Source organism: Amblyomma americanum, chromosome 1 (genome assembly GCF_052857255.1).
Source record: "Amblyomma americanum isolate KBUSLIRL-KWMA chromosome 1, ASM5285725v1, whole genome shotgun sequence".
NCBI classification, from domain to species: domain Eukaryota; kingdom Metazoa; phylum Arthropoda; class Arachnida; order Ixodida; family Ixodidae; genus Amblyomma; species Amblyomma americanum.
Window position 1 is genome coordinate 478402311 of NC_135497.1, and position 288358 is coordinate 478690668.

Here is a 288358-nt window from a genome sequence, read left to right on the forward strand (position 1 = left end):
AGCACTCTACTTCATTCTTAGTAACGCGTCCGCCTTCGTGAGAGGCTCATTCATGAAGTGAAACAAAGCAAACTATAGTAGGGTGTGCGGGCTTTAACCTGCATGTGCTTTATGAGGCTTCTTCAGATTGATTTCGATCATCTCGAGTTCTCTTATACGCGCTGACATAGAAAAGCACGCTGCTGATTTTGTTTGTTTTTTGCAATTGGCACCCGTGGAAATCTGGCCCCCGCGTATACAATTTGATCCAATAAACTCGGCTTCAGTAAAGAAAAGGAACAAAACTCGGGAGGGATAAATCAAATGACGAAGCATAGTCATATAAATAAAATGCAAAGCTATAGAGCGGTAACGTCTAGCCGGGTATGGGTTTCGCTAGGTGCGCTGTGCACGCTGCGCTCGTATTTTGAGACTTGCCCCCCGTGGCAAAAACCGCCATGGTCGTTCAGTTATTCCTCTTCGCTACTGATTCAGAGTACCCGGGATCGAACCCGACCGCGGCGGCCGCGTTTCGATGGAGGCAAAACGCAACGGTGCCCGTGTTCTATGCGATGTCAGTGTATGTTAAGCATTCTCGGGTGGTCGAAATTATTCGGGAGCCCTTCACTAAGGCACCTATTTCTTCCTTTCTACTCTCAGTCTCTCCTTTATTTCTTCCCTAACAGCGCGGTTGGGCAACGGCCGAGATGTGAGATACTGCGCCATTTCCTTTCCCCAAAATCCAATTTTCAATTTTTCCGTCGCACCTGAGGATGTACCAGTACAGCCGAGAATTGTGGTTGATTCACCTTGGCAACACCATAAACGCTACGTGCCAGGGTGCAAGGACCGCACGGAAGTACGCGACTTCCGTTCGCTCAATAGCATAGCTCGCGCGTACCACCTCGAAAAAGAATACACTGAGAGCGCTGAGTTTCGATGGAGGCGAAACGCTAAGGCGCCCGTGTTCTATGCGATGTCAGTGCACGTTAAACATTCCCAGATGGTCGAAATTACTCCGGAGCCCTTCACTAAGGCACCTCTTTTTCCTTTCTTCTTTCAATCCCTCCTTTGTCCCTTCCCTTACAGCGCGGTTCCAGTGTCCGCGGATATGTGAGACAGATACCGTGGCCTTTTATTTCCCTAAAATAATAAATTATAATAATAATTGTGTTTTGAGGAAGGAAATGTCACAGTATGTCTCATTTATCGGCGGACACCTGAACCGCGCCGTAAGAGAAGGGATAAAGGAGGTAGTGAAGAAGAGCTGCCGCAGTGGAGGGCTCCTTAATAATATTGACCACCTTTTCCGGGTTCGAACCCGACCGCGGCTACTGCGTTTTTATGGAGGCAAAACGCTAAGGCGCCCGTGTTCTGTGCGATGTCAGTGCACGTTAAAGATCCCTGAAAACCTATTTTCAATTTTCTGAGAACGGTGAAGAAAAATTGTTTTCTGCGGAAAAGAAATGGTGCAGTATCTGTCTAATATCTCAGCGCATACCTGAACCGCGCCGTCAGGGAAAGAATAATGGATGGAGTGAAACAAGGAAAGTAATACCCCTGTCACACGGGCACTTTCGATCCTCATTGAGTCAATGCTGATCGAACTCAATGCAGATCGACGGTTGTCACAGGGCCACTTTCAAGCGCAATCGAGCTCGATCCTGCTTGACTCGATGCCGATTCCTCAAGAGTGCTTGAGGTTTCAAGCACAATCGAGAACACTCTCGCTCTCATGAAGCTAGAAAAATAAACACAAGTTAACAAAACCAAACCACAATTGTTGTTGTTGTAATTGATTAAAATGTAATACAGAACATTTTTCAGGTACTATGCCTGCTTATATGCAAACATTTGAAAATAATCTCTACACCACGCTCCAAGCTTCGCCGTCAGTGTAAACAAAGATGGAGTCCTCCTGCTCGTCGGCGCGGAAACTGTGGAGCGAGCGCGAGACAGCCGCTCTCATCGACTGCTGGCAGGACCGCCTAAATAATTTGCGGCGCCAGAAGAGAAACGCCGCAGTCTATGCAGAAATCGCGGATGCGTTGCGGGCCCTTGGGTTGCATCGCACAGCAACAGAGGTGCGCCACAAAAACCTGGCGCACATACAATGTACCGATTTGGCTACGGATTTGGCTGCCGCTGCCCCCGACTGCACAGTGTTGCCGGACATCGCCATGTTATGGCTGTCGGCGGAATATTTAGCGCCACCTAACACACATGAGGGAAACTTCTCAATGAGCATTGAAAATGCCCGGGTAGCACCGGATGTTTCGAGCGTGCTCGAAAATCTCAATGCAGATCGAGCTCAATGAGGATCGAAAGTGCCCGTGTGACAGGGGTATAAGAAGGAGGGGCCGTAGCGGAGGGCTCCAGAATAATTTCGATCACCTGGGGATCTTTAACATACACTGATATCCCACAGCACACGGGTGCGTCTTGCATTTCGCCTCCATCGAAACGCTGCCGCCGCGGTCGGGTTCGAACCCGGGTACTCCTGATCAGTAGCCGGGCGCTTTAACCACTGAGCCACATTGGTGGGTCTGAGCCGGAGTATCAGGGTTGGAACCGTTGTTGGAATAGGTATTGCCGGTTCTGCGCAGAGTGGATGATTTGAATGACTTACACACCGAATAATCAAGAATACTTCGCCGCCAAATCAGCGTCAGTATGAATTGTTAGCCTTTCAGGGATTTACAGGAGTTCCATACCTTTGTCATAAACCTTGTATATATTCATCTTGCTGTGAATCTGATGACTAAACATGCGCTCCGAAACTGGACAAATTTATTCTTGGGAGACTATGCAGGACTGGTTTGTTAGCCGAGAGAGTCATATTGCTTACATGCGAAGAGTGATTTAATTGCAGTTCAAAGTAGACCTGTGTGGGTCGCCTTGCATTGCGAGTTTCATGTCACATGTCATCACAATTAAGTGCGGGAGATACGGAGAAGTGCCTGTCGTATGCGGCGCACTCGGAAGAAGTAATTTGCTGCAAGGATCCTTCCGCGGCCCTGGCCAGCATTGCGCGCCTATGGGCTTTCTTTGTGAGATTCACTGGGGTTGTCAGCAAATCGTGTTCATGCTCACGGAGGAAGCCTTTAACGGATGATTTGAATTTTGAAAAAAAAATCTTCGGGATTGAAAAACGGGCTGTATGAAGGAAACCGCCTCACAGAGTGGCTTTTCGCAGAGGCGCGGCTGTGCGCTGGCGCGTTGTCGAATATGAACACTGCCTGTGTATCGGGGTCCTGCTCGCGTACCTTTCGGGAAGCCTCAGCAAGGAAGTCGTTGAATGTGGCCCAGTGAACCTTGTCCGCTATGCTGTAGTGGAGCAGTCCTTCTGGAGACATGCAAACCAAGATATTCAGGTTGGCGCCTTTCATGCTTGGCACGAGTCTCGCAGCTGGCACGCCGCGCTGGGCTCTCGCGAAGCTTCGTGTACAGAAAACATTGTAATTCGTTTCATCCACATAGTAGCGGGCCAGAGCGGTTCCTTGGTTCTGCAGCCATTGCGCGTAATTTCTGCCGTCGCGCTTCACGTCAAGGCGGTTTATTTCAACTGGCCTGCGCGTTGCAAGTTTCAGTGTGCAGCCGTGTCCGTTGAGAAGGCGGTCAACAGTGAACTTGCTGATCTGAATTTCCGGGAACCTCTCAATTTGCGAGTTTCCTATCTAATTCAGTGTAGACGCAGAATTGCTGTCAACAATGTGGCACAAAGTCTTCTTCACAGTCTAGCAAAACTTTTGGGTTTAGCCTCCGCATTTCTTTGCCTCTTATCTATCAGTCGCTGGAATCGACCGGACAGTCTCTATAATTATACCAAGTGCGGCAGCGAGCAGGTTGAGGTCGCCACCGCGCCCCGACACATCGACAATCCTCGCCCGGTCTGTTGCGGACACCGGCCGGTAGTTCTTCATCTGCTCGCCAGGCAGATTTCCAGGTCGTCCTCGTTTCTTCACGCTCTCCATCTCAGTCGACTGTGGAGTGTGCTTTCTGTACCGTCGTGCGAGGAGTTGGCTTGAAGCTTCACCAGAAGTCCGCAACAACGGACCATACAAGTTGCGCTGCCAGAGACAATTCTGTAAAATCATCCACTCTGCGCCGAACCGACAATACGTATTTTGGAACAAATTTGTGTTGCCTCCACAAAAATGCTGTGGTGCAGACCTATCGACAGTTTATTTACTCTCTGAAAACAGATTGATTTCATGACAAGTATACTAGGATTGCAAAAGTGACGTGTTATGGCGCACAAGACCACATGTCACAGTGTGGCCAAAGTAGGGTTACAAAGTGACGTGTGATTCACGATACTCCAAGTTACGTGACCCCGCATGATGACTCAGTTGAAACTGTATTGTCTCCAAGACAGACTTATTCCGCACATAAAACCGATTGTTTTGACACCAAACTTCATAGGGTTGAAAAAGTGACGCGTCGTGATGCATGACACTGCAAGTCACGTGACCCCGGGTGATGACTCGGGGAAAAGGTGTCATCTTCGCTACTGGCTTATTACGCTAGAAAAACCGATTCGTTTGATACCCAACATCATAGGGTTGCCAAAGTGACGTGTGGTGATTCACGATCCTCCAAGTCACGTGACCCCGGATGACGACTCGGCGAAAATAATAACCTTCACGGCAGCTTTATTACACGAGAAAAACCGATTGTTTTGACACCCAACTTCATAGGGTTGACAAAGCGACGCGTCGTGATGCATGACACTGCAAGTCACGTGACCCCGGGTGATGACTCGGGGAAAAGGTGTCATCTTCACGACAGCCTTATTACGCTAGGAAAACCGATTCGTTTGATACCCAACATCATAAGGTTTCCAAAGTGAAGTGCCGTGATACACGATCCTCCAAGTCACGTGACCCGGGATGATGACTCGGCGAAAATGAATTACCTTCACGACAGCTTTATTACGCTAGGAAAACCTATCGTTTTGACACCCACCTTCATAGGGTTGACAAAGTGACGCGTCGTGATGCATGACCCCGGTTGATGACTCGGGGAAAAGGTGTCATCTTCACAACAGCCTTATTACGCTCGAAAAAACGATTCGTTTGATACCCAACATCATAGGGTTGCCAAAGTGACGTGTCGTGATACACGATCCTCCAAGTCACGTGACCGCGGATGATGACTCGGCGGTAATGAATTACCTTCACGACAGCTTTATTACACTAGGAAAACCGATTGTTTTGACACCCAAATTCATAGGGTTGACAAAGTGACGCGTCGTGATGCATGACACGGCAAGTCACGTGACCCCGGGTGATGACTCGGGGAAAAGGTGTCATCTTCATGACAGCCTTTTTACGCTAAGAAAAAAACAGATTCGGTTCATACCCAACTTCATAGGGTTGCCAAAGTGACGTGTCGCGATTCACGACACTCCATGTCACGTGACCCTGCACGAAGACTCGGCGAAAATGTATCGTCTTCACGACGGCCTTATTAAACTGGGAAAACCGAACCCTTTGATACTCATCACTGCAAGGTGGGAATAAAGTATCGTCATGATTAAAGTCGATCCATTGGAGGTCACAGCTCATAGTGCCGCATCAAAAGTGTTTTCGACCTAACGAAAGGCTTATTCCGCACGAAAAACCAATTCGTTTCGTACCCAACATCATAGGGTTGCGAAAGTGACGTGTCGTCATTCATGATACTGCAAGTCATATGACGCCGAGTGATGACTTGGCTAACACGCATCATCATCACGACAGCCTTATTACAGAGGGAAAACCGATTGGTTTGATACCTATCACTGCAGGGTTGCCATAACGTCCCTTCATGATAAAAATCGCTGCTTGTTGCGTCACAACTTGTACTGACGCAGCGAAAGCGCTTAGAGTTAGCAATAAGATTGCAATAGAGACTTGATGTGATGCATGATAGTGCAAGTCCCGTGAGAGGGGAGAGTGGACTCAACGAAATAGCTGTGTGCAAAGGATAGCCCTATTGTCCAGGGTAATCCGATACCAATGTTATTTGGTCGCGAAAGTGCCTCCCCTTTGCCGAAAGTCACTTTACTTTATAAGGCAGAAAGATTTTCACATCATTGGGCAGTTTATTAATGCCATGTAGGAACACACTGAATGTGCTAGCTAAAGGTGTGTCGGAGTGATAGCGTCATTACATTCGATATAACGTTTCGTTTCATACCCCTCATGACTTTGGTTGAGAATGTGGGACGTCATGTTGCAAGTGATGCGAAGTCATTCGAGTGGACTATCGGCTGATCACAGGGAGTTTATCTCAGTCTCACCTTAATGTGGGTCGCTCATCTTATCAGAATAATAAAGGTGTGACATGATGATGTGAGTTGCAGGACACCACACAAGCATATCTGCAATGTGCTTCACGCTCACCTAGTACCTAGGTTGATGTGGTGGGTGGTATAAATACCCAGCCCTTATTTGTTATGGTTAGAGAGTTATTACATGCTAATTTGGTGTCTAATGCTTCGTCAGTAACAACTCATCAATAACGCGTCTGGGATTTGCAGACGCGTTTAAAGTTTGAGGGGTCCAGTGTGAGAATGCATGAGGATTAAATTCGCTGGCGTTTGGATTAAATGCTTCGGCGCTTGGATTAATTTCTGTGGCACCTGGATTAAATTGAATGGCACCCAGATTAAATATTCTCGCGTTTGGATTAAGTTGGGCTGGAAATACTGTAGTTCGCGTAGAGCCAAGAGATGGCTTTGCGCATTTCAGATATCGTCTATTTTGCTCGGCGGCTTTGAATCTTCACTGAGCTTCACTGATAACTAGAGTTGTACGTATCAGGCTGTAGTCCTTGGGTAATGCTGCAGTTTATTGAACAACAGAACACAATGCTTCAGAAAGCAATCCACAATGAATGGACTAAGGGCATAATCCAGTGGGAATGAGACGGGAAGCTCAAAATTATGGTATCTGGTGAAGAACACAACAGCCATCGCGTCATAAAGCAAGAAACAAACAACTTTATGGATATTACCGGAAAAGCATTTTATGAGCAAATCAAAACAAAAGAAGTTCAGACGATTGGTACGCGGGCAGCGAATATGGGAGGTGGGTATTGGCAAATGTGTTCATTTATGCACAGTCACTTCGCATAAATTTCTTTCGCTGCCTCTCTGTGTAGACGGATACGCACAACAGTCTCGCTTCATTTAGTCAGGCAGGCTGTCGTAGAAACTGATCTGGCGTTTCAAGGCTTCAATGCGTATCTCAGCTTCTCTGCACATCTGATCGGCGATCGCCCACTCGCTCGAAAACATATCGCACTGGACAGCCTTGTCTGCACGACTTATCTGTGAACGGGCATCTTTACCGGCCTCTGGTCTTGCGGTCTCGGTATCGCGGTGATGTCCATCATACAGGGATGGCAGAGTCCAGCAAGGAGAGCATTTGCAGTCGTCCTCCCCAGCATTGGATCGGCCACTCTCCGGCGTGGGCCCCGAATAGCTGTTGGCGCTGCCACCAGTGTCCCTGTGACGGCCACCATGCGAGTGCTGCCCGCAGTTCACACCGGCCGACGCCGGCCAGACGTCGCCTTCACTCACGGCACACAGCCCCGTGGCGCCCTCGTTCACGACTCCGACCTCCGCGTCTTCGATGTGGAGCTCCGGGTCTTCTGCGGTGCCCGCACCTTTCTGCTTGTGAGCGGCAGCCATCGGCAAAAAACTGGCGTCACGTTATTCTTCGCTGAAAAAGCCGAACGCCGCAAGCTGAGTCGGCGCAGCGAGAGACCTCGCTTCAAAATCGCTTCTCGTACGTTTATAGTGAACTAGAATCCCTATCTAGTGGCGCGAACGGAGCGCGCGGCAGCATAGCGGCTGAGGCAAAACGCCTCTTCTCGCCGCAAGGGGCGCTACTGTGCCTTTTACTAGCCCCGTGCTGCCGCTGCCGGGCTGCTTCTCACATTCGGAACGGCTCTCCGGGCGCTTAACTGGCTGAAACGAAGTGTTTTGTCTTAGTTCTACGTTTCGGCATGGCTCCTCGAGCTGTAAACTGTGAGTGATCCGTAGAAAATCGTATTGCGTGTGTGAAGTTCGTGCTATAAAGACACTACAGAGCGGCACGATGCCGAAAAGGAAGACGGACTCCCATTGCTTTGCCCCGGGCTGTCGGAGCGGTTATCCAGGAGCTCCTTAGGCGTCTTTGTTCGTCGCTCCCACGGACGACGAACTTAGGAAGAAGTGGGAGCGCAATCTGCGGAGAGATGACAAACCTTTCACTGAGTCCTCAGCGGTCTGTGAGCGCCACTTTGAGCCCGAGTGCATATTGCGGGACTACATTCACATGATAAATGGCTCCGAAGTGCGACAACCCCGTGGGAAGCCGTCACTGGGGCATGGTGCGGTGCCTACCCTCCTGCCTGACTGTCCGTCTTACCTTTCGGTCCGAAGAGCGAAACAGAGGCCAGAAAGGCCAGCAACAGCAAGCGACAAGACGCACAGAATGAAATTGTCGGGCAGATGTCGCGCAGGAAGCGCTTCGTCAGCCTGTAACCGATGTTTCGATTTCCGAGCTGAACGCTCTAAATGAAGCTGCAGGCCCCACCGAGAGTGGGCCCTTCACAGTTAACATGCTTCGAGGAGTGATATGCTTCCCACAAAGACCTGGTGCTGGATAAATTGCGACAGTGACGCCAGCGTGCTCTTCGCAACAATTCAATACGAAGAGACACCAAACTTGAAATTCTTCACGAAAAATCCGTGCTGTTCCCTTTTGGATGCAGATGCTGGCCAGCAAAGCTCCCATAGTAGCAGGCAGGAACTTGTTGATAAACTGCTAGATGCAGGCAACATAGATGCAGCAAATGCAGTGTTCCCGAAATTACCCCCAGACCATTCCACTTGCATTGTGGCATCAAGTGCCAGCCGGCTAATATTTTATATAGCTGGTTATGTGGCCAGGAAATGTGTTCTGAAGACGGGCTGTGAAAGCTGCCTCAATTTGCTTTTGTTGACCAAAGAGCCGGCTGGGAACTTAAACCTAGCCCAGTTCACTCGCATGAAAGACAACGGTGGTCTTCTGTATCCCGCTGCCGCCCTATACGAATTTGTAACTGACCTAGAAAATGCTTTCACAACATGGTTTAGCCTCCTAGAACCACATGCAGACAGTATCATTGATATTGTAGATGTGGTTAAGGCAAAAACAGAGCTTCGACTTGGCTGTCCAGACCACTGTGAAAATGTTGCAGCCGAGCTCACTGCTTTTTACATAACAACCCGCCTTAACTTTTTTATGAAATGCATCAATAGCAGCAACAACCGGAAATTCCAAGCTTCTAAGTCCCTGAAAATGAGTCGATGCACAATTAGATGCACAAGCCCAGCCTTGTTTCCACGGATGAAATTTCTATGTAACCTAATTTAGGCTGGTTACGCCAATATTGTGCCTGCCATCAAACCAATATTTGCTTCAGTTTTTCTTTTACATATCCGCACTTGCCAATAAAAGTATAATGCTCGCCTCCGGTGTATTATCAACCTGGCTTAGGTCATTCATACACTGCAAGTAAAATTTTCCGAAAATTGGGTTGGAAATATTTTCAGCCATGGGTATAATTTTCTTTCCAAAATACGTTTCTGAGGCCGCTTAACCGTCTCAGGAAAAAACTGATTTCCGTAAGGCTAGATCACACGTAAGCGCGCGCACAGATGAATGAGGGGTGTAGTTCTCTATAATTAAGTCGCCGCGGTGGCTCAGTGGTTGTTGTGCTCGGATTCTGACTCAAAAGACACCGGTTCGATCCCGGCCACGCCGATCGCATTTTGATGGAGGCGATATGCTAGATCCCGTGTACTGTGCGATGTCAGTGCACATTAAAGAACACGAGTGGTCGAAATAACCAGAGTCCTCCACTACGGCGTCCCTAATAGCCTGTGTTGCCTTAGGACGTTAAAACCCATGGCACCAAACTATAATCGCAGGTAAACAATATCAGCCTGGCAAAAGATGCACCTAGACAACTAACATCCACAGGCAAATCCGTGAGCCTCTCTCATTGCCCGGCTCCCGTTCTCGGTAGCAGACGGCATACGACGACGCGATTTTTCATCATCGCCGTAATGCTCAAAGGGGAGAAAAAAGGTGCATATGAGGTTACGTTGAAGCTAGTTGAAGCAAATGGCATGCATGTTTATTAACTACAGGCGTATTAGTACACCACATAGGAACAACGACTCGGAAAAACACACACAAGCTCCAGCGACGACGCCGCGACGCCGCTAGAGAAAGTTGCCGTTGCACCACCTGGTGGTCTCTATGCCAAACGGCACGCCCGTGCCCTTCCGTTCGCGCCACTAGGATATTTACTAGTTCACTGTACCTACGTTACCATTAAAACGCACAATTAAACTTTGAGCTTTTGATTCTGTGCACGTATGAGCAGGACCCTATGAGAAAGCAACTCAAACACATCATACACACGACACGCGCTATATCTGCTTAAAAAAAGCGAGAAGTATGCTACCGTTTATCGAACTTCATTCTTTCGCGGAGAAATACAGCTCGCAGCTGCGCTACGGCGCACTCGGCTCGCGCGGAGTGAGCGACGCATGCGCAGCAGCGTCGTTTACGGCGCTCGTGGCGACGGGCAGCGCCTGGTACATGTCAGCGCTGTTCCAAAGACGTTTGACGTGGGCCATGCCGTGCTGGATGCACACCTTTGGGCTGCAAACATCCTCCTGTCTTCCAAGGCACGTATACATTATGAATACCATTATTAGAGACCGCCTGACTTCAATGCTCTCGTGTGTAACGCTAGCCCTTCGCCCCCACGGAAGAAGTGCGCAGCTTTTGCTAATGAGAAAGCGAAAGTTTTTTCGTCTAAATAGTGCTCGTGTTATAGAAACGCCTTGTTTCGAACGCCGGCGCACCTTGCAAGCACTGTACGAACGAAAGCAGATCTCCGCTGGTGCAGGTCGCGTGTCTCGCCTGTCGGCGCTGCGCTGCACGCTAGCGGGGACACGAAGGCGTCGAAATGCGCCGCCACCATCGGCTGCCTGAGCCGGTCGGTTTCGAAAGGAGGGGCGCAGCGAGGATGCGCCATGCGGGAAATCGGAGACAGTAAAGAGGGTCATTATTTGGGATCCATAGCACTTGGTGTATCGTGATTGGTTTGTGCTTGAGTCTCACCCAGCGCGTCTACCTACCAAGCTACAGAGCGAACTGCGGTCGTCTTTGCCGCGCCGCCTCAGCGCGTCGCTTTTTCTTTTTCACGCATATGGAGCCTTCGCTTTATTCGGCAGGTAGCCTAGCGGCAAAGAAATGCTCTTAAACAGCCAGCTGCAGATTCAATTTTGTGTTTTTTTCGCCGGGTTGACCTTATTGCTTGACCGCGCTGCGATTGTGTCGAGATTTGGTGTAACGGGTTTTGGGCTGAAATTGGAAGCTGGAAGAGTGTGGCATAAAGTGACATTTTTTTTTCAACCACGAAATACATGGAGTGCTTTGTCCTGTGCACGTGTGTTTTCTGTATCTGGGTATTTCGCGCTTCCAAGTAATATAAATGTTGTTTCGACCTAGAGCACATCTTGTAGATGCAATAGTAAATCAATGTGCAGTTCATTGTGTAATTCTCATTTTTCAATATGTCTGATACAAATAGAACAATGATGTTCTTTTTTTAATAGTGTGTCTCCTCCATACACTGTGCATTTTGATCGCTATTCCTTAATTGTTACAATGTTAACGGTTTTGAAGACCTGTTGACAGTTTCTTGTCTTTGTAGCAGCCGTTAGATTTTAATTGATGCACCACAACGTTTAGGGTGTGACCCTTTTTACTGACTTCAGCTTTAGTTTTCTTTTTTCCTAACTGCAATTTACTTTTCAGTCATGTTTCTCAGCTCTTGAGGTATTGTGATGAATGGATTTGTGCAGGTTGTATGTGGGCACTAGTGTCAAAGCCGAAGTGTAGCTTGGATCAAACGAATAATTCTTGTGATCTCTAAGGAAACGAAAGGGTCACCCAAGTGTCCACTGCCCTGCAAGTTTGCTACAATATGCTGGATCCCATTGCAATGGTATGTGTTTTGCTGCTTCATGGAGCTAGTGCTGTAAGGAAAGTGCTACCTATAGGCATCGATTCAATCGTTTACTTCCTGCATTCAACGAATGCACTAACTCATTCAGTTTTTGCAGCGCAAAGTTCGTAGGTGGGTATTGCTTGTGTACATCATTCTCGCTTTTTCAAAAAATATGGAGAAACCAGTTTCATTGCTAATGCCAGCTTTGTATGCAGATTCCTATGGAGGCAGCACTGCAGATGGGATTAAGCATTGTTACTTGGTGTAGCTGGTTCTCTTGAAGTGGTAATGTATCTCCTGAGGTATATTTTTGCAATGTTGTGGTAGCAGGAGCCTCAATTTGTTCCCTTGTTGGAGGCACTATTATAGACGGCTTCCATGTGATATCGGTGGCTCCATGCTTGGCTCCCATGAAGGTTTCAGAATGCAGTTGGGAGCAAACAGATTAGATGAAAGAACAGGCATTCGCCACTCTTTTGGCCCACCGTTATGGCAGTCAGTGTGTTGTAGGTACAAGCCATGTACTGTGAAGTAGGATGTAGTCGAGGGTTTGACGGCATACCGTCTGGTCAGGAATCATGTTGATGCAGATTGCTGGTCACTGGCCAAAGTCAAAAGATGAAAAAGACGTTTCGGGATCACTACGGCTCCCTTGTTCACTATGAAGCAATCAGCGCATGGATTCGTCCTGTTGTAGGACCCAGTAGCGTTTTTAATGATTTAGCATAGATAGGATGTAGAGTTTCGTCGTTCCTGTTTAATGTGTTAGACGATGGCTGTATGATAAGGGACTCAAGATTCTGCCGTGCTGATGTGTTCTTTTCTGTTGTCAATATCTTTACTTGATCCCAGTTAATCTCGTGGCCGAATTCTTGCACATGCTCGGCGATGGCGTTAGATGCTGCTTTCCGGTTTCGGACGTCGTTCTGGTGCTCTCTCAGGCGTCTCCTGAAGTCCTTTGTTTCACCGATATATATTGATGAGCAATCGGCGCAGTCTATCTCATATACAACACCTGGAAATCTTTCACGAGGGAGCTTGTCCTTCACATTCACCAGTTGTGTTCGCACCTTGCCAGCGGGGACGTGCGCGATGTTGACGCCATGCTTGTGGAAAAATACGTGCAAGCGCTTCGCTAATTCCCGCCACGTATGGGACAGCAGCTCGTTTTTCTTTTGTTTTTTCTGTGCTCTCGCGTTCTTCGGAGGTAGGCTGATTCGCTGTCATTCTTCTTTTGGTGTTCCTGATGAAGGAAAGAGGGTAGCCGTTTCTTCGAAGATCCGACTCTATTCTTTTCATTTCGCTCTTTAGATCGGCATCTTGACTGCAGACCTGTCTGGCACGGTTGATCAGGGAGACAACCACATACCATTTGTGAGCGACTGGGTGCACAGAACTGAAATTTAAATATGTTCCAGTGTGCGTGGGTTTGCGGTAAACATTAAATACGAGGCCAGTCGGAGTACGGGTTACCGTGGTGTCCAGGAATGGGAGGCAGCCGTCGGTTTCTTCCTCAAAAGTGAACTTGATTGAGGGTTCAATGGAGTTCAGGTGGTCTAGAAAAAGGGCCATGTGCTTGCGCTCTAGGACACAGAAACAGTCGTCCACATACCTTAGAAATATTTTTGGTCGCGGCTGGAAAGTGGTAAGGGCTTTGTTTTCGATGACTTCCATCGTGATGTTCGCCGCTGTCACCGAGATTGCTGCGCCCATTGCTGTTCCGAAGGTCTGTTGGTAAAAGGTGCCATTGTAATTGACAGCGGCGGGCATCACGATGGAAGTCATCGAAAACAAAGCCCTTACCACTTTCCAGCCGCGACCAAAAATATTTCTAAGGTATGTGGACGACTGTTTCTGTGTCCTAGAGAGCAAGCACATGGCCCTTGGTGTTTTTAATGGCAACTTCTATCATATTTGATACAGAATTCTTAGAGGGGAGAGGCATTTCTGGCTGAAATTTCCAGTCGTGTTTTCTAACTTGAATGGTAATGCCACGAAAACTAAGTAGTTCGTATTATTTTTTGTTTGACTTTTTCTTAGTTTGTTTTTTCAGTAGTGCATTGCTTTTTAGGCGGGTTTAAGTATCCGTGTGCATGTCCATCTACCTAGCTGTTTGATTTTCACATGAAGTTTCAGAGGCATATTTCTTTTTATGATTGCTTTTTTTGGGTTGTGCCTTACTATTGCTCTGTTGCTTATTGTGGTCAACAAATAAAGATGCATATGTATGGCTGTAATTACTGACATTCAGGTCTCTCACACCCTGAGTTGCTTTGGGACATTAAACCCACATAAACCAAACTTATTCATATTCACTGTTAAATGTGGTTTATCTTGATTGGAGGGGTAATTTAAGTTAGGAACTATTACCTTGAAGAAATGTCTCCCTGAGAACAGATAGAGTGGTGCACATAATATAAACAAGCATGGATGCAGAGATTCTGTTGCGTGCTTCCTTCTTTTTAATGTTGCTTAAGGCATTATTTTCCGTGTATCACCACGTGCGTTCACTTACAACTGATAACTAAAAAATAGTTGAGAGTTTTTTCTCTCTTTCGGTTTTGCTTTCAAATGACCTAACAATAGCTGTGACATCCAGGTTTAGTATAGTAAACTTGTGGCATAAAAAAAGCAGTATAATTGCTGCATCATAATTCATTGTCATTCCAGCTGTTGAGGCAGGTTGACTTTAGCATCATATTGAATGAAATGAGGCTTGGATTGTTGCTGTTTTTTATTACATCATGTGATATATTCTAAGCACCTTTTGAAACTGTAACATCATTAGCAAAAGATTTATTTAGTTATTTTTCAGCCTCAAGACAAAATGCAGTTACCCGTATGCGCTAATCTGTTACATATAATTACAAGGGAGTGAACATGTAACCGAAAGTGTGATATTAAACTCCTTGCTACTGGAAAGGATTTGCATGTTTCTGTGCAGACAAGTTTTGCTGGGGTCTGCTGTACATTAATATCTCAAACCATAGTTAATGGCTTTTTATGTTGCTTCTAATTATACATTTTGACATAGCTTTTAGGAGGAGCTTTTTCTTTTGGCGGTCGTCGTAGTTTTCAGGCTACTAGGGCAAAGCTGTTTTTATTGCAGAATGTCAACTGGTTTATCAAAATCATTGTGTTACAATGATTTGCTAGTGACCTCTCTTTCATTGATTTTGTTGCTGGAATTGGTGCAGAAACATGAAATATAAAGAATTGTTTAAGCTACCTTTAATACCAAAACATTTGGTTTGCAGTGGCAGCAACAAACATTCTTCCATAACCTAGCATCACTTTTATGAGGGCCATGTTTTTGTGCTATCATCTTGTATGCAGTCATTGTTTCAAAAGTAACATGTGCTGTTTCTATTCGTTTCATTTTATCTTTCCATATTTTTCCACACCATGTTTCGTTGGCAGATAGTGTAGCACTTCGCCATCAGTCTTCTAGTAATGCAGTAATGCAGACAGTTGCCATAGTTGATAAAACACATTTGAATAGAGTTTAGAGACACAGGCTAATGTAGAGAGCAGAAAAATTAAGTGCAGCCTTGCCAGCAACCTCTGTTGGATAGCCTTCCAACTAAACCTTCCAATCATAAACGGTATATGAACACCATCATGGCTGGCCAATAGAATTACAGGCACAAATTATACACATTTTCTGCACCCCACCTACAGTGCAGACTATGGAGGTGCAGTGTTTGTCATGACAGGCTGCTTTTTAGCTGACTGACAGCTGACAAATGCACAAAAAGCAGACAATTTACAGAGCACCATGGTAAAAACATTCACTTTACACTTCTTTGGTACCCTTTTATATTATGTGACATTGCGAACTCTCTGTGTGCATATTGCAGTGGTTAGCCAGGCAAATGGCTGTTTGATGTGCCAAAAACACTGCCCCTGACCATTCCCCACACTATGGCCAGGTGTTACAGGGAAGGCTAATTTTCAAAAATACGATTTTCAGGTAAAAATATAGCTTTTGCAGTGTGGTACTGCCAGCAATGGCACACCAGAAAACTGTTGAGTGATCTTGGGTAGTAAGCAGGGTAATTAATTTCTAATAATTAACTTTTTATATATTTGGCTGTTTTGACTACTTACGTGAACTGGAGGGGTTGCTTTGCCTGCATGCTCTTCAAATGTGCATGTATTTTGCACGATGTAGCCAAAATTTGTTGGGCCACAGCACCGAGGGGAATGATGTTTCTGAAATTCTAAAAACTGATACCACTTTAACTAACGACTGGCAACAAATCTCTAATTACAACCAGGTGCCTAACTCTAATAGTTAAAATTAATTACTGAAAGTTAGTTAACCACCTCACTAGTTAAAATGATTTACCGGTTCTCTGATGTCCACCAACAGTGGCAATACCTTGCTGCAAAAGCCATAATTTTACCTCAAAAATCCTGTTTTTGAAAATTATTCAGTTTTCCATATAACACCTGGTATAAAACACCTGTGAGTTTGTATCTAACAACCATTCCAATTGTGGACAGAGTGTGACTTTATCATAAATGACTTCTCTTGCATTCTTCCATTCGTGATGTGCTCATCCTATTTTTTTTTTCATGCAGCGTTCAGCAAGAAACATCTTGGCCTGCATTTTGCATAGCTGTGCTGTACTCTGACATCTCCATCGACCCTGCCGGACTGTTCAGGTAAGGGGTACTTGGAGCATCACCCTTCTATATTTAAACCAATAATGGTTTCTCCAAGTGACAGTGGTGTATCGACGAAACTAGTTTGTGAAATTCACATTCTGGGTGTGTTAAGACAAGGGCAGTTAGTGAAATCATCTTTTAGTTTGTGTTGACCTGATGTCCAGCTTGTTTATTCTCTTCACAGTGGTCTCTACTATGGAAATTGCACAGATGTCTTCATAAATTTATTTTCTGAGAAAGGTTCTTTGTAAAAAATCTTGCAGGTCTGATTACATAATTGATGACACATAAAAGCACAGAATTAATATTTTTATAGTGCATAACATTTCAGACAATTTCTGATTAGTTTGCTTGTTTTGTGCAATAAACATGGGACCAGAAAGATTAAGTGGGCAGTCTGTGACAACAAATATTAATTTGGAAAGTGAAATTTTTGCAAGTACTGTCAAAATATTGAATAGCAACTCAGCCCTTTATAACAACCCCAGAATGAAAGCAGTCAGCTTTCTTTACCATGCTAACTAACCACTGTTTCCACACATATGCTGACTTATTAGTTACAAAAAAGTTGGAGGGCATGCAGCTTGGGCACATTAGGCAGTATTTCGTGCAGTAATCTGCATACAGCTACTAATCGATGTAATTGGCTATCCTGTTAGCTCTGAGAATGGTCTTCACAGCTAGCGAATAGACCGAGCTGATGTATGAAAATCGTGATAAGTGGCAGGTTTTCTTCTGATTATGATCAGAGTTTTTCTTCTGGCAATTTTGCTTTGTCTGCAGCATTAGTCCAAATAGGTGCACCACATCGCGTCTGCTTCTGGGCCACGAAGAGTAGTTTCTTTTTCATCCCAGCCTTCCATATGTGTATGTGGTGGAAGAAACTTTTAACCTCACTTGTCTGAAGCTTGGGATTCCCTATGGTGATAGTGAGCTCGACTACATGGCTTAAAATTGAACTCCTTTGCCTGTATGTTTTTCATAAGGCCAGTTGCTTCATCAATGCCAGAAAGAATATTATTTACAATACAAGGGCAGATTTATGTGCAGTGGAGGGGTTGCAGAGCAGTGTGGACAACAGGGATGAAGCTAGAGTTGACACACGTGATGCTGGGAGATGTTTTCACTGTTCTTTGTGTAGCTTTATTCTTAGTGAAATTAGACTGGAGTATGATTCTTCAGTATAAGATTTCTTGCTTAGGGATATAAGGGCAACCTCCCACCTCCTTTAAATCCACATGGCACATGGCCTTCAGTGCATGCAGCAGGGAGCTCTTGGGGTTTTTATATGTGCCCATGGCCTTTTCTAATGAGCAGTAATTTTGCTAAAGACATTTTTTTCTCTTCGCAGTCTTTTTCAAGGCAACGGCAGTATTATGCTTAAATGTGACTGCTCCAGTCTTCTGTTTTGTGTGCATAAGTATGGAATGTAACAATAATTTATTTCAAGATCATTTGGAGGAGCTTTCTTCCAGCAGTGGCACACTTGGCTGGTAATAATGATGGTAACCTTAGAGAGAAGGGGATTAATTTTTACACATCACCTACTTGTTTTTTGTACTCAGCGTTGTTAAGGTTATATGCAGCAGTGTGATTATTGTCGTTGTTGTTGCTTTTTAATCTTACTGCAAAACTAAGCCCTGGGACATAGTGTTGCACTAATTCCTAAGCAGCTAACCCAAAGAAATGTGACATGTAAGCCAGCTTTCTGCTTGTGCCAATAAAACACTTCATAAATATGTCTGCAATGTACTTAGCACAGCAGCTGGTGCAGCATCATGGTCGAAATGCAAAAAGTATAGAGGATAATAAAAGGCAATTTCTAACTAAGATTTGAAATTATGTGAGCAGCCTCCCTAAAAACCCTCACCGGCAGATTTAGTAGGACAAATCAAGTGGTGCTTTTCTGAGGTAAATAAGAGCTGTGAAAATGCAGAATAATGAATGCACTCTGTATCAAGGGAAGCTAAAAAGTCGGAAACCACTTTTTGAACATCCACTGTACATCAGTAGAGTTTACTGGGTAGTGAGTAGTTTGACCTTTTTTTTTGAAGGGTGATGCCCATTTAAATTCATGGCTTCCATATTAGTGATGCCCCAAGAGTTTTGATGGTCACTATATTCTTGGTGCTTTCATTGACATCAGCATTGCTCAACTGGGACACCTGTTGTTCGTTTTGCAGTGCTGAAAGGTGTATTGCTTTTTGCGATGACTGGTTTGCCCATTGTAAAAATATCCACAACTAAGAGCACTGTTGCCAATGTGGTCACTGTGCAACCATCAAACCTTGAAACATGATTTGCACTATGGGAGCACTTTGTGACTTCATCTGGAAAGGGTACACAGGTATGTTAGTGGACGCAGCGCAACAGCGTGTTTTTTTATTGTGGTAGTTAACATCAATGGGCACACTCTTTCGTGCAAAATTTCAAGTCCTCTGCAGCGGCTGTGAGAACCAATACAAAGTGATGCTTTCTGAAGCATTGTGCTAGTGCCTATTTTTCTATATTTTCTATAGGTGCTCTGGTAGTTGCAGGTTATATAAAGGGCAAATTGCGCAGTCAAGAGGCAAAGCCCATTGCATTTCTGTGCATTATCTGCTGTACTGCAAAGTTTTCTGTTTTATATCGGTTTTCTCTTTTTTTGCACTGTTTTTCAGCCTTTGCGGAGTGTTCATAGTTTGCTTTTCCTCTGGAATCCACAAAATAGCTTGTCTCTAAAATGTTTTTATGAACATCTGTCATACCTGCCTCGGTGGCTCAATGGTTAGGGTGCTTGGCTACTGAGCCGGAGTACCCGGGTTCAAACCTGCAGCGGTGGCAGCGTCTCGATCGAGGCGAAAAGCAAAGGCACCCGTCCGATGTGAGTGCACATTAAAGATCCCCAGGTGGTCGAAATTATTCGAGAGCCCTCCACTACGGCACTTCTTTCTTCTCTCAGTCCCTCCTTTATCCTTGTCTTATGGCACTGTTCAGGTGTGCCCAGATGCGAGACAGATACTGCAAAATTTCCTTTTCCCAAAAACCGATTTTCATTTCATCTGTCATCCTGCAGCTGTGCTGATTGGATCTTGTGTTGTAAAATAAGCCCAGAGATTCTCATGTCTTGTAAAAATCGCCTAAATGCTAACTATACTGATTTACAGATTGTATTCATGTGTACACACAAATTTGTTGCGTGCTAATACAATGGAAGTAGGGGCATATATGTTGCCATTGCAATCTTTTTGCAGTGTGCTAGAAGTTTTTTGAGGCCAAACCTGTGCCGGGACCACTCCCAGAAGTACGGAGACCAGGCACCTTACTAAGCAGGTGAGGATAAGCACGGATAAGCATAGGCTGCATTACATAAATAAAGTGCAAGCTCCAACTCTCCACATTTTTTAGCTACCATCAGTGTCAGCCTTACTGTGCCGCACTGTGGGACAAAGGCGTCTCCCATATCGCTGCAGTTGTCCTGCTGTGTGCCAGCTACTACCATTTAGTTCTAGCGAACTTCCTAATCTCATCCAGCCACCTGACTGATGCCATCTGCTGCACTTTTCTTCTCTTGAAAAGGAAGCACTCAATTACCTTAAAAGGGACTTCTGTTTGTTTTTGTCATTTTCTCAGAAATGGAATTTGGGCTCTTGTCACTTTTGTGAATGTAATATCTCAACACCTTTTGAAGATAAAGCAATATTTTTCAGTGTAAAGAGAAATTCTAGAGACCACAATGTTACTAACAGTTTACTTGTTGCTTTGAACTGTTTTAGAATAGAACTTTGTAATATTACTTGTGTTGCAATGTTTTGACCTCTGAAATTCAAAGTGCATTAAAGTAAAAAAATATTCAGTCAAAAATCTGCTTGAAACATTGTGTTTCTTACCCTTTGTGCTATCTAGCAATGCGTTATTAACAGGTTTTTGTGAGTGGTTACTTTCTGTTTTCACAAATTTTAGCGTACTCTTTGTATTTATTGTAAGAACTGATGAGTTTTCACAAAAAGTAATTCCATTTTTGAAGTAAGGACGACAAACTGCATAAGCATGCAAAGTTTCATTATATTAGTTGAAAAGTAAAGAAAATGGTTAAGGCACCATGTGTCAGATGTCGAATTCCTCCACACCTCTGGCTTCATCATTAGTGTCCTAATAACTTGAGCTGATGTAGATGGTATCTGTAGAATGCTGCAGCTACATTGACTATCTTTCAATGTTCATAATGGCATTGCCCTTACCTTTTAGGGTGTACTTATAATTTTTCTTATGTCTAGAAGCATTGCGGATTGGGCTAGTTGGTGCATGTGTGTCATATTTTGAAGTGCAGGAATGACACATAGAGAAAATTTGTTGCACTGTTTGTCCAAGAAAAACAACCTCAGTTTGGATGACCTGTTTGTGGTCAAAAACTCTGAACAAGTGTTAGATTTCGTTATGTCCCATCCTGAAAAAGCCTTCAAGATTTCTCAATAGACGTCAAAGTCTTGTACTATTCACTCCCGCATGCCTCTCTACTAGGATATGTTGAGGACAGCATTGACCACTTCGGTGTCGTGGCCTTCCAAAACAGTCGGAGTTTCGTGCACCGAATTTTTAGAACTGCTATTTTATCTCAAAAACACCATTACTTGGAATATAAGTACATCCTACAAAAGGAAGGAGTGTGCATTGGCTCCTGTTTAACACCTGTCCTAAAAAAAGTGCTCGTCTGTGTAAGTCTCTTCCTGAGTCTATGCAGTTCCTCCGCTTCAGAATATGTTATTCCAAAGTCTAATATCCTCCTAACAGCCTCTAGGCTACATTCCCTCTTTAGAGCCTGCTCAGAAGCTTTTGTTGTTGATCTTGTCCTTATTTCTTATCTTCTATAGCCCTGTCAGTTTTATCTATGGAGTTAAAGGACTTCATGGCTTGTGATTCTTAATCAGCTCTTTCATCCCCTGTAAGACGTACTAAAATCATGCCTAGCTACCCTAACTCCTACTTTTACACACACCCTGTAATGATTTTGAGATATTATTCATCTTAATACAAGTTGACTGTCCTGGTTAAAGCAGAATAGCTGTTTTCAGGCAAGATTTTGAATTCATCTGTTTATTCTGCCCTAGTTTTCTCCAGTCCGTAATTCTTGTTCCAGTTTGCTTGCAGAAGATATTCAAGATTCAGACTATTCTGGGAATTCTATTGATAGCCCCCACTGCTGGTCTTGTGACCTATGCCATATTCTCTGGCGATCTAGTTTGCTGCCTTTGGCCTACCTTTCCATTCAAGTCATCCATCAGTAGAGTTGACTAGTTTTTTTTACCTTACTCCTTGCCCATTCCATGTCATCATAAATGTTTCAGTCATCTTGTCGTCCTGACTGGATGTAAGTTCATTGGCCTGTACTCCCTTCAGTCTTGCCCATTAGTAGAAGATGTGGGATTTACTATGACAAGAAAAGTTGACTGTATATTTACGCTCATGAAGCAGCTTTTGACATCATTTTCGACAGTACAATTGAGGGCCTCCATATACCTCTGCCATGTACCACCACTGTACATTGCTTCCACCACCCTTAAGCAGCTCACCTGGCCCTTCGGCAGCTGGTGGAAATGGTCTGCGGTCGCGGTACATAATAAAGCAATGCTGAAACACAAATCTGTTCTGTCAAGCTTTAACTTGGAACCTATGCAGCTCATGTTGATCCAGTTGGAAATTGAAAGGGCAGGAAAAGTACACATTATTTATGAAGCAGACTGTTGAGCCAGTTGGAAATTGACAGTGCAGGAAAACACAAGAGATCGCAGAGCCATATAGGACATTTTTTTGAGGAAAGGCTAAGACACATAGCTGTCTCACTGCTCAGTGGACACCTCAATGGCACTGTGAGGGTAGGGGCTAAAAGAAGAAGAGAAGGATGCTGTAGGGAGGGCTTGTGAATATATTTTAACTACCTGGAGATTTTTAATGTGCACTGACATAGCACAGCACACTGCATCTTTTACGTGTTAACTCCATCAAATGGCCTGGATTAACACTCTGGACACCTGGCTTAGTAGCTAAGTGCCCTAACTAAAAATGGAATGCTTACAGCTAGTTTTATTGAAAACCTCTTCAGTCAAGTGCCCACCTGCAGAGTTGCGGTCAGCATCAGCTCGGTCAGTGTGGTCACCTAATTGAGAACAAATGAAGCAAAATGAAACTTCCAGCCGAAAGGACGTCAAAAATGTTGGGTGATTTTTTGTTATGTTGCCAGGTTTTCATTCTAATAACTAAGAGGTAGGTGGCCGTGGTTTGTACAGGTGGATTCTAATAATAATAATCATAATTGGTTTTTGGGGGGAAAGCAAATGGCGCAGTATCTGTCTCATATATTGCACAGAAGGCACATATTAAGTACTTGATAGAGCTCAAGATTTATGCCCTTAACTAAATTAATTAGTCTTCTTTTTTTTTGATTGGGGCAAGATTACATTGCAGAATTAAGGGCTGCCAACATTGAAATTGAGCTCAGTTTTTAAATTTTCTTAATCTGCAGTGCAGTTTGAGATACTGAGCTTCCGAAGTGCACATTTAAAAACTCGTTAATTTTGCTTTTCTATATTGAGCATTTATAAAATGGCATTGCTTGCTTTAGTGTGCTGCAGATACATATACAGGTTGTGTATTTTGTGATGTAGAAGTAGTCAACCTGGAGCAGCACCACTCTTTAAATGTGCAACTTTAAAACGTAAACTCGGTTGTCTTTTAGGTGCTATTTTTGGCATCGCCCAATATGATGCACACAGTTTGCATCAGATTGGCTAAAAATTGGCCAAAGCGAGGCTTAGTGCAGCTTCAAGAATGACATGAGGCATTTAGTTAGCTGATACTATCACAAAGTTCTACCCACAGCGCATGTTGCAGTCTTTACTGTGAGGTGGTGCCTTGCATCACATTGCACCATTTATGCTCTTTGGTTAGGCTATAAAATTTTAATCTTTGCTCTGTAATGTTGCCTTCAGAGACTCCTTTTAAAAATAATTAATGCAATGCCATATCTGCATCTAGCAGCTTGAGCATCTACCATCAACGTGGCACATAATAGTTCTGTGATTTTGTGAGGGGTGGTGACTTGGGTGCCTATGTGAGTAGGTTTAGAATCCTTCATGCTCAAACTATTGTGTGAAAAATATTCCTCTGAGCCTCAGCTGTGAAAAAATCACTTTGTTTAGTGAGATGTAATCACAACTCATCTTTTAATTGAGCATGCTCTTGATAGTAAAGTGTTCTTCCCATTCAAGAGCATCTTTGATTGCACATGCATTGTGATATTGGGCTGAAAGCCCCAGCTTTTTAGCTACCATAGAGGTCCTGTATGCTGCGTACTTCTGTTTTAACACGAGATGCAGTTAGACAGGCAGAGCAGAATGGTGGGTCTATAAATGAACATGCAGGAAGCCAAAGTAATGCTCAATAGTCTTGCAAGGAAACAGCAGTTCACAATTAGTAGCGAGGGGTTGCAGGTGGTAAGGGAATATGTCTACTTAGGGCAGGTAGTGATTGCTGATCTGGATCATGTGAGGGAAGTAACTAGAAAAATGGAGTGGAGTGCATAGGTCAGTTCTCTCGGATTTTGAATAGCAGTTTACCAGTATCCCACAGGCGAAAACTATACAACAGCTGTATCTTAATAGCACTCACTTACGGGGCAGAAATTCGACGGCCAGTTAAGTACAGCACAGCTAGCTATGGAAAGAAAAATGATAGGTTTAACATTAAGACTGGAAGTTTGCAAAGTGGGAGAGGGAAAAAACGTGCGTTACTTGGGCAGTGCATGTATTAACTCCTGGTCCTTGAGGGTAACAGAGTGGATTCCAAGAGAGGACAAGCGTAGCAGAGGGTGGCAGTAAGTTAGGTGTGCGGATGAGATTAAGAAGTTTGCAGGCATAGGCTGGGCACAGCTGGCAAAGGACAGGGTTAGTTGGAGAGACATAGGAAAGGTCTTTGCCCTGCAGTGGGTGTAGGCAGGCTGATCGTGATGATGCTGCAATGCAAAACTTGCCGTAATGCCTTGAGCTATGTTTTGTTGCAATGTGTATTTTGAAAGGGGGTAAAGTTTTATCTCTGGTCCTAAAAAGATGTCATCAGAATTATTTCTTATGCATACCTAAGGGAAAATAGCGCAAAAGGCGGGGATTTTCCCTTAAGTATGTATCACCAACTCGCCCGTCTTGCTATCGTGTTCATATACATGCTTAGGTGGGGCTATACATTTAAGTGGTAACTAGGCATCTAGCAACAAATTAAAATTTTCATATAAGGTTCTCTCCAGCTTTAAAGTTGTTGTTTGATGCATTATAAATGTATGCTCGGTCCTGTGAGCTGGTGTTTATGTGGCTGTGGCTCAGTTTACAATATTTTGGTTAGCAATAATAGGTGATGCTGCAATAAAAAGTTGTGGGTTATGTGCGATGCAGATTTCTGGTGACAAATTGGCCATGTATAGCACTCCAACATCTTAATGCAGTGAGTAATTTATGAAGCAACTTCCTGTTGGCTGGCTATGGGGGAAGCAGTAGCTATCATACTAGCACAATGCATCTTGCTGTGCGTGCTTGTAAGGATATGAGGCACTTTGTTTTGCATGAAAATTTGGTATAACCATTATGTGAATGGTGTTATGAGCTCTTATGTCTATAGAGAATTTGGCTCCAATGATGTTCGAATGCAAGGAATTTAAGTTATTCCTATGTGGGTACTAGTAATGCAGCTAGCCCTGGAATTCTGCTTATCCATGTTGAATGGTATAGCTTCTAAATATGACTTCTTTTTCTGCAGCTCATAGGTATCAATCCAGAGGGTGCTAGCATTTGTCTCTGACCACCCTGTTGGTGGACCCGAAAGTGTGCCACGCCCTTCACCAGCTCAAGAAGTTCAAGATAAAGTGGCAAGAATGTGCAGCTGAGATTTAGTTTCATTTTACACAACTTGACAGCTAATGCAAATATGTTCATGTTTTTATATGTATAATTCCCTGTATATATTGTGTATACTACTTGTATCATTTTCATATTTCTAAGTAAATCTTGACAAGATTTCATTTCAATGCAATATTTATTAGATATCATCTAGCAAACTGCTACACATCTAAAAGCCATTAGCTTACTTTCAGAGTGCCATTTTGATGCAGTGGGCATAGTCAGGCTAATGATGATGATGATTAGAATTTTTTCTATATTTTATCAGATGTCCACATTTCTTTCTTTACCATTTTGTTTACGTACCTGAGACAACAATGTACATTGCTGAGAAAACACCACAGTTTTCCTCTAATGATCTTTGGTCTTTGTGGGCATTCTGTGCAAATCGCAGTTTTTATTCAGTCGTTGCTGAGTGTAAGAAGCTATGAGAGCTATGTGAAGTTACAATTGGATAATCTGCACCATAAGAACATCATGCTCGGGGAGACTGAAGTCTCATCCTGTAATGTGTCTTCGATTTCACTGCAATACCTCGGATGGCAACTGGTTATTAGTATTATTCCTAGCTGGGTGTGTGCTACATCTGCTGTCAGTATAATGCTAGCTAGCACTGTTGCCCAATCCTATAATTTAATGATGTTTAATTCACTTGACTTTGTGGATGCTTTATTCCTATGTATCACGTGCCTTGGAAACCTGAGCTCAAAACAGGATTCGTATGCATACAAATTTCGTGGCCAACACAACACATTTACCATTAAGAGTGTCTTGTACCTGAATGAAGAACATGGCCTGCTCCTGATTAGCAAATCTGACTGTGTAATGTGAAGCAAAACAGCGCATTTTATTCTTGGTGCCTCACTGAAATATAACCAAGGTTTTAAAAAAGACGTGTCCTAACCAAATGAAATCAGCTTAGGGCTGCTTAGAGTTCCATGGCCTAGTCTGCAATATTTGTCTTTTTCGAAAGTTAAATAATTAGTAAAGACCATTTAGCTAAATTTTTAAATATTGGATTCAAAGAAGTGTCAATTCCAAAATTGTAGATTGTCTTGAAAAACAGATTGCTGAAATGTTTACACCAAGGTACCATTTATGTAAATTATTACTTTACCAGCCTTTAAGACAGTGCCGTTTTTCATTCCAAGACATGTCTCAGAGAACAAGTTTTTCTCCAAGGCACTGTCTCCGATCAGGCTTTATGTGTGATATGGGTGAGAGATATGTGTCAGCAGCTAGTCACTAATCGTTTAAGCTCTGTAAATAATGAATGCTGTGTAAAGGAGCCTGAGGATGTCTGTACCTTCCACAGTGCTGCAGGGAACTTATGAGATGCTGTATAGTGAACATGCTAGAAACACAAAAAAAGAAATAAAGAAATGAAGCAAGAATGAAAAGGAGGAAAGAAATAAAGAGAGAAGGAATGAAAGATATGACGGAAGAAAGAAAAGAAGAAAGAAAAAAGAGAGAAAGAAGGAAATCAAGGAAGAAACAGAAAAGAAGGAAAGCAAGAAAGAAAAAGGAAGAGGATTATTTCGCGTATTTTTGTTGCCTGAACAGCTTCAACAGTGACGTGACGTGAAACCAGCTGAAAAGCAGTGCCATTTGTTTTGCCTGGCTTCAGTTGTGAATATTTTGTGTAATATCCAAGTGTCATCAAAAATATCTAGGGATTTCATGCTCTGTTTGGCTCTCACCATTGGGTTAAATCTTTTTTCTTTTTACTGGTTGCAGCTGCATAACTAGACATGGCAATAACTCTAAAAAAGCGAAAAATATGTGTTTGGAAACTTCTCCCTATTTTGTTCGTCCAAGGCTTCTTCGTTAAATTCTAACTATTGTACTCAACGCATAGCTACCATCGAGTTTCTCTTTCTTAGATACCAAGAGGGTCAAAAAGTCATTCGCTCAATTTCCAACTTTAATGAGAACAAGAAATGGTAATATCTACTTTGCAATATTTGTCCCTAATTTCAAAATTTTATTATTTAAGTTCATTCGATGTCTAGTTACTGATCCATATGAGGTACACAGTTTCCGTCTTGCTGTATGATCCAACTCAAGCAACTGCACCGACATTTCTGTTGCTGTTTTCGAAATAAAATTTTGTAAAGGTTGCGCAAGTGCTGGTTGAGTGTATATATTTGCACGTATGTGGTTTCTGCAAATTAAACCAGTTGTGAGTGGCGCTTTGTCCTGTTCTCTTCTCTCGTGCGTGTGGTTGGTTGTGGCGCCTTTAAAGTAAAATGATCAAATGCCAACTAGCCCAAGAAGAAGTTCTCTTAAGCTATATTTCTAATACAGTGGGCCCTTCTGTTTGTATGTCATCTCCAAGCTTTATTGACGAATGGGTTACACATGTGGTCGCCAACACCTATCGCGCAATACGCATCGCCTTCTGCATGAAGAATTGATTGGTTCCGGCAGAAGCGAGTGGCCTTTTTGCCCAGTGTTATCTTCATGGGGACACGTGAAACGAATAAGCAAGATTCTGAGGTCTGTGTTTTAGCGCCAAATTTGCCTGCTTAACGACCTTCTACGCACTGCCGGTCACGCAATATCCTGCCTGGCTTGCTGAAAAAAAAAATATTCGGTCTGTCATGAGGTTGGCATTCAAGATGGCAGAAGAACTCTGAATATGCATGCTCAAGTGTCTGCTGAAAGAAACAAGAAAGGACATGTAGAAAGCTGCGAGTAGTTTGGTAGTTGTGCGGGACATCTATTTGCTAGATAAGGTGACGTCCGTGTTTCAAAAACGACCTATGTGTGGAATTGAGGCAAAAGTGCCGCCGCATAAACTGGTAGCTGTAAATCGATGTATCGCAAGGAAGGCCGATCCAGAAGAGCAAGAAATGTGCCTTCTCGAGGGCGTTGACTGTCTTCTTAAATCTGGGTACCCGAGGCCTACGCGACACATAAAAATGTCAGTAGGAGCTATTGTGTCATACTTCAGCAATGCTTCATTGATGCTCCTTCAAGTAGATAAGGAGGGCTATTCTGTAGTTATGTTTGAGGATAAATTCTCGATAAGAGAAGCTCAAGTGGTTCAGAATTTTTCACTTATCCCTGTGAAGTCTACAAAAGCGAAAAGCCGCGCTGTGGCACTGTGTGAACATCTCGGTTTGGTCACCATTGCTAAAGAAATTGACAAAAGCATATATAGTGCCGAGATTGTTCTTTGCAGTAAAAATGCACAAGCAAAGCTTCCCATACAGAATGAGAGTTACGGAAAAGGGTTCACGGCAGAAGCATATTAGTCGTTTCTTGTTGAAGCATTTGAGCAAACTAGATATAGGGGATCCGTTTTTAACAAAAAAATCGGAAGTTTCTGAATTCCTGGAATCTGATTGGAGGTTGGTTGTGCCGTTTCTGTGGATGTTGTTGATTTATTTTATTCTGTACCCCACGCTGCCTTTTTACTGCAGTCAGGGAATGTATAAGGAATGATCCAGTTTCGCTCCAGAACTCTGCCGGTGTTTCTATTGATGATTTTTGATCTGTTTTTTTACTTGGAGTCCACTTTTATAACATTTTACCAGCGGTTTGTTTTCTGCAGAATGCGGGCATTTGTATTGGATGGCGTGTCGCGCCGTTTCAAATGGACCAAGTTCATCAGGTTTTAGCATCTCACAAAGTTTTAAAGTTAGCGTGGTAGAATTTTTGATTATTTTAACAAAGGACACAAGCTTGAACTTTGCTGAAGCTGCACGCAATGTTTTGTCCCTATTTATACAACATGGAAAAGGCTTGGATTTTACATGTGAACTGCCTGTGGACAATTTTTTACGTTTTAGTTCTTAAGATTGAGTTCTCTATGGACAATAAATAAAAAAGGGCTTCTGTCATTTGATTCCTTGCCTTTCAAGTTAGTGAAAAGAAGCATTGCTTCACTGTGTCTGGAGTGTGTGCTAAGGAAGTCATGCGTTCACAAGATGCGACCGAGATTTGACAACCAATGGGCCAGGTGGGTTTCAGCCAGGTTCCCTGGTTTGCTCGTGACAGGGGTTGCCGAAAGCCTCTTGCAGAAGATGGTCTAAGGCAGTGAGAGCTGAGGCGGATGTCGCTCGAGAAGCGGTCAGACCTCTGGCGGTGGCGTATGTGCACAAAAAAGGGCTTCCGTCATTTGATTCCTTGCCTTTCAAGTTAGTGAAAAGAAGCATTGCTTCACTGTGTCTGGAGTGTGTGCTAAGGAAGTCATGCGTTCACAAGATGCAACCGAGATTTGACAACCAATGGGCCAGGTGGGTTTCAGCCAGGTTCCCTGGTTTGCTCGTGACAGGGGTTGCCGAAAGCCTCTTGCAGAAGATGGTCTAAGGCAGTGAGAGCTGAGGCGGATGTCGCTCGAGAAGCGGTCAGACCTCTGGCGGTGGCGTATGTGCACAAGTTGTCCCACAACCTGAAAAAGGTTGCGAGCAGGCGTGGAGTCCCACTTGTTTTCTCAGCCCCCCTGAAGCTCGGAAGCATCTGCCCTCGAGTGGAAAAAAGAAAGCAAAAGGAAAAAGGCTGCAGAACCAAGCATGGGCGACCATTCTTGAGATGTGCCGAAGGGGTAGTTTATGACATTCCCCTCTCGTGCGGTCGTTCACATGTAAAATTCACATGTATAGGAAAAGCCGGGCGCTGTGTTAATGAGCAAATCAGGGAACACGAAAAAAACGGAACAAAACAAGGGGTCCAAATTTACCTAAGCCTATCAAATCCTGCCCTTCACGCTGTTTTGAGCCATCTTTTTCAATTGTGCATATTCTTGCCAGGAGTGGCAACCTAAAAGGTAGAGAACTGATTAAAGCATTTATATCAGCAAAAAAGGCAGTTTGTGCATCAGCGAAGCATAAATATCTTTGTGCAAGGCAGAAAACAGTTTTTTGAGCGATGCTTATTGTGTACGACTTGTTGGGCGAATATGTTCTTTGCGCAGGCGCTGGCTGACTATATATATATACATGTAGGTGGTTTCTGCAAATGAAACCAGTTGTGAGTGGTGCTCTGTCCGTTCTTTCATGTGTGTGTGTGTGTGTGTGTCCTCTTCCGAAGAGCGCGTGACTTTACGCATTTTCCGTACATTCGAGAAATGACCGCGAAGTGCACTCGCCTATATATGTGCGCTCCTCTCAACCATCTGTTGGGTGAGCGCTCTCCAGTTGGCCGACTCCTCTCCTTGAAGACTGTAACTCGAAGCTTAATGCACTTTTCATTTGCCCATTCAAACATTCCATAGTTGTTTTTTTTGTTGGTAGTTGCGGTGCCTTGAGTTTTTTCCTTAGAAACAGGGAGGTAATGCCACGGAGGCTTGGAGGTGCTCATCGCTCTCCGCTCTGGGGAGAAACGCGAGTTTTCTTTGCCAGGACTGAGTTTACAGCACCTTCGCGTTCGTTCTAACAGAGTTAAGCTGCCACGCTTGTTCGTTGTATCGCAGATGTAATGCCATTGCCATAATACATATTTTGTCGGTAGGTCCTTCTTCGATCCTAATAAGCGAGTGTTTGTTATGACTGTCCGTTTTAAATGGGCTCGACTGTACAAATTGATATCAATGTTACAAGAAGGATGCATTTAATTTTTGTACTGTCCCTCCAATCGCAATAGTTGTAAAGTTTTTAATGGGAATCTTGTGCTTATAAAGATCAATGGCTTTTGAGAAGTCAAAAAGAAGTCCAAGCACAGTGTTTTGCATTAAAAGTTCTCCATAATGAGTTTTTCAACTAAGAGCACCAGCTCTGTCGACCTGTTCTTGCAAAAGCCATGTTGGGCTCAGTATTGAGGTTATGATGGTCAGTAAATGCATAAATTTGTTAGGTTTCGGCAAACTAAAAAGAATGTAAATGACGACAGACGTTTTAGATGTAGTTTCTCCAGGCCTTTTGAAAAAACAGGTAGAACCCATATATTATTTCTGTCGCCTTTATCTAATATAACTGTCACCTTTGCTGTCTGCATACTACATGAGAAAATTTCTGTTGACAAAGCTGAAAAATATGAGTAAGGCAGGGTGCTATTACATCAATTACATATTTTACAGGCTTTATGTGAATCACTCTGGCATCAGTTGCTTTGCTGCTATTTATCGCCCGAAACGATGCAACGACTTCACTTTTTGAGACTGGCAGACTAGCAGGCTGAGTCTAAAGATATTTTCTCATTTCGGACATTCATGAAAGTTAAATCAGGAATGCTTGTAAGGTCACCAAGAGACAGAGAAATAGTGCTGAAGGCATTAGCTAGTTCAGCACCTTATAACTCTGCTTCGTCTCGCATTTTAGTTACTGTTTCACACTGAGTTCCAATTACAGTGTTGAATGTTTTACAAACATTCCCTGTTCATTCTGTTGAGTTGAATAGGTTCATATAATATTGTGTTTTTGCAGCACTAAAGTGTTTGGTGACAATATTGCTTTACATCTTGAATGTTTTGAGGGCTTCTGTAGTCTTACTGTGTATTACCGCGCGCGCATTTTTTTAGTTTGTTCGTTCACGCTGAAAGATCCTGGCAAGTGGTTTTATCGTTTTTTTGTGACCTCAGATGTGACCACACCTATCTCGATTGATCGTGGATATGAACAACTGCTTCCACATTTTCCAGTGCCGACGTTAACCATGGCTACGACACCAGCGCCCATTATTTTGCATCAGCCCCAGCTGCCGCCCACGTCAAAGGGTTCATCAGGCAAGGATCCAGAAGAATGGCTGGACCAGTTTGAGTGTCACCTTATTCAAAAAATGGGAAGACAAGACTGAAGCGAGGCAATTTGTCTTGAAAACCACGAAGGTTCTCTGGCGACGTAGGAACCATTCATGCGTGAGTTCCTTAAGGCATTCACAAGCATCATCAGGAATGAAAGAGTGCAGTTGCTTCTACAGTTACGCATCTGACACCTAAATGAGACAGTGACCGCATACGCAGAAGACATGAAGCGCCTTTTTCGATGTGCCAATCGTGACTTCATGAAAGAGAAGGTGGAGCTTTTGATGTGTCGTGCTAAGGAGGCACTTTCGGTGGTCTGACCTGCAATCCACCAAAGACCTTTGCTGAATTCACCAGTAAAGCAGCCACTATTGACAAAACCTGGGAAGCATAGGCACGCCATTTTCCTCGACAGCTCCAAGTGACCCCAACAACCCTCTAGGATGGCACAGTATTCGAAGGTAACCTGCGGGATGTCATCCATAAAATTCTACGGTAAGAGCTGCGTTGCTTGTTACCATCTTCCAATCAGCCTCAATTAGCGACTCTTGGGGATTCTTCCGCGAAGAAATGCAATATGTGCTTGGTTTCCCATCTTCGATGCCTCCAGCGAAGCTCCACCCATGCCCTATACCACCGCAGTACGGATTCCTCAACCCCAACGACACACCCGAAGTTCTCTTCGACATAAACCAGCGGTTCCTGAACGCTGCCACCCTGACCATGCCCGCCCAACCTAAAAACGACATTCAAGCCCCAGGAAATGCGATGCCTGGAGGCTTCTGACAACTGCCCGCTATGCATCCACTGTGGTGAAGCCGGCCATATCCTTCGTCACTGCCCGTAGCGACGTATCAGTCTTCGTGGTTTTGCTATTGATCAACCATGACCATGCTTCAGCCAACGCCCACAAGTCGATGACTACCAGCGTCGGGAGAAGCTTGTGTCTAACCAGCTTTCCTGCTCACCATTGCCATCAGTCTCGTGCTTAACTTCTCTATCCCACAGCTACGCAACAGATCTTCGCGGAAGGTTCCCTAGCCCCGCAGACGAAACTAAAGAAAGCAACCTGTGGAGGTGAGGCTGCTCACCAGCGAAATGACGGAGATCCTCCTTCGACTACGCCGTATAAAAACACCGCACCTGAAACGCCAATGTCGCACATAAACATGAGCTCGACCACGACGCGATCCGACTTCAGAGTGATGCTGCCACGAAGAAAGCTTCGACGACACGCCCTATCCACGATTCACATGCCCGACGAAGCAGTGACCCTGCGCCGAGGACAACATGCAATACAACAGGCAAGACATCTGACTTAGCAATGGCTGTTGGCGGCTGCAAATTTACCCCTCTAGTCGACACAGGAGCCAGTTATTCGGTGATGAACGAAACATTCACCACACAGCTGAAGAAGGCCACGACCGCTTGGAACACCCCACAAATCTGCACTGCAGGAGGCCACCTCATTACACCATCCGGATGATGCACAGCGCGAGTGATCGTCGATGGACATACCTATCTAGCGGCCTTTGTTGTGCTACAGCAATGTTCCCGCGAAGTGATCTTGGGCATGGATTTCTTTAATGAGCATCAGGCGATCATCGACCTCCGATCCAAGTTGGTCATGCTTTAGATGGAAGAGGCCATTCCTTCAATAAGAAGTCTGGAATATATGCCGTTGCTCTGAGTGTCCTGGAGGAACTTGCCTGATTGTTGATCAAAGGTCAAAAGCGCACCAACGCCCAACAGTACAACCCTCGCACAAGTCGCGGAATGCAAGTCGGGTGATCATGTATGGTTGTGAACACCAATTCGCCGCTGCGGACTTAGTGAAAACCAGCATCGCTACTTCGGCCCATAGGAGATCATTCGTAGACTTGCAAAGCTTGACTACGAAGTGTCACCCGATGGAGCGACAGCATCACAGTAGCGAAATTCATGCTCAGAAGTTGTGCATGTCATGCGCCTAAAGCCTTATTATGGACGCCAATCGGTGTTGTGTGCTTGCAGTCCTAGTATTTTTTCTGTTTCGTGTTTACTTCCTATTATTTTGCATTGTTTTCTTTTTATTGTAAAGCATCGAGCCAATGGTTATTTCAAAGGGGAGTAAAGCGGTGCATCTGTGTAGTTCGTTCGTTCGCGCTCAGCGTTCAAACGATAAAGCCACCGGTAGGTGGCTTTATCATTTTGTTTGTGATGCAAGATGCGGGCAGACTCATCTTGATTGAATATGGCCACGAACAACTGTTCACGCATTGCTGTAGTTGGTAACCTTGCAAGCTTTAAATTGAGTGCAGCCATGAACTTCACGGATTCTGTTTGACGATCGCAGAGCACACTTGTTGGTTTCACCACCGGTGAGTCATTCAGTCGATGGTGGCTGCAGGTCAGCCCTGTAAACACTTTTGTTTTAGAAGAACCTTTTGCTATCTTCCTCACTGCCTGGACTGCCATCACCACTACATGACAGTATTGTACAATTGGTTTTGTTTTTTTGAATAGCCACCTACCAGCACAGTGTCGTTTTAATCTTTTAACAATTATTTGCTTATGCTTAGTTTTGCTCTGTTCAATGTTCTAATTGTTTTGAAGAAAAAACAAATGGTACCTGCCAGAAAAACTTTCATAAAATTGTGTTTTATGCTATATCCAGACCAGTTTCTATGACAATATCGTTCAAGCAGAGTGCAGTTATGCGACCTCTAATTTGTAGAGCGTTTCAAGATTGATCACTTGAAGAAAATGTGGAATGTGTTTGTTTTACTTTGTTATCGGATGATTCATTTACGTTAGTATTGGCAAGTGGTCACTAACACTAATTTACAGCACCAACTCTGACTAAAGATGGATCAAAGTTAGCTACATACACATCTAAAAGTGTCGTAGATAGTGCAGTGATTCATGTCACTTACCTTATGATATTTTGACAGAATAACTGTTTAACAATTCTAGCTCGAACTTCGCGCTGTTGTCATCGAGAACATTTATATTCAAGGCACCGCCAAGGATTCAATTATATTTTCTTGCATTCACAAATGGAAAATAAAGAATGGAGAAAATAAAAAGACAACGGCACATTCGTTGAAGGAGGGTGGTAGCATACAAAGAATACTGTAGTACCATATATATCACAAGTGCTTCATAAGACGGAGTAATACAACAAACTCCAGACAGCAATTCAGAAATAATTGAATTTAAGACGGCCATTGCTATATCACCACCCCTTTTGTCACCACGATTCATGTAATACGATTTGTATGTCAGAAAGTGGCGCACATCCTCTTCCAATGCGAAGCAAATTTCAGAAAACATTACAGCGTCAAATCGTATTTGCGCTTCAGTAAGGAGATAATATAGTTCATTTCTCTTATGCCTTGCAGATGGAATGCTACAGCGAATACAATTAAGGCATCGCGGACCATTAGCATTAAGTAGGTCATGTTATGATTTCAAAACTCTAGTCTAGAGGTGAAAGAAATAAGAATTATGGGAAAACCCGGCAGGGAATACCAGGGCAATACGTATCGCAGCCTGTGCAGGTCTATGGCACAGCGAATGACAGGGGCCTCATAGCCTTCTTTTTTCCTTACAAGAACCTCGTCATTAGAATGCCATGAAAACATAATCATTGCCAATTGCCCAATCTCTTGTGTGGCGCAACAGTTCACTGGTCTGGTGAATCATGTTTTTGGTGATTGATGCACCCGGTGCATTACTTCTGAGTTCTTTTCGTGCTTCCAGCCACAAGTTATGGATTGGTTGCTGGGCAAATCAGATAATTTTAGGGATTTGGCTTTGCTTCAAGGAAGTCTGTAAAAGGAGCCAACATTATTCTTCGTCAAATCTGGAAGATGAACTTTCTTAGCTGCACCATTTAGTTTACACATCGGGTCCTCTTTCCGTCACTGGGATACCATGAGCTTCTAGGCGTAGTTTTCCGCTGCGCCCATCAAGGTCATTTACGGTCGATTTTAGATGTTCAATATCACCTGCTATGCAGCCAGACTCGAGCTTCCTTACACATTTGTTCAGGTTACCAATCTCCTTTTCCTGCTGAACTTGTGTAATAAAGATTTCATCATACTTTGCTGCTGCAGCTCAATTGCAGACTTAATATCATAACTTTAACAGCCAGCTCTGCAAGGGCAGCAAGCCTCTTATGTCTGCCAGACTGTACCATATCAGCATCCATGACCGCTTAGCCGTTATCTTTAGCCTTTGATGAACGACAGGCGATGCACCGCCATGCCTTGTGGCCTTTCGCTTTAAACGTTGAATCCTACCAGCTAGAACAACTGCCAACGTAGAACTCATATTTGCAACACATGAGGACGTGTCTGTCGTCTGGCAGTGGCTCACTGCAGGCTTCACATGTTGCCCTGGTCAGTGGGATACGTACAAGTACATAGCAGAAAACAGCAGACACACTCACACAAAGGCAGAGCATGCAGCGCTGCAGCAACCATTCACGGAGGCAACGGCAGTAGCAAAAGCAGCGTTAAGCAGGGAAAAACTCGAGTTCACCAACCTGGATAGTCGAGAAGAAAAAAAAAGCGAGACAAAGGGAGTGTCGTTCTGCCACCGCCGCTGCCGCCCAAACGCCAACCAAAAATGTAAAAATACAACCTCTCAGAACCTACTTGGTTCCTTCATCAGTTGCGACTGCAGGTGAGTTGAAGCTTTCCTTTTTAACCCGAAGTTTAGTCTGCTGCCATGTAACTGACCATTCCAGACAGAATTCCTTTCTCAACCAGACAGATCTGTGTCGAATGCTTTCTTTTGTGACATTTTCTACGTTATCAGCGAGAAATATTTTTGAAGTCCGCTGTCATCTAATTTAAAGCTTAAACTTTGCTCTTGTATCAATATTTTTTTAAAGAGGTATGCTTGCTTTTCGCTAGACACTAATAGGAGCAGAGTAGGGAAAACTAAAGCATGAGCTATATGATGCTTTCAGAGGTGGAAGTGTTCTGAGAAAGAGAGCATCATGAACTCAATAACCAAGAGAAAAATTACATCAAAGACGTCAAAAAAGCTTCACTTCACTTTAATACCTTAAAAACCCTCGTTAGAGGGTATTACATAAGGGGTGGGGCACACAGAAATGAAAAACAGACTAACAGATAAGTTGAAAGTTATACAAATATAAGATTATCACTAAGCAAGTACACGCGTGATTTCTTCGATGAACAATGATTGGCTTGTGATAGCAGCAAGTTCGCGGGGAAGGCCGTTCCAGTCGTTCGCGGTCCGGGGGAAGAATGATGAAGAAAATGTAGTGGTGCGGGCGCGAGGTCGTGACACTTGCTGCTGATGGCCGGTGCGGAGGGAGATGCGTGGTGGTGGTGCGCAGATGTAGGGTTCCTGTCGTAGCTCAGAGTAAAAAAACTTGTGAAACAAACATAAACTAGCAACGTAGCGGCGATGAGCAAGGGTAGGTAGGCTGGACTGTGATTTGAGGGATGATATGCTGATATCAAAAGAATACGATGAATGAATGAATCTAGTTGCTCGGTTTTGAACTGCTTCAATTGAATTAGAGATATGCTTGCTTTGGAGGCCAGATAGGAGATGCGTATTCTAATTTTGATCGGACTAATGATTTGTATGCGAGGAGCTTGACATGCTGAGGTGCAGAGCGTAGGTGACGCTTTAAGAATCCTAATGTTCTGTTGGCGGATGATATGATGTTTGAAATATGCGTATTCCATGTAAGATCATGACAAATATGAACACCAAGGTATTTGTATGATTGGACAAGATCGAGAGGAACGTTAGATATGCTGTATTGGAACAGAAGAGGGTAACGGCGACGATGGAACGACATATATTTGCATTTACTTGTGTTAAGTGTCATTAGGCATTCACTGCACCAGTCTTGTACATGAGTTAAATTATTTTGAAGGGATTGTTGGTCAAAGGTGTTAGTGACTGTTCTGTAAATAACACAATCATCAGCAAACATCCGAATATGGCAATCTAAATTCTCAGGTAGGTCGTTAATATAAATTAGAAACAAGAGTGGCCCAAGGACGGATCCTTGGGGCACGCCTGAGGAGACTGGTAGGAGGTCAGACATTTGGTTATTGACAACGACTGATTGGAAGCGGTGAGTTAAGAATTCTTTTATCCATGCTAGTATATCGGGATGCAAGTTTAGGCGAGAGAGTTTCAGAAATAAGTGGTTATGAGGTACCTTGTCAAATGCTTTAGCGAAGTCGAGAAAAATTGCGTCAGTTTGGAGGTTAGCATCAAGATTGACATGCAAGTCATGAACGTAAAGTGCTAGTTGACTTTCATATGAGTATCCTTTGCGAAATCCGTGCTGCGATGAGTGAAAAAAGTTATTTGAATCCAGAAAATGCATTGTTAAAGAATAAATGACGTGTTCCATGAGTTTACATGGTATGCTGGTGAGTGATATGGGTCGGTAATTAAGTGGTGAATCTTTGTTACCCGACTTGTGGACCGGAACGACCTTCCCCACTTTCCAGTCATGGGGTATGACACCTGTAGAAAGAGACTGAAAACAGCAGGCATAAAAATTTGGCAGATGTATGGTTAACGTTTTTTAGTACCTTGGTGTTGATTTCGTCAAAGCCGGCAGATGATGACAGTTTTAGTTTATCTATGAGACATGATATGCCGGCCTCAGAGAAAGTAACGGCTGGCATTAAACTTCTTTGGTCATTTGCTGTCATGAGGGGGGGGGCGGTTCCTGTTCATGAGTGAATACAGATGCGAAAGCAGAATTAAATATGTTAGCACACTCGACATCAGAAACAGCACGCCCGGAATCATCAGTTAAGGTAATAGTGCGTATAGATTGCGGATTTAAAAGCTGCCAGAATTTAGTCGGGTTATCTTTAAGTATGTTGGGAAGGTCAGTATGATAAAATGAGCGTTTAGCGTTTTTTACTGCGACCAGGTATGTCTTTTCGGCAGCGTAATATTTTTCCCATGCGTAGTCATTTCCAGTCTGTTTAGCACTGCGGAACAAGCGTTTCTTGTTGTTTTCTAGTCTTCCTAGAGCCTTGGTAAACCATGGTTTCTGTTTGGTTGCGCGGAAGCTGCATTTGGGAACATATTTGTTAGTAAGTTCGTTGATTTTATGAATAAACATCGACCAATTTTCGTGGATGGTTTGTTCCGGGAAAGAGTGCTGAAAAGATGGGAAATAAGCTTCCAACGCCCTGTTTATAGCCTCATAGTTACCTTTGTTATAAAGGGTGATTGTTTTTTTGGAAGTTTCTTTTATTGTTGGAGTGAAGGTAAAAGACGCATGGATGACTGTGATCACTAATTTCCCGGAGATAAGTAATGGAGTTGAGGCATTCGGGGTGGCTAGATAGTATAAGGTCAAGAATGTTAGCTGTCTCCGGCGATGCGTGTAGGCTGGGTTACTAATTGAGTAAGATTAAAATTTAAGCACACATCCACAAACTCCTGTGATTCATGCTGTCTAAAAATAGGCTGATGAGGGTTATTCCAATCTATGTCAGGATAGTTAAGATCTCCAAAAAGGAGCACGTGTGCATTAGGGTGTTTTGTTGTAAGTTGGTTCAGAATGTTGTGCAGCTTTCGAGGGAATTCGGGGTTATTGTGGGGGGGCCTATAGCAAACACCAATTAGTATAGACACTGGCGTGGCGCGACAAAGTAGCCATAATATTTCGAGGTCAGATTGGATGTTAATGTGGGAACACTGTAGTTGATTGCTGGTAGCGATAAGGACGCCTCCTCCTCGGGGGACTTTGCGATCGGCACGGAAAAGGTTAAAATTAGGTAAGTTGCACAGAACTTCAGTGTCGCCCACATTATCGGTCAGCCAAGTCTCTGTCAGCACAAGCAGGTTAGAGCCTGTTTAAGATACAAGGCTGGATACACTATCGCACTTTGAAAGCAGACTGCGTATATTAGTATAGATAACCGAAAAAGAAATATTCTGTTGAGGGGAGGTATGGCGTGGATTAGATAAGTGACGATTGTGCGGTGAGCGCTATGCTATTTCTTTCACCATTTCGGTGGCAGCATCAAAAGTGTAGCGTTTTTTGCCGAGAAATAGGGTCTTGTACCGCAAAGAAAACGGTCCGGTTTCTGCTCTTGCAAATGCGACAAGATGTTTGCGGGCTTTTTGAACAGAGCGGGTAAAATCTTCTCCAATGCTATAGTTCGTGTCCTTCAGCATAGGACCTTTGGAAAGGATAGTTTCTTTGGTTTTGAAGGAGACGAATTTTGCTATAATTGGCCGTTGGCGGTCCTCGTTATGGCGTCCCAAGCGATGGGCACGCTCTATCTGACTGGGCTCTAAGGTTAACTTTAACTTATTCTGACAGTGCTTAATTATTATTTCTTCAGATTCGATGAATGATTCGCGGGGATTGGAGTCTGGAAGGCCATAGAATATCAGGTTGTTGCGGCGTGATCTGTTTTCTGTGTCGTCTATTCGGGCCTCAAGGTTAGTAACAAGAGCTGCCGTCCCGGCGGCAATGGAATTGACGGATTCTAGATCAGATTTTAGGGTAGCAATGTCCTGAAAGAGGCTTTCCAGGTCTGCTAGGCGTTTGCTCAGGTCGGAAATGGTTTGGTCGACAGAACGCATCTGACCTTTAAGGTCCTGTACATCCGCGATTATTTGGCGTTGACCGGCTGACAACTTCTTGAGTTCAGCAAGAACACTATCAAGTTTGTCCGGACCAGGGTTCGTCTCAACATCTCCGGACAAAAGAAGAAGATATTTTACAACAAAAAAGCATTCACCAGCAATAGAAATGCAACACTGCAGGCTCGGAAGCTGTACCAGGCGACGGTCACTACATTTTTTAGAAAAGAGGCAGTATGATGGACTAACCTGCGTAGCGAAAACCAGTGGATGAGGAGGCTGCGACATGGCACAGCTACCGAGCCCACAGAGCGCGGGCGGAAGGCGGTGCTCTTTATATGTTGACAGGGTCGATGTTGTCGCTGGTGGTTGCGCTTGCCATCCGATGTCGAGGGTCCAGGAAGGGGGCGCTCTTTTCACCGATGCATCTGCGCTGCTCAAACCGAATGGTCCGTTGTACCCGACGCAGACCGGCCGCTCTGGGTCCGGCAGAACAAGCCACGAAGTGTCGAAGATGGCTGGGAAGATGTAGGCAAAGGCAGGCGCGAGCACCTGCGTAGCGAAAACCAGTGGATGAGGAGGCTGCGACATGGCACAGCTACCGAGCCCACAGAGCGCGGGCGGAAGGCGGTGCTCTTTATATGTTGACAGGGTCGATGTTGTCGCTGGCGGTTGCGCTTGCCATCCGATGTCGAGGGTCCAGGAAGGGGGCGCTCTCTTCACCGATGCATCTGCGCTGCTCAAACCGAATGGTCCGTTGTACCCGACGCAGACCGGCCGCTCTGGGTCCGGTAGAACAAGCCACGAAGTGTCGAAGATGGCTGGGAAGATGTAGGCAAAGGCAGGCGCGAGCACCTGCGTAGCGAAAACCAGTGGATGAGGAGGCTGCGACATGGCACAGCTACCGAGCCCACAGAGCGCGGGCGGAAGGCGGTGCTCTTTATATGTTGACAGGGTCGATGTTGTCGCTGGCGGTTGCGCTTGCCATCCGATGTCGAGGGTCCAGGAAGGGGGCGCTCTTTTCACCGATGCATCTGCGCTGCTCAAACCGAATGGTTCGTTGTACCCGACGCAGACCGGCCGCTCTGGGTCCGGTAGAACAAGCCACGAAGTGTCGAAGATGGCTGGGAAGATGTAGGCAAAGGCAGGCGCGAGCACCTGCGTAGCGAAAACCAGTGGATGAGGAGGCTGCGACATGGCACAGCTACCGAGCCCACAGAGCGCGGGCGGAAGGCGGTGCTCTTTATATGTTGACAGGGTCGACGTTGTCGCTGGCGGTTGCGCTTGCCATCCGATGTCGAGGGTCCAGGAAGGGGGCGCTCTTTTCACCGATGCATCTGCGCTGCTCAAACCGAATGGTTCGTTGTAGCCGACGCAGACCGGCCGCTCTGGGTCCGGTAGAACAAGCCACGAAGTGTCGAAGATGGCTGGGAAGATGTAGGCAAAGGCAGGCGCGAGCACCTGCGTAGCGAAAACCAGTGGATGAGGAGGCTGCGACATGGCACAGCTACCGAGCCCACCTTGAGCTTGAGAGTACTCGCAGTTTCTGAAGCGAAAATCACATAAAATTCTGGATAATACTGCTGTGCTGCGGGAACATGTGAGCCAAACAACCCATGCTGGCTGTGACGAACACTACAACACCACAGAAGAAAGCTAGCCGATCGTGCTTTTTGAGCCAATATTACAATCATTCAAGAAGAAGGTGCAAACTATTCGTCATATAGGACTGGGCATCAGACATAAAGAGCTCGTCTATTACAGTTTGCTTCTTGGGCACAACTAGTGGCAAGGTCCATGTACAGAAACATTTCATCCAGTTTAGAGCAATCAGCGACACCGCTGAAGTGAGCCTCACTGCGAGTGCACTATCAAGGGTTCAAGAGTCGGTATTAAAACTGTAAGACTCTTGTTGCGTTGCCTCTGAAAATGGAGCGACTTGAAGGAGAAAAGACACAAGGCGCAAGAAAACATTCTTGAGCTGAATCTTGCCATTGGGGATGCTCCAGCATCTTCAAGAGAATTTTTCGCTCTTTTCAAATAGGTTCACAGAAAATGTGGCCATTCATGATGCGCCGTGTACGTTTGTACACACTTAAATATTCCCCATCATTATATCATACTTGTTACAGTATCGTAAAATTAAATAATATCAATAAAATATATAGTATCAGAATGTTAGTATTTACCAATGTGAGGGCAGGACAACAGGAATGAGTACTCGCATGCAGACCAATAAAATATGGAGGCATCCATTTTCATTAGTTACTGGTGTTGAAGCTTCTCATTGCTATGGCGAGATTACCCTAGTGGTTCACTTTGATGCATCTGCAAATTCCCACTGGGCGCGTTAATGTACAAGAACGCAGTTTTGATACATTTAATGTTGCTAGAAGTTTGTGTGCACAATTGTGGACACCACCACTGTGAGGCGATGAATGGAAAAAAGGCGTACATTCGTGTATGGAAGGCCAAATGGAACTGCAGTTTTTACAATATGTGAGTTTAGTATAGCGGGATTCTACTGTGCAAACGAAAATGTACTTGAGAAGCCAGTCTAGTGATTTCTTGAAAAACTGCTGCTTATGATGCTAAGCAGCAGCAAACACATCATGCTGGGATTCATAGAGCAAGTTTTATACCTGTCTGCTCTGGGTCGGCTTTTTTTCCGAGTGGTTTTCCGCATGCTATCATCAATGTTGTGCTGCTGGCACTCAGCGATGCGGACAACAATTGAAAAACGTACATTTGCTGAGTTTGACACCAGTTGAACCGCATCTTTGCTTGCTGCACGAAGTCATATTGCCAATATTTAAAAAAGTCATGAGATGATGCTTCTATTTCAAAAAGCCTATATTTGTGCAAACTGCCATCAAAAACGTCGCCTTGTGCAAATCTCTCTTTTTTGTCCACCCAGAATGACGCCTTAAACTCCTAGGTTAATAGCAAATTTAGAAATTTTGGATGCGAAATATTCTTTGAAACATTTTGCGACGCATGCAAAAACAACCCGTGTATGTAATGGGGTAGCAGCATAACCTAATCTTAGTGGATAATGGTACTGATACCGCTGACGTCCACAAAGCCCCCCGTATGTTTGTGAACATGCATGGGTCCATAGTTGAAGGACCAGAAAACTGTTCATTGCGTGCATGTAGCTACTAGTGGAATTTCTCATAGCAAAACTGTTCATTGCGTGCATGTGGCTACTAGAGGAATTGCTCATAGCTTTTTTCGCCCTTGATTGATTGCTACTTTTTATGTCTTTTAGCAAGGTCCATTAAGTCATGCAGGTATCCATAATAATCAAGTTTCAAATGTGCCTTATTTTTTAGGATGTCACTTTCCCAGCTGATAGTGGGCGCTGAGAGTTATTTCGAAACGCAAGCCTTTTGATTGGTGGTCAGGTACTCAAAGTGTTGGGAATCAAGGTAATGGCATTTTATCCATGGCCGTGGTGGCTCAATGGCGCGTTCCATCCCGGCAGCGGCAAAGGCAAAACGCAAAAAATGTGTGGTGTCAGTGCAACTCCAGGTGTTCTAAATTAATCGTGTTTTCCACTAGGCATCCCGCAAAACCCCCCATGTGTCGCTTTCGGATGTCCTCTCTGTACAACCTGTAGGAAGAACCCCAAGAGCACGCTTTTGCACGAGTGGCTGAATCTTGGCACCCAGAATCCTGCCACAGGCGAGGTACCAAGCTACGTGAAGAGGTAAGGAGCTGCCTATTCTCGCTATTCATTGGCTGGTTCACAGTGGGAGAGAATGGCGCATAAGATTGCCTAGAGTTCGAGCTTTAGTGGAGTTGTCCTGACTCCGTCTTTTCTCTTGAGTCTGAACTCCTGGGAAGGGACAGGCATTTGTTTCAGATTTTGGCTCACATGCACTGAGACATCATTGTACACGTGTGTATCCCAAATATCAAACTCTAAATCCCTCATGAAAGAACGCTTTTTATTAGGGGACGCTCGTGAAACTTGTGTCGCAGTGGCTAGCGAAGCTGTTGGCTATTTCCATCCAATCGATGCTATAAACTAGTCCAAGAAGAATCAGCATGCACTGAACCACGTCGCTTGATTCGTTGCCTGAGCAGTTTGTTGGCACATTCAGGCATTGTTTCTTAGTGCTCTGCTGTAAAAATATACCTTAGAAGCACAATAAGCAAATGTTGGCGCTCCAATGAGATAACAGAGCCATGAAGTGTATTTTGTGAATGTTACAGAGAGGACATGGGAACAACAGACTTCCGCGCTCTGGTGGAGTACACGCAGGACCACGACAGTGCAGGTCTTCTCAGGCACACAGTGTGAACTAAGCACTACTTGTTAGATCAGAAAACATAACTAGCCGTGTGCGAATATTAGATAATTTCAAATATTCGCTCGAATAGAGTATTCGATTTGATCCGAATGCGTGTCTCGAAAATTCAAAAAAGCATCTCAAACGAATAACGGTTGTGGTGCGTGTGGTTTCTGCTCAGCTGCCTCCACCGGGATGGCGACACGGTGCGCGCCGCGTGCTTGCTCCTACGCGTATCCGGGAGGCGGTCTGCGCATGCTCCTGGCAACAAACGCTAGCAGGGCGGTAGCGCGGCGCCCAGATCTGTATGTTCCAGAAGTTCGCACCTGCGCTACCCGTTGTGCACACGTCGCCGTAACCGGCACAGCGGCGTGCATCAGTAGAGAGATTTAGCATAGCGCAATCTGCTTTCACGCACCTCCAATGTGCTCGGGCTGATTGGTCCCAACGGACCAGGCGTGCAAACAGCTGGGCAGCGCCTTGTGGCATTCACAGGGCGATCTGCGCCTGCGCAGTGGCTCCCTGAAGAAGCGGATCACGCTATGCCAAATCTCTCTAATCAAAGCACGCACGTCCTCCTTGACTTTCGCGGAACGAGTCTCAGCTGATTGTTGTTTCCGCAGCTGCCCTTCTGCGCGTGAAATTCGCTAAAAAACCGCGATGGCACGAGCGTGAAGGGGAGATAGCATGGGACACATGGAGATCGGAGCCCCTTTCAGACGCCTGACGAGAGGAGCCATAATACCTGCTCCTAGCAGGTGTCATGGAGTCACTGCTTAAAAGCAACAGCTACGAAACGACGCAATCGCAATTAATGAGAGCACTTGGAAGCCCCAATGTAGATCTCTCACCCCACAGATGCGTCAGCACCGCACGTATGTTGTCTGCCCCAGTCCGCCTTTTTTCATAAGATGGGCTTTCTGGGGAGTGGCGAAAATTTATCTGCTGCGGGTTGAAAACAAACGCACATCGGATGCGCAGGCGCGATTTGGCTCCACGAGAGGCAGCTGCGCCTGCGAAGTGGCGTGTGCCTGATAGCTGGCGCCGTTTATCTCATGCGTCTCGCGCTAACATCAACACCCCATGAGCAGCAGGAGCTGGCGGTATCATTTTCAAACAGTGGAGTCTGAGCACGCATGCGCAAGCCTCTTAAAAAGGTGCATTTCTGATTGCCATTTTTGTAGAAAGTCGACAAAACTTTAATGAGTGCTACACAGCTTCATTGAGCGTGGCAGAGATTCAGTGAATTTTTTTTTGCTGCAGTGGCCTTGAGTGTATGAAAAATACATGATTATGTAAAGTCCTATCCTGCCGTTCAACATTTTATGGTGTACCAATACTCGAATTAGTATTTGCTTTGAAATTATTCGAAGGAAATTGCTGTTCACTTCGAACCAAGAAACCACTATTTGCACATGCTTACAGATGACCAGTGGCACATTTCATGCACCAACTCCTTTTTGCATGACTGTTTTTGTAAATGGAGGCCTTATTACAGCATTCGTGTTCGGTGATATGGTGCTTTGTTAGCACAGAGAGCGTGGAGGGGTGGGGGAGGTGCAGGCGGATGTAATTATTTCACACAAAAGGCGGATGTAATTATTTCACACAAAGTCCTTTCCTTTCACATTCTTTTTGCACTTTGATTGCCCTGTGCCTTCACTGTCTCTGGAATCAGTCAGACAGACAACTGACTGGTAAGGATTGAATAGAATTTGCTGAAAAGAATTGTATCACAATGGTCTTGCATTCATTATAAGCCTTCCATCCAATGCTTCCAAGCAAACTAAGTGCAAGAGATGTAGGTAATACACTGGGAAGGCAGTGCACAGAAAAATAAAACACCTCATTTTCCTCACTTTCCACCAATACACGAGAGTAGAAATCCCTCTTTAAAGCAGCATGCCGTCAATGATGAAATTTATGAGTGTGAAAAAAGTGCACAGGGACACAGCTTTATCAGTTAAAATTCAAGTGGCCAGTGACTGGCAAACTTTTCTAGCTTGTTTTATTGACAGTGACAAGGTTCTGCTTACCTTCAACGTTAAATGCTGAAGATTGTGCTTCTAGATTTGCCTTCATAGTTGATGTCATAAATTTAAAATTGTCCTCAAAGCACAGGTTTGTAATTTCCTGCTCCGACCTTTCGCTGGTCATATTCAAATGACAGACAGTGATGTTCCTTCACACCCTTGAGAAGTGAGACTGCTTGTTTCACACAATGCTGACACTATCGCCAAAAAGCGGGAGTATTTCAAGAAATTTTAAAGCAAGTGCGATGCTGCCTAGGCTGACCCCAGAAGCTAGTCCTCGGTAACTCCACCATATTGGACCAATTGAGAGTGCCCCCTCTAGGTCGTCAAAAACTGCCGATAGTTTTCCTCTAAAAGAAAGCAAGGATCAAAGCCACGTACTCGGTGAGGAGTCTCATAGTAAGCTTTAAACAGCGCAAGTAAAAGCGAATTTTATGCTATAATACGTCTTGCATAAATTTTTTTTCTAGTCAGTGTCATTGTTCCAGCATGCAGTATAAGAGTGTACTTTCTGAAGTGTAGCCTTTGCTACAGGCAGGTCTCAATGTGGGATTTGGTGTTTCGGTGTTCTCTTGATGGGACGCTCCTTGCAAGGTGTTGTGGGTTAAATACTGTTGCAGTGCCTGTGTTAGAGCGGCTGTAAGGGCTGTGCATTGTTTGTAGTACACGAAGAGATGCACTAGTAGGCCCAAGGTTCGCCGTCTCGCACCACGTTGTGCTTAAATGGCATTATACCAAACCCGCATTGAGCGAGACTTAAACGGAAAGAAAACGTGGGAGTTCGTTGTTAGCTCTTGGCCACCAGTGTCTTTAATACAGAAAATTTCCAAACACTTGAAATAAATGAAGTTGTGCCAGAACCAGAGCTTACACCACTCTTCCCTTAGCTGTGTCCTTGCTTTAAGTAAATGATTTTGTTCCTCCTGATCAGCTAGTGCAGGTGTCTGTAGTTGTCCCAATTGAACAGATTGCTTGTGCTGGCTGGTTTGCTAGCACATACCTGCACTTGCATCTACTAGGCAATAAATAGAATTTTATCAAGACTAGTTATCACTGCATAGCTTTGAAACACTACTAGTAGACATATAGCTGAAGGACTTTAGTGGAGAAAATGCGTACTGCATGTCCACGAGATTACCATGTGGACATGTTGGTTGTGTTATAAATAGAAAAAGCTGGTGGTGTTATGAGTTCGAATGCAGGACAGCTTTTAGGGTTGGACACTTCATGTGTGTTGATACGTACCTACTCCAGACAGGTTTGTCTTTGAGATGATGTCTCTTGTTGCTTATAACGTGCCTAACGTATGAATTCTGCTGAAAGGTTTTTATTTTGTAATGGGTGACTGGGTGCAGTGGATATCCACGTAAAAAACCATCATTAATTATGAGTTAAGCAGGTTTTGCAGTGATTTTATTTAATTATGTGTCATCAACACGAATATTAACCTTTCAGCTATAATCTTATTTACCAGTTAACCTGTATATTCATTTCTTTACACATAATACTTTACACTCTTCAATTGTTATGGTAAAGAAGACGTCCAGTGTTCAAATTGATGTTGTGCCTTGTCCAAATACTTTTTCACGTGTACCAATATACCTCTGCCACTTCAGCCACTACAAAAAACGGTTGCTAGAAAACTTGGTGAAAGCCATTCGTTGAAGAGAGCAGAATTGCTTTAGTGTTATATAATGCTACTAAAAGAAAAAAAAATACAATAAATGCGGGTCCATGGCTCATGGTAGCCTCCGGAAAGGGGTGAAGTAGAGTCAGCCAGCACCGGGTGCTACTCCATAAATTCTACAATACGTAGGTACTGCGTATATTAACGCGTAGGTATGCATGTATGCATAGATGTCTTCGCCGACACCATTTCGAATGATAAGTGTATCATGCCAATTCGCTGAGCGATTTTTCTGGTACAGTTGAACCCATATATCGGTTACAACAATAAAAACTGCTGCACTGTACACTTTTGTATGTTTTCTATGAAAAAATAACCTGGATACTACAATGCCCCATTATCGGTTCTAACAATGAAGTCTGGCTCCTGAGTGCTCATGCTAAAAGGTAGTGAAATGCGAAATAGTTGTAAAGAAAAGAAAGAAATTCCAGTCGCTGCACCCTCCCCGCCACGCGTTCATACAGTAGAGCCTGTTTTCCGGCCTTCTCCGCATCGTAAGCCTCGCGAACCTCTCTCCCGCCGCCCTTCCACCCCTCCGAACACAAATGGGCTGCGCCCATAGCTCTACACCGCGCCACCCTTCAAAACACGAATGGACCTCGCCAATGCGCCGACAGCGCCGATCTGCTCGCTTGCCCCTCATTCTGCGCAGTTCTGCCAAAGGATTTGGTTGTTTGTGTCATTTGATTGCGTCGAAGTCGTTCCTGGGCACGTGGTTTCTTTGTCTCGTTTGGATCGCCGCCGAAACGGAATATGGCTCATCTTCCCGCTGATTATCGGACGATGTTGCCGGTGGAAAGAAAGCGCACGGCTAACGATTTGTAGGCGAAGTGCAGTATCGTTAATGACTATAAAGACAGTAAGAAAGCGTGCGACTTGGTTAATAAATTAGCACTATCGCAACCGACAACGTCGACGGTCACCGCTCCGCGGAGAACTTGGACAAAGAAAGGTTCTTGCTTGACAATGGGCGCAAACGCGTTCGACAAGGTGCCTATAAGGAGGTGGAGGAGGCCCTCTACCAGTGGTTTCTTGGTGCCCGTGCCCAGAACTTGCCTATCACCGGGCCGATTCTGGCCACAAAGGCGAGCAGTTTGCCCTGCTGACTAACAATGTGGTCTTTCAGCCAGGTGGCGACTGGATACAGCGCTTTCAAGACAGGCAAGACATTGTCTACAAAGCCATCACCGGTGAGGGAGCTTCGCTTTGACGTGGAGGCGAAGGAGAGTGGCTGCAGGAAACGCTGCCCCGCATCCTCGGCAATAAGTTGACGGCGACGTATACAGTGGCGAAGAAACGGGGCTGTTTTTCAGGATGTTGCCGTCCAAGACGCATGCACTGAAAGGAGACACGTGCAAAGGCGGCAAAAACAGCAAGCTGCGCCTCACTGTGTTTTTGTGCGCCAACATGGACGATAGCGCCAAGTGTCCCGCATTTGTCATTGGGAAGACAAAAAATCCCCGCTGATCCGCGGTGCTGCCAGGATACCAGTACGCTACCGTAACAATCGCAAGGCTTGAATGACGCGAGAACTTTTTCGAGTGGCTTTTGGAGTGGAAGAAGAAGGTGGCGCTCGTCCTGGATAATTCTAGTGCCCACCACTCCATGTCCAAGCTCTCAAACGTGGAAGTTCTTGTAGCGAGAGCTACACTGGGCTACCAGACGAGCAATTCGCGGTACATGATAGAGAATAGTTGTGCGCATGCGCCGTTAAGCCTGTTTCACATGCAAGCGAACCGCTCGCGAATCCCGCCTCCCCGGCGCATACACCCTCTCTCAAGCCGCGGAGGAAGCTACAGAGGCTTTAGTGGCGAGGATTGGGCAAGTTGGAACACCGCCTCCTTTATAGAGGAACCGCTGGTTGTAAATTTTCGCACGCGACGCGGCAGCACCGCATCTTAACCAATCACGGCCCGGCGTTGCCACGTGACCAGTAGAGGCTTTGTGCAAGAAAACATGCGCATAGACCAGTGTTTGTTTGTTTGCTTTTGTTTAAAAATAAATTATATAATGTGATGTTGCATCCTTAAAATGCAAGATTTATATTTATTTAAATAAACTATGAAAATGAATGACAAAATAATGCTTATATATTATGCTTTTTTGTGTTTGCAAGCCGCCAGAACCGTTTACAAGCGCATATCTTTTGCCAGCAACATTGGTTTTTCGCAACGAAGGGAAACGTGGAGCGGCGACGCATGTGAAACAAAAGCTTGCGAAGCGCTTCGCAGCCCTGCGCCGCTGTTCGCTCTATTCGCCGAATCGCTTGCATTTGAAACGGTCTTTACCATGGCAAGCGAAGAGGAGCAAAGTGCGGAGTGCGCTTCGGCGCGGCTGCGCGCCCGCTCCACCGTCAAAGCCAAGCGTGACGTGACGCGAATGAGCAGTTGTGCGCATACGCCGATATAATGGTAACCAGAGAAACCCCATAGCTGCGCCGCGTTCTTCGTCACTGTCTTGCTGCACGCCGCTCTATCACCCGATCTCCGCGTCACATGCGCAGGATTGCGTATAAAAGGTGAGGATGTAGCGGGCGTCTATATCACAACGTTTGACATACATGCATAGGAGGAGTGTCCAGCCGCTGCTAAACGGCGTTATAGACAAGAGATGATTAACTCTTCCGATCCTGAGGTTCTCGCCAAGCAGTTGGCTTTAACCAAACAAGAACGCTGGAGTCTGTGTGTACGTGAAACAAGGTATCACCGCTGTCCGACATCTCCCTTCGATCGCAGGGATTAGTAGTGAAGCCTGCCGTGCTCTGCTTCTGAAAAGCGGCATTATCATCCAAGGAGTCTACGTGGCACAGGGAACATCTGTCAAGCAGATGATTGATGTTGTTGCCATGTGTATACCAGCCTATGGCACGGTTTCACAGTTGTGCGTCACTCGATGATTTCAGCAGGAAGCAGGACTCTCTTAGTCAGTGTATGAAAGAAAAGTTTGACTTTGGCTTCGGACCCCCACGTCCACTTACACAATGGGGATGTACTATAGAGCCTATATGCTAAAGAGGCTCTAACAAATCGAAATACTGTATCGACAAAATTGAGACCACTGCATGCTACTTCGCAGATCTTCGGGCAGTCTTTGTCTCTGTTAAGCAAAATGAATAAAAGATGTGTAAACCCAATATCCTCATTGACACACATACAGTGACGACAACGAGCTGAGCTAGGGAAACGTACCTCTCGTTACGTACACCCTGGCATAGTCAAGCTAACCAACTGCCAATTTTGTTCTTGCCTCCGAACACGACGGCAGGCTTGCAGCCCATGGACGCCGGCGTGACCGCCAATTTTACGGTGATGTATTGTCGCCGCGTCCTGAGCATGCTAGTATTGTTGATGGACATGGCCGCGCGGACAAGAAGCAGGGGGCAACCAGACATGAAAATCAATGTGCTGATGGCCGTGCAGTTTTTATTTGGTGCGTAGTCCGAAGCTGGCGCTTCTACGGCGCGGAACTGCTTAAAGAAAGCATGATTTGTCCGAGGGAGGAGTGACTTAGACGAAGCGTGCGAAGTTTCCACCTGCGAAGTGATGCCATCACTTTAGTCCGCAGTCGATGACTATGCTTCACGACTCGAAGAGGCTCTGCATGCGGGCGAGGCATCAGTAGCACAAGAACTTCTCACCGATGACGCGATCATAGCGAACGTGCTTGAATCAGACAGTGACGACGACACTTACGGCGACGATGGCAGCGATGACGCGGTAGGGTAGACTGCCTCAGCGTTGTCCTCGCAGGAGGCCCTGCAGTTGATTCATACCCTCCCTGGCTTCGTTTTCGCGAGCGACTTTCCGCCGTACTACGTGGAGTACCTGGATGCCATGGAGAAGGATGTCGGCAAGGCTCGCGTGATGCAAGCAAGGCTGACGGACATGGGGTTTCCTCGTGGAAGCCAGTGAGAAGTACGTGGCGAGATGCTTGTGGCGATTTCACCCCAGCGTTTCTTCGGCGGGATTTCTCAAGCTGAAAGGGGGCCGCGGCAACCTCCTCGTATTTTTTACAAGTCCCCTTTTGGCACCACCAAAACGATGCCTCGGTGGAGCACGCATGTCGCCTGCTGGCCGAGACCGTTCTTTGCAGTTGTTATGCTTTTTTGTGCAACCAGTTTATAACAATTATCGGTTATAACAATAGAATTTTCGTGGCGCTAGAATATTTTTATAACTGGACACGACTGTATCGGTCAGGGAATAAAATGAGAAATAATGGGGAATCTACAACTTGGCTTCACCAGACGTGCGCTATATATAACTTGGGTTCACGCAGGGAAGCATAGATGTGCACTGGACTGCCACAACTTAAGCAAAGTTACGAAGCATCAACGATGAGCAAGACGTTTGGTAGTGTGCGCCTAATCGTTTTTCTTGTCCTTGTTCGCTCGTAAATTACGCACCAACATACAATGAAGAGGCCATACAACTTTATTTTGCTCCACGCAGTTCCCGGTCTTCTTGTATTTTCCAAACAAATAACAGAACCACACACTCCACACGTCACCAACAGTACATTGTTGCCCTTATCAAGCGGCAAATGGCGACAATTACAGACGGGCTGCTTTTTCATCCAACCTTCTCTCGTGTTTTCACTCTACCTTTCCTCCTCATTGTAACACCTGTAGCGTGCCCAGATCCGCACTTCTCCACTACCTTTGGGAAACTCCTTCCCCCAGGCAGTACCCCCATCCCCAATGCCACTCATTCTTCCTGAGAGGCTGTTTTACGGACCGCTCAGCTCGCCGGCCAGAAATGGCTGGTGGATCGGACTTTATGTGAAGCACTAGGCTGTGGACTCCTGGACCAGTAGTGGACCACTCTCGAAGATTTTTTTTCGTCTAATAAAAGTTTTCATCCAACCGAGCTTGTGGCTCGTGTTGTTCGACAGCCATGGGGAAATAGAGGTTTTGCCATTAGAAATTTATTCGTCACGTCTTCGCTGTTAGCTTTGAAAAGTATTGTGCGTATCCTGCGGGGGGACGCATATCCGGCGCGAGCCCTGACGTGGTACTTTTTGGGCCCTTCTTTCGGTGTTTTTCATCCCGCGGCCCCCGCTAATCATGCACCTCACTCATAGCAGCCTACGGCTCTCTATGCTATGTCAGTGGCCCTTTTCAGACATGTAAGAGCACTTGCACCTGATGTCAACATCGTTGCAGACCATGTGGTAGAGATTATAGGCTCGCTATTGTTGCCCGTTGTGCCGGCGGCTCGGCGGTCACCGATGCGCCGCGTTCAATGGGGGCGCTTATCGTCGACACCTCTCCCAGACCACAAATGCTACTTTGAAACTTAGTTGGGCAGCGCTGCCTACTTCTGATTGGCTAGATCGGTGGGATTTAATTCCAAAAGATTTTATTCGCCGCAAATAGCTTCATAAGAGGTTGCGTTAAGTAGTACAGAATACATAGCCCTCGACGAGTTTGTCATCTCACTCCACCGCCGGAACTTGTGTTCTGTGGTCAAACCTAGACAGCAGGGTCTCCCAACGCTCGAGACAAGGAGCGGTAACTAGATCACGCGGCGATTACTTTATTTTACAATCCCACAGGAAGTGATCGCAGTTGGCTCGATGGCCACAGAGTTTACAGTTCGGGTTGTATAGATCCGGACAAATGTGCGCGAGCAGGAGTGGTTGTGTGCGCATCGATCTTTTCTGTAGACGACGCCACGTAACCCCTTCTTCTTTTGTCCGGAGGGGGGAAGTTCTCCTCTAGTTTAAAATGATTGGTGAGATCATGATATGTGATAATGGAGTCCTTCGTGAAACTCAGGAAGCCAGACTCATCCACTGCCCGGTCGACAGAACCTCGAGCTTTATTGTGGGTTTTCTCGGTCCCCGGATTCCCCGATTTGGCTGGGACGCATATCAGTTTGGAATAATTTGGTGGCGTCAAGGATTCTAAGGGAGGTGTTTCTAATTCACGTTTTTGCGAAATACTGATAGCCATTTCGCAGTTGCTCAGAATGATCCTCCCTTGGGTATGCACAAGGACGAGGGCTATAGCCGCCTCTTTAGCCGTTTCTGAGGATTTCGTGTTGATTTTTGCCGAGACGATGTGGTCACCATTCTCATTCACAGCCACAATTGCAAAATCAATCGTACGTTTGTATTCTGCCTCCTGTACATAAACTCTTCCAGCGCATTGTCCGTATTCATCATGTAAGGCTTTGGCTCGTTCTTGTCTACTACCCTCATGGTTTATGGGGTGCATGTTTTTGGGAAGTGGTTTGATTAGTAGGGCCGGCCTATAGTCGCGGGGCAAGTCTACTTTAGCGTCTTTATTCTTATGTTGAAAGTTATTTTCAAGCCTGGTAAAAATGCTCCTGCCAGTTCTAGAATTGGCTAATCTCTCTGCGGCATTAAATGGGCTCGCTCCTTTCAGTCCATTGTAGGTGTTGTGTATGCCTAACCTCATTAGCCTATCGATTGAAGAACTTAGTGGGAGTCCTAAGGCAGCTTTGTAGGCCTGCCATACCATGCTATCCAATTTGTTCTTTTCTGCTGTTGTAAATCAGAATAAGAGGTGTCACAGAGTATCCTGCTTAAAGCAAAGGCCTGCACTAGTCGGCATAAATCTGTTTCTCTCATCCCTTGTCTTCGATTAGCGATGCGGCGGATTAATCGCGCCATCGCTCCTACCGTGCGTTTTAGCTTAGTGAGTGTCCTATTAATCTTTCCATTTGTTTGTAAATGCACATCTAGTATTCTGATTGTTTGTACCTATTTGACGGATCGTCCATTCACACAGACGTTTATTTCCGGGGGGAAAGTTGTAGTTCTCCTGCCTCTTTGTTTATGGCGCATCACAAAGTGTTCAGATTTTTCTACTGAACAAGTGAGGCCAGATTCCCATGCGCATGCTTCAATGATGTCCACTACTTCTTGGAGAGTGAGTTCTATGTAGCCTTCGCATCCTTTGGTTGCCCAAAGCGTGATGCAATCTGCAAAGAACGTGTGATGTAGGTGTGGTATTTCTGACAATTTTGGGCAAGTCTTGATGACGGAGAGGTTAAAAAGGAAAAGGGACAGGACGGAGCCCTGTGGCGTTCCTTTGGTTCCTAGTGTGATTGGGGCAGACGTCATCGTTCCGACCGTTATAAATGCTGTTCTGTTAGTGAGGAAGGACTGGATGTAGTTGTATGTTCTTTCTCCGGGGTTGATTTCTGACAAGTTTGTCAAAATTGCTTTGTGGGTCACGTTGTCGAAAGCTTTATTAAGGTCTAAACCCAACATTGCTTTCGTTCCTGTTCCCTCGTCAGCCTCAATTATGTCCTTGCTCGGCTGCAAGTGTATGTCCTGGGTAGATAGCTGGGCCCTGAATCTTAACATTGTTTCAGGTAGGAGGTTCTTGTCGTACGCATAGTGTTGGAGCCTGTTGAGGATGGCCTGCGCCATTGCTTTGCCTAGGCATGATATAATGAATTTGGGCTTAGATTATCAGTGCTGAGGTCCTTACCCGCTTTAGGAATAAAATTGATTTTCGCGTGTTTCCACTCTTGTGGTACGTTGCCTGCATGCCAATACTTGTTCATAAGGTCTGTAACTTCCGCGATCGATGTTGTGTCTAAGTTCATGAGAGTCTTATTGTTACTTTGTCTGGTCCTGCCCCAGATGTCCGCAGTTCTCCAATTGCATAGCACACATCTGCGTGCGTGATGTCTGCGTCTAAATTGGGTTAAGTGTCCCCGTTAGTCTAATTGTATGGTATCCTCATCCGTGTTTTGATAGCGTTCTGTTAGCTCTTTGATTAGGTCTTCAGTTGTACCCTCGTATGTATGTATATAGTCCGTATATTTGACTTTGCTGCACGCGAAGTGTTTGTTCTGCGTCAAGCAGGTGTCTCAAATGTCATGTCTTATTTCCGAGCTGTCCGTTGATGCTTTCAAATATTTGGTTCTATTGTTGTGTTTGGAGTGTAAGTGTATGTTCCTCGATTCGCGTCTCGATTTCAGCGATTTTTTTGCAGGGTCGCTTGATGTGATTTGCTTCTTTCAGCTTTTGTGGACGCCTTTTTGCGCCTGCCACAGGTGTAAGAGTTTCGAGTATGCAATCTGCTCCCCTTTCTCAACTTTCACCACAACGCTAGTGGAGCTGACATCCTCATTCGGGAGATAACCCAGTCGCTAGCTTTAGCTTTATTTTTGAGTTTTGTCGTAGGCGAGGTGATGCTAAAGATGAAGTGATCACTACCAAGATTTTGCCCGGTATTGACCAACTTTGCGTCCTTGACGTTGTTGAGAGTGATAAGTCTGGAGATGGGTTCACACATACTCTGTTACCCATGCAGTCGCTCGGGTTGTTTAGCGTCGTGAGTTCTAGTGATTGGATGGTTTGCCAGGTTCCCTTTCGGAGTCGCTTTGGTATATCTCCACGCTGAGTGTTGCGAGCTAAAGCCTCCCACAACAGTTGAGATTTCACAAGTAGAAAAGAAGTTGTGAGCGGGGGGGGGGGGGGGTACGCTCCAGTACCTGTCCCAATTGCCCGCTCCCGGAATCTAATCCACACGTTACAGTCATATGCTTGGTAGAGGGCGTCTTTTGGCGTGCGGTTGATGCGGGATTTCTTGGGCAGGGCTTTTCTTGCTTCCTTTCTGGCGGCTGCTTCCCCAGCAGCTGTTTTGCTCGCCTGTTATTTGTTGCGGGTCTTTTTTGTTTATCGCGCAATCTATGCGCCGTGGTCGCAGGTGGCTTTCGACAACGCGCTGTGCTGCCAATACTTGGCCGTCATCGAAGGGAGTTGATGAGTTTCTTGCCGCAGGAACTCTTTTTATCGGGAGAAAAAGAGATTCTTCGGCAGCGGTCGCGCCCGTTCATTTCTGCTTTCAACGATCGTCTTGCTCTGCAGCTTAGGGGTTTTTTTGTTTCCTGCCAGATTATTGCTATTTCACTCTTCTATTAATAGGTATGCTATATCGTTTTTCATCGCCCACGAGCAATTCCTGTTAGTCAAAGATACTCACGGTACATCTTTAATTGGCTCGGCTCACATGCTTAGCGTCCCCTCTACCTGTCAATGTCAGCGTATCCGGTAACCTTGGCAGGTGTACATATGTAAATCAATTTTTTCTAACTATTTGTGATTTCCTTCTCAGCTCCAACTCTCTGGCAGCTGCTACTATGCTCATGGATTAAGAGAAATCCAGGGGAAACCTGCACGCAATAGTTTTGAAGCTCAGTCATGTAAAATAGAGGGAGATCGTAGGCCACCTCCTGATAGCGCATGGCTCCTTTTCTTTTCCGACTTTGGCCGGTCCGGAGAGAAGAGACCAGCTTCAAGACACCTTGGCTTGCGTAGGCTGGCTACGTGAGGGATCGCTCCCCCTCCCGAGTTTTGTAGGGATAACTACATTACGGCAGAATTTCAAGCCTTCAGCATGGTGACGCCATGGCTGTGGCGGCGCCGCCACTTTCTCACGTGGTTGGTCCCGTGGTGCAGAGCAGCTGCCGGTGAAACTGAGCTGCAATAGTTGTGCGCGTGCTCCGTGTCAAGTAGGAAGAAGATGAAGAAGGAACGCCCAGAGAAACGGAGCGGCGAAAGACTGACTTTGCAATTGAAGTGAGCAAGTTCCACTCGGTCAGCTGCAGCTATCGCGTCACTCCAGGTTTAACGAGAGCTAAAACACCGGCAGTTTTTTTTTCCCATGAGGATCCTTCCCTTGTGGTCGATCAACGGCGAACGGCGGAAGCCAGTGATGCCAGCATCAACTTCCGGCCGCGCAAGGACGAGCGCGGTGGCAGCCAATCGTGGAAGCGGCTCCCGCCATGCTACGACACGCTTGATTCCGGTGTGGCGGTCATTTTGTGTCTCACCCTGGTCCTCAACCCCAACTACGTCTTATTAGTGAGGTGACTGGCATTAAGGTGCCCCCAACCCAACTTCACAATTTCTTCGCTAGCTATGTCTCTTGCCTCCGAGAGTATCCCGGACGTGATATTGAAATGATACTCCAACGTTTGGTGGCGCCTTTTTCGGGAAGCAATGGAGAAAGCAAAGACAGGACTGCCGCGGACGCGTACTACATCATGACTGACCCAACGACGGGGGTGCGTCGCACGTGGGTGCGCGCGCAGCATGGGGAGTACCCGTCATGCCCGTGCCGCTGCCAGCGCCCCCATCTAGCCAGGCTTCGGAGAAATAGAGGCTGAAAAAAGAGGATATGAGTGGCGATGCTTAATATTTGACACGCGCGTTACCGTAATTAATAAATATTTGGCCTAGCAATGTATGCGTTCGCGATCCAGGCCAGGAAGAAAAAGACTTTTTTGTTTGCTACGGTTTCCTTGCCACTTACCAAAACGATGAATAAAACCAAGAAACATGCCGAAATAAGCGTCCTTGAAGATGTTGCGTCGCTTAGCTAAACGTGTACTACACTAGCGACTAAAGCATCGCAAATACACAAAAATAAAAGCACACTCTTGGTTTCCTTTCGCTCTCGGTGCTCCCACAATAATCATACCGATGACTATAACTACCATGCAAGCGTCGCTCAGATTATAACCGATTTTTTTTTCCTTGAAATCTTTAGGCATACGCCGTGACTTCCCTTTACTAACATTATTTCACAAATGCGTTCACTCCAATAGATCATGCTCATTTCACCTAGATGTCCCATCTCGCACATCCAAAAGATTGCACAATAATCTGTTTTACACGCAGCTATGCTGACACTTTAACTTTTAATGCATCAGCACTTCCGCGAGCCATCAGATTATGTAATAATCTCGCAGACAACATCGCCTCACTTTCTAATCCTGATACCTTCCATCACCAACTCATTGCAAATTTCACTCAAGCCATCTCAACACGTTGAAGCAATCTCATTTACATTTTCTGTTACGCATTTCGTTTACTTTTTCCTTTCTTTTTGTTTGTATTTCGGTTTTATGAATTTTTTTGACACTAGTAAACGCGCCATTTGCTTTTTAATTTTATTTTTTTGTGTGATGTACCCTGTGTCTCTTTTTTAGATATATTTCGGTGTTCCTATATCAACTTTACCTTTACTTATCACGCGTCCCGAATTCTGTGTTCCTATGTCAACTCTTCTGTATTATATTGAGGTGTTTCAAATTTTTACTGGTCATGTATAGTGCCTTGTTTCCCTGTTTTTGCTTGTCCCCTTTTAAATTTGATCTTGATGTTTGGCCGCCCCCTTATACAATGCCCTACGGGTCTGTAACGTATTTCAAATAATTAAAGAAAGAAAGATTCCAATAAATGTATTTCGATAACGATCTTCGAAGCATAAGAAGGCCGCGTGCTTGCTGCTTTTCCGCTCATTCACCCATTCCCAGCAGGTAGAACACTCTTCATCATCAGCCAGTGTTGAGTTGAGGTGTTGTATGCTACAGGTGGGGTTAGCCTTGCTTTATCTGCCGGCAATTGCACAACCGTAGCGTCCCTTCTATATTAGCCATGTCCTAAAGCCTGTCGCATGTACCCCGCTATGCCCACAGTCTCTTATAATAGCACACATTCTCTCCCGCAGTCATCATCTATGCACACAATCAATCCACACAGTCTACATCCCACTTCACTCCAGAAGTCACCATCTATGCACATATTCAGTCACAAAAGAACATAGGCCACTGCAGTGCCACAATCCATACACACATTCACTCACAGTATAACGTAGTCCACACCGGAAGACACCATCTACGCACACATTCAATCACAGTAGGCTATAGTCCGTTCCTGCTGTCACCATTTAGAAACAATGCCGTCCTGCAGAAATGTTATAAGAAGGCGTGCAGCCTCCATTCTGCACGTCTGGTTTCCACTCGGATAGACAATGTCCTGAACGGTACTGTAACGGGTTCCTGTCTTCTTGATGGAAGCGAACATTACATAACTTTCCGCGTTGTACTCCGGGCAGTACATAATATAATGTTCGATATCCCCGCACACTCCACATGAAGAACAGAGCGGAGACGATGCTATGCCCGTCTTATGCATCCAGGCAGGAGTGCGAGCAGAGGCCATGCGAATTCGATGTAGTAGGGTCGCCTGAGATCTCAGTCCCTTGGTCACACATGGCTTGTGGGGCGCACTCCACAGCGTACTGAAATGATCGAGCACCGATTTCCTGTAGAGGCGTTTTCCATCTTCAGGTACTTTTTTTGATGGAATCCTTGAGGGAGGTTTATGGGCGAGATTGTCTGCCACCTCATTACCGTTGACTCCTATGTGAGAGGGAACACATTGGAAATACAGAGTAAAGTTTCTGCTGTGCAGATTCTGCACCAAGCGCAGAGCGCTTATAGACAAGACGTTAATATGGAATCCGCGTTCTAACCTCTGAAGCATAGATTTTGAATCCATTAAGATGACAACAGGTTGAGCCTGACAAGACCCTAACTTCCATAAAGCCGCCTCAATAGCAACACTTTCAGCCGTTGTGGAGGATACGACCGCAGTAAAGCGTACGGACCACTTACAGTCCAAAGAAAGAATGTAAAAAGCCGCTACGCTAGCTTGTTTGACCTTATCCACAGACCCATCCGTGAAAATTTGAAGATGGCGGGCATACTCTGTTTCCAAGTGTTCAAGTACAAGCTAACGCGTTGCTGCCAAAGGAGAGCTGCGCTTTGGGCTCACATGGGGAATTGTGACCTTACAATCGAGGGTCGGAAAAGACCAGGGGGGTTTCAACCGTTTCCTTTGCCTTCGAACATTAAGGACTAAAGAACTAAGGGTATTGAGTGCGAAGTAAGCCTTCGACTCATATCTCTTGCAGAGCCGTGGAGAAGGGATTGCCCAACTACCGTCTCCCCTAGGCGGCCAAGATGCATTAGTAGTCTCTGAGAAGCGATAAGGCTAAGAGGTTTCGATAGAGACTCATGAAGTCCTGCCTTATTCGCAGCCACCTGAAAAAACTCCAATGGCTCTTCTTAGGCCCTTTCTGTGGACAACTTCGAGATGTTCAAGTTGTGATGCCGAGGGGAAATAAAGGTGATTTATACATTATGCTACTGACCACCAGCGCTTCATGAAGCTGGACAATTGAAGAAGGATGGTTTCCCCATTGCTCACGTGCAATTCTACGGATCACATTGAGACGCGAAGATATAGATGAAACAATCGCGTCCACAGCTTTTCGCCACTGTAGACGGGAGTGAAGAATGACGCCCAGGAAACGCGAGTGATTGAATTTACGGATGCAAGAGTGACCGAGGTCTATCTTCAACCGAGCTTAACGTCTTCCTACACCTGGAAACAGAACAAAGCCGCATTTTTCTACTGACAGAGACAATCCCGCACCTTGAAGGTAAGCTTAATTGTGGCGAAAGTAGAGCCTGTCGCGCTATCAGGGCTAATCGCTTGTGTTGGTAGCCAGTAATCCAAAGAGATATGCCGTCAGCATATATTTACTGACATACGCACTTGCCTGCAACTTTTTTCATCGAATCGGGAAGGCCAGCCATTACGACGTTAGAGAGCGTGGGGAAAAGAACACTTCCTTGAGGCACACCTCTTGATAGAACCCTTTCGGTGCTTAACGTACTCCCTAACCGTACACGAACCGCGCGATCACTTATAAACTTGTAAATGAATCATAACATATGGCCCTGTATGCTCATGCCTTGCAAACTGTTTAGAATTGAGCTCTGGGGCACGTTGTGGTAAGCTTTCGCAACGTCAAGAAAAATGGCTAAGGTGGAAAGGCCGAAAGCTCCCTGGAGTTCAGTGTAACTCACCAAGTCTAAGACGCTAGCGATCTTGGGCACTAAGACCTCGGTGGAATCCTGTCATACATGTTGGCAGTGCCTTGCTGTCCTCAAGCCACCACGATAAGCGTTCATTTACCAGCTTCTCAATCAACTTAGCTACACAGGAGGTCAATGACACAGGGCGATACGAGATAAGGTCTGTCATGTCATTGCCAGGCTTCAGTACTGGAACAGCATGTGCCACCTTTCATGACGGAAGAACATCGCCTGTCTGACAAACACGATTGATGAAGTTGAGGAGCTCCTTCCTGAGTTTCAAGGGCAGATTATTCAGCATTCGATTGGCGATGCCGTCGAGACCTGGTGCACACCGGCGCCGCAGGCCGTTGAGCGCAGTCTGAAGCTCACGAATCGTGAATTGGAAGTCCATTGTATACCTGCAGGAAGCAGGTGATATATATATATATATATATATATATATATATATATATATATATATATATATATATATATATATATACATATATATATATATATATATATATATATATATATATATATATATATATATATATATATATATCATAATTAGCACGTACGAGTGCGTCTGCAAATTCCCCTGCCAAGCACACAATAGGTTTTTCTTTGCGTATTGCAAGAGCTTCAAAAGGCTTCGAAGGACGAGATTATCCAGCAAGGCTGCCAATAGCTCGCCATATTCTCGTCATCGGTGAGAACACAGTCAAACTTGCGCAGAATGAGGTCCATTGCAACCTGTACTGCTTGTTCGTGTTCTGTCTAATGGCAGAATTCAGCCTATTGAAGTTCGTCTTCTGTTGCCTGTCCTTCTTCCGCACGAGCTGGCGCTCCACCCTTCTTCTCGCTGCGCAAAGGTTCCTGAGTTTTAAAACCGGGCCCGGAAAATGATCAGGTACCTTCACCGCCGTAGTTGCTGCTAGCTTACTAGAAATCATTTTGTCAACAACATCACCAGAAACACGTTCTATGTGTTCTCTGTTCTTGTCCCAGTTGATAACATTGCTAATTTTAGGACCATGCATACGAAAGTAGGCAGCAAACACAAAAATTTGATAGTGATCACTTCCTATGTGGTCAGGCGCTGTTGACCAACCCACACGGACGTCACATGAATGCAGTGTCAGGTCTTTAGCTGTCGCTGAGGCTGGAGGCCGGAAGAAAGTGGGGCTTCCGTCATTGGCAACACACAGGTCCAAACTGTCAATAACGTCTACGAGTTTGCATCCACGGGAATCCGTGTTCCTGTCACCCGAGACGCCATGATGGACGTTGAAATCACCGCAGATGATTCGAGGAGCTGGGCAGCGGTCGCAGAGCGGTTGTATAGAAACAAATACAATGCCACCTCATTCCGCGGGGACACGTACACGGATGCAATAAAAAGGGTTCGAGAGCCGAGCTGTATTCTCAGAACCGCTACCTCAATGTCATCCGTGCAAAGACCGGTAACGCTTAGAGAAACATGTGGAATTTCCCTTGTTCTGTAAAGCGCGGCACTCACTGCAGGAAATGACTTTATGCTGCAGTTTTTATGGGTGACATATCCAGTCAAACATCTCCCGCTTGGCAGGCCAGCTTCTGACAGGGCCATTACAGGAAGACAAGTCTCTTTCAAAAATAGTTTTAGTTCAACTAACCGGCTGAAAGTCCCAGCACTGCAATATAAACGGCACTTTTTGGTGCATATGTGATCCACGAGGTTTAACCCAATCCATATTAGATCGCAAGGAAGTTCGCTGCCATTGTAATAATTAGGGACTCAAAAAAAAGCACTAGCTGTAGGAAGTTCTTCAGGTTACCAGGTGCCATCGCTAGAGTATGTGAACGCAGGGCGCCAAACAAATCATGAAGGTCAGACATACCTTGATTTTTGAGCTCCTTAATTTGTGCAACGCACTCACAACATCGACAAAATATGCCGACGGAGACACACTCTTGGCCGCAGTAGCTGTTTTTTTGTCACTTGTGCATATGAGAGTCCCCCTTGCCGTTGAGTCTGGCTGTGATCCGGCCGCTCAGGAACATGGACACATTTTGCTGGAAGTCGAACAACCGACTCGCGCGCACTACACCTTAGCGTCTTGCTGGACTCAGGTATCTTAGGAACATTGTTGGGCAACGCAACCACATCAGACTCTAACAGTGGGCACTCGTCTAATCCTGGGCAGGCGTCTCAGTCGGTTGGGTTTTGGGATCAGAAATAAAGGATATTCGATGGTGCAGAGCGCTCACACGGAAGGGGCAGCCTCCGAAACTCGCTATATGATCACCATCGCAATTGGCGCAAGCAAAATCGGCCTTGCAGGTTTTAAAGTCGTGCTCGTCTCCGCACCGCTTACAGCGTCGATCCTTTGTGCAACCTTTGGCCACGTGCCCAAACCGTTGGCATCTAAAACGCCGTGGAGGAGCTTCAGTGAAATCTGCAACTGCGTGTTTCGTGAATCCCAGATCGACTTTTTTTGGAGCGCTCTGAGTTGGGAGCGAATGTCAACACGATCGAGTTGGTAAGTTTTGCAGCCCATTCTTTTCCTGGAGACTCCACACGACGCACAAGTTGTTTCACGTGCAGTACAGCTTGTGGTTTCAGATAATCAAGTAGGTCGCGGTCTGAATACCACTTTGGTACGCCCTTAATAACACAGGTGTTCTTCATGTAGGAATGGGGTAGCCGCACGTTAACTTTGATGCCAAAAATCTGAGAGCTCTACAGGAGTTAGTCAACCTGCTCTTTCGTCGAGACGTCCAGCTGAAGAGCCCCGTGCATGGTGAACCGACTACGAATCGGAGCTGATTCCAGCAGTGATTGAATGGACGCGAAAAGTAAGATGGGATTCTTCTCTTAAATCAACCCCTTTCTCTGTGGGCTCAACCACTACCGAGATCACGACCGTTCGTTGCTTGCGATGGGTCACCAACTTAAAGCCCTCGTTGCCCATGTCAGCCATATCGGCCACTAACTCCACCGTCCACGATCGTTGACTCATCACCACAAAGCGATGAGGTCTGGCTGGACGGGTGGTCGTCTCCATGTTCTGGTCGCTCCACAGCCTGGGAAGCCACGGCCGCATCTTCCGGGTCAGCATCCTTTGATTGGCGTGGTCCCTTTAGGATTGCCGGAGCAGCCGTGGTCTTCCCATAGGGACAGTACCGCCTTGAACATGCTGTCATCCTCGAATATTCAAATGAAACTAGGTAAACTAGGCAAAATTACGTGAATAAACAGAGCTGAGGCGACAGTAGATTGAAAAACGTCTTCGCCTCATCATCAGCTAGAGTAAGGCCACTGCAGTACAAAGGCCATTCTTATATCTCTACAACTGAGCTTGTCCTGAGCCACCCGCAACCACTACTTAATCCCATCCGCCCATCTAACTTTCTGCGGCCCCTGCAACGCTTTCATCCTGTTGAAAACCGGTCGGTTACCCTTAACGACCATCGGTTATCTTATCGCTTACCCTGCCCAAGCCTATCTATTCTTTTGGCGCAGAAGCACTTCTTCACAAGCAAAGCTGCAAAACCCTATGTATCGGGGAAGCCTCAACCTTTGACCTTTGACGGAACACCACAAGCCCAGCTTTCCGGGACATGGTCGTTTAGTTCTGCAAACTGCCACCACGAGCCGCATGACCCTGAACTCCTCCTTCCTCTTTTTTCTCTTTCCTGCCTAGCATAGACCCACGCAGGCAGACGGGAGGGCACACAGCGGCTGGGTTGGGCGGTGGGGTTAACCATTGTTCGGATTAGCTTCCGCACTGTGGGAGGAGGGGGAGCCGGAAGGGCTTTTGTGGGCGAAAGAAAACTATCAATGCGGCGTGAAGCTTCTGTGCGCCTGAGGAACGCATTTTCACTAGCAAGATATTCAGAAAGGCACCCAGTGAGAAGAGAAAGAGGGGACCAAAAAGGCACGATGGTTGAAGGGCTAGTTGTGGGAGGGGCAGGTGAGGACGCTGGGTCGATTGAAAACGCTGACAAGACAGCGGCATTTGAGAAGGATGCGAGAATGGTGTCCGTTAGAGTCACTAAATAAAGACTTAGAGTACCGGCACTCTTTTCTCCTATTGTTCTGTGCCGCCGCCACGATCATTGGTCAGTTTGCATCACGTGATATTTGTTTACACTCCGACGGTTCATGGGGGCTGCCATTTTGTGGCTTATGCGTTTTCAGTCGGGCAACTGTGGTAGTCCTAGTGCTGCGACGCTGCGAGTGCTGCCGGTGACCGGCTCAGTGACCAGGAATTCCGCGCCTCGCAGCATTTCAGCTCCGCACGACGAAAGCATAAACTGAAGGCAACAGCTGTACCGTTTGCATCTGAGCGGCTCCATGCCGTACGGCTACGATCCCCGCTGCAGCGCAGGGTGGCTAACAGCGTTGTTTACAAAATGGCCGGACCAAAGTTAGCGGCGAGGTCACCGAAGCGGCAATCTGGCAACAATGATAAACAACAAAATGGCCGCCCCTGCTTACCGCCGTGCTGCAGTGACGGTACTCTAAGTATTTAGTGACTCTAGTGTCCGTATTTGTTTTTGACGAGTTATCAGGTAGAGAAGAGATACATCCCGGGAGAAACAGGATGCAGTCATACACAGTGTGCCATATCTCTCCAGCGCCGTATCTTTTCGCTGTCATACCAACTAGCCCGAAGTGCCACCTTAGTGAACTTTAGACTCGTGATTATAAGCCGAATTGAAATTTATAAAAAGAGGAATAAACAATCAAGGACGCCGAAAGCAGGGAAATGGAATGCTGAAGAATTTTTTGAGCGAACGCAATGGGAAGCGTCCAAAATTCTTATATCAACAACCTTTTGGAGAGTTGCAAGATGCCGTCTTAGTTCTGTAATTGCTGTCGCCTGTCTTTCCGGAAGATCAGTGAACCAGCTCTTTTATCGGCGTAATGCTATGTACAGTTTTCAGAAACGATTCGAAATCCTCATCACCACAATAATAGTTTAGCTCCACATTTCACAAAATTAACGCTTCTAAATTTGTTTATTTTTCTGGGGACGGTTACCGACTGGAATGCTCTCCCTGAGAGTGTGATATCCGTTGTTAACTTTCTGAAGGCCTTTCATGATGTATTTTAGATACTGCATTGCATCTTCTTCAATTTCATTGTATCGAGAGCTAGATTACGCTACCCAGTCGAGCATTTCGCCGTGAGCCTGTGAGGCCCATAGTGCCATGCGCGAAACCAGAGAGGAGCAGCACGTGCGCGGCGCATGACTTCATTTTCCTTCGCTTACGGCGTGGTTCGAGTGTCCACTGAGATATGTGAGGCAGGTGAGAGATGAGTAAGTTCCGTTCCTTAAAACCAATTTCCATTTCACTTCTCTTACGGCCGTGGTTCGGGTGCTGGTCTCCACGGCAGGTGTCGCATAGATTACACCTGCTGTTCCACCTAACGCATCAAAGTTAATCGGCGTTTTATGGAAATTTGGCTCTGGGGGAAAGGAAATATCGCCGTATCCGTCTCCCATATCGGCGGACACGTGAACCGCGCCCTAAGAGAAGGGATAAAGTAGGGAGTGAAAGAAGACAGGAAAAAAGAAGAGCCGAAGTGGAGGTCTCCGGAATAAATTCGACACCTAGGGATCTTTAACGTGCACTGATGTTGAACAGCACACGGGCGGCTTTAACGCGGCCACCGCGGTCGGGTTCGAACCCAGGAACTCCCGATCAGAAGCCGAGAGCTCTAGCCACTCAGCCACCGCGGCTGAACCCATTTTCATGAACTACGCATGGGATGCCACCGTGGCCTCTGCGAGAAATGTGTAATTTCCTTTCCTTAGAACTAATTTCCATTTCATTTTACTTGCCTTACGGCCGCGGTTCAGGTGTCGGTCTCCACGGGGTATCAATACTGTGTAGGCAGCATTGAGACAGTTGCGTGTTACTTTAGCGATCAACGGGCGCTGCTTATCTCTTTCAAAACAATTGAATAAATAAACAGTGTGTTTCACTGAATACTTCATCAATGATTAACATTTTAGTCACAACAACGAGCTCGACAGCATGCGTAACCAGGAGAGAAGTGCAGCTGTGGCTACCTATAACCTTTTATAGCTGAGCGAAGCCACTGCCAACTTTTTTTCGTGCATGCTTTTACCCTCGATGAAGACATCCTAGGCATACGGGTGAAGCGCCTACGCGCATGGGCGTAGCGCTGGAGCAACACCCCCTAGACTAGGCTGGAGCCTGCCTACGCCTGCGCTCGGCCGCTTGCGCGCGCGTCGGAAGCAGGGTCCGTTTTACAACAATGGGAGGGCCACAGAGCTCTCGGTGACTTTTTTTTCGTAGCTTGGAGGAGCTCTTCTAGGTTCCCCCCAATTGTCTTCGCGGTTGAAGCTGGCATTTCAGCGCCTCCCAAACCCCCTTTCTTCACCCCTTGAAAAATTTTTCTGTGGGCTCGAGAGGGGGAACGAACCAGCACCAGGAGCAAGGAGGTGCATGCCTCTTTTCGACGCCTGTCGCAGAGCGGCGTTGGGCGCGTAGGGGCTCCGCACATACACGAGGAAGTGTATGGTGGTAGAAACACAATGTTTAAATTAAGCGGTTCACATGAAGCAATTACCGACAGACCACAGTGAGAGTAATCACGCCGATGTATAGAAACCACCACCACTGCTCTAGCGACAAGCAGCACAGGGCACGAGTAGGATTGTTTCTTGGTTCTTTTGAGCAGGTATGATACAAATCCATGTACCGTTGTTTGCGCTTCTTTGTTCTATTATACTAGCTCTTACAAAAGAAAAAAGGCAAACCGTAAAAATAAATCTTAAGGATGTAAAGTTCATTCAATAACCGCACGACATTTTCTAATTACTGTATTGCTGAAAAAAAATGTCCTTTGTTTAAGCGCAGACTGCACTTTTCTCGACGTGAGTGGTGTTTGTTCTGAAGATTACAAAACAACGTTCCTGTGAAAATAAAACGTTCCGCAATCTTCTAGAAATGACAAAAAATAGCAAACTATTTACCACATTTACTCGCGTAATGAATCCGCTTCTTTTCTCAAGGACCAAAATTTCAGTCCCAGCTTTATATTTTTGCAATCCACTTATGAGCTTTCTCAAAACACACGCACTGAGCGAAATTCCGAGAAATACAATTGTCAAACCTGCCTCACTCGTGTTTTTATCTGCCCTGTACTTCAAGAAACGAGAAATAGATTACAATTAAATGCACTGTATGACATACAACAGCACTAGACGTCATCAGGCTCTTCCAAGAGACTCTTCCCCTCCCTCCCGCAACCGGTCGCCCCCGCACCACATAACAATTGCGGCATAGAATACCCAACACTCCTCCCATTCTTAGGTGCCTCCAGAGCCGCCTTTGTGGGCTGGGAAAACTCAACTTTCAATAGGCCTCTCCCTGCGTACGTCACCCGCGCAGGTGTGTCTGGTCTGGCTCGCAAAGCATGCCACTTGTGACCGGTATGGGCAGCAGGCGCTCGTCACGTGCAAAGCCAGTTTAGAAGAAAAAGTTGGCGACTTTGCCCATCGGGCCTTTCTCCTTGGATGTCACTCTCTTTACACCAAGGATATATCTCTCCTTACTGTAAAGAAACTGACAAAAGCTTTGGTTTACACTACAGCCTGCTTGGGCATAAGGTAAAGCACAATTCCAGAAATGCAATTCTCTCATGATGCTTAGTTTTCGACAGGCCTCTTGTGATAACAAGGGGAAAAAACGTGAGCGTTGCACGTGATCACAGATCCTTGACCCTGTCTAACCCTGGTGTAAGCAAAGTGAGGAAAGCTTTGGTTTACAGAACAACCTGTATCGTCATAAGTTAAAGCACTGTTCTAGAAATTCAATTCTGCGTTGAAGTTTAGTTTCCGGAAGGCGTCTTTTGACGAAAGGTAAAGAACGTGAGCGTGCCGCGTGGTCCCGGATCCTTGACACTGTCTTTATGCCGGCTTGTTCGCTGTGGTGCTATCTTGCTGGCATGCTATAAATACAGCACCATCGGGATGCGGAACCACATTCGTCCATACCCTGCAACTACAGCATTTCTTTTCTTTGCTTGTAGTTGCTTGATTTACCAAAGTATGCGATAGTATTGTTCAGTAAAGTGTAATAAGTTTTTCACTCTACCACAGGAATAAAAGCTGTTACAGTCAGAGTAACCTGCGAACTGGGAAAAGCTAGAATGAAATAATACAAATTCGTTCGAGTACGGGCTATGAGGGACAGCTCATTGGAGCCTCTTCGAACTAATTCGACCCCAGTGGGTAAATAGCCCGGGCGTTGTTGCATTTCGTATCCGCTGAAATGTGGGCATAGCGGCTGGGTTCTGAGCCAGAACTATATTACTCGGCGCCCTGTGCAAGACGTTGCCGCCCCTCCTCTCGCTCTCTTTCACTGTATTTGAGGAACAGTTTCTCTTTGATTTTTGTTGCCCGTCCTAACGAATGCATTGGTGGGGGCACTTCTAGTTTTCATTATTTTAACATTCTAAATGTAGTAATTGTACCGACGTTAACAGGACACCTCGTTTATCTTTATTTTACTTCGCCCTCTAACTTATGTCCCTTGACATCATCATTTGACCTTGCTTATCGTGAATAACTTTTTACGCGTTTTCATTGCGACTTGAGGATGAAGATGAATCGTAAAAGCAAGCTGCTTGAGGTAACGTAAATCATCTCTTATACTGGTAAAATAGAATAATTTATTCCTTAAATTGAATACAGCACAGATTCACCCGACATATGCAAACACTTCTCAAAGGAGGCTCTCAAGCCAGTGGCGTCAACCAATAGATATGATATCATGGTTAATCCTCTTAATCCGTGGTTAATCCTCTTGAACCTGGAAGCCCCCTGCGATGTCCCTCTGAAAGGTGCGGGCCAATTAACTGCGATATCATGAAAATCGGCCGACGCAGCAGCGTAGCGACTGGCAGCGTAGAAAAATGCTACAGCCATCATATTTGCCATTTACATCGTACATTGTGAGCTGCTTCCTTGATGAGGTCCACATAAAGGCGCTTTTTCGTCGTACAGAAGTGGACAAGATTAAAGTCAGCAATTTATTCCCAAAAAGCGAAAAGTTGGGAGCTTGCAGTTGTATCTCACAGATAAGGTCCTGGCAATACATCATACACGCATATTACAGAAGTCTGAATGGAAGAACACCGAAAAGAAGTCGCCAATAGATATTGTAATAAAAGTATGAATAGTGATATTAATGTGTGAAATTGTTAATTCATACGAATATATATTGAAGGTTTTCAAACGAGCACAAATAATAAAATCAGTACATAAAAACAAAGTGTTCTGAACCCAGGTTAGAACCCTATGTGCAAACTGCAGTCACCATAACCATTAAAAAAATAAACTCATACACTTATATCCGCGATTACTTTTTGATGCCGGCTGATTGAATGCCGATACGCTCTTTCAAAATAACCATAGCTAAAATTCAAAAGAGGTAGCTCTCAAGGCATATTATATTCGTGAGCACATGCGCAAACAAAATTTTTTAATATTAACACAGGGCTGCAAATTTGCAAAGTTGCTCCACGACAAGCATATATGAACACCCGCAAGAATTTTAGGTAGCTGCTTTAATGTTCATCGTAATAACCTTCTTTATTTAAAACTCCCATCGAGACACTGGGTTCGAGCTCTGACATGTATTCTTTTCTACAAGGCGTAAGTCACCTGATAAAAAGGTAGGCTTCAAAATGGACGCAAAATCATCTGTCGGAACCATTCCTGCAGCTTAGCTCGCTACCGGGCGCCATCTTTCATATTTTAGGCAATATCAGGTGTCGGTTTAAAGGTCTCAGGAAGCTTCTTGATCAAAGCTATGCTAGATCGTCGCACATCATTTTAAGCAGCATATGTCATTGTACATAAAACCGGGAACCATTTACGATATCTGTGCGTGTTACTGCGCTATACAGTTTCAAAGTCTAAAAACATGAGCAAACCCGTAGGCACCATCGTATAATATTCAAACGCGCTGGGAAGATCGTGTATTAACAGGCCGGAACTGAAATTTGGGCACATTTTTCAGCTAAGGATTCATTATACAAATCCCTGAAGCATTTTTTTGTAGGTGGTTTTGTTCACGTTTTACGATTTTATTGTACTCCTTCCCATTCAGTTACGCGCCCTGCCGCCACCACTGCCGGCAGATGGCACAAGTAGTAGATGTGCCGGAAAGCTGCGCATGGCGGCGGAGGCCTTGCACTGAGGCCTTACCCCCTACCCCCCTCTCCCCGCGCGCTGATTGCGCGACTGATTAGCACCATCTGGGGAACTTAAGGCAGCAGACTGTTTCTCCCCCCCCCCCCCCCCCTCGAAATACGCGACGCGAAAGTGGCCTAAAGAGAAGCTCCGTACAGCACGTCCTGAAGCTTCGAAGCGGCGCGCTTGTGTTAAAAATGACGCTAGAAAGTTATACATTAGTTAACCCCATCTATTGGACAAGTCCGAGCGTGGACGACAGCAACGGTCATGTCATCTGTTCTGGAAAAACGTGAGACTTCCTTGATAGCCTGGCTTGCCTCGACATGCATCCGAACGCACATTTTTTCTGGACCCTGACAGTGCATGTAGAGCCTACGCCTTGTGCTGTTTAGCGGTTGTGTGTCCGCGGAGTGATGTGCTAGTGTCTTCACTGGAGCGGGCTGTGGATCACACTCATGCCAGGATATGCTTAACAAGTACTGCCTGACCAATAGCCGGAGAAATTACAAATCGAGGCCCGAAAATCAGGTTTTCAAGTCTCGCCGGGATGAAGAAGCACAGAATGGCTGGATTAGGGCGCTATCACGAGCGAACGTCGCTGTATCACAGCACTCCAGCGTTAGATGTCCGAAATTTTTTCAAATACTTGCCTTTGAAAATATGATTCACTCATATTCGGGTTGTATTATAAAAAAGTTTCTTTAAACCAGGAAGCCTTTAAGAATTTTAAGCAGCGAATGCAGCCTTTCAAAATGTAATTCTCATCTTAAGTTACACCTGTTCTTTATACAAACTGTAACATCGGCCTAGGCTTTCGAACTTCACATCATTGATGCCGATAATGCGCAAAATGCCGCCAACATTAACGAGCTTACAGGCGCAATGCTATCGAAGTTTCCAGAATGCTCATGCGATCTTTCAAAGCCAAGCACCTCGAGGGATGACCCCGAGTCGAAGCGCATGCGTGTTCACCTGCTGCTTTGAAGAAAGCGCCTGAAGAGTCGACCAAAGTAGTCCGTAAAGAGCAAGAACAGTGGATGACTTTCTAAACTTTAAAGACTTGATGGAATAAGTAGCAAGCAAGAAGTTAGATTGTAGCATGCTATTCAAGCAAATGAACGTCGTATTTTACTGCACATCATTGAAGACGAGGCACCATGCTCCAAATAGACAGGTGCAATAAATGCTTGCATTTCTATGACAGTTTCCTTTGTAAAGACGTCGATAACTTAACTGGCAACCAGTTAATCCATTCCAACTGTAGCGAAACACCATGAAAACGGAGGTGGAGTTACTTGTGATGCACTGAAAACAGCAGTGTCAACCTGAGTCAAAGTTATAAATCCGCAAACGAAGAAATCTGCAAGCAAAATCTTCTTTTTGCTATGTTGTATATAAGAGGCCTGTGGAGGCCTATATATCTCTCTTGAAAGCGAAATTATTTAAAACAAAATCAAGATGATAAAAGATACACGTGTCCTCAATAAAACTACGTACGGCGCTGTGAAGGTAATGAATTGTTTTGTGGCGATATCTACATCACGGCAGCATTTCGAGCCTTCAGCGTAGCGGCGCCGTGCCGGTGGTGGCGCCGCCACGCTGTCACGTTTTTGGTCAAGTGGTTCGGAGCAGCTGTCGGAGCAGCTGCCGGCGGCGCGGCGCCGTGGCTGATCAGGTGGTTCGTCACGTGGATGGTCACGTGACCAGCCACGTGGTACGGAACAGCTGCTGCTGGCGGCGGCGCGGTGCGCCGGCGAAACCGATCTGCCACAACTGTGCGCATGCGCCGTGTCAAATAGGAAGAAGTTGAAGAAGGAACACCCAGCGAAACGGAGCAGCGAAAGACTTGCAAGAGTGGCAGATCGGGCTAGTTGGTATTTGGTGTCTAGTGGCTAGTTGGTGTCTTGTCTCGCTTCGTCCCCGTCTTTATTCGCGCTGTATCGCATTAAGCGAAAGACTGACTGCAATTCAACTTAGCAAGTTCGGGTTGGCCAGCTGTAGGCCGCCGCGGTGGCTGAGTGGTTATGGCGCTCGGCTGCTGGCCCGAAAGACGCGGGTTCGATGCCGGCCGCGGCGGTCGAATTTCGTTGGAGGCGAAATTCTAGAGGCCCGTTTACTGTGCGATGTCAGTGCACGTTAAAGAACCCCAGGTGGTCGAAATTTCCGGAGCCCTTCATTCACTACGGCGTCCCTCATAGCTTTAGTCGCTTTGGGACGTTTAACCCTCATAAACCATAACCCAAACCAAACTTGGCCTGCTGTATCTATTGCGTCACTCCAGTTTTAACCAGAGCTAAATCACCACCAATTTTTTTCCATTATTCTTAAGGGCTAAGCCCCATGAAATTTTATGCAGAAAAATAAGGAAGTAAAAGATCTAAAGCATAGGAAATTATAGGAATATAGGAATATAGGAAGTAATGCATTAAAGGAAAACTGACTAAGAAAGGCGAGAAAGCGCAATGCGATAGTGTTGCTGCAATCAGTAGCTGTACAATGTTTATAAAGCTGGTTTGCGGCCAGCACATCTAAACAAATGCCGTGCAAAGTACCTGCTCTTCAGTCTAGCGTTTTAATTGAAAAAGTAGATTTATCAACGGAAGCTTGCTGGTGTTAGGTGAATCCAGCCGCAATTCCTTCACCTCCGCTATAAGTGGCGGCTATATGCTGTGGTCCTCTGTTCGTAACGTCAAGGGAGGAGTACTCACGCCTTCTCAAATTCTCTACATGTTGGACTGAAGAGCCACTACAGAAGAAGTGGGGAGAGTGGCGGAGGCTCGCGCCTCCACCGGTAGTCCGGCCACGGAGCAGCCTCTTTCCACGTATTCCCTGTTTAGGTCTACCCACCGCTGCTTGCCACAGGAAACGGCCCAACAGACTCTTCGCCTTTCGTCGCCATAACGCTCCGCCGTCTCTGCGCGCGACGACCGAGAGCCATCGGTCGGCACCGGAATCACGCCGCGTTTTTGTGTCAAACAAACCAGCTCTTCAAGCACCGCGCACAATTGAGCCGCACATGTTGCAAGGCAAAAAACTAAAACGGAGAAGAAACGCCAGGGAGAATATTGCGCTATTGTGTTTGAGAATATGGCGGCAACGTAGTGTGAAGCCTGTTTGAAGCTTCCAGCACCTCGCTGCCAATCGTAAACGGCTGTTTGCACTGAGACAGTTGAACAATGTTTAGTTGTGTGCATGCATATTTAGTTTATTATTTTATTAACTGAATTATTTATAGAATTTTATTTTTATGCCTACACCGCACCCACAAGGATGATGCAATGTATTCTGCTAAACCTCGGTCACAAGGTTCGGATGGCAAATAAGATATACTTTCGCCAAGCAATGGAAATTGCGCGTGCCGCAGAGCGTGCCTCCAACCTCGATGTAATAAGGTCTGCTGCAGTTGTACATTCCCTTGGACGACGTGGCCAGAAGAAAATTAGCAACTCTTTTCATGAAGTATCTTTTAGATTCAATTTAAATAACGCATTCTGCGCCGAACGTGCTTAGTTTGCTCTAATAAGTGGGATACGGCGCACGACCTTAACAACGAAGTGGCCTCTACAAGGAAAGATTTTGGAAGCCCTTAGCGCTTCGTTATCAAGGCATTCAAATATACAACAAATCTTTCTGACGCAGTGTTTGTATGTGACATCCTGCAGCGCAACAAGATATAATAACTCCGTTGGCAATACGGTTCTTTCCATTCTAAAAGAATTGTAAAGCGTGCCCCAGGATAAGTTGTGTCATACATGCATAACATCTGGGAAACAAGGGTGACAGTGCGGAACGTTGAGATTGATTGATGGTCAGCCCGACAGTATTTTAAAGACGTGCGAAAATTTTGAGGATACGTCAGCTAAAATGGCGTCTCTATTTGGCACATCTTGAAGGACTGTTTTGGAGGTCGTACAAACAGCGGTAATGGGGCATCGATTTCGCCAAGTGTCGCTAGAAAGACGAATGCACAGGACGGAGCGAGCTTTGCGAGACGTGTCTGGCCAATACCTTTTTCCGGCGCAAAGGAGCTCGTCCGCTGACAGCGCTGTGAGAAAAAGGCAACCGTCTTGCCTGTGTGGAATCCCGGATGTGGTAGGCTGCGTCTTTAGAATGGTTAAAATTCTGTGGTGCAGCAACGATTACACTCTCTTTTTAGTGTGGGGACACTGGCGTGTCAACTCTTCTTCGCCTGCACAGAGTCTTTGTGCACCTTCTGCAGAATCCGTATTGCGGTTTCTGAGCTGTCAGCTCTGTTAATCCGACTGAGAGCAGGTTGACAAAACACTGTTCATTATTTCATTGCACCGGTCGACCAGTACCACGCACCTTGTAACAGCCGCGGCGACTCTGCGCACAACGTCCTTCTTCCAACGCGATGTAGTTGAGGGCTTTGGCTAACATCAAGTCAGAGGAAGTACGCTGTTCGCACAGTCGCAGCGGTTCCTTCGACGTAGTCACTGCTGCTGCCAGCATCGCTTCGACACTGTCAACTGGTCCTCGTCGTCATCATGATCCAACGAATTGGTCATGACAGCGAGTCGCTGTTTGCTGTCATTTCCAGTTTACACGCGCAATTCGCGTTGACTACAATCAAGGAACGTCCAGCACGTTCCGGACGGGAGCCTTGGAGTGCCGTGTCTTCAGGACATGCGTTCTCGTCCACTGCGTCGTGCGCTCTCTTGATCCGTCACGTGAACACGAGTGCCTGCCGGAAATACATCGCTCCACTTGCCTCGTGCTTTTTCACCCGCGGTCCCTTTCGTCGTGGTGACCGGTCTTTGGCCGGCCCACACGACGCTGCTCATCGAAATGAACGATCTATCTCATCTTCCGCCGGTTCAAAGTGCAGTACTTTATGCGGCTCAGTATTTTATCTTTGTCGTGTGACTCATGTCCTGTTGATCACTTCCGGGACGTCATTATGGCATCATGGAGTAACTAGTGCTTAATCAGCAGGCGCAGCTGGGAGGCTTCTAGTGCATCCGGCCCAGAGGAATAGGCGATGTCACAAAGCAAGGCCACGCATCCATTTCAATTGTGTTCAGGAGCCATGTTGTCGTATTTTTAGTACTACAACAACAAGGGGTCCACACACCGGTTTATACAGAGCCGACAGAACAGCTAGTGCTCATTTGTAGGCCACAACAAATGTCGCGGTGGTATACTAGAAAATACTATCTCCGCTCCCACTGGCTCAGAGCGTTGATAGCGGCAGAGGGCTTTGTTCTAGCCGTAGACGGCAAATGACACTAAAGCGGGCACACAAAGCTTTGAAAAATAACTTCATATTGTCCCGTTAAGGCATTTTCGGCTAGATGTTCCATTCTCATAGTTTTGTCTCCAGCAATTATCACCCTCCAACCGTCCATTGTTATATTATATTAGGCAATTAGGCCTAGATGAGTTTTTTTACCGTGAATACCCGAAGCAAACAGAGAACACCGCGCATACTGCCTTTCAGACAGCTGTCAAGCTGCACCGTTTTTATCAATAGGTGCGGCACAATATTTGATTTGTTGGATCTACTGTATTGCGCGCGCGCATAACATTCCACAAAAAGGAATGGCAGTCGTGAACCCAAAAACGTGGCTCACTCGGTCAGGGGACCACGTGAAACTGGACGGCTCAACATAAATATTTCAATACGAGCAAAAACCTGCAAAAGCGCATGCGTAAGGTGCTCTCACTGGCCGCCAGAGAATAACCACTAATCTTGACTGATCTTTTATAATTAACAGAGAGGTAACTTGAGTGTATCTTATTTTTCTCCAAATTTGAGTTAGCATCCTATGTCTCTGTTTTCTTTTTTCCGTTCTTGTTTTTTTTTAACATCCGGCATCCTGACCTATAAATGAAAGGCGATCGGCACAAGCATTGAGGAGCGCCGTTCATTGAGCATAGGGGAGGCAAGAGAAAACGAACCAGAAGGTATTATTCTGGCGTTCTTAAAGCCAACGACCAGAAGAAGAAGAATAAAGTTCTGGTTAAAGAGGCAAATACAACAAAATGCGTCGCTGAAAAAAAAACACCAAGAAAATTGTGGCCAACCAAACAAAAAACTGAAGCGAAGCAGTGAAGATCTTAAGCGGTTAGAGGCTGGCTTTGTTGGGTTGCGGCTAAGTACCAGAGGGTGCGGCGCTATTTCTTTAAATTTTGTTTTGTTTCCTTAGTTCTTTTCCTGTTTTCAAGGGCGACACAACGCGGAAACTTGTTCTGATGTCCACAAGCTCTTCTGACCAGGGGAGCTCGTCCTGGTCGGCCTGTCTCTCCCCTGGTGAGTTGCCACATGACTGCTTCTTCTGTGGCGGAGTATGCTGCATTCCGGATGTTTTTTCCGTGCAGATGGGGACTCCACCGTACTGAATAACCCTGAGGCTGTAGAGGCAGCTCTGAGATCCAGCAGCCCGCACTGCATGAGGATGACTGAGGCCCGGGAGTTCGGCCGCGCCGCATTTGTTTGCAGATCGCCAGACGAGGCATGTGTGGCAGATTTAATAGTGTGCACTTCCTGCGCCAGTCACCCGATGAGCGCTTTCGTACCTCCTCATCTGGCGTGTTCAAAAGGGTGAGTCCGCGGTGTACAACCCCTACTGAGCGCGCCTGAGACACCAAAGAAACTATCTCCGTCGGGTGTGATCGCCATTCACCGGTCTAGACGAAAGGGGACAGCGCGAAGATACCAAACGGGTCAGTTATAACTCGGCGATTCCACTAGAGATCATAATGTCTAAATATTTCAAAACTTAACTATTATTTTTTTATTTTTTATATATTATACACACATAACTCAATAGGGCAACAGTGAAGTTCCTGTTGTGAAAATGCTAATATTTGAGGAGAAAAAATTTATATGTGCAATAAGATGGAATCCATATAGATTTCATGAAGGGAGTCGTTTCATGTCTGAAAGGAAACTTTCAGTGGCTGAGAGGACATTATTGTTGCTTTGCCCAAGGGTAGAGGCAGCAAGAGAGAGTACAGCCCCAGTAGAGACATTGAGCTGTCGTAACGGGCGTTCTAGCAGCCGCCTCCGTAAAGGGGAGTAGCGGCGGCCGCTGTAGGCCCATGCGGCTGTAGGAGCCGAGATGGGAACTGATCAATACCAAACATAAATGGCCACATCTTGACTTCCCATGGCCAAATCAGCCTGACAAATGTAGCTGAGTGATTCCACGCGAGAATAATCTGACCCAACTTTTCCAATTTTTAATAAGCTTGATTATTTTTAACAATGTGCACAGATTATTCAGCAGACCAACAGAGAATTTTTGTTTGTGAAAATTCTAATATTTCAGGAGAAAAAATTCGAAATGATATCGTGGCAGAGCCAGTGCTTTCACGCGCAGCTCCCTTTTGCAACTTTGCAGTGACGTAAGAATAGAGATATGAAAGTCATGATGGTTGTATTTTCCATGCTAAAGGTATAGGTGAGTAGGAATAGTTCAGGCTTTTATGCGCCATTGTGAAGAAGCTGTCGCTTACTAGAAAAAATTTCGATCAGAAAACGTATCAAAATGACGCTATATTGAAGATTTTTTTATCCGCAACTATGAAGAATATCGTTTTAGAATTTCCACAATAAATATGCACCGAGGTACTGAAGGAGTGCACACATTTTTATTGCTATATAGTTTTGGGAAGTGCAAGAAGTGTTGCCCTAAATCTGCAATGTTTTAATAATGTATTTTTAAATAATCCAAAGAAAAGGAACTCAATCCTCATTTTTAACTCCTGAAACGAGTCCTTAGCAGGGGGCGAAAAAGGACACGAAAAAACACGTTGCAGCATTTTGTTTCCAGCAATGTTATACAAGCTCAAACTTGTAGCTTCCTGAGCATCGGCAGGAGCGCCTAAATGAGGAGGCGGAAGCAGCAAACATTGCCTTCCGTTTCTCTAAAGTTTCTTCAAATACCAAGGCTGAGATATTTTCCATCAAGATACAGCATACCTAATTGCATTTCGGGCACAAACACCGATCTGAGACGTAAACAGGGTTTGGTGGCGCCGCTATACCGTAGTGCGGGTAAATACTGGGAGTGTGGCCCACAGGAATGCACGTAAACAAAAGATCTCTACATAATTTTTCTGCCGCACAGTAACCTGTGTGATTGTCCTGGATTAAGAAAGGCCGACTATATAGTAGAAAGGAACGTGGAAGTCTACAACTTCAATTCAAAGCCACTGTTTTGTTTAAACATTACTCTATGGGCTTTGCAGAGCCATTTAACAAATCCACATAGTGTATTGTAGGCTCCTCTCGTCTTTTATTTATGATCCACGACCTCATTAGCACATTTTAGAGTCTGTGTAGTAGACAAAAGCTCAAAGACAATTGTACATAAGATGAGCGAATGCCTATACGCTCTTGCATACCTATAACCAATTAAGCATATATCGAGCATACGACCAGCATTACCAATAAAAATAAATGAACCGGGCTTAAAAAAGCAACAGAAAAGTATTTTTAAAACAAATGCCAATTAAGAAAGACGATTAGCCACGGTATGCCCGTAGTGGAATGACAGGGGACACGCATGTCATCCTAGATCAACTGTGCAGTAAGAAAATTACATCCAAAACTTTTCTTTGCGTGCATCTCTAAAGGCCGCACTCCCATAATTGTTAGCAGCACTCGGCAATAGCGGCGCCTCCGAATCCTGCTTACGTCTTACATAGATCCATAAAAATAATTAGCTATGGTCTTTCTTGGTGGAGGTCTCACTCTTGAGATTATCGAATAATTTCGAGCAGCGGAGGGTGTGTTTGCTGCTTGCGCCCCCTCATTTATGTGATCCTGCCGATGTTCATGAAGCTACAAGTATGAGCTTGTATAGCATTGTTGCAAGCAAAGCAATGCAGTATTTAATTTTTGAATTATTCTTCGCCTCCCTCTAGAGAGTCGTTTCAGGAGTTTTATAAAAAACTGGGATAAAGTTTTTTTCTTATTTTTGAAAAACACAACTATATTCAAAAATTCAATGTTCAGACCATTGCCTCTTGCACTTCCCTATTTTAAATAGCAATAACAATGCGTGCCCTCTTTCAGTACCTCGATGTTCATCTGTTGTGCAATTTGGAGGAGATATTCTTTATATTTGAGCTGAAATCAAATTCTTGAAATAGCCGTATTTTGAGACGTGTGCTTTTCAAAACTTTTTCAGAGTATAAGCAGCTTCTTTAAAATGGCGCATAAAAGCTTCGCATATTCTTTCTGACCAGTACCTTTAGCATACAAAATACATCCATCATGGCTTGCATGTACCAATTCTTAAGTCGCTGCAAATTTGCAAATTTGAGCTTTGTGTGAAAACTGCGTCTGCCACGATGTCGTTTAGAGCTTATTCTCCTTAAATATTAGAATTTCCAGGAACGATTATTCACTGTCGGGCTGCTGAATAATCTGTGCACAATGTATAAAATAATCAAGGATATTAAAAATTGAGATTCTTAGGGCAGTTTAATCTGCCGTGGAATCACCCACCTACGTTTGTGTAGCTGACTTGCGTGTATTGCTTGTGTACGTCATTGTCGCTTTTTCAAAAAAATATGGAGAAACAAGTTTCGTCGCTAATGCCAGCTCTGTATGCAGATTCCTATGGAGGCAGCAATGCAGATGGGATTAAGCATTGTTACTTGGTGTAGCTGGTTCTCTAGAAGTGGTAATATATCTCCTGAGGTATTTTTTGCAATGTTGTGCTAGCAGGAGCCTCAATTTATGTTCCCTTGTTGGAGGCACTATTATAGACAGCTTCAATGTGATATCGGTGGCTCCATGCTTGGCTCCCATGTAGCTTTCAGAGTGCAGTTGAGAGCAAACAGATTAGATGAAAGGACAGTCATTTGCCACTCTTTTGGCCCACCGTTATGGCAGTCAGTGTGTTGTAGGTACAAACCATGTACTGTGAAGTAGGATGCCTGCATTTTTGCTGAGGTTACTATATATGTTGAAGAACCGCACAGGATGGAATATAATGCGGAGCTCTGTACTGCAGCCTGCCTTATGGGCCAGTGTTTAGTATGAGGACGTTAACCGTTTTGGCAATAGACTGCACACTGCTTACACAATTGGCACTGTTTGGGAGCACAGCGGCACTACAGTGAAGACACTTATCCAGGAGTGGGTTGGGGAGGGAGTGCAGTGTAGATGCTTGCAGGACCACTGATAGTCATCTAAATGCCTACCTTGTACTTATTATGTTGTAGATTGTGAACCATGTGTGTGGTGCTTTTAATGGCAACTTCTATCATATTTGATACATAATCCTTAGAGGGGAGAGTCATTTCTGGCTGAAATTTCCAGTCATGACTTGTGTTTTCTAACTAGAATGGTATTGCCACGAAAACTAAGTAGTTCGAATTATTTTTTGTTTGACTTTTTCTTAGTGTGTTTGTTTTTTCAGTAGTGCATTGCTTTTTAGGTGGGTTTAAGTATCCGTGTGCATGTCCATCTACCTGGCTGTTTGATTTTCACATGAAGTTTCAGAGGCATATTTCTTTTTGATTCCTTTTTTTGGGGGGTGCCTTACTATTGCCCTGTTGCTTATTGTGGTCAACAAATAAAGATGCAGATGTATGGCTGTAATTATTGACATTCAGGTCTCTCACACCCTGAGTTGCTTTGGGACATTAAACCCACATAAATCAAACTTATTCATATTCGTGAAAACATAGCGCAAACTGGCAACACGGACAAGGAAGGGAACAGGACGAGCGCTCGTCCTGTTCCCTTCCTTGTCCGTGTTGCCAGTTTGCGCTCTTATGTCTTTCACGAATATGCACCAACAAGCCCAGTTGCAAGTACCTATTCATATTCACTATTAAAGGTTGGTTTATCTTGATGGGAGGGGTAATTTGATTTAGGAACTATTACCTTGAAGAAATGTCTCCCTGAGAACAGATAGAGTGGTGCACATAATATTAACAAGCATGGTTGCAGAGATTCTGTTGCATGCTTCCTTCTTTTTAATGTTGCTTAAGGCATTAGTGTCCGTTTATCACCACGTGTATTCACTTACAACTGATAACTAAAAAATAGTTGCGATTTTCTTCTCTCTTTCGGTTTTGCTTTCAAATGACCTAACAATAGCTGCGACATCCAGGTTTAGTATAGTGAACTTGTGGCATAAAAAAGCAGTATAATTGCTGCATCAAAATTCGTTGTCATTCCAGCTGTTGAGGCAGGTTGACTTTAGCATCATATTGAATGAAATGAGGCTTGGATTGTTGCTGTTTTTTATTACCTCATGTGATATATTCTAAGCATCTTTTGAAACCATAACATCATTAGCAAAAGATTTAATTAGTTATTTTTCAGCCTCAAGACAAAATGCAGTTACCCGTATGCACTAATCTGTTACGTATCTTTACAAGGGAATGAACATGTAATCAAATGCGTGGTATTAAACTCCTTGCTACTGGAAAGGATTTGCACGCTTCTGTGCAGACAAGTTTTGCTGGGGTCTGCTCTACATTAATATCTCAAACTATAGTTAATGACTTTTTATGTTGCTTCTAACTGTACATTTTGACATTGCTTTTATAAGGAGCTTTTTCTTTTGGCCCTCCTCGTAGTTTTGAGGCTACTAGGGCAAAGCTATTTTTATTGCACAATGTCAACTGGTTTATCAAAATCATTGTGTTACAATTATTTGCTAGTGACCTCTCTTACATTGATTTTGTTGCTGGAATTGGTGCAGGAACATGAATTAGAAATAATTATTTAAGCTACCTTTAATACCAAAACATTTGGTTTGCAGTGGCTGCAACAATCATTCTTCCATAACCTAGCATCACTTTTATGAGGGCCATGTTTTTGTGCTATCATCTTGTATGAAGTCAGTTTCAAAAGTAACATGTGCTGTTTCTATTCGTTTCATTTTATCTTCCCATATTTTTCCACACCATGTTTCATTGGCAGATAATGTAGCACTTCGCCATCAGTCTTCTAGTAATGCAGACAGTTGCCATAGTTGATAAAACACACTTGAATACTGTTTAGAGACACGGGCTAATGTAGAGAGCAGAAAAATTAAGTGCAGCCTTGCCAGCAACCTCTGTTGGAAAGCCTTCCATCTAAGCCTTCCAATCATAATCAGTATATGTACACAATCTTGACTGGCCAATCGAATTACAGGCACAAATGACACACATTTTCTGCACCCCACCTACAGTGCAGACTATGAAAGTGCAGTGTTTGCCATGACAGGCTGCTTTTTAGTTGACTGACAGCTGACAAATGCACAAAAAGCAGACAATTTGCAGAGCACCATGGTAAAAACATTCACTTTAAACTTCTTTGGTACCCTTTTACATTATGTGACATTGCGAACTCTCTCAGTGTGCATATTGCAGTGGTTAGCCAGGCAAAAGGCTGTTTGATGTGCCAAAAACACGGCCCCAGACCATTCCCCACACTATGGCCAGGTGTTACAGGGAAGACTAATTTTCAAAAATATGATTTTGAGGTAAAAATATGGTTTTTGCAGTGTGGTACTGCCAGCAATGGCACACCAGAAAACTGTTGAGTGATATTGGGTAGTAAGCAGGTTAATTAATTTTGAATAAATAACTTTTTAATTATTTGGCTGTTTTGACTACTTACGTGAACTGGAGGGGTTGCTTTGCCTGCATGCTCTTCAAATGCGCATGTATTTTGCACGATGTAGCCAAAATTTGTTGGGCCACAGCACCGAGGGTAATGATGTTTCCGAAATTCTAAAAATTGATACCGCTTTAACTAACGACTGGCAACAAATCTCTAATTACAACCAGGTGCCTAACTCTAATAGTTAAAATTAATTACTGAAAGTTAGTTAACCACCTCACTAGTTAAAATGATTCACCGGTTCTCTGATGTCCACCAACAGTGGCAATACCTTGCTTCAAAAGCCATAATTTTACCTAAAAAATCCTGTTTTTGAAAATTACTTAGTTTTCCGTATAACACCTGGTATAAAACACCTGTGAGTTTGTATCTAACAACCATTCCAATTCTGGACAGAGTGTGACTTTATCATGAATGACTCGTCTTGCATTCTTCCATTCGTGATGTGCTCATTCTATTTTTCTTTCATGCAGCATTCAGCAAGAAACATCTTGGCATGCATTTTGCACTGCTGTGCTATACTCTGACATCTCCATCGACCCTACCGGCCTGTTCAGGTAAGGGGTACTTGGAGAATCACCCTTCTATATTTAAACCAATAATGGTTTCTCCAAGTGACAGTGTTGTATCGACGAAACTAGTCTGGGAAATTCACATTCTGGGTGTGTTAAGACAAAAGCAGTGAGTGAAATCATCTTTTAGTTTGTGTTGACCTGATGTCCAGTTTTTTCTCTTCACAGTGGTCTCTACTATGGAAATTGCGCAGATGTCTTCATAAATTTATTTTCTGAGAAAGGTTCTTTGTAAAAATCTTGCAGGTCTGATTACATAACTGATGACAGTTAAAAGCACAGAATCATTATTTTTATAGTGCATAACATTTCAGACAATTTCTGATTAGTTTGCTTGTTTTGTGCAATAAACATGGGACCAGAAAGATTGAGTGGGCAGTCTGTGACAACAAATATTAATTTGGAAAGTGAAATTTTTGCAAGTACTGTCAAAATATCGAATAGCAACTCAGCCCTTTATAACAACCCCTAGAATGAAAGCAGCCAGCTTTATTTACCATGCTAACTAACCACTGTTTCCACACATATGCTGACTTATTAGTTACAAAAAAGTTGGAGGGCATGCAGCTTGGGCACATTAGGCAGTATTTCGTGCAGTAATCTGCATACAGCTACTAATCGATGTAATTGGCTATCCTGTTAGCTCTGAGAATGGTCTTCACAGCTAGCGAATAGACCGAGCTGATGTATGAAAATCGTGATAAGTGGCAGGTTTTCTTCTGATTATGATCAGTTATTTTCTTCTGGCAATTTTGCTTTGTCTGCAGCATTAGTCCAAATAGGTGCACCACATCACGTCTGCTTCTGGGCCACGAAGAATAGTTTCTTTTTCATCCCAGCCTTCCATATGTGTATGTGGTGGAAGAAACATTTAACCTCACTTGTCTGAAGCTTGGGATTGCCAATGGTGATAGCGAGCTTGACTACATGGCTTAAAATTGATCTCCTTTGCCTGTATGTTTTTCATAAAGCCAGTTGCTTCATAAGTGCCAGAAAGAAATATTATTTACAATACAAGGGCAGATTTATGCCCAGTGGAGGGGTTGCAGAACAGTGTGGACAACAGGGATGAAGCTAGAGTTGACACACGTGATGCTGGTAGATGTTTCCACTGTGATTTGTGTAGCTTTATTCTTAGTGAAATTAGAGTGGAGTATGATTCTTCAGTATAAAATTTCTTGCTTAGGGATATATGGGCAGCCTCCCACCTCCTTTAAATCCACATGGCACATTGCCTTCAGTGCATGCAGCAGGGAGCTCTTGGGGTTTTCATATGTGCCCGTGGTCTCTTCTAATGGGCAGTAATTTTGCTAAAGACATTTTTTTCTCTTGATTGGCAGTCTTTTTCTATGCAACGGCAGTATTATGCTTAAATTTGACTGCTCCAGTCTTCTGTTTTGTGTGCATGAGTATGGAATGTAACAATAATTTATTTCAAGATCATTTGGAGGAGCTTTTTTTCCAGAAGTGGCTATTTGGCTGGTAATAATGACGGTAACCTTAGAGAGAAGGGGATTATTTTTAAACATTACCTACTTGTTTTTTGTACTTAGCATTGTTAAGGTTATATGCAGCAGTGTGGTTATTGTGGTTGTTGTTGCTTTTTAATCTTACTGCAAAACTAAGCCCTGGGACATAGTTTTGCACTAGTTCCTAAGCAGCTAACTTAAAGAAATATGACATGTAAGCCAGCTTTCTGCTTGTGCCAATAAAACACTTCATAAATATGTCTGCAATGTACTTAGCACAGCAGCTGGTGCAGCATCACGGTCGAAATGCGCAAGTATAGAGGATAAAGAAAAGGCAATTTCTAACTAAGATTTGAAATTATGTGAGCAGCCTCCCTAAAAACCCTCACCGGCAGATTTGGTAGGACAATAAAGTGGCGCTTTTCTGCAGAATAATGCAGAATAATGAATGCACTTTGTATCAAGGGAAGCTAAAAAGTCGGAAACCACACTTTTGAACATCCACTGTACACCAGTGAAGTTTACTCGGTAGTGAGTATTTTGACCTTTTTTTCTGAAGAAGGGTGATGCCCATTTAAATTCATGGCTTCCATATTAGTGATGCCTCAAGAGTTTTGCTGGTCACAATATTTTTGGTGCTTTCATTCACATCAACATTGCTCAACTGGGACACCTGCTGTTCGTTTTGCAGTGTGTTGAAAGGTGTATTGCTTTTTCGAGATGACTTGTTTGCCCATTATAAAAATATCTACAACTAAGAGCACTGTTGCCAATGTGGTCACTGTGCAACCATCAAACCTTGAAACATGATTTGCACTATGGGTGCACTTTGTGACTTCATCTGGAAAGGGTACACAGGTAGGTTAGTGGACGCAGCGCAACGGCGTGTTTTTTTATTGTGATACTTAACATCAATGGGCACACTCTTTTGTGCAAAATTTCAAGTCCTCTGCAGCAGCTGTGAGAACCAATACAAAGTGATGCTTTCCAAAGCATTGTGCTAGTGCCAGTTTTTCTATATTTTCTATAGGTGCTCTGGTAGTTGCAGGTTATATAAAGGGCAAATTGCACAGTCAAGAGGTAAAGCCCATTGCATTTCTGTGCATTATCTGCTGTACTGCGAAGTTTTCTGCTTTATATCGGTTTTCTCTTTTTTTTCACTGTTTTTAAACCTTCGCAGAGTGTTCGTAGTTTGCTTTTTCTCTGGAATCCACGAAATAGCTTGTCTTTAAAAGGTTTTTATGAACATCTGTCATACCTGCCTCGGTGGCTCAGTGGTTAGGGTGCTTGGCTACTGAGCCGGAGTACCCGGGTTCGAACCTGGCAGCGGCGGCAGTGCCTCGATTGAGGCGAAAAGCAAAATCACCCGTGCGATGTGAGTGCACATTAAAGATCCCCAGGTGGTTGAAATTATTCCAGAGCCCTCCACTACGGCACCTCTTTCTTTCTTTCTTCTCTCAGTCCCTCCTTTATCTTTGTCTTAGGGCACTGTTCAGGTGTGCCCAGGTGTGAGACAGATACTGCACCATTTCGTTTTCCCAAAAACCGATTTTCATTTCATCTGTCATCCTGCAGCTGTGCTGATTGGATCTTGTGTTGTAAAAAAAGCGGAGATTCTCATGTCTTTACTTGTACAAATCGCCTAAATGCTATCTATATTGAGGTACAGATTGTATTCATGTGAACAGACAAATTTGTTGCGTGCTGATACAATGGAAGTAGGGGCATACATGTTGCCATTGCAATCTTTTTTGCAGTGTGCTAGAAGTTTCTTGAGGCCAAACCTGTGCTGGGACCACTCCTAGAAGTACGGAGACCAGGCACCTTACTAAGCAGGTGAGGATAAGCACGGGTAAGCATAGGCTGCATGTCATAAAAAAAGTGCAAGCTCCAACTCTTCACATTTTTTAGCTACCATTAGTGTCAGCCTTACTGTGCCGCACTGTGGGACAAACGCGTCTCCCATATCGCTGCAGTTGTCATGCTCTGTGCCAGCTACTGCCATTTATTTTAGCGAACTTCCTAATCTCATCCAGCCACCTGACTGATGCCCTATGCTGCACATTTCTTCTCTTGAAAAGCTCTCAATTACCTTAAAAGAGACTTCTGTTTGTTTTTGTCACTTTCTCAGAAAGTGAATTTGGGCTCTTGTAACTTTTGTGAATGTAATATCTCAACACCTTTTGAAGATAAAGCAATTATATTTTTCGGTGTAAAGAGAAATGTGTAGAGACCACAAATTTACTAACAGTTTACTTGTTGCTTTGAAATGTTTCACAATAGAACTTTGTATTATTACTTCTGTTGCCTTGTTTTGACCTCTGGAATTCAAAGTGCATTAAAGTAAAAAAAATATTCAGTCAAAAATCTGCTTGAAGCATTGTGTTTCTTATCCTTTGTGCTATCTAGCAATGCATTGTTAACAGGTTTTTGTGAGTGGTTATTTTCTGTTTTCACAAATTTTAGCGCACTCTTTGTATTTATTGTAAGAACAGCTAAGTTTTCACAAAAAGTAATTTCATTTTTGAAGTAAGCACGACAAACTGCATAAGCATGCGAAGTTTCATTATATTAGTTGAAAAGTAAACAAAATGGTTAAGGCACCATGTGTCAGATGTCGAATCCCTCCACACCTCTGGCTTCATCTTTAGTGTCCTAATAACTTGAGCTGATGTAGATTGTATCTGTAGAATGCTCCAGCTACATTGACTATCTTTCAATGTTCATTATGGCATTGCCCTTGTCTTTTAGGGTGTACTTATAATTTTTCTTATGTCTAGAAGCATCCCGGATCGGGCTAGTTGGTGCAGGTGTGTCATATTTTGAAAAGCAGGAATGACACAGATAGAGAAAATTTGTTGCAATGTTTGTCCAAGAAAAACAACCTCAGTTTGGATGACCTGTTCGTGGTCAAAAACTCTGAACAAGTGATAGATTTCGTTATGCCCTATCCTGAAAAAGCCTTCAAGATTTCTCAATAGACGTCAAAGACTTGAACTATTCACTCCCGCATTCCTCTCTACTAGCATATGTTGAGGACAGCATTGACCACTTCGGTGTCGTGTCCTTCCAAAACAGTCGGAGTTTCGTGCACCGAATTTTTAGAACTGCTATTTTATCTCAAAAACACCATTACCTGGAAATATAAGTACTTCCTGCAAAAGGAAGGAGTGCGCATTGGTTCCTGTTGAACACCTGTTCTAAAAAAAGTGCTCATCTGTGTAAGTCTTCCTGAGTCTATGCAGTTCCTACGCTTCAGAATATGTTATTCCGAAGTCTAATATCCTCTTAACAGCCTTTAGGCTACACTTCCTCTTTAGAGCCTGCTCAGAAGCTTTTTTTGTTGATCTTGTCCTTATTTATTATCTTCTATGGCCTTGTCAGTTTTATCTTTGGAGTTAAAGAACTTCATGGTTTGTGCTACTTAATCAGCTCTTTCATCCCCTGTAAGAGGTACCAAAATCATGCCTAGCTTCCCTAACTCCTACTTTTACACACACCCTCTAATGATTTTGAGATATTATTTTGAGTCCTGGTTAAAGCAGAATAGCTGTTTTCTGGCAAGATTTTGAATTCATCTGTTCTGCACTAGTATTCTCCAGTCCGTAATTCTTGTTCCAGTTTGCTGGCAGAAGGTATTCAAGATTCAGACTATTCTGTGATTTTTACTGATAGCCCCCATCTGTTGGTCTTGGGACCTATGCCATATCCTCTGGCAATCTGGTTTGCTGCCTTTGGCCTACCTTTCCATTGAAGTCATCCATCAGTAGAGTTGATTAGTTTTTTTTACCTTACTCCTTGCCCATTCCATGTCATCATAAATGTTTCAGTCATCTTGTCATCATGACTGGATGTAAGTGCATGGGCCTGTACTCCCTTCAGTCTTGCCCATTAGTAGAAAATGTGGGATTTCCTATGACAAGAAAAGTTGACTGTATATTTACGCTCATGAAGCAGCTTTTGACATCATTTTTGAGAGCACAATTGAGGGCCTCCATATACCATGTACCACCACTGTACCTCCATGTACCACCACTGTACACTGCTTCCACCACCCTTAAGCAGCTCACCTGGCCCTTTGGCAGCTGGTGTAAATGGTCTGCGGTGGCAGTACATAATAAAGCTATGCTGAAACACAAATCTGTTCTGTCAAGCTTTAACTTGGAACCTATGCTGCTCATGTTGATCCAGTTGGAAATTGAAAGGGTAGGGAAAGTGCACATCCTTTATGAAGCAGACTGTTGAGCCAGTTGGAAATTGAAATCATTAATGTGCACTGACATAGCACAGCACACTGCACCTTTTGCGTGTTCCTTCATCAAATGGCCTGGATTAACCCTCTGGTCACCTGGCTCAGTAGCTAAGTGCCCTAACTAAACATGGAATGCTTACAGCTCGGTTTATTGAAAACCTTTTCTGTCAAGTGCCCACCTGCAGAGTTGCGGTCAGCATCAGCTCGGTCAGTGTGATCACCGAAGTGAGAACAAATGAAGCAAAACAAAACTTCCAGCCGAAAGCAGGAGGTAAAAAATGTTGGTTGATTTTTTGTAATGTTGGCAGGTTTTCATTTTAATAACTAGGAAATATGTGGCCGTGGTTTGCACAGGTGGATTGCACAGAAGGTGCATATTAAGTATTTTGCCGGAGCTCAAGATTTATGCCCTTACCTAAAATTAATTAGTCAACTTCGTTTTTTTTTAATTGGGGCAAAATTACATTGCAGAATTAAGGGCTGCCAACATTGAAGGTGAGCTCAGTTTTTAAATTTTCTTAATCTGCAGTGCAGATTGAGATACTGAGCTTCCGAAGTGCACATTTAAAAACTCGTTAATTTTGCTTTTCTATATTGAGATTTATAAAATGACATTGCTTGCATTAGTGTGCCTCAAATACATATGCAGGTTGTGTATTTTGTGATGTAGAAGTAGTCAACCTAGAGCAGCACCACTCTATAATCGTGCAACATTAAAACGTAAACTCGGTTGTCTTTCATGTGCTATTTTTGACTTTGGGCTCACATATGTTGCCATCGTTCAGTTTTGCAATACAATCCTACCCTCTAATATAAAAAATAAAAAGTAACTAGACGTTTTTAATTCTGTAATTCTTGGCCTACATCAAGTACCGAATGTCGGCATGGCTCGTAGTTGTATCATAGTTCTGCAATAACAGTCTGTGGACATTAAAAAAATATCACTCGGAGTACATCGCCTAATATGATGCACACAGTATGCATCAGATGAGCTAAAAATTGGCCAAAGCGAGGCTTAGTGCAGCTTCAAGAATGACATGAGGCATCTAGTTAGCTCATACTATCACAAAGTTCTACCCACAGCGCATGTTGCAGTCTTTACTGTGAGGTGGTGCCTTGCATCACATTGCACCATTTATGCCCTTTGGTTAGGCTATAAAGTTCTAATCTTTACTCTGTAATGTTGTTTTCAGAGTCTCCTTTTCAAAATAATTCATGCAATGCCATATCTGCATCTGTAGCATCTTGAGCATCTACCATCAACGTGGCACATAATGGTTCTGTGATTTTGTGAGGGGTGGTGACTTGGCTGCCTATGTGAGTAGGTTTAGAATGCTTCATGCTCAAACTATTGTGTGAAAAATATTCCTCTGAGCACCAGCTGTGAAAAAATTACTTTGTTTAGTGAGATGTAATCACAACTCCTATTTTAATTGAGCATGCTCTTGATAGTAAAGATATCTTCCCATTCAAGAGCATCTTTGGTTGCACATGCATTGTGATATGGGGCTGAAAGCCTCAGCTTTTTAGCTACCATAGAGATCCTGTATGCTGTGTACTTCTGTTTTAATGCAAGATGCAGTTAGACGGGCAGAGCAGAATGGTGGGTGTAAAATTTAACATGCAGGAAGCAAAAGTAATGCTCAATAGTCTTGCAAGGAAACAGCAGTTCACAATTCGTAGCGAGGGGTTGCAGGTGGTAAGGGAATATGTCTACTTAGGGCAGGTAGGGATTGCTGTTCTAGATCATGTGAGGGAAGTAACTAGAAAAATGGAGTGGAGTGCATAGGTCAGTTCGCTCGGATTTTGAATAGCAGTTTACCAGCAGTTTACAGGCGAAAAGTATACAACAGCTGTATCTTAATAGCACTCACTTACAGGGCAGAAATTCGACGGCCAGTTAAGGACAGCACAGCTAGCTGTGGAAAGAAAAATGATAGGTTTAACATTAAGACTGGAAGTTGGCAAAGTGGGAGAGTGAAAAAACGTGCGTTACTTGGGCAGTGCATGTGATAACTGCTGGTCCTTGAGGGTAACAGAGTGGATTCCAAGAGAGGAAAAGCACAACAGAGGGCGGCAGTAAGTCAGGTGTGCGGATGAGATTAAGAAGTTTGCAGGCATAGGCTGGGCACAGCTGTCAAAGGACAGAGTTAGTTGGAGAGACATAGGAGAGGCCTTTGCCCTGCAGTGGGTGTAGGCATGCTGATCGTGATGATGCTGCAATGCAAAACCTGCCGTAATGCCTTGAGCTATGTTTTGTTGCAATGTGTATTTTGAAAGGGGGTAAAGTTTTATCTCTGGTCCTAAATAGATGTCATCAGAATTATTTCATATGCATACCTAACGTAAAATAGCACAAAAGATAGGGATTTTCTCTTGAGTATGTATCACCAACTCGCCCGTCTTGCTATCGTGTTCATATGCATGCTTAGGTGAGGCTACACGTGTAATTGGTAACTAGGCATCAAGCAACAAATTAAAATTTTCATATAAGGTTCTCTTCAGCCTTAAAGTTGTTGTTTGATGCATTATAAATGCATGCTGAGTCCTGTGAGCTGGTGTTTATGTGGCTGTGACTCAGTTTACAATATTTTGGTTAGCAATAATAGGTGATGCTGCAATAAAAAGTTGTGGGTTATGTGCGATGCAGATTTCTGGTGACAAATTGGCCATGTATAGCACTCCAACATCTTAATGCAGTGAGTAATTTATGAAGCAACTTCCAGTTGGCTGGCTATGGGGGAAGCAGTAGCTATCATACTAGCGCAATGCATCTTGCTGTGCGTGCTTGTAAGGGTATGAGGCACTTTGTTTTACATGAAAATTTGGTATAACCATTATGTGAATGGTGTTATGAGCTCTTATGTCTATAGAGAATTTGGCTCCGATGATGTTCGAATGCAAGGAATTTAAGTTATTCCTATGTGGATACTAGGCATGCATCTAGCCCTGGAATTCTGCTTATCCTTGTTGAATGGTATAGCTTCTAAATATGACTTCTTTTTCTGCAGCTCATAGGCATCAGCCCAGAGGGTGCTAGCATTTGTCTCTGAACACCCTGTCGGTGGACCCGAAAGTGTGCCGCACCCTTCACCAGCTCAAGAAGTTTAAGATAAAGTGGCAAGAATGTGCAGCTGAGATTTAGTTTCATTTTACACAACTTGACAGCTAATGCAAATATGTTCGTGTTTTTATATGTATAATTCCCCTGTATATATTGTGTATACTACTTGTATCATTTTTATATTTCTAAGTAAAGCTTGACAAGATTTCATTTCAATGCAATATTTATTAGATATCATCTAGCAAACTGCTACACATCTAAAAGCCATTAGCTTACGTTTAGAGTGCCATTTTGATGCAGTGGGCATAGTCAGGCTAATGATGATGATGATTAGAATTTGTTCTATATTTTTTCAGATCTCCACATTTCTTTCTTTACCCTTTTGTTTACGTACTTGAGACAACAATGTACATTGCTGAGAAAACACCCCAGTTTTCCTCTAATGATCTTTGGTCTTTGTGGGCATTCTGTACAAATGGCAGTTTTTATTCAGTCGTTGCTGAGTGTAAGAAGCTATGAGAGCTATTTGAATTTACAATTGGATAATCTGCGCCTTAAGAACATCATGCTCGGGGAGACTGAAGTCTCATCCTGTAATGTGTCTTCGATTTCACTGCAATACCTCGGATGGCAACTGGTTATTAGTATTATTCCTAGCTGGGTGTGTGCTACATCTGCTGCCAGTTTAATGCTAGCACAGTTGCCCAATCTTATAACTTTATGATGTTTAATTCACATGACATTGTGGATGCTTTATTCCTATGCAACGCGTGCCTTGGAAACCTGAGCTCCAAACAGGATTCGTATACATGCGAATTTCTTGGCCAACACAACACATTTACCATTAAGAGCGTCTTGTACCTGAATGAAGAACATGGCCTGCTCCTGATTAGCAAATCTTACTGTGTAATGTGAAAGAAAACAGCGCAATTTATTCTTGGTGCCTCACTGAACTATAGCCAAGGTTTTAAAAAAGACGTCTCCTAACCAAATAAAATCAGCTTAGGGCTGCTTAGAGTTCCATGGCCTAGTCTGCAATATTTGTCTTTCTCGAAAGTTCAATAATTAGTAAGGACCATTTAGCTAAATTTTTAAATATTGGATTCAAAGAAGTGTCAATTCCAAAATTGTAGATTGCCTTGAAAAACAGATTGCTGAAATGTTTACACCAATGTACCATTTATGTAAATTAGTACTTTACCAGCCTTACAAGCCAGTGCCCTTTTTTATTCCAAGAGATGTCTCAGAGAACAAAAGTTTTTCTCCAAGGCACTATCTCCGATCAGGCTTTATGTGTGATATGGGTGAGAGATATATGTTAGCAGCTAGTCACTAATTGTTTAAGCTCAGTAAATAAAGCTGTGTAAAGGAGGCTGAGGACGTCTGTACCTTCCACAGTGCTGCAGGGAACTTATGAGATGCTGTATAGAGTGAACATGCTAGAAACACAAAAAAAGAAATGAAGAAATGAAGCAAGAATGAAAAGGAGGAAAGAAATAAAGAAAGAGAGAGACTGAAAGAAAGATATGACGGAAGAAAGAAAGAAAAGAAGAAAAAGTAGAGAAAGAAGGAAATAAAGGAAGAAAAAGAAGAGAAGGAAAGCAAGAAAGAGAAAGGAAGAGGATTATTTCGCGTATTTTTGTTGCCTGAACAGCGGCAAAAGAGACGTGACCTGAAACCAGCTGAAAAGCAGTGCCATTTGTTTTGCCTGGCTTCAGTTGTGAATATTTTCTATGTAATATCCAAGTGTCATCAAAAATATCTAGGGATTTCATGCTCTGTTCGGCTCTCACCATCGGGTTAAATTTGTTTCTTTTCACTGGTTGCAGCTGCATAACTAGACATGGCAATAACTCTAAAAAAGCGAAAAATGTGTGTTTGGAAACTTCTCCCTATTTTGTTCATCGTCCAAGGCTTCTTCGTTAAATTCTAACTGTTGTACTCAATGCATAGCTACCATCGAGTTTCTCTTTCTTAGATACCAAGAGGGTCAAAAAGTCACTTGCTCAATATACAACTTTAATGAGAACAAAAAATGGTAATACTACTTTGCAATATTTGCCCCTAAATTCAAAATTTTATTATTTAAGTTCACTTTGTTGTCTAATTACTGATCCATAAGAGGTACACAGTTTTCGTCTTGCTGTACGATCCAACACAAGCAACTGCACCGACATATCTGTGGCTGTTTTTGAAATAAAAATCTAAAGGTTGTGCAGGTGCTGGCTGAGTGTTTATATATGCACGTATGTGGTTTCTGCAAATTAAACCAGTTGTGAGTGGCGCTTTGTCCTGTTCTCTTCTCTTGTGCGTGTGGTCGGTTCTGGCGCCTTTAAAGTACAAATGCCAACTAGCCCAAAAAGAAGTTCTCTTAAGCTATATTTTTAATACAGTGGGCCCTTCTGTTTCTATGTCATCTCCAAACTTTATTGACGAATGGATTACACGTGTGGTCGCCAACACCTATCGCGCAAGACGCATCGCCTTCTGCATGAAGAATTGATTGGTTCCGGCAGAAGTGAGTGGCCTTTTTTCCCAGTGTTACCTTCATGGGGGCACGTGAAACGAATAAGCAAGATTCTGAGGTCTGCATTTTGGCGCCAAATTCGCCTTCTTAACGACCTTCTATGCACTGCCGGTCTCACGCAATATCCTGCCTGGCTTGCTGAAACGAATATTCGGTCTGTAATGAGGTTGGCATTCAAGATCGCAGAACAACTCTGGATATGCATGCTCAAGTGTCTGCTGAAAGAAACAAGAAAGGACATGAAGAAAGCTGCGAGTATTTTGGTAGTTGTGGGGGACATCGATTTGCTAGATAAGGTGACGTCCGTGCTTCAAAAACGAACTAAGTGTGGAATTGAGGCAAAAGTGCCGCCGCATAAACTGGTAGCCATAAATCGACGTATCGCAAGGAAGGCCGATCCAGAAGAGCAAGAAATGTGCCTTTTCGAGGGCGTTGACTGTCTTCTTAAATCTGGGTATCCGAGGCCTACACGACACATAAAAATGTCAGTAGGAGCTATTGTGTCATACTTCAGCAATGCTTCATTGACGCTCCTTCAAGCAGATAAGGAGGGCTGTTCTGTCGTTATGTTTGAGGATAACTTCTCGATAAGAGAAGCTCAAGTGATTCAGAATTTTTCCCTTATGCCTGTGAAGTCTACAAAAGTGAAAAGCCGCGCTGTGGCAATGTGTGAACCTCTCGGCTTGGTCAGCATTGCTAAGGAAATTGACAAAAGCAAAAATATAGTGCTGAGAGTGTTCTTTGCAGTAAAAACGCACAAGCAAAGCTTCCCATTCAGAATGACAGATACGGAAAAGGGTTAGTGGCAGAAGCATATTAGTCGTTTCTTGTTGAAGCATTTGAGCAAACTAGATATAGGGGATCCGTTTTTAACGAAAAAATCGGAAGAAGTTTCTGAATTCCTGAAATCTGATTTGAGGTTGGTTGTGCCATTTCTGTGGATGTTGATTTATTTTATTCTGTACCCCACGCTCTCTTTTTACTGCAGTCAGGGAATGCAGTATAAGAAATGATCCAGTTTCGTTCCAGAACTCTGCCGGTGTTTCTATTGATGATTTTTGAACTGTTTTGAAGTTTTACTTGGAGTCCACTTTTATAACATTTTACCAGCGGTTTTTTTCTGCAGATTGCGGGAATTTGTATTGGATTGCGCGTCGGGCCATTATTGTGTAACATCTTTCACAAATGAACCAAGTTCTTCATCAGGTTTTAACATCTCACAAAGTTTTAACGTTAGCGTGGTAGATTTTTTTATTATTTTAACCAAGGACACAAGCTTGAACTTTGCTGAAGCCGCACGCAATGTTTTGTCTCTATTTAGACAACATGGAAAAGGCTTGGATTTTACATGTGAACTGCCTGTGGACAATTTTTTACATGTTTTAGATCTTAAGATTGAGTTCTGTATGGACAATACATAGAAAAGGGCTTCTGTCATTTGATTGCTTGCATTTCAAGTTAGTGAAAAGAAGCATTGCTGCATTGTGTCTGGAGTGTGTGCTAAGGAAGTCATGCGTTCACAAGATGCGACCGAGTTTTGACAACCAATAGGCCAGGTGGGTTTTAGCCAGGTGCCCTGGCTCGCTCGTGACAGGGGTCGCCGAAAGCCTCTTGCAGAAGATGGTCTAAGGCAGTGAGAGCTGAGGCGGATGTTGCTCGAGAAACGGTCAGACCTCTGGCGGTGGCGTATGTGCACACTGTAAGCATAGCACTGAGTGCTACCCAGTTTGGGTAACAAAGCCACCACGCAAGGGTTAACCGGCCTGTGAGCAGCGTGCCCGCTTTCTTCGGTTTTCCGCATCCTGCAGGTTGTGCGTATAGCGTAACCTACTGCACGCGCTTTGTTCCTGTTGCCAGTTACGGCCGCCGATTGCCACAGCTTGGAATCAGCAGCTCCCGTCTCGAGTGGACACTCTTTTGCTGCGTGTACATGCCACTCGAGGTGTTTTTTTGGAGGAGCCCTGAGGACCACTGCACCAAATTCCATTCTTAACATGATGCAATCATACAGCTTTCTGTGTCTCTCTTTATGCTCGTTAGGCAGCGGAAGGCGCTTTCGCCACGGAGAAACCTGGATTTCAAAATGGTGTATTTTATTGCCACTCGACTTAAAACTCGCGGCGTTCATGGTCGTGTTATCAACGGCATGGACTTCGTGATCCTTGGTTTAAGTGAATATATATCTGTGCGGTCGAGAGTCGGAGACCAGCGCTAAACATGCGTTCATTTCACTGCAGTTTGCTTGTGAAGATTGGAGCTGGTGGTGACACCTGTATTTCACTTCTGGCCATTCCCAGCTCATAAACCATTGATGTCCAGCGAGAGTACCCTATTGCATCTCAGTACGGTAACAAAGTGATGGAGGCCAACTCGAATTTGTCCTCAGTCAAACAAAAACCCGTGGTGACCTAGCTGCACTTAAGAGAAGTCACGACGCTGAACTCCAACATGACGGTGGCAAAGAGCACGCAAGAGTCGCGCGTAACATGCACGTCTCCGGCGCTCTACCAGAGGGCGCGTGTGCTGTTAGCCACCGGGCCTTATCCGCGCCCCGTTCGACTCCGGGGCATTGAATCGACCCGCGCGAGCTTCGCCAGTCGTGGGCTGAGTGTGCGCTACGTCACCAGACCACTGAGGCGAACTTACGTGATCAGACAGGCGTTTGTCTGCGCCGGGCCACACGCGTTCTGGACGCAACACGACGCATGTGGCGTCGAAGAGTTCGAGGCCGAGACCTGCACCACGTTGAGGACATGCTTCTGTATACGGTCGACCGTTCTCCTGCGCCGGCGGAACTGTTGACTCAGGTGCGGAAAAATAAGAAGGTTCTATCAATTCACAACATGTGAGAAGAAAATTGTTGTGAGCAAATTTTTGGGAATGTCAAAAGGCTTGTCTCGCTCATCATGGACTAGACAATATTAGATACGAAATGATTTTCACCTGCTTAGGTTCTTCAAAGTTCACCGAAATCTAGTCACACATCTCTTTTACAAGCTTTCTCTCACCGAAATGCGGGGACCGCAACCACTGTCGAATTAGCAAACAGTGATCGATAGCCGAAAAGTGCAGCCACCTGCGAACAATGCAACTGGTTGCAGCGGTTTGACCCACACCGCAGCTCGTATCGTGTCCTAGTTGGCATTCGTGAACGAAGAAAAAAAGACTAAATGCTGTCTTTCGCTGGTGCTGAGCTTAGGGCAAATGCTCCTTTTTTGAAACGTTGGCGTTTGGAACAAGAAAAAATTCGTTGGAGGCACTTAGATATCTCTCAACAGCAAGAATGCGAATGCCGTTTGCGACTCATTGCTCTGGTTTGAATTTGAGTGCCGACGTCACATTGCGTATGCGCAGTTGTTGCTTGGCGGCGGATCACGCCACTCGCCACAGTGGGCAGTTTGCTCACTGTCCAGCTGGCAGATTGTGATAAGCTCCTTGGTTGTAACAGACGAACAAGGTCACGTGACCTAAACATATTGGACAGACAAGGTCACGTGACCTAAAATGTAACGGACGGGCAATGCCACGTAACCTAAAATGTAACGAACAAGCAAGGTCACGTGACCTAAAACGTATCGGACGGACAAGGTCACGTGACCTAAAATGTAATGGACGGGAAAGGCTGCGTGAGCTAAAATCGGACGGACGCCAGTATGAGCCACTAAAGGCTCTCGCCTAAGAAAACAGAGTGACGGTACTGCTATCTTAGAGTCGCGCATTACGCTGGCTGGTGCAATAATTGTACGGGCGCCGATTTGGAGACATTATCGGGTAGCGCGCCCGTGGGCAGCGTCCCAAGCGCCTGCTGCGTATGCTGGACTGGCCGCATGCATTCGGGTTCTCACCTACGGGCTACGTGAGGTGTTTTATGGCTACCACGGCCTCTGCACCGCTCATTGCGATAGAGCTCGCACGGTGAAAGAAAACCTTATTCAAACATAGTGCCTTTCTCTATAATTGGCTTGATATAAATTGCGAAGACTGCAGGCAGCTCAAAGTTTGTCTTCGATAGGAAGAAAAAAATTCTGTCTCAACCGACCAGAAAAAAACATTTAAGACGACATTAGCATTCTACATAGCCGAAACGCCATTGTTAAAAAAATCTAACTTGAAAAAAAAGCATGCTTATTCAAAGCAGATGTGTCCACTTATTTTTGTTACGCTTGTAATGAAAGCATATGTGAATTGCCAATAGAAACTTTGTATTTGAAACATGGCCTCATAGTGCGGCGTAAACAGCGCTAAATACCAATCAACCCTATCGAGTCATGCCCTTCAGGAAGAGCATAAGTGTACCCTAGAATTTTTTCTCAGTGTTGCCTCGTAATACAGTGTACAGAAGCGCCGATGTAACTGCGTTCAGTATCTCACGTTCGTCCTGCAGCATGCCTCCCGGTTCGAGGTAAGATACACCTGTTTTCGAAAATGGAACCGAACCCTCGTACCTCTTCACACGTGCGTCTGGAGGCGCCAGTTCGTACGCGAGAGCGCTGGTTTTTGTTTCTGGCTTTGAAAGTGTGCAAAGCAAGAAGGAAACGCCGACGGAGACGCAAGGGCCGGCAGGACCTGGAAGTTCCCGCGTGCGACGCGGAACAAGACTGTGAAATGCGCGGAGACTCCAAGGAGCGCGGTCAGACAGATGAATAAAGGAAATCTAAGAATGCGCGAATATTCGAAAATGTTGAGAATCGAACATCACACTACTCTATTATTTGAAGGAATCTACTAGGGTATAATCATTATTATTCAAAATGAATCAAGTATGTTGTGAACGTTTCGAATACTTTCCGAACAACTGGCACGAAGTTCGAATAAGCCCTGCCCTGTTAAGTGGAAAGCCTTTAATGGCTCATGCGGTCTCCGTCCGTCCGTCGTGACACTCTTCAACTCCATAAGAAAACAAAACACCTGTGTGCACGACGAGTTCCGAACCACCGTCCTTCCGTTCCACAGCTGAGCGTGCTAACGACAACGCTACTTCCTGCCAACGCATAGGTATTTTTTGTCTAGGACGCTGGAGAGTGTTTGCAGAGAGGCGTCTAATCAGATGGATGCCTCCCAAATGCCCTCCAGTGCCTCCAGCATTTCAGATTCACAAAACATTGTGTCCCTAATTAACATATTACCCACACATCACTGACAAGCAGCAACACCGCGCTAAAGGCTTTCGCCTCACCGCACTTTAGCTCAACAAAGTGCCCCTGAATTTTTATCTTCGACGACTTTTCGAAATGCGGGGCCGACACCGACGCCGCGTACTATTCAGCCGCGATCAGTATACCGGGGATGGTACACCTCACAAAATTGTCAGTGGCTTAGCTCGGCTATGCCATGATGTACGTATCGGAAGCTAAGGCATAGGATGATTAGCCTTGGTTAATCTTGATTGCAAGTTCAGGTTTGTCTGCTTGACTAGCTATGATGTCGCATTAAAGACGACACAACTGTCGTTGCGGCGCACGCGAGCTCTCCTTTTCAATCATTGGACATGTTATCAGGCATGGGACGCAGCTGGCGAAGCCAGCGTAGGCACACGCAACGTTGAGGAACGCGGTGTGACGTCATACCAAAGGGCCGCAGCGGTAAGCCGCGCAGTGTGACATCATGCCAGATGGCGCGGCGAGCGCGCAAAGCACAGTAACCGTCTCACATATCTCGGTGGACACCCGAACAGCGCTGTAAAGGAAGGGATAAAGGAGGGAGGTAAAGAAAGAGAAAACTGAAAATTGAAAGTTGCATTTTGAGGAAAGGCGCGGCGCAGCGCAGTGGGCTGCCGGTACACCTGTGCCTTGTTGCTACTAGTGGCGCATGCGCAGTTTTGACTAGAGAGCGAGAGAGAGAAATGCGCCGTATTTCACTGCTCCTCACGCATGCGCAGCACGGCTCTCCAGGAATCACGCGAAACTGCTCGACCTGCGGCCAGTAAAGCTTTCGCTTTAAAACCCCAAATGCTCACGCATACCCTTCAACAGCGGACGACGAGGCAGGGCTGAGGCAATATCAGCAAACCCTGCTTTTCATGCCCGATCTCGGAGGCCATGGCTCCTACGTAGCTGTCGACTGGTCCAGTTTCCGTTTCGTCAGCGAGTTGAAAATGTGGTTATCTTTTGTGTATCACTTTGCCGTAATACAGTTAATATACTGGATTCGTGGTGCGATTGCTGAGTAGAAATTAGTGTTGCACCTTTTAATTATAGCACCGCACAGCAGGATCTTCTCTGGCGCTTTAGTGTTTCGCACGATTGCTCGTTTTGAAAAATGTTCGCGCAAGTGGCGAATATTAGCCCAAAACCTCCGATTCGGCTCAGTTCAATCACTAGTCGATTCGTATTGTATTCGATTTTTTAATTAAACTATTCGTATTCAATTCGCTTTAGAGAAAGCACCGTTTGCCCACCCCCAAAAAAGTCAGTTAAGAAATCATGCGACCACCTAGAGCTCAAGTTCGTCTCTTCAGGGATGAGTATGCACCTTTTAATTAAACTCCGCTTTGGAAAAAGCACTATTTGCACACCACTAACAAAGTCAGTTCAGAAATCATGCGACCACCTACGGCTGAAGTTCGACTCTTCAGGGATGAGCATCGACAGGCTTTTTTGTTTTGTAGGACTATCGAGAAATGTTCTCAAAATTAACGTGACGAAATACTTAACAAGGTTTGCTAACTTGTCCACGCACTAGTTCAGGTTTCGAGCTAGTTTTTCTCCTAGTTTAGCTTCAATACCTTCATCGACAAGAATAAAACTGCCATTGACCAAGGTTATTATGCTCGTAGTGTATTCATTGACCACACGAAAGCGTTTGACTAAACTAATTATGAATTTTTATTTGCTAGGTGTGATGCTATCCGCATTAAGATGCGCGTATCTCGGGTGAACTTTCTAACTAGAGGCGACTCGGAAAGCAGTTCCACAAAAGATCACTACTTGCCCCCTCTTAATTTCAATTGATATTAATGGCATGATTGCATTATAAAGGTCGTTTTAAGCGCCTTATGCTGGTCTAAAACTATAGTATGCTCTTTTAGAATAATTATTTATGGTAAAGTGGGGCGCTCATCTTTACTGCACCATATTCGGGGCCTCCGCTATAGCTCGCACATTAACAGAGCTAAAGCAAATGCTATGGTATTGTGTTCGTATCCTAATGATTTTTCATTTGCTCTGGTGATCACTTTTGAACAGCGTTACATTCCTGCAAACTAATAAGTGTACACTTCTTCGTGTCATTGTTCACATTATTTTAAAGTTTGCGAACATGCTCATACAACGTTTAAATGGTCGTACGGAATAAGAACACTTCTTCGGACGTGAACTTTTTGGAACAGTGTATGGCAATTTTGCCTTATGCATTCATTCACAGCAACTTATCAAACTGTATCACGTTATGGGAAAAACCTACCACACAGATTTATCACTGTTTTTAAACACATCCAAAATCAAGCCAGTCACATTACAACCATCCGCATACATCGCAGTGATGTCTCTGTGATCATTGTATTTTACCAATTATTTCTTTAGTTCGATGCCCTCACATTATGATTATTTACAAATATGGCAATATGCCAATTCCAGTGGTCTTATATAACAAGGATGGTCTGATTGATCGGAACCTGTCAAGGTTATCCAATTACATGTTTCTACTACCACCAAACCGCACAAATTAGTGCACAAATACGATTGTTTTTACGGATCTCACTCTGTGGAACAGCTCATGAGAAATTGTTAAACACTGTTCGTCGTGGCACATATTCAAGGAGAGACTAACAACTGCATACTTGAGGCGTATATGTGCCCAATGAGATTATTTACGAATAATACACCTACTGTGGTCCATTTTTTTGCCTGCAATTGTACGGACGATTCGAGTAACACTTTTTTGTGTTTCTTTAGTGGTTGCTTTATTTTTATGATTATGTGTAACAGTTTGCTTTATGTAGCTGAAATATTTAGATTTTATATTGTTTAATTCTTGTACGGCACTAATAAGTGTTTGTACTGATAGCTGCTAGTTTTCTATTAATATTATTTGCAACATTAATTAACTACTTATGCATGACAATTGATGGTGTTATTTTTATTTTACTGTTTTTACAATTTCACTAAGAGAAGGGGCCGATGGAGCCTTGAGGTATGACACCTCTCCCTGTATTTGCACTTATGCAACGTTCTGATGTAGAAATAAACTTTTTTCTTATTTTATTGTAGCCTCCGCTAAATGGGGTGAAGTGCTTGGTATTCCATGTTTTCAGAGGTTCTCAACAGATTCAGCTGCCTAGTGTTATTCAGACTGCCAAACACCGCATTGCTCTTCTGCATGCCACTTCAGCTTACTGAGAACGCTGCTTTGCGAAACATTGCCGCAGATTCGTTCGGGACGCCGACCAACAGTGACCATCCCCCTGGCTCTCCTTGAAAGGAAAAAGAAAAAGACAAGCGCTTGCTGTTACTGGCGAAGCGCTCCGATACGCAAGGCTCTGCAGATATCTCTGTTGTTTCTACATTGAAGACCTCGGGTACACAACTCTGGATGGGGCAAATGAGAGGTGCAAACCACTTTCCACCTGCTATCATTCCATGGGTTCCTGCTGCGTGAGAAGATCCATAACATTGGCTCCAACAAGAGTTTCACCAAGACCCTTTTACTCACAATTCGCGTGTTCGCAGTAATCAAGGCTCTCGTCAACATCTACTGTGTAACGCTTCGCTCGTAAAGACTCCTCGAATTCTTCCAGAAACACGACGGGTCTCTGTCATCCCAGTCGCCACATTTTCTTCAGAAGCAGTTTCTTCTTGGCATTCCTGAGAGTCGGTATATTGGGCGCGACAACGGCCAGCTTTGGATTTCTTTTGGGAGCACTGTTCGAAACACCCTTGACCCCCGTTCGAGAAGAGTGGGACGAAGCGGTTGTAATCTTGAGTCTACTGACCGATGCCGTGTTCGTCTTTTACGAGTGTTATGTAGCTCGCCCTGAGCTGCACCTCGGCAGTTCTGGCGTGGTATGTCCGATCCCAGCTTCGGGCATTGCAGGTCGGTTAGCTTCGCTAAAGACTGGCGCACTGTGGCGCTGACATAGCCCCGTCGCTCGAAGCGATACGCAGCAAGCAGGCCAAGATCACGAAAATTAAGGTATTCCTCAACGACCCCTGGAACCCAGCCCTCTTTAAGTCCTCCGCGTGCCTGTGTGGAAGCAGTGCATCAGCCTTTAGTGTCCCATCGTCGAAGCCACTGGCCGCTTGGACCCGTGGCTGGTGCTGTGCTACCGCTGTTGCTGTTTCCTCCGTTTCCTCGGGATGGCGGTGAATAGCCAGGATTTGAGCACCGAGGAGGGACGCACATTACAGAGAACTGATTTTAGGCGTGGTTACCTCGCTTGAGATGCTGAGTTTGCTACACGGCAACTGACTACATCCGATACCAGATATACCGGAACCGGATATTTCAAATTATTGACTATATCAGACACAGAGATTACCATATTGAAACTCTTGTGAAAAGTATAGGAAAGAGGCGCACTATAAGCAAACATTTTCCCCGGTCGCTCAATATATCGAAATGCACTCCGCGCCTTAGGGACGCCCTTCTATGAAGTTTCATGCACAGAGACTGGACGGCTGCGCGGTCTTAGGGCCCTGTTGGCAGCATTAGTGCTCTGAATCCGTGTGACGAGGTGAACGTGAGGTGTGCTTGAGGGTGGGTTTAGATCTCTTATACCCATTTTCCACGACATATTGCTGCCCTGATTTGAAGCCTACTTCAGTAAACCTATCGGTGGCCCTCGCCTGGAGTGCTTTGTTCGCTTCGCTGCCGAAGGCGTTGTTTAAGGTGGTGGTGATGAATCTCAACGGCGTAAGAGCAGCTTTGGCTAAAGGCCGCCATGGTATGACGTATATTTCTGTTGCACAAGCTTGGGTCTAAGAACAATTTACTAAAGCATTTCACCGGTGACAGATTGGGCGCCACGCCGGTAAAAAAAAAACTTGTACCCATTATACCACCTGTGGGTACCCGACGGCACTGGGGATCGAACCCTGCACTTCCCGCATGCAAAGCAGATGCACAAAAGCTGCAGCGTTTTGTGGTTGTTAACTGTCCCTTAATTTGACGACGGGTTATTTTATTCATATTGTACTGGTTACAGGATTAGATATCCTACGACAAACAGTGGCTAGTTCTAAGGAACCGTCAGCTGCGGCTTCCATGCTTAGCAGGTTAGACATACCAGCGCCTAGCGAGCGGTGCGATGCCAGCTCACTGGCGTCCGGCGCGTCGCTGCCAGATTCTCATCACAAGTGCTGGTGGAATGCATTCTTGCTTCTAGGTTGCAAGTTACCTTTTCGGTTGCAACTTTTATATATCGACCGATTTCCTGATATGCTTTGTGTACGAAATATCTAGTTTCGACTGTATTACATTTTTTTCCGTCTTGATCCGGCTGATGTGAATTTAGCGCACTATTTCTACCACAATGCAGTTCAGAAGGCCAAGTCATCTTAGACTTCGTTCTTAAAGTCACCACCAAGTGGACATGAACCGTCCTGACGCTGTGCACGCAGATTTGCTTCTTCTATTATTTTATTATCTGCAGCGTTATCCGCAACAGTTGTAAGATAATGTACTTAGCTCAGTTTCGCTGCTACGATGCACTACAGTGCAAACAATTTTTCGGGCCCAAAGGGTCACGCACGCTGCGAAAACTGCGAGCGTCGTTTGAGAAACGGATAGATACTTACAACATATGTCTCTCTTGGCGATAAGTTACAAATACCACCGCGAAAACACCGGTAGAACTTCACTTCAACCATTACTTCATGGAACAGAATGGTCTATAGTTGGCTCTTAAATACTGAACAGTCCTGCCATTAATGCTTGCAGGAATCAAAGCAGGAAGGAAAGAGAAAGACATGACAACGATAGAAAAAACCTGGCAAAAAGATCATTGGTGGAATACGTTGAACAGGAGACAAGAACGCACTAAACCGAAAGTGAGTACTGCAACGATTATTCCGAACTGGTAATTGGAATATTTAAGTGATCATCAGTGAAAATAGGGAGCGTTTAAATGCGTTTCTAAAATAATCCATCCAGCACCAAACTACCTTAGACAGAATGCTGCGGACGCGTACGCCTTTCGTTTGCAATCTTGAAATTTTAAGTATTATGCTAAAAATATCTAGCCTTGATGAGCCTTCTATTCCTAGATAAGCGATCCCAACGCAAACGGCCACGGCGCCGTTTATAAAATGACAGTCGCTGTGCGTAGACGTGACACGATTGCTTTAATTCGAGCTCAAGCCCACCAAGTAAATAGTAAACTGTGGGTACCAACATGTGCCCTAATATCGGCATGATATGAGTGAACAAAATTCATTTTACCGTTCTCAGCAGTAAACGACTGTTTTGCATTTGAACGGAGTGACAAAAAGACATATGGGATTTCTGAAAGAACACAAATTCGTGGGTTTTATCCGCCATATTCTTCTGGCGAGGTTGCTGCATAAGTCAGGTGAGTGGAGCTGAGCGACACAATTGCTCAGGTGCGCTGCTCTTAGATTTGAACCATGCCTCCCTTACCCATGGTTCGTCTACGTTCGGCAATGAAAACATGCGTACTGTCCGCGCAATTCAACTCATTGCCACTGGCGATGGGAAAATGCGGCTTCTATGTTGGTTTTCCATGTCTATTTTAGCCAGCCCGCACAGCGTTCGACGCTGTGATAGGCACCTGAAAAGAGCCCCTCAAAGGCTCGAGTTGAGACGCTATGACTTTCTTCCTTTCTTCTCTCAGTCTCTCCTTACCGCAGCGGTGGCCAAGTGGTTGAGCATCCGCCTCGTATGCGGGAGGTGCGGGGTTCGATCCCCAGTGCCGCCGGGTACCCACCGGTGATACAATGGGTACAAGCTTTCCCCTGGTCTGGTGCTCGGCTTATTTAGGGTGAAATTCTTGGGAAATGGGTCTCTGACCCCACCTTGAGAAAAAGAAAAAATACCTTGTGACATGGCGCTCTTTGGACATAGCTGCCCTTGCGCCATAAAAATCCATAATCATCATCATCCTTCCCTAACAGCGCAGTTGGGCATCGGCCGAGATGTGAGATACTGCGCCATTTCCTTTCCCCAAAATCCAGTTTTAAATTTTTCCGTCGCACGTTCCCACGTGAGGATGTACCAGTACAGCCGAGAATTGTGGTTGATTCACCTTGGCAACACCATAAACGCTACGTGCCAGGGTGCAAGGACCACACGGAAGTAAGCGACTTCCGTTCGCTCAATAGCTCGCGCGTACCACCTCGAAAATCAATACACTGAGAGCGCTGAGTTTCGATGGAGGCGAAACGCTAAGGCGCCCGTGTTCTATGCGATGTCATCATCATCATCATCAGCCTTACTACACCCACTGCAGGGCAAAAACCTCTCCCATGTCTCTCCAATTAACCCTATCCTTTGACAGCTGCCTCCACCCTTTGCTTGCAAACCTCTTAATCTCATCAGCCCACCTAACCTTCTGCCGCCCCCTGCTCCTCTTACTTTCTCTTGGAATCCACTCCGTTGCCCTTAAGGACCAGCGGTTCTCTTGCCTTCGCATTACATGCCCTGCCCAAGCCCATTTCTTTCTCTTGATTTCTACTAGGATGTCATTAACCCGTGTTTGTTCCCTCACCCACTATGCCCGCTTCCGATCTCTTAACGTTACACCTATCATTTTTCTTTCCATGTCACGCTGCGTTGTCCTTAACTTAAGCTGAACTCTTTTTGTTAGCCTCCACGCTTCTGCCGCGTAGGTGAGTACCGGTAAGATTATGCTGTTGTACAGTTTCCTCTTCAGGGAAGTTGGTAAACTGCCCCTCATGATCTGCGAGAGTTTGCCATATGCGCTCCACCCCATTCTTATCCTTCTAGTTATCTCCTTCTCATAATCCGGATCAGCTGTCACTACCTGCCCTAAGTAGACGTATTCCGTCACAATTTCTAGGCTCTCGGTGCCAATTGTGAACTGTTGTTCCCTTGCTAGGCTGTTGAACATTACCTTGGTTTTCTGCATGTTAATTTTTAGACCCATCGATCTGCTCTGCCTGTCTAACTCATTGATCATGATTTGCAGTTCACCTCCTGAGTGACTCAGCAAGGCAATGTCATCAGTAAATCGCAGATTATTTAGGTATTCTCCATTTATTCTTATTCCCAACTGTTCCCAATTCAGGCCTCGAAATACCTCCTGTGAACTTGCGGTGAACAGCATTGGCGAGATCGTGTCTCCTTGCCTCACGCCCTTCCTTATTAGAATTTTATTGCTGACTTTATGGAGGACTATAGTAGCTGTGCAGTTGCTGATTACGCAATGCTTGTATGACTGCTGAGGTTTCCACTGAGTCGAATGCTTTCTCGTAATCAATGAAAGCTATATATAGAGGTTTGTTATACTCTGCGCATTTCTCTATCACCTGATTGATAGTGTGAATATGATCTATTGTGGAATATCATTTACGAAAGCCTGCCTGATCATTTGGTTGATTAAAGTCTAACATTGCCCTGACTCTATTAGCGATTACGTTAGTAAATATTTTGTAGGAAACAAAAAGTAAGCTGATCGGCCTGTAATTTTTCAAGTCCTTGGCGTCTCCCTTCTTATGAATAAAGATAATGTTTGCATTCTTCCAATCTTCTGGTACAGTCGAGGTCATAAGGCATTGCGTATACAAGGTGGCTAGTTTTTCTAGCACGATGTCCCCTCCATCCTTCAACAGATCTGCTGTTACCTGATCCTCCCCAGCTGCTTTTCCCCTTTTAATTGCTTCTAAGGCTTTCTTTACTTCATCTTTCGTTACTGGCGGGAAGACGCATTGCTGTGCACTGCTGTCTTTCTCATTAACGCTCTGATTACATTGGCTACTGTACAGGTCTGTGTAGAACTCTTCGGCTACGTCAACTATCTTATCCATATTGCTAATGACATTGCCCTGCTTGTCTCTTAATGCATACATCTGGTTTTTACCTATGCCTTGTTTCCTCTTCACTGTTTTTAGGCTACCTCCATTCTTTATAGCATGCTCGATTCTCTCCATATTAGACTTCCTTATGTCGGCTACCTGGCGCTTATTTATTAACTTTGACAGCTCACATAGTTCTATTCTATCGATAGGGTTAGATGCGCTCATGTTTTGGCGCTTCTTAATCAGATCTTTCGTTACCTGAGATTGCTTCCCGGTATTCTTTCGAACTGTCCTACCGCCTACTTCTACTGCGCACTCCGTAATTATTGATGTCAGATTATCGTGCATTGAATGAACATCAAGATCATCTTCCTCAAAGCCGAATATCTGTTTTGCAGCCCTATCCTAAACTCCTGTGCTTTCCCTCTTATGGCTAACTCGTTAATGGTCTTCTTCATCACTGGCTTCTTCCGTTCCCTCTTCAAGTATAAGCTAATTCTAGGCCTTACCATTCTGTGGTCGCTACAACGCACCTTTCCGAGGACGGCCACATTCTGAATGATGCCAGGTTTAGCGCATAGTATGAAGTCGATTTCATTTTTAATCTCACCACTGGGGCTCTTCCATGTCCACTTCCTGTTTTCTCGTTTGCGGAAGAAGGTATTCATGATCCGTAAATTATTTCTATCCGCGAATTCGACTAATAGCTCTCCACTGCTATTTCTAGAGCCTTACCCATTGTCACCTACCGCGTGGTCGTCAGCCTGCTTCTTGCCCACCTTCGCATTGAAGTCGCCCATCAGTACAGTGTACTGCGATTTTACTTTATTAACTGCCGATTCTACGTCCTCATGAAACTTTCAACGGTCTGGTCAACATGGCTGGATGTGGGTGCGTAGGCCTGCACCACTTTCAGCTTGTACCTCCTATTCAGCCTAATTACTATAGCTGCTACCCTCTCGTAAATACTGTAGAGCTCCTCTACGTTGCCAGCTATATCCTTATTAATGAGGAATCCCACACCTAGTTCTCGTCTATCCTCTAACCCGCGATATATAGCACAGTATGTGTCCGTCCTTTAGTACTGTATACGCCCGCCTCACCTGTCCTCCTAACTTCGCTAAGCCCTATCACATCCCATTTAATTCCCGCTATTTCCTCAAACAGCACTGCTAGGCTAGCCTCACTAGCTAAAGTTCTAGCGTTAAGCGTTGCCAGGTTCAGATTCCAATGGCGGCCTGTCCGCAGCCAGAGATTCTTACCGCTGGGGACTGAGGGCAGCCGCTGGGGACTGAGGGCCGAGGGTTAATTGGTTTGATCATAGAAGGTTGTGGGCAAGTGCTACACCAGGGTGGCCAAATCCTGCTCTGGTGAGAGAGTACGTTGTCGGTTCTGGTTACCGAGATCAGGCCGCACTCCAGGCCTGGTCATGCAATTCCATCGACACGCGGATTTTTTTTTTTAAATTTTAAACCCGGTGGAGAATTGCGCGGCACCAGGATTTGAACCCGGTCCTCTTGCACGCGAGGCGGATGTTCTACCTCTACGCCATCGCTGCGTCAATGACTGACATTTGTGCGATGTCAGTGCACGTTAAAAATTCCCAGGTGGTCGAAATTATTCCGGAGCCCTTCACTAAGGTACCTCTTTCTTCCTTTCTTCTTTCAATCCCTCCTTTGTCTCTTCCCTTACAGCGCGGTTCAAGTGTCCGCGGATATGTGAGACAGATACCGTGGCCTTTCCTCTCCCTAAAATAATAAATTATAATAATAATTGTGTTTTAGGGAAGGAAATGTCGCAGTATCTGTCTCATTTATCGGCGGACACCTGAACCGCGCCGTAAGAGAAGGGATAAAGGAGGTAGTGAAAGAAGAAAGAAAGAGGTGCCGCAGTGGAGGGCTCCTTAATAATATTGATCACCTTTTCCGGGTTCGAACGCGACCGCGGCTGCTGCGTTTTTATGGAGGGAAAACGCTAAGGCGCCTGTGTTCTGTGCTATGTCAGTGCATGTTAAAGATCCCTGAAAACCTATTTTCAATTTTCCGAGAACGGCGAAAAAAATTGTTTTCTGCGGAAAAGAAATGGTGCAGTATCTGTCTAACATCTCAGCGCACACCTGAACCGCACCGTCAGGGAAGGAATAAAGGATGGAGTGAAACAAGGAAAGTAAGGAGGTGCCGTAGCGGAGGGCTCCGGAATAATTTCGATCACCTGGAGATCTTTAACCTACACTGATATCCCACAGCACACGGGTGCGTCTTGCATTTCGCCTCCATCGAAACGCTGCCGCCGCGGTCGGGTTAGAACCCGGGTACTCCTGATCAGTAGCCGGGCGCTTTAACCACTGAGCCACATTGGTGGGTCTGAGCCGGAGTACCCGGGTTAGAACCGCTGTTGGAATAGGTATTGCCGGTTCGGCGCAGAGTGGATGATTTGAATGACTTACACACCGAATAATCAAGAATACTTCGCCGCCAAATCAGCGTCAGTGTGAATTGTGAGCCTTTCAGGGATTTACAGGAGTTCCATACCTTTGTCATAAACCTTGTATATATTCATCTTGCTGTGAATCTGATGACTAAACATGCACTCCGAAACTGGACAAATTTATTCTTGGGAGACTATGCAGGACTGGTTTGTTAGCCGAGAGAGTCAAATTGCTTACATGCGAAGAGTAATTTAATTGCAGTTCATAGTGGACCTGTGTGGGTCGCCTTGCATTGCGAGTTTCATGTCACATGTCATCACAATTGTGTGCGTGAGATACGGAGAAGTGCCTGTCGTATGCGGCGCACTCGGAAGAAGTAATTTGCTGCAAGGATCCTTCCGCAGCCCTGGCCAGCATTGCACGCCTATGGGCTTTCTTTGTGAGATTCACTGGGGTTGTCAGCAAATCGTGTTCATGCTCACGGAGGAAGCCTTTAACGGATGTTTTGAATTTTGAAAAAAATTCTTCTGGATTGAAAAACGAACTGTATGGAGGAAGCCGCCTCACAGAGTGGCTTTTCGCAGCGAGTATTGCACTTTCGGCGCGGCTGTGCACTGTCGCGTTGTCGAATATGAACACTGCCTGTGTATCGGGGTCCTGCTCGCGTACCTTTCGGGAAGCCTCAGCAAGGAAGTCGTTGAATGGCGTGGCCCAGTGAACTTTGTCCGCTATGCTGTAGTGGAGCAGTCCTTCTGGAGACATGCAAACCAAGATATTCAGGTTGGCGCCTTTCGTGCTTGGTACGAGTCTCGCAGCTGGCACGCCGCGCTGGGCTCTCGCGAAGCTTCGTGAACATTAAACATTGTAATTCGTTTCATCCACATAGTAGCGGGCCAGAGCGGTTCCTTGGTTCTGCAGCCATTGCGCGTAATTTCTGCCGTCGCGCTTCACGTCAAGGCGGTTTATTTAAACTGGCCTGGACGTTGCAAGTTTCAGTGTGCAGCCGTGCCCGTCGAGAAGGCGGTCAACAGTGGACTTGCTGATCTGAATCTCCGAGAACCTCTCAATTAGCAAGTTTCCTATCTAATCCAGTGTAGCCGCAGAATTGCTGTCAACAATATCGCACAAAGTCTTCTTCACAGTCTAGCCGAACTTTTGGGTTTGGCCTCCGCATTTCTTTGCCTCTTATCTATCAGTCGCTGCAATCGACCGGACGGTCTTCATAATTATATCAAGTGCGGCAGCGAGCAGGTTGAGGTCGCCACCGCGCCCCGACACATCGACGATCCTCGCCCGGTCTGTTGCGGACACCGGCCGGTAGTTCTTCTTCTGCTCGCCAGGCAGATTTCTAGGTCGTCCTCGTTTCTTCACGCTCTTCATCTCAGTCGACTGTGGAGTGTGCTTTCTGTACCGTCGTGCGAGGAGTTGGCTTGAAGCTTCACCAGAAGACCGCAACAACGGAGCAGACAAGTAGAACGTTCATTTGGGCGAGTTGGTATAGATGCATCTTTAGTAAAACAGCGCGAACAACGTAGGATAAAATGAAGGAGGACACAGGACGGGCGCTGTTCTCAACTAAAGTTTATTAGGCAACACCTAGTGTTTATAAAGAAAAAATCACATAGACAAAGTACATGACATGTCACACTAAAAGCGATAAAACAAGAGGCAGAGATGCATAAGACGCTCAAATGCCACCAAGAAAGGCTATCTCTTTGTCACACAGAATGACTGACGGTTTGCTGACACAACTGGCCTCTTGACTAATATAAAAGGCTTCCATTAATTCCCGCGTGGTCTGTTCACTGTGCGTATAAAGCACCTTCGTGCTATGCCAGATGGCCGTGCACTTTTCCTTTTTCTTTACCTCACACTTTATGCAGTGGCTGACCAAGTAAGAAAGTTCCTTGTCATTTTCCAGTATATTTTTGTGCTCCTGTAACCTTTTATTTAGGCATCGTCCTGTCTGCCCAATGTACTGGGCTCCGCAGGAGAGTGGAATTTTGTACACAACTCCTTTGCGACAAGCGACAAGCTTGTTCCTGTGCTCGGTGCCACAACCTTTCCTTTTTCTCGACCGTTCCTTCTCCCTTTGGATCGCCGGACACAACTGTTTTAGTTTGTTGGGAGCTGATATTGCTACATTAACCTTATACCTTTTTGGCACATTTTTTAGCCCATGGGTGATACGATGTAGATAAGGAAGAATAGCAACTTTTTTCTTTTTTCTTGTTGGTTGTTACGTGTATGCTGAGTGTCCTGCTGTTTCACCCACTTGAGCAAACGAGAGCAGGCGTCGGTTACCGTAAAACTTGGGTACCCGGCAAGCCTAATTCTAGATAGCTGAGATTGAAAACTGTCGCTGAGAGAATGGTGACAGGATTTTGCCGAGGTAATGAAAAAGAAAAAGAGAAAGTGCGCGGCCATCTGGCGTAGCACGAAGGTGCTTTATACGCACAGTGAACAGACCACGCGGGAATTAATGGAAGCCTTTTATATCAGTCAAGAGGCCAGTTGTGTCAGCAAACCGTCAGTCATTCTATGTGAAAAAGAGATAGCCTTTCTTGGTGGCATTTGAGCGTCGTATGCATCTCTGCCTCTTGTTTTATCGCTTTTAGTGTGACATGTCATGTACTTTGTCTATGTGATTTTTTCTTTATAAACACCAGGTGTTGCCTAATAAACTTTAGTTGAGAACAGCGCCCGTCCTGTGTCCTCCTTCATCTTGTCCTACGTTGTTCGCGCTGTTTTACTAAAGGAGCATAGAAGTTGCGCTGCCAGCGGCAATTCTGTAAAATCATCCATTCTGCGCCGAACCGGCAATACCTATTGTGGAACAAATTTGTGTTGCCTCCATAAAAATGCTGTGGTGCAGACCTATCGACAGTTTATTTACTCTCTGAAAACAGATTGATTTCATGACAAGTATACTAGGATTGCAAAAGTGACATGTTAAGGCGCACAATACCACATGTCACAGTGTTGCCAAAGTAGGGTTACAAAGTGACGTGTGATTCACGATACTCCAAGTCACATGACCCCGCATGATGACTCGGTTGAAACTGTATTGCCTCCAGGACACACTTATTCCGCACGTAAAACCGATTGTTTTGGCACCCAACTTCATAGGGTTGAAAAAGTGACGCGCCGTGATGCATTACACTGCAAGTCACGTGACCCCGGGTGATGACTCGGGGAAAAGGTGTCATCTTCGCTACTGGCTTATTACGCTAGAAAAACCGATTCGTTTGATATCCAACATCATAGGGTTGCCAAAGTGACGTGTGGTGATTCACGATCCTCCAAGTCACGTGACCCCGGATGACGACTGGGCGAAAATAAATTACCTTCACGAAAGCTTTATTACACTAGGAAAACCTATCGTTTTGACACCCAACTTCATAGGGTTGACAAAGTGACGCTTCGCGATGCATGACACTTCAAGTTACGTGACCCCGGGTGATGACTCGGGGAAAAGGTGTCATCTTCACAACAGCCTTATTACGCTCGAAAAACGATTCGTTTGATACCCAACATCATAGGGTTGCGAAAATGATGTGTCGTGATACAAGATCCTCCAAGTCACGTGACCCCGGATGATGATTCGGCGGTAATGAATTACCTTCACGACAGCTTTATTACACTAGGAAAACCGATTGCTTTGACACCCAACTTCATAGGGTTGACAAAGTGACGCGTCGTGATGCAAGACACGCCAAGTCACGTGACCCCGGGTGATGACTCAGGGAAAAGGTGTCATCTTCACGACAGCCTTTTTACGCTAAGAAAAAAACAGATTCGCTTGAACACAACTTCATAGGGTTGCCAAAGTGACGTGTCGCGATTCACGACACTCCATGTCACGTGACCCCGCATGACGACTCGGCGAAAATGCATCGTCTTCACGACGGCCTTATTAAACTGGGAAAACCGAACCCTTTGATTCCCATCACTGCAAGGTGGGAATAAAGTATCGTCATGATTAAAGTCGATCCATGGGAGGTCACAGCTCATAGTGCCGCATCAAAAGTGTTTTCGACCTAACGAAAGGCTTATTCCGCACGAAAAACGAATTCGTTTCGTACCCAACATCATAGGGTTGCGAAAATGACGTGTCGTCAGTCATGATACTGCAAGTCATATGACGCCGAATGATGACTTGGCTAACACGCATCATCATCACGACAGCCTTATTACAGAGGGAAAACCGATTGGTTTGATAGCTATCACTGCAAGGTTGCCATAACGTCCCTTCATGATGAAGGTCGCTCCTTGTTGCGTCACAACTTGTAATGACGCAGCGAAAGCGTTTAGAGTTAGCGATAAGATTGCAATAGAGACTTGATGTGATGCATGATACTGCAAGTCCCGTGAGAGCGGAGAGTGGACTCAACGAAACAGCTGTGTGCAAAGGATAGCCCTGTTGTCCAGGGTAATCCGATACCAATGTTGTTGGGTGGAGAAAGAGCCTCCCCTTTGCTGAAAGTCACTTGACTTTATAAGGCAGGAAGAATTGCACGTCTTTGCACAGTTTATTAATTTCATGTAGGAACACACTGAATGTGCTAGCTGAAGGTGTGTCGAAGTGATAGCGTCATTACATTCGATATAACGTTTCGTTCCATACCTCTCATGACTTTGGTTGAGAATGTGGGACGTCATGTTGCAAGTGATGCGAAGTCATGCGAGTAGACTATCGGCTGATCACAGGGAGTTTATCTCAGTCATCACCTTAATGGAGGTCGCTCATCTTATTAGGATAATAATAGTGTGACATGATGATGCGAGTTGCAGGACACAACAGATGCATATCTGCAATGTGCTTCATGCTCACCTAGTACCTCGGTTGATGTGGTGGGTGGTATAAATACCCGGCCCTTATTTGTTATGATTAAAAAGTTATTACTTGCTCATTGGGTGTCTAATGTTTCGTCAGTAACAACTCATCAATAACGCGTCTGGGATTTGTAGACCACGTTTTAAGTTTGAGGGGTCCAGTGTGAGAATGCATGAGGAATAAATTCGCTGGCGTTTGGATTAAATGCTTCGGCGCTTGGATTAATTTCTATGGCACCTGGATCAAATTGAATGGCACCCAGATTAAATATTCTCGCGTTTGGATTAAATTGGGCGGGAAATACTGTAGTTCGCGGAGAGCCAAGAGATGGCGGTGTTTATTGAACAACAGAACACAATGCTTCAGAAAGCATCCCACGAACAATGAATAGACTAAGGGCATATTCCAGTGGGAATGAGACGGGAAGCTCAAAATTATGGTATCTGGTGAAGAACACAACAGCCATCGCGTGATAAAGCAAGAAACAAACAACTTTATGGATATTACCGAAAAAGAATTTTATGAGCCAATCAAAACAAAAGAAGTTCAGACGATTGGTACGAGGGCGGCGAATATGGGCGGCGGGTATTGGCAAATGTGCTCATTTATGCACAGTCACTTCGCATAAATTTCTTTCGCTGCCTCTCTGTGTAGACGGATACGCACAACAGCCTCGCTTCATTTAGTCAGGTTGTCGTAGAAACTGATCTGGCGTTTCAAGGCTTCAATGCGTATCTCAGCTTCTCTGCATATCTGATCGGCGATCGCCCACTCGCTCGAAAACATATCGCACTGGACAGCCTTGTCTGCCCGACTTATCTGTGAACGGGCATCTTTACCGGCCTCTGGTCTTCCGGTCTCGGTATCGCGGTGATGTCCATCATACAGGGATGGCAGAGTCGAGCAAGGAGAGCATTTGCAGTCGTCCTCCCCAGCATTGGATCGGCCACTCTCCGGCGTGGGCCCCGAATAGCTGTTGGCGCTGCCACCAGTGTCCCTGTGACGGCCACCATGCGAGTGCTGCCCGCAGTTCACACCGGCCGACGCCGGCCAGACGTCGCCTTCACTCACAGCGCACAGCCCCGCGGCGCCCTCGTTCACGACTCCGACCTCCGCGTCTTCGATGTGGAGCTCCGGTTTCACCTGAACGGGCTGCGGGTCTTCCGCGGTACCCGCACCTTTCTGCTCGTGAGCGGCAGCCATCGGCAAAAAACTGGCGTCACGTTACCCTTCACTGAAAAAGCCGAACGTGGCAAGCTGAGTCAGCGCAGCGAGAGACCTCGCTTCAAAATCGCTTCTCCTACGTTTATAGTGAACTAGAATACCATATCTAGTGGCGCGAACGGAGCGCGCGGCAGCGTAGCGGCTGAGGCAAAACGCCTCTTCTCGCCGCAAGGGGCGCTACTGTGCCTTTTACTAGCCCCGTGCTGCCGCTGCCGGGCTGCTTCTCACATTCGGAACGGCCCTCCGGGCGCTTAACTGGCTGAAACGAAGTGTTTTATCTGTGTTCTACGTTTCGGCGTGGCTCCTCGAGCTGTAAACTGTGAGTGATCCATAGAAAATCGTATTGCGTGTGTGAAGTTCGCGCTATAAAGACACTACAGAGAGGCACGATGCCGAAAGGAAGACGGACGCCCATTGCTTTGCCCCGGGCTGTCGGAGCAGTTATCCAGGAGCTCCTAAGGCGTCTTTGTTCGCCGCTCCCGCGGACGACGAACTTAGGAAGAAGTGGGAGCGCAATCTGCGGAGAGATGACAAACCTTTCACTGAGTCCTCAGCGGTCTGTGAGCGCCACTTTGAGCCCGAGTGCATATTGCGGGACTACATTCACATGATAAATGGCTCCGAAGTGCGACAACCCCGTGGGAAGCCGTCACTGGGGCATGGTGCGGTGCCTACCCTCCTGCCTGACTGTCCGTCTTACCTTTCGGTTCGAAGAGCGAAACAGAGGCCAGAAAGGCCAGCAACAGCAATCGACAAGACGCACAGAATGAAATTGTCGCGCAGATGTCGCGCAGGAAGCGCTTCGTCAGCCTGTAACCGATGCTTCGATTTCCGGGCTGAACGCTCTAAATGAAGCTGCAGGCCCCACCGAGAGTGGGCCCTTCACAGCTAACATGCATCGAGGAGTAATATGCTTCCCTAAAGACCTGGTGCTGGATAAATTGCGACAGTGACGCCAGCGTGCTCTTCGCAACAAAATCGATACGAAGAGACACCAAACTTGAAATTCTTCACGAGAAATCCGTCCTGTTCCATTTTGGATGCAGATTCTGGCCAGCAAAGCTCCCATAGTAGCAGGCAGGAACTTGTTGATAAACTGCTAGATGCAGGCAACATAGATGCAGCAACCGCAGTGTTCCAGAAATTACCCTCAGACCATTCCACTTGCACTGTGGCATCAAGTGACAGCCGGCTAATATTTTATATAGCTGGTTATGTGGCCAGAAAATGTGTTCTGAAGACGGGCTGTGAAAGCTGCCTCAATTTGCTTTTGTTTACCAAAGAGGCGGCTGGGAACATAAACCTAGCCCAGTTCACTCGCATGAAAGACAACGGTGGTCTTCTGTATCCCGCTGCCGCCCTGTACGAATTTATAGCTGACCTAGAAAATGCTTTCACAACATGGTTTAGCCTCCTAGAACTACATGCAGACAGTATCATTGATATTGTAGATGTGGTTAAGGCAAAAACAGAACTTCGACTTGGCTGTCCAGACCACTGTGAGAATGTTGCAGCCGAGCTCACTGCTTTTTACATAACAACCCGCCTTCACTTTTTTATGAAAAGCATCAATAGCAGCAACAACCGGAAATACCAAGCTTCTAAGTCCCTTAAAATGAGTCGATGCACAATTAGATTTGCGAAGCACCCTGTTAGGGTAGCTGCAAGCCCAGCCTTGTTTCCACGGATGAAATTTCTATGTAACCTAATTTAGGCTGGCTACACCAATAATGTGCCTGCCATCAATCCAATATTTGCTTCAGTTTTTCTTTTACATATCCGCACTTGCCAATAAAAGTATAATGCTCGCCTCCCGTGTATTATAAACCTGGCTTATGTCATGCATACACTGCAAGTAAAATTTTCCGAAAATTGGGTTGGAAATATTTTCAGTCATGGGTAAAATTTTCTGACCAAAATGCGTTTCTGAGGCCGCTTAACCGTCTCAGGAAAAAACTGATTTCCGTAAGACCAGATCACACGTAGGCGCGCGCACAGATGAATGAGGGGTGTAGTTTTCTATAATTAAGTGGCTCAGTGGTTATTGTTCTCGGATTCTGACTCAAAAGACACCGGTTCGATCCCGGCCACGCCGATCGCATTTCGATGGAGGCGATATGCTAGAGGCCCGTGTACTGTGCGATGTCAGTGCACGTTAAAGAGCCCGGGTGGTCGAAATAACGGGAGTCCTCCACTACAGCGTCCCTAATATCCTGAGTTGGTTTAGGACGTTAAAACCCATGCCACCAAACTATAATCGCAGGTAAACAATATCAGCCTGGCAAAAGATGCACCTAGACAACTAACATCCACCGGCTAATCCGTGAGCCTCTCTCATTGCCCGGCGCCCGTTCTCGGTAGCAGACTGCATACGACGACGCGATTTTTCATCATCGCCGAAATGCTCAAAGGGGAGAAAAATGGTGCCTATGAGGTTACGTTGAAGCTAGTTGAAGCAAATGGCATGCATGTTTATTAACTACAGGCGTATTACTACTCCACATAGGAACAACGACTCGGAGAAACACACACAAGCTCCAGCAACGACGCCGCGACGCCGCTAAAAAAAGTTGCAGTGGCGCCACCTGGGGGGTTTCTATGCCAAACGGCACGCCCGCGCCCTTCTGTTCGCGCCACTAGGATTGTTTTCTAGTTCACTGTAACTACGTTATCATTAAAACGCGCAATTAAACTTTGAGCTTTTGAATCTGTGCACGTATGAGCAGGACCCTATGAGAAAGCAACTCTAACACATCATACACACGACACGCGCTATATCTGCTTAAAAAAAGCGAGAAGTATGCTACCGTTTGTCGAACTTCATTCTTTCGCGGAGAAATACAGCTCGCAGCTGCGCTACGGCGCACTCGCGCTCGCGGGGAGTGAGCGACGCATTCGCAGCAGCGTCGTTTGCGGCGGTCGTCGCGGTGGGGAGCGCCTGGTGCATGTCAGCGCTGTTCCAAAGACGTTTGACGTGGGCCATGCCGTGCTGGATGCACACCTTTGGGCTGCAAACATCCTCCTATCTTCCAAGTCACGTATAGATTATGAATACCATTATTAGAGACCGCCTGACTTCAATGCTCTCGTGTGTAACGCTAGCCTTTCGCCCCCACGGAAGCAGTGCGCAGCGTTTGCTAATGAGAAAGCGAAAGTTTTTGCGTCTAAATAGTGCTCGTGTTATAGAAACGCCTTGCTTCGAACGCCGGCGCACCTTGCAAGCACTGTACGAACGAAAGCAGGTCTCCGCTGGTGCAGGTCGCGTGTCTCGCCTGTCGGCGCTGCGCTGCACGCTAGCGGGGACACGAAGGCGTCGAAATGCGCCGCCACCATCGGCTGCCTGAGCCGGTCGGTTTCGAAAGGAGGGGCGCAGCGAGGATGCGCCATGCGGGAAATCGGAGACAGTAAAGAGGGTCATTATTTGGGATCCATAGCACTTGGTGTATCGTGATTGGTTTGTGCTTGAGTCTCACCCAGCGCGTCTACCTACCAAGCTACAGAGCGAACGGCGTCGTCTTTGCCGCGCCGCCTCAGCGCGTCGCTCTTTCTTTTTCGCGCATATGGAGCCTTCACTTTATTCGGCAGGTAGCCTAGCGGCAAAGAAATGCTCTTAAACAGCCAGCTGCATATTCAACTTTGTGTTTTTTTCGCCGGGTTGACCTTATTGCTTGACCGCGCTGCGATTGTGTCGAGATTTGGTGTAACGGGTTTTGGGCTGAAATTGGAAGCTGGAAGGGGGTGGTATGAAGTGACATTTTTTTTCAGCCACTAAATACATGGAGTGCTTTGTCCTGTGCACGTGTGTTTTCCGTATCTGGGTATTTCGCACTTCCAAATAATATAAATGTGGTTTCGACCTAGAGCACATCTTGCAGATGCATTAGTAAATCAAAGTGCAGTTCATTGTATAATTCCCATTTTTCAATTGGTCTGATACAAATATAACTATGATGTTATTTTTTTAATAGTGTATATTCTCCATACACTGTGCATTTTGATCGCGATTCCTTAATTGTTACAATGTTAACAGTATTGAAGACCTGTTGACAGTTTCTTGTCTTTGTAGCAGCCGTTAGATTTTGATTGATGCACCACAACGTTTAGGGTGTGACCCTTTTTACTGACTTCCGCTTTAGTTTTCTTTTTTCCTAACTGAAATTTACTTTTGAGTCAAGTTTCACAACTCTTGAGGTATTGTGATGAATGGATTTGTGCAGGTTGTATGTGGGCACTAGTGTCAAAGCCAAAGTGTAGCTTGGCTCAAACGAATAATTCATATGATCTCTAAGGAAACGAAAGGATCACTCAAGTGTCCACTGCCCTGCAAGTTTGCTACAATATGCTGGATTCCATTGCAATGGTGTGTTTTGCTGCTTCATGGAGCTAGTGCTGGAAGGAAAGTGCTACCTATAGGCATCGATTAAATTGTTTACTTCCTGCATTCAACCAATGCACTAACTCATTTAGTTTTTGCAGCGCAATGTTAGTTGGTGGGTATTGCTTGTGTTCGTCATTGTCGCTTTTTCAAAAATATGCAGAAACCAGTTTCATCGCTAATACCAGCTTTTTATGCAGATTCCTATGGAGGCAGCACTCCAGATGGGATTAAGCATTGTTACTTGGTGTAGCTGGTTCTCTAGAAGTGGTAATGTATCTCCTGAGGTATTTTTTTTGCAATGTTGTGGTAGCAGGAGCCTCAATTTATGCTCCCTTGTTGGAGGCACTAATATAGACGGCTTCCATGTGATATCGGTGACTCCATGCTTGCCTCCCATGAAGCTTTCAGAGTGCAGTTGGGAGCAATCAGATTAGATAAAAGAACAGGCATTTGCCGCTCTTTTGGCCCACCGCTATGGCAGTCAGTGCGTTGTAGGTACAAGCCATGTACTGTGAAGTAGGATGCCTGCATTTTCGCTGAGGTTACTATATATGTTGAAGAACCCCACGGGATGGAAGATAATGCGGGGCTCTGTACTGCAGCCTGCCTTATGGGCCAGTGTTGATTTAGTATGAGGACATTAACCATTTTGGCAATAGACCGCACACTGCTCACACAATTGGCACTCTTTGGGAGCACAGCGGCACTACAGTGAAGACACTTATCCAGGAGTGGGTTGGGGTGTGAGTGCAGTGTAGATGCTTGCAGGATGACTGATAGTCATTGAAATGCCTACCTTGTACCTATTGTGTAGTAGATTGTGAACCATGTGTGTGGTGTTTTTAATGGCGTCTTCTATCATATTTGATTCAGAATTCTTAGAGGGGAGAGGCATTTCTGGCTGAAATTTATAGTCATGACCTGTGATGTTCTAAATTGAATGGTAATGCCACGAAAACTAAGTAGTTCAAATTATTTTTTGTTTGACTTTTTCTTAGTGTGTGTGTTTTTTCAGTAGTGCATTGGTTTTTAGGTGGGTATAAGTATATGTGTGCATGTCCGTCTACCTGACTGTTTGATTTTCACATGAAGTTTCAGAGGCATATTTCTTTTTATGATTGGTTTTTTTTTTGGGGGGGGTGCCTTACCATTGCTCTGTTGCTTATTGTGGTCAACAAATAAAGATGTATATGTATGGCTGTAATTATTGACATTCAGGTCTCTCACACCCTGAGTTGCTTTGGGACATTAAACCCACATAAACCAAACTTATTCATATTCACTGTTAAAGGTTGGTTTATCTTGATGGGAGGGGTAATTTAGGTTAGGAACTATTACCTTGAAGAAATGTCTCCCTGAGAACACATAGAGTGGTGCACATAATATAAACAAGCATGAATGCAGAGATTCTGTTGCATGCTTCCTTCTTTTTAATGTTGCTTAAGGCATTAGTGTCCGTGTATCACCACGTGTATTCACTTACAACTGATAACTAAAAAATAGTTGCGATTTTCTTCTCTCTTTCGGTTTTGCTTTCAAATGACCTAACAATAGCTGCGACATCCAGGTTAGGTATAGTGAACTTGTGGCATAAAAAAGCAGTATAATTGCTGCATCAAACTTCGTTGTCATTCCAGCTGTTGAGGCAGGTTGACTTTAGCATCATATTGAATGAAATGAGGCTTGGATTGTTGCTGTTTTTTATTACCTCATGTGATATATTCTAAGCATCTTTTGAAACCATAACATCATTAGCAAAAGATTTAATTAGTTATTTTTCAGCCTCAAGACAAAATGCAGTTACCTGTATGCACTAATCTGTTACGTATCTTTACAAGGGAATGAACATGTAATCAAATGCGTGGTATTAAACTCCTTGCTACTGGAAAGGATTTGCACGCTTCTGTGCAGACAAGTTTTGCTGGGGTCTGCTGTACATTAATATCCCAAACCATAGTTAATGGCTTTTTATGTTGCTTCTAACTGTACATTTTGACATTGCTTTTAGGGGTAGCTTTTTCTTTTGGCGCTCCTTGTAGTTTTGAGGCTACTAGGGCAAAGCTGTTTTTATTGCAGAATGTCAACTGGTTTATCAAAATGATTGTGTTACAATGATTTGCTAGTGACCTCTCTTACATTGATTTTGTTGCTGGAATTAGTGCAGAAACATGAATTAGAAAAAATTGTTTAAGCTACCTTTAACACCAAAACATTTGCATTGTAGTGGCAGCAACAATAATTCTTCCATAACCTAGCATCACTTTTATGAGGGCCATGTTTTTGTGCTATCATCTTTTATGAAGTCATTGTTTCAAAAGTAACATGTGCTGTTTCTATTCGTTTCATTCTATCTTCCCATATTTTTCCACACCATGTTTCATTTGCAGATAATGTAGCACTTCGCCATCAGTCTTCTAGTAATGCAGTAATGCAGACAGTTGCCATAGTTAATAAAACACATTTGAATAGAGTTTAGAGACACGGGCTAATGTAGAGAGCAGAAAAATTAAGTGCAGCCTTGCCAGCAACCTCTGTTGGAAAGCCTTCCAACTAAACCTTCCAATCATAAACGGTATATGAACACCATCATGGCTGGCCAATAGAATTACAGGCACAAATTATACACATTTTCTGCACCCCACCTACAGTGCAGACTATGGAGGTGCAGTGTTTGTCATGACAGGCTGCTTTTTAGCTGACTGACAGCTGACAAATGCTCAAAAAGCAGACAATTTGCAGAGCACCATGGTAAAAACATTCACTTTACACTTCTTTGGTACCCTTTTACATTATGTGACAATGCGAACTCTCTCAGTGTGCATATTGCAGTGGTTAGCCAGGCAAAAGGCTGTTTGATGTGCCAAAAAAACTGCCCCTGACCATTCCCCACACTATGGCCAGGTGTTACAGGGAAGACTAATTTTCAAAAATACGATTTTGAGGTAAAAATATGGCTTTTGCTGTGTGGTACTGCCAGCAATGGCACACCAGAAAACTGTTGAGTGATCTTGGGTAGTAAGCAGGTTAATTAATTTCCAATAATTAACTTTTAATTATTTGGCTGTTTTGACTACTTACGCGAACTGGAGGGGTTGCTTTGCCTGCATGCTCTTCAAATGCGCATGTATTTTGCACGATGTAGCCAAAATTTGTTGGGCCACAGCACGAAGGGTAATGATGTTTCCAAAATTCTAAAAACTGATACCGCTTTAACTAACGACTGGCAACACATCTCTAATTACAACCAGGTGCCTAACTCTTATAGTTAAAATTAATTACTGAAAGTTAGTTAACCACCTCACTAGTTAAAATGATTCACCGGTTCTCTGATGTCCACCAACAGTAGCAATACCTTGCTGCAAACGCCATAATTTTGCCTGAAAAATCTTGTTTTTGAAAATTACTTAGTTTTCCACATAACACCTGGTATAAAACACCTGTGAGTGTGTATCTAACAACCATTCCATTTGTGGACAGAGTGTGACTTTATCATGAATGACTCGTCTTGCATTCTTCCATTCGTGATGTGCTCATCCGATTTTTCTTTCATGCAGCATTCAGCAAGAAACATCTTGGCCTGCATTTTGCACTGCTGTGCTGTACTCTGACATCTCCATCGACCCTGCCGGCCGGTTCAGGTAAGGGGTACTTGGAGCATCACCCTTCTATATTTAAACCAATAATGGTTTCTCCAAGTGACAGTGGTGTATAGAAGAAACTAGTCTGGGAAATTCACATTCTGGCTGTGTTGGACAAAGGCAGTTAGTGAAATCATCTTTTAGTTTGTGTTGACCTGATGTCCAGCTTGTTTATTCTCTTCACAGTGGTCTCTACTAAAGAAATTGCTCAGATGTCTTCATACATTTATTTTCTGAGAAAGGTTCTTTGTAAGAAATCTTGCAGGTCTGATTACATAATTGATGACACAGTTAAAAGCGCAGAATTAATATTTTTATAGTGCATAACATTTCAGACAATTTCTGATTAGTTTGCTTGTTTTGTGCAATAAACATGGGACCAGAAAGAGTCAGTGGGCAGTCTGTGACAACAAATATTAATTTTGAAAGTGAAATTTTTGCAAGTACTGCCAAAATATTGAATTGCAACTCAGCCCTTTATAACAACCCCAGAATGAAAGCAGTCAGCTTTCTTTACCATGCTAACTAACCACTGTTTCCACACATATGCTGACTTATTAGTTACAAGAAAGTTGGAGGGCATGCAGCTTGGGCACATTAGGCAGGATTTCGTGCAGTAATCTGCATACAGCTACTAATCGATGTAATTGGCTATCCTGTTAGCTCTGAGAATGGTCTTCACAGCTAGCGAATAGACCGAGCTGATGTATGAAAATCGTGATAAGTGGCAGGTTTTCTTCTGATTATGATGAGTTATTTTCTTCTGGCAATTTTGTTTTCTCTGCAGCATTAGTACAAATAGATGCACCACATCTTGTCTGCTTCTGGGCCAGAAGAGTAGTTTCTTTTCATCCCAGCCTTCCATATGTGTATGTGGTGGAAGAAACTTTTAACCTCACTTGTCTGAAGCTTGGGATTCCCTATGGTGATAGTGAGCTCGACTACATGGCTTAAAATTGAACTCCTTTGCCTGTATGTTTTTCATAAAGCCAGTTGCTTCATCAATGCCAGAAAAGAATATTATTTACAATACAAGGGCAGATTTATGTGCAGTGGAGGGGTTGCAGAACAGTGTGGACAACAGGGATGAAGCTAGAGTTGACACACGTGATGCTGGGAGATGTTTTCACTGTGCTTTGTGTAGCTTTATTCTTAGTGAAATTAGAGTGGAGTATGATTCTTCAGTATAAAATTTCTTGCTTAGGGATATATGGGCAACCTCCAACCTCCTTTAAATCCACATGGCACATGGCCTCCAGTGCATGCAGCAGGGAGCTCTTCGGGTTTTTATATGTGCCCATGGCCTTTTCTAATGGGCATTATTTTGCTAAAGACATTTTTTTCTCTTGATTGGCAGTCTTTTTCAAGGCAACGGCAGTAATATGCTTAAATGTGACTGCTCCAGTCTTCTGTTTTGTGTGCATGGGTATGGTATGTAACAAAAGTTTATTTCAAGATCATTTTGAGGAGCTTTCTTCCAGCAGTGGCACACTTGGCTGGTAATAATGATGGTAACCTTAGAGAGAAGGGGATTAATTTTTACACATCAGCTACTTGTTTTTTTTTACTCAGCGTTTTTAAGGTTATATGCAGCAGTGTGATTATTGTGGTTGTTGCTTTTTAATCTTACTGCAAAACTAAGCTCTGGGACTTAGTTTTGCACAAATTCCTAAGCAGCTAACTTAAATAAATGTGACATGTAAGCCAGCTATCTGCTTGTGCCAATAAAACACTTCATAAATATGTCTGCAAAGTACTTAGCACAGCAGCTGGTGCAGCATCATGGTCGAAATGCGCAAGTATAAAGGATGAAGAAAAGGCAATTTCTAACTAAGATTTGAAATTATGTGAGCAGCCTCCCTAAAAACCCTCACCAGCAGATTTAGTAGGACAAATCAAGTGGTGCTTTTCAACGGTAAATAAGATCTGTGAAAATGCAGAATATTGAATGCACTCTGTGTCAAGGGAAGCTAAAAAGTCGGAAACCACACTTTTGAACATCCACTGTACACCAGTAAAGTTTACTGGGTAGTGAGTAGTTTGACCTTTTTTTCTAAAGAAGGGTGATGCCCATTTAAATTTATGGCTTCCATATTAGTGATGCCTCAAGAGTTTTGCTGGTCACAATATTTTTGGTGCTTTCATTCACATCAACATTGCTCAACTGGGACACCTGCTGTTCGTTTTGCAGTGTGTTGAAAGGTGTATTGCATTTTCGAGATGACTGGTTTGCCCATTATAAAAATATCCACAACTAAGAGCACTGTTGCCAATGTGGTCACTGTGCAACCATCAAACCTTGAAACACGATTTGCACTATGGGTGCACTTTGTGACTTCATCTGGAAGGGTACACAGGTAGGTTAGTGGACGCAGCGCAACGGCGTGTGTTTTTTTATTGTGATAGTTAACATCAATGGGCACACTCTTTCGTGCAAAATTTCAAGTCCTCTGCAGCGGCTGTGAGAACCAATACAAAGTGATGCTTTCCAAAGCATTGTGCTAGTGCCAGTTTTTCTATATTTTCTATAGGTGCTCTGGTAGTTGCAGGTTATATAAAGGGCAAATTGCACAGTCAAGAGGTAAAGCCCATTGCATTTCTGTGCATTATCTGCTGTACTGCGAAGTTTTCTGCTTTATATCGGTTTTCTCTTTTTTTGCACTGTTTTCAACCTTCGCAGAGTGTTCGTAGTTTGCTTTTGCTCTGGAATCCACGAAACAGATTGTCTTTAAAATGTTTTTATGAACATCTGTCATACCTGCCTCGGTGGCTCAGTGGTTAGGGTGCTTGCCTACTGAGCCGGAGTACCCGAGTTCGAACCTGGCAGCGGCGGCAGTGCCTCGATTGAGGCGAAAAGCAAAGGCACCCGTGCGATGTGAGTGCACATTAAAGATCCCCAGGTGGTTGAAATTATTCCAGAGCCCTCCACTACGGCACCTCTTTCTTTCTTCTCTCAGTCTCTCCTTTATCCTTGTCTTACGGCACTGTTCAGGTGTGCCCAGATGTGAGACAGATACTGCACCATTTCCTTTTCCCAAAAACCGATTTTGATTTCATCTGTTTCCTGCAGCTGTGCTGATTGGATCTTGTGTTGTAAAAAAAGCCGAGATTCTCATGTCTTTACTTGTACAAATCGCCTAAATGCTATCTATATTGAGGTACAGATTGTATTCATGTGTACAGACAAATTTGTTGCGTGGTGATACAATGGAAGTAGGGGCACACATGTTGCCATTGCAATCTTTTTTGCAGTGTGCTAGAAGTTTTTTTGAGGCCAAACCTGTGCCGGGTCCACTCCCAGAAGTGCGGAGACCAGGCACCTTACTAAGCAGGTGAGGATAAGCACGGGTAAGCATGGGCTGCATGACATAAAAAAGTGCAAGCTCCTACTCTTCACATTTTTTAGCTACCATCTGTGTCAGCGTTACTGTGCCGCACTGTGGGACAAACGCGTCTCCCATATCGCTGCAGTTGTCATGCTCTGTGCCAGCTACTACCATTTAGTTTTAGCGAACTTCCTAATCTCATCCAGCCACCTGACTGATGCCCTCTGCTGCACTTTTCGTCTCTTGAAAAGCACTCAATTACCTTAAAAGGGACTTCTGTTTGTTTTTGTCATTTTCTCAGAAAGTGAATTTGGGCTCTTGTCACTTTTGTGAATGTAATATCTCAACACCTTTTGAAGATAAAGCAATAATATTTTTCAGTGTAAAGAGAAATGTGTAGAGACCACAATGTTACTAACAGTTTACTTGTTGCTTTGAAATGTTTTAGAATAGAACTTTGTAGTATTACTTCTGTTGCCTTATTTTGACCTCTGAAATTCAATGTGCATTAAAGTAAAAAAATATTCAGTCAAAAATCTGCTTGAAACATTGTGTTTCTTACCCTTTGTGCTATCTAGCAATGCATTATTAACAGGTTTTTGTGAGTGGTTATTTTCTGTTTTCACAAATTTTAGCGCACTCTGTATTTATTGTAAGAACTGATAAGTTTTCACAAAAAGTAATTCCATTTTTGAAGTAAGGACGACAAACTGCATAAGCATGCGAAGTTTCATTATATTAGTTGAAAAGTAAAGAAAATGGTTAAGGCACCATGTGTCAGATGTCGAATCCCTCCACACCTCTGGCTTCATCATGAGTGTCCTAATAACTTGAGCTGATGTAGATGGTATCTGTAGAATGCTCCAGCTACATTGACTAGCTTTCAATGTTCATAATGATATTGCCCTAACCTTTTAGGGCGTACTTATAATTTTTCTTATGTCTAGAAGCATTGCAGATTGGGCTAGCTGGTGCAGGTGTGTCATATTTTGAAGTGCAGGAATGACACATAGAGAAAATTTGTTGCACTGTTTGTCCAAGAAAAACAACCTCAGTTTGGATGATCTGTTTGTGGTCAAAAACTCAGAACAAGTGTTAGATTTCGTTATATCCCATCCTGAAAAAGCCTTCGAGCTTTCTCAATAGATGTCAGACTTGTACTATTCACTCCCGCATGCCTCTCTACTAGCATATGTTGAGGACAGCATAGACCACTTCGGTGTCGTGGCCTTCCAAAACAGTCGGAGTTTCGTGCACCGAATTTTTAGAACTGCTATTTTATCTCAAAAACACCATTACCTGGAAATATAAGTACTTCCTGCAAAAGGAAGGAGTGTGCATTGGCTCCTGTTTAAGACCTGTTCTAAAAAAAGTGCTTGTCTGTGTAAGTCTCTTCCTGAGTCTATGCAGTTCCTACGCTTCAGAATATGTTATTCCGAAGTGTAATATCCTCTTAACAGCCTTTAGGCTACATTCCCTCTTTAGAGCCTGCTCAGAAGCTTTTTCTGTTGATCTTGTCCTTATTTGTTATCTTCTATAGCCCTGTCAGTTTTATCTATGTAGTTAAAGGACTTCATGGCTTGTGCTTCTTAATCATCTCTTTCATCCCCTGTAAGATGTACCAAAATCATGCCAACTACCCTAACTCCTACTTTTACACACACCCTGTAATGATTTTGAGATATTATTACTCTTAATACAAGTTGACTGTCCTGGTTAAAGCAGAATAGCTGTTTTCTGGCAAGATTTTGAATTCATCTGTTCTGCACTAGTATTCTCCAGTCCGTAATTCTTGTTCCAGTTTGCTTGCAGAAGGTATTCAAGATTCAGACTATTCTGTGATTTTTACTGATAGCCCCCATCTGCTGGTCTTGGGACCTATGGCATATCCTCTGGCAATCTGGTTTGCTGCCTTTGGCCTACCTTTCCATTGAAGTCATCCATCAGTAGAGTTGATTAGTTTTTTTTACTTTACTCCTTGCCCATTCCATGTCATCATAAATGTTTCAGTCATCTTGTCGTCATGACTGGATGTAAGTGCATGGGCCTGTACTCCCTTCAGTCTAGCCCATTAGTAGAAAATGTGGGATTTACTATGACAAGAAAAGTTGACTGTATATTTACGCTCATGAAGCAGCTTTTGACATAATTTTTGAGAGCACAATTGAGGGCCTCCATATACCTCTGCCGTGTACCACCACTGTACACTGCTTCCACCACCCTTAAGCAGCTCACCTGGCCCTTCGGCAGCTGGTGTAAATGGTCTGCGGTGGCAGTACATAATAAAGCTATGCTGGAACCCAAATCTGTTCTGTCAAGCTTTAACTTGGAACCTATGCTGCTCGTGTTGATCCAGTTGGAAATTGAAAGGGCAGGGAAAGTGCACATCCTTTATGAAGCAGACTGTTGAGCCAGTTGGGAATTGAAATCATTAATGTGCACTGACATAGCACAGCACACTGCACCTTTTGCGTGTTGCCTCCGTCAAATGGCCTGGATTAACCCTCTGGTCACCTGGCTCAGTAGCTAAGTGCCCTAACTAAACATGGAATGCTTACAGCTAGGTTTACTGAAAATTTTTTTAGTCAAGTGCCCACCTGCAGAGTTGCGGTCAGCATCAGCTCGGTCAGTGTGATCACCGAAGTGAGAACAAATGAAGCAAAACAAAACTTCCTGCCGAAAGGAGGACGTCACATATGTTGGGTGATTTTTGTAATGTTTGCAAGTTTTCATTTTAATAACTAAGAGATGTGTGGCCGTGGTTTGTACAGGTGGATTGCACAGAAGTCGCATATTAAGTACTTGATAGAGCTCAAGATTTATGCCCTTAACTAAATTTAATTAGTAAACTTTTTCTTTTTGATTGGGGCAAGATTACATTGCAGAATTAAGGGCTGTCAACATTGAAGGTGAGCTCAGTTTTTAAATTCTCTTAATCTTTAGTGCAGTTTGAGATACTGAGCTTCCGAAGTGCACATTTAAAAACTCGTTAATTTTGCTTTTCTATATTGAGCATTTATAAAATGGCATTGCTTGCATTAGTGTGCCGCAGATACATATGCAGGTTGTGTATCTTGTGTTGCAGAAGCAGTCAACCTGGAGCAGCACCACTCTATAAATGTGCAACATTAAAACGTAAACTCGGTTGTCTTTCAGGTGCTATTTTTGACTTTGGGATCACATATGTTGGCATCGTTCAGTTTTGCAATAGAATCCTACCCTCTAATATAATAAATGAAAAGTAACTAGGCGTTTTTAATTCTTTAATTCTTGGGCTACATCAAGTACCGAATGTCGGCATGGCTCATAGTTGTATCATAGTTCTACAATAACAGTCTGTGGATATTAAAAAAATATCAATCGGAGTACATCGCCCAATATGATGCACACAGTATGCATCAGATATTCCTCTGAGCACCAGCTGTGAAAAAATTACTTTGTTTAGTGAGATGTAATCACAACTCCTATTTTAATTGAGCATGCTCTTGATAGTAAAGATATCTTCCCATTCAAGAGCATCTTTGATTGCACATGCATTGTGATATTGGGCTGAAAGCCCCAGCTTTTTAGCTACCATAGAGGTCCTGTATGCTGCGTACTGCTGTTTTAACGCGAGATGCAGTTAGACAGGCAGAGCAGAATCGTGGGTCTAAAAACTAACATGCAGGAAGCCAAAGTAATGCTCAATAGTCTTGCAAGGAAACAGCAGTTCACAATTCGTAGCGAGGGGTTGCAGGTGGTAAGAGAATATGTCTGCTTAGGGCAGGTAGTGATTGCTGATCTGGATCATGTGAGGGAAGTAACTAGAAAAATGGAGTGGAGTGCATAGGTCAGTTCTCTCGGATTTTGAATAGCAGTTTACCAGTATCACACAGGCGAAAAGTATACAACAGCTGTATCTTAATAGCACTCACTTACGGGGCAGAAATTCGACGGCCAGTTAAGGACAGCACAGCTAGCTATAGAAAGAAAAATGATAGGTTTAACATTAAGACTGGAAGTTGGCAAAGTGGGAGAGGGAAAAAACGCGTGTTACTTGGGCAGTGCATGTAATAACTGCTGGTCCTTGAGGGTAACAGAGTGGATTCCAAGAGAGGACAAGCGAAGCAGAGGGCGGCATTAGGTTAGGTGTGCGGATGAGATTAAGAAGTTTGCAGGCATAGGCTGGGCACAGCTTGCAAAGGACAGGGCTAGTTGGAGAGACAAAGGAGAGGCCTTTGCCCTGCAGTGGGTGTAGGCAGGCTGATCGTGATGATGCTGCAATGCAAAACCTGCCGTAATGCCTTAAAATATCTTTTGTTGCAATGTGTATTTTGAAAGGGGGTAAAGTTTTATCTCTGGTCCTAAAAAGATGTCATCAGAATTATTTCATATGCATACCTAAAGGAAAATAGCACAAAGGATGGGGATTTCCCCTTAAGTATGTATCACCAACTTGCCCGTCTTGCTATCGTGTTCATATACATGCTTAGGTGGGGCTACACAATTAAGTGGTAACTAGGCATCAAGCAACAAATTAAAATTTTCAAAAAAGGTTCTCTCCAGCCTTAAAGTTGTTGTTTGATGCATTATAAATGCATGCTGAGTCCTGTGAGCTGGTGTTTATGTGGCTGTGGCTCAGTTTACAATATTTTGGTGAGCAATTATAGGTGATGCTGCAATAAAAAATTGTGAGTTATGTGCGATGCAGATTTCTGGTGACAAATTGGCCATGTATAGCATTTCAACATCTTAATGCAGTGAGTAATTCATGGAGCAACTTCCTGTTGGCTGGCTATGGGGAAGCAGTAGCTATCATACTAGCACAACGCATCTTGCTGTTCGTGCTTGTAAGGCTATGAGGCACTTTTCATACATAACCATTATGTGAATGGTGTTATGAGCTCTTATGTCTATAGAGAATTTGGCTCTGATGATGTTGGAATGCAAGGAAAATAATTTATTCCTATGTGGGTACTAGCCATGCAGCTTGCCCTGGACTTCTGCTTATCCATGTTGAATGGTATAGCTTCTAAATATGGCTCCTTTTTCTGCAGCTCATAGGCATCAGCCCGGAGGGTCTAGCATTTGTCTCTGAACACCCTGTCGGTGGACCCGAAAGTGTGCCGCGCTCTTCACCAGCTCAAGAAGTTCAAGATAAAGTGGCAAGAAGGTGCAGCTGAGATTTAGTTTCATTTTACACAACTTGACAGCTAATGAAAATATGTTCGTGTTTTTATATGTATAATTCCCTGTATATATTGTGTATGCTACTTGTATCATTTTTAAATTTCTAAGTAAAGCTTGACAAGATTTCATTTCAATGCAATATTTATTAGATATCATCTCGCAAACTGCTACACATCTAAAAGCCATTAGCTCACTTTCAGAGTGCCATTTTGATGCAGTGGGCATAGTGAGGCTAATGATGATGATGATTAGAATTTGTTCTATATTTTATCAGATCTCCACATTTCTTTCTTTACCATTTTGTTTATGTACTTGAGACAACAATGTACATTGCTGAGAAAATACCACAGTTTTCCTCTAAAGATCATTGGTCTTTGTGGGAATTCTGTGCAAACGGCAGTTTTTATTCAGTCGTTGCTGAGTGTAAGAAGCTATGAGAGCTATGTGAATTTACAATTGGATAATATGCGCCATAAGAACATCATGCTCGGGGAGACTGAAGTCTCATCCTGTAATGTGTCTTCGATTTCACTGCAATACCTTGGATGGCAACTGGTTATTAGTAGTATTCCTAGCTGGGTGTGTGCTACATCTGCTGCCAGTTTAATGCTAGCACAGTTGCACAATCTTATAATTTAATGATGTTTAATTCACGACTTTTTGGATGCTTTATTCCTATGTAACACGTGCCTTGGAAACCTGAGCTCAAAACAGGATTCGTATGCATACAAATTTCGTGGCCAACACAACACATTTACCATTAAGAGTGTCTTGTACCTGATTGAAGAACATGGCCTGCTCCTGATTAGCAAATCTGACTGTGTAATGTGAAGCAAAACAGCGCATTTTATTCTTGGTGCCTCACTGAACTATAACCAAGGTTTTAAAAAAGACGTCTCCTAACCAAATAAAATCACCTTAGGGCTGCTTAGAGTTCCATGGCCTAGTCTGCAATATTTGTCTTTCTCGAAAGTTCAATAATTAGTAAGGACCAATTAGCTAAATTTTTAAATATTGGATTCAAAGAAGTGTCAATTCCAAAATTGTAGATTGTCTTGAAAAACAGATTGCTGAAATGTTTACACCAATGTACCATTTATGTAAATTAGTACTTTACCAGCCTTACAAGACAATGCCGTTTTTTATTCCAAGACATGTCACAGAGAACAAGTTTTTCTTCAAGGCACTGTCTCCGATCAGGCTTTATGTGTGATATGGGTGAGAGATATGTGTCAGCAGCTAGTCACTAATCGTTTAAGCTCAGTAAATAAAGCTGTGTAAAGGAGCCTGAGGATGTCTGTACCTTCCACAGTGCTGCAGGGAACTTATGAGATGCTGTATAGAGTGAAGATGCTAGAAACACAAAAAAGAAATAAAGAAATGAAGCAAGAATGAAAAAGAGGAAAGAAATAAAGAAAGAGAGAGAAGGAAAGAAAGATATGATGGAAGAAAGAAAGAAAAGAAGAAAGAAAAAGGAGAGAGAGAAGGAAATCAAGGAACAAATAGAAGAGAAGAAGGAAAGCAAGAAAGAAAAAGGAAGAGGATTATTTCGCGTATTTTTGTTGCCTGAACAGCGGCAACAGAGACGTGACGGGAAACCAGCTGGAAAGCAGTTCCATTTGTTTTGCCTGGCTTCAGTCGTGAATATTTTCTATGTAATATCCAAGTGTCATCAAATATATCTAGGGATTTCATGCTCTGTTCGGCTCTCACCATCGGGGTAAATCTTTTTTCTTTTTACTGGTTGCAGCTGCATCACTAGACATTGCAATAACTCTGAAATGCGAAAATGTGTGTTTGGAAACTTCTCCCTATTTTGTTCATCGTCCAAGGCTTCTTTGTTTAATTCTAATTATTGTACTCAACGCATAGCTACCATCGAGTTTTTCTTTTTTAGATACCAAGGTGGTCAGAAAGTCACTTGCTCAATTTCCAACTTTAATAAGAACAAGAAATGGTAATATCTACTTTGCAATATTTGTCCCTTAATTCAAAATTTTATTATTTAAGTTGATTTGTTGTCTAAAACTGATACATATGAGGTACACAGTTTCCGTCTTGCTGTACGATCCAACTCAAGCAACTGCACCGACATATCTGTGGCTGTTTTTGAAATAAAAATCTGTAAAGGTTGCGCAGGCGCTAGCTGAGTGTATATGTTTGCACGTATGTGGTTTCTGCAAATTAAACCAGTTGTGAGTGGCGCTTTGTCCTGTTCTCTTCTCTCGTGCATGTGGTTGGTTGTGGCGCCTTTAAAGTAAAATGATCAAATGCCAACTAGCCCAAGAAGAAGTTCTCTTAAGCTATATTTCTAATACAGTGGGCCCTTCTGTTTCTATGTCATCTCCAAGCTTTATTGACGAATGGGTTACACGTGTGGTCGCCAACACCTATCGCGCAATACGCATCGCCTTCTGCATGAAGAATTGATTGGTTCCGGCAGAAGCGAGTGGCCTTTTTGCCCAGTGTTACCTTCATGAGGACACGTGAAACGAATAAGCAAGATTCTGAGGTCTGCGTTTTGGCGCCAAATTTGCCTGCTTAACGACCTTCTACGCACTGCCGGTCTCACGCAATATCCTGCCTGGCTTGCTGAAAAAAAAATATTCGGTCTGTCATGAGGTTGGCATTCAAGATGGCAGAAGAACTCTGAATATGCATGCTCAAGTGTCTGCTGAAACAAACAAGAAAGGACATGAAGAAAGCTGCGAGTAGTTTGGTAGTTGTGCGGGACATCTAGTTGCTAGATAAGGTGACGTCCGTGCTTCAAAAACGACCTAAGTGTGGCATTGAGGCAAAAGTGCCGCCGCAAGAACTGGTAGCCGTAAATCGACGTATCGCAAGGAAGGCATATCCAGAAGAGCTAGAAATGTGCCTTCTGGAGGGCATTTACTGTCTTATTACATCTGAGTACCCGAGGCCTACGTCTCACATGGATCCAGTAGCAGTTGTATCCATTGTGTCATACTTCAGCAATGATTCATTGACTCTCCTTCAAGCAGATAAAGAGGGCGGTTCTGTAATTATGTTTGAGGATAACTTCTCGATAAGAGCAGTTTAAGTGATTAAGAAGAATTTTTCACTTATCCCCGTGAAGTCTACAAAAGTGAAAAGCCGCCCTTTGGCAATGTGTGAACATCTCGGTTTGATCAGCATTGCTAAAGAAACTGACAAAAGCAAAAATATAGTGCCGAGATTGTTCTTTGCAGTAAAAACGCACAAGCAAAGCTTCCCGTACAGAATGACAGTTACGGAAAAGGGTTCGTGGCAGAAGCATATTAGTCGTTTCTTGTTGAAGCATTTGAGCAAACTAGATATAGGGGTTCCATTTTTAATGAAAAAATCGGAAGAAGTTTCTGAATTCCTGAAATTTGATTTGAGGTTGGGTGTGCCGTTTCTGTGGATGTTGTTGATTTATTTTATTCTGTAGAACACGCTGCCTTTTTACTGCAGTCAGAGAATGTAGTACAAGAAGTGATCCAGTTTCGTTCCAGAACTCTGCCGGTGTTTCTATTGATGATTTTTGAACTGTTTTAAAGTTTTATTTGGAGTTCACTTTTATAACATTTTACCAGCAGTTTTTTCTGCAGAATGCGGGCATTTGTATTGGATGGTAAGTCGCGCCAGTATTATGTAACATCTTTCTTTCACAAATGAACCAAGATGTTCATCAGGTTTTAACATCTCACAAAGTTTTAAAGTTAGCATGGTAGATTTTTTGAATATTTTAACCAAGGACACAAGCTTGAACTTTGCTGAAGCTGCACGCAATGTTTTGTTCCTATTTAGACAACATAGAAAAGGCTTGGATTTTACATGTGAACTGCCTGTGGACAGTTTTTTACACGTTTCAGATCTTATGATTGAGTACTGTACGAACAATAAGTAAACAAGGGCTTCTGTCATTTGATTCCTTGCATTCCAAGTTAGTGAAAAGAAGCATTGCTTCACTGTGTCTGGAGTGTGTGCTAAGGAAGTCATGCGTTCACAAGATGCGACCGAGTTTTGACAACCAATAGGCCAGGTGGGTTTTAGCCAGGTGCCCTGGCTCGCTCGTGACAGGGGTCGCCGAAAGCCTCTAGCAGAAGATGGTCTAAGGCAGTGAGAGCTGTGGCGGATGTCGCTCGAGAAGCGGTCAGACCTCTGGCGGTGGCGTATGTGCACAAGTTGTCCCACAACCTGAAAAAGTTTGCGAGCAGGCGTGGAGTCCCACTTGTCTTCTCAGCCCCCCTGAAGCTCGGAAGCATCTGCCCTCGAGTGGAAAAAAGAAAGCAAAAAGAAAAAGAAAGAGGCTGTGGAACCAAGCACGGGCGACCATTCTTGAGATGTGCCGAAGATGCAGTTTATGAAATTCCCCTCTCGTGCGGTCGTTCGCATGTAATATTCACATGTATAGGAAAAACCGGGCGCTGTGTTAATGAGCAAATCAGGGAACACGAAAAAAAACGAACAAAACAGAGGGCCAAATTTACCTAAGCCTATCAGATTCTGCCCTTCACGCTGTTTTGAGCCATCTTTTTCAATTATGCAAATTCTTGCCAGGAGTGGCAACGTAAAAGGCAGGGAACTGATTATAGCATTTATATCAGCAAGAAAGGCAGTTTGTGCATCAGCGAAGCATAAATATCTTTGTACAAGGCAGAAAAACAGTTTTTTGAGCGATGCTTATTGTGTACGACTTGTTGGGCGAATATGATCTTTGCGCAGGCGCTGGCTGACTGTATATATATACATATAGGTGGTTTCTGCAAATGATACTAGTTGTGAGTGGCGCTCTGTCCGTTGTTTCGTGTGTGTGTGTGTCCTCTTCCGAAGAGTGCGTGGCTTTACGCATTTTCTGTACATTCGAGAAATGACCGCCAAGTGCACTCGTCTATATATGTGCACTCCTCTGAACCATCTGTTGGGTGAGCGCTCTCCAGTTGGCCGACTCCTCTTCTTGAAGACTGTAACTCGAAGCTTGATGCACTTTTCATTTGCCCATTCAAACATTCCATAGTTGTTTTCTTTTTGTTGGGGGTGACGGTGCCTTGAGTGTTTTCCTAAAAACGGCGAGTTAATGCCACGGAGGCTTGGAGGTGCTCATCGCTCTCCGCTCCGGGGAGAAACGTGTTTTCTTCGCCAGGACCGAGTTTACAGCACCTTCGCGTTCGTTCTAACAGAGTTAAGCTGCCACGCTTGTTCGTTGTATCGGAGATGTAATGCCATTACCATAATACATATTTTGTCGGTAGGTCCTTCTGCGATCCTAATAAGCGAGTGTTTGTTATGACTGTCCGTTATATGTGGGCTCGACTGTACAAATTGATATCAATGTCGCTAGAAGGATGCAATTATATCCTTGTGCTGTCCCTCCAATCGCAGTAGTTGTCAAGTTTTTAAAGGGAATCTTGTGGTTATAAAGATCAATGGTTTTTGAGGAGTCGAAAAGAAGTCCAAGCACCGTGTTTATGCATTAAAAGTTCTCCATAATGAGTTTTTGAACTAAGAGCACCAGCTCTGTCGACCAGTCCTTGCAAAAGCCATGTTGGGCTCAATATTGAGGTGATGATGGTCAGTAAATGACGAAATTTGTTAGGTTTGGGCAAACTAAAAAGAATTATAATGACGACAGACGTTCTCCAGGCCTTTTGAAAAAACAGGTAGAACAGATATATTATTTCTGTCGCCTTTATCTAATATAACTGTCACCTTTGCTGTCTGCATACTACATGAGAAAATTTCTGTTGACAAAGCTAGATTGAAAATATGAGTAAGGCAGGGTGCTATTACATCAATTACATATTTTACAGGCTTTATGTGAATCACTCCGGCATCAGTTGCTTTGCTGCTATTTATCGCCCGAAACATTGCGACGACTTCACTTTTAGAGACTGGCAGCCTAGCAGGCTGTCTAAAATATTTTCAAATTTCGGACATTCATGAAAGTTAAATCAGGAATGCCTGTAAGGTCACCAAGAGACAGAGAAATAGTGCTGAAGGCATTAGCTAGTTCAGCACCTTGTAACTCTGCTTCGTCTCTCATAATTTTAGTTACTGTTTCTTACTGAGTTCCAATTACAGTGTTGAATGTTTTACAAACATTCCCTGTTCATTCTGTTGTGTTGAATAGGTTCATATAATACTGTGTTTTTGCAGCACTAAAGTGTTTCGTGACAATATTTCTTTACATCTTGAATGTTTTGAGGGCTTCTGTAGTCTTACTGTGTATTACCGCCCTCGCATGTTTTTAGTTTGTTCGTTCACGCTCAAACATCCCGGAAAGTGGTTTTATCGTTTTTTTGAGACCTCAGATGCGACCAGACGTATCTCGATTGATCGTGGATATGTACAACTGCTTCCACATTTTCCAGTGCCGACGTTAACCATGGCTACGACACCAGCCCCCGTTATTTTGCATCAGCCCCAACTGCCAACCACGTTACACGGTTCATCGGGCAAGGATCCAGAAGAATGGCTGGACCAGTTTGAGTGTGTCACCTTATTCAAAAAATGGGATGACAAGACTGAAGCGAGGCACTTTGTCTTGAAAACCACGAAGGTTCTCTGGCGACGTAGGAACCATTCATGCGTGAGTTCTTTAAGGCATTCACAAGCATCGTCAGGAACGAAAAGGTGCAGTTGCTTCTACAGTTACGTATCTGGCACCTAAATGAGACAGTGACCGCATACGCAGAAGACACGAAGCGCCTTTTTCGACGTGCCAGTCGTGACTTGATGAAAGAGAATGTGGAGCTTTTGATGCATCGTGCTAAGGAGGCACTTTTCGGTGGTCTGACCCGCAAACCACCAAAGACCTTTGCCGAATTCACCAGTAAAGCAGCCACTATTGAGAAAACCTTGGAAGCATGGGCACGCCATTTTCCTCGACAGCTCCAAGTGACCCCAACAACCCTCTAAGATGGCACCGCATTCGAAAGTAACCTGCGGGATGTCATCCATGAAATTCTACGGTAAGAGCTGAGTTGCTTGTTACCATCTTCCAATCAGCCTCAATTAGCGACCCTTGGGGGATTCGTCCACGAATAAATGCAATATGTGCTTGGCTTCCCGTCATCGATGCCTCCAGCTGAAGCTCCACCCATGCCCTACAACACCGCAGTACGGATTCCTCAACCCCAACGACACACCCGAAGTCCTATTCGATATAAACCAGCGGTTCCTGAATGCTGCCCCCTGACCATGCCCGCCCAACCTAAAAACGACATTCAAGCCCCAGGAAATGCGATGCCTGGAGGCTTCTGACAGTTCCCGCTATGCATCCACTGTGGTGAAGCCGGCCATATCCTTCGTGACTGCCCGTAGCGACGTATCAGTCTTCGTGGTTTTGCTATTGATCAACCATGGCCATGCTTCAGCCAACGCCCACAAGTCGATGACTACATGCGTCGGGAGAAGCTTGTGTCTAACCAGCTTTCCTGCTCACCATTGCCATCAGTCTCGTGCTTAACTTCTCTATCCCACAGCTACGCAACAGATCTTCGCGGAAGGTTCCCTAGCCCCGCAGACGAAACTAAAGAAAGCAACCTGTGGAGGTGAGGCTGCTCACCAGCGAAATGACGGAGATCATCCTTCAACTACGCCGTATAAAAACACCGCACCTGGAACGCCAATGTCGCACATAAACACCAGCTCGACCACGACGCGATCCGACTTCAGAATGACGCTGCCACGAAGAAAAGCTTCGACGACATGCCCTATCCACGATTCACATGCCCGACGAAGCAGTGACCCTGCGCCGAGGACGACATGCAATACAACAGGCAAGACATCTGACTTAGCAATGCCTGTCGGCGGCTGCAAATGTGCCCCTCTAGTCGACACAGGAGCCAATTATTCTGTGATGAATGAAACATTCGCCGCGCAGCTCAGGAAGGCCACGACCACTTGGAACGCCCCACAAATCTGCACTGCAGGAGTCCACCTCATTACACCATCCAGATGATGCACAGCGAGAGTGATCGTCAAAGGACATACCTATCTTGCGGCCTTTGTTGTGCTACAGCAATGTTCCCGCGAAGGGATCTTGGGCATGGATTTCTTTAATGCGCATCAGGCGATCATCGACCTCCGATCCAAGTTGGTCATGCTTTAGATGGAAGAGGCCATTCCTTCAATGAGAAGTCTGGAATATCCCGTTGCTCTCAGTGTCCTGGAGGAACTTTCCTGATTGTGGATCAAAGGTGAAAAGCGCACCAACGCCCAACAGTACAACCTACGCACAAGTCGCGGAATGCAAGTCGGGTGATCATGTATGGTTGTGAACACCAATTCGCCGCTGCGGACTTCGTGAAAACCTTCTGCTTCGCTTGTTCGGCCCATAGAAGATCAATCGTAGACTTGTAAAGCTTGACTTCGAAGTGTCACCAGATTGAGCGACAGCATCACAGTAGCGAAATTCATGCCCAGAAGTTGTGCATGTCATGCGCCTAAAGCCTTATTATGTACGCCAACGGGTCTTGTGTGCTTGCAGTCCTAGTATTTTTCTGTTTCGTGTTTACTTCCTATTATTTTGCATTATTTTCTTCTTATTGTAAAGCATCGAGCCTATGGTTATTTCAAAGGGGAGTAAAGCGGTGCATCTGTGTAGTTTGTTCGTTCGCGCTCAGCGCTCAAATGATATAGCCATCGGTAGGTGGCTTTATCATTTTTTGTGATGCAAGTTGCGAGCAGACTCATCTCGGTTGAATATGGCCACGAACAACTGCTCCCACATTGGTGTAGTTGCTAACCTTGCCAGCTTTAAATTGAGTGCAGCCATGAACTTCACGGAATCTGTTTGATGATCGCAGAGCACGCTTGTTGGTTTCACCACGGGTGAGTCATTCAGTCGATGGTGGGTGCAGGCCAGCCCTACAAACACTTTTCTTTTATAAGAACCTTTTGCTATCTTCCTCACTGCCTGGACTGCCATCACCACTACATGACAGTATTGTACAATTGGTTTTGTTTTTTTGAATAGCCACCTTCCAGCACAGTGTCGTTTTAATCTTTAACAATTATTTGCTTATGCTCAGTTTAGCTCTGTTCAATTCTGTTCAATGTTCTAATTGTTTTGAAGAAAAACACAAATGGTACCTGCCAGAAAAACTTTCATAAAATTGTGTTGTATGCTATATCTGGACCACTTTCTATGACCATATCGTTCAAGCAGAGTGCGGTTATGCGACCTCTGATTTGTAGAGCATTTCAAAATTGATCACTTGAAGAAAATGTGGAATGTGTTTGTTTTACTCTGTTATGGGCTGATTCATTTACGTTACTTTCGGCAAGTGGTCACTAACACTAAATTACAGCACCAACTCTGACTAAAGATGGATCAAAGTTAGCTACATACACATATAAAAGTGTCGTAGATATTGCAGTGATTCATGCCACTTACCTTATGATATTTTGACAGGAATAACTGTTTAACAACAATTCTAGCTCTAACTTGACACTGCTGTCATCTAGAATGTTTCTATTCAAGTCACCGCCAAGGATAACATTATATTATCTTGCATTCACAACTTAAAAAAAAGAATGGAGAAAATAAAAAGACAACTGGACATTGTCTCACCGAAAAACAGCGCGCTTAAACGGGACACGAGAAAGGTGACACGCACACACACAGGGCTGACCATTATGGTGTAGGGCTGTGAAGCTGCGCAAGACTTGCGATGCGCCGCGCGCCACTGCATCAGTTCCAAAAGGAAATTTTGTGAGCACACCTAGGTGCGCGGGAAAGCTGCCATGAACCCGTAGCTACAAAGTTCACGACAGCCCTGTGATGAGAGCAAGAGCTGCCGCGCGCTGGAGCTTGCCCGCGAGCGGCTAGGGGCTGCGCAAATACGTGTGCGCAAGATGGCTTCCGTCCAGCGAGGATGCCGGGCGAGCGCAGCGAGGAAGCCGGACGAGCGATGGGGGAAATTACTGCGCCTCTGTTAGACTGCGGCGCGACGAGGACTGCTGGTAGTTGGAGACGCCTGCAGGTACCGCCGCACCGTGCTGAAGTTGGAAACACTATAGTAGACTGGCACGTTGGTGACCGCTGCTCCCGGCGGTGCGATGAAAAGGCATACCGGCGTCGCCTACCTGCAGCATATAGCCGAGGGCTCACGAGAGAGATTCGGGGTGAAATGCGCTTCCTTCGGCTGTTCGAACAAAACTGCTTGATCTCTCAAAACGGCGAGTTCAAGAGCAAAACTTTCTCTCCCCGTAGCTTTTGGCGCGAGGGAGAGAGAAAAGGGAGCGAGGAGTCAATTTGTATTTTTGTTGAAAAGCATTGGTCCCAAAAACGTGCTCCCAGTTACCTTTCTGGGACCAAAATGCTATTTGTTTTTGTTTCTGCTTAACACCCTCGAATAATGTTTCTACGACATTAGTGGGCGCACTTCCCTTTTGCTTGTGTTTCTGTGTCCTGCCTCTACGTCCTGGAAATGTTCGATAAATGTTTTACTGGGACTGGGACATTTTATCCTTTTCGGGCGCTCCTGGCGACGTACGTTGTTTTCTGGGATATGTGTGCCCGGATGAGCTGAGCACTATTGCGGTTTACTGAGTGTCCGTGCTTGCCGGCGTATTTGTCGGTGTGCGGTCTAGCACCGGCATGGATGCGAGTGCTGTTACGTTTCGCCTACGACGCGCGGTATAGCCGGCGCGGATGCAACGGACGCCGGGGCTTCGTTCAAAGTGGCGGTCATTTTGGGCCCGTTCAGTGCTGCCGTAACGCCTCCCGCCAAGCGCGTCCAGGCAGGTTTCAATGCCACGTGTCGTGCGTGTGCGTGTGTGTGTGTGCATGTTGGTACCCACGCTTGTCAAAGCGCGGCAGCCGGGGAGAGGAGCTCCCCAACTGGGAGGCGAGGAGGTCTGACCGGCGCCGGCCCGGCGGACGCGCACGTCAAGTCTGAACATGTCGGAGCGTCGCCGTATCGGGCGCCTCATCCAGAGCCGTTCCTTCTTGCCCTCGACTCCGAGGGTATAAAAGCCGCTGCCCCGGACGCCAGAGAGAGACTTCGATTTCGTCCTTCGAGTAACGTGGTCGCCCTGACCGGCTGCTCTTTTGAGATGCCAGAATAAACAAGTTGTTCTGTTGCCAGTCGACTCATCCTTTGCCGGGACCTTCGGATGTTTCCAGCTTTGCCCCAGGCCGCCAGGCCAACGCTACCCTTGGGGCTTGCAACCCATTTGCAACAACTGGTTGCCAGCGGTGGGATCACGACAACGGAGGCCAGCAGCGAAGATATGCGGTCGACTGTATGCTGAGCAGCACAACGACCATCCGGGAGCAGTGCAATGAGCCCTGTGTGATGACTGGTTGCCTGCAGCGGAACGACTGCGCTGAATTCTTGGCTGCGAGGTTTGGTGAGTGCGGGACTTTCTTCTTCTGAGTTTTGCCAGGCTTTTGTTAGTGTCAGAAACAGAGCTGGTAATTGTGGTTGTCGTTGCTGCCGGGTTAGTTTGCGGCAAGACAATAGTAGGCAGTAGAGAAAGCAGCATTCGGAGCAGCCATGGATTTGAAGTCGTTGCGCAAACCGAAATTGCTGGAGCTTGCAAGAGAGTTGGGTCTGGATGTCTCAGACAAACTCAGAAAACCAGAACTGCTAAGGGCTATTCTTGAGTTGGAGGCTGAGGATGACGAGCTGTCGGAATGCCTTGAGACCATTGAGGAGAGGGAGCAAAAAGAGAAAGACGAGCGCGAACGTAAGGAGCAAAAAGAGGAGCGCGAACGTAAAGAGCAAAAAGAGAAAGACGAGCGCGAACGTAAAGAGCAAAAAGAAAAAGACGAGCGCGAACGTAAAGAACAAAAAGATAAAGAAGAGCGCGACCGTCAACACGCTTTGGAAATGAAGCGTCTCGAGGTAGAGATGGAACGCGCTCGTAATGGAAGTCAGGCACACGGTGCAGGAGAACGAGTATCGTTCAAAATGACTGACCTGATGCGGCCGTTTAAGCTTGGAGAGGACATTGGTTTGTTCCTGGTTAACTTTGAGCGAACGTGCGAAAACCAGGCGTTCTCTCGGGAAACGTGGCCACAGCGCTTGCTCACTTTGTTACCCGGCGAGGCGGCCGACGTAGTCGCTCGCTTGAAGAGAGAGGAGGCAGAGGATTTCGACCAAGTGAAATCGAGTCTGCTAAAAAAGTACAGGCTGTCAGCGGAGGCGTTCCGTCGGAAGTTTCGGGAAAATGAAAAAGGCAGAAGTGAGTCATATACAGAGTTTGCCTACAGGCTTATGTCAAACATGCAGGAGTGGCTCAAAGAAGAGAAAGCGTTTGGTGACCACGAGAAAATTCTGCAGTGTTTCGGGCTAGAACAGTTTTATAGTCGGTTACCTGAGAACGTGCGGTACTGGGTCTTGGATAGGCGAGACGTTAGTACAGTGGCTAAAGCCGCCGAGCTAGCCGAGGAGTTTGTGACGCGTCGGGCTCGCGGAGCTAAGGACGGTCAAAAGGGTGAATTTGGCTCCAAGTCTGAGAGGCCGAAGTTCACACCCATGAGAGCAAGGGGGGACACACGTAGTGCGGATGCGAGTGAAAGCAGTCCGACCGAACGTAAGGAGACGGCGGCAGCCGAAGCCGAACGCAGAAAGTGGTTCAAGACGAGGCAAGCGCGCGTGTGTTATACGTGCCAGAAGCCGAGTCCCTTTTCAGCGCAGTGTCCAGAAACAAAAACAAAAGTCGTGTTTTTGTCATTATGCAGCACTGACGAGAACATGAAGCTTCTCGAGCCTTACATGCGAGACTTCCTCGTGAACGGGAAAGAGTGCCGAGTGCTTCGTGATTCCGCAGCTACAATGGATGTAGTTCACCCCTCTTACGTAGAACCCGATATGTTCACGGGCGAGTGCGCATGGATCAAGCAAGCCGTGGAAGCTCACAGCGTGTGTCTGCCCGTAGCAAAAGTGCTTATTGAAGGACCTTTCGGAGCAATTGAGACGGAGGCCGCAGCGTCATCTATGCTGCCCCCCCAGTACCCGTACCTATTTTCAAACAGGTCCGATCACCTCCTGCGCGAGAAGGGGCTTTTGTTTTGTGAGGCTAGCGTTCAGGCCTTAACCAGATCGAGAGTTCGGGAGCTCGCTGCAAAGGCGGTAGTTGCGGGGCCGACGTTGTCGAACAATGAGAAAGGGTCGGAGGCGCAGCAAGCTGATACTCAGAGCACGTCCGAACTGAATAAAATTGAGCCTGTAGCGTTGAAGGCACCAGGTACTGGAGAGGAAATGCCCGACACGGGAAAGTTAGAAGAGCTATCTGCAGATTTGCTCATCGCGCCTACGTCCGATGGACTTAATAGGTTGCTAAAAGTCAGCCGGTCGGCTTTGATAGCCGAGCAAAAAAAGGATGGCAGCCTAGAAAACATGCGCTGCAATGTCAAGGAAGGTATCGCCAAGAAAAATGCTCGTTTTGTGGAAAGAGGTGGGGTCCTGTACCGGAAGTATCTAGACCGCAGAGGAGTCGAGTTCGATCAGCTGATCGTGCCTCAGTGCTACCATCAGGATCTGTTGCGCTTGTCGCATGGCGGTTCGTTGTCCGGACACCTAGGAGTTAAGAAGACTAAGGACCGTCTCTTGCAAGAGTACTATTGGCCAGGGTGTTTTCGTGACGCAGAACACTTTGTGAGGACATGTGACACCTGTCAGCGGGTTGGCAAACCAGGGGACAAATCGAGGGCGCCGTTGAAGTTGGTACCTATCATTACGAAGCCTTTTAGACGGCTCGTTATTGATACAGTGGGACCTCTGCCGGTAACAGCCACGGGGTACAGACACATTTTGACTGTGATCTGCCCAGCGACAAAGTTCCCTGAAGCAGTGCCGCTTAAAGAACTCAGCTCAGTTGAGATAGTCAATGCACTACTGTCCATATTTGCGCGAGTTGGTTTTCCTGCGGAAATCCAGTCAGATCAGGGCACAGTGTTTACTAGCGCTTTGACGACAGCCTTTCTCGAAAGGTGTGGGGTAAAGCTGTTACACAGCTCAGTGTACCACCCACAGTCGAATTCCGTTGAGAAGCTCCACTCCGTCATGAAGCGCGTGTTGAGAGCATTGTGTTTTGAGCAACAAAGTGATTGGGAGCTGTGTCTGCCTGGGGTGATGTTTGCATTAAGGACCGCGCCGCATGCGGCTACGGGGTTTTCGCCAGCTGAGCTGGTGTACGGTCGCTCGCTGCGGTCTCCGCTTCGCATGCTTCGAGACTCGTGGGAAGGCAGGGGCGATGACCCAGTCGTGGTCGAGTACGTGCTTAGTCTCCTCGAACGCTTAAGAAGGGCACAGGAGTTGTCAGGTGAAGCAATGGCAAAGGCCCAGCAGAGGGCCAAGGTTTATTATGATCGGACAGCCAGGGCCCGTCGTTTTGAGGTGGGCGATGAGGTAATGATATTGCGCACATCGCTAAAAAACAAACTCGACGTGCAGTGGGAGGGCCCAGCACGGATTGTTCAAAAACTGTCGGATGTTAACTACGTGGTGAGTCTGCCAGGAAAACGGAAAGCACAGCAAGTTTACCACTGTAATCTGCTCAAACCCTATAGACAACTGGAAGCAGTGGTGTGTATGATGGTAAACGTTCCCGAAGAGCTTCCGGTCGAGCTTCCGGGACTAGGCTCAGTGACGAACAGGGAAGACACTGATCAGGTCATTAGTGACTTAATCATTAAAGCACCGCTGTCGGCTGAGCAGAAAACCGAACTACACCAACTCTTACAAGAGTTTCAAGGTCAGTTCTCTGAGAGGCCTGGTAGGACTTCTGTCCTTACTCATGATATAGAACTTACCTCCCCAGAGCCAGTACGATCCAAGGCATACCGGGTGTCACGCCGCCAGCGCGATATTATGGAGGCTGAGGTAAAGAAAATGCTACAGCTCGGTGTTATTGAGGCGGGTGAGAGTGATTATACCTCCCCTTTGATTTTAGTTGAGGTACCGGGCAAGGAACCTCGTCCTTGCGTCGACTACCGCAGGCTTAATTCCATCACTAAGGATCAAATTTATCCGATCCCTAACATCAAGGAGCGCCTTGAGAAAGTTAGTAGCGCTCAGTTTATTTCCACCCTAGATCTTGTCAGGGGTTATTGGCAGGTTCCACTTACAGAAGAGGCTAGTAGGTTTGCGGCGTTCATTTCACCAATGGGAACATTCCGCCCTAAAGTTTTGAGTTTTGGTTTGAAGAACGCGCCATACTGCTTTTCAAGCCTCATGGACAAAGTGTTGCGGGGACAGGAAGAATTCGCTTTACCGTATTTAGACGACGTAGCGATATTCTCAGCATCCTGGTCTGAACATATGGCACACTTGCGGGCAGTGCTAACCCGCCTGCGCGAAGCGGGCTTGACAGTCAAGGCTCCCAAGTGCCAATTAGCACAGGCCGAGGTTGTCTACCTCGCTCACGTGATTGGACAGGGTCGTCGCCGCCCCTCTGAAATAAAGGTGGCCGCTGTGCGAGACTTCCCGCAACCGCGCACGAAGACCGATATTCGGTCGTTCTTAGGTGTCGCCGGCTACTATCAGAGGTACATCCCCAGGTACTCCGATATCGCGGCTCCCCTGACGGATGCTCTAAGAAAAACAGAGCCCCAAACAGTCGTCTGGGGCGAGACAAAGGAAAGAGCTTTTAGCGCCCTAAAGAGCACCCTAACAAGCCAGCTTGTGCTACGATCGCCAGACTACACAAAAGGGTTCGTTGTTCAGTGCGATGCTAGTGAGCGAGGCATGGGCGTTGTACTGTGCCAAAGGGACAATGGAGAAGTGGAACACCCCGTCCTGTATGCTAGTCGTAAGCTGACCTGTCGTGAGCAGGCGTACAGCGCCACAGAGAAAGAGTGTGCGTGTCTCGTGTGGGCCGTTCAGAAATTGTCATGCTGCCTAGCCGGCTCGAGGTTTATCATTGAGACGGATCACTGCCCTCTCCAATGGCTGCAGACCATCTGTCCCAAAAATGGCCGCCTCCTGCGCTGGAGCCTCGCTTTGCAACAATATTCCTTTGAGGTGCGTTACAAAAAGGGCAGTCTCAACGGTAACGCCGATGGCTTAAGTCGAAGCCCCTAACGTGGGAATCCGCCTCAAAGTTGTTTGTTAGTGATGTTTTCTTCCTGAGGCAGGATTTTTAACATATTGCTTTTGTTTAGTGTTTCAAAGTGATTATGTGCTTTCTAGTGCAATTTTCCAATTTGTGGACGTGTTCTGAGTGCTGCTTGACTACTGTAAGGAACTAGGCAGTAGTATAAAAGGGGAAAGAGCCTGGCAGAGCTTAGTGAGGGTTGTCTCGTGCTTGCTGACTGAGCAGTTGCGTTTCGGCGTAGTTCTAACGCTTGCTGGGAACGAGAACAAAAATGGCAACTCTCCCGAAGTCACTTTGCAGTGTCCTGTGTGAACCTGAACCTGAGAACGAGGCCTTCTCTGTGCGCTGCGCTCAAGCAGCGTCGAGGGACGACCGGTTTCGATTACGAGCATCATCGAGCGACATCCCTCCGGACAGCGGATGCAGTCCCCTGACCATCGGGATCTCCTTCTCACGGCGGGGCGGTCTGTTACGTTTCGCCTACGACGCGCGGTATAGCCGGCGCGGATGCAACGGACGCCGGGGCTTCGTTCAAAGTGGCGGTCATTTTGGGCCCGTTCAGTGCTGCCGTAACGCCTCCCGCCAAGCGCGTTCAGGCAGGTTTCAATGCCACGTGTCGTGTGTGTGTGCATGTTGGTGCCCACGCTTGTCAAAGCGTGGCAGCCGGGGAGAGGAGCTCCCCAACTGGGAGGCGAGGAGGTCTGACCGGCGCCGGCCCGGCGGACGCGCACGTCACGTCTGAACATGTCGGAGCGTCGCCGTATCGGGCGCCTCATCCAGAGCCGTTCCTTCTTGCCCTCGACTCCGAGGGTATAAAAGCCACTGCCCCGGACGCCAGAGAGAGACTTCGATTTCGTCCTTCGAGTAACGTGGTCGCCCTGACCGGCTGCTCTTTTGAGATGCCAGAATAAACAAGTTGTTCTGTTGCCAGTCGACTCATCCTTTGCCGGGACCTTCGGATGTTTCCAGCTTTGCCCCAGGCCGCCAGGCCAACGCTACCCTTGGGGCTTGCAACCCATTTGCAACAGTGCCAAGATTGCCGTACGTGACGTTAGGGCTGCCGTGTGATAACCGCGGATATGAATGCGATTTGTTTCCGTCTCTTGCAGAACGATGACATAGGGGGGATTAGGTGAGTATGCGATATATGCTGCTAGTTACGCTTGTTTCCGGCGTAGGCTGCGACAGTTCTATTGCAATATAATTGTTTATTTTGGTGTAGTGAAGTGACGTCGTCGCCGACCTTTTCGCGTGCTATTGTTCTGGGCCATGTTGCTGGTCTGGAGATACTGGATGATTACAGGCAAAGGGCTGAACTACGCGCTGCTTGCGAGGCAATTCCTCATGAGGTATAAGTTCGAAAAGCTGATTGATGCCGGCTTCATGTTTTTTCAAGCGTGTGTTGATCGTAACTTCGATCCTGTCCGTCATGGACTGTATCAGTTGTGCCTGGGCTTGTATGAGCTGTTGCTGCATCGCTCCGAGTTGTTCAGCAGATATAGTGTTGATTATACTAGTGATTTCTGAACGAAATTCAGCGGAACGTATGTATTACTTTACCGCCTCTTGAGGTGTAATAGGCGGGTCAGGGGTTGGATAAAGGGTACTAGGGGAGGCTTCTTGGACGGACCACTCACCCTTTTTAGCAGCACCGGCTCCTTTCTCAGGTGTAGCGTTCCGGAGTGACTGCGCCTCCCTATTCTCCTGGATGCGGGCTGCGGATTCACTGGCATTCGAGGTAGAGGCCCGCGGCTCGATGGCGTCCGTCTTGGTACCACGAGGCTCCAAAGCCTTACGTCCGGCGTTCACGGTGTCCACACTGTGATTTTCCGCCTGGTTTTTTATCTTGTTCGTGCGACGGTTCCGGGTTCTCGGTCTCCATGGCCTGCTCCAAAGGTGCCTGGGCGGCCGTGGTGACCACTGGGTTCTTCTTCCTCAGCGGTGGGAGGGGTGGCCATTGTTCTGTGTTTTGGCTCAAAGGTTTCTTTGGGTGGACGATGGGTGCCTTACTTGGACCGTTGATCTGATTCACTTTCATGGGGAGTGTTGTGCTGTTGCTATATCTTTGCTGTTCTCCCGGCCGGTGGACTTTGGTTTGGTTCAATTTAGGCTGATTCTCTATCCTGGGTCGATGCTCGGTCTCGTGCTCCTGCTCAGTCTTGTGCTTCAGCGCAGTCTTTTGCTTCTGCTCAATCTTTTGGTTCTTCTGCACATCTAAAAGAGAGCTCTGTGCAGCAATTTCTCCATCAGGGTGGCGTCGGATTGTGGCTTCATCAGTTTTGCCTGTCTTTTTCCCTCTTTTGCTGTAATTCTGTCTTGCCGGACAGTTTGTGTCAATGGTGGAGTGGTTGGATGTGCACAGACGATGCAGTGCTTTTTGCAATCGAGATGTCCTGCTGGAGGATTGCGTATTCCGCAATTGTAGCAACTTTTCCCCTGCGGAGTGGGGAAGTGTCAGCTCGGTGTCGTTTTTAGGCAGCCTCCGCTGACCTGCATCACTTGTCGGAATGGTTTGCACCTGTATTATATGCCACTGAGGTCGACAAACCGTGGTACTGCTTTGCCTTCAAAGGTATATAGACATGCCCCCTTTGTGCCGAAAGGCCTTGCTTGAATGATGTTTATTTGTTGGGGATATGCTTCCGTGCAGTTTAGCAATTTCTCTTCCGTTAGTATCGGTAAGGCGCCGGTAATGATGTCTTTACACGAGCTGTCTGGTGATGCTGCTTAAGCATTCCTTGAATATTCCTTTTTTCCCAGGTTGATTGCCTGGATGTTGCATATCTGTTCAGTGAGGTCCGGATCCGGGGTGCTCAGAATAGCGATATTTTGCTCCGGCTTGACTCTGACCCTGGCATCGTGTGTTAATAAGCGGCTGAATTTAAATTGCAAAGCAGCAAGTAGTGACCTACTGGAGTTATGCAGCGTCACCGCTCCGCGTAGACGTATCACGATCTTGTAATCATCATGCGGCAGCCTCGGTAATTTGAAGGGGCGAGCAGGTCGTGATTTCTCGGCAGGTTTGTGTGCTTCTGCCTCTGGTATAGGTTCGAGTCGTTTTTTTTCGTGCGTCGATCATTCTGAACCATGGCGTGGCCTTCGGGCAGGCTTCAGTCTTGTCTCGTGTCATCCAGTTGGAAAACGAGTTGGAGTACGGGTCCTCCTGCGGCGTCCCGTGCGGTAGGCCCTCCTCCGGTGCATGAGCGTTAGAAATTCCAGGTGTGGAGTCCGGAGTTTTCATGTCGGCAAGTTCGTGGACTCCCTCCAGTGCTGTCGGCAGTGAACACGACCCGCTGTGGCTGGATGGCAAGGCAGCGGCGTCGGCCGTATGATGCGTTGACGTGGAATGCTGCTCCGCCGTGCGCCGCCTAGGCGGCGTTCACGTGGAACGCCGCTCCGCTCCTCCGTGCGCCGCCAAGGGGAATTAGGCTTAGTGCGCCGACTCCACCTCGGAGGTGTTCGTAAGCTGCTTGTGCAAAATACAGCGTACTCACGGGCGAAGAAGTACTCCTAAAGGTCCCTTGGGTATTCACGAACGCCTGAGGTAGGAATTTCGGGCTATGAAGGGTAATTGGTAGAATAAAGCAGGAAATTCACAGAGCCCATGTGGAGCGCGTCCGCTCTGCTCAGCTTCCTGGCTGGACTCCATGATGCCTTTATGTTGTGCCATGTCAGCGGAAGTGAACCGTTATTCGCATGGGCCATGGATTCCCCTCCTAACGCCATCGAGAGGCTGCGCCGTGACGCAGGCGCCATGGTTTATAGACAAGCGGAGTAGACAAGCATTTTCTTCACAGGTGCAAAACGGTCCCCTGTGCTTTCAGTTTTTTTTAATGTGTTAGTGTTAGAACTTACCCCTCGGCAAAAATTGTCCGTCTGTCCGCTATTACTACGCATGAGATTTCGGTAGGAGGGAAATAATTCTGATTCTGTATCATTTGGAAGTTCCTGGAGGAGGAGTAGGATATATAGGTATGAAAATGAGAAAAGTGCAGTCAGCCTGTTGTGGGCAAGTAAGTGGATAGAGAGGTGGAGTAGTGGAGTGGATGACGGCGACAGGGCAGTTAGTAGGTGTAAAAAAACGACACCCCCACCACTTAAACTTGCGTCTCTGCCAGCAGCAGTTGCAGCGGTGAGCGGCGCCTCGCGTCATCAAACACCACCGCTTTCAAGTGTGAAGTGGAGCGCAAAGTAGCGAAATTTAGAGTATGTGCAATGACGCGGCCCGAGCAACCGTGTATACCACACGAATTGCGTTGATCGTCTGTGAATTTTCCTAGGACGTCTTTTTCGCAGCTGGCAAATTCGTTGGGCGTGTTCTGCGCTGTGCCCGCTACTTTAGACCTCCTGTTTGTTTGCACAAAAATGAGGTGGCTCCACAGTCGCTAGCTGGCTCCCTGTATGGCAAGAGTCCGGGGAGCGACGAGGCGGGGAGGTTTTGAGCGAGACTTTTGGAGGCTTGTAGGCACTGCTTAACTTTCTTCGAATCAGTAGACTGGCTGATGCTTTGAAATCCATAATTCTGCTCGACATACACTGGCTCGCGCTGACCACGTACAACGTATTCCGAGAAATACTTAGGCAAGGTACACTGTGCGCGTTGTTGGTCTCTGGAGCCACCGCTGCAGTTGTAATTTATGCAACCCAGTGAACAATACCACTAGACTGCGACACAGTACTTGTCATCCGGACCACACAGTAGTTAGAAGCAGCGCTAGCATTCTCTAGACCGAGAAGATGTGCGATCGCTCTTTCTGGACACACTACTCAATCCCCGACTCAACAACGCTTCACAACGGCCGCGTCTTTTCGCGCATTTTACAGGGTCGTCCGAAATATGTGCGAACACGGTTCAGCGTGGCCGCGCTCAGCGGAGCGTCAGCTCATTCGGCGCGGGCGCACGTCGAAACTACGCGGCGCAGGCGCACATAGGCCGGAGGCGGTGCTTCGTGTCGTCTGCTACAGTGCAGAAGCGCACTGTTCTTGCATTGGAGTGAAGCGCACCAGGCTGTTTGCTGACAGCATCCGAGCCCACCGATGCGGTTTTGCGATAAAGCGCACTTCTCTCATTGCAGCGCGTTGTCTTTGCTTCAGCTAGCAACTCATGCAGTGGCCTGTTTTCTCAGTGCCACGATGCCGGTTGAATATATGTATTGCTGGAAATTTATAAGCCCTGCTATTGTTCGGTCATGCGGATTACCAAAGCGAATCAAGCTATGTGAGACGCGGATGATAAATGTTTATAAGATCTCTGATAAAATTCGATGTAGAGCTGAGCAGTCTGCGAACACTTCCGCGCGAGACTTACTATGAGAGAACTATGGCCAAGAAGAATGACATTGATTTTATCGGTCTGCACAGAGATTAGCAGCTGCTGCAAAGTATGTCATCCGCCTCACACAGCACGCACATAAAATGAAGTTGTTCTCCGCTATCCACGCCACTTGCATTGTGCGGAAAAGCTCTGAGGAAGCCTTGCCACACTGGCTCAATGGAGACCGCCCGACTGCAGTATCGGGGCACCCGAGATCTATCTCAGCTTCGGAGACTCCGTTTGAGTGGAAGTCAAACGCAGAAAAGCGGTTTTATTCGCGATGTCAATGCAAATGACACCCCTCCCCACGGTCGTCATCGTTCGGGGCCCTATCGGCATCCCAAGAAGCCTGATTCACTTTGGTAAGCCGTATAACCGAACAATAGCAGCGCTTATAAATTTCCAGCAATAAAAATATATTCAACCGGCATCGTGGCACTGAGAAAACAGGCCACTGAGTTGCAAGCCGAAGCAAAGACAACACGCTGCAATGAGAGAAGTGCGCTTTCCCGTAACGCCATATCGGTGGGTTCGGACGCTGTCGGCGCACTGTCTGGTGCGTTTCACTTTAATGCAAGCACAGTGCTCTTCTGCATCGTAGCAGACGACACGGAGCAGCGCCTCCGGGCCCTGTGCGCCTGCGTCGTTTAGCTTCTGTGCGCGCCTGATGCGCTGACGCTGCGCAGGCCGCGGCCACGCTGAGCCGTGTTCGCACATATTTTGGACGACCCTGTGCATGGTTCCAGAGACATATACAGAAATGCTGTTCCATAGGCAAGTTGATGAATTACACCTGGTCAGAAATGGCTTATTGATAATTTTGCTTTAAATGTGGCTTCAGACAAGCGTTCCGGGAACATGGTTGATCTGCGCCGGCCACCACCACGCGAAGCAAATGTCAGTCATTTGAGAGACATTGAAACGCCTGCGCCGAACCCGCCGCTGCCGGGTAGCTGGCGGGATAGAAAACGCCAGCTGCATTCATCAGCATGCACACGCAGTCTAACACGCAGCCTTTCCAAACTGTTCGGTTTTTCTCGGTGCGATCTAATCGTATCGAGTAGCGCGAGATGACGCCGCTGTAAGCGCCGCGGATGATGCGCTGTCGGAATGGCTTTCCATGCGCAGTTGTTCTTCCGCATTCAGGTCTTGCGGCAGCTGACTGCTGCGGCGTCGGTGCCGTCGCCGGCTGCTTTCGTGTTTTCGACCGCGTGAAGGCAATCCCGCATAGACGGCGCCGAATGGTGTGTCGTGTCTTCTGCTAGGTTCGAAATTCTCGGTTAGCAACGGGTCGCGAGAGTGAAGGCGCGTGATCCATTGTTGATAGTAGCCGCATGGTGTCTTACGCTGCAATGTTTATAAGCTGTAGATGTAGTTTCTTGCGTCTGTTTTGTCTAAAAATAAATCCCACAGCCCACTCTGCGGTCTTTTTCCTGGAGCATGATGTGCTGGACGCCGTGGAATCCATACTTTCGGCTCGAGGCTCTACCGCCGACAGCTAGGAATTATCAGGCTTTCCTAAGAATAACTGCCTTGCTGTCGCCTTGAAGGTCTTTGGTGGGTCGGGAGTGCGATGTGCAAGCATAGCAGGAGCCGTTAGGACAGATCTTAAACCTTATTTCTGGGCATTTACAAGTGACTATCAAGGCTCAGATATCAGCGCACATTTTCAAAAAAGTTAAACTTGTTGATTCCTTTAGCGATGCGCTACCGAACTGCAGGATTACCCCACTACAGCACAGCATTGTATGCGTGTTTTGCTGAGTTTTACTTATATTCAAAAATGGCTACCGCTCACTCTAATCTAACCTTTATGCACTTCTTACATTGCGCTTCTGTCCTGTGTCGTCTCTTAGGAGGGCGACCAATGGGAGAGACGGAGAATGCGCGGATGTTGGTGTTTGTTTATTTCCACCTGAAGAAAATCATCTGGACACTTACTTCGCATGCTGCATATTTAGTAACTTAGGAAGTTTCCTTGATTTCAATTTCAATTTTCTGCAACCAAAACTTTTGCTCCGTAGATAATGTAAATTCATCTGTAAAGACTTGTTCAAATTTTAGATGGCCCACTCAGCCGCTCTCACTGCGCACTCCAGCTTTGTCCTTCTTTGTGATTCTATGAGTCGGGGCTTCAAAGCAGCGATGTAGTTTTACAGTGCAGCTTTTGAAGCCTCGAGGGGAAGCACCTCTCTGATGCCTGAAGGAAGCGCGGCCCAGAACGACGGTTGTTCAGACCACCGGCGACAGACAAGTGTGCGTTCTTTACCGCTGCGTTTCACTTCGACTCATTCAGTTGCATGAGCTGTAACATTTTTTATGGGTAATAGACATCTAGGGAAGCAAGACAGCTATTTCTTAATTTCCAAAAATGAGTTGATATTCTTATAGGTGTCATAGTGGAATTTTTACATTTTATTTAAATTTAAGAAAATAATTATACCGTTCAAAAATACAATATCTGAATCATATCAAAAGCCAGAATCTTTGCAAATCTTATTAACATATTTGTCGTGTTTCTTTAAAATCTGGATTTTCGGTCGATCATAGAGCGATGTTGGTTTCACACGTTTTCTTATTGTTCAAACTGCGCTCCCCTCAAGATTAAATTTTTTTCGCACCTGGCTTAGATTTCACACATTGCAAAAATTTTACATTAATTTTTTTGAACAAATCGGATATGGTTGAGATTAACTCTGGGATATTTGGCTTGGAATGACCCATCATTGACAGAGTCGAGGGATGATGTTTTGGGCGAACTGTGACTTTTTCACACTTAGCTTTCCTGATTTTGATTCTTACAGTGCTCCTATCTCTTGACGTTGTTATCTGCGTTTCAATTTTATTTCTGCTCTGTCATAATACCAGTCAATTTTTTTCCCCAAAAAACCCCGTGTTTCTGGTTAATCAAAGCTTTCGTACTGTTACTCTAAATTCATCACTGTAAGGAGACACATAGTACCTTGGTTGTGACAGTGACAAGTGCGACTGACTGCAAGTGCCAGAGAATAATAAATATTGCAGTCAAAGTCAGACCAGTAGCTTTGCATAGCCTGCTCTCATTGAGTGCACCCACCCTATCACATTTGCTAAAGCTTCCACCGGCTGCATATAGCTTAGGCCCACGTGATTTGTACTAACATTTTAGTGTAGGTCAGTGCAGGCATTATCGACTGAAGCCCTTAACCCTCGTTCAGGTGGAGTTCCAAGTGTGGGCTCACTGAGCAAGAAAGCGCACTACGAAAAATTCATAATGCTGATTTTTTGTGTGGTGTGCAAAACTGAAGTAACACAGCACTGCAACATCAAAGTAAACTAGCTACGTGGTGGCACTAAGATGGGGTAAAACCCCTTGTGCAGTCATTTCACTGCTGAATTGCGGCCCAGCCATATGCAGATGTCTTTTAGTGTGGCAAGCACACCAAAAGAACGCCGCTGATTGCCATTTGATGCTGATTTATCATGATCTGGCTCGTCACTACCTCCTTTTTTTCAGCCTGTAGTTGGATATAACCCGAGAACGAGGCGGCAAATTCCCGTTAAAGAATGCCCTCCAACCAAGGGCTTCGATCGATTGTCACAGTGTTCTGGTAAATATCCTTAGACCTGCTTGTGTGACATCGCCATGGGGCGGCAGATGAAGCGGGATAAACCAGGGCTTAAATCAGACTAACCATGACATCAGAAGAAGCGGTCAGTGCTATTGCTTGAAGGGCCTTTTTTGAGAGGCATCTGCTGATTTGTTGTTGAGTTGTTTCTGACTGTAGCATGTTCTGATGGAACTCATGTCACTTTTGTGTTTTAATGGAACACATGCTCACGCACATATTATATTTGCAATGCAGAAGGCCCCATTTAGCGGTCATCTAAAAAGATTAAATTAAATTATATGTAGCTATTGCAAGGAGGTTTTGGTATATAGAGGAATCGGAAAATGCTCTTCTCGAGGCAGTGTCATTGCTACATTATATAGCCCTAGTTAAGGTTTTGGAGCACACATCTAGTAACCTCATAGCATGAAATCGTTTTCACCAACATATAGCGGGTGATGCCATTTTGTGATGAAACCTTAATTTGACACAATGTTGCGGCACATAGACCCATCTGTCTTACTTTTTCTGGAAACAAGGAATTGCGAGAACTAATTTTTTTGCGCCGGTTTATATCTTTTTTGCTTTCATGTAAACACTTGAGCACAGATTGTTTCATGAATTTTGTAACTGAAAAACTTCAGTTCATTTAAGTTACTGTATTAATAATCTCTCGTCCTTCTATGCCTCTTTATGTGTTGTCTAAGTGTATTAAATGCGTGTGTATTTTTATCTGCTGCCCAGGTCCCTCCTGCTGTCTGGTCCTCCAGGACAAGAAATAGGTGGACTTGTGAGCTGTTTGGCTGTAACCTTATTTAAAATAAAAGCCATATGTGGTATGTTTTCTTTTCAGTTGTGAAAAATCTTGTTCTGTTATTGCACTGTGCCTAAACCAAAACACGCAACTACAACACATTATTCATGCCTGCTTCTTGTGTACACATTGCACCACTACTCTGCATGATTAGAAGGTTGAAGAAGGAAACCAGCGCAAAAGACGAAGACACAGGAACAAGGAACACAGGACACCGCTGGACTTGTTCCTGTGTCTTCGTCTTTTGCGCTGGTTTTCTTCTTCAATCATGTACCGACTCGCCCAGCTCTCCACTCTACTAAATCATGATTAGAAGGCCAGCCATTGCATTTTGGAGAGAAATATTAACCCATAGCAGCATAGCTTTATGCTGCTGTGGAAGTAAGTTATGCTGTTTGGAATAAAACATACTCGTTCTCAAAAATGTATCAATACTCCTAGACAGCCTAACGTTGCACTGGTATTGATGGCATAAATTTACGCTGCTGTGGGAGTAGGAGTTAACCCCTTTGGACTAAAATATAGTCTTCCTGAAAAGGTGTAACTATATACTTGGGCAGCAGAAACTTACACTGCCTTTCAAGATGTAACTTTACACAAGAAAGAGTAAGGTTTATACTGTTTGTCGTGGACTAAAACGTAGTCTTTCTGAAATGGTGTAGCCATAGTGTTCGGCAGCGTAAACTTGCACTGCCTTTCAAGGTGTAACTTTATGCTAGAGAGAGTGTAACGTTTATACTGTTTTTCGTGGACTAAAACTTTAGTCTGGAGGAAAAAAAGCGTAGTATTACCCTCCTAAAGGTGTTAGCTCAGCGACAAATGGTTTACCCTCCTAAAAAGACTAAAATCACACTCTTTTTTTAGTGTGCTGACGGGACACAAGCCACCCAAGAACATTTTTTGCGGGAATGCGCTAGCAAACCCCCTCCGACGCCACTCTTGTCAGCTCCCTCGGCGGCGGAATGGGACAAGCTCTTGGCCATTGCTAGAAAAACAACGCAACTGGACCTCATCACGCAAGCTCAACAGATCTCCCCCGACTGGAGGCCCCCGTGGACTTGCCCCAGCCCAGACTGATTCCTTCCATTTTGTGACAATAAAGTTGTAAACACCACCACCGGCGAACGATCGAGGCGGGAAGCCGTTCCGACCGTGCAATCAGCAGCAGAGGCTACTGCAGTGTCACCGTGCGCGAGTCGTAGCAATGAAAAACCGCACAAAGCGATATTGAACGTTTTGGATAAGCTGAGAGCTAAGATGGCGCACATTTTCACGCGGACGTCTCGGCACCCGGCAGCGTTTCCACTAGATGGCGCTGAGCCGCTTCTTTAACCGGAGCCTTGGTCCTTTTTATTCTGTCCAAGACAGTACCTCAGTAGACATGGTAGTGTAGACATAGTGTTCATAGTAGCTCAAGACAATGAAAACGACATATTAGGAGTCGGTAAGAGCGTTAGTCTGTCGTCTTTGTTGTCTTGCGCTACTATGTATATTGCTGCGAAACTTTTGTAGTATTTCGTTGTTCGCTCTTCAAAGCTGCCGGCACGCCACTTTTCGCTTTGTTTTTGATGCAAGACGCGACCAGATTTATCTCGAGTGATCGCATCCAAGCGGTGTCAATTCTATGTTGTCCCAGAACATCGCAGAAACTTTGCACACCATACCTCGAAAGTTCGCTATCAGCATTAAACTGAGCACGGCCGAGAGCGGCGGGGATTCTGGCTGACGGCCGCCGAGCGCATTTCTTTCTACGCCGGCGTCGATTGGTTCAGTCCATTTTAGGCGCAACTCATCCGAAATAAAGTTTTGTTCTGGCGCCAATTTTCACTGTCTTTCTGCTCTACGGGTTGCCGTCAACACTACGTGACAATATACAAAGCCAACAAGCTCAAATTGGTTTTTGGGGAAAGGGAATGACGCAGTATCTGTCTCATATATCGTTGGACACCTGAACCGCGCCGTAAGAGAAGAGATAAAGGAGGGAGTGAAAGAAGAAAGGAAGAAAGAAGGGCCGTAGTTGAGGGCTCCGGAACAATTTCGACCAACCGGGGATCTTTAACGTGCACTGACATCGCACAGTACACGGGCGCCTTAGCGTTTTGCGTCCATAAAATGCAGCCGCCGCGGTCGGGTTCGCACACGGGAACTCCGGATCAGTAGCCGAGCACCCTTACCACTGAGCCACCGCGGCGGGTCGTTAAAGATCCCCAGGTGGTCGAAATTATTCTGGATCCCCCCACTAAGGCACCTCTTCCTTTATTTGTCCTCTTAGTCCCTCTTTTATCCCTTCTCTTACGGCGCCGTTGAGGTGTCCGCCGATATGTGAGACAGATATTGCGCCATTTTCTTTCCCTCAAAACCAATTTTAATTTTAAATGGGGTTCGGAGCCATCCCTTTTTGCGCCAGGCGCGCACGCAACGCTTATGCCACCAAGGTTTTTTTTCTTTACAATGGTATTTATTACAGTGAAGAATGTTCTGTGCACAATTACTATCTACAAAACATGAAGGAAACAACCGCCAAAACACAATGCATAATACGGCACACGTAAACCAAAAACAAGACGGAACCCAGAGTACATCATTACAACATCATACCACACACCTAAGCAACGATGCACTAGAAAAAAAGCGAAATAAGAGCACAGCACCAGTGGTTGCCACTCCGGTTCAAACTCGGTCTCAACATACAACTTCTTTAAATGAACAATCGTTCTGCTTATGTGGAGTTTTGAGGAAAGAACAGATTCACAATGTCGGTCCATTATGCGCTTTTTCCCGTAATCTGTGCGGTCCAGTCCGAAAGAAGATAAATTAGGGTTCGTCAAGAAATCCATTCCAACAATACGGTGTCAAATGTTCGATGTCTTATTGAAAAATGAATTTATACACAATGGAGGGGCATTTTATGTACTCTTTTGAAGGGTCGAAGGGTTGTTGGCTCGAGCCTGTTACACTGGGTACGCAGTAAACGCGTTTTGGTTTGTACGACGGTAAAGTGTGTTGTGGATGTGTACTGATGTTGGGCAGTGATTGCAAAAAAAGTTGCTGACGTTATCTAAAGATCATGTGATAAGTGTCAGATGGCTTGCGCGTCGAAGAATCAACGCGGGAGCAGGTGGGGACCGCAGGAGACTGCTAGAGGTGCTGTTACAACCCTGCTTGGGCACGTTGTTTGGCCCCTCGTTAACCCCACGAAAAGAAAAAAGATCTTTCTGGGAAACTACGTGTGGAATCTCTCCCACGCACGCTAGCCTTGTGTCCGACCGCGAGACGCGACCCACGATGGACAGGACGACGAAAGGAAGCGGAAAAAAGCGCATTCCCGAAACTACCGTGACAGACTGCTTCGGACGGAGTAGCAGCGGACCCCCGTATCCTCCTCGCCCATTCCCACGGGGCTCTGCGGGCTTTGTGCGGTGACTCTTCCCATCTGTGGATCGTGTGGTGAAGGAGGCGGAGCCTCAGTCTATTTAACAAGCGTCCTGTGCACGAACGATCGCTCTGGACCCTGACGACAAGGCTCAGCCAGTCGCTCGACGCAATAAACTTTTAATTCTGGACTGTTTTCTCTTCCTGTTTCCTTCTAAAGTATGTAATCAAGTTTCTTGAAAAGTGCTAGTAAACCCATTCGTTTTTCTCGTTTTAACAAGCTTCAAGATCAAATTTTCTTCAACCCGAAGGCTCGGACACGCTACCCAATGGAGCCAGGGTTTGAGTGAGCCCTTGCGCCATGACAACTGGTGACCAGCGGTGAGGTCGGAACCTGCAAGCGACAACGGTCGTCCAGCGAGAGAGCAGCTGTCTCGGGACATGATCACGTGTGTGGGGTGGGTGAGCGCTTGGCTTTCTTCTGATGTGGACCAGATTCTAAAAAGGGTCAAAATTTAGAACTGGTAGAGACCTGTGCCTAAATCCTAGAGGTTTCTTATTTTTGCACAGTTGTTTTGGAAATAGCCTAGACTCAGAACTATCATGAACCTACAGAAAATGCACAAGCCAGACCTGTTGCTGTTGTGTGAGGAATTGGGGATCGATACAAAGGGTTTGGCACGAAAACCCGCGATTATTCAGGCAATCACTTATCTGAGGGCAGATGTTGAGGAGCTCAGTGAGGCGTGGAGCCTCATAAGACAAAAAAGGAAGAACAGATCAGACAGCCGGAAAGGCATGAGCGTGAAAGTGGGAATGAAGCAAAAAAACTGGAGCGGGAGTTAGACCTCGGTTAGTTTGAAGTAGAGTTGAGCAAGAGGTCGGGCAATTGCCCCAGAAAGTGGTCCCTCTTCTCAACAAGATGGCAGAGTTCAAGATGTCTGCGCGCATGCAGCCATATGTGGTATCAGGGGACATCGGTCTGTATCTAGCAAATTTTGAACGAACATGCGAGAAACTATCATGCAGTCGAGACACTAGGTCTGAGAGGCTACTGACGGTTCTGCCCTGCGAGGCAGCGGAGGTTGTCGCGCGGCTCAGCAAGGAGGACGCGGACAACTATTAGAACGTCAAGGCTTGCCTTCTACGAAAATATAAACTTAGAGCCGAGTCGTTTAGGCAGCGATTTCGGGGAGCTAAGTCGAGGGACGAGAGCTATCCTGATTTTTTTTGGACAAGCTGCAGAATGTTTTGAACAAAGAGCACAGTCATATAGTGACTGGGACGCTGTAGTGGAGAGGATTTTGTTGGAGCAGTTTTAGAACTGCCTCCCTGAAGAGTAAAAAAATTGGCTAAAGGACCGGGACAACGTGACATCTGCGACCAACGTGGCCGAACTCATTAAGGAGTACGCTTCGCGCCGGCAGTTTAGCAACAACACTAGAGTTGATAGGCCCGTAATTTCGGTAGAAGTGGGAATTCTCGTTACGAGAGGCATTTTGGGAGCTCTACAGTCGAGAAAGACGAAAGAAAGGTTTCATCAGATAAATCTCAAAGAAAGGAAGACAATGAGAGGGGTGCAAAAGTGGTCAAAGCGCAGAAGGAGAAAGTCGCGTTTGAGGCTAGGAGGCCGCTCACTTGCTACAGATGCGGTGAGCCGGGTTACGTAGCTGTGAACTGCAAAAAAAAGAAAAGCTTGCGTTCTCTCATGTCGGTAACAGCGATGAAAACATGAAGCTGCTGGAACCTTAAATGCATGACCTGGTAGTGAACGGGAAGCAATGCAAGGTGCTGCGCGACTCAGCCGCAACGATGGATGTTGTTCATGCGTCGTATGTGTCGCCTTCCGATTACACAGGCCAATGTGCATGGATCCGACAGGTGGTGGAGGAACAAATCGGGTGCTTGCCTATAGCGACAGGGGTAATTGAGGGCCCTTTCGGTACGCTTACATCCGAAGCCGCAGTGTCAGCAAAGCTACCTTAATGCTATTCGTATTTGTTCTTCAACAAATCGGATATGTTTTTACGAGAGAAGGGGATCGCTTTTGGAGACAGAGTTGTGCAGGCCTTGACCCGTTCGAAGGCGCGAGAACTTGCAACACAGCTTACTCCTGAGAATTCCACTGCGGAGAAAACAGCCGTTAAACTTGGGGCAGAGATGGATTAACAAAGTTCAGAAAATCGCGCTAACGAGGCACCCGAGACCGGTCAGCCTAGCAGTAAGCATGACGAACCAAGGAACAAGGAAATCCTAGAGAGTGGATTTTACCGCCAGTGTCCAGCAATTTCACGACACTGCTGAGTGCTAACCAAGAAGAGCTACGTATAGAACAAGCAAATGACCCGACGATACAGGAGATCATGAAGCTCTGCAGAAAAACTAAGGGAAAAAAAAGAATGTTGCTTTCCAGATGAGAGGCGGTGAGCTTTAGCGCTTATACAAGGATAAGCGTGGAGTGGAGCGAGACCAATTAGTCGTTCCCCAGAAGTACCAACAAGATTTACTGCGACTTTCCTATGACAATTCGTGGTCATGCCACCTGGGATCAAGAGAACAAAGCAGAGGCTTTTAGAAGAATACTATTGACCTGGATGTTTTAAGGACATGGAGCGTTTTGTAAGGTCGTGCGATACATGTCAGCGGGTCGGAAAGGCGCGAGATAAGTGGAAAGTGCCGATGGTTTTAGTACCGATCATTACTGAGCCGTTTCACCGGTTGGTGATAGATGTAGTTGGGTCACTCACCGTAACAGAGACAAGGTGTCGTTATATCCTCACAATGTTATGCCCTTCCATGAAGTTTCCAGAGGCTGTCGCGCTGCGCGATGTGACGTCAGAGAGTGTGGTGAATTTCCTGTTGTCAGCGTTGCCCGAGTTGGATTCCCTTCAGAGATCCAAAGTGATCAGGTTAGTGTATTCACGAGTGCCCTCACCACCTCATTTCTATAGCGGTGCGGCATTAAGATAGTACACAGCTCAATCCATCATCCGCAGAGCAACAGCGTAGAAAAGTGGCATTCTGTTCTAAAGCGCGTGCTTAGTGGATTGTTCTATGAAAACAAGCGCGACAGGGACGCATGCCTACCTGCAGTACTTTTCGCTTTGCGGTCCGGGCCGCATCAATCCACTGCATTTAGCCCCGCCGAGTTGGTGTACAGAAGGGCATTGCGCTCCCCTGTGCGAATGGTACGCGAAGCTTGGGAAGGGCGCGGAGAGGACCCGACAGTAGTAGAGTTAGTGTTGACTCTGCTGGATATCGTTTACATAACACTAAAGAACTCGTGGAGACGAGCATGAAGTCAGCCGAGGCTCGTTCTAAGTTCTACTGTGATCGGACAGCCCGTCAACGGACGTTTTTTATCAGTGACACGGTTATGTGGCTCAGAGCTTCAAGGCAGAATAGGCTCGAAGTACAGTGGCAAGGGCCTGCTGAAGTAACCGCCAAGCACTCTATCACCAACTACGTGGTGAAAACCCGGGAAGGTATGAAGAAGCGCCCATTTACCATTGCAACCTAATGAAGCCTTAGGTGCAGAGAGAGGCCGCGGTAAATCTAACAGTGAACCTTCCTGGGGAGATGGAAGACAAACTTATCTGTCTAAGCGGAGAGGAAAGCAGCGCGAAGGAACTTCTCACGGGGCTGAGCGGAGAAAACTAAAATAGTCACAGTTGACTGATCTCGGCGAAGTGATAGCAGATTTTGAAGACTGCTGCGTAGACAGGCCGGGCAGAACTGATTTGATCGAGCACAATATTGAGCTAACTTCCGAGGAGCCAGTGCGGTCAAGGTCCTATCGACTCTCTCCAAGGCAGAGAGATATCCTTGATAGGGAGGTAAAGAGCATGCTGGAATTAGGAGTGATCAAGCACTCCGAAAGCGGATACGCTTCGCCTATGATCTTGATGGAAGCTCCGTGTAAAGACCCAATTCCTGTAGTAGATTACAGGAAGTTAAAGGCTGTCACCAAGGATCAAGTGTACCCTATTCTCAATATCAAGGAGAGAGCAGAAGAGGTCAGCCGAGCAGCCTATGTAATTACGCTAGACCTTACTCGAGGGTACTGGTAAGTGCCACTCACTGAACGCGCCAGCAGATACGCAGCTTTCGTCACTCCAACGGGAAGCTATCAACCAACAATGATGAGCTCCGGGCTCAAAAATGCTCCGTTTTGTTTCTCTCGCCTAATGGACCGGGTTCTACAGGGCTGTGAAACATTTGCGGTGCCCAACTTGGACGACATTGCTCTGTTCTCAGATTCATGGGCGGACCAAGTATTGCATCTGAAAGCAGTTCTGAGCCGTTTGCGTCAAGCTGGGCTCAGTGTAAAGGCCGAGAAGTGTTGCCTTGCGAGGGCGCCCGTCGACTATTTGGGCCACAACGTAGTTCAAGGTTTCAGGAAACCCATTGAGGTTAAGATATCGGCGGTGGCAGGCTAACCGCGGCCAAGAAAAAAGACGGACATTAGGACATTCTTAGGGCTCGCGGGATATTACAGTCACTATATATGTGATTACTCCATTTTGGCAAGCCCCCTTACTGATGCTCTCCGCAGGACAGAGCCGAAAAATGTAGTCTGGGACGAAAAGAAGGAAGCGTCCTTCTTAAACGGGAAGGCGGTACTGGCTAACTGCCCGGTTTTACGAGCTCCGGATTACGGCCGAGAATTCACGGTCCAACGTGATGCCAGTGATCGAGCGCTAGGTGCCACTCTCTACCAGAAGGATGATGACGCCAACGAACGTCCCATTCTCTACCTGAACCAAACACTGAGCTCTCGAGAGATGGTGTACTGCTCTTCGGAAAAAGAGTGCGCTTGCATTGTTTGGGCTATCCAGAAACTACAATGCTATCTCGGAGGCGCCAAATGCATTGTAGAAACGGACCATTGTCCCCTTTTCTGGCTGCAGACCTCGACATCAAAGAACAATCGCCTTCTGAGGTGGAGCTTGATTCTGCAGCAGTATCATTTGGACATAAAGTACAAAAAGGGCAAATTGCAAAAGAAACGTGGACACGCTTAGCCGTTCTTTCTGAGTGGGTCGGGGTGCTCTTCGGCTATCCAAAATTGCTACTAAGTTTTTTTATTTCCTGCGTTATGTGTATGAATATGTGTAGTAGCATATTTGGTTTTTCAGCATACGTAGGCCCTGAGATTTTTTTAGTGTGGGCTTTTTTCCAAGCGCTATAGTAACCGTATTGTAGTAATCCCTCTTTTGAACTGGCATCCTTGGAGGGGATTTGAGTGCTTGATTGGTCATGTGGTTGAAGTTTCAGAGAGGCCTCAAAAGACTGTTCAACGTCTAAGATGACAATGGTACGAGCGACGGAGAAGCGTTGGTTCATCTGCAAGCAATGAAGTCGTCTTTTCGGGCTGCAGCAGCGACTGCCACCCGCCGAACCTCGTCTGGCGGGGGAGGAAGTTCTTACAACCCTGCTGGGGGCACGTTGTTTGACCCCTCGTTAAACCCACGAAAAGAAAAAAAAGATGTCTCGGGGAAACTACCTGTGAAATTTTTCCCACGCACGCTCCCTTGTTTCAGACCGCGAGGTGTGACCCACGATGGACAGGACGACGAAAGGAAGCGGGCAAAAGTGCATTCACTAAGCTACCGTGACTGACTGCTTCTGACGAAGTAGCAGCGGACCTCCGTATCCTCCTCGCGCATTCCCACGGGGCTCTGCGAGCTTTGTGCGGCGAGTCTTCCCATCAGTAAATCGTGTTGTTATGGTTATTGAGGTCTAGCTCAATGTATTATGGTGGTTGACGGCACTGCATTGTGCCGTCAATTCTGCACCCGACTTGTTGCGGCTGAAGCATCTGACTACAATGCAAATGTCTGGGAAAAGCAAATTTCAAGGTGCGTGGCTTCACAACGATGCTTACAAAGACTGAATTGCACCACACACTACGAGTGAGCACCGCGCAAGATGCAGGCCTTGCAGTAACACCTTCGATATCGGCACCATGGGCGAGTCAGCGTTAAAGGGATTATGCAATAAATAAAAAGTCGCTTGTAAATGTTTTCAATGCTTATAAAGGATGCTACGAAGCATTTACATCTTGTATGAGTGTTCGGAACTGAACCGGCAATTTATTATGAATTTTTAAAACCGTGTTTTTTTAATTTGCGGGCCAATTGGTGTGCTCGTAGTGACCGATTTTGAAACTAAAATCGTAAAAAGACGTCAGTATACCCATGACGTTACCAAGCCACCACACGCTGTCATTCGCTGGAGCCACGGCAGCCACGACGTCACGGGCACACTTTCGGTAGCCGTGAAAATCGTCTGCTTGTGCCGCCGCACGACCCACTTGTGCAAGCGCGAGGCAGGCCATTGCCTTTGCGCATATGGTTTCAATTTTCCTCTGCCGTCTCCTTCTGTCGGGAGTTCCGGAGCCACTCCCAGTGGCTCGCCGAGTCGTTACTGTCGTCGCTGGCGTTCAGCCGGTACGGCGTCAACGCATAGGGCTCGATGCCCATCGCGGCCGTAAGAGCTAGCAGTCGCGCGTCGAGGTCCGGGTTCATTAATGCTAACTACAACAGACAACAAGCAAAGAAACCCGACGCGCGCCGCAATCACGCCGCCGACGCTGCTGCTGGGGTGCTAGGAGCGACAACTGGACATTGCAAAAGGAGCGTGAGTGGATGACGTATTCATGCGCGGGGCACAGTACCAGAGCTGTTTTCTTTATTTTTGTCTGGTGTCCCGCGTGTATGAGTTGAGGGGGGAGAGGAGGCGCGTAATTTTTAATCGTCTATATCTTCGTTGTAAATGAAGCTAGCTCAAAGATTCTTGCACTGGGTGATGAGTGATGAAATGCTATCTCTAGTCTGCTTTACGTAATCTGAATTAATTTATTGCACAGTCCCTTTAAATATCCATATAAAGAGTGCTAAGCATGCTGGTGTCATGAAGATTGCAGCCAAGGGAGATGAACTCGCGGTTGCAGTGGAGATGAACTCACGGTTAACCACATTTTATTCTCTTGTGTGAAATTGGAAACACTAAGAAAAAGAATTTTACTCAATTTTATAATGAATGCATTCCTTTTCATCCAGAACTGCTGTTAGATGATAATGCATTGTTAACATACCTTCTATTTTTAGCTTATTAAAAGATGCAGGCGTACTTGAAAAACTGTAAATTTTGAAGCACTGCCTCGCTTTTTTGCATGATACACCTTCAGCCATTTTTTCATCCCCGAGAAGGCTGAGGTCTTTGATTCGTTGGAAGCCTCAAGATCCTTGCCCAGCCAAGGATAGCCGCTGAAGCTACCTGACCTACTTTAAAGCTTTTACAGTTAGCCTTTTCCAAATTTCTTCCCCTATGTTATACTACACAGTACAATATTTAAGGCCATCTACATCATCGATAATATTTCCCATTTGTAAAATTTCTGCACGAAAATTATTCTATACCTTGAGTCTGGAGCATGACGGCCTTAGCTGCCTATGTGCCATAAAACCCAACACAACACAACACAGTTGTGCCACAGTCCCTATTCTTGGCTCCCACTTCCATCGATATATAAAACTTCATATAAAGCTGCGCTGGGTCCCGAGTCATGTGGAAATAAAAGGCAATGAGAGAGCAGAATTGTGTGCTGCTCAAACTCACTGCAATGAAATAAAAAGAGTAAATATACTTTTTATGAACTGCATAAAGTTAGTACAACAGTACTTAAGGAAAAAATGGCAGACAGCTTGGAACAATGAAGTAAACAACAAACTGCACCTAGTGAAGCCAGCCCTATGTGAATAGAAGTCATGTTTGCACCAAGAGCGTTTCATTAAAGTTATTTTATTTCGTCTCCGTATAGGCCACGCGCACATCACGCACAATTTTATATTGACAAAAGAAAAATCGGTTTTTGAAAACTGTAGAGATGACCTAACAATTAATCACATTTTATACTCATGAACAAAACTTGATAAACTTAGGAAAAAAATTTACTTAGTTTTATAATGAACACATCCCTTTGCACCCAGTATTGCGGTTGAGTGAAGATCAATTGTTGACACAACTTGTGTTTTTAGCTTTTTAAGAGAAGCAGGTTTTTTCAGGAAACTATAAACCTTTACCCACTGATTCACTTCATTTTTGACATACCTCAGCCACATTCTCATCCCTGAGAAGAAGGCAGAGGTCTTGGCTTTATTGGTTGGGAGGCTCAACATCCTTGTCCAGCCAAGGATGCCTGGCTGAGGCTACCCGACCTTTTTTAAAGCTTTTATTATTAGCCATTCAAATTTTTTTCTTCTTTCAGCGTTAAGTAATAAAAAATAATGTTTACGCCATCTACACGACTCATGAATGTAATGTGCAAACCATTCTGCAGAGAACCATTTCAAATACCTTGAGTTTGGCACATGATGGCCTGTGTCGTCTATGGGCCATAAAACACAGCACTTCCATCGAAGAAGTCTGCTGAATATTCAATAGCCTAAAAAACGGCCATTGCCAAGACACAGATAGCACAGAAATTAGGCCAGCCAAATACGTAATCGACTTAATCGCGCCTGTTTTAATTCACGTTTTCACTGTATGCATTTCCACTGGCGTGTTTCCGGACCAAATGCAGATAGCAAAGGTTGTCGTCATACACAAAGGGAGTGACAAAATTAATCTTACAAACAATAGTCCAATATTCATATTACCCAGATTTTCGAAAAGTCTATAAAATATAGTTAACATCCGAATAGACAATATTTCACGGGCACGTAACCTTACTACAGATTGTCATTACGGGTTTAGAAAAATCGTTCAACTGAAACTGCTCTCTTGTTGCAGAAAGATAAGATCTGAGATAATTTTGAAAAAAAGGCTCCTCACACTGAAAATATTTCTAGAGTTCAGTATGGCTTTTGACTGTGTTAACCACAAACTCCTTTATGAACTAGAATTGTATGGTTTTTCGGGGAATATCGTTAGAATTAATTAGGTCCTATTTGAGCAAGCGCAGTCATATAGTGGAAATTGATGAAAACAAATCACGCATCCATCTGATAAAATGTGGTATGCTATAAGGCAGTATTCTTGGTCGAGTCCTTTTATCTTATTATATAAATAATATTTTGACTAGTAATACTTGCAAGTTCATTTTTTCTTGCAGATGCCTGCACCATATATGTGGAAAGAAAAGATCTTGAAATATTTTAAGACGGGCAAGCTCTGTTTGTTACAGCCTGCGGGATTGGTCTGCAAACAACAACCTAGTACTAATGAATCAAAAACAAACTGTTCTGTTTTACATCGCAGGTTTTTGAGCAAAATTGCTCGAAAACATTACATTAGGTCCATTCACAATCGCATTTGGAAAACATGTTGAAATGTTAGGAGTCATTTTTTCTGGTAACATGTCATGGAACGAACACACAAATTCTATGTGTGCAAAACTCAGAAAAACAGTTGGCATGCTGAACATAACACACACTTCCTGTTGCTATGAAAAAACCTGTATACACCTCTCTTTTTTATTCTCTGCTTGCTTACTGTGGGTTAGTGTGGGGAAGTAAGTCAGCAAAAAACTTAAATATATCGAGTTTTTCAAAAGAAAGCAGTGCGAGCAATACATAACCTCATCTTTCAACAACATACAGAAGAAACTTTTAGGACGCTTAAAATACTTAAAGTTGCAGTTCTGTAGAACCACAAAATTACTAAGGTGTTAAAGAAATTCCATACACAGAAAACTGAAATCTTTTTACCTATTATTAACCTTAAAAGGTAAAGCGCGTACCCATAACAACACCAACCACCCGGGCAAATGCCATTTTTATGCACAGAGTACGGTCAGCAAAGGGCAAGTTGCACCCTACCTCAGTTATCAAGTTCGATCAACAAGGTATCGATGTACTGTTTCTAACCGATCGACGCCTGAGTGAACTATTCTTTTGACCATTCTACAGCTCGTTCTACTAAGCAGAAATGTGGAAATTATTCAGTTCATCAATGTCATCTTATTTTTAGCCAGAAATTTATTTTTTACTGCATGAAGCTACCTTCTCTCATTATTTACTTGTTATTTTCCAAGACTGTTTGATATTTTACTTTATTATCTGCCTATATTTTCTGCAGTTATGAATGGTAAGTCAGAATGATATCTGCCTTTTTTCACTCCTGTGCACCGATGTCGCCTTTCTTCATTTGTTATTGCAATGTTTTCCATCTGTTTTCCAGTATGTATGAGTAAGATAGCCTGTCTCTGCGGAAGAGGTAGACGGAGCTCTTGCCAAGCTGCGAAGAAGCAGCCTTTTTTTCGGCCACCCTTTTTCACCACCTGTACTTTGTTAAATAAACATTGAATGATTGTTTGTTGACCTGGAAGGTGGTCGGTATGGCGAGAGTGTAGCGGGAAACTGGCCAGCAGTTGCCGCGGAAATTGCCCGGACTGGATGGTAGTTATTTTGGAAGGATGAGGAGAATTACCCTGGAAGCAGGCTTTATGGCGAGAGAGTAGGAAAGCGTAAATGGAGAGTGGTTACCTTGGATGAACAGACCGTGGAAAGAGAAGGGTGGAGAAAGTGTAGGAAGGTGTTACCGGAGGATGAAGGAGGAGGGTATGGCGAGAACATCAGTGCCCAATCGGTGCCTGGTTGCCATAGGAACCAACCGGTGGGTAGTTACCCTAAAAGGAGGGTATAGCAAGGGAGTAAGAAGGCATACCATGGTAGCCATCTTGAAGGAGGAGGAAGGGTGTGGTGAAAACTGAGAGCGGCCCATCTGTGATGAAACACGCCGCCTGAGGGAAGGATCGTTGGCCATGTTTCTAGCGTGGCAGACTGGAGATGGAGAGCAGACCTGGACAAAGAACTACTGCAGGAGAAAAACCAAAAAGCGCACCCTAGAACAGTACTGATGTGAGGTTGTTCTGGTATTCTCTTCCACAACTTATCACTAAGTGTAAATACCTTAACAGCTGTCGCCGAATCTGTCTAACCAGTGGTAACCGTCCTGTCAATTTTTTTACCTGAATGACCTGCTTGTAGAAAGCATAGCATGACAAAAGCTTCACAGATTTTAATGCGGTTTGTTGCACTGGGTTATAAATAACTTATTTATGCAATGACATTCCTATATTTTTGAATTACTGTTCAATTCCTGTTCCTGTATTTCTGATTATAATTATTAATTCCTCAATTTCTGAATTAGACATGAGGATAATCTGCATTATGCAAGCATGGATGTAACATTCAGTGTAGAAAATATCTGGCAAATAAAAATATTTAGAGAACGTCACTGCATCAAACATTCATTTGGGTAAAACTAACACGCTGTGGTCCCTTTCGGTAAAACTAACACGCTGTGGTCACACCAGGCTCTTTGCAAGTTTGGTATAGCTGTGAAATGTAAAAATTTATTGTGTCATACTATGCAAGGTATTTTAGTGAAATTTTGTATTTAAGCATGCAGTCAATTTCCCAGAAATGTGGACAAATTTTATTGCCCCGCACTGAAAATTAAAAAAATCTAATCTCTGATCCACCTGTACCCGATTTAGTAAATCATCAAAAAAGGGCAGGCTGCTGCTGCTGCTGATGAGCATTTGAGTTGGAATGATCACGTTGACATGGTGATGAACAAGCTGTCAAAGGTTGTCGGTATTTTGTGTCGACTGAGATATTTCATGCCGAAGAGTATCAAGAAAATGTTGTATAGTGCACTTTTTTCCTCTGTTATAAAATATTGTTTTTTGGTGTGGGGTACCACGTCTTTTACAAATATTAACCGCTTGTATCTTCTTCAAAAGAAAGCTGTTCGAAATATTATGAATGCTCCTCGACTAGAACACACCGATCCGTTTTTCAATGAACTTCGAATCATCCGTTTGCCACAGCTGTACGATGTTTTACTTCTACAACGGTATAAAACCGGTATTAATCACAATAATTGCAATATGCTAAATCTGTCAAGATTACAATGCAATGAGCCAAAGTACACTACACGTGCGACACCCAAATGGTATGTGCCTAGGATGCGAACAAATTATGGTTATCAAATGTTGAGCTACACTCTCCCACATCAACTAAATAAGGAGTCCGAATTGATGTACAGCTAATGCCAAATATGTTACTCTCGTTCATTACCTTTCTTTTTTTTTATCCCTCGAAATGCTAACATGTTGTGTACCACTGCAATGCCCTTGTGGGGTGCGTCGGCCTCGTCAAGCCTTCCCAATGGCTTTTTGTCGGCGCACCCAACATCGTCATGATGTTAAATAAAAATGATTGATTGATTGATTGATATCACCCAACAACTTGCTATGATTCTTATTTGAGCGTTGTTTAAGTTTAAATAAAGCCTTTTGAATTAATAACCAATCGCTAATAAACATCTCTAGAAGTTAAATATTTCAGCATAAAAATATAAGTTGATTTATTTACCTAGAGTGCTCTCCAAATTTAAAGCCGTAAAAATATTCAATAACAAGTTTCCTGAATAGCGGAGGGTTATGGTACGAACAATTGCGGGCTAGACCTAACCTTAAAAAATCAATTTTTATATCCATATCGTGACAGGTACTGATACTTGAGCATGCTTTGAAAAACATTTATTTTACTTTTATTTAGTTTCTGAAGTGCCTGTTCATTACAGTTTACTAACATGACATTTGAAATCTACCGCTATATGATTGCTCTCGCATTAACAGCAATAAAACATGTATAGTTAACGCCTGGAATTTTTCATACCTCCGCCATAAGATATGAATTATCTGGCTCCAGAATATTTCACATACTTTTCCTAGAGCATACCGTCTTTGTTTAGTTTACATACACTGCCCCAATTAAGTTTATGGATTGTTAAGTAAGGCGCTGAAACCAGTTTACCAGACGCCAGATAACAGATCGGCCTGTAAGATTACTGCAACACGCCAGAATTTTAACGCACGTGCCAGACCAAGCTTCTGCATCTAAAGGTTATGCATCGGACGTTGGATAACCAATTTGAAAACAATATCTGAAAATGCATGTTGAATTGTGAACAACCAAAATCCATCAAAAATTTTTTAAAACAACGATTGTAATTCCGTGCCTACATGTTAAGACTTTCATTCCTTTATCGAAGTACATGCAGAAAGAGCACACCCCTAAAGACTAAATTTCCAGCGGTTCGTACTTACATACGGCTCAATCAATCGACACGACCAGCGTGATATCGAAAGCGATTTGCGTCTGTCGTTTTGTCGCACTCACCTTTTCCTACTACATATACTGTAAGCGACAAATAATTCATGCTCAAAACTGTTCAGTAGCCAATTGTAACTGTGTGCCACATAAAACCATGACTGCAGACCTACGAACTACGTTGTTGATTTATTGTTTTTGTTGTAGACTACAACTATTTTTTTGGTTACTGACCATTTATTAACTACTTATCTATAACAACTGCATTTTGTCCTTGCACATTGATATTTCATTCCACATGACTCTACACTTCAGTGATTGTTGTTCCAAAATTTTAGGAAGGCGTGTGAACAAATATTGCACTAATACAAGCATGAACGTCGCACATACTAAATGATATGAGTTGCATCATTCTAAGAAGGGGAACGGCCGCATGCCACAGAGTGTAAATGAAAGGAAGAAGCGCAGAGAGTTTCTACAGGAAAGTGTCACACCTAGTACGGCGCAGGAACTCAGCTCCCTGCTTCAAAGAGCTGTGACGTTCCTTGTGTGTGCTACGAGGTTCCGCGTTCGACGGCGCGGCGTAGACGGAGACCCAGATGACAGCGGCATCATCAATTACCCAGCCATGCTCTTTGAGAGTGACGACCAGAACGAAGGGGTTTAAGCCCAACCGGGCCCAACCGGACCCAACCGGACCCGCCGCCGCCGCCGCGGGGAAACGGGCTTTGTTCTCCCCAATTGCCGTGGCGGTTCCTGGGGAGGCCTCCCGAGCACATCCCAGGACAAGGGACCACTTTCCCGGCCGGTGACCCGCGGGAACTGTCAGCGGGCCAGAGCGCGCCTTACCACAGCCGACGCTATGCGCTACCTCGAAGACAACCTTCTTTCCCTCGGACTCAACACGTGAGGGGGGCGAGACCATAAGTGCGGTGGTATGTTTGTGCGCCCAAGTGAAAGCCCTAGCCCCCCTCCTTCCCCTCCGGCGTGGGCGTCCTCACCCTAGGGAGTGTGGAGAAGAGGATATAAAAATGGACAAGCAGTACGGAAGAGGGACGCTCAGAACGACATCGTTCGCCAAGAGGGCCTTCAGCGCCGAAGCCCGACGGCGTGCAGCTTCTGCCAGCAACCGCTCGAGCTCAACTCCGGAGCCCCTCCATCGTCCCCATGAAATCGTCGGCACGTAAGCTCGGACGCCCCAGCCTCTGAATCTTAATCATGTATAATTATTGAATATATCTGTTTGTTTAAACTGAGCCATACGGTGTCTCTTTGCCTCTCCGTCCCGTGTGGACCTGCGCATTATGGGGGTCGTCACACTGGTGTCAGAAGTGGGGTCTCAAAAGCAAATGTCCTCTGAATGCTGCGACATTCATGACTTCAAAATTGTAATCAAAAGGGAATCACGGGACTGATTGTGGGACTTCTACCCCCATTTGAGAGGCTTGAGGCACCGGATGGCTTGAAAAAAAAATGTCTTTATCTGAGGGAGCTCCCACTCCACAGCCGTCGCTCGGAGCAAGCATGCTGGCATTAGGAAGCGTCATTCCGACATTTACGGGAGATAAGACAGGGCTTCCAATCTGCGATTCTTTTCCATGCTAGAAGAGATTGGGAAAATGGGGGGATGGTCCGATGCTCAAATGCTGGGAATGGCGAGGTGTAAGATGGCAGGAGCTGCTCATGATTTTGCATGGCGAGACGAAAAAGTAAAATCCACAAAATCATTTGCGGAATTTAAGAAGCTCGCGTTTGAGCATTTCGACACTGAACCACGTCACGTGCGGGTACAGAGGTTCCGTGACGCCGGACAGATGGTAGGGGAGGACGTGCGAACGTTTGCGTCGCGGCTTCAGCGCCTAGCATGCGATACGTTAAGCAGGGAGGAGGAAGGAGACCAGCTAAGGAAGAAATACGCGGAGGATCTTCTTAAAGAGGAAATGACCGCTTTGTTCGTGGCTGGTCTGCAAGACCCCGTGCGCCGGTTCGTACTCTCGCGCAAGCCGAGCAATTTCGACCAAGCCGTGGCGGCCGCATTGGATGAGGAACGAAATGAGGCGTTAACGACAGCCGCAGCGAGAGTACGCGTCATAGAGAGAGTGGTGCTCAACCCTGAGGTTGCTCTCTTGACAGAGCGGTTAGATCGCTTAGAACAGCTGCTATCTCAGCAGGTGGAACGCCAGGTTGAAGCGCACGCTCAACAGCGCCCATTCGCTGGAAACCGGAGACCGCCACAAAGCTACAGGCGCGTATGCGAGATTTTGAAGAAATCGTATGCTTCGCTTGCCAGGGTCGCGGACACATCGCCAGGTTCTGCCAAAACGTGCGCCGTGGGGAGCCACAAAGAGAAGCAGGCGAGACACGCCCTAAGCAAGCCTACAGCGGGGCTCCAGATACCGAGACAAAAAACTAGATAGTCCTCCCCAGCCTGAGGAGCGTGGGGAGGGAGCAGTGGATGATGAGGTGGTGGTAGTTTGTGTGGCCGACGAGGCATGCCCTGTTGTGCGTTGCAAGTTAAATGGTTGTTGCATGGAATTGTTGATAGATACGGGGTCAAAGGTGACATAGCTTAAGGAGAGCAGTTTTAACACGCTTCGAAGGAAGGGGGACCGCCGGGTGTTGGAAGCGTCTGGTGGTATGGCAACCAAATTTGTAGGCATAACGGGGGATCCTCTTGGCATAAGTGGACTCTACCGGTTACACTTCTCTCTCGGCGGAATTGCATTGGAGCACCCCTGCTACGTATGCCCGGACACGGTGTCTCTGCCAAACGGAGTGTCAGGTATATTAGGGCAGGATTTTTTGAGAAAAGGGAAGAGGTTAATGCGGGCGGCTCAAAAGTTCCGTTTTTGAACAGGAGAGGGGCTGAGATTCGCATTACCGATATTGACACCCGTCAAACAGTGGGATCATTGGAGAAGGTATATTCGCGGGTTGCCGTCAGGCTGGTCGATGAGGCGGTCGTCCTTCCTTGGTCGGAGCACATTTTGTACGCGTTTGTGCCTTCAGATGTAGAGAGCGGCGCCGTGGGAGTGCTTGAGCCGGTCGACTCTCTCAGCAATGGCCTGAAGGCAGCCGCGTGCCTCGTGACAGTTAATGACGCCCACAGAGTGCCCCTACGGGTGGTTAACTGTAGCCAGCAGCCACTGAGCCTTCCCAAGAACAAAACATTGGCTTTCTTCACCTCTGCGATAGAGAAACGTGAGCCCACCGATACGGTACTCGCAACTGTAGAGCATGCTAGTCCTTCGGCTGCTCCAAAGGTGTCGTTCGATCTTTCTCACGTAAAATCCATGGAGAGGGAGGCTCTGGCTGGTTTGCTGAACGACTACTCGGAGGTATTCGCCGCGTCCAACCTGGATTTGGGCTGCTGTGGCGTTATAAAGCACAGGATAGAAACCGGCACTTCATCGCCCGTTTACCAGCGTGTGTACAGAATTCCTTACTCCCAACGTGAGGAGATGGAGCGGCAGGTGCAGGACCTGATTGATCGCGGCATTGTCGAACACTCAAAGTCACCCTGGGGAGCACCAGCACTATTGGTGGAAACGCCAGATGGCTCGTATCGATTGGTAGTGGACTACCGCAAACTAAATGCCGTAACTCGCATCGATCGATACCCCATCCCCAATATACAGGAGACGCTTTCTCAGCTGGGCTCTGCCAGGTACTTCACGGTAGTGGACATGGCGGCGGGATTCTGGCAGATAGCAATGGATCCGGCAGATGCCGAGAAAACGGCATTCAACACGCCCTCAGGGCACTATGAATGGAAAAGAATGCCGATGGGTCTGGCCAACAGCCCTGCTGTCTGGCAGAGAACCGCTGATGTTATCCTGGCAGGTCTTCTGGGGAGGCTGTGCTTCGTGTATATGGATGACATTATCATATACAGTGACAGTTTTGAGAACCATTTGCGCGATATTGAGCAGGTTTTGGTGCGACTAAGAGGAGCGGGTCTCAAGCTGAAGCCCTCTAAGTGCCAATTCCTCAAAAACGAGGTGAAATACCTCGGGCACGTTGTTTCAGCTGACGGCGTGCGACCGGACCCTGAGAAACTAAGGTGTGTCTCGGATTTTCCATCCCCGACTAGCGTCCGCCAGGTCCGGCAGTTTCTCGGCCTGATCGGTTACTACCGAAGGCACATAGAGGAGTTCGCCAAGCTTGCTAAGCCGCTCACCGCCTTAACAGCCAAAAATGTCGCCTTTCGCTGGGACGAAAACGCGGAGGATGCTTTTGGGGCCCTGAAAAGGAAGCTAATGAGTGCACCGCTGTTGCGCTACCCGGATTTTAATTTGCCCTTCGTTATGGCCACAGATGCGTCAAAGTTCGCAGTTGGTGCCGTGCTATCTCAGGTTATCGAGGGCAAAGAACATCCCGTTGCTTTTGCTAGCCGACAGCTGAGCCCCACAGAGCAAAAGTACGGAGCTACGGAAAGGGAGTGCCTCGCCGTTGTCTGGGCAGTAAAGCACTTCAGATGCTACCTTTACGGCCGCAAATTCAAGCTAGTCACAGACTGCCATCCTCTGAAATGGGTGATGAGTGTCAGGGACCCTAGCTCGCGACTCGCTAGATGGAATCTATACCTGCAGGAATACTGCTTTGAAGTTGAGCACAAGTCAGGAAAGACACATCTGAATGCTGATGCACTCAGCCGCACAGCTGCCGTGGCAGCTATAGATGAGTTTGTCCCCGTAGTCGACCCCGCCGAATTACGCACAGAGCAGTGCAAAGATCCTGACCTGAAGCGAATAATCGAAAGCTTAGAGGGCGCACCGTCTCACCCCGAACAGCTAGGTTATTTCATTGGCAAAGACGGCACCCTGTGTCGGCGCACGATTCCAACCAGGAAAGGGAGACCAGAGAAAACCGCTTGGGAGAGAGTCGTCATACCTCGGTCGTGGACAGAAAGGGTTCTTCGCGCGTTTCACGATGCGCCATGCGCCGGTCATTTTGGCGTAGCGAAGACACGCAGGCGTGTGGAGCGTTTGTACTTTTGGAGTGGCATGCGACAGGATGTTAGAGACTACTGTGCGAAGTGTCATTCCTGTCTCGAAAGAAAAACACCCAAGGGACGAAGACCAGCTCCAATTCAGCCGTTCCCTGAGGTTTCGGCTCCCATCGAGCGGACAGGTATGGACATAATGGGCCCATTGCCCACGACCACTTCCGGAAACAAGTACATTTTAGTATTTGTCGATCACCTTTCAAAATACGCGGAAGCGGTAGCACTCCCAGATCAGAAGGCAGACACGGTTGCAAGAGCATTTGTCGAACAGATCGTGCTCCGACATGGACCCCCGAGGCAACTCTTGACAGATCGGGGAACGAACTTCGTGTCGCAGCTAATGAGGAGAGTTTGCGAGCTGCTTAAGATCGCTAAGAAGCAGACAACACCGTACCATCCGGCTTGCAACGGCGCGGTGGAGCGACTGAACCAAACCGTGGCCGGGTTCCTGTCGCATTTTGTTTCGCGCGACCAGCGGGACTGGGACTTGTGGCTCCCGTATGCAATGTTTGCCTACAATTCCGCAGCACACGAGAGCACGGGCGAATCGCCATTCTTTCTTCTCTACGGCCGAGACCCGGACCAGCCTAGTGAAGTGCCAGAGGGCCCCCGTCGTGTCCCATACGCTTCACTGGACGACTATAAGGTTGAGCTAGAATCGCGCTTGCAAGTGGCGAGGGACATCGCAAAGGAGGCCTTAAAGAAAGCGGCGAAGCGCAGGAAGGAGGTGCACGATCGCAGTGCTAGAGACGCGCCGTTTGATGTGGGGGACAGCGTGTACATTGAAAACTGCCAAAGGCAGATTGGGCTAGCTCGTAAGTTCCAGACGAAGTGGAGAGGACCGTGCGAGGTTGTCGAGAAGCTTTCTCCGGTAAACTTCAGAGTCCGAGACGTGAACCGGCGCTTGATAAGGATACACGCAAATCGCCTCAAGTCGGCACCGGTTCAGTATTCACGAAATGAGGAAAGGGAAAGCGCGGATTTTGATGGGGACAGAAGTGAAGCGGAGCGCGCAGATAGTTCGCAAGAACCTGCCCTACTTCCTTTCGTTATCTATATTTTTGTCTGTGCCGTGATCGTGCAAGAAGTGGGAGCTCCTTTGTAACTGTGGTAAATTTATTTCGTCCAGTTTGGACTAGAAAGGAGAGGCTTGGGTGCTGAGTTTCATGTTTATCTGTAAAAGAAGATCAGTGCTGCCCCTGGAGACGCCAGTTATGACAGCGGAGGCATATGGTTTTGTGCAGTGGTGTTGAGTGCAGCGAAAAGTGTTTTGTCGGACGCACTGTGCGAGGCGATTCAGAAAGACAAGGGGAGCTGCATGGACTCAAATGTTCGGAGAACATTCTTCTGGAGGGTGAGCGAGTGTGACGTTCCTTGTGTGTGCTACGAGGTTCCGCGTTCGACGGCGCGGCGTAGACGGAGACCCAGATGACAGCGGCATCATCAATTACCCAGCCATGCTCTTTGAGAGTGACGACCAGAACGAAGGGGTTTAAGCCCAACCGGGCCCAACCGGACCCAACCGGACCCGCCGCCGCCGCCGCGGGGAAACGGGCTTTATTCTCCCCAATTGCCGTGGCGGTTCGAGGGGAGGCCTCCCGAGCACATCCCAGGACAAGGGACCACTTTCCCGGCCGGTGTCCCGCGGGAACTGTCAGCGGGCCAGAGCGCGCCTTACCACAGCCGACGCTATGCGCTACCTCGAAGACAACTTTCTTTCCCTCGGACTCAACACGTGAGGGGGGCGAGACCATAAGTGCGGTGGTATGTTTGTGCGCCCAAGTGAAAGCCCTAGCCCCCCTCCTTCCCCTCCGGCGTGGGCGTCCTCACCCTAGGGAGTGTGGAGAAGAGGATATAAAAATCGACAAGCAGTACGGAAGAAGGACGCTCAGGACGACATCGTTCGCCAAGAGGGCCTTCAGCGCCGAAGCCCGACGGCGTGCAGCTTCTGCCAGCAACCGCTCGAGCTCAACTCCGGAGCCCCTCCATCGTCCCCATGAAGTCGTCGGCACGCAAGCTCGGACGCCCCAGCCTCTGAATCTTAATCATGTATAATTATTGAATATATCTGTTTGTTTAAACTGAGCCATACGGTGTCTCTTTGCCTCTCCGTCCCGTGTGGACCTGCGCATTATGGGGGTCGTCACAACGCAGATAAAATTTTGCCTTCAGAAAAATTGCCTAATCCCCGAGAACATGTACAACGGTGGAAATATTGTTTTAATGGACGAGAACAGCGCTGCAGTACACCAAGATGTCATGTTTAGTGAAAACAGGGAAGTCTCCTATTGGATGTTAAAATGAAAAATTGCTAGTCAAGGACTAGAAAAAAACGCTCTGCAAAGAGGCCTTGCCGTGCCCCATGGTAGCGATAGCATCGTATGCTGAGAACACAAAAGCAATTTTCTTTTAAGGATAACTGTCCACGTACTAGTTACAGGACTGAATGGCGAGTTCAGTGTTCTTGAAAAAACTCACTGAAATCAGAAAGGGTCTTAATCGCGGTGTTCGCTGGTTAGAACACACTGCTGAGCCCTACGAGCAAGTGAAATTAAGAGCGCAGCTCAGTGAGAGAGTAAAACATGCCGGGGAACATAAGCGACATAGAGTTCATTAAAAAAGTGCCAATGGTTTGCGTTACAAAGGTTTCCTGGAGGCAATAGAATGAGAAAGCGGAAACTTACGGAACGCAGGAGTCCTGACAACTGTCGCGGCTGGTCTGCTCCGGATGACGTCGCCGCCGCAACGGGTCGTCGCCGTCACCATAACGCAGTACGCTATGTCAGCGGTGCTGTCAAACTGCAGCTTCATGACTGCCGTCTCGTAGTTTGTGCAGTCCATGTCACCAGCCTCTGCATCGCACGCGCTGAAGGAGGTGCAGACCGTCACTGCGTAAGTACTAAGGACGCCAGACCACTCCTTAGGACCCGCCCACTTGCGCAGGCTGCGAGAGGGTGATTCACCGACTATCATGATGTCCATAGGTGAATCCGGTTCTGAAAGAAAAAAGTCCCTGTTTAAGTTACAGGCCACAAATACTATTAAGTTCGCGTTTGTCTTCATGCACAGCAGGCTCTTGCTGCCGCTTACGCCTTTAGTCCTGTTCCTGGGCAGGAAAGTTCAGTTATTTCCGGTTTTAACTCTTCCAATGTACCAGGTGACTGGAGAACGTATGTTGAAAAACGAAGAGTTCCTGGATTTCAAGCATTCGCTTCTCATACTTAGAGCGCACAGAACAATGTGTCAAAATGAGCTTCAGCATTTGCATGTAATAAGTTTCTACTACGCACCTGTGCACCACTTTACTTTTATAGAGTTAGTAACCTTCTTTTGTGCTCCCTCGAATTCCACTGCCTTTTCCAGATGTTTCTTTTTAATTCTTTTTTTTCTTTCTGCGTTGTTTTTGTATTCTTAATCCCAGTTGTTTCCATTTTTACGCTTTATATTCACGCTATAGTGTTGTTGTTATTGTTTATTACTGTACTTCAAAATGATGTCTGTATTTTTTTCTCTCTCTTTTCTGTTTCGAGCAAAGTGTTGTCAAAGTGCTTCGTGTGCCCCCTATGTAATAGCCCCTCCCCGGAGGGCGTTTAGGGTATTTGAATAAACAAACAAAGAAACAAACAAATAAATAAATAAATAAATAAGTAAATAAATAAATACTGTTTTCCTTTACTCTTATTCTGCATCAACGCACAGTTTTCTGGTATTTTGTTCAGCGAGAGCTGGCGTCCATGCACCTGCTCTGAGGCTGCGGCCATGGTCGAACTGTCTATGGAAACGGGAAACATGGCTGCCCTATTTGCGTCATCCGCAGTTCAAATTCTGCTCGAGAATGAAGTTTTTGTTGCGTTGATCCGAGGAGCAGTGTACCGCTGTTGTACGATAGACGGAACAGCTCCATAACAGCTTCTGGCTGTGAAACATGCAGCCAGTCATTATGAACTGTTGTGACCCCGCCAGACATGTGGCTCGTAGTGCGAGTGAAGTACTGGGGTTTATTATGAATGCACAGAACTCAATAACATGGATATATTGGTCGAGAGAAGTACTAACGTCTCCGTATTTCTCACCTTCCCAGAAAGAAAAACTTGCATTTACTACTAGTGACCGCTCCCAGGGGTATAGTTCTTTGGAGTGTTCCCAGTTTCAGCAGGATAAGCCAGGAAGGAAGACCATTCATGATTTTTTATGTAGCTTTAGAACTACCGGTTTTCTCGGCACCGTTTTAGCAGACCGGAATAACACATTAGATACCAAACACGTCCGCCACCATAATATAACTGACCACGAATATGCTGGAGTAGCATGCCAGGTCAACAACCAGGCAGACCTCTCCTGTTTCATTAAAATCTCTCTCCTGCGCCTCCACGAATATGCAGTTAATCACAGAAACGTCTGACCATCCGCTATATTGCTGTTACAGTCATTTTGGAACACTGAATTGTTAGGCTGCAATACACAACGTACGCGTACATGAGACGCTTATTACTGAAAATTTTGGTTTCCTTTCTTGTTATCACAAGCACAAGCTAATAAATTTTCAGTTTATCAATTAGAACGTGTGACTGTGCTGGGCCAGTAATACCAAATTATGATTTTATGATTTTATGAGTGTTTAACGTCCCAAAGCGACTCAGGCTATGAGGGACGCCGTAGTGAAGGGCTCCGGAAATTTCGACCACCTGCGGTTCTTTAACGTGCAATACCAAATTAAAATACTGCTAACTACTTCTCAATCAGGATGTCAAAGTTCGTTTTTTTTAAAGCGTATGTAAAATGTGCTCGTTTTTGGGTCTTAATGTATGCGCTATATATTTACTCGTGACACTTGCTGATTTCTTGATTTATATTTAGAATTCAAAGTATTCGCTCTTGGTTTAGTCACGTGCTACAATTAACATCGATGTGAAAGTAGCCACAATAGGAACAAAGCTTACCTTTGCCAGGGAAGAAGATGTCCCGGAGTGTGATGCCTGAAGATGTGCTTTGATGCGGTCCGTTACGGTGAGTCTTCACCGTGAAGGTCACGTTGGTGCAGGCTTGCAGATGGCCACAAGTGACGCGCGTCTGGTTTGGGTGCAGAATTCTGCCAGTTGCGCACGAACCAGCTCTATGTATTTGAGGCGTATCACTGTCACCACTGGCGGCGGCCGTCACCTCGACGCGATAGTAGTCGAAAGGACTATCTGGTTGCTCCCAGGTAACAGTGAAGGAGTCCGCACCAACGGCTGCTAGGGTGAGCTTGGACACTTCGGGAGACTGTGCAAACAGTTTTAGTCGTGCTTTAATGAAGGCGTATAATTGTAGCGACTAAAGTGCTAAGTCGAGTTTTCATGAAAAATTAAGGCCAGCTTTCGGGTGAATAAATTCGGCTTCGGGAGGGAATTTTTTAAGATCAAGATGAGCGGGGGAGACTGTGCATCTTCTAGTCGGCTACGGAAAAGATGTAGCGGACTTATCTTCCGAAGCGCACAAAGTACATTTTTTTTCTGGTTGACTTTTAGATATTTCATTTGTGCTGTTCTCGGGATGTGTATGAGTCCTTACATTCAAAATGTCTGCTCATCATGAAATTTCTGAATTCTTTTGTCAAAAGCTCCGTAAATCGCAAGACGTGTGGCGATCCGCGGGACGTCTGAAAATTGGGTTGCGCTAATATATTAAAAAAAATAATCCTAAAATCGTGTATACGTTTTGGTGGTGAGCTTTGTGACGCCAGCGTGCACGGAGTATTAAGTTCTGCATTTTGTCGGACTGTTCAACATTGAAATTTCATCGTCAATATCTAAGCACTCCGTACGAGATTGTAAGAAGATTGTACCACCACTGTCACTGTCATGATTGAACCCGGAGCAAAAAAAAAAGGAATCAACGATGACTTTTATCTTTGACTGCGATGAGCGAGAAAAAACTGTTTCTTATTGTAACATAAGAGAGAACGCATATTTGTGGCACGCAGAGTTACAAAACCCTGCGCCCTGTCTAGTCGCACTAGCCTCTTGTGCTATGACTATGATGATATGATGACGTGATGAGCACATTTTCTTTCCCGACAGCTACACCGGTGCCCTCGCCGTAGCCCTCACAGCAGCACACACCAGAGCCCCCACTGCAGCCCTCAACGCGTGCCACGCCTAGCCTTCTTGGGAAGCGACGGCGAGACGATGGGGCGAATAAGGTGCTGCGCCAGATGCTGTATGAATCGCATCGTTTGGATTCCCTTACTGACGCCCGGAACCGCCAGGACGCTGCTTTTCAGCAAAGCATGCTGGAGGTGTGTACTCGCTGCGCACACTGCACTTTGAGGAGTCGAAGCCGTCACCTGAAGCATAAATATCAGTGCTCTCTTTTGAGCACCTCTACTTCTGTTTTGACGCCTCTTGTGGGAGGTGGTTGGGACAGCTGAGTTTATGAAACTGACACGAGTCTTCTACAGCCATACTTTGTCCAAAATATCTCAGCACCTGAAATTTTACATAAAGCTTAAGCGAGATCTCAAAATTGGTTGTCAGTAATAATTTGTAATTGGAAGTATTTTTACATGCAGGCCATATGGGAGGTGACAGATGCTGTGCAGGCGTCAAATGGTCAGCAAGAGCTGCTCATCCAGAATGTGAACCTATTGACGCTAATCTTACTAAAGCAGCTTGAGCCACCTGCACCACATTGAATTGTTCATATTTATGTGCATTATTTGCTTGTTTTTATTTTTATGAAAGAACATCTTCATATGTTTGTATTTATTCAAGAACATTATTTACTTCTCTGCCAGGTGCAGACTCATTGAACTATTTTTAGTTTGCTTGTTAAAATTTCTGTTTTATGTGTTTGTTTATTTACATTGTCTGCTTCTCTGTCAGGTTTCTGTTTTTGTATTTATTCAAGATCATCTCTGCCATGTGCCTAGCATCATTTTTTATTTCTTGTAAGCTCTGCAGGCCCGGATGCTTCACACTGTTTATTTTCTTCCAGTTATGTAATTTAAGCTCTGCCAGGTGTGAAAGCCTCCTATACTCTTTTATTTTTCATTCCTTTCAAATGTTTACCTGCAGCTGTGGCAGGTGCACAAGGTGCATTTTCTAGTGCTTGTTTTCTTTCATTGCAATATGTGGGCAAGTGCAATATGTGGGGCAAAGTTGTTCTGAAGTGACTGTAGTTATGAAGGGCAACATAATATGGGAATTCTGGATAAATTTTGAACACTTCGATTTTGTGTCTGTTAAGGTTGTTTGCATGTTCCTGAGTCGTTTTTTTTTTCGCATTACTTTTCCTGCTTTTCCGTAGAGTGTCCATTGTGTGCATTGTAACATGTTGTATCCTCAGTAGACCCGAGGAAAAATGAGGCTTGCCAGCATTCGTCCAAAGTCGCTTCTGAACTAGTGTTGAATGCAGGCAAAAAAAAAATTGGCGGATGCTTGAGCTCCGCCTTTAAAGGTATGATGCAACAATGTTAATGTCTCTCGTTTGTGGGTGCCTTTACAACTTCAAACGCAGCCATGTTGGCATCATCGTCTGTGATACTCGTGTGTCTTTTACATGTAACATGATTTTTTAGTCCAGTAAAATCTACGAAGAGCAATGTCTTGTGTAGCACTTGCTGTGCATTCCACCAGTTATGTAATGTGTTTCAGCAAAGTGCAAACCAGGGCTACATCGGGCCTACAAGTCTGCACAACATGCCAAACCTGTGATTACTAGCATTCAAGCTGGCAGTCAAGATGAAGCTTTTTTTTTAAGGGGCAAACAACGTGTAAGACTTAGACGGAAACCAAAGAAAACATAGGACGAGTGCTCATCCTGTGTTTCCTGTGCTTTCCGGCTATGTCTTTTGCACTGTTCGCCTTAAAAATGTACAGCCAACTCGCCCGTTTGGCCACAGTGTAAGATACAACTGTTCTTGTGCAATCTCTGCGCAGCACTCGACATGGCATATGCAAATCACTGTTGATGCTGCATGCTTTTGTTTCCCTGCTGTGTGTTACAGTTGGGAAACTAGTATGAACAGCTGTGGCGAAACAAATTATTGTGACCAATGAATAAACGTGGTGCAAAAACAAACGCTTTACTGGTTCCTAGCAGTCTCCACACCACACTTTTCCCTCGTGCACATTCATCAAACACATAGTTACAGCAAGCAACTGTTTGCCTAAGTGGGCAGGTCGACGTAAGCAACGGCGAAAGACGGTGTACAAGGATGCATTTCACTTGTTGGACGAGCTGTTTCGGCGTGTATTTCGACTTGAGAAGGAGAAAGTGCAGTAGCTGTGCGGCAAGCTTGCTGATGCACTGAAAGGCGTACTGGTGACCACTGCCGGTGGAGCAGCAGTTGGTGTGTGCATTTCATATCTTGACACTGGAAGCTTTCAAGCACACGTAAGAAAAAGTAATTTACAAATGCTGGAATGTGGCTACCAGTGGCCAAGGGCATCATATCACACAGGGGCTCACGCACTAACAGAGGGCAATGGCACTGCCCGTAGCAAGAGTGGCACGCCAGCACGGCGAGTCATTGCAGCCACAGCTGCCAGATGGTGTAGGGCTTACTGCCGGTGGTGCTGCTGTTGCCGCTGCTGCTGCCGCTGCTGCTGTCGCCGCACCATCTGCAGGTGTGCTTGCCTCTGCGGACGGGTTGTGCCAAAGAGGCCAATTATACGGTCTCGCATGGCTCTACCACGCAGGTAGGTCATGCGGGATCCTGTCCCCGCCAAGTACCCGGCAGGCAGAGGTGGTCCATTGTTGTCAGAGCCATCAGTAGTGTCGTCTTCGTCTGCAGCCAGGGCTTCTTCAAGACAGATGTTGTGCAACGCAGCACACGCTGCAATGATGACCACCGCCCGCTCCGGCTCGTAGTGGAGTGTCCGGTACCTTTGAAGGCACCGGAAGCGGCTTTTGAGAACACCAATGCAGCGTTCCACAACACATCGCATTGAGGCGTGTGCTGCGTTGTACTGCCCTTCTGCAGTGTTTGCACCAGGATGCCCTGACACTGGTGTGAGCAGCCACGGCTCCAGTGGATATCCACTGTCTCCTGCACGACCAAAATTTGCAGTGAAGTGTGTTGTTGCCTATGTAATAAACGGTTCATATCAAGCAGCTCAAAGCCAGTATGCTGAACCAGAATTCATAGGCATGCAGAATATTCACGACTAAGGGGTACCTCTGTAAGCACAGCCTTCTAGGTTAATGATGTACTGTGATATCTTACACGACAATAACGATGTGCACACCTCTTCTGCCTTGGTGTTTTACGCTTGAAATACGATTCACTTTATAACAATGTTTCTTGTGCCTCTGCACCAGCAGTAACAGTAAACACACAAAAATAAATACGATACATCATATTGTTGCATGTCATCCATGTTATAACCCGCCTGTTTTAGGTATGAGCCACTGCTGTAGCTTAATACGTGCTGTCAAAGTGCTGCTTACCCAGAAGAAACTCTCCATCCTCCAGCAGCCCGTGCTCCACCTTCCGACGCAGCCGTGAGTAGCGCCAAGAAAAGGCATCGTGACAAGACCCCGGGCAGCGAGGGTCGACCGCAAGGATCTTCATGTCTGCGTCGCAGATCTGCGAGAAACACAGGCAGACAATCTTGGACGTGAACTTCCACTGTCGAGGTCGCGGCTTTCGAACCCATGCGGTCAGAAAGCCAGTCTACTCACGATCATGGTGTTCATCGCGTAGTATCCTTTGCGGCTCCAGAATGCTGCCCGGTTCGCTGGGTCTTCCCGCGGCGCTTTTATGGCAATCAGCGTGCCGTCGACGCAGCCGACGACTCCGGGGATGGTGCCGTGGGAAAGGAAGGTCGCCTTAGCTGCCGCTTTTTCCTCGGGGTGCGCCGGGAAACGCACCCATCCCTTCTGTGCGCCGACTTTGCAGTTGGCCTCAGCCACACGCCGCACGCACTTGCTCACCGTCGGTTGTGCGAGGCCGACGGTCTGCTCGTTGCCGACGCACACTTGAAAGCCCCCGGAGGCAAAAAAACGGAGAGCGGACAGCACCTGCCGCCGCACCGACAAAACGCTCGTCCGTACGCCTCGCAGTTCGTCTGCAAGTTCGCCGCACAACCACTCCACTTTCTCCTTATTGAGTCGAAATAACCGACGGAACAGCTCGTCCGGCAAGTCATACGCGTCCTCGTACACCGTCCTTCGTCGTTGCTGGCGCCGACGTTGCCGCCTCCGCCACCAATAAACAGCAGACGCCGCCGCCGCCATTTTCCCTCTAAAACTCTGTGAATCGACTCTTCGCGGTAGCAAAAAACAGTCTAAAACCGCGGGCATAATTAGGTGTTCAACGTCATGCGTTTTTTCTTGTCCGTGACGCCATTGCAGCTTCCCGTGACTCAACTTTTCAAAATGGCGCCGGCGACCAATAGGAGCGGGCATTTTAGAGCGCTCTCAATTGTAGAGCGGTCGGAGCGAGTTCCGTAATCCGGGCCCAGATGAAGGACTTTGATCCACTGTACATGTAAATAAAAAAAAAAGCCTTTGGACCCAGTAGACACTGCACTGCGCTCAGGTGCTTCTGAGACAAGCGGCTTCGGGGGCTTCGTAACTCAAACGAACTGTCTGCGTTGCTGCATAAATACACTACCACGAAGCTCACAAAACATCAATGAAAGCAAAGCGGAACCACCCTAAAATCAAATCCGTAAAGTAGTCAACAAACCAGCAGATGTCAATCCTAAGCCACGTTTTCCCCACACGCCTTGCGCCGCAAGCTTTCTCTCTCGTTAGTGGCCAGAAAATCTATGTTCTTCCCTAAATGTCGTGCTATCAGCAACGTCCAGTCAGTCAGAGCAATACCGAAGAGCCAAAGCCTGCTGTCAAGCACCCCCACAACCTTCTGCTGGCCACGACGTACTGTCGTCAGCAAACATAATAGGAATGCTCAAGTGCGTGCCGATGGATGGATGGATGGATGGATGGATGGATGGATGGATGGATGGATGGATGGATGGATGGATGGATGGATGGATGGATGGATGGATGGATGGATGGATGGATGGATGGATGGATGGATGGATGGATGGATGGATGGATGGATGGATGGATGGATGGATGGATGGATGGATGGATGGATGGATGGATGGATGGATGGATGGATGGATGGATGGATGGATGGATGGATGGATGGATGGATGGATGGATGGATGGATGGATGGATGGATGGATGGATGGATGGATGGATGGATGGATGGATGGATGGATGGATGGATGGATGGATGGATGGATGGATGGATGGATGGATGGATGGATGGATGGATGGATGGATGGATGGATGGGTGGGTGGGTGGGTGGGTGGGTGGGTGGATGGAGCGTCCCCTTTGAAACGGGGCAGTGGTTGTTGCCACTATGCTCAGTTTTTTCCTGGATTTTTGTTTACTCTGCTGTAAGTTGTTGATACAATTCGCCATTTCCTTTAAAAAAAACGTCTTCCTACACTTTAAAACTTATGTCGCCTCTCTGCTTTTGTACCACCAATCCTTCAATCGCTTTTTGCTAATTTCCACCGCAGATTTATTTATGACTATTGTTATCTCTAAACCCTAAGGCCTCAGAAAGAGTGACTGTGCCTGCATCGACATCGGGATGGATACCATCGCATTTTAGGATGAGGTGTTCTATTGTTTCTTCAGATTTACCACACACAGCACATGTGTCATCATCTTCGTTAAATTTTTTTTCTGTAGCTGCGCGTTCTAAGACACCCTGACCTAGCTTCAAAGAGGAGGGCACTGCCTCTTGAGTTATCATAAACGTTTCCTTCCTGATCTGCCTTTTCCAGCATCGATATAGTTCTACACTATGCTTCTTTTCCATTGAATCTATCCAATTTTTCCCTTCGACGTTTTTAACCTGTCGTTTAATGCTCTTTCGTTCTCCTTCCTCGTCTCTGGCAAACTTACTGGCCAGCTTTCTAGTTCGTTTCCGCCACTGTGCGTCAACGCTCTTTCTGTACAGGTATTTAAATACCTTGGCTGCCCACCTGTTATCATCCAATTTCCTCAGGCGTTCTTCGTATAGACTTTACTCTGAGCTTCCCGTGCTTCGAACGTTGCCAAGCCCATATCCCCCTGTACTGCCTCGTTTGTGGTTTTCCCGTGGGCACCTAGTGCTAATCTTCCGACAGTTCTCTGATTTACCTCTAATCGCGACTGAACTGCAGCCCTTTAGCATAGAACCGCATTCCCGAAAGTAAGCCCCGGCACCATTATTCCTTTCGAAATACCTCTGAGGGCTTCATAACTGTTGTACCCCCACAATGCCCTATGTTTCATTATCTCGGCATCTCTTCGCCCTTTTGCTATGAGGGACTGTTCGTGCTTTTCCGTGTGCATATGCCCTTCGTTTACCCATACCTTGAGATATTTGTATTCGGCCACTCGGGGTATTTCATGGCCTTGTATTGTAAGCTCCTGATCAGTAGTACCGTTGAAAACCATCGCACCTGACTAAGTTGCGCTAAAACTGAAACCTAGACTGTCTCCTTCGTCTCCACAGCAATTCACCAAAGTTTGCAAATCTTCCTGGCTTTCTGCTAACAGTACAATATCGTCCGCATACATTAAACCCGGTAGTCGTTGCTCAACAACATTTCCGCCTAATGTGTATGACAGATCATAACCAAGATTGCTTCCTTGTAGCGTTCTTCCCATACTTTTCGTATAAAACATGAACAGCAGCGGTGATAGAGGACAACCTTGCCTTAATCCTTTGTGTATCTGGATAGTTGTTGTACTCTTAATTGCTTCCCATGTTATTTCAACTTCATTTTCTCGATATATTTCCTGTAGAAAATTAATTACCTCATGACTGCCACCTTCACCTTTTAATATGTTCCACAGGAGTTCTCTGTACACGTTGTCGTATGCACCGCTTATGTCCAAGAAGTCTACATACAGAGGTCTGTTTTCCGCCTTAGCTATTTCTATGCACTGGGTAAGCACGAACAGGCAATCATCTAAGCGCCTACCACTTCTGAACCCGTTCTGAAGTTCTCCGAGTATTCTATTACTTTCTACCCATGACTGAATTTTTATTTTCACTGCCTGCATCGCCAGCCTGTATGTAACTGATGTTATCGTAATCGGACGGAAGGATTTTATGTTCGTTTTATTGCCTTTCCCTTTATAAATCAAATTCATTTTACTCTCTTTCCAGCTGTGCGGAATTTGCTGATTCGTTATGACTGCTTCCAATACTTTTATCAGCGTTTCCTTGCCTCCTGGGCCAAGTTCATTAATTAGCTTGATTGGAATTTCGTCGATCCCTGCTGACGTGCATCTTGGAATATTTGCTTCCCCCTTTTTTCAGTTAAGATTCGTCAGTTCCACGCTGTTTTCTATTGTGCGTTCCTGTGTTGCTCCCTCATTTGAGGTGATTACTCTATCGTCTTTCTTAAATGACTTAGCTGTAACTGATGAAATGTAATTCACAGCGTCATCTCTCTCTAAACATTTTCCTTGGGCATCGTGAATCGGTTCCTGCTTTCTGTGATTCGCTTTGCCCAGCAAGCTTATATGGTTTAAGAATTATATGGTGCCTTCGACTGATATAGCGCCAAAGAGCGCCGGTGTGGGGTGCCGAGAACATGCTGCCCGACGTGCCAGCGGCAGTTGGTGATAGGAAGTGCCCCACCGCCGTATTGCGCGATCACGGGCCCAGCACGCAACACTTGGTGGCTTTGTTGTCTGTAGAATGCACGCACTTCAGCATTTATGTGAATTTTTAGAGCGGCGGTATTCCATAACCAAGCCCTAGTGCGCAACCCCGTTGTCATAAATTTTTTGGGTGCCGACGTACACTGTGGGCACCAACCTACCTACGCAAAATTGAACTTCAGTGCACAGCAGCCTGAGCCTCTGTCCCCGCAGGAGTCTTACATAATGCCAACGTCTCCGTCGCCAGTGCATCTAATTAATTTAGTGAAGCGATCTGCCCCACGGACAAAACAACATGGTTTATCGAAAAGCAAGAAACAAAAATCATGCAGCACCTGGACACCACTAGAGACACCATTTTCGTGGAGAAATTAGGAGTCGCGTCAATCCAGTGAAGTGGATATTATCAAAAGGTAGCGGGTCAGGTTTAAGACAGCATCAAGTAGTACAACATCAGAATGACCTCAAATTTATTTGTCCTGTGGTAATACCACGGAATGAATCTTGTTAGCGGAGCAAGATCGACTTGGAGATATACCTCAGGAACAGATGAAACGTGCACTCACCGTCATATTGATTCTGCTTGTAGGGGGACGAAAAGTAGGCATTCTGAAAAGCACAAATGACATATTTCAGCTTTAGGAAAACAATATGTAATTTTCTTAATTTAGAATATTCATAATAACGCTTAGACAAATTAATGCGTTCATCACCGGTTTCAGAAAATTTGAGTGCAGACGCTTTGCACCCCAAGCCAACAAAATTTAACGAGTTATTAGCTACTTAGAGTAGGAGCCTCGGTTTCTCTCTTTGGATTTCATACAGGCTTGAAAGATTTCACTTCGGAATTTGCTGTGTTAGTACCAAGCCATCACTGCCTGAATCGCGGGGAATATTTCTTGTGAAAGGTCGCGTCAGTCTAGCGTGGTGAACATAATTTTCTATAGCAGTTACCGCAGCATGAGACATTAAGATTGAATTGGCCTCAGATACGATTAAAAAAAAAGCGGGAGAGTTGAGCTCCTTGACCTGTGTGGAGAGAAAAACCGGAAATTTTAAAGCGAGAGCCGCTAAGCATGGGCTTGATATGTACAGACTGAACAATCTTACACTCGGTGCGAAGTAGTGTGAATGAACAGGGCAGCGCGCCCCGTGCGCAAAGAGGCTCTGAAATTGAGTAGCTATTTTTGTTAGCGATGATATCAGTGGTCAAAGAACGGTTGTTCTAGAGCGCGTGTGAGGTCCATTAAGTGCGCTGCGAAGTGAATGGTGCTGAATGATGTGCAGTTAAAAATTATAGAGGGGAGATGTAAGCCGGAATATCTCTGGTACGGTTATTTTAAATCGGGCACTAAAAGCCCCATTTCATTTTATTGTGAAATGCCCAGGCCACTGATATTGAAGAATTTGGAGCATAAAGTTCTGCGTTTTTCTTCGTGAGAATTAGATTGTGCCCAAATTTAGCAAATGTCAGTTCAAAAGATGTTACAATAATATAGAAAAAGTGCCATAAGGAAGACAAACATTTGCAACTGCACTCCCAGAGATTATAAAGTAGTCACTTGGAGGACTCGCCCAGCTATTCTTTCGGTGCCCGTTTTTTCTCGATGTAAGCAACTAACGCCATCTGTTGGCCGCTAGTAGAGAAAACTGCGTAACTCAAAGGTTATGCATCAAAATTGTAATTTTGAGAAACCTTGAGTGTCCAGAGACATTCTGCACGAACATAGTGATTATCATAGACGACCCTTCCTCCCAGCCGCAAAATATTGCTTTATAATGCTTTTTGCGCTCACGCCAGCTCTTTCCTCCCCGCGGCCATACGTAATAAACTGTAATGATCATTATCATCAGCCAACTATGCCCACTGAAGGGCGAAGGCCTCTCCCATTTCTCTGCAATTAACCCTGTTTTTTTCAGCTGCGCCCACCATATGCCTGCAAACTTCTTAATCTCATCCACAAACCTAACCTTCTGCCGCCCCCTGCTAGGCAAACCTTCCCTTGGAATCCCCTCCGTTGCCCTTATAGGGAACAGCGGTTATCTTGCCTTCGCATTACATGCCCTGGTTGGCGATAAGGATGACGTGGATTAACCGAAAACTAAAGAAGATAAAGAAGCATTCAGTGAGTTGGAAAGAGATGATTGGTGGAGAGAAGAAGAAGAGGACGACAACAAAGCTTACGAGGACTAACCCTAAGGCTATAAAAGGGCGAGTGAGAGCGAGGCACTGGGGGGAACAGCAGAGAAGCGGAGGCTCCGGAGGGTCAGGGACACTTTGGCTGGAAGAGAGCGACGCCGGCTACTGCTCCTGTGAGCTCGCGTTCTGCGGCTTCGCATCATGGACTTCCTGCCGTTTCTGAGCCTGTTCCGGGTAGTGAACTGAGGACGCTACCAGCTGCTACGGCCAAGGATGTCTCCCGCGCTGTTGCCACCGATCCGCGTGGTGCCCTCGACGCCAACAACACCGGCATCGTCTCCACGGACGCTTGGACCGGGAGCTTATACGACGCAACCAGCGACGCAAGCCCAAGCACGTCGAACGCCGCATCGACGCCGGCTACTGGATCCATACAACGCCGCAGCCGCACCGAACCAACCGTGAGCACGAACGCCGATCAGTAACAGTAGTACGCTAGTAGTAGACGCTGGTAGCAGTGTTTCCGGGTCGTGTGTATTTTTATTCTTTGTGCTTTGTGTTAGTTTTGTTAGTTTTGTGTTCTAGTGTGTGTGTCATGTAGGGTGTATTAAATGTGCGTCTGTGTGGGTACACCTTTCTCCTAGCCAATTCTTTCGGTCCGAGTGTTCTCCGGGTAGATGTGTGACACAGAGATATAATATCGAATGTGTCTGTTAAAGTATGACGCTAATACGTACTTAATGCCTGAAACTTGCAATTTGTGCGCAGGCAAGGGCAATGTAACCGGCCATACAATTTACAGTTGAATGTGAGCAGCTGGGCAGTCTGCCTTTTCTCGAGGTTGTGCTCACAAGGCACGACTAGGCTTGCGGTTCTGGGTATACAGGAAGCCAGCCCGCACGGGACAGTACCTCCATTTGAAAGCGAACCACCCCGCTCCCCACAAGGCATCTGTCATTAGACCTTTATAGAAGAGAGCCGACACCGTATGCTCTCCACATGAAGGAAAATGGAACGAGAAGAAGCGAGTAGTCTCTGATCTCCAAAAAATGGCTACCCCAGTTCATTCACCCGACACATAATCAAAAAAACTAAAAAGAAAAAGAAAAACAGCTCCATTCTTTTCCCAAGCATGTGCCACAAGGGAAACGCGTTTGCATCTCATACGTGAAAGGCGTGAGCGAGACGCTGGCTCGCATTCTCTGTAAAGAAGGAGTGCTAACAACGCACAAACCGACTACCACCATAGGACGCCTTCTCTTCCGCTCGAAAGACCATCGCCTTAACGAAAGGGCCCAAGGCGTTGTATACAAAATCCCCTGCTCACTCTGCTCGGCGTCCTACGCAGAAAAAACGAAGAACTTCGCCGAAAGGATGAGGCATCACAAAGCGGACGTCAGGCAAATGCACCGTCAGCGCAGCGCTGTGGCCGAACACTGCGAGGCATGCGACCACCGAATTGACTTGGACAGCACTATTGTACTGGAAACCGAAGCTGACCCGCGCCGGAGGCTACTACTCGAATCGTGGCACATTCAACAGGCACGGAATAATGTTAATCGCTCCCGGTGGACACTTACCTCTCCTTACATCCATGGTTTGCGGCGACTGACACGGTAGTCTTCAACACGAGGGCTTAAAAAACCAAGCTGCGCCACGCCCGCAGTCACACCATGAAGAATGACCGAGCCGGTCTCGAAACGTCGCGTTAAAAAAGATATTTTGGTTGGTGTCAGTCATCTTTCTACTAAATTAATTAAATTTCCTCAGCCAGACAGGCTTCTGGCAAAAGTTTCTATTTGAATGTTCATAGTGTCTTGTATTATGGAGAATGGTATTTTCACGCAGGTTAGCAAGGCGCATTAAAAATGCTGTGCGACAGTGTAGCCAAAATTTGTATAGCTGAATCACCTAGCTGGTATTGATGAATGATCCTTACATTCATGATGCGGTATTTTGAAAAATAATGGCCTTGCATTTGCTAGATACGGAGCACCTGCTATTGTCCTCATCGCATTTTTTAGAATTAAAAGGTTCTAAATATTTGTTTGTATGGTAGGTCGGAAGTTTCGTTTTAATTGGTAACATGCGCTTGAAACTTGAGAGTGCAGCGACAGCAAGAGCCAGTTTACTCTCCATTTTCTCTATACAACTATCCCATAATAGAAATTCACTAAAGTGAAGCCTAGTGTTTTTGCAACAATATAACACCATGCAATACTAGGTCTGTATCAGCCGCGAGTTTCAGAATCTTTGCTCTGAAAAATATTGCTTTGCTTGTACATGAGTTCTTCAGTGAAGAATTTTTTGCAGACCAAGAGCGAAATTTCCTCAAAACCTAGTGTGTCCTGTCAACTATATCGTTGGCGTAGGTAACTTCAGAAAATGAATTGTTTCGTCAGCACAAAGTAAACAATACGTTTAGGAACCAATCTGCGCTAAATCATCATCATATACTTTGGACAATAGTAGACCAAGCAAATTTTCTTGCGGTGTACCATTCTTTATTTCGTAAAACATTGACCGATGATTATCTACGGAAACCTACTGATGTCTGGCAGCCATATAGCTAGTGAGCAAGGCCAGTGCTTTGTAACGAACACTGTTGAGAGGCAGTTTCAAACGGAGATTTTTGTGATTGAATGTCAAATGCTTTTGGACAAATATAGGTATATTTTTAGAGTTGTTATTTTACATTATAGGTTATTTAGAATTATTTCCTTTTGGTTGAGGAGGGCTATTTCAATAGAGGACTTGAGTCTAAATCTCAACAGTTGAGCAGCTGCTTTTGAAACAGTTGAGCAGCTGCTTTTGCATTATATTTGTCGAGGAAATTAGAACGTCGTGAAAATAATATTTTTTCTAGACTCTTGGAAAAAAAAATGACATAATTGACACCGGCCTATAGCAGCTAAGATTGGTTTTGGAACAGCCTTTATATAGGACTACTACTTTCGCTTTCTTCATATCTCAGCGGAAAACGCCGCCATTTGGAACGAAATTATAAATGTAAGTTAATACCAGAGAAATAATATCCAATACATACATAACTGGTTTCGACTTCAGTCGAAAAGCGCCTTCACTGCTTGTAATGCTCAGAGTTTTATTTATTGTAAGTGCCTCATTATCGTCACAGCTTGTGACAAAGACACAGTTACTCGTATGGTTTTTGATATAATCTAATATGGTACTGTGACATTCCGTGTGTGCTACGAGGATCCACGTTCGACGGCGCGGCGTAGACGGAGACCCGTGACAGCGGCATCATCAATTACCCAGCCATGCTCTTTGAGTGACGACCAGAAAAACCGGTCCCGCCGCCGCCCCGGGGAAACAGGCTTTATCCTCCCCAATTTCCGGTTACATTCCAGGACAAGGGAGCTGTCAGCGGGCCAGAGCGCGCAAGCCGACGCTATGCGAAACCGCGAAGACGACATTCTTTCCCTCCCCCCCCCCCTTTGTCGTGGGCTATCGCCGGGAAGGCACCCACAGCTTCCCAGAAGGGCCGCGACGGACACCTGTCATGGCGGACAGGCAGTACTCGCCAAGAATGTGGAAAGACAGGCGCTAGTGAATTAGCTCCGAAGAGAGAGCCTGTGTATACTCTCACTTGAGAGAGAGTGGTGGCGTTTTTGTTGTTTATTTAGTTTGTATTGTTAACAGACTCTGGGTTCGAGGCTAAGCCCAACCCAAAGGGGTGGTCCCCATCTCGCATGTTATTTTGGATTGGAGAATTGATGCTTTGGGCGGGCCACTGGAAATGACCGCCCTTAGTCCTTTGTTAATCAAGTGCTTAAAAGCACATGTAAACGGATGCAGTCCAGTCTGAGCTGGGGCTCCATGCTTAGCATGTAATGTGATGCTACTTAGGCACTAACCTGCCCGGTCGATGAGTAAAGTAGTGCAAAGTTTGTTCTGTTGTAAAATTATGCTCTGCTGTCATCATCTACAAGCTCGCCTCCTGTTCATCTTCCAAGCCGAACGACACTAGAGGAAGGGTTTGTGAACCATCCTCGAAGAAACGGACGACTGTTGAAATTCTACTGCATAGACGCTCAGGACGACATCGTTCGCCAAGAGGGCCTTCAGCGCCGAAGCCCGACGGCGTGCAGCTTCTGCCAGCAACCGCTCGAGCCCAACTCCGGAGCCACTCCATCGCCCCCATGAAGTCGTCGGCACGTAAGCTCGGACGCCCCAGCCTCTGATGTATAACCTTAATCATGTGTAATTATTGAATATACCTGTTTGTTTAAACTGAGCCATACGGTGTCTCTTTGCCTCTCCGTCCCGTGTGGACCTGCGCATTATGGGGGTAATCACACTGGTGTCAGAAGTGGGGTCTCAAAAGCAAATGTCCTCTGAATGCTGTGACATTCATGACTTCAAAATTGTAATCAAAAGGGAATCACGGGACTGATTGTGGGACTTTTACCCCCATTTGAGAGGCTTGAGGCACTGGAGGGCTTGAAAAAAAAAATGACTGTATCTGAGGGAGCTCCCACTCCACAGCCGTCGCTCGGAGAAAGCATGCTGGCATTAGGAAGCGTCATTCCGACGTTTACGGGAGATAAGACAGGGGTTCCAATCTGCGATTTCTTTTCCATGCTAGAAGAGATTGGGAAAATGGGGGGATGGTCCGATGCTCAAATGCTGGGAATGGCGAGGTGTAAGATGGCAGGAGCTGCTCATGATTTTGCATGGCGAGACGAAAAAGTAAAATCCACAAAATCATTTGCGGAATTTAAGAAGCTCGCGTTTGAGCATTTTGACACTGACCACGTCACGTGCGAGTACAAAGGTTCCGTGACGCCGGAGAGATGGTAGGGGAGGACGTGCGAACGTTTGCGTCGCGGCTTCAGCGATTAGCGCGCGATACGTTAAGCAGGGAGGAGGAAGGAGACCAGCTTAAGAAGAAATACGCGGAGGATATACTTAAAGAGGAAATGACCGCTTTGTTCGTGGCTGGTCTGCAAGACCCCGTGCGCCGGTTCGTGCTCTCGCGCAAGCCGAGCAATTTCGACCAATCCGTGGAGGCCGCATTGGATGAGGAACAAAATGAGGCGTTAACGACAGCCGCAGCGAGAGTACGCGTCATAGAGAGAGCGGTGCTCAACCCTGAGGTTGCTCTCTTGACAGAGCGGTTAGATCGCTTAGAACAGCTGCTATCTCAGCAGGTAGAATGCCAGGTTGAAGCGCGCGCTCAACAGCGCCCATTCGCTGGAAACCGGAGACCGCCACAAAGCTACAGGCGCGGTATGCGAGATTTTGAAGAAATCGTATGCTTCGCTTGCCAGGGTCGCGGACACATCGCCAGGTTCTGCCAAAACGTGCGCCGTGGGGAGCCACAAAGAGAAGCAGGCGAGACACGCCCTAAGCAAGCCTACAGCGGGGCTCCAGATACCGAGTCAAAAAACTAGTTAGTCCTCCCCAGCCTGAGGAGCCTGGGGAGGGAGCAGTAGATGATGAGGTGGTGGTAGTTTGTGTGGCCGACGAGGCATGCCCTGTTGTGCGTTGCAAGTTAAATGGTTGTTGTATGGAATTGTTGATAGATACGGGGTCAAAGGTGACATTGCTTAAGGAGAGCAGTTTTAACACGCTTCGAAGGAAGGGGGACCGCGAGGTGTTGGAAGCGTCTGGCGGTATGGCAACCAAATTTGTAGGCATAACGGGGGATCCTCTTGGCATAAGTGGACTCTACCGGTTACACTTCTCTCTCGGCGGAATTGCATTGGAGCACCCCTGCTACGTATGCCCGGACACGGTGTCTCTGCCAAACGGAGTGTCAGGTATATTAGGGCAGGATTTTTTGAGAAAAGGGAAGGTAGTAGTCTCATTCTCTGAGGAAGAGGTTAATGCGGGCGGCTCAAAAGTTCCGTTTTTGAACAGGAGAGGGGCTGAGATTCGCATTACCGATATTGACACCCGTCAAACAGTGGGATCATTGGAGAAGGTATATTCGCGGGTTGCCGTCCGGCTGGTCGAGGAGGCGGTCGTCCTTCCTTGGTCGGAGCACATTTTGTACGCGTTTGTGCCTTCAGATGTAGAGAGCGGCGCCGTGGGAGTGCTTGAGCCGGTCGACTCTCTCAGCAATGGCCTGAAGGCAGCCGCGTGCCTCGTGACAGTTAATGACGCCCACAGAGTGCCCCTACGGGTGGTTAACTGTAGCCAGCAGCCACTGAGCCTTCCCAAGAAAAAAACATTGGCTTTCTTCACCTCTGCGATAGAGCAACGTGAGCCCACCGATACGGTACTCGCAACTGTAGAGCATGCTAGTCCTTCGGCTGCTCCAAAGGTGTCGTTCGATCTTTCTCACGTAAAATCCAGGGAGAGGGAGGCTCTGGCTGGTTTGCTGAACGACTACTCGGAGGTATTCGCCGCGTCCAACCTGGATTTGGGCTGCTGTGGCGTTATAAAGCACAGGATTGAAACCGGCACTTCATCGCCCGTTTACCAGCGTGCGTACAGGATTCCTTACTCACAACGTGAGGAGATGGAGCGGCAGGTGCAGGACCTGATTGATCGCGGCATTGTCGAACACTCAAAGTCACCCTGGGGAGCACCAGCACTATTGGTGGAAAAGCCAGATGGCTCGTATCGATTGGTAGTGGACTACCGCAAACTAAATGCCGTAACTCGCATCGATCCATACCCCATCCCCAATATACAGGAGACGCTTTCTCAGCTGGGCTCTGCCAGGTACTTCACGGTAGTGGACATGGCGGCGGGATTCTGGCAGATAGCAATGGATCCGGCAGATGCCGAGAAAACGGCATTCAACACGCCCTCAGGGCACTATGAATGGAAAAGAATGCCGATGGGTCTGGCCAACAGCCCTGCTGTCTGGCAGAGAACCGCTGATGTTATCCTGGCAGGTCTTCTGGGGAGGCTGTGCTTCGTGTATATGGATGACGTTATCATATACAGTGGCAGTTTTGATAACCATTTGCGCGATATTGAGCAGGTTTTGGTGCGACTAAGAGCAGCGGGTCTCAAACTGAAGCCCTCTAAGTGCCAATTCCTCAAAAACGAGGTGAAATACCTCGGGCACGTTGTTTCAGCTGACGGCGTGCGACCGGACCCTGAGAAACTAAGGTGTGTCTCGGATTTTCCATCCCCGACTAGCGTCCGCCAGGTCCGGCAGTTTCTCGGCCTGATCGGTTACTACCGAAGGCACATAGAGGAGTTCACCAAGCTCGCTAAGCCGCTCACCGCCTTAACAGCCAAAAATGTCGCCTTTCGTTGGGACGAAAACGCGGAGAATGCTTTTGGGGCCCTGAAAAGGAAGCTAATGAGTGCACCGCTGTTACGCCACCCGGATTTTAGTTTGCCCTTCGTTATGGCCACAGATGCGTCAAAGTTCGCAGTTGGTGCCGTGCTATCTCAGGTTATCGAGGGCAAAGAACATCCCGTTGCTTTTGCTAGCCGACAGTTGAGCCCCACAGAGCAAAAGTACGGAGCTACGGAAAGGGAGTGCCTCGCCGTTGTCTGGGCAGTAAAGCACTTCAGATGCTACCTTTACGGCCGAAAATTCAAGCTAGTCACAGACTGCCATCCTCTGAAATGGGTGATGAGTGTCAGGGACCCTAGCTCGCGACTCGCTAGATGGAATCTACACCTGCAGGAATACTGCTTTGAAGTTGAGCACAAGTCAGGAAAGACACATCTGAATGCTGATGCACTCAGCCGCACAGCTGCCGTGGCAGCTATAGAAGAGTTTGTCCCCGTAGTCGACCCCGCCGAATTACGCACAGAGCAGTGCAAAGATCCTGACCTGAAGCGAATAATCGAAAGCTTAGAGGGCGCCCCGTCTCATCCCGAACAGCTAGGTTATTTCATTGACAAAGACGGCACCCTGTGTCGGCGCACGAGGCCAACCAGGAAAGGGAGACCAGAGAAAACCGCTTGGGAGAGAGTCGTCATACCTCGGTCGTGGACAGAAAGGGTTCTTCGCGCGTTTCACGATGCGCCATGCGCCGGTCATTTTGGCGTAGCGAAGACACGCAGGCGTGTGGAGCGTTTGTACTTTTGGAGTGTCATGCGACAGGATGTTAGAGACTACTGTGCGAAGTGTCATTCCTGTCTCGAAAGAAAAACACCCAAGGGACGAAGACCAGCTCCAATTCAGCCGTTCCCTGAGGTTTCGGCTCCCTTCGAGCGGACAGGTATGGACATAATGGGCCCATTGCCCACGACCACTTCCGGAAACAAGTACATTTTAGTATTTGTCGACCACCTTTCAAAATACGCGGAAGCGGTAGCACTCCCAGATCAGAAGGCAGACACGGTTGCAAGAGCATTTGTCGAACAGATCGTGCTCCGACATGGACCCCCGAGGCAACTCTTGACAGATCGGGGAACGAACTTCGTGTCGCAGCTAATGAGGAGAGTTTGCGAGCTGCTTAAGATCGCTAAGAAGCAGACAACACCGTACCATCCGGCTTGCAACGGCGCGGTGGAGCGACTGAACCAAACCGTGGCCGGGTTCCTGTCGCATTTTGTTTCGCGCGACCAGCGGGACTGGGACTTGTGGCTCCCGTATGCAATGTTTGCCTACAATTCCGCAGCACACGAGAGCACGGGCGAATCGCCATTCTTTCTTCTCTACGGCCGAGACCCGGACCAGCCTAGTGAAGTGCCAGAGGGCCCCCGTCGTGTCCCATACGCTTCACTGGACGACTATAAGGTTGAGCTAGAATCGCGCTTGCAAGTGGCGAGGGACATCGCAAAGGAGGCCTTAAAGAAAGCGGCGAAGCGCAGGAAGGAGGTGCACGATCGCAGTGCTAGAGACGCGCCGTTTAATGTGGGGGACAGCGTGTACATTGAAAACTGCCAAAGGCAGATTGGGCTAGCTCGTAAGTTCCAGACGAAGTGGAGAGGACCGTGCGAGGTTGTCGAGAAGCTTTCTCCGGTAAACTTCAGAGTCCGAGACGTAAACCGGCGCTTGATAAGGATACACGCAAATCGCCTCAAGTCGGCACCGGTTCAGTATTCACGAAATGAGGAAAGGGAAAGCGCGGATTTTGATGGGGACAGAAGTGAAGCGGAGCGCGCAGATAGTTCGCAAGAAACGCCCTCTCCTGCATTTGTTCGGCAGGCGCCAGAGGTGACGGCCAGAATGCCACCGGATTTACTTCATGCATTGCTAGAAGAAGAAGCGCGCGAGGTTGCCGCGCAGATAACGCCAGGAGAGGCTCCTGCCACGAGCCCTCGCGAGTCCCAAAGCAGACAAAGGGTCACAGACTTACTTAGTATGACTCATGAAGGCCGATATCCGCTGCGAAATCGGAAAGCTAAGTCGGACTAATGGTGTAAACAGAGCGGAGTTGTGAACTGGTCAGAATTGTGTAATGCCGCAGCTCATAACATTGCTATATGCGTATGTGTTAAGTTATCGGAGTTAATAGTTAAACCTTTCTGTCATTAAGTAACACCTTCACAGGAGAGCATGCGGAGCGCATGCAGAACCTGCCCTACTTCCTTTCGTTATCTATATTTTTGTCTGTGCCATGATCGTGCTAGAAGTGGGAGCTCCTTTGTAACTGTGGTAAATTTATTTCGTCCAGTTTGGACTAGAAAGGAGAGGCTTGGGTGCTGAGTTTCATGTTTATCTGTAAAAGAAGATCAGTGCTGCCCCTGGAGACGCCAGTATTGACAGCGGAGGCATATGGTGTTGTGCAGTGGTGTTGAGTGCAGCGAAAAGTGTTTTGTCGGACGCACTGTGCGAGGCGATTCAGAAAGACAAGGGGAGCTGCGTGGACTCAAATGTTCGGAGAACATTCTTCTGGAGGGTGAGCGAGTGTGACATTCCGTGTGTGCTACGAGGATCCACGTTCGACGGCGCGGCGTAGACGGAGACCCGTGACAGCGGCATCATCAATTACCCAGCCATGCTCTTTGAGTGACGACCAGAAAAACCGGTCCCGCCGCCGCCCCGGGGAAACAGGCTTTATCCTCCCCAATTTCCGGTTACATTCCAGGACAAGGGAGCTGTCAGCGGGCCAGAGCGCGCCGTACCACAGCCGACGCTATGCGAAACCGCGAAGACGACATTCTTTCCCTCCCCCCCCCCTTTGTCGTGGGCTATCGCCGGGAAGGCACCCACAGCTTCCCAGAAGGGCCGCGACGGACACCTGTCATGGCGGACAGGCAGTACTCGCCAAGAATGTGGAAAGACAGGCGCTAGTGAATTAGCTCCGAAGAGAGAGCCTGTGTATACTCTCACTTGAGAGAGAGTGGTGGCGTTTTTGTTGTTTATTTAGTTTGTATTGTTAACAGACTCTGGGTTCGAGGCTAAGCCCAACCCAAAGGGGTGGTCCCCATCTCGCATGTTATTTTGGATTGGAGAATTGATGCTTTGGGCGGGCCACTGGAAATGACCGCCCTTAGTCCTTTGTTAATCAAGTGCTTAAAAGCACATGTAAACGGATGCAGTTCAGTCTGAGCTGGGGCTCCATGCTTAGCATGTAATGTGATGCTACTTAGGCACTAACCTGCCCGGTCGATGAGTAAAGTAGTGCAAAGTTTGTTCTGTTGTAAAATTATGCTCTGCTGTCATCATCTACAAGCTCGCCTCCTGTTCATCTTCCAAGCCGAACGACACTAGAGGAAGGGTTTGTGAACCATCCTCGAAGAAACGGACGACTGTTGAAATTCTACTGCATAGACGCTCAGGACGACATCGTTCGCCAAGAGGGCCTTCAGCGCCGAAGCCCGACGGCGTGCAGCTTCTGCCAGCAACCGCTCGAGCCCAACTCCGGAGCCACTCCATCGCCCCCATGAAGTCGTCGGCACGTAAGCTCGGACGCCCCAGCCTCTGATGTATAACCTTAATCATGTGCAATTATTGAATATACCTGTTTGTTTAAACTGAGCCATACGGTGTCTCTTTGCCTCTCCGTCCCGTGTGGACCTGCGCATTATGGGGGTCATCACAGTACGGTCGAGTTCACTGAAGAAATAGCTATTAAAGTTAGTCCGAGCTATTGCAATAGAATTTACGTAGTGAATTGTATTTGTCGAATATCGGTACGAATCGATTAAGCGTATTCCAAACTTCCTTTTTCAGCGATCAGACCATCAAACATGTTAATGTGATAATTATTTCTCATTTTTCACAATGTTGCATTATACTTATTTGGGTATTTCTTAAATGTTTCCCACGCTTTGAGACTACGTGAGCTACAGCAAAATCTCTGATAGAGGGCATTTAACCTGTTTCCCATACGAAGAATACGGCAACTAATGCAGGTTTGGCGAGCTAGATTTATTTCTCTTACATCTCTGTACCAAAAACAGTTGTGATATACAGAGGAAAATATTTGCAGAAAACTATAGGCCTTGCCACCTGTCGAAGCAGCGTTAACTGGTTCCCAGCTAACGTTCAATATTTTGTGCCGGAAAGCATCTAACGTCGTTGAGTTCATAAACTTCATTTTACGTTTACAGTCTTGCTGCTTGATTTGAGGCCATGATGCACATTACAGACTATAAAAACAAGTGGTTAAAACGAGTTATGCTCATAATAACTCCAGTTGAGAGCAGATTTCTTGTTTTCTTTCTAATAAGCAGATCTAAAACTTTTTCTGTCGTCATGGGTATGCGTGTAAGCAGTGCCACAACGTTTAAAAGACAATATGATTTCATTAGGATCAAGCCGGGAGGTTCTGGTCATATTTTCACGCATGTCAATACTTAAATCACCATCCAAATAAATATAGTGCAACTAAATTCCCAGTCAAACTGAAATCCGAGCGACTTACGCAGCAAAAAGCTATCAACACAACCATCTGGGCCCCGATGCACAATATTCAGTAGGATCTTGCAGATAGCCGCTCGTAACCAGTTGTGATTGAGCTGATTTTGCCAACATTTCACACTGCACCCTATCAAGCACTAACATACACACACCTGCGCGTCCTCTGTTTGTTCTATTTAAAAACAACGATATAAATATTCGTATACAAAAGGTGAATATTCTCTTCGATGTACGTCTCAATGCGCATATCCTCAGTAAACACGAATTCTGAGATTTTGGAGAAGTACATAAAGCATTATGTTTATCTCGAACAGGTTGAGCATTAAACTCAAAGCGGAAAAATACCCAGGCAAGCTTTCAATATCATTATTTACATCAATCGGAGTGAAGTTTGTGTCATTCGTATTGAAATGTAAAATTAGGTGAACAGCAGTGGTTTACTTTCAGTGCTTCCTAAAACTTTCTTCAGCCGCTACGTTAGCTCAGTGGTAAATGCGCTCGGCTGCTGACCCGAAAGAAGCAGGTTCGATCCCGGCCGCGGTGGTCGCATTTTGATGGAGGCATAATTCTAGAGGCCCGTATACTGTGCTATGTCAGTGCACGTAAGGAACCCCAGGTAGTCGAAATTTCCGAAGCCCTTCAATATGACATCCCTCGTAGCCTGAATCGCTTTGTTGCGTTAAACCCCCGTAAGCCATAAACTGTCAAATAATCATCACATCGGATCACGTGTGCCAGTTCTCCAATCACCTTTCTTAAAGCATTTTGATAGTTCGGTGCCACGTGTATTGATAGCCATTCTAATCAGCCCGTTTCTTGGTAATATAAAGGAGTGTCCTTTTGTATTCTGTTCGATTCTCTGTGATTGATACCTCAGGTATAGACGCCCTGAGTGCTTTTTCTTCCAAAGACCATCGCGATCTGCATTGCAGCTAGTTGGACCGTACCACCAGAGCTGGAGCATTTTCTGGTTTCTCAAGAATCCTGTGGGCAGTATGCACGTCCTTTTCACGGAACTCGGGGAGCTCAGCTAAATGGAGGCCACCGTTAATTTTCAGTGGTTAGTTCTCATCATGATATTCATAGATGCCATGGAATACGACTTTTACCGTTTACTCTTCCGCTCTGAATAGTCACAGTGACCTTCAGCTGTTGCACCTCCTCTTTGGTACTGCAGCTTTCAAGGACAGCCACCCTATTCGTTGTCTCTTGATCTCTGAGTGCTGAGTAGCCATTGTTTTCTAAACCTTATGATATTTCTCTGACATCCTGGTAATCCACTGGCAAATGTAGTATTTTTGTGCAAGGTTTTCAAGCATGTCTTGTCTTGCATAGATAGCACTCATAATGACATGAATATTGATATCCTCACACTCCTGGCTGCTTCCGGCTCCTCCCAGGCGCGACGAATAGCTTGCACCAGATTTCCAACTCACGGAAAAAGTTTCACGCTTTCCGTCAGCTGCCGACTCGGTCACACCGGAACATTGTCCTATGTGATACATCTTGCCACATTAAGAGCATTACATAACACAGAATTTTACAGGAATCGGTTTAGAACATGGTAGGCATTTTTTATCGGGGCCAGTCATGCTTTATCAATAACCGGCCAATAACAATAACAAAATCGAAAAGCGCAATGCGCGACGCTTTCGGCAACGGCGGTAGCATGGTAATAACCGAAGTTAGAAAGACATATGAAAAACATTTAAGTTGCAACCGGTTGCAAGGAGCAGTTCGGATGCGAGCTACCCTCTGCTACCACCGCTGCCGAATCTATGTATGCGACCTGGGAATCGGATTTCACTAATTCTTATATCTGTTGTCTCTGGCCAAGGTTACTTTTTTCTCCACTGGTCAAGTGTTTTGATTTGTTTATTAGCTAAGATTTTGATTGCTGTTGCTGAAACGCCGCTTAATATAGGACTCATTTTCAAGGAGCGCGAAACACAGGACTTAGTAGAAGAAATAAGAGATGAATCTATTCCAACTTGCCCAGTTTTCTGTTCTCGTTAATACAGGGCTGCGGACTCGTCAAGCCGCCTACTGGCTGCCTTTTTCACTGCCCGCGATCTGTAGTGTACATGGTGGAAATAAAGGTCTGATTTGATTTTATCTGAGAGAATGTCTTCATAGGAACAGCACAGACAGATACATGAGGGTCGAAGCATATGAGTTCCTGCCTTAGATCTGTTATTCGATATCTTCCAGTGAAACATAAATTTGTTTGTGCGCAAAAACGAGAATCACACTCCACAACATTTCACCTATATTTATGAAAGGTACTGAGTAAAAACGAACTGATCGTTTATGAGCACTCGTGAATTATATGCAAGCTCTAAGGTGCTCTAAATGCATGGAATATATCATCGTTTGGTCATCCGCCTTGACTGCAGCAGGTGGCAGGTTCGAAGCTCACTGTCGGATACCTACGAGACGGGTACGGGCGCACCACGATCTGGCAACCGGTTTATTGATGGGGTGCAGTCCTGGGAGAGGCCCCGTATATCCCGCTGCGCTCACAGAGCACCCAACCTGCTTCGAACACCAGCCTGGAAAGGTTGCTCGATATATGTGATTTTGCTGCTCATTTGCTTGTCTTTGTGACATCTTAATAATCTTAAAATTCTGTGTTAACCATCTCAGTAAGGATAACCAGGCCACCGATGCCGAGCAGGCGCAGGGACTAATCCAGCGAATGAAGGTCTTGAGCTAGAGCCCTGCTCATGTCATGATGTCGCAGTGTTTACATCGGCCAGACCACCGACTACTTGATCAATGATGGGAAAGACTTCACATTCTTCAGAAAGCCCTACTGTTTCGGAGATCTAGCAACTTACGGTTGCTCTTATAACTCTGCGCCCTTATTTTAAGCCCCACAATCGTATGTCGCATAGGCATCGAGCCACAACCATGAGATTGTAGAAGGCTTTCGTGTCATCAATAGCGGGAGCTCGTGCTTTAGCTACATATATTTTGCCGCGTTTGAAAAAGACGTTCCTTCTCGGAGAGACATTTGCAAAGCTTACTTCCTTATAAGGAGTGTCTCTGTAACGTGTCATCTTGATTTTTGGTGATCTTTGCAATCACGGCCACTTACAGTGATTCAGCTGTGGTTTGACGCATTTCTTCAATTTACTTTTTTTGTTTCGCTTAGTTTTGTGTAAAGTGTACGCCTTGTAAAAATGTATCAATATCGGTTCAGCGTCTGTCCCGTCTTGTTTGTTTTTGCCCAACTGCTCCCCTTTTTTTGCTTTTGCAAACATGCACTTACATCAACTTGCCCTCAATTATGTCATAATAGTCAACGCACTAATAGTAGGCAGGGATGCAGGTACACCTTCAGGTTGAATCTGCAAGCAGGAAAACAACTCAACTCATAACCTAAAGCCGCTGAATCTTTCGTATGCGATACCGAAAACCAAAACTATAGCCAGGTAACAGTCAGTCTCTGGCGCTGCGCGGTCATCGTTTATTAGCAACTCCGCTTCCTGTGAAATTTCCGCTGGCATCACAATATGACATCCGCAACGGCTGTGATTGTGCGAAAGAGAAAGATAGGGCGCAGGAAAGAAACGAGGGGATATGTAATATTTGTGACTCACAAACCAGGAACGCGTACACGAGGAACTCAGATAAAAAAATAGCAAAGTCTGGTGCAGTTCCTTTGGCGTAACCTTTGTGTTAACCTCACATTTATAAAATATCGCTTTGTAATGTATCTCTGATATTTCAAGAAGTCTCTAGGGAAGGTTTTCCGTTTTTAATCATTGATTTCTCTCACACAATTTTGAAGATACGTTGTGCTCAGTTCAAGCGCTGTCAGTATATTTAGCAAGACTTCAATGTGAGCCATTTAGTGGCAGCAGATTAAATACAACGACGAGAAGAAAAAAGAAGACACAGGCAAATATACAAGCAAATATGTACGCCTAGGTGTCGCGTGCCGGCGGTTTTTCTTCTTGAGGAAACGTTTTGTGCCCAGTGCACACCATTTTTTGCCACTTTCTTTCGGAATAAGTTTTGCGAATTGTATCTTTGCTAGGATGTTCTCAGCTCCTCACGAAAGTGTGCCCAGTGGACTGATTCGATTCTCTCATGGCAATGTTTCTAAAACATCACAATAATTTTGTCAAGTTCTTCATTCAAGCTATAATGACTGCTTTTTCAAGATTGTAGATTCTTTCAATCCAGAAAAACACAATTCTTGTAGTAATACTGATTTAACAATGTACAACCTGTTGGATTTGCATTCAGGCGGAAATTCCACTACAGGGGAACACCCTCCTGCTACGTCACCTGCCAGACGGTGATCTGTATTTCAACGGCGCTGGAAAGTTCTAGAGGAGTGGACAGCACTTCACTTTAAATATTCTAGTATTTTCGCAACTTGTATGGTAAGGCGAGAGGACTTTTACGTCTCTAAGTGACATTGGGGAATGAGCGGCGCCCTAGTGAAGTGGTTCAGATAAATCTATGGTTCCTGGATTTCTTTATCGTAAGCTGACATTGCAGAGCACACGGGCAGTCCTGCATCTTCTTCATCGATATGCGGCCGCCTAGTGCGCATTATCATAACTTTTCGCACTAACTGGTGGCAGTGGCCTTACTGTGGATCTTGGAATGAATGAATCGTTCACGATCAGTTGTCTGTTTAATTCTTGCTTATTCAGTGTGTTATGAACGGGATCCACACCGGCGATTAAAGCGAAGTTCATCGACCGGCAGCGATTAAAGCGAAGATTCATCGACCGGCAGCGATTAAAGCGAAGATTCATCGACGGCGATGACCACGTGGAAGCGGCAATTTCGGCAGATCTTTGACCTTACATGGACCCCTGCGAAGAAAAAATGCCTCCCGGGAAAGCAGCCGCTGGAATCTTTCCCACGAATACGAAGAGGGGGAGGTGACCTTCCCTTTGACTGCAGTTCCTCGCAAGATGAGACCGACGGTGCGCAGTCGAAGGGGGAAGCGGTCAACGGCGCCTTCCCGGAATTAACCGTGACTGACAGCTTCGGACGAAGTGGCAGCGGACCTCCGTATCCTCTTCGCCCATTCCCACGGTGCTCTGCGGGATATGTGGGACGACTCTTCCGATCTGTGTCTCGTATGGTGAAAGAGGAAGAGCCTCAGTGCATTTACCGAGCGTCCAGAGTACGAACGATCGCTCTGGGCCTTGGCGACAAGACTCATCCGGTCGCTCGACGCAATGAACATTTAATTCTTGACTGTTTGCTCTTTCTGTTTCCTTCTAAATTATGTAAATATGTTTCCCTAAGTGTCAGTAAAGCTGTTTGTGTCTTAATTCCACAAATGTCAGCTTCCGTCCTTCCTCATCCGTTCGCGGGCCAAACAGCGCTACCCGGCATCGAACCAACCGGCCATGCTACCCGATTTACAACTGGTGATCAGCGGTGGGATCCGAAGCCTTGGCGCCCCAACAACTTGTGAGATCGGAACCTGCAAGCGGCAACAACGGTCGGCCAGCGAGAGAGCCTCATGACCATAGGTGTGGAAGCTGCACAAGCCGGAGCTGTTGCTGTTGTGGGAGGAATTAGGGATTCGAAATCTGGACGCCCCAACAACTGTGGTTGAGCGATGGGGATCTGAGGCTACAAGCGACAACTGAATGGAAGCTACGTAACTTGCGGTGTCAGCCATACGTCGACAGGGTGAGTGCCCGATGTTTACCACTCATTTCGCCAGACCGCACTAGCAGAGGGAGATGTCAGAAGTGGGATTTTGGTTTTCTGGGTAATGAAAATCTGGCATTTTGCTTTCATCGCTTCCAGCTAGAGCTTGTAATTTAGTGGGGATTAGCGGCACAAGATGTGATCTGCGATGGATAAGTTCAAGGTAGAGGACCTGCTTGAAATTCTGGAATATTTGGGCATTCCAGTAGGCCCCACTAAAACAAGAGAAGAAATTTTGGACATTATGCGGGCGGAAGTGGTAACAGTCGAGGAGGCAGACGAGACTTGGGAATTGATTTTGGAGCAAAGGAAAGAACCAGAAGGGCGGAAACTTTGAGAGGAATGCGAAAGAGAAAGGGAGACACTCCTTCGATGCGGCTGGAGGGCAATAGTAGCCCAGTATTGGAGACGCTTTACTCTATAAATAGTGGCCGCGAATCATCTGATTGCGCAGCTAAAACTCCAGTCCGGAACGCAATGTTAACCAAAGAGTTTGGTCCAGGTATAATTGCAGGCCAGGCATTTACGGTTGTAGGGTTGGAGAGCGGGCCTCAGGAGAGCAAGGTACTAGGCTCAGCGGAAAGTAAAGGGTAGTCGGAACAATTTGGGTCTACGAACAGCAGTAACTCATCAAAAGCACGAGCCGATAGTTTAAAATCAAGTGGAAAATGCGGCTCGGTGATAAGTAAACGAGCAGATGTTAAGGATGAGGGTACCGCGAGAAAGGGAGGATTGCAAGATCGAACCGCTAGGGCAGTTTCTGGAAAGCGGCCGCGCGCAAAGAGAGCCAAGCTAGCCAAGAAAAAAGGCGTAGTCTCCAGAGAAAAGAAGTACCTGCCAAAAACATTGCAAGGGTGAAGGCCGTTCAGCAATGTAATCGTCCGAGACTGACACCGCAGCATTCCAGATGCGATCGGCACCACACGAAGGCCAGACTGACTAGAGGGGTTCGAACAAAGCGAATGTCACCTGCCCCATTGTGGCGACATTGCGGAAGTTCTTGCACGACAAGTGAAACTAGCAGCAGGCTAAAAAGAAGCGCGCAATGCTACCACAAAAGGCAGGAAAACGTGCGCCTGGGAAAAAAAGAAGCGAAGGGTATTCGGGAACAGAAAAGGGAATGCACTCAGGCATTTTTTTTCACACCCGATCGTTTTCCCCTCGCATTCCACTTTGAAAGCGCTGCTTAGGTGATGGAGAGCCGCGGCCGAGGGCAGAACGCATCATTTTTTCATGACGTCTGGAGCTGGGAGGGGTCAGCGCGCAGTTAAGACCTTCGGTTTTTGTCCTGTCGCAGCTGTTAAAGCCAGTATTGGTCTGCGACTGCGCAGGGCGCGGCTAAAAAAAAAAACTAGTAACCTCCTTAAGTCAACACGTTTTTCAGACAGATTTCCGGAACAAATTCCTCTGGTAGTTATACTCCTGTACATGGTTAGGTTGTGGTTGATACCTGAGTGGATATAGTAGGCGTTTTGATTTTCACTCAGGGATATGAGTTTTTAATTGTTTGTGTTGTAAAATATCTAAGTGTAGCGTTTTTCTGTCTAGATGGAACGAGCCTGAAGCGACAGTGCTTTTTGAACTATATTTTTGTCAGCTTAAGTGGTTGTGCAAGTATGGTTACCTGAAGTATTAGGGTTTTGCAGTAAGTTTTAAGTTGGGTATTAAGTTTAGCTGGGCAAGTTTCAACATTTGCGGCAGGTGCCGTAACGTGAGTTTTGTACATTTACGGCAGGTGTCGTAACGTGAGTTTTGTACATTTACGGCAGCTGTCGTACCTTGAGTTTTGTGTATCTACGGCAAATGTCGTAGAATATATAGGTTTTGCGCATTTATGGCAGGTGTCGTAGCGCAGGTTTTTCACACTTGACGGCAGGTGTCGTTGTGTTTTCTGCCATGAAGTACAGAAAGCAAGACCGCCATTGTGCGGGTTATAAATAGAGAATAGGTTGTGGCAAAACTGGAAGTCTCGATCTGACCTCTCGATGGATTCCAACTTGCCTGGGTGACGTCCGAAATCGTTTCTTTGCGACCAATTCGAAACCAATTATTGATTTTCCGTTTGTGTTGAAGTGTCACGCATGATGACAACGATTTTTAGAGGTCCGAGCACCTTAACATTGCATCCTGTTCACACTTCGTGTTTGTTCGGGGAAATTTGGTTTAATTTCAGAGGGAGTTTTAGAGAAATATCTGCAGTATAATCAGTTTCGATTTTTGGAATGCTCTGGCGGGACGAGTGGGCTACAGACTGCGCTTGCTTTTGGTGTATGTGGCTTGGCATTTGTGGTTCCGTTTGCCTCGCCTCGCAGAGAAATTCCCAGAGCTGGACACCACGATGCGGACGGACTTCGGACACCAGGACGAGAAGAGGCCTGGAGGACTGCGGAAGAAGGGTTCATTCTTGCAAGTCTAGTCAGCTGAGCTGCGTAGGAGCAGCTAATCTTCCGGTCTTATTGTTTAGCGGCGGGGGTGCTGTTATGAATGAGATCCACACCAGCGAATAAAGCGAAGATTAATCGACGGCGAAGAAAAGATGCCTCCCGGGGAAGCAGCCGCTGGAATCTTTCCCACGAATACGAAGAGGGAGAGGTGACCTTCCCTTTGACTGCAGTTCCTTGCAAGACGCGACCGACGGTGTACAGTCCAAGGGGGAAGCGGTCAACGGCGCCTTCCAGGAACTAACCGTGACTAGACAGTTTTAGCTGTGCGTACGCTACGGCTTAGCGTACGCAAAAAGTTTGCGGGGACGGTAGTGCGCATGCGCAAGCGCAAGCCCTGCGTCTTGCGTGCGTGCGCTAGCCAGCGGACTTTGCGTTGCGGCGCTTGCGTGGCTTGCGTACGCTAATGTTTACAAGATGGCGGTGCCCAGCTCGCCCTCTTCGGAATAAATACATGTCGCCGCTGGATTCTCCTACGCAATAGTTCGCTCAAATGGTAGCGGTTCGCTTTTATTTCACCTACTCTTCCCGCACGTATCGGTATAAGCGATAACTAGCCCCTGTTTTTCAGATAATTTGGCGATTTTCAAGCTCCTAGGCCTAACTAAATGCAGTATGTCTTCCTCGTTGCAACGACTCCTGGAGAAGCAGTTTTCTAGATTTTATCCAGTGCTTGCATTTTCGGTTTGCATAGTTTTTCTTCTTGGAACAAAAAAAGGCTCCCAATGCACTCACACTGGTTATAAATAATTACGGCAGAAATTTTCTTCATCCGAGCGTTGATGTGCTTTGACGTCTTGTCACTTGATGGCGCTACGTGCTCCTGAGGGACGCTACGGCTCGGCCAGCTAAAACTATACTTCTGAGCGGACACCGTAACGCACGCAGCGCCGTAGCGCTTTGCGTACGCAAGCACTTGCGTACGCACAGCTAAAACTGTCTACTGACAGCTTCGGACGAAGTGGCAGCGGACCTCCGTATCCTCCTCGCCTATTCCTACGGGGCTCTGCGGGATTCGGTCGTTCCAGCGCTACGTGGCCTCTTCCTGAAGCGGCGAGCAGGTGATTGCTCTGCGCGGCGCGTGCAAACACAGTGGTATGGAGCCTCAGATACGCGTCAGAAATGAGCATGCTCTGTTATTATACAATGTGCGAAGATTCCAAATAGCTAACATGTTGTTTCTCCCAACACGTAAAGAGTTCGAAAAGCAGTGATTAAGTTCAATCCACAGGTTGGTAACGAGTTTCAGCCCAATGACCCATCTGTTAATCAGCGACGTGCTCTTTTGACGCCACAACACGGTGTCGTCAATGCATTTCTATTCGGAGTTTTGTTCATGCTACCAGCGTAGCCTATTACAGCTGCATGAAAGCAGTGCAGTGCTTAAACACTGAGCTGATATGGAGTATATTGGTTATATTTTAAGGCGGACGTTTGCAGAAAACAGATTTTTCATCACGCTTCAGTCCATTCTGGTCTAGAATAAACACGGCTTTCTGGCCACGACGTGATTGCTAAAGAGCGCCATGAATGGCAAGAACTTCATAATTGTACCTTACTTCCTCGCACATAATGCGTAAAGTGGGTGAATAATTGCAAACGCTTCTTAGCAACTGTCGTCTGCTCACACGATCACAGCGTTTTTCCCTGCTAGTCAAAAACACATTTTGAGCGTTAATTTCGACTGTATTATAAAGCTTGAATGACCCCCTGACCCCCGGAACGTACGCTGCAGACGGACTACAATCAGATACAATTACATATGCAGCAAAGCTCCGCCTACATTCAGGACCACCGAACAAAAGTTATCGCAGCTTAAAGGAAATCAGGTGGTCTAAATTAATCTGGAGGCATCCACTAAAGAGTCTCTATTTGCCAAGGAGTCGCTTCGGGACGTTAAACTCCGAACTGTGGTGTATTTATTGCGTGCATTTTTGTAACTTTCAGGCCTATTCAATTTCGTTGCCATTATAAGCTTTACATGGAGCGCCATATATGTGCTCGTCTTTAAGTCTCATTAGGAACCCAACTTGAGCAGTGTGGCGATATGAATGTTTATGTTTATGTATCGCTCATGGCGCAGTCAGCACCATTTGTACAAGCTGCTGTTGATGTTTATCTCTTGGGCGCCCATCAGTAACTTGGTGTCTGAACAGCAGTGCTTCTGAAAATCAGCGGCAAATGGGGTGTATATATAATTGCACCTCGTAAAGATTTCAGTCTGGACGTTGGTGGTGTAAGGATAAGGGTTTGTTTAGGGGCGCAAATATGTCTCAGCCATTTTTAATCTGAATCACGAACTACATGGTGACAAGGCCCCACGTGTTACGAGAGTTTCGTGAGCATGTTTCAGCACTCGGCCAACTCTTATTGCCCTTGCATAAGTGAAGAATTAGAATTTTGACCCTCGGAAGCAGAAGGTGAAAGCTCTTGAAATGTGTAGAGTGAACTGGCGTTTTCAAAACATGTCGTCTGTACGTATCAGGTTTGCCAGAAAGGTTCAGCAGAAGTACCACGGTGCCTCAACCGGGCTTCGCGTGTTCTAAATAGACAGCAGCCACATGCTGCGTGGACAGATAAAACGTAAGCGAGAACGATAACAGGAGTCACGTGCACGTTAGAACCACAGCGCAGGCTGTCGATATTAAGATTGCCCCGGGGCAATTCTTCACGGTAAATTTTGCACCTAAACATAGAGCAGGAGCACTAGATGGGTTTTTTACACACTGGCAACGCCAGAACATCGTAACAAGTGTTGCGACATACAAGATATAGCAGATTTAATAACGCAGGTGAGCGTCATTGTGGTTTAGTTTGGTTTATGGGAGAGTTTAACGTTCCAAAGCGACTCAGGCTACGAGGGACGTCGTAGTGAAGGGCTCCGGAAACTCGACCACCTGGGGTTCTTTAACGTGCACTGATATGGCACAGTACACGGGCTTCTAGAATTTCGCATCCATCGAAATGTGACCGCCGCGGCCGAGAGCAAATCAGCGTCATTCGAGTCAGCAGCCAGGTAACCTTAAACAAAATTTCTGGAATGGCGAAGCAACGCTAAGCGACTGCTTAACGTAAAATTTCCAACGAAACGTATGCCGCTGCCATCTTGAGCTTTGCTTACCGGTATAGTTTTATGTTTTTATTGATGGGTTAACTAGAAGGGTGTGTTCAATCGGGAATGGCGAGCACCGGCTCTCAGCAGCCAGTGGAAGGTGGCTAACGAATGAACTTTGTGTACTACCTGTAGCAACCTAGTATACTGCCTCGGATATAAGGAAGCTTAGTGTGCCACCTTGGATGAAACTATCTTTCGTGTGCTAACCTCGGATATAATGCACTTTCGTATGTTACCTCGGATAAGAGGAATCTAAGTATGCCACCTCGTATTTAACGGACTTTAGTTTCTGAACAATGGGTGTAAAAATATAGTGCGGATATAACTGAGCTAAGTGTACCACCTCGGACGTTAGTGTGCGAACCCCGGATATAGCGAAAGGCTTGCTGATAACGCATTCAAACGATGCACCGAGGATCGCCTAGAAGTTTTTGTTTTTTGTATCTCTTAATACTTGTTTTCATCACTTTTTCTCATTTTGTCCACATCTTATATTTTTTGAACTGGGTACTGGCACCTGCTTCTACTTGGCTCTGACAGCCGCGGTTGGCTGAGTGGGTGGCGACTGCTGACTGAGGGCCATCGCGTATGAGCTCCCAATGGCCAAAAGAGTGCATGCGCAGCATTTAGCGATGCTGTATTCAGGACATTGGTTGGTAACCGGTTTGAATTGTACAGGTTGCCTTTAAAGCGTAAGGACAAGCACTTACTGTCACCCGGGCTGTGCCTGCAACCTTGCAAGGCGTTATAGCGAGGTGCCTTCAGTAGAAGTTCCTTCATTAGAAGGCACCTCGCTATAACGTCTTTTAACTGTATAAAACAAAATCGGAGCACCAGGCGGCTCGGCCTCACCTGAAACTAGCACAGCCATCAAGAGGAACAGAAAGAGAGCCATCAGAGCTGCGCCGGCTGCTACCCACGTTTCTGCCTTGGAACGAGTGCGTGTCTTAGCGCTCGCCGAGCCGCCGCTCGTCATATACGACCAAAGAAGCACAGTGAAACAAAATACACTTGTACTCCGCAATTTGCTCTATGACGTGCCACGAGTCGCGCGTGTCGTAAAGCCCCCCCTCCCCCTTCTCTGCCGCTTTTCTCCCCATTACCCACCGCCTTCCGTTAGTTTACCCCTGGCCGCTTAGAACGCGCCAAGAGAAAGCAGATTGCTGCTGCTCGCTTTGGTGCGGACTGCTGGCACGCCGGCTCTTTACGCTATGACTTGCTTCACGTGTTTTCTACCCGTTCGTAAACATCAGATGCACGAAGCCCTAGTCAGTCGCTTTTCAAGCTGAGCTGAAGCACCTAAAAACGCTCACTCACAGTCGGAACGTTTTCTTTCACCGCAAGAAAGAAACCCCAAGCCCGACTGGATAGAGCCGGAAATCGAGCTTTCGATATCCTATGCTCGACACCCAGTAGTTCCAAGTGGCGCTTCGGGGAGCTGTTAGGAAATTCAATAAACATTTGCTGAACAAAAGAAAGAGAAGACAATCGACAGGCGGAGCCCCATCGGAGGGGGCCTCTGTACAGTACCCTAGCTGTGTTAGATAAGCAGGCGTGGCGTCTCTCAGCCATAACTCAAATGAGTTGTGTTTGGGATTTACGTGGCGGGGCTACCGCTCTACGTGTAGGAACGTGAGTTGAGCCCCACAGCGGGCGCTGTAACCGGGCATATCCAATACTGGAGAAAGGAATTTTTGAACGGGAAACAGTTTACGAGCGCATTTTTTCTTATATTGTGACATTTGACTATAACAACCAATATATTCGCAGATGTCCCGTTGGCAGGCTTGAAATTTTTTTCTTTTTCTATTAATTTTTTGTTATCGTCAAAAACGTTCCACATAGGCTTTCTATGGCGATCTTAACTGCTCGATGCGAGCGATGGAAACGCTATGAAAGAGAGATTTTGCTAAATTTCGGAAGAATGGACAATTACTTTACAATATTTCTGTACCAGTGCCTTGCAGTTTTAAAACGTAGAAAATTTTCAGTAAATAAAGTTGGACATGCGATACTCGGTAAAATATTATTAAAGCACGGCTAAAGTTGGCAATTTCTGCGAGTGAATGAGGAAGATTTGTCATATTTGTATATTTTTAAAGCTAACTGAAGTAGTAAGGCGGTTATCACAGCTGGACTTCGTCGGCGCTTCTGCTCCGGCTGCTTTAACAGCTGGATCTTGGCGGCGCCGACGGAGCACTTCTGCTGCGGGCGGCGCGTTTACGATTATAGAGTATCGTAATCATCCTTACAGGTTTTTACAGCTGGAATGTTACAACGCAACACCAGTTATTGTAATCGTGCTCCTTTTAACCCACGCTTAAGCGTTTGATTCATGGTTCCCGCTGTATGGCTGCTGCGCGCTTTTCATTAAAACTGCTTCTGACATCTACACAGTGCGTCCGAAAAGCGTTTAGAAGCGTTTGACTGTCCTTTAGGACCACGCGTACCACCGGGTGGTTGCAGGATGCGCATGACAGGCGGGGTTCTGTGATGAGAGTGGGACACGTGGGGAGAGCCACGTTGTCGGCAGCACTGTCAACGCCGCTCAGCGCTGTGCGCACGGCAGGAGCTAGTATGGAGTTCGCCTTGCGTCGAGTGAAGAAGAGTTGGAGAGGACGGGGTGGATAACGGTCTCAGATATCTCTGGTGTTGTAGAGAAAGATCTGAGTCACTGTGCTGGGAATGGGAGTGTCATCTCCGGAGGACTGGTTTGAATACTCTCGGGCCAGCAGCGCATGAGTTCGCTCAATATTTGTTTACTTATTGATACCTCAATAGGCATTTTGGGGTATTACTGGAGGGGAGGTGCTAACAGCTTGTTCTTGATTTCTTTTCGATGAATGTCTTGAAGTGGACAGCCCGACTGATATGAGCGGCTTCTGCTGAAAAGTGATGCCACCCTTTCCTGTGCGAACAGAGAAAGCGTAAAGGTGCACACAAAGGCATGCGCAGATGGGGTAGACTGCTTTGCCAGGAATTAGGAAGGAAGAAATGCGGTCATCATGTGTGATGACACAAGTTACAAGTGGTCAGTAGCACAATGTAGGAAAAAGACATAGTATGGCTAATTTACAAAGCCTTCAGAGGAGAAGATAAGATTTTTATTTAACACTGGCGACACAAGAAAGAAAGGAGTATTTAGAAGGAATGAACTCTGCTGCAAAATTTTGGATGAATTTGAGGGTGAAAGATTTGACTGATGAGTGTCCCATACTGCTCATGTGCATTCTAGTTTGGGATGAATTAGCATTAAATTGGTTACTAGTCTTAAAGGTGAAGGTACTAGACCCAGGTTACGGCGTAAAAAACGATCAAGCGACTGATGTCTTCAGTAATGTTTGAAATGTGGACAGCAATTAAGGCAATGATAGATCGTGACACCAAGGTATGTATAAGAGCCAAGATTAGAAATATCAGATTGAGCGGCCCGGTTTTAGATGCAACATATGACTGTTTATGGTTAAATGTGATTGGTGGCGTTTTAATAATTTTTATAGGCATGAGATGTATCCTGCACCAAGATAGAAAGCGGTAGCAGTAATGCTTAAAAGGTAACTGTAAGCTTTCGTTGCTTTTAGTAATAGGTCGACAGACAACGCTGTCGTAGCAAATAATCGTATATTCCAAATGAAAACTGTCGGCAGGTGAATAATTCGAATGAGAAAAAGCAAAGAGCAGAGTATGATACCTTTTGGCACAGCAGAATCAGTGTAGGTCAGAGGAAAAGAATGCCCAGTACCACATACAGTTCTGCCGATTAGTCAGGAAGCTACATTCCGAATCGAGAACTGAGGCTTATAAGCTTTTAACATAGCGGAGACAGGGCATTCGCGCTGCTAAAGTTTGGGTTGTGTGCGGCCGAGCTTTGGGCTAAAGAGAAGGAACAGACGCCGGGCGTCAATAAATAACCAGCTCTTAGCTCTGCTGCTAAATAGTCGCGGCTGGAGATCCATCGCTGTGGGTGGTTTAACGAACGCTGTCGCACGACTCCCGGGTCAACACCCTTGCTGCTCAACAGTAGCAGAACAAACGCCACGTAGCGGTGGCCCTGTTGTTTCCTTTCCTTGTTGTCCTCGTCTTTTGCGCTATTTTCCCAGATGTATGTATCACCAACTCGCCCGTCTTGCCATCGTGCTGAAGAGCCTGGGAGGCGACCATGCTCGGCTGCCACGACTTCCAGGCCCAGCAAGCCTTATGCCCCTGTCACACCGGTATTTCAAAGGCCCTCGAACCAATAGCCTATCGCCTCAAGGGCGATATTGCGCTGCTACACGTGCAGTTTCAATGTCCATCGAGTCAATAGTCTATCGAATCAAAGGAGCAGCGCGGAACTCCATCGAGATTTCGAGGGCCTTCTAGCGCTGGCCACGGTTGCTAGCGTTGCTTTGAGCGGCGCCAAGCGCAATTTCGTACACGATACTTTCAAGGCACAAAAGCATGGACAAACATTATTCGCCTAAAATTTAATGCACGGAGTCTGTACAATAATTTTAAAATTCTTTCACACTGGTTTTAAGTGCATTAAGCGCATTAATTTTGCGTTGCGGTCTTTACGTTGATTGCGTACGTAGCGTTGACAACATGGCGGCGCCCTGCCCGCCGCTTCACAGCGATAACAGCTTCGTCGCTAATCCCTCAAAGCAATATCGTGTTCTAAACTGTTGTATTCGCCTTCGATTTGCCCATTCTTACAATTGCATAAAGTTTCAAGAGACAAATAGCTCTTGTTTTTCAGATATCAAGGCGATTTCCCAGGTGTTAAGCCTGACGAAGCAGCGCTCCGACGCAGTTGGACTGGTTTGGTTTTGGCTCGTCTTGTATTATAGTAGCTACAGCAGTGTCTGCATCTGTCCGTCGTGCACGTGCAATTAAAAGGGTTTTAAACGACATGCGCGTATGCGTGAATTTTAGCATTTAGTGTATATTTATAAAATATTTTTGTTATTTTTGCGAAATTTAAAGTAGCGATTGTGGCGCCACACAAGCTTGGCGTAAGACACGAGAACCATTTCAATGTCCATTGAGCTTTTCCATGCAGCAACGCGACACAACGGCTTCGAGTTCGACGGCGATTGAAAATTTAGAGGGCCCTCGACTCGATGGCCATTGAAACAACGGTATTAGACGGGCGCGCCCGGGCGGCGGCCACCGCCACTGGGGACCAAAACTAGGGACGTGCACCTAGTACTTGTAAGAGCTGGTTCCTTACGGGCTGATCCAAGCATACCTCCTGCGGGCTGGGCATCATTATTTTTCTTTCTTTTTTCTCTGCCCACACTAATATATGTCACTTGTATAGCCAATAAATGCTTTCACCACGACCCACCTAGAATGTGCTAAGCTTTTTCTGAAGTACATTTTATACTTCGGTCTACTCTCGACCATGAGATAGGATAAAAAAATTTACACACTACCGAGATGCAAGCTGGCAGGAAAGCAGGCAGGCAAGACTACCTGCTCAAAGTATACGTATCATCTTACCATTTGCAGTACCTCGCCACCAATATCACTGTCAAAGTCAAGGCAATGTCATCAGCGAATCGCAGAAAACTAAGGCGTTCTCCGTTAACTATTATCACCAACGTTTCCCAATCTAGGCCTCAGAAAACCTTCTGCTGACAGGCAGCGAGTAACCCTTTCTGATTGGAATTTTATTGCTGACTTTATGAAGGACTACGGTAGCTGTGCGCCAGTTTTATTTATATTCCGGTATTTTCACATAAGGCTGTTCTGCGCCCTGGTTCCGCAATGTCTACGTGTCGGCGTAAGTACCGGCTCAGTCAAATGTTTTCTCATAATCTATAAAGCATTAGTATATGCTGCGAATTTATCTATCACGTTATTAAAAGTGTGAATACGATCCATTGCCGAGTATCCTTTATGAAAGCCTGCTCATCATTTGGTTGACTGAAGTCTAGACTTGTCGTTACTCTATTAGCGACTACCTTAGCATTGTTGATTATGTGCTCATATGAAGAGACCAGCTTAGGTAGCTTTTTCGAACACAATCTCTGCTCTGCTCTTAAAAAGATCTGCGGTTATCCGATCTTCACCAACTGCTTTCTCCTTTCGCATAGCTCCTAAACCTTTCTTTACTCCCACTTTGCTACTGGCGGGATGTCCCATTGCTGTGCGCCATTGGCTCTCTAATTAACGTCCTGATTACATTAGATACTGTATAGACATGTGTAAAACTCTCGGCTACTTTAGGTATATTATCCATATTGGTAATGACACTACCCTCTTTGTCGCTTAACGCATACATCTAATTTTTTCTTATGGCAAGTTTCCTCTTCATCGCTTTTAGACTGCCTGCGTTCTTTAGAACATGCTCGATTCTCTCCATTTTAAACTTTATTATGTCGGCTACCTTCCACTTATTAACTTTGATAGCTCGGGCAGTTCTCCTCTGTCTGACGGGATAGATGCTTTCATGCTTTGGCGTTTTCAATCTTTTGTCTCGTGTAAGAGCTCGACGGCATGCTGTCAAACCAGTCAACCACCTACATCTACTACGCGCTCCGTAATGATAGCCTTGAGTTTATCGCTCATTTCCTAAAAATTAAGGACGTCGGCCTCAGTTAAAGCCGAATATCTAATAACTTCGAATATCTAATAACGATGTCTTGAATTCCAGTACTTTTGCTCTCAACGTTAACTTTTTAATGGGCTTCGACATCACTAATCTTTTCCGCTACCTCTTCAAGTCTAGGCTAATTCAAGACCGACCATCCTTTGGTCAACCCACCTTTCCGATGGCCTTCGAAATGTGCACAATGCAAGGGTGAGCCCATAATATCGCATTTTTGTCTCACCAATATTTATTTATTTTATTTATTTAATACTGCGGAAGCGCTTGACTCCAAGCAGGGGTGAGCACATATTACAAGTAAAAAAATAAACAAGATATAGACAAGCTTCATGCAAAAGCAAACAGATGATGCGAAAAAAGAAGCAAAAAACAAAGGTCACATAACCATACAAGAGGCTCTAAAATTTAAAACAAACATTTCTACATTCGGGTTCTTCACTACACACTTCGGCACTTCATTGCACTCTGTAATCGATTTGACAATAAATGAGTGTTTAACTCTATTAGAATATGCACGAAATTCTTGTAGCATTTTTTCATGGTTATTACGCGTAGTTGCTCGCGAAACAGGAGCAATATAATCATGAGTGTTTATGTTAATCAGATTATTATATATTAGGTAAAAAAAAATTAAACCTGGCTTCAGTGCGCCTTGTCTGGAGAGATTCTAGGCCAATAGAATTGATTTCATGTTGGCGGTAAAATTCAGCGCGAACGGACGAAGGACACAGAAAAGGGGACAAAACAAGCGCTGTCTCGCAACTAAGATTTTTTAGGAAGGAACGCAAAGATATATACATATGCAGAAAAAAGACTTAGGTGCGATAGGTACAAAGTACACAGACAGCGACGAGGGCACTATCACCTCCAACGTTCAAAAATCCGAACTAACTGCGTCACAGATCAAACAAAAAAGGTGGTACATCAAGAGGCATCTAAACAACCTATCTCGCTATCATATAACGTGACCGAGGGAGTGCTGACACAGACATCTTTTTTCTTTTCGATGAAAAATGCCTCCATTATCTCTCTAGTGTGCTGGTAGCGATGTCGGTACAACGCGGTGTTTTTGTTTTTAAATTTGCATTGCACACCACTTTATTTTTCTTAGTGCACTCTGCACAGTGTTGAGCGATTCTTGAACGAACGGTGTCTGAAGAAAGGTTATCGTGTTCCATGAGCCGATCGTTCAAGCATCACCCTCGACGGCCTTTGACAGTTGCAACTCAATTCACAGAGTTGGAAACAAGCAACTGGTTCAGATCGACACACCAATTTGCATAACGAGAGCATGCTGTAAAATACCTGAAGATATCATAAATAATTGTGCTTTGAATTAACTGTGAGAGAATAACTCGCATAACAAAGTCAGCATTAATTCAGAAGGGGGCTCTCAACTGTGAAGCAGTTAGCACAAATTACGCATGAACTGCCACCGTAATCAATTCTCCACTTCAAGTTGATATTTTAGTTAGAGATTTCGCGAAGTCTTTTGACCGCTTATGGAATCATCTGTTAAAGATAAGCTTAAGCCATTCGGTAATATTCTAAAATTGTACCTGACTTAAAATGGCCTTTCTAATCGTAGCAAGTTTGTTAATGTATGCACTGCAGAATCGGACCATCTGGACGTCTTCTCTGTAGTACAACGGTTGGCACTCGGCGCTTCGCTGATGCATGTAAGTCGTAATTATAAGTGAGCGGAGCCAGGGAATGCAAGTACGGCTTTGTGGAGATGATTGTGAATTTTAACTCCTCTGCGAAAAACTGACGACCAGATAACGCTCGCAAGATCACTTGAGAACACTGTTACTTGGTGCAATACATGAGTATGCTAATTGTTATAAGCAAGACAAGTCACGCCTTAATAAAGGTTCGTGTTTAAATTTCATTTTCCAGCTTTGTGATTTCCTTATCGATAATAACCTTTTAAGCACCCCCTTATGATGCAATGTTTCTAAGGCGAAAAATTTTATTCACAATTAAGGTGTGCTTTCTGAAATAGCTGCAACAAAAAATTAGCCAGATTTACAATTACTAAACAGAGAAGGAAAGAGAAAACAGGGGCTCGTTACAACATACATGAGGAAGCGAACAGACACAAAGAGTATGGTGGAGCTGCCATAAAAAAAACGTAAACCAATAATCTCCTGCCTGTACCACTAAAGTATCACAGGCTTAACCCAATCGTAATATAAATGAAAAGGCCCGAAGGCAATGTTGTGCTTTTGCCACCCGTAGGTGGGAAAATAAAAAAAATGGGGTAATGCTACTAAGCGACCGACAGCCGGGGGAGCGGGCCCGGGGAGACTCCCCTGATCTCCCCTGGGACGTAGCGGAGGGGGTGGGACATAGGTTGTGGGAATGGGACTGAGGGAAGGGTTATGGGTAATGTGATGGGAATGGGGACAGCGAGATATTGACCCTCATTTTATCATCGCTCGACTCCTGTCTGGCCAGGACAGGGAGGGCGTCGATGTTGTCCAATGGTGCGGCTCCACTCACGGGATGCCCGACCACCCAACGACGCAATAGCTCCGACTGGGAGACAGGAAATCCTAACCCGGGGTAGCTGCCTCGGGCTCTTCCACGACTTTCAGGGGTCCGGTTCGGACTTGCGTAACGCTGCCCAGCTACTAACCATCAAGTGTTTTTCGCGGCTTTTCAGACTCCGGAAGTATGTGTGGTGGATCCAGCCAATGGAATTAGACTCCCAGGGACCCACCTGTGCTTCCAACCAACCAACCTTGCACTTATTTCCTCCCCTGGCTTGCTCCACACCTACTGAGGAGGGAGTGTTCAGGGCCGGGCTGACCGGGCCACAAACCAAGAACCTGGCCGAGGGTGAGATAACCCGGGCCTACTCCACCGCTACTCCACAACATCGACGGTTTTTGCATCGGTCCTACTAATGTCCCCCTTACCTCGGCGTCCCGCGCTCTAGCCTCACGGCCCCGCGGTCAGCCATCCCTGGCTGCTTCCCCGAGGACATCGCTCCCAAGGAGCCCTTCTGCTGGAAACCCCCGCGCGGACCTGGCCTGTCCGTGGCCAGAAACCGACGCGCCAGCCGGTAGCCACGCACGCCCCCGCGTGCAGAAGCCTTTTGATTTTCGAGCACTTTTTGAGCCCAATTCCGTGAGTCCAACCTGATTATGAAACCAGGCCTGCCTCCGCACAGGCATCGGACCTCACGTGCGCGACTGGCCCACTCAGTCGCTTGGGAGTCGCTGCCACTCCCATGGGGTTTTGCATCCCCAGGGAACGGGCCCCGGCCAGCCCATCCCCACCGCTGGCGTTGCACCGGAACAAAGCCTAGTAGCCGAAACTACACCGGCCCGTATCCGGTGGCAGGGGGGGCCACGGGCAGGCCGCACAGTCGGATTCCCCCCCCCCCCCCCCAGCGAACAGACACAGAAACCATGGAGCATAGGGAATGCTTTCTTGTGTTCATCAATAGGAGATTTTAAAAAGAATTAATATATAAACGACTACATGCCGCCGGTGGGTACGAACCCAGGAATTCTGCATTTCGCATCCGCTGCTCTACCAACTGAGCTACGGTTACGGCAGTCGAATCGCATGCTTTAGCGGTATTTATGCATAGTGCAACTGAACCCTGCGAGTGTTCAGCAGCGCCACTTTCGTCCATAGTGGCGGACGTAGTGCTTCCTGTATTACCGCGAGTGCCAATAGGAACGTGATCGAACGGTGAGGGCGGAAGCTGTGCGAGAACCCTCTTATGCTACCAGTGGCATCAAGACTGCCAGAATCGAGGTCCGCGTTAGCTGCTGAGCGGACAAGGGAAGGAAAAAAAGGGGCTCGTTACAGCCTAGGTGACAGAAAGCAACAGTGACCTAAACCAAGATACATAGAGGGTGTTTTTGTGGTGTTCATAAATGGGAGATAAGTGGGGTAATTATATTAAAGATACTTGATTAGGAAGCAGAAAAAAAAGCAACCACACGCCGGTGGTGGGATACGAACCAACAACTTCCACCGGCGGAGTAAGTGGTTGTTTTTGTAGCGACAGCTACATTACAGTCGCATTTCTAGCCTTTAGCGTGGCGGCGCCGCCACGCCGTGGTTGCGCCGCCACGCTGTCACGTGGTGCGGAGCAGCTGGCGGCGGCGCAGCGTCGTGGCTGATCACGTGGTTCGGCACGTGGTTGGTCACGTGACCAAGTACCACTCAGCCAGCTTTAGCTACCGCGTCACTCCAGGTTTAACAAGAGCTAAACCACTGCGATTTTTTATTTAGCTGGTTTGGTTTACGGGGGTTTAACGTCCCAAAGCGACTCAGGCTATAAGAGACGCCGTAGTGAAGGGCTCCGGAAATTTCGACCACCTGGGGTTCTTTAACGTGCACTGACATCGCACAGTACACGGGACTCTAGAATTTCGCCTCGATCGAAATTTGACCGCCGCGGCCGGGATCGAACCCGCATCTTTCGGGCCAGCAGCCGAGCGCCGTAACCACTCAGCCACCGCGGCGGCTTTTTTATTTAGCTTTCTAATCAATTATCTTTGTCATTATTAAAAAAAAGTTTAACATGCAGTCGAAGAAATGCATTAGAAAATCCGAAATAATTAGTAATCGTCTAACCACGGCGAGCGTTGATACACCCACCTATGATCTTTAGACACTTCAGTCCTTTCGCTTTGGCTGATGTACATCCTATAGGCGCTACAAATTGAGCTGTCAGCTGGAACAGGTGTTGCTGCTCGCACGCGGGGTTTTTTTCATTCCCAACATTTCTTCTCTTAAATATGAGTGCCGCTTGTCTTCTGTAAGTTTATTTTTTTTACCTCTTCAAGTTGGTACACCGCCATTCCAGGCCTCCTTTAAATCATGTTTAACTCTCCTTTCACGAAGTACACGACGACTTGGTATGTTGAACAGGTACTACGGGAGCATGAAAAACCTCATTACTCTCCGCTTTTTTTCCCCCGCTCTTGATAGCCTGTTTGAAGATTTCACAAAAAAGTGCCCCTGTTTTTTTCGTAATCACTGCAAAAACATATCGCACAAAAGAGCTCTTTAACCAGTTGCTTTATGGCACTGAAGTCGCATGCTGACAGCAAAGAAGTTACTGCGCAAGGCAAGCTATGTGCATATAGTACATGGCACCATACCTGAGTACTAGCGCTTTGAAAAAACTAAATTATTGTCGCCTTCCAGACATTCTTTCAAACGGGCGAGAACTTTTGATTTACTGCAGGTGCAGAAAGAAGGTAGACTTAGCGTTAGAAGATGATGACCCCGTTTTGGAGAATATTTGAGGTCTCCGATGTGCGCGCATGCTCCTGCCTACGGCCGCGGCTGGCACTGCTAAAAAAAGATAGGTCCTCCTCTCTTAAAACAGATTGTACTCTATACTTAAAAGCCCAGTGCACAGCCGACTGCGTATTTTTATTGACAGAAAATTCTGATGCAGCGGTGGCGACAACACGGACTGGCAGCCAGACTTTCACAGAATGCCTCCTGATTGGTCTGAGAACTAATGCACGGGTGCAATGCGCGTTTTTAGGAGCGCAGGCACTGGAGTTTTCGACGCAGAAGTGCCAGAATTTTGAGCTTTCCGGCGTATACGCGTTCTTTATTTTTCGGCCGTTTTTAAAAGCGTACTCTCGTCTTGTCACTACGAATACGCTTGCCTTCGACACGTGTGCCCGTTTTAACGCAAAAACATTAGTACCCCATGAGTGAAAAAATTGTGCGGCGTCAGCCGGAGCCCGCAAATGGAATGTGGCGCCGACCAATTAGGCCAAGTGGCCGTGTAACGTCATCGGAACCTGCCCACTTGGGCAAGTGGCGGACTGCGCGATAAATGATGACTATTGCAGGTCGCTAATAAATGAATGACTGGACGCGAGAGGTTGCTCGAGAAGAGCAACCCGGGTCTCGCAAGTGTCTCCTGTGGCTTTGCTTGAAACTATTTGCCGGGGCAGGGGTGCATCTCTTAACCGCTGCACCACTGCGCCAGGAGGGTTATGAAGACTCCCCGCGATCTATGAATATAAAGCAGAGAATTACCAATTCCGCATCATTGGCGTTAAATCATTAACGCAGTCGCGTCACACTCTTACGGTAGCGCTTCATTGTCCGCTCCAGATTTTTTTTTTTAAGTTGACCACACTTTGCCGCGCCTTCAATAAATCACTCGAAAATTAGTTGTATTGTTGGGGTCATAAAAAGAGCATGCGCCCGTAAGAGTCAGAGCAAAACTACCCTGCTCGATACAGCATGGAGGCGCGCCATGACGCGCTTTGGCTAAATGCACAGTTTGTGACGCCGCCCGGCACGTACGACATGCATTCAGGTTAAAAGGCTCGCTCTGCTTCGTACAGTTGGACAAAAACATTATTTTCATCTTGCCACTCTCGGAAACCAGAACAAAACTGACCGACGATTTGCGCATCTCGGTAATGCGATTTTTCAGCGCAGCTGCTACGGTGGAAGAACGGCAGATTGGGCGAGTTGAAAATGCTCCATAATATTAAAACAGCGCTAAGCAACAAGGACGAAGAACGAAGGGAACACACACAAAGGCGCTGATCTTACAACTAAATTTTATTTGAAGTAAGCAGGTCAATTTATACGCACACAAGAACTACGCACATGCGCATGGTCAAACACAGATGTACTCATTTAAAAATGCAAATAAAAACACATCGCATCAAAGGCTCATGCAGTTATCACCGATATGCTATCCCCTGTGCAACAGGCTCATTTCCTTGGAGGTTAGGGTTACTGAAGGTGTGCTGGCGCAACAGCTTGTCTTTCTTATGATATGGAAGGCCTCTGCTATCTCTCTTGTGCGCCGATCACTGTGCACAAACAACACTTCCGTGTCGACACAATACGGTGTGCATTTACACGTGAAGCAATGCTTGGCTAGGTTGGTCTCTTTTTTTCTCAAGTGTTTTATCCATAGGCGACAGCAGACGAAAGACGCAAGGCCGAACAGAGGTGGACATAGGATTAGGCTTCAGGAGCGCGCACACATTGATCTGCCGCCGCTGAGGTTTTAGCTGATTCTCTCCTCGAGCGAATCCGTTCTGGAACATTTGGAAATGACATTACAGCTTTACTCACGTGGCAACGACGCAAGAATGGATGTCAATTGCTGCTAATGGCATTCGTCCAAAACGGTATTTTATTCTCTATGTAAGAGGGAGCAATTGGAGTTGTTTGAGATCAATTGGGTTCTGCAGCACAATTCAGTGCCCAGTTTGCCGTCTCCCTCTTCTCCTCCAGATTCCTTAAATTGGTTACCCTTCCTTAACCTACAGACTCCTTAACCTAGTCTATGACTGCCCTAGGTTTGAGCGTGAGCATACCCTCCTAGCAGCAACGCTCCGCAGCTTGAATGCTTGTCCTCTTATAGAAGCCAAGATTATGGGTCTTTGTGCTAAGCCTTCATCTCAGAGGGTAGCTGTGAAGGTGCTTTTGAAGTTCTTAAAGGGCTCACGGTTGAGGTCAAGGTTATAAATTTTAATTGAGTGCCCTGTGTACTCTGATAGTGAAGACCTAAAGACACGTGAAAAACTGATCTTTCATTCCTGGCTCCCCATTTATTCAGTCCCTCCGTTTCCCTTCCCACATAAAGGGCAGCACACTAGTGCAAACACCGCGCTAGTGCAAACAAAGTGTAAGTTAGTGTGTACGGTAAGGCGGTAGACGGACGGCATAGACAATTTCTGTGCATTTGGGCACTAAGGAGTCGCTGCGAAGCAGTCGCTTAGTCGGGGACCACGTTTTAGTCATGTTCTCCAAGTGGATGAATGAGGCAGAAGCAATGGCGCATAAGTTTTCACTCAGTACTCCGGGGCGAGTGGGTGTCTAAGCCCAGAAGCTGCCACCGGACCTATTCTCGTTACGTGTTCGTAGTTGACGATTAGCAGCATATCATCTAGTGTGGTCTTGACCTCCCTCCCGTGGACGAGACTATAAGGCCTAACCTGGGTGATCTCTTGCACTAGTGTCTTGTAGGCGAAGAGGGCGTAGAGGAGGGATGACGCACCAAGTCTTTTTTCCCCTGTCGAGATATTTCTCAACCATGTCTGGGACTCTTTTTGTTCAATTGCTCCATAAGCCAATTATTCGGCGGGTGGTACGGAGTGGTTCTTTTGGGGATTGTGTGTTGTAGTTGAGATTAGCTAGGGTAAGCTCCGCCATAAATACTGTCCCAATATTTCTGAGAAAACATTACGAGCGTTGTGGCGCAGAAGTATCGGTTCGATGAAAAATTTGGCGATTTATATGCAGTACCGCTCGGCAGGGCTTTTGTTTCGGCGTAGCGGGACGGACAGGTAGTCGCTAGTCAAGATGACCCACTTGATGCGTGACGTTCACGTTGCTATTGTGTCACATATAATAGGAAGTTTGAAATGGAAGTATAAACTAAAGGAGTTTGGAGAAGACGAGGACGACGATAAGCATGACGTGTATTAACCCAGGAGTAAAGAAGGAGACGTATTCGGCAAAGGGGGAACAACGGAGAAGCGGAGGTTCCGGCAGTCAAGAACCCCTCGGATGGAAGAGAGCAATGCCGGCTACTGCTCCGGTGATCTCGAGTTTTACGGTGTCGAACCGTGGACTTCCTGCCGTTCTTGAGCCCGTTCCGGTGAGTCAAATGCTAACGCAACAACCTGCTACGGCCAGGAGTGCCTCCAGCGCTGTTTCCCCCCGTCCGGATGGTTCCCACAATGCCAACATCACGAGCCTCCCCTGCACGCGCACTTGGACCGGGAGCTTGTACGACGCCGCGAACGACGCCGCCAGCGACGCCAGCCTCAGCACTTCGAACACCACCTCAACGCCGGCTACTGGACCCATGCAACGCTGAATCAGCACCGAATCGTGAGCACGAACGCCAAACGCTAGTGGAGTGGGTGTTCCCGGATAGTGTGTATTGGTAGTCTTTGGGTTATGTTTGTTAGTTTTGTGTGCTAGTGTTTGTGTCATGTAAGGTGTATTAAATGAACATCCGTGTGGGTACACCTGTCACCCAGTCCATTCTCTCGACCCAAGTGTTCTCCGGGGATCCGTGACAAAGTGGCAATCCTGTGCCAGAGTTTATTTCCTTGTTTTTTGTTTTGTCTAGGATATTTCTGATCTCTGTCGGCGGCAGAAAGTATGCATTTGGCAAAAGTGCTAGAACTGGCGCTCAAGCTATGGTTAAGGAAGGAAGAGGCGGTGCGTCTCTATGACGAAGAGGCAAAGAGGCCGAGAGAGGAAAGGGCGCAAGCACGCGCAGACGCTCGCGAGGCAGAAGAGTGGGAGGATTAAAGAGCCCACGAGGCAGAAGAGCGGGAGGACAAAAGAGCTCGCGAGGACGAAGAACGGGAGATAAGAAGAATAGAACGGGAGAATGAGTTTCTTTTGTGGAAACAGGCGCATGTCGCGGGAGGATATGAGGAAATCACGGACGATGGTCAGCGTTCCTTAGCGTGTACAGAATCTCCCCGACCCGCAAGAGTTTGTCTCAGAAAGATGGTGGCTCCTTTTGATGACAAAAGAGATGATTTGTACCCATATCTGCAACAATTCGATAGGATAGTTTTGTGGTTTTGGGGCAAGACTGGGAGCGGAGTGAATGGACCACGGCACTGAGCATGTGTTTAGTCGGGCAGGCGCTGAATGTGTTTGGGAGGTTGCCTGCTGCTGATTCTATGGACTACGAGACAGTCAACAAGGCACTCCTCCGAAGATTCAATCTTACGGCAGAGGGTTTTTGTGAGAGATTTCGCACCGCGAAACCTGAGGATTCTGACACCGCTAAGCAGTTTTCCTGCAGGCTAAACAACTATTTTGACAGGTGGCTTGATATGTTGACCACAGAAAATAGTTTTCAAGGGATGCGTGACAAGCTGGTAAGAGAGCAATTTTTAGCATGTTGCAGTCCAAAGCTAGCGCTATTCCTGAAAAAAAGTTGTGTTCATCGGAAGAGTTTGCCGACACTGCAAACCAATTCCTCGAGGCTAAAGGGCTGCGAAACATGAGTAAGGCAAAGGAGGAAACTTAAGAGGGTTCTAGAAACAATTGTGACAAAACCACGAGCCTATGGCGGTGCACCTAAGGCGCCAGTAAGGTGCTTCCTCTGTGGCAAGGTGAGAAACTGTGCAGTTGACTGTTGAACTAACAGCGTTGACCAGAAAAGACAGGTTGTGTGTCAAGGGTGTAAGAGGAGGAGTCATACTCTGGATGAGTGCCGATACAGAACGCAGGACCGAGCTGCATGCGTTGTCAGCTCTAGGGTAGAACTTATCACGCCACCCGAAGTTCCACAGCTGAAAGGAGAGCAAACGCCGCTGGGAAATGAGGCGAAAATGAGCGTATTAAAAGCGAAAAGTAGCAAGAGCGCAAGTGTAGTGAATCATGCAAGAGGTACGAGGAAATTGAAAAAGGTTGGTGGCTTTTGAACAGGGTGTGTTGCTGGGCAAGTTGGTTTGACATTCTGAACATTGGAGCGCTGGCAGACGACGGACGAAGAGAGGTCGAGAGACGCAGTTGTCACAAAATTCGGCGCATATTCGAAAAAAACTGCGCTGCGCGTAAGCAGTTGCGCCCTCGCGCTGTAAAATAAAAGCCAAAACAGCGGGGAAGGAACCCCGGAGAGCGCAGAACTTTGCGTGTGCTGCTGCCCTTTCCACCCAGCTCGCCGGCGCGGCGCCAAAGGAAACATGATCATGCGCGGCGTCGATTTTTCTAGAATGTCCGAGTAGTGTCTACTCATCGTCGATGGAGAGCGTGTAACCTTGACCGCGCTAAAGTGATACCCTCTCCCCTTCGCTCTCGCGCCTGCGTCTTCGCATCTCAAGAAGGACCCAAGATCTTCAGGAAGGCGGCTTCCGTGCTCGACCAATGGGGTCGCGCGCCCGGCGCGAGAAGGAGAAGAAAATTGCGCAGTTGTTACTGGATGTATGTGCGCGCCTGCTTGGCGCGAAGAATGAACATACGCGGACCGCGTCTATAAATGAGGGGCTGCAACCGCTGTCTGTTAGCCCGAGCCGCCGTTTAAGCTTCAGAGGAGCGCACCCGCTCGACTCCCTGGAGGACACCGCTCGCGCAGCCAAGGACCAGCGAGGCAACGTGCGCCAGTCTGCGGATCGGCCCTCGTTGCTCCTCAGGTCGTCGGACTGTCGCAGTGCCCAGTGAACAAATTGTGTTTTGATTATTTGTCTTTCTCTGTGTTAGTGCACTTTAGGTGCAAAGATTCTGTTGAATTGTAATCTCTCTCGATTGTTTGTTTGCACCAGTTGCATTGTATTTGTAAATCACTCCGTATGTGCTCGTACGAACGATTGAGAAATGCTCTGTATCGTCTCTTCGCTGTATAAACTTTGCTTTGTTTTGTGAACCACTGGCTCCGACCCATTCTCTGGCTTGCGACCGGCGAGAGCTGGGCACCAAACGACCAACCCCTTGTGATTTGGTGGCTGGTCTCCAGCTGAGCTTGCCACGCTGAGTCGAGGACATCTCCTTTGTGACCGAGACCGTTACCCCCACACGCTCTAAGGGTGTCTGGGAGCGCACGCAAAAGTGCGCGACGTGGTGACAACAGTGCACTGAACTAACAACTTTAATACCTAAAGAGGGCAATCCGCACGTTTTTATACAGTTGCCCATCGCAAGATTATCCAGTTATTGCAGCGCGCACGCATAATCCAGAGGAAAAAAAATGGCCAGGCTTAGCTTGGTTAAGCCAAGAATGCGCTGCATATCTCGATGGAGTTCCGTGCTGCTCCGTTGACTCGATAGGCTATTGACTCGATCGCCATTGAAACTGCCCGTGTAGCAGCGCTCGATCGCCTTTGAGTCGATAGACTATCAGTTCGAGGGCCCTCGAAATGCCCGTGTGACAGGGTATAAGACTGTCCCGGCGAAGGAGCGCAGCTCTTTTATACATATGCCGTGACGTCAATCATAGCGCAGCGCCCCTAGCGGGAGGAGCGGGAGTTAGGAGGTGGCTGCGGCCGCTCGCGACCGCGCTAGTTGGGGCCCAGCTTTTCCTCCGGCTGTCGTGACGTCACGTCACGTGGTTTGGTGGCTGCCCGGCCGCGCCCAAGGGCTCAACTGAGTGATTGCAATATGCAACGCATAAAAATAAACAAAACAGAAAAAACGCTCAAGCGCATTTTTATAGCCTACTCTACACAGAGGCAGTTTCAAGGAATGCGAAAGCTAGCCCAGCGTCCTGTAGTTTAAAGCCGATAACGAAGGGATCGCGGTAATCGCGGCGATGTGAAATCGAGAGAGATAGCAAGTGAAGTGGCACACATTAGCAGCCTAGGACGGCATTTCGCTCAGCGTCGAGTGGCAGCGAGCGTAAGGCGTTGATCGATGGCAGCGGCTTGTACGCGTTACACACTCAACGGTTTTTCGGCGGCCCTGGACTGGAGGCCAATACGTTTCGTTTCGTTAGCTCCTCCTAGCACAATATGCGGGGCCTGCGGACTGCTACGCCCTGTGGCCGCCCGTTTTCCCTGCCAGCACGTCCTGTGCGAGTCTTGTTACGAGCTGTCCGCCCAGGGCGACCATGCACGCGTCTGTCCCCTGGACCGCCTGCAGTGTCTAGACGAGGACGTCGGCTTTCAAGAGATGGCTGCCGACGAACTGCTGAAAACTAATTTAAGCGTGGACGAACTTTTAAAAATTTATCTCAAGCGTGGCTTTGAAAGCATGGTGAAACATTGTAGGCGGGTCTCCTGGAGTTTTGTAGTGCATACTGATGATTAATGTCTCAGAAATAGCTATTTCCATTCCTACGTGTCTTGAGCAATACAGGAAGCATAAGTAGTAAGTCACCCCACATCATTCCTTAAATTCCCTAAATTCTTAAATTCGAACTGTTCGCCTGTGACATGGAAGAGCCCTTTTGTTTCGGTTTCGCTCAGAGCGTAGAGAAATAGACCGACCGCCTTTTATCAATTTTAGTTGCACGTAAGGAGAAAGCTTGCGTATACAACTACAACTGCATTGCGAGCTCGATGAACAGTGCAGCGAGGACTCATTTAATTTGGCATGAAGCAAAGTCCCTCAAGTGGAGAGCACACGATGGCGCATGTAGTCACAATATGACAAAGTAGCTTTGCTTCTAAGCTAAGTGTAACCTAGGTTTTATGAAAGTAGCTAACTAGAGGCTTGAAACGAATTGCGTGGCTTTAATAGCCCCATGGCCTAGCCAGCAGTGCTTTTCTTTTGCAGAAACGTAGTTGGGTATCCGCCGGTGATACAAACAGTACAAGCATCACCTGGTTTGGTGCTCGACTTAATCAGGGTGAAATTCTTAGGAAATGGGTCTTTGACCCCACCTTGAGCAAACAAAAAAGATACCTTGTGCCATGGCGTTCTTTGCCCGCAGATGCGTTTGCTCCGAAATAAACAAACGTATTTATTTAGAAAAGACCAGTCAGCTAACTTTAAATTTTTTTGTGTCCGGAATGCGTCAGTGCGGAATCTGTAAATCGTCCTTAAAAACTGCGGGCTGAAATGTTTTGATGACGCTACCTTTTAAAAATTGAAAATCAAAAAGCTAGAATGCTAAAGCTCAAATTTAGTCTCTTCTGGACAGTTTACTTCGCTTTCTTGGCGTTTAATTCAGCTCAATTAAGAGAACCTGCGAAATACAAAAAGCTGCCACTTGACAGCGGCGCTACATGAAGGTCCCTAAAAAATGTCAGGACACTTAGGGGTGTGACACGATAGCGTAATGGGTTAATTCCCAAATTTGCAGAACAGATCATTTTCTACTTCAGTCATATATCCCCGGCAGTTCTCACACCACTCCTGCGCAAGCTGTTAGATGACACAAATACTGCCTTAAAGGAAAGGATGCAAGTGTGCAATTCACTAAAGTCTACTAAAGACGAGGGGTAACCAAGTAGCACTGCTTGTACCGTTAGTGCACTGCACGCCAGCTAACAGGGCTGTGGAGGCATTCTAGCTGTTTCAGAAGAGTAGTGCTTCCTTTCAAATCCCTCTGACTGTGCATTGCCGATAGTTGTCCTCTCCCTTGCCCATTTATGTTCTTTTTGTCCCCCGAAAGGACAACTGAGGAGAATGTGAAGTTTGCGTGCATCGACCGACTATAGCATTTTAGCTACAAAGGCACCTTCCTTATATAACGTGCCTGTAGACTTACTATGTACTATCATGTTCAATATGACTTGCAACACACGAGCGTATGGTCGCAGCGCTTTTCAGGTGCACGGGGGTGCTAACAAGCGGTGTGCTTAAAAACAAAGTGGAAAGTATTCTATTGTTCCACCAGTCAGCTGCATCCCCCGCGCCGTCTGCTCTACACAATCTGAGATCAACTGCGACATGCGCCTTGCATTGTCACACAAATATCGCCGCGTTGACCTTGGCGATGCGATAACGCTGTGCTTCTTTAAAGACCAGAAGGCATAGGGGAGAAGGGTCACACTGGAACAGCAAAATCATTTCCTTTTCGTTTTCAAGCGCGCCGCTTGCCGGCCCCACGTATTTAAATAAAATTTTGGGCTTTGTGGTGTATTAACTAGGGCACACTATGTAGTATTTTTATCGCCTAAATTATCACCGAAAGGTGCTGATCAGCAGAATGCGACTTGAATAATACATGCTTGAAGTTCATGTCAAACGATGCAGCAGCAAAGGATTCGACTCTGCGCGAAGAAATAAGGATTTTGCTTCCTCCCGAACATCGAATGGCAAATAATGGCGTTGATGAATCTTATTATGTGTGTTATTAAAACATATATCACCGTGAACGCTTGCACATAATTCACCATGCGTCGACTGTGCACCTGGCCTTCGAGCGAAAGACAAATTTTAGTGGAAATTGAGCTTTAAAACCTATAAATTGGGGGCGGGCTATAACCCAGAAATTACTGTACGACTGTGCTGCACGCCCTCATACGTAATTCTTACAATGAAACCTGCACATTGCACCATCTGCGACAGACACTGCTGGCGCCCATGTAGTTGTAATTCGTCGTAGTGAAAAACTTCCGTGCACGGCAGCTGTGTCCTAGTTGCTTGAGCATCCGCCTCGCATGCGGGAGGTGCGGAGTACGGTTCCCAGTGCCGCCGGGTATCCAGCGGTGATAGAATCGATAGAAGCTTTCGCCTTGTCTGGTGCTCGGCATCTTTAGGGTTAAATGCTTGGGAAATGGGTCTTTGACCCTACCTTGAGTACTAGAAACAACATTGTACCATAGCTCTCTTTGGCCACAGATGCCCTTGCGAGATAAAAAAAAATTCCATGTGCGCGTGTAGCCCGGAGATAATTCAATTATACGGAAGACCTTCTCATGGCATTCTTGATAACGCAACACAAGATGAACAATGGCGAGAGGGAGAGCTTCAGTATGTAGGCTATAAGGATGAGGTCGCCCATCCACCGTTCTTCCTTTTGTTTTGTTTTAGGAACGCCATCTGACGCCATTTTCCACAAAGGCCATATCTGAGAGAACAAACTCCCCAGAGGTTGCCATTTGTGGTGACGTGTCGGACAACATTGAAAGGGGTCTCTTATCACGAAAACGATGTGACACTTAATTTTGGGAGGTGTGACTGAGTCTGGAATTTCGTTGGGAAATGTTCTATTTAGAGTAATTTCTCTGCACGAATATTTGGCATATACGTTGTGTTGTGCTCTGATTTTATGATGATTAATCGCCAATAGTAGAAAATGTGCGAATAGGTCTGTATCCCTTCAACCTGCGGGATACATTTTTAACAAGTGAAGCGTTGATTAGGTTTACGTTGTAATCGAACACATAGCCCATAAGACAACCGGTACTCACATTATATCACCTGTGCTATGCTTACATCGCTTTATGCAATGTAGTATTTTCATTACTGTGCAGGTCAGATGCTGGAACGAGCAAGCTGGCTGCGACGCCGTCATGCCTGCTTCAGAGCTGAGCGACCATTTCCACAATGAATGTGGCTATCACTCGACCTCATGTTCCAAATGCTCGGCATCTGTTCTCTGCGCCGACATCTACCCACACCTAATCAGCGATTGCAGCGGCTTAGTCCTGTCCGCATCACTTTCAAACCAACGAGGGTCGGACAACAGGGGTGAGACGGTGGGGTCAGAAGCCTTGATGAAATTGCTCGACCAACGCATGGCTGATATCAAAGCTGGACTGGAGCAAATTCTCAACGACCACGTGGTTCAGAACCAAACACTCAGTGAAGTCCAAAGCTGCGTAAAAGCACTCAATGAAGGACCCTGGACAGCGTTCGCCGAAACATCACAGAGGCGCGAAAGTTTCATAAGAAGTGTAGCGGACCCCGTCGGTACTGTTCAAATGGAGGTAGGCGAGTCCTCAAACCAACCAAGAAGAGAGCTCAAGGAAGTTTCTGGGAGGATGCACAAACTACAGCAAACATTCAGACATGAATTGCAATCAGCCATGGGCCGAATTCGTGGAGACGTAGCGCAAAACGCTGCGAAAATCATGATGACGCACTCTGAATTTATAAAAACCAGTCAGGCTGTACTGTCCTGCCTCGAGACAGTGATAGCACAAACGTCGCTTGAAAGGGCTCTTTACCGATTCCCTCTGGAAGGAATAGGGCGTCTGTTGGACATTTCTGCAAAATGCGGGTCATCCCAATTTTTCGCCAAAGGCGTTTACCTGAGAGGCTACTGTATGTCACCTGGAGTTTGCCTCCAGGGACATGGGGAAACGGTGTCGCTGCATCCTTGGATCGTTGTGCACAGGGGCGAACACGACGAATCTCTCGAATGGCCTATGCGAATGGCTGTAAAGTTCAGTGCCATACACCCTGACACGGGACTAGAGCGGACGGAAAGCTTGATACACCCTGCCAGCGAAATTGCTTCAATAGGGGAGAAAGAGCCCCAGTTACGCCGGTCACCGCAATCTTTCGTCTTCAGCGAGCTTCAGCGGGACGGGTTCGTGAAAGAAGACCGCCTTCTTCTGAAGTATGAGCTGCTTTCGCGAAGACGACCGAGCTAAACACTCCTTTCCTTTCTTGGTTATTTGGTGATGGTGAACCCTGCCGAGGCTTTGTATGAAATTCCTCTTGACATGCATGAAATATACTTTGTGCAAGAAGCACTTCAACTTTATTTGCCGGGCTGAAATTTTTATTCATGTTTTATTTCTTTATAAAGGTATTCATTGAAATATGTTTTAGTAAATAAAACAAGCGATGCTTACATAATGCTGACGCCGTTTTTCTGCGCGCGAATGATGCATTCGTGCCCTCCAATGGGATTTCATTTCAGTTCTACTTCACGTTTTATGTCATGCTGCTCAGACCTCATTGTTTAAAGAGGCTAATTCATTACACTCATTCCAGCTTAATTCAATTCAAACATTGCTGCGAGAGGTGGCTATCGATGAAACCGTTTCAAAATGGTGTGAAGCTTCTTACGAGCAAATGCAGTGACATTACAGCCAACAGCGAAACGAAGACTCAGCACTGGGCGGGGCATCACTCGACCAAAGGCTGCTTCGTTTTTTTTTTTCAATGACAGCCAGACAAGCACATCCGATCAAGGCTCTCTCCTATATTCCTTACTTTCCTTACCCCGTTGGTAGCTTTCGCGCTTGCTTCAAGGCTGTGCGGGAGAGAATGTTCTCGGTCCCGCTGCACGATGAAATGCGGCTGAAAAGAAGGTGCCTCAGATGGCGTCACGCCGCCTTGGGTTAGTTCAAGCAGCCGTTCCATAAGACGAACGCGGCGTCGCAGTCGCTAACTGAATTCTACCGTCCGAATGCTCCCACCTCTGAATCCAGCGACGCAGCGGACATTCATAAATAAAAGAGGTGCTGGGTGGGAAGCACACATTCTGTGCGAATAAAAGCAACTTCGTGTGCTTACGTGCATGCCAGTTATATTGTTGCATTCGAGAATAAGAATTGACTTGATGCAGCGCACATTCGTAGGTGATAAAGACAGCAGTTTTCGTAGCGAGAGCTATAGATTCACCGTGTATGTATATCTGCTTGTTCGTCGTGTTATCGTAGGCCTTCAACACGTGTTCATCCCTTAAACTTTTCTGGCGGATAATACTAGTCCGAGAAGTGGCGGTTATTTCTTTCGTGCTCAACCGGATTGCTGTGCGCAGCCGATTTTAGTGGTGTCCCGTTTGTTCAGCCAGTTAAATCGGATGAAAAAAAGGATGCTGCAGTTGACGTCACGGCGTCTTGGTGTAGTTCAAGCAGCCTTTCCACAAGACTGAATTCGACCGTCCAAAGGCTCCCACCGGGAAGCCAGCAATGCGGCGGGCATTCAAAAATACAGGTGCTCACGTTCTGTGCGAATAAAAATAACTTCGTGTGTACACACGCATGCCAACTATATTGTTGCGCCCGATAGCAAGAAATGAGTGGATGCATCAGTTATTCATAGGTGATAAACATAGATTTTTTAGGAGTGAGAACTAGATTCACCAGGTATGCATACCTGCTTGTTCGTCCTGTTCTCGTAGGCCTTCAACACGTGTTCATCCCTTAAACTTTTCTGGCGGATAATACAAGTGCGATGAATTGAAGGCGAGAAGTAGCGGTTATTTCTTTCGTGCACAACCGCATCGCTGTGCCCAGTCGATTTTAGGTGTCACGTTCGCAACGCCGATTAAGGCTAGTCCTTTCGTTCAATATACATCGTCCCATTGTCAAAATCACTGTTGGGGCCCGTTAAAAATACGACACGCTTTCGTAGATGAAACGACTAAGGCGCATCGTCCGACGAACGAGGAGATTCTTTTATGTACAAGTATTCACAGTTCACTACACTATGGCGCGACAGCCTTGAAGGGTCACTGCAGTCGCTTAAGTGCCGCCTGGCGCACCCTTTCGCATCCATCGACACTCTTGTTGTGGTCACATACTGGTTTATTAAGCGTATACACCTCGTTCGGTCGAAAAGTCGTCGCTGTCGTAGTAGTAGTAGTAGTAGTTGCAGGCGCCGCTCCTCGGAAATATGCTGGGGCTGCGTAAAACTCGGGGAATGTGCACTGAAATGAATAAAAAAAACCGGGGTGTACATAGGTCAGCGATAGAACCAGGGCCTTTAGCGTTCGAGACGGGGAAGCTTCCACGCCGCCACGATGGCTCGAAGTTTGAACATGAAGAAATGCGCGTCTAGTAAATGCACGGATTTCTTAGAAGTGTAGGTTCGAGATCTCTACTGAGGCGTACATGAGTAATTATGAGGATGTAACAGATGTCCAAATTAAGCGAACACCATGCGTTTACGGAAACTTTCCCCCGTGCTCGGCATGCAGTCGTAGCGCCATCATGTGGCACCCACCGAAATACCTCTTGGCCATGCACGGCGCTGGCCCGGCAGATGGCGCGTGAATATATTCTGTCTGCGCTTTCCCTGAATGGTGAGGTGCCATCTACATCAGTGGGCGGTTGACCACAAGGGCACGCTATTGCGTTTCACTCTTAAGGCGGAGCTTAAGCGTCTCCCAAGTTTTTACGCATCATAGTGCATAATATTTTGACGCTAATTATTGATCCTAATAATCAGTGTTCCTCAAACACAATTCGCCTTCTATGAGGTGTAAAATTCTCGAACAGGGCCTTCATTTATCGAAGTGAACAAACGTTCCTCAGTACTGCGTAGGTAGCGTGCCCGGCTCTTGACCCAATAGACAATGATTCAGTTGCGCCTTTCTATGCCTTCTTCTCGGCGAAACCTTTTTTATACGTCACTAAACTTTCGAGGAATTGGGATTTTTCAGCCTTGTCAACGCCGACGCGGGATTTTCCGCACATAGGGGCTGTTATTACTTCCGCATTCAAATGTGAACAGCGACTGCACACGTCTTCGATGCATCTCCAAAGGCCGCGTGTTTTTCGATAGCGCACACCATTTCACTGGTTAAAGTAGGTGCAGTGAAAGATTTTTTAACGAACCCGATGAGAGAGGATCGCCAGACTTCAAATATATCCAGGAGAAGACTTTCACGGACTTATTCCTAACCTGGCAGGGGTGCTGGTAGATTTCAAGAAGCCATTTTCCAGCCAATGCCACCGCTATGAGGATTTGTGCTTTGGTGTCCCACCCAGTCGTGTTGATATGTGAGGCAGGTGTGCCGGCGTAGCTTCCAGTGCTCCTTGAAACGAAGCAGTAGGCGTAGAGAAACGGATTGCCAAAGAGCAGAGCCTTCCGTAGGGCGCAGCGGCCCAATTGACTGTAGCGCACCAAGCGGCTAGGTGATAAAGTTCTGGTTTTAGTTTCAGGCGCGCGTAGTTTGAATGCTAGCACGCGCTGCGGCCTGCCGCCCTCTTTTTTTCGCAGATTTTTTTCTGTTTCGTATGGTCTGCTTTTATCTATAAATTTTGGTCCAGAAAAATTACATTGCAGGCGCCCTTTAACGGCCATCAACGCAGCTGCGCCACGGCCTTCGTCAGAGAGTGCCAGAAAAACATTAAGTGCTTTGTGAAGTTAACATTTATTTACAACAAAAACAATCCGATACAGTTTCTGTCGCCATTTGGCACAGGACTAAATCCGTTCCGCACTTCCCGTGCGTCCGTTGTTGCGGGAGCACGGATCTCAGCAGTGGTTGTCGCTCTCGCCAGGCACCGTCAGCTGAAAAATATCTCACAAGCAGGTGTCATTCCAATAAAGCTTACACAAATACTGAGTGAAGAGCCGAAATGCACGAAAGCGGCGAAATTACAAGGACATGAAAATTACGATAGCGTGAGTTTACGAACCTCGCATTCAAAACATTGATGGCCCGCATACAAGATGACATCTGCCAATTATTTATTAAGCTCTTCTCCCCTCCGCGACATCATTCTCTGCCCTCTCAAAGGTATAATCTCCATTCCACGGCCCAATGTGCATTTTGTTCGAGAAATGTTTGGCACCCTGACTGCTACAACAAGGGATTTCAACCACTCGTTGTGTGTTTGGAGCATTGAGAACAAATTCGGGGGTGAAATACATGTCCTCGGAAGCGTAGAATACAATTTTCGGCGGACAAGCTCCTGATTTTCAAGCTTTCAGAAAGTAGTGGGAGCTCGCTTTTTTTTTCCTGATCATTTTGAAGCGCTTTTCAAAAGTACGCGGGTGAAAGCCGCGTTTTCACTACAGAAGATGACAGCGTCTTCCATGCACAAGTTCGTAATTTTTTATCTTTTTATGCTTTATCCTTTTTTCGCGGCAATCTTGCAAATTACGCTGCCGAACTAAGTACGAGTGAACGGTTGCTTTCGACAGGTTTGCCAATTCTTTTTTCAAGCTGACCTTATTTTACCCGACCGTCCACAGATATCACTCCAATGAAGTTGTGTACTGTTGGGGGCCGTAAATATATTCGCGTCCCCGTGAAACTCAACTCGCAACCACGTGAAACGAAGCGCTAGGTAAACCGCACAAGACGTGCCCTTCACTAACTGCTCAATTCAAGGCACCGGCCAGCGTGGTCTGCCTAAAGTGCTTGAAATGAGCAGTCAGGTAAAAAAAAAGTTCTTTATTTCTCACCTTGCTGTCGTCAGAAACCGCACTGAGTTTCGTGTCGATGACCAAGAGCATGAAGCATGAAGTCTGCCCGCAAACAAAGACGCCGTGCGTTCACAGGAGCACCCTTGTGGACGACCGTCTCCTGGCTCCGTCCTGCCTTGTCTTCCCTGTCGTCGGCAGCATGCGCGCGCCAATGCTGGTCGCGTCCCTAACAGGATGGTTGGGACGCGACCTTTACGCAGTTTCTGGGGCCAGATTTCGCCCAGTGTCTGCTCTTTATCAAATTTCTTTCTATGCATTTGCTTTGAAATCTGCGTGAAGCCCATACCTCCAGCAGAACAAGCACAACAGTAACCTCAGAGAAATGCCTGGCCTTAGGACAAGGAGCACATAAGTTAGAATGCTGAAGCACAACAGATCCCTCTCTTCAAGCGCTTGTTAGTATATCCGACTTGCTGGATCGAGTTCAGCTCGTTTTTATCTTTTGTAATGGGAGCCGCTCGCTTCTGAATTTTGCCCCCCCCCCCCCCCGCCCTAACCCAAAAAAATCCCGCTAAGTTTGCAGCAAGGAGATATAAAAACGTTTATAAAGAAAATTCAAAAGTGAAAAAAAAATATCGCTTTCAGAGTGACACTCAGGTCTACGCGCCTACCCCGGTCAACAAACGTGACGTGAGTGCTACAAACGAATGACCTTCAGCCTAGACAGGGTCAAAACGGGCCTAGTAAACGGGAAAATGATGCCTGACGGTAGTGGTATGCTGGTCCGGGCTAACAAAGCGCTCAGTTAAATTCCAGAATGAGCAATACGATGGTGGTAACTAAAATTTTGCCGGGACGCCCCCAAATTTGCCCCACCCGTTTCCAGAACTCGACCATGACGTAACGGGACCAAAATTCTTATCTTAAATCGAGTACAATTGAGCTGCACTAATACGCGTCATAATTATCATTTATGACGAAATATTCAGCTTTACGATACGATCTAAATTCATATATCGTTGGATAGCTCATGTGGAGTACAATTTAATTATACAAAATTGCACGTCTTAATTACAACTAATGAGTTAATAGTGACTGAAAATTCAATTTTACGCTATGACGTCGAGTAATATATCGTTGGATAGCTTATATCAAGTATAGTTTTTATTCCCATCAATTAGTAAACTGATTAAGATTAAACTTTACGCTACAATGTCGTCGTACAAAGTTGTATATGGTTGGATAGCCTATGAAGAGTGCAATTTCACTGTGCTAATCACAAGTCGAAATAATTACCGTTAATTAGTTATTCGTGACTAGAAATTTTACCTTACGTACTAAAATTTCGACTCACGTAGCGTTCGGTAGCTGATAATGTGTACAATCAGACTGTACTACTTCTTAATTACCGTTAATTAGTTATTTGTAACGATACATTTATTTACGATACACTTTTGAGTCATATATCTTTGAAGAGGTCTTGACGAGTAAAATCTGAAGATATATTTATTTATTTTATTTGAAATACCTTACAGGCCCGTAGGGCATTGTGTACGGGGGGCGGCAAAACATCAAGAACAAATTTAAAGGTAGACAAACAAAAACAAGAAAACAAGGCACTATACATGATCTGTAAAAAATTTTATTCACTTCAATATAATACAGAGCAGTTGACATAGGAACACGGAAATAGGAACGCATGGTAAGTAAAGGTTAAGTTGACATAAGAACACCGAAATAAATCCAAAAAAGATCCCCAGGGTACATCACACAAAAAATAAAATTTAAAAGCACATAGCGCGTTTTCTAGTGTCAACAAAATTTGGAAACAGAAATACAAACAACAAGAGAGAAAATGTAAATGAAATGCGTAACAGAAAACGTAAAAGAGATTGCATCAACATTTTAAGATGGCTTCAGTGAAATGTGCAATGAGTTGGTGATGGAAGGAATCAGGATTAGACAGCGAGGCGATGTTGTCTGGGAGGTTATTCCATAGTCTGATGGCTCGCGGAAGTGCTGATGAATTGAAAGCTAATGTGTCACCATAGATGCGTGTAAAACTGAGATGATTGTGCAATCTTTTGGATGTGCGAGATGGGACATCAAGGTGAAATGAGCATGATCTATTGGAGTGCACGTACTTTTGAAATAATTTTAGCAAAGCGATGTCACGGCGTATGCCAAAATATTGCAAAGAAAGATCGGTTTTAATCTAGGTGACGCTTGAATGGTAGTTATAGTTTTTAGAGATGAATCAGGCTGCCCTTTTTTGAATGGTTTCTAATGTGGTGACCGTGTTGTTTTAATAAGAAGACCAAATAGAGGAAGCGAACTCAAGCTGTGGTCGAACAAATCTTGTGTGCTAGTTTCCGAATATTAGCAGGAGAATTTCGTAAGTTACGGCGTATGTAACCTAATGACTTTGAGGCCACAGCGCATATGGAGGTGATATGAAAAGACCATGAAAGATCGGACGAAAGGTTAACACTAAGGTATTGTAATGAGATACATGGGAGAGTAATTCATCTTGAATACGGTATGTACTGTTAGAATTGCTATGCTTTCGGCTGAATGAGATGATTTTACATTTTGATATGTTAACGGTCATTAACCATTCACCACTCATTGATAAGATATTGCACCACTCATTAATAAGAAGATCTGATTGGATTACCAGATGGTCGTTAGCAGATTTAATAGGGCGATAGATAATACAATCATCCGCGAATATTCGCATAGAGGAAGATACGTTATTAGTTAAGTCGTTTATATGTATAAGAAATAACAAGGGGCCGAGTACACTGCCCTGCGGCACACCGGAGGTAACTGGGGAAAGGTTAGAGGACAAATTATTAACAAATACGAACAATAGAATAACAATATACCATCTCACAGCTATTTCTAGATTGTTTTTTGAATACTTCGATTAATCTTTCGCCTAAAGAAAACTACTTATGAAGCAGCAGAAAAATCAACCATGCCGCTGGTGGGATTCGAACCCACGACCTCCCAATATCGCGTCCTGTGCTCTACCTGCTGAGCTACGGCGATGGCTGTCAAATCTGCTGCTCTCTTGATTATTTATGTTTTATTGCGTGTAAGCGAAACTTGAGAGTGTTCACCAGTCTCAACGACTTCAGGAAGCTGTGGACCGAGATTTTGTTGTCTTTTTGTGAAAAGTAGTTGCAAAATGAAAGTGGCATGGCACTACATGATAAAAATGTTATCAAGCTGGTCGAGCTGCAGGGTGCCAGTGCAAAAATGTTTTTTTCGTTACTTGACTGTTTATCTGCAAGCAGCATGGTAGTTATTTTCTGAAAATAATTTTTCGTAAGCACAGATTAAAATCTGCGGAGCATGAGGCCAGAACAGCTGCTTCGTTAACTCCGCCTGCTATTACATAAGAAGATCGCATCATCTCTCGCTTATTTAAGAGGCGTGAATTTTAAGGCGTGTAAGCACGAACAGTAAACAGAAAAAAGCACAGAAGCATGAAAAAAAGATTTTTTGGCATAATTGTTTATACACACAACCTCTACACAGACTACTAAAGCAGTTAGGAGCTTCACAAAGGTTAACATAATGGGCATATAAATAAAGAAACCTTATTTTACGCCGGTACTTCTTGCCGACAACAAATTGCTAAAGGTGATTTTGATGATTATTATAGATATTTATGGCGCGAGGGCATCTAAGGCTAAAGAGCGCATTGGCACAAAGTATATTGGACTTCTCAAGGTGGGGTAAAAGACCCATTTCTCAAGCATTCCACCCTAAACAAGCCGGGGACCAATGATTTTTAAAGTGATTTTAATTACGGTGCTTTAGTTTGGTTAAACATCACTCTCCCATTTCGGCGTTACGCTCTACGTATTTTCTTACTACCTTTGCAGCGGGATTGCGGATCACACCTTTGTTTAAAATAGCGTAGAACGTTTACAGCTGTATTTTTTATTTGATTACTGCGATATAAGCAGCGTAACCTTGGACAGGTGTACGTGATGAGATTGCTCATCTGCGTTTGCAATGTCAATAAAAAATATTTTTTTTTGTAATTGCCTTGCAAGTGAGTGAAGTGATGGAAGATTGAGATGAATGATTTAATTTTTCTAAACCCTTCCTCACCTATGGTTGAATATCTCGCTAGAGTATGCTGTCGTGGTGAAAAATGAATAAGGCCACGTGGATATTCCTTAGCGCCCCTGATTCTCTAAAGCTCATGAATAGTGTCCACGGTCCTTTTTAGGAGATTTGGAAGCACTGTCTTCCAGATACAAAATCCCGGCCGCGGCGGTCGAATTTCGATGGAGGCGAAATTCTAGAGGCCCGTGTGCTGTGCGATGTCAGTGCATGTAAAAGAACGCCAGGTGGTCGAAATTTCCGGAGCCCTTCACTACGGCGTCCCTCATAGCCTGAGTTGCTTTGGGACGTTAAATCCCCAATAAAGCATAAACCAGAAACTAAACTCAGTGGCACGCAAGTTTCATGTACAAGCTTATAGTTAACGAATGCTTTTTTTAATCTGAGAAATGCATCAACGTCACGAAGCGAACGACACCAGCTATGAAATGATTATCAGCATGAATCACGAAGCCACCTAAACATAATATCGCTTAATACTATCAAAGTTTGTTTCCTCAGTGAGGTAAAACATGGCTACAGAATACTTTGCAAGCACTCCTGCAGACTCTCCTGTGGGTCGCATGACGTGAAGTTGTCGCATACTTTCACTTTGCATTCTCCGATCCTGCCGGAGGTTTCTTCAGGCAGTTCCCACTGTAGGTGTGTCAGTGAAGCTGTAAAGCCCAAATAAGTGATGTTGTGCGGTGGATTTGAGGTTAGGAAAAGAGGTAATAATTTTCTGAACCGTCAGTTGTTCTCTTGTACAAAGACTATCTTCAAAGATGCCAAAATTTTAGATCACTTTTATCCTATGCGATACGTAAAATATTTACCTGGACCAGGCGTGATAATGCCGCTAAGTGAAGGTCCCCCTGACGCAATTTCTCGTGGCCCTTTGCTCAGGGTAAAACTCGCCCTTGTGCAAGCTTGTTCGTGGCTTCATGTGATGCGTGTCTGATAAGGGTAGATGATCGTTCCTTTGGCACACGAGACCGCGAGGTGCGTTAGAGTTTTACCGCCATTCTCATCGCTGCTCTCAGGCACCTCTACCAAGTAGTAGTCGAGGGGGCCCTCCACAGGCTTCCAGGTGACGATGAAAGAACTGCCATCTCTCGATTCTAAAGGTAAGGTTTTTCACATCGCCAAGGACTGCAGAAATAATAATGCGAGAAAATTACTAGTACCACAACGAAAAAAGCCATCGGCGTGTGCGCGTGTCTGTGCTCTCAGATTGTACAGAAAATCCCGGCTTTGGCAAGAAAAACAGGGTGACGTAATCAAGTGGCCGTATGGCACGTAAAGCAAGCCGAGCACCACTACTTCAGGCAAGCTTATAGATGTCTGTCTGTTGCTGCCAGGAAGAAAGAAAGGAAAGTGCACAGGCCTGCTCACTGGCTCAAGTCGGGCCACAATCGCTACCACGTGAAGATAGAAGGAGAGTTGGATGATGGGATAGAAAAACAGGATATTAAGGACGCGCTAAAGACAATGCCGATCCCGGATGTAGAGCAGTACCGGGCCAACCGGTGGCGGGAGTGAAGCATCCTTCAAACTCTCCACCACATTTCCAAAAATGAGTCCAATTGGACTCGTAACAGACATTCTACGGGGTCCGGACATTCGACTGAACTTATAGATGTCGTTTGTCTGCCTATACTCTACACTGGCCGACCTCCGTGTGGCGCTGGATTTCCCGATATTCGTACCGATATTATGACGCAACCGTTTATTGTAATGCCTTCCGTTGCTGACATATGATTTCTCCTTGTATATAGCTTACACGTTCTAGTCAAAATGGAGGCTAGCTGGAGACTGGGATTTGAATCGACGATATATGCACTTTGAATATTACGTCTTCCAAGACTTTCATATCAAATCTGTGATGCAACCGTTCGTTGTACAGCGTTCCCCGTGGTGCCATACGCACATTTGTGTGTGGGTGCGTCGTATTGCAGCAAGTGGGTCCGAACGTTAGCGGTCGGGTGCACAAGCAATGCAGTAATACATAAACTCGGAGAAAAGAACTTTAATGTTTGCACAAACTTTATGCCTAAGCAATTCAGCAAAGGGCAGTAATGCTTTCGCATTCCACAAATAAGCAGTTCTAATTATCCGTGTCAAATTTTTATGCATTTTCTTAGTAGTGAGCAACTCTAACGCGCGGCGAAGTAATATCAATATTTCTACTAAATGTTTTATTAGGCAGTGGATAGTACAGTTTTCGTATGGCGTTATTACAATATCTCCCCCTGAGTCATCTAAATGTCACATGCGAAGGCTACCTGTTAGAGGCTTCCACTGAAGAAGAGAAAAAAGGCACATGTTCAAGCTGGCACTATGGGCTGATCAAGAAGGCAAAGCCGGCCCTTCTATAACGGTGATGTCGGCGTCTAGTGAAGAGAGGGAAGTGGGACTAGACTGTTTCATTGGAATCTCAAATAAGCCTAGAAATACTGAAGAAATACCAGAAATTACGGATGAAGAAAGCGATGTGCAAAAGCGAGTGGGTGGCCGCTCAATGATGCCGAGCACCTGGGATGGTTAACGTGCATTGATATCACATGACACACAAAAAGTTTTTCTTTTTCTCCATCGCAATGAGGCAAGATTCTATGTACTACTTAGTGCTGAGCAGGTTAACACAGTGATTCGTCAGATAGACACTTACTATTTACGTTCAGTGTACGAAAATCTGCTTGTGTCCTACTCAAATTATTTTCGGCAATTCTTTTCCAAATCAAAGGAATTAATTAGAAAATGAGGTTTTGAATTTTTTCAGGCCTATATTAAACATTCTTTATCCTTAGATTTCTGCCACCTCAACTTCAGTTTGCTGGGTTACTCATCAAAGAATAATTTTCGTTATGCGCATCACATAAATAAGTGCAGTGGTTAAATAAAATACACACTCGCCAAAAATGGTTTTAAAACCACGTTTCGGGACCCCTACGGGTCTCTGGTTCAAAATGACCATGGACAGAATCCGCCGCTTCTTATGTGCGCACTTGACACCGCAGGGAGTGGGTGTAGTTATCCGGAAGATTAGCCTTCGGCCTGTTAATAACGTAATTCGTGGTCGGTATATAAAAAGATTTGAAAAGGAGCGATAACGATAAAGGTTTCATGAATAGGGTAATCGCTCAGATAACTACGTCCACTCACTGCGCTATCAAGTGCGCATATAAGAAGCGGCTCATTCAGTCCATCGTTATTGTGAACAAGGGGCCTGTGGGGGTCCCGAAACATCATGTTTTAAAATCATTTCAGGTCGAATGTATGTTAAATTCGACCACTATGCTCCCCGCTCGCCAAGAAGGATTCTGTCGAACCCTTGACTACACATAAATAACTCTCTGAGCTCAAGCAGTCTGAATTAAATGAGGTCAAAAAACTTTTCAGTCCAGAAGTTACTCCCACAGCCATCGCAAGTTTTTGCCTTGATTCTGGTTATGTGGTTTTTACATCACCGTAACTGCCGAAGCTCAAAATGTTCTATGAGGACAGAATAAACAGGCTACTCACTGAAATGCGAAGCGTGCTCACCAGGGAATGACACCTAAACCAAGTAAGAGAAATTTAGATATTAACTGGATATCAAGAAATGCATTTGAATGCTCTCTTTCAAGGGATGTTCAAGGAGGGTTTGCCAAAATCTTTGTTCTTTTAAAAGAATAAAATGTGATCGCAATAGCGAAGACGAGCAGTCTACTTGACACAGAAGCAAAAACAAGAATCCGAAGTGCCCTCACACCGCGTTATGAACACAAGCAAGAAGGTAACAAAGTACTGAGGGCGTCAATTATAGCGGATAAGTGCGTAGAAGGGGAAACGTTTACGGGAGGCGTTTTTCCGAAAATTTTTTTTCCGCGGTAAGGCAAAGCTTACAAATTAAAAACGTAGATTTTTGAAAAACTGCGTACTTGATCCGCTAAAGCAAGCAGCAACTATTCGTTAGCGAGGAAATGGAAAATAATATTCTTTTCCACGAATCCGTGTCCAGGAAAATTTTGTAAATGTCTGTACGTGTTCAGAACATTAGCATTTTCTTTCCTAGTAAAATATTAAAGTTATCAGAATATCGAATATTGATATGACTCATCGTTCGATCTTTAAGATTTAGTCAAGAAAAAGAAATTGCCGACGAGTACGTTACTTCCTAATGCCAAATTTGAGCGCAGCTCATCAGCTGTTTCAGATTTTCGATAGATTGAGGCAAAGAATTCGAGTACACCCTGAACACAGTACTACCAAACTAATTGTCTGTAAGCTGCCACCAGAAGGCCTTTGTGGCACCCTCATTCTTTTCGAGCCTTTCTTTGCATGTGGCCTCAGTGGCGCGAACGGCAGGGTCTTCTCAACTGTGGCGCGTAGCCTCTGATTTAGCGACGCGCACTCCTGGATCATCTCGACTGCGGCGACGGTAAGCTCCTGCTATGGCGGCACGCTTCTCTGGTTTCTGGCGGCGACGGCGCTGGGCCTCTGCCGGGTAGTTCGTTTAAGAGCAGCGCCAGACGAAGGACATACACCGGTTGGCTTGCTCATGGCTCAAAAAGAATTCTGAGAGAATAAACGATTTATACAGACAGGCGGTTCGCTGTGGCGAACGGCGGTGGCTAAGCGTTTCGGCTCGGGCGGTGCACATATCAAGATCCGCCGCCACTGATCCGGCCCTTTATTGCCGCCGCACAGGGGTGTCATTGCAGGAGAAGCGAAGAGAACAATTAAGTTATACAGCTAGAAGCCGTGGGAGGCAGCGCGGAAGCGCATAGAAACGTTGCGCGGCAAAGAGATAGCAGCGACTGACTGATGCCGCTGACTCCACTAGCGAGTCAAATGACCGTGGCTCTGCGCTTCGGCTTATTATGCACGCACCGTGGCACGCTGATGCCGAGTCGGCGCTTCGGCAACCGGAGAACTCCGCGGGCTATCGCGCGGTCGCCGCCACGGGGGAAAAAGGGTTGGTTTGGTTGGTTTACAAGGTGTAGCGTTCCAAAGCGACTCAGGCTATGAGGAACGTCGTAGTGAAGGGCTCCGGAAATTTCGACCACCTGGTGTTCTTTAACGTGCACTGACATCGCACAGTACACGGGTCTCTAGAATTTCGCCTCCATCGAAATTCGGCCGCCGCGGCCGGGATCGAGCCGCGTCTTTCGGGTCAGCAGCCGAGCGCCATAACCACTGAGCCACGGCGGCGGCACGGAAAATGGCGTGGTGGGGGGTACACGGTGTTGCGAGCGGCGGCGGTTATGCGTGTCGGCTTGGACGTGCGGGAGAAATGGCGCCTGGAGCGCGCGGAGCTTGAGCAGCTCGCAGCTTGAGCAGCGCGCTGCCCCGGCTGCAGACCTGGTTACGAGGGACAAAGGAGACGCCGCGAAACGCAGGAGTGGGGGCCAAAGTGCTGCGCTCTAAAAGCGGAAAAGGCAATTCAGTTTCAGATGAGACGTAAACACAGGAACCAGGAGGTTCTTGGGTTTTCCAGTGAGGCATGAGCTGCTGAATAATGCATGAAAATGAATCCATTTTAGCATACCTTCTCCACATGGCGAAGCCAGAAGACCTGCTATAATAAGGCAATTACGGACCACACAATCCTGAAGGCCATTAACGTTCTCTTTCTGCAGCTGTGCGTCTTCTGATGTTTTCGTGGCTCCGATACACTTGCTTGGCTCGTAAAGAGCTCCATTAGCTTCCCTGAATAATATTCCGGCACGTTGTGAAGACTGAGCTCCGGCCTATCTTCGCCCATTTTCACCTGTAAAGAACGCAACATCGTTATTCGCTCTAGTGTCTTCGCCATAAGGTCTCTTACTTCATTATACAACACATCCAAAGAGCTTGTCAACAAGGCTATTGATATTCACAGTTTTTTTTTGTCGAAACCTGGTCATTAACTAGCCCCCCTCCCAAAAAAAGAAAAAAAGCGTAAGACTATTTCTTTGGTATACAAAAGGCAGAATGAAGCTGTCGCGGAATAGCAAAGAGGCATGAAATTGCGCAAGAGAAGCCTTAAAAGCGAAAAACTCACCTTCAACAGTAAAAGCTTCACAGCAGTAACATATGCTTGCAGTATTTCGTTGCAGTACTACTTTCGGCAGAGAATCTTAATTAAGGAAGACTTTTCTCTTAAAAACTTGTCAACCGGAATGAATAGTTTGAGTAAAAGTACATGATGCTGGTATTATTAGATGAAACACTTTAGTTGAGATGTTTATCGGACGTAACATGAAAGGCTAAGCCTGGCTCGACACGTCTCACAGCTCTATGTCGCCTTGTTAATGAACGACCTTTTGGTCTTTAACCGAGCCGCTTTCTACAAGAACTGCCTCGTGGTGCAAAGTTGAACTGCGGCGAAAAGGGGAGCAAGGAAATTTTGTCATAAAGAATCGCAAGCTGCTGATTATATAAGGGCCTAGAAATGCAACTTTCCCTCGGAAAAGTTCGCCTGGCCTCAAAAGCGGCTGTTCCGTCTGTACATGAAATTTGGCTGCAATTAAACTCCTTTCAAGCGAACTACTTTAGTGATTCCAGAGGTGGTGGGATATGCTATTGTGCCGCCTTTAGTTACTGAGGTGCACTGTTGTAGCCAGTAGTCGCAGTAAAGCTGTAGGTACCGCTAAAGCGTGTACAAAATGTTGTAAAGAATCTAACCCTCTACAGCAGGGAGGCTATCTATTGCGCCTATCGTAGGCGCGACTATTCTAACTTTTCTATCGGAGCGGTCGTTTCTTATATTGAAGAAAAGAGTGGCGCTTCATGCGACGAAATGAGAAAGGTGTCACTGACCATAATCGAAAAAGCAAAAGTCGTTTCCAAACCTACATGCATGTCTCGCCAAAGCCCCTGTTCCGCACGTTGTGAAGAAGAAACCCGTACCTGACCAAACTAGTTTTCTTCGAAGGCTGGACAACAGTGTTGTTTTAACGGCTGTCGGTGACACATAGGTAGGCCCTGTCGTGCCGCAAAGCTCAAACGTCATTCAAGTAAGTTAGGGGAAACACTTAAGCTGCGCTGTTAAGGGCATCAGGAAATATCGCTACTGACTCCTTTCAGCGGTTTTTCTTCGCACGCAGTGCGTGTTCGTTGTTCACATTCAGGCATGTATCGCATTTGCCAGGAGTGAGTCTCCGCATTGTTGTCCTTGAACTCTTCCGCACTTAATTTTACGGGCGTAATGTACTCACCCCACTAATTAGCATATTATGAAGCCTGAAATTAGGTCAGCCCTACTCATACATCACCGCTCCTCTACCTTGCAGTTGAGGCATGTGAACGCGCCTACGTCGCTTATTAAAGCAATGAATTTTCTTTGCGCAAAATATAAATCCTAATACATTGGGTCTTTTGATGCATGCGCCGAAGTTTATTTCATATTAAAAGTCCTCTCCCCTGATATTTGAATTACAGTCATCCACTAGTGACGTTAAGGGTGTTGGGTTTCTGGACACAGCCCCGTAGACAGCGGATAACGCGGACTTTTCTGCTGAATGAGACCCTTAATGGTGTCTCGTTAGAACTGAACGCTTTTTCAAGACACACATTATCATTTTTTTCTTTCATAACGAGGTAGGTGCACAACAGAGTTTGCAAGACAACAAGGCGAGAGCTCTCCAAATCCTCTAAGCTTAATATTTGCTCTGTAGAGGGTTTCGACTGCGGTCCGTAGGCGTTCCCACAAGACGATTGGCCGCTAGGGTGTCGTGAAGTGCGGACGCGCTTCACGTTGGCTCCGTGCAAAGGCAGCGTTTTTTGCCAATCGTCTGCAGCACCAGCATTGAAACCTTCGCCAAGAGCCACGTGAAGGTGAGGGCGATATGAACGAACAGCACAAGATAAAACAGCATGCGTGAGAACACTGCTCACAAAAGAGCACAGCGACAAAACAGCACAAGGAAAAATGACATAGCGACAGAACGGCACAGGGAGAGACCAGCATGGCGACAAAACAGCACAGCGAAAAACAACACGCGTCAGAACAGCACACCAGACAAAACGGGAAAGCGACAAAACAGCACAGCAAAAAAACAGCACAACGACATAAGAGCACAGGGAAAAAAACAGTACGACGACTAAACAGCAAGTCGAAGTGCAGTGCAACGCTGCTCGGGAGGTGAACTATCATTGCCGTAACCAGAAACGGTAAATCACAACACATACGGCGTCGGCATCCGGAGTTAGCGAGTACTCGTTTCGCAGAATGGATAAGGAACACGGTAGGGTAATAATCACGATCTCAAATATTGTATTTTTTATAGCGTGTAATGGAATGAATCACGCTGAAGAACTTCTTCTGGAAGCATCGATTCTGCGGGTTGACCATCTTGGTGCTGAATTATGGCAAATACGCCCGTAGCAGGGCTCTGGGTGTACCAGATGTTCTCATTCTTCAGAACTTTCACTTTGGTCAATTGTATCTTCAGCAATATTGTTTGGAGCGAGCTACAGGGCCTTAACGCACTCAAAATATCCAGCATGCGATGCTTAGTTTTAAAGAAAGGATTGCCCGAGCTGACATTTTCAGGTTGTTTGGTGTTGAACAAGGATGCCGCCCACTAGTTGTATGAGGCTAACCGGCGGTTACTTTACTTTGCGAAATGGGCTACACTGCTGACCAGAAAACTCATGCATCAACGCGCATTGTAATTTTGTTTAATTTTATATTGAGCCCTTTTTTAACTTCGAATAGAAATATCTCGAAACATCAGTTTTCCCCACATTTGACCAAAGCTGCTTTTTTCGCTAGGAAGCCAATCTTGTTAATACAAATTTTCGCCAAATTTGACTCTTTTGCTCAGGAATCATAAGAAACACCTAAAACACACCTCACCTAACAAACACACGCTGTTCTGACGTGTGCTGTACTTTCGTGCCCCTGAAGGTGAGCGCCACCAGCAGACAAACGTTTGGACAATCGCGACCATTTTCGGGCCCTCACGGCCCCTTTTTCACCAGAGCCAGCGCGCAGCTTGAGTTAGGCTTCGCTCCACCTGGAAGTAGGTCTACTGCGTCCAGACCCCCCCTCGAATCCCCACCATGGAGGTGCATGTGCCCGGAGAGGCCCTCGTGATGGATATGTACTTTTCCAAAGATAACTAGGGCGGTTGAGGTGGAGTAAATGTAGAGCTTGTTTGAGTAAGATTGCAAAAGAACTTAAGTTTTCAGCGCACACAAGAACGTCGTTTAGATATGTAAGAATGCCATACTTGCCTGTGCGCGGCATAAGCCCTTGAGATATCATCTGTTTGCTCCTTTGGAGTCTGGATGGAGGAGAAGGAGGAAGAGGAAAGGCAGGGAGGTTTGCTACCCTGCACTAGGAGAAAGAACTGAGGGCATAACGAGATGAAGGAGAAAATAAACTACCAGAGAACTGAAGTCACTATCCAAACTCAGCAAGCGCTCAGTTAAGTGACAGCTTGTCGTGGAGGCCAGGAGTTCTCAAGAAATGAAGCTGTGCTTTGGAGGCCTTCACCGCCGAAGATCGCCACGGCCAGTAGGCGATGTGTGATAAACGTTGTCTTTTTGTAGTCTGAAGGCCTGAGGCTAAATTGCCAATAAGCACTATAAAGGTTAATTGCTGAAAACTAGGCACATCTAGTGATGTATTGTATGATGTCCACTAAGAGCAATGGATGCACTACATATTAATGCACCCTCGTATAGTGGGCTTTACTTCTTACCAGCGTTTCTTGTCTCCAAGGGATAGAACAATTGGAAAATCCCAGGAGCCAGATGCCGGAAGAATAATGCCTTGCTGCAACAGCATCTTGGTTTGAGTGTCTAGAAAACCGCGATCGTCAGGATCATATCTGTATATAGAGGTGGACTTTAGTGGACAGTATTTGGCAAGAGGGCAATGCGGATTGCATGCCTGTGTAATCACCAAGGCCGTTATTATGACGGGCAAAAGTAGCGTTCCTTCTGGCCATAACATCTCTGATGGCTCACGACTGGTCCAAAGAGAGCTGCCGTCCATGTTGAGCTGGTGGAATGTTTTGAAAGGGGCTGAGAGGTTTTGTGTTGACTGTGATGCCAGGTGGAGTGGCAGAGGGACTGCTTGCCTCTAGGGTATGAGCCAGTAATGCTGGCCCGGGGGTCTGCTCTTCTGATGGCAAAGGACCTTTCTCCAGAAAATCATTGGAAGTAGACTGTGAAGACTAAAAATCTTTAACGAGCAGCAAGAATAGCGTTCGCCACGCGCTGGCCAAGCTTTTAACTGGCAATAAATTGATATTTGTGTGTGCGTGTTGAAACTGGACTGGCCTTGATCGATTAAATAATCGAGCGAGCATGCGCTGATGAAACCCAATCTTTCCCTAATGTGAGGAGAACCACGTTGTTCTCGAGGACTTAGGCTCCCACAACTCCTGAAATCGGGCCGATGGCTAATATTTGGAAGGCTGCTCGAATAGGTAGCACAGTACTGCATGGAACAAAGAGTAGAGGAGGCTCAGTACAAAGGAACAGCATCCAAATTACAAGGGTAGCTTTGATAATTAGTGTGACTCTAAGGGTGGTGACTATCCTCACGTCACGTCAAGCAGTTGTTACGGGGAGGTCTCTACAAATGCATGAGCAGCGCTGACAGGTACTCTATGGCATGAGTGTAGAAGAAAGCTCACGCATGCTTATTCTCAGCCTTCAAGGGCACTGATAGCCACTTCACTGTCGATTTTTACATATATACAAAAATAATTGCACCCATGGGGGATGCGTATTGTTTCAACTGTTAAGGGCGACTAACGGCCGTTGAACGCACCTTATTGAAAGCGGTTACTAATAAAAGAATCACAGCAAGTTAAAACATCTCAATCCAAGTATAGCGCTGAGAGTTGCAAAAATAACGGTAGATTGTAAACCTTGTCTAATGCTGTTGAGAATTCTTGAAAAATTACATTTTAGTGACCTTTTTTACTGTAGTCCATATTGGATATTTAAAATAGAACAAGATAGAAAACGAATATTTCTTAACATAATGCACCAACTAGCCAAACAATAATTTACTTAAATTAAATAGTTGCTAGCAATGAAAATGAGCATCGAAAGCTGTGTTGGCGAGATGTATATAATTCATGAGAGGTGATAAGAAATTATATGGTGGAGAGTAGAAAATATGCTGAGTGAGTTTAGATGTAATATTGGTTCGAGGAACCGGTCAACGATGCAGAGGTAGATGTTTATTCCCTGATACATATCATAGAACCATGTTCGCACTTTTTAAAAATTCTAAATGTAGCATACCGCCACAGCCTAAAAACTTATGTTAGAAAAAAGATGTGTGCAAATAACGTTTTTACCTGGAAGTGTAAGTTGATACTTTCACTTCACAACGATAGCAGCGCCTTCAAATAGTGAGCCGGCTTCTGAGTGCTGATGGATTCAGTTCACACTAGAAGCATCGGACAAACATGGAGGTGCCGCTTGACTGCACATTACAGTTGCACAGCTTCAGCAAAAAAAAAGCTGAAAGAAATATTTTAAACGCTGAGAGAGCTGCAGCTTTCACGACCATACCATCAGCATAATTAGGAGAAAGCTCATTACCTTTATGAGCAATCAGAAAAGTTCTGAACCTGAAGGATAGGGTTAAAATATATTTTGTACGTTCTGAGAAGAAAGTGATCCTCTAAATCATAAAGTCACTGATCTTATTAAGCCTAATGATACATATCGCAGATATCACGTGTGGTAATGAATTTCGATGAGCGCAGCAGATTTTTTTTGTATGTGAAAGCCGCATGGTGGTACCGCTGTATCATGGCGCTTTGTTGTTAGAAAGCGTGCACCTGAGGAGAAAAGGGGCATGAGTCGGCTTCTTTATTTGCAAACTATAAAAATGCCACAATCTGTTACGTAGTCGGCCGTTCCAAATAGTCAAACTATGAGCCCTAAAAGGCGGTTATGTTTTCATTTATACTTTCGAAGTAACGTCTCTACATCAAGAATGTGTATTGTTCATAACATGAATCACGGTAGTCAAGTTTGAAGGTCTGAAAGCGGCACGGAGTGGATGCTAATAAAAGGAAGGTAGTTAATAGGAGATACACTTGCTGTTTCTTTTGTTCTTATGATTGCAGTGTGTTATTCGATACCGCCGTTTGCCAACATGACCCCGTTGCCAGCTGCGCCACGTTAAAACAACAGTCTAAAGCTAGACATTTTTGGCAGCCTTCACTGATGGGTTCACAATGGGGAAATGGCGCACCAGATGATATGACACAAGTGTATTCCTCCTTCCAGATTGATCAGACAAGCTATAAATGCTCAAATAATAGACAAAACAGCATCATGAAGATTACCCCCATGAGGCTACTTCAGCACTGCTCCTAACCAGAAGCGGTTGTCTTGTCACATCATCAAGGCATAGAAGAGAAAAATTGAAGCAAGCTGAAAGATCTTCCAGTACAAGTAAAGTAAAAGTAGTCGATGAAGCCTGTGTGTTAAAGCAACATAAACAACAACGCTGTTTAGCGAGAGATCTGTTTCAGTCATGTACCGTATTCAGGTTTGTTTCAGCAAACGGCCCACCAATAGATGCTTGTAAATGTCTGCTTAGACGTCTCGGCAGAGGCACACCGAACACGCAGCGGGAAGAAACATCCGATGCCAGTCGAATTGAAGGTGTCTGGGGAAGTAAGGACAATCACCTGTCCTGCTTTCTTTTCTCCCCTCTCTTTCGTCTTGAATACGTATAGCATTTTCTCCCTTTCCTGCGGCGTTTCCATGTGTGTTTTGTTAATGGGTTGTCAGCAACATCTTTTTTCTTCGCGCTTTTAACCTCTGCGTCGGTCTATCTTTGCCGTCTTATTAATTGTTCCCTTGCATCGTTTTAGTTGCCTTTAATGTTCTGCACACAAACGCTCAATACCAATATTTTTCCTACTCGTTCTGTTATCTCTTATATCCACGTTTCATGTCTTCATGATACTGCTCTCTTTTTCTTTCTTTAACGCTTTAGGCTTCTACATCCTAGATGACTTCTTTCCCGTCTTCCGCTTGTATTGAACATTGGCGCCATGGACTTCGGCTTCCTCTTCTTTCATTTATTTTTGTTTTGTTTGCTGATTTTGCCTTTAAATATTATCGTTTCGTAGTTTGAGCGGTTAGAACAACTTCATTTATCTTGAAATGGCTTTCAGCTCGGCAAAGCGCTCCTCGGCCTGATTGCCTCCCTCTTTCATTTATGTTGTTTCTTATATATTTTCCTGCAAGGATAAAAAGAAGGGTAACAAAAATAGGGGGGGGGGGTGATCAAGAGTGAACGAACTAAACCCACCATAGGACACCGGACGTGCTCTTTTCTTGAGCAGAGGGTGGTGCACCAGCCTGGCAGAGTAGTTTTGGTTCTCGGGAGTCAGGGGCTACATACAGGAAAGCCACTGAAACTTGCTGGCTTTGTGTGGCTGAGCCCTTCACGTGGACAATCCCATGCTTACGTCACAAAGACCCAGAAAACATTCTCAGTGTGAAAAACTGTCGAGACATCTCCGCAAAGCGCGGTGCAGCCACCGATGCTATAAAGTAGTCGCATTTTTCGAAGATCATTGTTGAAGGCGTTGCGGGCATTGAGAACGGGAGAAGTGAGGATGCACAAAAAAAATTTGGCCTCCTTCACGTTGCCTCTTAAATAGAGGAAAAGGAATTCGCGACTTTGAACTTAATCTATATATTAATGGTTAGGCTGACAAGGACAGTTACTTGGAGCAGTTTCTCAACTGTTCATCGTACAATATTCACCTTAAAGCTATTTCACTACATGACGTCACAGAATCTTGGCTCAATATTTATTTCCAGCATTCTTCAAATCTCCGGGAGGGTGAGAAAAAGAAAACTGCAAAACAACCGCCACCATTTTCTTCAAATTCTTGATCAGTCGATGTGGCCGGGTTCTGTTACAAAACGGCGTCCACCTTCTAACCACGGAAAATATGATGCACCAAGAGCGGACGCCTGGTGTGCATGGAGAAGCATCGTAACTGCGAGAAAGCAAGAATATAGACGCGAATACGTAAATTCTTCAATATTTTGCACTTTTTGGATAAAATAAAATATCATAGCTACTTTGAACAATAATGACGGCTTGACACTGCCATGCAAAAGTTTTTGCTTTGGAGCTTGAACGAAAATTTTGGAGCGATAATTCTTAAACCAGTAGAGACTAAGAAACTAGAGAAAGTAAGGAAATTCGACATCATTCCGTCATGCGGGCTCCACATTTCCAGAGCACATTAGACCGCAGTGTTCCGCATTAATCCGATTGTAACATCCTCATCAGTGCCTTGGAGTTAAAAACTTTTGCCGACTCCGTGGTTTTCTCTGCACAAAAAGGAGTGTTCTTATCTGGACGCGCCTGCGTGAGCAGTTATCCTGACGCGCCTGCGTGAAGCCTTTTTTTGTGGTTTTTTCTCTCTTTTTGTGTGTTTCTTGAATAAACGCCCAGTTGCTCGTAAGCGCTTCTGTTGTTTGGTTTTCCTGGTCCGATTGTCCTGAGTGCGCTTTATATATTTTTTCCAGGGTTAAAAACTATTTTCTCAATTCATTTAAAGGAATCCTCTCCATGCCAGGTGTAGCCATCGTTTTCTCAGAATCTGAATAACCTCATCAGCCTGCCTCGCTTTCTCCCGCACCCTGCTGCTCTTGGCTTCCCATGGAAGCAAGTCCGTTGCGCTCTACGACCAACGCATATCTTGCCGTAACATTATATGCCCTGCCTATTCTCATTTCTTCTGTAGTGACCGAAATTTAGAGAGCAGCTCTGAGGTGCGCGTTGTCGGGTTCAGCCGCGTAGCTGTTGAAGGCGTAACCGTGCGGTTAGCAGGGTGCGGGATAAAATTAGGTGGGCGGAAGAGATAAAGAAGATTACGGGGATACGGATGTCGCAGCTGGAACAGCACATGCTAAATGGAGAGATATCGAAGAGACCTTTATCCTGCAGTGGGCGGAGTCCGGCTGTTGATGATGACGATGAAAATAAAGCTCCTATATACTTCAACTTATAGGGGCAGTGGTAAAGCTCCTTTCATGAGTTTTGAGCAGGTGCTTAAGTAATAAAACCTGACCATATTGTCGAAGTTAATTGTACCTCGTGGTTCATATCTGCGGATACTACCAGCCCTGAGTAGCTTTATTCTGTTAGCCCTGCTAAAGCTTCCCGTTCTATTATAAAATATTCTTTCCTTCCGAGGCTATTGTACGGTACTTTCATTTTCTCGATATTACTTTTACATCCACTGTTTCCCTTTGCCTGTCTGGGTGACTATTCTTTTTTGAATTCGTCGCCTTAACTACTGAGCCAGGCTGTCATCTGCGAATCACACAATACTAACGGGCTCTATACTGACTTTTATCATCAAGTATTCTCTATCCAAATCTCTCAATGCCTCCTGTAAACACACAGCGAACTGCATTAGTATGATGGTTGCTACGTACCTGACAGCTTTCCTTATTGGCAATTTTTTACTTTCTCTATTAAGGATTGAGGCTGTGCTGCCTTAATTTACACTTGGCAATTATTTTACTTATGACTCCTATACTGCCTGTTTCGTAATTTCTGCATAGTTAGTGAAGATTTTTCTTGAATTTTTGTGAAAGGTATATAAAAGAGTTCCTTATACCCTCGCAGTTGCCTTCACCTGGATTAGTGCATGTACATTGTTTATTGTAGAGTAACCTTTAAAAATTGCAAGTTTGTATTTTGGCTGATTGAAGTCGTTGTTTTGCCGAATTCTATTAGCGTTTACTCTAGAACCACCTTGTATGCAGCGGACAGTAAGCTGTTCAGTCGCAGATTTTAAACTGAAGCCGTTCTCTTCTTTATGGATTCATATAATGTTAGCGCTATTTCAAGAATGTATTGCTCTCACAGTAATCATAACTCTGAATTGATATCTGTGTTATTATAGTTCCTACGCTAAACACTAAGGTCATCGCCCTTATAAAAGCGGTATGTCGGTTCGTTCTCACCGTTAATTTGTTGATGTGCTGCTTCCCTATTGGTTAAAACTGGTATTTTTTTCGTTATAAGCTATTTCGAGACCTTACTATCCTGCTGGCGCTACATCTCACATTGGCCAGCACTTCCGCAACTTACGCGATGAATAGATGTGCTGACAGTCAGCAGCATAATATATTATTTCAATTCGCCCATAGGGCTCTTCGAAGTCCTCTTCAGCTTTTAACGTAAGTGGTAAAACGCTATTAATGTCAGGTGAAATATTTCTTTCTTCAACCTCTCTTATGCATTTTCTTCCAGAGTTCCTGGAACCTAAGCCAATGTAACGCACTCCATCGTATCCTGTCTGTAACCCGCCTGCCTTTGCATAGAAGTCCCCCAGCAGTGCAGTCTGTAATGTATGTTTGCTGTTATGATGTTCGATTTCATGCCATCGTGGGTGAGTTTGATTATCTGGTGATTGTGACTGAATGTAGGTGCGACATCCTGTAGCAACTTCTGTTGTAACATGCTTTTCTTCGTAACCACGATAACTGCTGCCCTGTCATTAGTGCTGCTGAATTCTTCCATCATCATCATCATCATCATCATCAACCTTAATGGACCCACTGCAGGCTAAGGCCTCTCCCATTGTCTGCAATTAACGGTGTCCTTTGCCAGCTGCGCCCACTTCTCTATCTCATCCGCCCACCTAACCTTCTGCCTCCCCATGCGACGCTTGCCTTCTATTGGAATCCACTCCGTTACCCTGAATGACCGCCGGTTATCTTGTCATCACATTTCGTGCCCTGCCCAAGCCCATTTCTTCCTCTTGATTTCGCCTAGGATGGCAATAACCGGCGTTTGTTCCCTCACCCACTCTGCCAGCTACCGGTCGCTTTAAGTTGCACCTATTAATTTTCTTTCCATGGGTCGCTACCTTTTCCTTAATTTAAGCTGAACCCTTTTTGTTAGCCTCCACGTTTCTGACCCGTCGGTGATTACACGCAAAATACAGCTCCTGTACACTTTCTTCTTGAGGGATATCGATAAACTGCCATTCGTGATCTAAGAGAGCCTGACGTATGCGCTCCACAAAAATCGTATCCTCCTAGTTATTTCCCTCTCATGATCCGGATAAGCTGTCACTCCCTGCCCTTAGTAGACGTATTAATTTACAACTTCAAGCACCTCGCTGCCAGTTGTGAGCTGTTGTTGCCTAGCCAGACTCTTCGATATTTATTTGGTTTCCTGCAGATTACATTTTAGACCCACCGTTCTGCTGTGCCAGTCTAACTCATTGGCCATGATTTGCAGTTAACCTTCCGAGTGACTAAGCAAGGCAATCGCAGATTATTTAGGTATTCTTCCTTTACTCTTATCCTCAACTGTTCTCAATCCTGGTCAGAGAAAAAATCCTGTTAACAGGTTGTGAATAGCACTGGTGAGATCGTGTGTCCTTGCTTGTCGCCCTTCCTTAGTGGAATGTTATTGCTGCCGTTATGAAGGACAATGGTAGCCGTGTAGTCCAGTATTTTCACATCAGACTATTTTATACCCTGTTTCAGCAATTACTGCATGACTGCTGGGGTTTTCATTGAGTCAACTAGTTTCTCATAATCAGTACATGGTCTACATGTAGGGGTTGTTTATGTTCTGCGCGTTTCTGTGTCACCTGAATGGTGAATAGAGCCTACAGTCCAGGACCCTTTACGGGGCCCGCCTATTCATTTGGCTGACTAAAGTCAAATGTAGTCGTGATAATAATTATTAAAATTATTTATTAATTATTACCCTGCCCATCGTATCTGGTTGGTGACAAGTGTTGTACGGGCATTACTTTCTAAAGCGCTCAACATCATCCGATTAACTGCCAGTTTTCTTCCTATTTCCAAAGTACTCTTTTGACATTAACCAAGAATCTTTTAGTCAACTCCTACTTGCTTATACTTTCAAAAATTGAGCACCTCCTGGCTATTACGAAACTCTAGAGCTTCACGTGTACCGGCAGCACCATCGTGCACCACCAGCGGCAGCGCTATCTAGAAGCGGCAACTAAATGCCATTTCCACATAGCACCATTTCCATCTGAAAAGATTTTCCTATCTGCTTCCTTAATCTCTTAATTTATGAGCCCAACTGCCAAACCTGTTTGCCGTTGTTAATGAATCAGTTTAACTTACGTGGTTGTTAAGCTGGGGCATGTTTATCAACAATCTCGAAATTTATACATTAAACAGTTACGTTCTTGATTTCGTGCGCCCCCTTAATACTTAAACATTCATATTTTGGACAGCTGCTACCGCTGCTTGATACATGGATGCTTCCTCGCTATAAACGTTTATTTTCTCCTAACTTCCTTCATACATTAGTATGGGAAGTTTCGCGACTGGTAGAATGAAGTGCTCTGACAACGGTAGCGATACCAAAGTCGCCATCGCATAGACGGTAAACATGCGTACAATAGCAGTCGCTATAAAATATTTTGCTGTCTTTGGGCTCCACAATATTGTTTGACATAGTCGGAAGTCGCCTACTTCAAGCCCTACCTCTACTTCAGGCTATGTTTTATCCCATAATGTTTCTCTCCACAGGGCTCGCCCATCTCACATAAGATCTAGTTTTCGAGAAATTATAATCTACAACTTTAAAATTAGTGTTACATTTTCAAACCCTTCGGATATGAAACTTGCCTTAAATCCACTAATGAATGCTCTCGCACTATATTTATCAAAGCACTAAATTTATCAAAGCAACTTCCGCTATTCGCTACGCAAACTTCAGCTTTAATTTGGTGGATTAAGAAATTTGCAGACGCCGGAATTGTCTGAGGAGTCCAGTGTCGCACGCGAGAAAGTGGTTTAGAAAACAGATACGCACTGAACGGGCACATGTGTTCAAAATGCTACCAAAAGTTGGTCAATACACGTTTCGTAATTTTCTTGTTGTTTCGAGAAGCGCTTAATCGTATGTCGACCTCGTCATTGGGGTCTTACAGCCCAATCTCATACATACTTAGTGCACAGATCAGAAAAAAATCAGCCGACTATACATCCCGTACTTTTATGTTTAAATTACTCCACCTACCACAAACAGTAATGAGGAATCCAAAACAAAAAATGAGTTATTTAACTTGGTTGAACGTCAATGAAGTGCGCAATAGAGGCCTTTTCTAGAAGTGTAGTTACTAAATACCTCTGAACCCTTGGCAGTCATCAAATATGATTGTTACTTCTTCCTAATAGCTGCTTCTTCAGTCATTGAACATTCGATACATCCTGTGAACATACCCGTCGTGACGGCTGCCAAAGCGACGAGTCCTGATAGGCTTCCCATAATTTCACCGACCTGGAATGCAGGAAGAAAATGTTTTCTATTTCAGATATTTTTCTAAAACGCTTCACTCCCGCTTCCAACATAAAAGGCGGGGTGTCCTGCCACCCTCCTGCCCTGCTCTCATCAATTTACGCCATATCATGGCCGCTATGTGTATTTACTAGTGCGCATTTTTATACCTTCAAGGAAGGAATGGCAAACTTCCGCATTTTATTCCTTGAATATAAAATCAGTGTTTAGCTCGGGTTTAGAGTAAATTCCAGCAAGCTATCTTTATTGTGGCGAAATGCGCAAAGAGGACATGGTGAGAGGAGAGTGGCCGTAGGCTTGTGCTGCGATTCTGGATGCCTTTCATGTACTTTATGTTTGCGTACTTAATGTAAGTAGCGTGACCTACACTGGCCGAGGTTGAGCATTTTCGCGTGGCTCCTAGATAGACGTGCTGCGCATGCGCGAGGAACAGTGATGCCACACGGCGCCAGAGCCATCGCCGCCGCGCGCGTCTTGCTGTTCATAGCCGCGGCAGACGCGCTGGCGCCGGCGCGTGCCCAGCTGTGCGCCTCCGTTGCGCAGTAGCCAAATCTGACGCGGCGCCGGAGCTGCTCTATAGCGCCTCTCATTTTGTGCGCATGCGCAGAGGTATCAGTGGGGGTATACAAATAGCGGGGCGTTTGCAGGTGTGGTATAGCCATGGAGCAGAAGAGCGAAATTGGTGCTCAGCGGCTCAGCGAAGCTCACGCTACGTATACCCTGGAATAGCCGAGCTAAACCACTGCTATTAATTCTGTGGTGGCCTGCTCGTGGCACGTCATAAACATCAGTGCCGTTCCCCACTTTATCTTTGATTATCTCCTCCATTCTCCTAAGCACCCAGGTGAGCGTGAAGAGGTGGAGGGGCAGCATTCTATAATTGTATTGGGAGACCTAAAACGATCAGCTGCACACCGACGTGCAACGAAACACTGCGGCTGAAACAAAACAGCGATTTCTTCATGCCCGCAGAATACGGTACGGTCCCGAAGAAATGTTCCCACTTTTGCCTGCGTTCTGACCCCACGGTTCTTTTTCTCGAACAACGCTGGCTCTATACTGCTTCTTTGGAGGAACAATGGTCACGATGTGGATGCTAGGACTGAAAGCGGCACGTGAACTTAACGGGGTTTTCGGTAGCTCAGGGATATGTAGCACGCGAGATTGAGTAATGCTCCTGTTATGTGTTGGCTTCAGTGATGCAGCAGTCCAGACTTGTCCTCATAACACAGATAAAGCAACACGTCGAACTGGAGCCGCTACAGATAAGACGTGAGAAGCAAAACTCAAACTTCTGCAATCAATATACACCGACACGACAGGCATTGATAAAGAGAAGTAGCTGAGAGCACCCTACTATATTTCTAACATGACAGCTCACAGTTTTAAAATAGGGAAAATTACCTGCAAAAGAAGCTGCAAAAAGTATTTATTTTCTATGCGCTCCTCCTGATCGGAACAAGTTGCCGGCTGAAGTTATGAGCTGTCATCGAGATATATTTTTAAGGCTAATAAATCGTTTGTTATTTTGCTGTCGTTCCAAACTTTTACTTGTTGACCGAATGCACTGTTGCTCCTCCTCTTGCATATTTATTGATTAATTTATCTTGACACATTTCTCCTTTGTTTCCGTCCACCTTTTCTTGTTCTTTCTCGCATGTTATTTTATTTCACTGCTCCTCATTTAATCTTGTATCCACTCGACTGCTACAATGATTCAGCGCTGTAGGATTTACCGAAAATAAGTAAAACGAAATAGACAATTAGAATCATCCTAGCCCAGCGCATCACCGCAAGCGGACAATAGAGCGGAGGTCCTCTGTCTCGTTTGCATCGACGGCTGCACTCAATTCGGTTAAAACGCCACGAAATGTTGCAGAGTCGGGTGTATCTCCTGAAGTTACAAAATATTTTCTTGCTAAAAGCAAACTCTGTTTCAAATAAATTTTCTGAAGTAAATACTATTAACTTGTTCACTCTAGCGCGCTACCTTACGATATTGTATATGGACACCCCACTGCGCACATCACGCTCGAAGCGCCAGAAAAAAACAAATTCCACTGAAATTTAACTTGTTACTCAGATATCGTATAGGTTCCTTTCATTTAAAAAACTTTTATCGGCTTCTTTATTTTCTTCACGTGGGGAGAAGTAGCAGGATAAACAACTGTGATATTACGAACACCATAGAAAAACTTCAAGCTAACGTATTATTGTACGTTTACAGCTCAAGCCAGTGGAGCCCTGGAATGAGGCCCCACGCACAAGACCCAAGAAGCATCCCTTAAATTTTAATCATTGAAGATTACCTAGGTACCTAGCAATAAAAAATATAAAAAATCACTGCCTAGTATTTCTATGAAACAATTTCATGGTACATATCAAGTACGTATTTTTACAATTTTTTGTACCACTGTGTTTTACTAACATTTACGAATTTAAGATGGCGGCCATGGAACCAAGAACAGTACTTTGCCAAAAAAAACACAGGAAAATAGTTTCGCACCACAACATCATCTAACATTATTTTTTCTAAAGAAAGCCAAGATAGTCACACGCACTGTGGCTATATTTACTTGAAATGAATGTTTATTTAATTTGAGGCCACACACTTCTTTTCGGCAGCGTGCGTTGCTGTTTATCCTGAAGAAATATTTTCTAAGCCCCAAAAGAGAAGCGTCAAAGTATTGGCCTTTATATCAAGGGCTGATTCTTGAACAAATTTAACTATTCGTACTAGATAGCCAACAACGTAGTTCAAGGATTTCAACGAAACGAGATTATCTTACTTCGGGAGGCGTAGGATTCTTTCGCCGAAAATAAATACACAAATAATAATAAGTAACTTAAAAACAGGAATGGCAACCATTTCCTACCGATCAGCGTGAATGCTACTTCAAAAAAATTGCGCACTATATGGTAAGCAAACAAAGAAATTATGTGCAGCACTGCGACTCGTACCTCGTTGCAGCGCAGAGGGGACGGCGATTGAAATGCGACGAAGGGCTTGCTTCTAATCCTGCTCCATGAATCTCAGCTTTTATACACTGAAGAGATCGGCCAACAACGTCAATTAAATCACAATAGAGAGGGAATAGAAGGTAAAAACGCTTAATAGTCACTGCTTATTAGATCTGCCGTCCGAGATTTAAAATGTCATTTTTAATTGTGCAGCGAGTAGCGAAATAGGTTCGAAGTAAATTAACTTCAACTGTGAAACACTTGCTCATTTAATTAGCCCTCATAGATGGAGTAGATATGCGACGTTAAACCTCCATAAACTATAAACCACATAATTTGAATTCTTGGCGTTATAAGGGCTCAGGACAGTTATTATTGCTTATTTATATAAATGGGCTCCACGCAGCTAAACGCAGCTAATGCCTCATCTGACAACTGCTCCAACCTTCAACAGTAAGGATCAACACAAAACGTTTGTGACAAGAGTTCTATCCTATACATGTCAGTTTCATGTGATGGCGAGTTGTAATTGCGCCCCAGTAATAGTCTCATCAGACATTCGTGTCCGCTAGCAGTGACAGGTACGCAGGTTGATTAAATATACGCAGACTTTTGAAAGAATTCCAAGATGATATACGACGAGAAAAGCTAATTGGACGCGCAGCTTGTTGGAGATTTACAGCCTTATGTACGTGTTTTGAAGCTAGGGTTGCTTGCGTTTTATGTAGGGTTTCGAAAATGTCCCAAAATTTAAAATGTCAATGAAATAATATTTCCAATAACCTCTTTCGATTCATGGAATTGTTTTCCTTTGGATCTTGAATGCTGAAAAGAAAATTATTTGAGAGAATTGTGATCTTCCCATGCTAACAAAATATTATATTTTCTCCAATTTGCGGCAAAAGCTTGGCGAATTTCTTGATAGGGGGACAGCAACATTATTCTTTATTATTTACTAAAGAACTACGCCACATTGCCGAAGGTCTTATAGGGAGGGGTCATATACTGAAAAAAAAAATGCATCTGTGTTTATAGAGCCCACCTGCATTCACGAGAGCCGTTTTCGTCGTTACAGAGGTGCAACAAAAAATGAATTCGGAAACAAGTTGGTCATTGCACAGTTATCTCGAATTTTAGAAGATTGTTCATGTCATTTAGGAACGCAAAAGGGCAATTTAAGATAACTCTCATCATTGATCTCGTTTCTTGCCGTGAAATAATAAGCACAGCAACTTTAGTCTGAGCTTTCTGCTAGGTAAAGCAAGTTTTTCCTTCTGAAGATCAGCTTTCATTTCTGTACAACTATCTATTGGCCGTACTTGCCCGAGTGAAATGATGCTGCCAAGTTGTATATTTTCTCCAATTTTTGAAATCATAATTCCAAAGTAGGGTCCCATACAATACAGGCATATTCCTTGGTAGGTCGAACAGAGGACCGAAAAGCAGTTTGCAGAAACTTGCGACTGTTGGGGCTCTACTGTAGGCATGAATTTCTTGCGTGCATATATAAATCCGTAGAATATTTTTTACACGACATTATGCGATCTCCTTCGCAACGTTCGTTCAAATTTCGAGTTCTGAATGTTGCAAATGTAATCAGGTTGCCTAAACAAAAGATAAATCTGTGCACATCGTGGGTTTTATTAATTTTGAGACATAAACTTGGTCTTCTCGCAAAGATTACTATTCCGCATAATAGTAATACATATTTTTCAGCTTGCTCACTGATAGCGTCAATACTATATTTAAATCTTCGATATGGCATTTTACTTGTTCGTTGTTTGGTCCACAAAATTGGATATTTGAGCGTTTGCTAATAACCCTTATAAAAATGGTCTATAGATAGTCTATAGACTTCTTATATACTCTAATGCATTCCTAACTATATTTATTTTTCTCTATTCATAGTCTATAGTATGTCTATAGACCAAAGTCTTATAAAAGTGTATGGCCATAAATCTATGGATTATGTACTGACTATATATAGGATTTGTGTTGCCTGCAGACTGTTCTCTAGAGTTTGCCTATCGACTTTATAGACAGAATTATAGTGACAGTCTAAAGAAGTTTTGTAAGAGAAGCACCGCTTCATGTGTTCAGTCAACACGATTTTATTTCAGCACCCGATTTAATGTTGGAACCAAATTGGTAGAATTTACCATTGAGTATTCGGATAAGTTTGTTGTTGTGGAACCTATAGTTTTAAGCAAAGTCAGTCTGTTAATGATATGAATGTTCTGCTACCAATAGTACCTAGTTTCTCAGTAAATCGGGCTGTGCCCAGTAAACAAAATTCTTTGCTGTTAAAATAGATTGTGCAATTCGAAAAAGCGGCGGAGGTGCAGGCGTAAGTAAACGGAGTAGGCTATTTCTTTCTAACTGCAATCACGCCTTCTCCATTTGAACTAAAGAATCATCGTTTGTTTATGAAATGGCGCACTATCATTCACAATCATGATGTGCATGCATACTATCGCTTGCAACTTTAGTTCCAAACGTGCGAAAATCTTTAGAGGGCAGTAGCATGCCCCTTCTAAATTTGTCCGCACCGCACAGTGTGCCTCACATTTGTGTCGAGCGCTCGGGCAGTTGCACTATGAAAAAAAACAAATTGAAATCAGAAAGTAACCCATGGCTTCTCGGGCAAGGTGCTTGCATCCAGGTGCATGTCCCTCTACTTCCACTCTAGCGTGCACACTGATTACTGAATGCTGTGATGAGACGTCTGTGTCTAGGCAGAAAGCTCCGTCTCTCGAGCACTGTACACTGAATCAAACAAACGCGGAATCAAACAGACGCACGTCTCCTGGACACGGTGAGATAACCTCTGAAGCAATCAAAATGCTGCCCCACAGTCCTGTATTCGACTCCTGCAATATTAAATTTGTTCCTGGATGACTGGTCAGGTCCCCACAAAATAGAAGCTGGCGAAAATTGTGCCCGTTTTGAAACCTTGTAAGCAGCCAACAGCCATCCTTCGGATCATCGCCCTACTGAGCTGCGTGCGTAAGCTTAATAAGCGAATGATCTCCAATCGCATTACTTCCTTCTCCGAAAGCCGAAATCAGCATCTGCAAGAAATTAATGGGTGCCGTCAAAATAGGTCTGCCACTGATAATTTTATTGCCAACGTCCCATCGCTTAAGGATTCCTTCATACTGGATACATCCCAATCGGTCTTTTCCTTCCCATCAAGGCCGCTTTTCATGTGTTTTTCACCATACGATTTTCGCGGCCTTGGCGAGTCTTGGCCTGGGAAAAAAAGCTGTACATATGGATTGGACGCTATTTAAAAGAACGACAAATTTTTATGAGCACTCCAGAACCTACACCACTTCACGCAGTGCAGAGGGGCACACCTTAGGGTGCAGTGCATCGTCATCTCCGCTTCAACATTACTCTTAAACACACAACATAAAACCTTACGCGAGGAGAGCGCATAACGATTTATACTGATGACATCTACATCTGGAACACCTCACGTTCACGTCATATTATCCAGAAACGTCTTCAGTGAGTGTTACAGCACATTTCGGCGTACCTGGCCCCCCTAGTTCTTCGTTTCTCGCCAGAAAAAAAGTGTTCCCAAAGATTTAACAAGAAAAAAAAGTTGACCAGATATCCGCTCTTCCTAGGTGGACGGTCAGTACCTTGTGTACCATCACTGGGATTATTAGGTGTGGCGATAGGCAGTTATCTCTCGTGGGCACCTAAGATAAAAAAAAAACTTCGCGTGAGGATCAGTGCAGCATCGCAAGTTTTGGAGTTTATGGAGGGAACACGTTGGGGCAGCAAGTGCCGTTTCAGTAGTTCAGCTTGAAAAAGCCGACGTATAGGAATCTAGCGCTCTTGCCTACCGGTGCGTTAAAGATTATCTGCAACAAGCAAGAAGCTTCTGCAGGCCGCACGGAACTACTGCTTGCGAATATGCCTTGGCCTCCCAAAGGGCTGCTGTGTATCAGGAACCGTGGCGGAACCAGGCTGTCTCCCGATAGATGTGATTGCTGTCCAGGAAACTATGAGCACCCACCTCTGCCATGTCATCCAATAGAAGAAACATTTCCTACACAATGTCCACATACCTCACTGCGACTCTGGCTTTGGCCAAGCTATGCAGCTGCTGCCACTCCCCAATATTAATCACCGACAGAAACTACTACCTCTGCCTCCTCCCCTCTTGGACACTCTCGCCTCTGAAGGTGGAGTTTATTCTATCTGTGGATGCAAACAGCAGTATGCCACATACAGCGCTACTGCGAGCTACTCTAGCCTATTTAGCTGAGGAAAATACGCAGCACATCTACATCCTCAGCAACGCTTCAACTACTCAAGAAACGTCTAACTATGGCCTTTATGTGCCCTCAACAACCCATGTCCTTTCTTACCGGCTACAGCGGAAGACATCCTCAACGACAGCTCAGCTTCACGGCATTAAAGAAGCTGTTTCCTACAGCGTGCGCTGATCCTCCAGACGATAGGTTATCTATACCGACTAAAAAGCATCCTTACAGATCCAGTCAAACCTGCTGAAAAACACTAAATATCAGCCCATTTCTCTTGATATCGGATATGTGCATCATTACACCATTTACGCGGGCCACTGCATAATATTTCAGTGGATACAAGTGCACTGTGCATTCTAGTCAATGAAACCGCAGATGAAGCCGCCAGTAAAGGCCACGAACATCGGCGAAACATTAGAACCTTCTTCACGAAATCTGCCACATCCCATACGACTCAAATATTTGCTTCTGAAGAAAAGTATCAGCTCTAGGGCTCACATCACTACCAATTTCTGTACTCAGTCAACCCTCACCTCAGATCAACACTCCCACACAGAATTCATCGAGATCTGGAAACCCTTTATCACCGACTTGGCCTTAACGCATCACTTACAAACGGCTTCTGATATTGTTTCGGTCAAGTGAACAGTCCGCATTGGGACAACTGCGGCTCCAACGAAACTCTGAAACATATCCTGCTCGACCACCCTGCATATGCTCAGGAGCGTGCGTACTATGAACAGTGCAAGGAAAAGCTCGCCCCAGAACCTCTAGCAGTAGACAGCGCTTTAGGTTCTTCAGCCTGCCCTAGGCAACAGAGACATGCAATTAACTTTTTGTTAGCTTATTAAGAAGATATTGGACACCTTGACAAGCTGTAATTTCACCTTGCATGTAGCCCTAATGCATTCTTTTCGCAGTGAATTTTGTTAGCCCATTTATCGGATTATCCACTTCATCATTTCATATATAACGTCATTACTCAGCGAGGCACCTTGGTACGTATTTAATGGCAGCATTTTATCTTCTCACTTTTTTATTTCTTTTTTTACACTTTGTTTACTTTTTCCGCCCCGCTCTTTTCGCCTTTATCTCCCAATTCTTTCCCCGCACAGAGTAGCATGCCAATATCTAAAAGCCGGATAAATTCCCTGTTTTATTTTCAGTAAATAGCTTCTCTCTGTCTCTGCCCACAAGGGTAACGCGAGTCGTACATATATGTTGTCGCCGAAGGGTGTAAATGAATTTTTCATATGCTAAATGGAGCTCTACGTAAAGTTCTTAATCTGTCTGATTTCAAATCAGCATAGCTTCATACGGCCAATTAATTCGTCTGCCAAGATATTTCCAATGGTAGTGGAAGATGAAGGAAACAGGGAGCGCCAGCAATTCGAGTACTATGGCTTTCACATATTTCAGCAAAGTTGCGGTTTGAAGTAACTTTTTCAAAGTGGATGTATTGGGACTTATAATACGCCATTATGATTTTTCATTCATCCTTAACTACCTCGCAGATCTCTCGTTCAAAGCAACATCTGAAAAACAGACACGCAGGTAAAAATTAAGGGGTAATAGCGGCCTTTCCGGCTGTCATTCAGGACTCTGAGCATCGATGCCTAAAATCGCGATAAGATCTTTAACGTGCACTGACATCGCACAGCACACGGGCGGCTTAGCGTTTTTCCTCCATAAAAACGCAACCGCCGCGGTCGGGATCGAACCCGGGAACTCCGGATCAGTAGTCGAGCGCCCTGGCTCAGTGGTTAGGGCGCTCGACTACTGATCCGGAGTTCCCGGGTTCGATCCCGACCGCGGCGGTTGCGTTTTTATGGAGGAAAAACGCTAAGGCGCCCGTGTGCTGTGCGATGTCAGTGCACGTTAAAGATCCCCAGGTGGTCGAACTTATTCTGGAGCCCTCCACTACGGCACCTCTCTATTACTTTCTTCTTTCACTCCCTCCTTTACCCTTCCCTTACGGCGCGGTTCAGGTGTCCAACGATATATGAGACAGATACTGGCCATTTCCTTCCCCCCCAAAAACCAATTAATATTATTATTATTATTCCCGTGAAACAGGCATCCAGGTACCACTGGCATATTGTGACGAACACTGGTAAGAAAAACGTATTGTAAGGCATGCGAGGGAGTCGTCAATTTTCGCATTACCATTGGGATTGTAATTATTATATCTTATTACACAGGAGTGATTTCTGAATTCCAGAAGGAATGACAAAAGACGAGGACCTCTAACTTTCTACTGAAGTTTATTTTCACCATTCCACGTTTTAGAAGCTACTCATCTTGACACAAGATTAGAAGGCAATGAAGTAAAGCAATTGTCTGTAACAGGAGCTTGATGAGCGCTGGAAATAAAAAGAGAGATGACAAAATAACTTCTAACGTCTTTAGTTCAAACATTCAGAACAAACTACCACTACTTCTCATAAAGCAAGATTCATTTTATACTGAACATCCCCACAGACAACCGTCTCCGAGAATACGCTAATGCTGAACGGACGCCAAGTGTTACTCTTTTTAGGTCTCATGTCATTCGCTCATAATCGAACTCATTTGGACCAAAATAGCACTGCTCTTGGTACTTTGATATAAACCTGGCGGATTTGTATGGAAATCTGAACCACTGGCGATAAATCAAGGAAAAATCTTAGTCATTACCCAGAGATTCTCTCCGAAATAACAAAACAGAGATTAACAGCAGATTGCTAATGTTTCCAAAGCAAAAACTAAAAACCAGTAGCACAATTTGCTGAAAAATTAACTAAAAAAATTATCAAGCCTTTCTTCGAAGACCCGACATGAATACTTCATGGAAGAGTGCAATCAAGTAGGCAAACATCAGTCAACCACATATATTTGTTCTTTTGTTTTACACTGAGTTAAGGCGTAGTGCTAGGTGAGTTCCAAGGACTGCAGCAACGTGAAGTTTATAAGCTTTCTATATTGGAAACAACCTGATGGTGAGGATCATAATCATCATCATCATCATCAGCAATGATACACCCACTGCAGGGCAAAGGCCTTTCCCATGTCTCTCCAATTACCCCACCCTTTGCCAGCTGCATCCACCTTTTGCCTGCAAACTTCTTAATCTCATCCGCCCACCTAATCTTCTGCCGCCCCCTGCTCCGCTTACTTTCTCTTGGAATCCACTCCGTTACCCTTAAGGACCAGCGGTTATCTTGCCTTCGCATTACATGCCCTGCCCAAGCCCATTTTTTGCTCTTGATTTCGACTAGGATGTCATTAGCCCGTGTTTGTTCCCTCACCCACTCTGCCCGCTTCTAGTCTCTTAACGTTACACCTATCATTTTTCTTTCCATGGCTCGCTGCGTTGTCCTTAACTTAAGCGGAACTCTTTTCGTTAGCCTCCACGTTTCTGCCCCGTAGGTGAGTAACGGTAAGATTAAGCGGTTGTACACTTTCCTCTTGAGGGAAATTGGTAAACTGCCACTCATGATCTGCGAGAATTTGCCATATGCGCTCCACCCTATTCTTATTCTTCTAATTACCTCCCTCTCATGATCCGGATCAGCTGTCACTGCCTGCCCTAAGTAGACGTATTCCGTCACAACTTCTAGGTTCTCGCTGCCAATTGTGAACTGTTGTTCCCTTGCTAGGCTTTTGAACATTACCTTGGTTATCTGCATGTTAATTTTTAGACCCATCGATCTGCTCTGCCTGTCTAACTCATTGATCATGATTTGCATTTCACCTCCTGAGTGACTCAGCAAGGCAATGTCATCCGCAAATCGCCGATTATTTAGGTATTCTCTATTTATTCTTATTCACAACTGTTCCCAATTCAGGCCTCGAAATACCTCCTGTAAACATGCGGTGAACAGCATTGGCGAGATCGTGTCTCCTTGCCTGACGCCCTTCCTTATTGGAATTTTATTGCTGACTTTATGACGGACTATAGTAGCTGTGCAGTTGCTATATATATCTTCCAGTATTTTGACATTAGGCTCTTCTACCGCCTGATTACGCAAAGGCTGTATGACTGCTGAGGTTTCCACTGAGTCGAATGCTTTCTCGCAATCAATGAAAGCTATATATTGAGGTTGGTTATATTCTGCGCATTTCTCTATCACCTGAATTATAGTGTGAATATGATCTATTGTGGAATATTCTTTACGAAAGCCTGCCTGATCATTTGGTTGATTAAAGTCTGACGTTGCCCTGACTCTATTAGAGATTACCTTAGTAAATACTTTGTAGGCAACGAATAGTAAGCTGATCGGCCTGTAATTTTTCAAGTCCTTGGCGTCTCCCTTCTTATGAATTAAGATAACGTTTGCATTCTTCCAAGCTCCTGGTACAGTCGAGGTCAGAAAGCATTGCGTATACAGGGTGGCTAGTTTTTCTAGCACGATGTCCTCTCCATCCGTCAACAGATCGGCTGTTACCTGATCCTCCCCAGCTGCTTTTCCCCTTTTCATTGCTTCTAAGGCTTTCTTTACTTCATCTTTCGTTACTGGCGGGATGACGCATTGCTGTGCACTGCTGTCTTTCTCATTGGCGCTCTGATTACATTGGCTACTGTAAAGGTCTGTGTAGAACTCTTCGGCTGCGTTAACTATCTTATCCATATTGCTAATGACATTGCCCTGCTTGTCTCTTAGTGCGTATATCTAGATTTTACATATGCCTAGTTTCCAGTTCACTGCTTTTAGGCTACCTCCGTTCTTTAGAGCATGCTCGATTCTCTCCATATTAAACTTCCTTATGTCGGCTACCTTGCGTTTATTTATTAACTTTGATAGCTCTGTTAGTTTCATTCTATCGGTAGTGTTAGACGCCCTCATGCTTTGGCGCTTCTTAATCAGATCTTTCGTCACCTGAGATAGCTTCCCGGTATCCTTTCGAACTGTCCTACCGCCTACTTCTACTGCGCACTCCGTAATTATTGATCTCAGATTATCGTGCATTGAACGAACATCAAGATCGTCTCCCTTAGTTAAAGTCGATTATCTGTTTTGCAGCGCTATCCTAAACTCCTGTGCTTTCCCTCTTATGGCTAACTCGTTAATGGTCTTCTTCACTGGCTTCTTCCGTTCCCTCTTCAAGTCTAAACTAATTCTAGACCTTACCATTCCGTGATCGCTACAACTCACCTTTCCGAGGACGGCCACATCCTGAATGATGCCAGGTTTAGCCATAGTATGAAGTCGATTTCATTTTTAGTTTCACCATTGGGGCTCTTCCAGGTCCATTTCCTGTTTTCCGTTTGCGGAAGAAGGTATTCATGAGCCTATCCCATAGTCACCTACCGCGTGGTCGTCAGCCTGCATCTTGCCCACCTTCGCATTGAAGTCGCCCATCAGTACAGTGTACTCCGATTTTACTTTATTCGTTGCCGATTCTACGTCCTCATAGAAACTTTCAACGGTCTGGTCATCAAGGCTGGATGTGGGTGCGTAGGCCTGCACCACTTTTAGCTTGTACCTCCTATGTAGCCTAACTACTATAGCTGCTAACGTCTCGTTAATACTATAGAGATCCTCTATGTTGCCAGCTATATCTTTATTAATGAGGAATCCCACACCTAGTTCTCGTCTATCCTTTAATCCGCGATAGCACAGTATGTGTCCGTCCTTTAGTGCTGTATACGCCTCACCTGTCCTCCTAACTTCGCTAAGCCCTAGCGCATCCCATTTAATTCCCGCTAGTTCCTCGAACAGCACTGCTATGCTGGCCTCACTAGATAAAGTTCTAGCGCTAAACGTTGCCAGGTTGAGACTCCAATGGCGGCCTGTACGGAGCCAAAGATTCTTAGCACCCTCCGCTGCGTCACAGGTCTGACCGCCGTTGTGGTCAGTTGCTCCGCAGCCGCTGGGGACTGAGGGCCGAGGGTTAATTGGTTTGATCATAGAAGGTTGTGGCCAAGTACTACACCAGAGTGGCCAATTCCTGCTCTGGTGAGAGAGTGCGTTGTCGCTTCTGGTCACCGAGATCAGGCCGCACTCCAGGCCTGGTTATGCAATTCCATCGACACGCGGATTTTTTTTAACCCGGTGGAGAATTGCGCGGCACCAGGATTCGAACCCCGGTCCTCTTGCACGCGAGGTAGATGCTCTACCTCTACGCCATCGCTGCAAAGCTGATTCACCAGAAATTCTCACAGTCAGGTAAGAGAGACTAGTGCTGCGCGGAGTAGAAGGCAGAAGCTCAATAGAATTATAAAAAAAGTGTTATTTGGGCCACATGTAGGCCTACTTGGAATAACATTCACAAGCCTTCAAAGAAGACAAAGACTGTATACAGAACAGCAATAAAAATCATTATAAGACCAAAGTTAATGTTTAACCAGGCCGGCCCAAACCCAATTTCAAGCCCGTTTTGAAGGCGCAGAGATTGTTCGCTGCTTCGGAAAATAAGCCTCTGGGAATAACATTGACAAGCCTTCAAAGGAGACAAAGATTGTATACAGAACGGCAATAGAAAAGCATTATAAAACCAAAGTTATGTTTAACTACGCCGGCTCAAAAACATATTTTAAGCACGTTTTGAAGGCGTAGAGATTGTTCGCTGCTTCGGCAAATAAGCCTAGGTTAGCAAGACGCGAAAGGGTGTCTCTACTGCTTCTCAACGTACATTAGGTGCCCAGTTCGGATGAGGGTGGTCATCCTTTGCCGATGCTACTTGAGTCACTGGAACGAGCTGCAATATGGATATGGAAAACAGCAAGTCATAAACGCCTTACTACATTCAGTCCTTGCCTCAAGTTTTTTTATTGTCAGTAATATAGGTTGCGCAATTATTCGGTCGTATCCATGCACCTCTTATAACCTGCACGAAGAGAAGTAGACAATCCTATCGCGTCTTTCTCTCCTGATGGGAGACGCAGTGCATCCAACTGAACGCTTTACATAACGAGAAGCTAACCTGAAGCACTTAAAAAGATATACGTATATGCCTCTCCTCAAGTTGAACACAAACACCTGCAGTGAAGTCTTCTAAGAGTATATTTAATGTGCACTGGATAAAAACGTAGTATTGTAGCAGAATTTGCTACTCACCACGCTACCAGTGAAGCGAATTGCAAAGATGGCAACCGGTGCATCATTGCCATCATCATCATCAGCATGACTATGCCCACTGTAGACCACATCTCTGCCATATCTCTCCAATTGCCCCTTTCATGTGCCAGCTGCGGCCACCCAATCTACGCAAACTTCTTCACCGCATTCGCCCACCAACTTTCTGCCACCTCTGCTAAGCTTGCGTTTTTTTAAAATCATTTCTGTCAGCTTTAAACACAATGGGTTATCTGGCCTTCGCATTACATG

At 45.6% G+C, this 288358-nt stretch overlaps 1 protein-coding gene and 1 long non-coding RNA gene across 2 annotated transcripts; one reads left to right on the forward strand and one right to left on the reverse strand.

Annotated features, from left to right (window-relative positions):
- The first annotated feature begins 10463 nt into the window (after positions 1-10463).
- LOC144126625 (uncharacterized) lies at positions 10464-131107 on the forward strand. Its single transcript, XM_077660444.1, has 3 exons — positions 10464-10696; positions 16615-16698; positions 131032-131107. Exons 1-3 carry the CDS (start codon positions 10464-10466, stop codon positions 131105-131107), a joined length of 393 nt encoding a protein of 130 aa, XP_077516570.1.
- A 137170-nt stretch (positions 131108-268277) lies between these two features.
- Positions 268278-276857, reverse strand: LOC144104960 (uncharacterized). Its single transcript, XR_013308668.1, has 3 exons — positions 276766-276857; positions 273729-273786; positions 268278-268483 (listed from the first exon to the last, which is right to left on the reverse strand). It is a non-coding gene; the product is annotated as an uncharacterized LOC144104960 (long non-coding RNA).
- Positions 276858-288358: the final 11501 nt, after the last annotated feature.

Bases quoted from the DNA above. Each gene is read 5' to 3' on its own strand.
- LOC144126625 (XM_077660444.1), top strand. From the start codon at position 10,464: ATGCTACCGTTTATCGAACTTCATTCTTTCGCGGAGAAATACAGCTCG. The intron at 10,697-16,614 runs GCACGTATACAT...TTTTTCATGCAG, and splicing joins ACATCCTCCTGTCTTCCAAG to CGTTCAGCAAGAAACATCTT. The intron at 16,699-131,031 runs GTAAGGGGTACT...TCTTTTTTGCAG, and splicing joins GACCCTGCCGGACTGTTCAG to TGTGCTAGAAGTTTTTTTGA.